This window comes from Myotis myotis, unplaced genomic scaffold (genome assembly GCF_014108235.1).
Source record: "Myotis myotis isolate mMyoMyo1 unplaced genomic scaffold, mMyoMyo1.p scaffold_m19_p_17, whole genome shotgun sequence".
Classification (NCBI taxonomy): Eukaryota; Metazoa; Chordata; class Mammalia; order Chiroptera; family Vespertilionidae; genus Myotis; species Myotis myotis.
In genome coordinates this window covers 30,152,609-30,412,213 of record NW_023416321.1, presented here as the reverse complement: position 1 = coordinate 30,412,213, position 259,605 = coordinate 30,152,609, and the positions used below count along the sequence as shown (strand labels likewise).

Below are 259,605 nucleotides of genomic sequence, written 5' to 3'. Positions count from 1 at the left end.
GGGAGAGGGTGTGCTGGGACCTTTATTTTGAGGGGTTTTAAGGCTGGGTGTTTAGGGGAGGTCTTAGGAGAGGATCTCAATAGAATATTCACCAACTTTATGCTGCTGTAACCAAAACGAGGTTTATTCTCTTAACTTCATCTGTCCAAGGATGTGGTTGGCAAATTACACTAATTGAATTTCTGCTATGTCTCCCTGAGTAGGGTGATTTAAGCCACTTACCCTCGGTTTGGGGAGAAGTGCAACCTATTTACTCTTAAGTGTCCTTGGTTTAGGGAAAATAGGATTTACTAGGGGCCTGCAAACTGCTGTCTAACTTAGTTTCCCTATTCTGCTTGTCCTGGAATTTTCCTAGCTTCTTACTATTCTGTAACAGTTGTACACATATGCAAAAATCCATCCATTGAGGTTCAAACTTTAGATTTGTGCACTTCATGAAAGTTATACTTTAATTTAAAAGAAAAAAGTAATGACCAGACTCTCTCTTTGAGGGTACCATTCCTTTCAAGAGAAAAATATTGAAACACAAATGGCCAAAGCCTTCTCCCTCTCCAAAAGAGTTCACGTGAATTTTGCATCCGAGCCCACAATTTTAAAATAAATTATTGGCCTGGCCCGGCTGGTGTTGCTCAGTGGTTGAGCGTCAACCCCTGAACCAGGAGGTCACAGTTCGATTCCCGGTCAGGGCACATGCCAGGGTTTCGGGCTCTACCTTTAGTAGGGGTGTGCAGGAGGCAGCCAATAGATGATGTTTCTCTCTCATCTCATCGATGTTTCTATCTCTTTATCCCTCTCCCTTCCTCTCTCTGAAATCAAATTAAAAGACATATTTAATATAAATTATTGTGTGTGTGTTTCAAATCATCATGTAAGATTAATCCCAGAAAGATGTATCCTGCTCACCCCATGTTGGAGAAACACTGGCCCCATTGAACCCAGTTTGGAAAACAGGGATGAGGGGTCTAAGGGCCCTAAGACAATCTCTTAGGGAGTCTGACAGATGAACGATAGCAGATGTTTACAAATCAAGTCAAAACTTCTGTTCTTGCCTTTAAAATACATAAGTGTAAACTTCAAAATAGCTTGAACTTTTCTTTAATTATTCATTGTCACATCTGAAGATTAAGTTCTCAGATAACTCAGTGGTTAAAAACAGCAGGCAAAGAAATGCTTATCTTTTATTATTATTATTACTAGAGGCCTGATGCACGAAATACGTGCAAGAGTAGGCCTTCCTTCCCCGGGCTGCCAGCACCGGCTTCCTTCTGGCATCCGGGACCCGGGCTTCCCTCGCAGCCCTGGCTTCGTCTGGAAGGTCGTCCGGAAGAATGACTGGAAGGATGTCCAGAAGGACGTCTGGTCTAATTAGCATATTATGCTTTTATTATTATAGATTATTATTATTATTTGGTAAAGGGACGTACCTAACTTCAATGCTAAAGCACCTGGAATCCCATCCCCCTACCTTGCTGAAGTCCCCTGCCCGCTTCTCCCACACAGAGAGCTTCGGTCCACTTCAAAGTCAGAGCAGAAGTGATAGACACGGATTGGTCTTTGATGCCTAAGAACACCAGAGCCCGCTGTTTGATGCGAATGCAAAGCATCTGTACTTTTCAAACCTTTCATGTTATCTCACACTGCTACAACAAAAGCTGAAGAGTTTGAGGCGACACACATTATACACATTAAAATATTTGGAACCGGGGACTTTTCATTTCTTTTTCTATTATGTATAGCTTCTTTTACTTTGCAAACCACACGGGATAGTAAATTACTTCTGGCACGCAGCCCTTGTCCTCTTGCCAAATTTTAACTGAGGCAAGTTTTTACAGCCAGGCTAATAAGCCCTGGAAATGAGGAGGTAAGTAGAATGGAAATGATGGCATGGTCTTTAACTGCGGGAGCCTCGGATGACAACGTGAGATTCGAATAGATCCTACTTTTTAAAGTTTTTTTTCATTCTAATGAAATCTTTAAAAACTCTTTCAGGTTATTCCAGTTCAAGCACATGTACATGGAAAGACTTTCTTTTAATTGGCAAAAGCATTTTTGTGGGTTGTTTTCCCGTGGCTTACATTATTGCTTTTTGAAAACTCACAAAAAAAAAAAAAAAAAAGGAGAAGAAGAAAAGAAATGGTAGTTTGGGGATAACAACCTACTATTAAAACAAACTGACATCTTGAAAAAAACATGCTCTGAAATGATTGGCCTGCCAATTGTTTGTGTGTGAATACATTTCATCAAAGCCATCGCTGATTAGCTACGTCAACTTCTTTTTCAGTTTGCCTCCAACCCATATAGAAACCCAATCCTGCTTAAGTACGTTGCGGGTCTTTCTTGAACAAAACTTCAAAAAATTGAAAATAAATATCATATGTCATTTTCATCACTGAAAGAAGCAGGTAGGATCTGTTGTGAGGTAACACCCATTTCTCTAAATTGAATTCCAACGTCTATTCCCAGGCACAAGTGACAAGGAAAAATTCTTTTTTCTCTTCTCATTTTACCCTCCAATTAGACGTGGACTGATTAGCCTCAGCATCACATGCTCATCCCAACTTGTTTCGGCCAAAGAAGAGGTTTGGTGTGTGTGTGTGTGTGTGTGTGTGTGAATAATATGACCTTCCTCCAGAAATGCCAGCTTTCTGATCGTTCACGAGCCATTCCATGCTATTTGCACACACTATTCCCTGTGCCTGAAATATCTTTTGTCCCTTTATTCATTTGGGAAGTGGCTTGGGCCTGCTCCCTGGAGGGGGAGCACCCCAGAACCTTTATTTTCAGGAGTTTTAAAGGCTGCACATTTAGGGGAAGTCATAAGGCAGAATCAATAGAATATTCATCAGCTTTATACTGATGTACCAAAATGAGATATAAGAATATCTCATTTGTCTGTCCTTGGGTGTGGTTGGCAAATGGCACTTAATTGGATACCTAATATCTGTCTCCCTGAATAGGGTGATTTTTTTTAAAAATATATTTTATTGATTTTTTTACAGAGAGGAAAGGAGAGGGATAGAGAGTTAGAAACATCGATGAGAGAGAAACAACATCGATCAGCTGCCTCAGGCACACCCCCCACTGGGGATGTGCCCGCAACTAAGGTACATGCCCTTGACTGGAATCGAACCTGGGACCCTTGAGTCCGCAGGCTGATGCTCTATCCACTGAGCCAAACCGGTTAGGGCAGTTTTTTGAAAATTTTTATAAGAATTTATTTGGACAGAACCTACACAGAACCTAGAGACAGAAGAACTTCTCTGGAGAGAACATGGCAAAAGATCCTGGGCAGAAACTGGAGACAGAACCTAGAGACAGAACATGGCAAAAGATCCTGGACAGAAACTGGCAACAGAACCTAGAGACAGAACCTAGCGAGAGAACCTGGCTGAAGAACCTAGAGACAGAACCTGGCTACAGAACCTGGATAGAACATGGCAAGAGAACCTGACTAGAACCTGGTGACTGAACCTGGCTGGAGAACCTGGACAGAACCTGGCTGGAGAACCTAGCGAGGGAACATGGCTACAGAACCTGGCTGGAGAACCTGGAGAACCTGGCTGGAGAACATGGACACAGAACCTGGCTGGAGATCCTGAACAGAACTTCACTGGAGATCCAGACCAGAACTTGGCTGGAGATCCTGGCTAGAGATCCTGGCTAGGCTGCTGATCAACTGAACGCTGTCTCCGTGTAATTCCTTCTTCGCCAACTCCGTCCACACCTTTGGGGACCCCTGGACCTGCTGGGGTTGGACCCCAGCACATGATTACTGTAGAGGTTACAGAACTGTATACAATTATCAATACTCAACAAATTTTACACTTAAAAAAAAAAAGAATTTATTTGAGTCCTAGCTAGTGCTCAGTGGTTAGAGCATCAGCCCAAGGACTGAAGGGTCCTGGGTTTGATTCCAGTCAAGACTCCATCCATCTCTCTATCTCTCCCCCTCCCTTCTACTCTCTCTAAAACTCAATAGGGAAAAAATATTGTCGGGTGAGGATCAACAACAAAAGAATCTATTTGAGCCAAACTGAGGGCATATGCTGGGAAGCAAGATTTCAATTGCTCCTGAGTAGGGTGATTTAATCTATTTTCCCTCTGATTGGGGGGGAGAAGTGCAACCCAATTACTCTTAAGTCCTTGGTTTAGGGAAGATAAGATTTGTTAGGTGACTGCAAACTGCAGTTGAACTATCTGTCTCAGTTTCCCTATTCCTCTTGTCCTGGATTTTCCTAGCTTCTTACTATTCTATAACCATCATATACTTTACAAAGTATTCCCCTGATATTTCCTGGCAACAATATACTCTTGCTGGCGGGGGGTAAAACAATATTAGTGACTATATTTCCTATGCTATCCTTTACACCCCCATGACTACGTAACTACCAATTTGTACTTCTAACTCTTTTCATCATTTTCACCCAGTCTCCCAAGCCTCCTCCCCTCTGGCAACCATTAGTCTGTTCTTTGTGTCTATAAGTCTTGTTTCAGTTTCATTTGTTTGTTTATTTTGTTCATTAGATTCCACATATAAACAGGCATCTATTCTTAACAGCAGACAACATTATTCTGTTATAGTCTAGCAGACCACATCACATTCTCCTCAAAGCCCTGCAGCGGCTTCTTGACTCAGAGTAAGAACTAAAATATTTCACTTGCCTACAAAGCCCCATACTAAGAGAGGCCAGTAAGCCAAGGCAAGTAGAACAGGGATACGGAGACAGCTAAACAAAATGACAGAGCGATTTACAGCAGACACAGGTCACCTCCCTAGAGATAACATCTAGGCCTCAGTTGTATTTCAGCTTCAGGCCCAGAAATGCAGCAAAACCGGGTGGGCCACACCAGGACGCTCTGCGATGACTGAGGACTCCCTGCCCTGATACTGACCAGTCCGTGGAGACCATGGCCTGGAGGAGCATACCTAGAAAACAGAGTAATATTCTGCTGAAACCCTCCCCTGAGACCTCCCCTAACATTCCAGCTTGTGAGAAAGAGATAAAAGCCTTAAGACAGCCTGGCTGGTGTTGCTCAGTGGGTGAGCATCAACCTATGAACCAGGAGGTCATGGTTCAATTCCCAGTCAGGGCACATGCCCAGAGTTGTGGGCTCATTCCCCAGTGGGGGCCAGGTAGGAGGCAGCCAGCTGATCAATGGTTCTCTCTCATCATTGATGTTTCTGTCTCTCTCTCCCTCTCCCTTCCTCTCTGAAATCAATAAAAATATATGTTTTCTAAAAGCCTCAAGACATAGGACCCAGTGCGTGTTCTCCCACTGGGGAGCAGCCCCTGCCATTCCCTTCCCCTCTTCTTCTCCCAGTTCTTCCCCCACAGGCATGCATCTCCTAATCTCTAAAGGATCCCATGAGGCTTGCAACCAGGAGAGCAATGGGCAGCAGCGACTCGTCCCAGGCTTACCCCTGAACCTGATCCCTTTCTTTGACTTCCCAGAGAGCTAGGGCAGCCCAGCCTAGGTTCTTCTGTTGCTTCTTCTATGCCAAGCCCTTTCTTGTTTTACGTCCCCAGCGTTAACAAATGTTTTCTCAGAGTCATCTGTTTTGAAATTTTTTCTGCATGAAGTCAAGAATCCACACACTACCAGCTGGCCCCAGGCTGACTGCCCTTTTCCGGTAACAATGCCATTTGGTGTCCTGCCACTGCCTTTCCCCTCTGACCTTATCTCCCACTCCTCCCTAGTTTCCAGATACATTAGTCTCCCTGTTACCCGCCTCAATATCGCAGTGCAGGGCCTTTGCACTGGCTAGTCTCTCTGCCTGGAATTCTTTTCCCCAGATAAACTCACGGCTCATTCCCTCACCTACTTCAAATCCTTCTCAAATGTCACTCCTTCTGGGAGGCCTTTTATGTTTATCCTCCCTCTACAACCCTTATTCTACATTCTTGCTTTTTCTTCTCTGATCACTATCTAACATAGTGTTGTCTTTCCACACAAGCACTGAAACACAAGCTCCACGGAGCTGAAATTGTTTGCTGCTCAACTTCCAGAGTTAGGCACGTAGTAAGTGCCCATTACCTATTGGTTGACTAAATGAATGAATATTTGTACAGTTGTACTGTACTATGTCGTTTGCACTGTAACTTATTTCTTTAATCTATATGTCTATCCTTCATAATGCTGTGACTTCCATGAAAGAGAGAACGAATATTTTCTTTATTTTTGTAGTTCTTAGAACCTAACATTGAAAAGCACTAGGTACTCAATAAACATTCACTGAAAAACAACAACTCTGTATCATGCATGCCACCTGTTATAAGAGTCACTCACAATATTTAATATGCTCAAAACCCTTCCTAAAGAAAAATGGTCTACCCACAGCTACTTTTTCTTACCACCTGACCTGGGCAATTTGTCACTACGAATCAGGTCACAGTAAGAAAAATTCTGACTCAAGGACAACCAATCCATTGGCTGGCAAAAAACCTGTAATATACCCTGGCATGAAAAGATAAACTGAAGTGCCCTAGCCAGTTTGGCTCAGTGAATAAAGCGTCGGCCTGTGAACCAAAGGGTCCCAGGTTGGATTGTGGTCAAGGGCACATACCTTGGTTGTAGGGTCCTCCCCGGCCCAGGCCCTGGTCAGGGCGCATGCAGGAGGCAACCAATTGATGTGTTTCTCTCACATCGATGTTTCTGTCTTTCCCTCTCTCTTCCACTCTCCCTAAAAATCAATGGAAAAATATCCTTGGGTGAGGATTAACAAAAAAAAAAAAGAAAAGAAAAAAGAAAGAAAAGGTGAACTGAACTAACTTAACTCTCCCTCTTTGGACTCTGCATTAAGAAGAAAGAGAGAATTTCATGATGGGGACATATAAGTTAAAACTAAAGAGAATCCGTGAGTTAGAGATATGAGCTTGAAGAGCTTGGCCAGGCAAAATTACAAGGAAGCAGACATTATGAGTAAGTAGAGATTGAAATATGGAAAAAGTATACAGAGTAACGGTTGGGGGGGAGGAACATAGTCAGGAGAAAATGGAGAGTCACTGAGTCACATGAATAAGAGCCCCCTGGAGTAAGGGTCCACAAATTCCTGCAGTTAGGTCTCATTTTGAACTGTCTTTAAGTCCGTTCTCTTGAAGCTCTGTGCCCCATTCTTGCTCTCTGTGTCAATTTGCAATGATGCCCAATTGCTTGAGTGTCTCAGAAGAGACTGTGTCAGTTCTAACTAAAATACCATTCTTGGTTCATAAAGTTGCCATCACATGTAGAAGAGTGAGGGTATTGCATTTTCTACCAAATGAAACATTTGAGATGTTCTTCAAAGCCGCAGCCCGTTGACCCTGGGAGCTTTGATCATTTATTAGGAAGCACAGGGAGGAATGTTCTCTTTGGGGCCATTTGGTTTCTCTTAAAGTCACACTCCTCAGGCAAGCTGGAATCCACTTACAGTGTTAAGGATGGTCTTGCTGAAGCAAAATGGAAACTCTGGATTTACAACAATAGATTATTATTTGGTCACTTTTAACAATCTTCCATTTATTTGTTTTATTACCAAAGGAGTGTACTGTTAGAAATTCAAATGTCATGTTCTTTTAAATAGTGAAGCTTTGTGAACCACAAGAGAGCCACAAACCTGAAGTTCCCCCACTTCATTTCAGTGAATAACATTGGCTTGAGTTAACACAAAGCACCCAAGAGAAGGAGCTTTCTGCTTCAAAATTTGGTCACAGTCTTTCTCCTTCTCCGTTAGTAGCCCTTCCCTATGGGTCCACACAGCTGCCACTAGCACAGAGGAAGCCAACTATTTTATTTTAAATATATTTTTATTGATTTCAGAGAGGAAGGGAGAGGGAGAGAGAGAGAGAAATATCAATGAGGAGAGAATCATTGATTGGCTGCCTCCTGCGGGCCCCACACTGGGGATTGAGCCCGCAACCTGGGAATTGAACCATGACCTCCTGGTTCATAGGTCGATGCTCAACCACTGAGCCACACCAGCAGGCCAGGAAGCCAGCTATTTTAAAATGCACTCACTCATTTGCTGGAGGGGCAGCGGGCCATAACGATTAAAACCACCATCTTTATTGTGAGTACATTTTGGCAGTATCTACCAACATTTTAAACCAGTGGTTCTCAACCTTCTGGCCCTTTAAATACAGTTCCTCATGTTGTGACCCAACCATAAAATTATTTTCATTGCTGCTTCATAACTGTAATGTTGCTACTGTTATGACTCCTAATGTAAATATCTGATATGCAGGATGGTCTTAGGCGACCCCTGTGAAAGGGTCGTTCGACTGCCAAAGGGGTCGCGACTCACAGGTTGAGAACCGCTGTTTTAAACATACATGAGTTAAGGCCCAGTTATTCTGACATATACAAATCTACAGAAATATTAACGAAAGTGCACAAACATATATGTATAAGGATGGTCACTGAAGTGAAGCAATGTTTGTAATAGCAAAACATTGTAAAGATCCTAAATTGTCTATCAAGGAAGTAGTTAAATAAATTAAAGTACATCCAGGCAATGGTATAATATGCAACTATTAAAAAGATGGAGGAGTGTATGTATATGAGATGGAAATAGGCCAACAATATGTTGTTAAATCTAAAAAAGGCAAGTTAGCCCTGGCTGTTTTAGCTCAGTAGATAGAGCATCGGCCTGCAGACTGAAGGGTCCCGGGTTCAATTCCAGTCAAAGGCATATGCCCGGGTTACAGGCTTGATCCCCAGTAGGGGTACTGCAGGAAGCAGCCAATCAGTGATTCTCTTTCATCATTGATGTTTCCATCTCTCTACCCCTCTCCCTTCCTTTCTGAAATCAATAAAAATATATATTTAAAAAATAAATAAATAAAAAAGGTAAGTTATAGAACAGTAGTTACTGTATAATACATTTAAAACATGTATATGTTGCCCAAACCATTTTGGCTCAGTGGATAGAGCGTCGGCCTGTGGACCAAATGGTCCCAGGTTCGATTCTGGTCAAGGACATGTACCTTGGTTGTGGGCATATCCCCAGTAGGGGGTTTGCAGGAGGCAGCTGATCGATGTTTCTCTCATCGATGTTTCTAACTCTCTATTCCTCTCCCTTCCTCTCTGTAAAAAAATCAATAAAATATATATTTAAAAAGAAACATGTATATGTTTGTGTTGTGAGAAAAAAAAAAGCTTGGAGGATTGCCCACCCAACCATTCACACATTTAGAAGTGAAATAAAAATATTTAAATGAAACATTTTAATAGAAAAGAAAAATGAGAGACTTCAGAATCAAACTCTAGTTCAAGTCCCAGCTGCAGCATCTTTTTAGGGTTAGTTGGGCTATTAAAATAAAAATTTGCTTTATCTTAACTTCTGATTGACACTACAGCCAACTGCTGGAAACACCACCGCTTTTATTTAACACGTTGTTGTTTTTAAACACCAGAGAAGATCCTGCCTTAAGAGACTTGTGATCTGTTTTTCCTGTGAGGAACACTTAACTTTGTAAAGTGAATAATTCCACTCCCTAACCTATCTGTTTGTTAATAAGATACTCATAATAAGTAGGGCATATTGTCTCTTTCGCACATCCTGCTCCCTTTTCTCCCCATCTTACCCTAAGCCTCCATAACCTGGGAGCTGTCCAGGTACAAACTGACATTTAAAAAGACCTCAAGTTGTTCACACAAGCAGCGCTATTGTTGCTCTCTCCTTTACAGCCTCGGTCTGCTCAAGAACCCACGTTCAAATTGGATCACAGCCACTGCAGCCAGCCCTTCAGCACACGGGTATTGTGGGCGAGAGGCTGCTTTGGGCTGCAAAATCCTTTATTCATCCTGAAATCACTTCATTCATAAGGCTCACTGAACAACTAGTTTGTGCTCATCACAGGCTCTGGCAAAGCACTTGGCCTTACAGAGGCTCTGCATGAGGGTGAAGGTTCCTTGAACAAAGGAGCAACCCCCCTTCCAAAGGGTGAGGTGACTCACCCAAGAACCTGCTGGGAAATCTAGGCTTTGGGGTTCCTCGAGGCCGCTAACGGTTCTTTTATTGATTTTAGAAAGAAAGGGAGAGAGAGAAAGAGAGAGAGAGAGAGAGAGAGAGAGAGAGAGAGAGAGAAACCTCAGTGACAGAGGAACATCTATCGGCTGCCTCCTGCACTCCCCCTGCTGGCGGTTGAGCCCACAGCCCCCGCATGTGCCTTGATCGGGATTCAAACCGTGACCTCCTGGTTCATGGGACTGGGACAGCACTGAGCAACACCGGCCGGGCTCTTCTTCCTTTTTTAAATTACCTAATTTTAAAAGCCACGCAGTACTCTAAAGCTTGTAAAGGAATACACATTCCGCCCTAGCCGGTTTGGGGTTTGCTCGGTGGATAGAGGTCGACCCTGGCACTGAAGGGTCGCGGGCTCAATGCCGGTCCAGGGGTTGCAGGTTCTATCCCGGGTGCGCGCGGGAGGCAACCGATCCTGTGTCCCACGAGTGACCGGTGTGTTGCGCGGATTGAACCATGGCACGTCCCAAACGCCACTCTACCGTCAACGCCCTCTGCTCCTTTGTACTTCACTCACCCGCCACCTCCCTGCCCAGGCGGACAGTGGGTCGGATGCCCTCCCTTCGCCCACTCCCAGTGAGTCTCCCGCACCCGGGCTGCGGCCGCTATCCTGGCCGGGCTGAGAGCGTCCCACGCGGGACTCCGGGACCCGCTCCACCCGGCCTCGGCTCCACCTCGCGGGCTGCAGGGCGGAGAGCGAGAATCCACCGAGGACTAGGGTCGGGTGGGGGGTCAGGTTTGGGGTCGCCGGCAAGGGTCGGAATCGGGGTGGGTGGTGAGGGTCCAGGTCGGGACAAGGGTCAGAGTCGGGGGTCGGAGGCCAGGGTCCGAGGCCGGGCCGGGGTCGAAGCGGCGGTGCGGCGGGTCCTGGTGTAGCCGGGAGACCAGGGCTCGGGGCGGCAGGGCACGGGAGCGGGCGCCCCCCACCCGGCGGCGGTGGCTGGTGGAGGCGCCCCGCCGGCCCTTGACAGGCGGCCGCAGCTCCCGGGGGAAGGGCGCCCACCTCCGCTCCAGCCCCGTCCCCGCGGCAGCTCGGCGCCTGCAGCCCCCGCCCGACTCCACAGCCTTCCCCTGCCCCCAGCAGCCGCCGGCCTCCCGGGCACCGAGTCCCTGCGGGAAGCAAGCCAGGACTCAGCACCGTCCGAAGGCGGGGGCTGGGGGTAGCAGCCCCTGCCCCTTTCCCCGGGGCGCTGGCGGGTCGGGGTGGACAATACTGCAACCTCGCTGCCTAGAGACCGCTCCACCAACCCCCGCCAATTTCCTCTGACCACCTTTTAATGTCCTCTGTCAGGCTGAGGATGTTCAGGACTTGAGCAGCCTCAGAGGGAAATGTCCTTTGTTTAGGGGGTGGGAGTCTCTTTCCCACTAAGTGTAGGATCCCATTTTGGCCTTGGATCAGCTCTGTCTCCTCCCCTCCACACTCACTCCCCCATCTTCCCCAAACTGTCATCACAGCTGTGGGTTAATCAATTTTTATTTACTTTTAGTTTTTAAAATATATTTTTATTGATTTCAGGGAGGAAGGGAACAGGAGAGAGAGATAGAAACATCAACGATGAGAGAGAATCATTGACCGGCTGCCTCCTGCAGGCCCCACACTAAGGCAGAGTCCACAACCCGGGCATGTGCCCTGACCTGGGATCAAACCATGACCACCTGGTTCATAGGTCCAACCAGTGAGCCACACCAGCCTGGCCAATTTTTAATTTATGTTATGAATTTGAAAAGACTTTTCAGGGTGAGTCTGTGTAATATACTATGATCATATTTCCTTTTTATCAGACTTTTCCCTGTGTTAATCATTGTCTCAATTATGAAGCATTCTATAATACTTATTAATTTTCCCCCAAATGTCCTGCCCAAACTGTAAATCTTATTCATTCAAGCTCATCAAGTAACACATCTATTTAGGCGCGTTTTTTTCTCAGAAACATTCCTCCCATTCCCGCCTTAACTGTTGCTCACTAAGCCAATGACACAGCTGTTGTTCTGGGATTTCCCTTCATCATCATCGTCCTGGGAATTTTCCTTACTTCTTTGTGAGAGTCTGTCCCCTGTGTTCTAGATCCCATGTCTTATTTTTCTTCCTCATTTGGGTACAGTACACCTTTTATACTTCTCTCATCACAAGCCCTTAAAGGTAAAGTATAATATTTATTTTAAAGACTACTAACCCACCTTTTTTTTTAAGCTATAAGAGATATCCTCAGAATAAACTGCTGGTTCATTCAGTTAAGTGCAAAAACTTTAGACGGAATGAATAAAGGATTTCTTTAAGCTATTAATGTATGGGAAAGGTAGAAATATTAAAGTATTGCAGCTAAGTTTCTGGAGTATACTTACAAGTATGAATAGAAGACATGTCATGGAAACGTACATGGAAGTAATAGAATGTGTGACAATGGATAGAATACACTTAAAAGTTGTAAGAATCCCAGAAATCATATTTCATAGGATTAGCAATCATCTTCTCAGAGGATCACAAAGATTTGTCTGACACAAAATATTTGAGCCTATAATTTTATTCCAGACTGAGAATAATTGATCTAGTAGAATCTTCTAATTGTGTAAAGAAATAGGCCCAGAAAGTTGAAGGGACTTTTCTAAGGCCGAGCTGAGATTGGAGAAACTAGGAGGTGTGGCTGCCACTTCAGTGCATCTTTTCCTCTAAATACTCTGTACATTTACCCAGGAGGAAGCTCAGATATCCACCAAGCAGCATCGCAGCAACTTTATGTAGGTATGTTAAGTCCTTTGTTAATTTATTCAACGAAAATTTATTGAATGTCTATTCTTTAATAGGCTTTAGAGATGCACAGATGAATTAGACATTAGCTAATAGGGTAGACAAGCATATGCACTATGGGTAATTTTTTCTATCTGGGAAAATTGGGGGATATTTTCATGTCAGAGATGACATCTGAGTTAAAGTGATGAATCTGTAAGCCTTTGATGAGGGAATGGGGGAAGGCATTCCAAACATATTAAGAAAGTGCAGCCCTAACCGGTTTGGCTCAGTGGATAGACTAGTGTCGGCCTGTGGACTGAGGGGTCCCAGGTTCAATTCTGGTCAAGGGCGTGTACCTTGCTTGTGGGCACATCCCCAGTAGGAGGTGTGCAGGGGGCAGCTGGTCAATGTTTCTCTCTCGTCGATGTTCCTACTCTCTATCCCTCTCCCTTCCTTTCTGTAAAAAATCAATAAGATATATATATATATACACATATATATGTGTATATATATATATATACATATATATGTGTATATATATATATATATATTTTTAAGAAAGTGCAGAAAAGTTCATAAAATAATGCTGAAATTAGTATGACTGAAGAGCAGGGAGAATGGCCAGGAATACAAAGACATGAAATAAGAAAGTAGAAAAGACTCTGATTTTGCAAGGCTTTTACGTGAAAAATTAGGGATATTTATTAATTTTTCAAAAGGTTCTATCATAGTATTGTTTGAAACAGGAGTCAGCAGCTTAGGCACATAAGAAGTCTTCAAGATTCATGGCTTTCCAAGCTACTTGTTATATGCCATCATTTTCTCTGAAATAATCCTGAATTCACAACGTCAGGAAACACTGAGCCCAGAATAGAACAGGTTCCCCAACTCTGCTTGGGAGTTTCATGGTGAATTCATCTTCTCTGTTCACAATGCATTCTGTTCCCCTTCTTCTGCTGACACCTTAGTAGATTTCTAAGAAATGGAAAGTAGCTTCTAATGAGAAAAAAGGAACCCTGCTTTAACTGAGTATATAAGCAACATAATTAGAATTATAAAAATAGAATTGAGATTATGATTTTCTGTAAGCCCGTGAAGGGAGAAACCTGATTCATGCCCCTTATGAAGGGCGCTCACGTTTACATAGAGGAAGTCCCCCGTCTGGAGAGTGAACTCTCCTAGTCAAGAAGAGGCATCAGGGACAAGCAGACCTTCAATGCCTTGGCTACTCCCATCGCCTCTTTCTCTCACCAGCGTTTCCTGGGATGGGCAACAAAGTTTCTCATCATCTCTCTCCTCCCTAACATCTCAAAGTCCCTGTGAAAATAAAATTAGTTCTTTCTCATGAAAATGTGGTGGCACTTGGTAAACGTTTAAGTGATTGTCGGAACAGCACCAACTGGGGCCCCTTGGCGTAAGTGCTCAGGAAAGAGTGAGGTAGATTGAAAAGAGTATGACTACTCTCATTAGAAAACAAACAAACAAAAAGGATTAGAGGCGGAGATACCAGCATAAACGCGTGTTTAGTTTAACCTAGGTAGAAATTGATAGGCAGCAATAATGATAGGTTTGTGTTTGTGCATGTGTTAATATACATACACATTTCCTAGCTCAGTCCAGAAACAATGACACCTCAGAAGCAGTGAGCACACCCAGCTCCCACATCTTGGTTTCTCTTTCAAAATAAAAGGAACCATAGCGTCTTGGATAAATGGTTGATCTAGGATTAGGGTAAGGAATATACAAGATAGCACTTCTTGTAGTAAGAGAAAGTAAGGAATTGCTAAAAGAAAAAAAAAAAAGGCTCCACAATGATGGGGCCATGTCAAGGGGACAGAGGAGCCAACTAAAAGGTCTCCAAATAAATAAATAAATAAATAAATAAATAAATAAATAAATGGTCTCCCAATGGCCAAAGTAGGAACAATTTGAACAACAAAATGAAGAAGATAGTATTGAATATAGCTCAAAGTATCAAATAAATATCTATGAATCCATACAAATAAACGATTAAATAAATACAGAAATAAGGGAGAAGAGAAAGATCTCCTGTACAGAAAAATTAGAAATAATTTACGTAAATACTCCCTCATCAAGGAAGTGGAGCTTAATTCACCACCACAATCACCCATCACCACACCTGAGTGTGGGCTACACTTGGGGACTTGCTTCCAAAAAGTAGTATGAAAAGGGGTGAAACAGTAACTTTACAGTGGAGAAGCCTGTCAAATCTTAAATTTGTCTGGTGATTAAGTTAGCAGTACCAGAAACAATCATGTGGATAGCACGTGGATATGATGTGATGAGAATGGCACTTGCCTACTATGATCTTCCTCCCCAAAACCCATAACCCCACTCAACTGTTAGAAAAACATCAGACAAACCCAAATTAAGGAACCTTCTATGATTTTAGAGAGGAAGGGAGGGAGAAAAGGAGGGAGAGAAAAAGTGAGAGAGAGAGAAACATCAATGTGAGAGAGAAGCATCAATTGGCTGCCCTATCCTTGACTTCCATTTCTATCTCTCTAGGTAGATGTGCCTTCAAAATACTGATATGTGGAAGACTGTCTATCTCCATAGATATATATCTACAAAGAACTTTATTTTCAGTCATTGTAGTGTAAAAACTACAAATAACTATTTTTGCTTTCCAAAAGTAAAATTACAATGTTAAATATGATATTCCAAAGTACACATCACCCACCCTCAACTTCCAGGGATTCTGTTATAGTCAAAAATCGCTGGCCTAAATCCAAACCTTAATTTTATATTTGAGTAAACTCGAGACCAGAGACATTAAATAACTTTCTCAAACTCACACTGTGAGTTAATGACCAAGTCAAGTCTCGATTCATAGAATGACATTCTTCTAAGTCTGTTGCAAAGTGTAACGTGAGGAAATAATAGATTTTAAAAGTAGAAATAGAGCCAAAAGCATTTGTCTCCTATTAGGAGAACTCTCTTCAAAGAGTGCTCTCTGAAGAGAGCCCCACCAAGCTAAAATTCCTTGGCCAGTGTGTGTTCATTTGATCCTGATACACCAAAAGTACAGTAACTTAATTTATCTTGATATAAAATAGAAGTCCTACCCTCCAATCATTCTCTCTCTTTACAGTGCCTTTGTGTTAAAAAAGAAAAATGGTTACAGAATTCTGAATTCTATTGTTGAATGCTTTTATAATCTCAAGGAATTCCTTCCAGGCACATAGAGTACAAACTATCCTACCGGCTAGATGTAAGCCCTGTATTGTTCTATCAAAAAACAGCTGTTAAGTCATTTTGTGGTCTATGTGGGCCACCCCTCTTATTCAGCTCAACCATGAAGGTGGCAACTTTCTCAAACTAATCAAATGTATTAGTTATTGTTAGAAGCTTCTATGCCAAAAATTGTTAGGGTGCTAATAATTGCAGGGAATATGGAATGGCAATGCCTTTTAATGGATTCACAGCAAATTTCAAATCATTGCAGATTTAAGGGAAATTCTTCTTACAGGTTCAAGGTAAGAGAGAGGAAGCCATGAATATGAAGAAAAAAATTGTTCGACCAGGGAATAATAGTTGAGTTTCCCAGGAACTAGTGCCACTGACTAGGGTGCAAGCAGAATTAAAATTGTGAGTAGAGTAAGGTGGATGAGAGTATTTTTGAACAAAGTCCATGAAACATCCCAAAGAACACTGTATTTGTAAGTTAAAAGACAATTCCTCAATACACATTCATCCCTACAGATCCTCTCCCAATATATACTTAACCTCCTGTGTCATCTTGGCAAATGGCTTAAAACTGTGGAGTTCAGTTTCCTCAGGTGTAAAAAAGAGGCTTAAATTAGATGCTATCTGAGTTTCCTCTAGCTATACAATGTGTTTCCATGTAAAAATCGATTCCTAAACAATAATTGCTAAATATATTCTTCAAACAAAAATCCTATGAGTATCATGGAAATAGGAATCTTTTAAAAACAACTAGCTAAAAAGGAAGGCCTGGATCTATTAATTTGTTGTGATTAACAGTAATATTTAGCAATTATTAAAGTGAAATGAAGTTGAACTTATAACCTTGAAATGGAAATCTAGTATTATGGAAGTGGTATAATACCGAGTTATGTTGACATGATTTATGTTGACATAGTGATGCTCTTTTTCCCTCAGAAAATGAAGGAAACATTTATTTGGGAAAAATAAGTTCACAAAGATAAGAGGTAATAACATCAAGACTAAATTTGGGGGGGGGGGCAGGGCATGCATGAGATATGTAGAGACTGATTTTTTAATCTATTTTTCATTGCCATGAAACAGTAATTTTCATTACTCTCCACATAGGTTTATTTTAATACTCACCTGAGGAGTGAGGATAATTTTATTTTATTTATTTATTTTGGAGGATATTTTCCCATTGATTTTTAGAGAGTGTGGGAGAGATGGGGCGTGGGGGTGGGAGCTGGGGCGGGGGGAGGGGAGAGGGAGGGAGAGAGAAACATTGATGTAAGAGACACACTGATTGGTTGCCTCCCACAGGGACTGGGAAACCTGTAACTAGCTCACCAGCCAGGGCTAGGTTTGCTTTTAACGCAGTCAAATTTGAAGATGAGGATGCATGAGGTGTACAGAGACCGATTGCATTTTCAGTGCCATTTCAGCTCCTTATTCCTCATGATCAGACCCGGGAAGGCAGCAGAGTGTAATACATATACAAGTAGAACCATTACCTTCAAGTAGATTATAAAGCAGAAGAGCTCTGACTGAACGTGGACGCAGAGCCCACCACATCGCACCCTTGCCACTTCCCTTGCGGAAGCTTCTTGAAACTCTGGGGCTTCCAAGATACCAATCTGGCTATCTTTGTTGCACTGGAAAACACATGAGTATTTGAGCCCCCTGTACCTGCTTCAAATATCAGTTCTGCCCTTTGTAAGCTGGGGGATGGTGAGAGAGCCACTTAATCTCTTTGAGATTCAATTACACATGTGTAAGAGGTTAACTAGCATTGCTGTTTATGATTGTTGTGTGGATAGGATGCTCAATCAATTTCAATTCTCTTCTGATTGTGTTTAAAAGTAAACAACTTGTCCCACACTTGGAAAAAAATGGGCATGGGAGCTGCCTCCAGATGTAAGCCCCCCAAATTCAGGTTTAGGCATTTTCAATGTCTCAGGTGGTTTTTCCTTCCTCGGGTTATTAGTGTCAAGTTTCTTCTTGTCCCAGGGGCTCTAACTACCATGCTTATTACATCTAGTTAAGTCTAGATAAAAACACACATAAATCAGTGGTTTATTTTACAAAAAAAAAAAAAAGACCAACCATACTACACCGTGAATATTCCATAGGCCTCATGTTTTTCTTTTTAAACAAAGGAGACAAAAATGTGTAAACTTTTTATTTTACATTTCAAATAGAAATGTAAAGATTGTTCCTTCACATAAACATTTATTAGGAAGGTTATTACTATTTTTACTTTGGAAGCCACTCTTTTTTTTTTTAATTGATTATATTTCTCTTAGAACTTACAGTTTCCTCAAAGCAAGACTTAAGCACTATTTTTTGATATAGCATTCGTTGGCTTTTTTTAATGTCTTCTTTTTAAATTGATTGTTAGAAAGAAAGAAAGGGACAGGGGTAGAGAGATAGAAACATTGATGAGAGAGAAACATTGAGCCGGAAACCCAGGCATGTGCCTTCACCAGAAATTGTGACCTCTGGTTCCTGGGTCGATGATCAACCACCGAGACACACCAGCTAGGCTGTTGGGTTATTATTTTTTAAAATATCTTTTTATTGATTTCAGAGAAGAAGAGAGAGAGAGAAAGAAACATCAATGATGAGAATCATTGGTCCTCCTACACGCCCCCCGCTGGGAATCGAGCCTGCAACCTGGACATGTGCCTTTGACCGGAATCGAATTCAGGGCCCTTGAGTCCATAGGCCAATGCTCTATCCACTGAGCCAAACTGTCTAGGACTTGGTTTATTTTAATAAACTCAGACCTCAATCTCACAGTGATAGCAGTGAGTGGAGGACAGAAAGACACTGTACAAGTGAAAAAGAAAAAATTGTTATCTAGGTTATTCTCAGCAAATGTATTCAATACTGATAATTATTCATTCCAGTGCATCAGAGGTTGATCTTTCTTGACCTAGAAACAATATGTACAATATCTTATGTCTCTAAACCTTTTTAGTTTCATAGAATCATGGTCAAGAGTGAGAGTTCTAGAGACACATAGTCTGGGTTAGAATATCAGCTTCATTACTTTCCTTGTGCAAGTTACTTAACAAGTCTTGCCTTTGTTTCTTCACCTATGAAATGGGGATAATAAGGTACCTACATCAGAGGGTTGTGTGAGGACGGAATGAGTCAAAAATATTAAAAACCTAAAATACTGCCTGGCACACAGTAGACACCCAATAATTATTATCATTACTTATACCTAGTATTTGTGCACTGGTTTTCTTATTCTTTTTCAAAATCAATTGGATGAACCCCTTTTCTATGCCAGACATAGTGATATACACCTAAGAAGTAGAAAGTGAAGTAGAAAGAAAAAGACTTGGTGCTATAATGCAGGGGTTGTTAACTTGACTCTGATTCAGGTAGTACATGACTTTGATGAGAGAAAAATTAAATCTTTAATTATATTAACTTCCATCTGAAGTTTAGCATTTCCTTTAACTATTAATATAGGCAACATATCACAGTAGTGTTAGCAATGCCTATGGCTTTATTTCCAAGAGAAATTACAGATATTTATATATGAAGTTACAGTTCTTGCAGGTGTCTCAAAGTATTATTTGCCCTCATCACTGCTTTGAAATTATGATAGTTATCAGACTGACCTGCTGGTAGATCACATTTGGGACATTGAAAAAAAAGATGCACCTGTATTACTACATCATAACTTTATCTTTTACTATTTTGTAATGATATTTTATTATAATTGGCTTCCTTTATAATCTGATAAATTTCATTTTTGTGTATGTTTAAAAGAAGGGGTCCATAGTCTTCATTAGATTGCCAAAGGGGTCCATGACACAAGAAACATTAAAAATCTCATCACAGAAGCCTGTGGAAGGCAATGCGGGGGCATTAATAAAAGAGAGCACATTTGGGAGGAGCACAAAATTATTGTTTAAAAAATATATTTTTTAAAAAATATATTTTGTTGATTTTTTACAGAGAGGAAGGGAGAGGAATAGAGAGTTAGAAACATCGATGAGAGAGAAACATCGATCAGCTGCCTCCTGCACACCTCCTACTGGGGATGTGCCCGCAACCAAGGTACATGCCCTTGACCGGAATTGAACCTGGGACCCTTCAGTCCAAAGGCCAATGCTCTATCCACTGAACCAAACGGGTTAAGGCTGATTTTCTTTTTCTTTTTTGTAAGAGAAGCAAGGTGGTCCTCATTTTTTAAAACAAACTTAAACACAGTCAACTTGAGGTCCTTAGGATAACTTTATTCTGATTGCAAAAGTGCCTAGGAATTGGAGTTTAAAAACCTGGGTCCAATGCCAAAACCGGTTTGGCTCAGTGGCTAGAGCGTCGGCCTGCAGACTGAGGGGTCCCGGGTTCGATTCCGGTCAAGGGCATGTACCTGGGTTGCGGGCACATCCCCAGTGGGAGGTGTGCAGGAGGCAGCTGATCGATGTTTCTCATCGATGTTTCTGACTATCTCTCTCCCTTCCTCTCTGTAAAAAAATCAATAAAATATATTAAAAAAAAATAAAACCTGGGTCCAAGTCACAGCTCTGCCACCACATGAGCAAGTCACTTAATCTCTCTGGGGCTATTTTCTCACCTGGTGAATGAAAACAATGCCCGTTTCATAGGATCATTATGACAATGGTAATGTATGTAAAAGCATATTTATCACTGGAAAGGTTAAAATGATTGCTATTCTCTCCTTGAACACATATCTAGTCCTGTGTGCTAGGAACTAGAAAAGAAATGGACAATCGCCTTTGCTTTTTAGGAGTTTATCAATTCTAGATATGGCAAGAGCAAAAACAAGCAAAAACCCCAGGAAACAATTCAAATTCAGTGTGCGGTAGGGGATTTGTGAGTTGGTGCCACAAAGCTCAAAAGAGTTGCCATGCCACACTTGGAAATAACACAAAATAAAAAAGCTGACCACAGAAGTCACCAACCCTGTGATGATGTCATTGTCTTACTTATAGAGCAAAATCTGATTAAGAAGACTATAAGGTAACCAAGGCAACCCCTCAATTATTTGTCTGAGGCAGTAAGGGGTTTTTCTTTGTTGCCTTTTGTGTGTGTGTGTGTGTGTGTGCTCTACATACAGTCAAGGAGAATATAAAAAGTGAGAACTGGGACACATCTGTAATACCTTAATCAATAAAGATAATTTTTTTAAAAAGTGAGAATTTGCTTCTATGCCTTTCCCATAGCACGGTTGGCTTCCTCGTGCCCAGTCCTGGGGCTGTTTTCATTGACGTCCAGCACGGGGGCTACTGGACATTAAACCGTGCCCACGCTGACACCTGGAAGGCGACCATGGGCTCTTAGACGACCTCCCTGCCCCCCTCACTCCACTGCTCTGCTCATCGAAGATTTGTCACAAGGTCTTCCTTTGCCTATACCTGTCCCCCCACACTCCCTCCAGGGGGAGTGTCCTGCACAAAGGACGAACACCGGTAGCTTTGCCAGTTAGGTTTGCTGTTCATTAATAAATTAGCCTTCGACGTATAACTCGGAATTCTGTGGTCTGCTTAGCGTGATGTGACGCTCCAGCCCCTGATGAAATGGGTGAGACTTCATTTTGTAACCCAGTAAAGCTCAAGGCCAGCCTTTACCATCTAACACCCCACACGCCCCTGGGGGGTGGCTTTAAATCAGAGAGGGCTTCCCTCCCGAAATCTAAAACAGAAATCCTCTTCTGTGGCGGGAAACCTAAAAAAAAAACAAAAACAAAAAAACCCAGCACAGGTTAATATATACAAATGATCGAACAAAATAGTACTCTGAACTTTTTGTCTGACGGAAAACCAGCAATAGGTCTACCTAATTTCAGACGTGTTCCTGAAATGCCAGGTTCCATACTAAATGTTTTATGTGTAGAATTCACGTTCTTATAAGGAGCAGACGCTTTGATAAAAAAAAAAAAAAATCGGTGTTTTAGATAAGTAGCCATTCCAAAGATGCTAGTCTTGCAAACCATGCAACCAACCAACCCAAGGACGCTGGCCTTGTAGCGTTGGGAAGCCAACTACAGAGACCACGGCAAAGCCCTGGAAGGTGCTATGAAGGCGCAGCATGGCTGTGTGTGCACAGACCCGGGCTTTGGAGGACAATGTTTCCTTGCAACGTAGGATCAGGTCACAGCATCGGAGTGGGGAAAAACACCCTTGGAGGTCACGCCGCCCAACCTAAAATGCACGTCTTTTCGGAGTTTTAGCTCAACTCCAAACCTGCCGGTGTCTGAAGACTGAACGGGGCCTATGCATCTCTCTTTTCAAGCAAAACCCGCGAAACACAGGGTTCCCCCTCGAGTGTCTGCGGCGCCAGGTTCATGGTTTCTCAAGAAGGTGCACGTCCTTGTAGGAAATCGCCCCCTGCACACTCCTATGGTGTCTGGGCGGTCGTCGGGGCTGGGTGGGTGGGAATAAAACATCTAGGCTTTGCTTCCAACCTAACGGAGGTTGAGCAGCCACCACCTCTCTCGTGAGCGATCCTGAAGCCGCACGGACCCCACAAAACATCGTTTTCCCCGCTTTATAGTTGACAGGACATTCCTGCGGCACATAAATCGCTCCCTTTGGTGGAGCCCAGTCGCACCACGACCCCTTGGCTGGCCCCCCACCCCCCCGTCCTCAAGGGCTTTGCCGGGTGGGACCCGGCCATGGGTGGCCTGAGGCACGTGGTGCCGAGGGGACAGGGGACTCGATCACGCCCGGGGAACCCCTCCAAGGAGAAGCGACCCGACTCCCCGGCAGGCCCCCTCCTATGAAGTTAGAGACTCGATGATCAGTAATGGATCTCGGTTCCTTTTACAGGCCCCTCGCCCTCAGGTCCCCGGAGGCCCGCCTCCCGTCAGGGGTCCTGTCCTCCCGGGGACGGGGACCGACGACGCTCTGAAGGCGAGAAGCCGCTCTCTAAGCCGCTCTCTGGGTCTCTCTCTCTCCCCACAATGCACCGGGGCCAGCAGGAAGGCCGCTCCGACCCCTAATTTTCCCGCGAATTCAGTTCAAAGAGGCGGCCGGGCCCGCGGTCGGCAGCGCGCACGGGCCAACCAAGCCGCGCCTCCGCGAGAAGAGCCTCCGCGTGACTGACGGGGCAATCCGCGGGCCAACGGGCTGGGCGGCCGGGCGGCGCGCGCTCCCGCCGGCCAATCAGAACGCCGGGCGGGGGAAGTGGGCGGGGCCATGCCGGGCTAGGGTGAGCAGCCTCGGGAACGGAGCGGGGCTCTCAGGAGGAGACACTTTTTTTCCTCCCTCCTTCCCTCCTCTCCTCCTCCCTTCCCTTCCCCTCTCCTCCCCTCTCTCCTCCTTCCCCCCTCGGTCCGCCGGAGCCTGCTGGGACGAGCGGTTGGTATCGCCGGCGCTGACTCTCCGGGGCCGCCCGGCGGGTAGCTGGCGGGGGAGGAGGCAGGAACCGCGATGGCGCCTCAGAAGCACGGCGGTGGGGGAGGGGGCGGCTCGGGGCCCAGCGCAGGGTCCGGGGGAGGCGGCTTCGGGGGTTCGGCGGCGGTGGCGGCGGCGACGGCGTCGAGCGGCAAATCCAGCGGCGGGGGCTGTGGAGGCGGCGGCAGTTACTCGGCCTCCTCCTCCTCCGCGGCGGCGGCGGCGGCGGCAGCGGCGGGGGCTGCCGTGTTGCCGGTGAAGAAGCCGAAAATGGAGCACGTCCAGGCTGACCACGAGCTTTTCCTCCAGGCCTTTGAGAGTGAGTGCGTTTGAGCCTTTGAGGGCAGCAATGCCTACTCTGGCGGCATCCGGGGGGTCGGGACGCTCGGGCTGGGCCCCCCCTTCCTCGCCGGGAGCCGACTTGATTTGGGAGCGGAGGGCGAGATGGTGGAGGGAGCTGTTCCGCCTTCAGGGGTGACGGCTCGAGGGGGCCCGAAGTCTGGGGTCTCCGGGGAAAGTGGAGCAGGAAGTCCAGGTGAGGGTCCCGACTCCCCTGAGATGCACACACAAGAGGTGAGGCAGCGGGGCCTCGCGCGGGGAGCTGGCTGCTTGCAGCTGAGGTCGCCGCTGGGCTGTCGGGCTGCACGGTCTCCATCTGCGGTCGGACCCCAAGACTAGTTCTCGTTCTTCCCCTGCCTTTCGTACTCTCGGAGCACAAGGGAGGTTTCGGTGGGAGGTTTTGGGGAACAGATTAAGTCTGTGAAATCGACAAAATTGCCATTAGTCTGAAATGCCGACGCACCCCCTTCCCACCACCACCATCCCATCCCACCCCACCACCAGCACCAGCACCTAGAAAAAAGAAAAAGAAATACCGGTGCACGCACTCGGCGTGCATAGTAACAGGGCACCTTGGGATGCTGGAAAGTCTCCCATCTGTCCGCCCATTTCATGGGTACGCAGACTGAGACCCGAGTGATGGAGCGTTTCACTCCCCGTGAGACCCTCTCGGGAAGCTGCCCGTCGTCCTGGTCTTAATTCCGGATCGTTTTCTTAGGTCAGTTTCTGCCATGTGGTCTGTTTCGAGGGCAAGACTGCGACCTAATTTGGAAAGGGGGACAAACAATAGAATTTATTAAAAAGAAGCACACAACTGTAAATATGTTCAGCTGCCCTGCGATTGGTTTCCATTTTGCTTTTGTGTGAATGCTGTAATTTGGGTGATCTGTAACACCGTCTTACAAAACTTGAATAAACTCCGCTGTGCCGCTGAAGGTCTTTATTTACAATTTTTCCGTGGCATATGTTCAGGGCATGGTATCAGCTGTACTTGGAAAGACATGGTACATTGTGTAATACCTTTCTTTCATTCTCGCACGAGTGCTTCCTGAAATTCTAGTTGGAATTTAATACAAGGATTGTCAGTTTTTATTGAGACCTATATTGAACCTTAAGGGAGAGTCACATTATTTTTATTTTCGCTTAATTTCAAAAGCTGGCGAGGATTTAAATTGGAAATACGGTGGAGAACTGAAGCTCAGTAATGACAATAAACATTCCCATTTGTACCCCTTCTAAAATACAATCTTTTAGTTTTTTTAGAACAAAACTAAACAAGATTAAGTGGATATTTGAAAAATTATTTCTAAATGTTGAGAAGATAAGTCCTCCAAGAAAGTGTTAGCTATTTTTTTCTGGTGAGTCTACCGTGGAGAAGTGAACTGCCATTAAGAACTAGATTTAGTCACAAAACAACTTGATTCTTCTCTAATATTGTCCTTCGTTTCAGATAAGTTTAAATGCTTTGATGTATTTAATAATGTAGTCATTTAGTCCATTTTGATATTGCTTTATTTAAAGGAACAATACTAATAGATGAATAATGTAACAGATTATGGTATTGTATATGAAATATTTTCTATCTATAGCCTAAGTCCTTATAACAAATTAAATTTTAATTAAACTCTGAATTAAAAAGCTTTTGGTAATCTGTCAATTACTTTAAAAATGTGTTGAGGTAGTATTTATATGTTGAGATAATATTTATATTGAGCAAAATAGATAAAAATGAACTATAACAAGAAATATTCATTGAAAAATTTATAATTTGCTTTTCAGATTTCTTTCAATGTTATTGACTTTCATCATATGTTATTAGGACATGTAGGAAACAGTTTCATTCTGTTTTGCCTGACTACTATAAATTTTTTAAAAGACTGATCAAAAAGTAGAAACTTCATTTTTATTTGGCATCAATAAGTGGGTTTTTTTTGTTGAATCCAGCTACCTTATTTCAGCTACTTTTGGGAGGGGAAAATGGTTTATAGTTTAAATTAGCTAAATTAAATTAATGTGACTACTTTTCAGTTCTGCATACAGATTAGTTTCAAAAGTACCTACCTTAGTCTGGCTGCCATGGCTCTGGTTGAGCGTCCACCTATGAACCAGGAGGTCACTGTTGGATTCCTAGTCAGCGCATATGCCCAGGTTATGGGTTCTATCCTCAGTGGGGGACAAGCAGGAGGCACCAGATGAATGATTTTCATCATTGACATTTCAATCTTTCCCTCTCCCTTCCTCTCTGAAATCAATAAGAAATTATTTTTAAAAAATAAAAAGTACCCACCTTAGAAATGCAAGGCTTAAGAACAAAACTGTGGAGCATCTTAAATTTCAAATAAATATAGTTGAATTTTGTGAATGTATACCAATGCACTGTCTTTTGAGCTACAGTGCATACTAATATTCTTGATGTAAATATTTAGTACATGATTTTCATAACAGGTGACTAGTTTGTACTGATTACATGGGCTGGATTGGTATTTTCTTAACAACTTGAATAATAAGTAAATTTAGATAATGTTTGGGTTTTGTTTTCTGTCACCCAGAACCAACGCAGATCTATAGATTTCTTCGAACTCGAAATCTTATAGCGGTAAGTTATTAATAAAATTCATCAATATTATTTTTTTCTTAGAATTTCATCTATTTAATTTTAATATTTTTAAAACTTTTTTTATAGCCAATATTTTTGCACAGAACTCTTACTTACATGTCTCATCGAAACTCCCGAACAAACATCAAAAGGTACATTTTATGAGTCTTATTTCAAGTTAACCAAACCATGTTAAAGTTTTGTTTTAAAGTACTATTTATAATTAATATGAAAACTTAGGTAAAAGAGTGGCAGGTTGAATTGTTTGCAAATTGATCATTTTAGTAGTATCATTTTTGTAAATTTCAGTTTATTACCATTTTTTTCCTAATAGAAATGATTTAGTAGTGAAGTGAATGAAATGATTTTACTGATTTACGTTTTCACTCTTTGCAACTAGTTATTTTCAAGTTTGATAGAAGTTGAGGATTTAAATATTAACCAGAGGGCTCAGGGTAGCTATCTTTGATGCATAAACCTAATAGTTAATTTTTTTAACACATTTCGTACCGCTCAGGAGTTTTCTCGTGTTTCGCGTGCCATCTGTTAAGGACCGCTCACGAGTGTTCTCGTTTTTCACGCCCATGGAAAAAGGAGCGAATCTAGATACTTAACGTAAATTTTGTTTGGTCCCTCTTCATAGAGGAAAATGTTTTACGCAGTACCATACGTTAAAAAAGTAGTAGGAACTTTAATTGTTTGTTTTTGTAAATAAAAATGTTATAATTATTGAAAACAACACCTAAAGTGCATTATGATGATTTAAATAATGTGCAGTTTGCCCAAAAACGTGCGGTCCCTGGCGTATGTCTTAGAGATTTCTATGCGGTACGCAATGTGTTAATATTTCTTATATGTTCTAGCATTAAAGAATTTGCTTCTATATTGATAAGTTTACAAAGTGTCATATCTTTGGTGGTGGTCTTACTAAAGTGGAAATACTTTTTTATTATTCATTGATTAGAGAGAGAGAGAAAGGGAGAGAGAAATTGAGAATCATCGATTTGTTCCACTTAGTTATTCATTCATTGATTGATTTTTGTATGTGCCCTGACTGGATGTCATTAGGACGATGCTCTCTAATAATTAAGCTACCCAGCCAGGGCCAAGAAATACTTTTGATGTCAATGGGATGAGTGTCCTTAAAAAAAAATAAATCTTAATCACTTAGTCTTAAAGTGGAGTCTAGAAGTATCAGAGCTTATATTTGCTTTGTAATATTTAAAATTTTTTTAAAGATTTGTTCTATTGATTTCAGAGAGGGGGAGAGAGATACCAACATCAATGATGAGAATCATTGGTCGGCTGCCTCCTGCAGTCCCCACACTGGGGATCGAGCACACAACCTGAGCATGTGCCCCGACAAGGAATCGAACCGCAATCTCCTGGTTCATACATAGGTCAATGTTCAACCACCGAGCCATACTGGCCAGGCTGTAATATTTAATATTAACCATATATAATTTAATGCTAGTTTCTTGTCCTACATGCAGGGTTACTTATTAAGCATATCAAGTGAAATAACGTTTTTACTAAGCATTTGGTGTCATCTTGACTTGGTAAAATAATTACGCTATCTCAATAGACTTTATTTATTTTTAAATATATTTTATTGATTTTTTAAAGAGAGGAAGGGAGAGGGATAGAGAGTTAGAAACATCAATGAGAGAGAAACATCGATCAGCTGCCTCCTGCACGCTCCCCACTGGGGATGTGCCTGCAACCAAGGTACCTGTCCTTGACCGGAATCGAACCCAGGGCCCTTGAGTCCGCAGACTGATGTTCTATCCACTGAGCCAAACCGGTTAGGGCTCTCAATAGACTTTAAAGTAAACTTCTTTTATTTTTTTTATTTATTTATTTTTTAATATATTTTATTGATTTTTTATAGAGAGGAAGGGAGAGAGATAGAGAGTTAGAAACATTGACGAGAGAGAAACATCGATCAGCTGCCTCCAGCACATCTCCTACTGGGGATGTGCCCGCAACCCAGGTACATGCCCTTGACAGGAATCGAACCTGGGACCCTTCAGTCCGCAGGCCGACGCTCTATCCACTGAGCCAAACCGGTTTCGGCAAAAGTAAACTTCTTTTAGGTCTCCTTTGGAGACTCCTACTGATTATTAAGTAAGCATTATGATGTTTTGTTTTGTTTTTTAATATATTTTTATTGATTTCAGAGAGGAAGGGAGAGGGAGAGAGAGAAAGAGAAAGAAACATCAATGATGAGAAAGAATCACTGATCAGCTGCCTCCTGCACACTCCACACTGGGGATCGAGCCCGCAACCAGGGCATATGGCCTGACCTGGAATCGAACCATGAATTCTTGGTTCATAGGTTGACGATTAACCACTGAGCCACGCCGGCCGGGCCAACCATCATGTTTTTTATAGCAAGACATACTTTAGCTTTGTAGATAAACCTAGGTGGATTTGAAGGATTGAAATGTTAAAATTATTTGTCTTCTGGTAATGTTTCTGAATATATAGAGAGAGAGCATTGCATTTAATAGGTGAAACTTAAATAATTAGGAAGAGGGTGGTGGATCAGGCAACAGAATTAAGTCTGTGCGCTCTTTACCTGTCAGCTTCATTATTTCTATGCCTGAGTTCAACAAACTTTTTCTGTAAAGGACCCATATAGTAAATACTTTAGGCTTGTGGTCTATGATACAGAATTGAGGATATTCAGTGGGATGCAGCAGTACTTACACAAAAAGAGAGAAAACAAATGTCTACAGATTTTTAATTGATGAAATTCAAAATACTTGGAGTTGAGTATAGTGTTTTTAAATATAGGCCTACTGGTGGGCAGTATGGGATTTTTTTATTTTTGTGGGGTGGGGAGAGATAACAGCTTAATTGGTGTTATCTCATCAAAGAATTAGTGTTATCTCATCAAATCAATTGCAAATATTTATCTGTAAAAACCACTCTTAGATTGTGGGTTGTGTAAAAACAGTAGGCTGGATTGATTAAATAGTGGTTAATTTTTCCCTGTATTTTAAAATATACATATTTTTATTAATTTCGGAGAGGAAGGGAGAGGGAGAGAGAGATAGAAACATCAGTGATGAGAGAATCATTGATCAGCTGCCTCCTGCACATCCCCCACTGGGGATTGAGCCCCCAACCCCGGCATGTACCCTGATTAGGAAATCAAACAACACTCAACCTCTGAACCACATTGGCCAGGCTTTCCTGTAGTGTTTTTTTTTTTTTTTTTTTTAATATATTCCATTGACCTCTCTACAGAGAGGAAGGGAGAGGGATAGAGAGCCAGAAACATCAATGAGAGGGAAACATCGCAAGGTACATGCCCTTGACCGGAATCGAAACCGGGACCCTTCAGTCCGCAGCCCAACGCTCTATCCACTGAGCCAAACCAGTTAGGGCCTGTAGTATTTTTAATATGGAAGGTTGGCAGGGTTATCATCTAGGATGTTGCCTAATTTATATTTAAAAGTGATAAACTATTTTCAAAATAAATTAGAATTAATCCATAAATGGATAAAAACTATATTTATTTAAAGCCTAACTTCATAATTTTCTTGTCATGTTTGTTTATTAGACTATTTGATTGTCTCATTATGGGATGTGTTTCTGTTATCTGCTAATGGGTGGAGGCAATTTTTAAACTTGTGCTTAATTTATTGCCCTATAGGTAAAACATTACCTTTTGGGGAAGTTTTGAAGCAGTTTGCCAGCCAAGAAACATAAATTCCACTTAGTTATTTGCATATAAAAATGCATTAGGGAAAAAAATGCATTAGGAATCACTTAATTCTATTGTTATATCCCTGGCCTATATAAGACATTAAGACTAATTTTTTCAAATTTTTATTTTTTTAATCATCACCCCAGGATATTTTCTCCATTTTTTTTTTTTTTTTAAGAGAGAGTAGAGGGGAGGTAGGGAGGGAAGGAGAGAGAAAAACATCAGTGTGTGAGAGATACATTGATTGGTTGCATCTCGTTCACACCCCAACCTGGGCAGATCCAGCTTGCAACCCAGGTATATGCCTTTGACCAGGAATCGAACTCGCAACCTTTTGGTCATTGGTTCGATGCTTGTCAACCACTGAGCCAAACTGGCCAGAGCATTAAGACTGATTTTTAACAAATTACACTACAACTTATATCTTCAAATGAATGCTGTTCTGTTCAAAGTAGTTGGTATTTAGCTCAGTAATTGTAGTCTTTTTACAAACGGGGTTTTTTTTTAACTCTTTTTATAAAATTGCTTTTAGTATTACCCCTTTGCTCAAAATGTTTTTGGAACTAGCCTTGTACTTTTCACTTCATAGATATATTCAAACTCTATAGGTTAACACTACACTGACAACGTGGAATACTGGTGAGGAGAAGGACATCTTTTATTGAATTTATTTTACAGTTTTATGTTAGCTGTTTTTTAATCCTCCCAAGAGATTTCCTAAAACTTCTTGAATTTAAAAATACTTTTCTTGGATGACTTTTTGATAACTATTTCTCCTTTTAAATCTGACCTAAGTAGTGGTATCTTTCTAAAGAACAGAAATATTTGTTGCCCGGGTGTTGGGGCTGCTTTTATATAGTTGCTTATGTTTTTTTTCTCCCCCTCAAGGAGGAATGGGTCGTTTTTATGATCTTACCTGTTTCAAATGGTTGTTAATATTCAGTTCTCTTTTGTAGAACGCTGTAATTTTGGAAGAGATGAACCTTGTGATTTAGTCTTTTCTTCAACAGACAGAATTTCATCTTAATCATTACATTAACACTATTGTTAAAAAGCTTTTAGTAGTTTTACAACCCTCCTCAGTGGTACATTTCAGTATTTGTTAATTATTATTATTTACATTTCAGTCTTTATACTGAAAAGTCTTTGTGAGTAGCCTAGAGAAATCTTACGTTTTTCTTCTTTCTTCTCTCTTATCTGTGGAGATTGAAAATGTATTGCCCTCCTTCATAAAGTACTTCTTACTATACTCTATTGGACGAAACTTTATTATTGAAGTTTTCACTAACTCTAACGGTAAAGAGAGAAGCTGCTTTTTTTTTTTTTAAAAAAAAGAAAGGTCTTTTGTTAATGGAGGCTATTCACCTGAACTATACATTCTATCAATTCTGTTCTTCCTATCAGTATTTTACTGCAAAACATTTACATTAACATTTCTCTGTTGATAATTTTTATTATAGCAGTTGTGTACAATAGCTGATTTTGAGGAATGAAGGTATTAGTAGTTTCTAGTATCTGAATTCAAGCTTTACAAAGTAATTAATGCAGAATACATTAAACTTTTCAAGTCCTAAATTTGAAGAGACTGTATGAGTTATAATGATAAATATTTGTTCCAATTAACATATTATATATCTAGACTTTTAGCCTCTATTTCTAGAACATTTATAGAAAACAAGCTTAAGATGAGGCTTGTTTTAGAATCCATTCTTAAATTGCATTCTTAAGTTCTTGATTTAAGTTCCTAGTTTGTGGAAAAATTACTCTTTTCTCTTAAACTTGTCAAGTTAAAAGTTAGTAATATTTTTATGATTTGATGGGTATGTGCCTTAAACTTCAAAATTTTTTCATGATGACGACAACCATCTCTTTAATATGGCATTGTGTAATGTTAGCCATTGATAATAATCTTTGAGGATATTGTTAACTTTATATATTTTTTTATAGAATATTCATTTTTATGTGGTAGTGCTAGCACATATTTGTCAGGTTACTTAATAAAAGGATGAATGTTTCAAAGTATACATAATTTGCATTTGTTTGGCTCAGTCCAACAGATGCTTGAATATCTACCAAGTATAAGGCACTATGCCAAGCATTATATGACTTTCCTTTAAAAAAAGCAATCTCTGTCCACCAGGAGCTTATAATATAGCAGGAGAAATAAAATATTTATACAAATTTCACATTTAGGAAACTAAGTGTTAAAATAATTATAAACCTATGTGCCATAGGTAAGGAGAAATAACCCCAGTTAAGGTTTGGGAATAATTACAAAAGGTTTCATGGAAAAATTAGCATTTGAGATGGTACTTGAAGGCTTGTCTGCTGTATTACAACATACACTGTCTCAGGAATATGCATTGTTATGGCTAACCATAATTTACCTTATTAAAAATAATAATCAGATTTCCAACTTGCCTATTATAGTGACAATAAAGTGTAATCTGTTTGTTTTTCCCAGTTGAGAAGTGATTATTTTGTTTATCTGTTTCTTCCAGGAAAACATTTAAAGTTGATGATATGTTATCAAAAGTAGAGAAAATGAAAGGAGAGCAAGAATCTCATAGGTAAGATAACCTACATTAAGTGACATACTTGAGGAAAGAGTAAAATGATAGTGATCTTTTCCCTAGTGATTACCTCAATATTATAAGGAGTTAGAAGGAACCTTAGAGGTCACTTGGTCCAAATTCTTACACAAATCAGGAATTACTTCCTCTATACCATCCCTGGCAGAGAAACCTTAAGCCTCATCTCGAATACCTCCAATGCTGAGAACACAATGCTTTCTAAGGCAGCTATGTTCATTATCAGTTATCTCTATTTCCAGTTTCTTAAATTTTGAATCCCAATTTCTGTAACTTCTGCAGTTGGTGTTAATGTTATAATTCATATAAGGAGGGATGGAGACTCACATTTATTTAACTATATGCTAGGTGCTGTGCCAGGTGCCTCACAGCAGCATATCTCTTCTAAGTATCATTTTCACATCTGAGAGAGGCTCTCTTTTTTTTCCATTTTGTCTTTCCCCTTACTTACATCATTCAGGCAAAATATTCCTAACTTCATTTTGTATTCAAAATATGTTTATAACATGGTAGTTTAATAAATTTGACAATTTGGGCAGAATCTACTTATTGTATGTTTTCAGACGTGACACCCAGAACTAATTTCCTAAATGTCCTAGTAGCTGCCTAGGCTAGACAGTATGTTTCCACTCCTAGATGGTATTATTCTATTTAGTCTTTTATATGTAAACTAAAGAAAGTTAAATACTATTCTAAAGAGAAACAGGAACTTAGGTGGTATTCATTCATTGACTCATTTTAGGGAGAATGCAAAACTAAAAATACTAGGTTTAAAAAAAAAATAGAGTTGAAAAAATTGCCACAGTGGATTTTTCTTTTTTGAAACATTGTTATTGATTTCAGAGAGGAAGGGAGAGGGAAAGAGAGATAGAAACGATCAATGATGAGAGAGAATCATTGATTGGCTGCCTCCTGTACACCCCGTACTGGGTATGGAGCCCACAACCTGGGCATGTGCCCTTGACTAGAATCGAACCCAGGACCCTTCAGTTCACAGGCCGATGTTCTGCCAACTGAGCCAAACCAGTTAGGGCTTTTTTTCTTTTGAAGTTTTAAATCATATCTTACCAATTTGTATAGGCTACGCACTGATTTAATGATGCTTCATGTATGGTTTCTCATTTTAGTGACTGGTGTAAGATGTCATTTTTGCAGATGCTTATATTTAAAGTTTGGCTTTTGAATTAGAATATTTTGTTACTTGAATTATAAAATCACATTTTTTATTTTATATCCTGCAATCGTATAAAACAAAAGTGTAATTTCTATTTCCATATCTAGGCAATCCTGACTTGTAAATAAGCTTTGATGGTCTGTTCTAGAAACTGAAATCACTGATCTTTACTTAATCTATTCCTGCTACGAAGCACCTTTCAATGCAGGAATATTCCCAGTGCATGTGCACTCTATTCTTTGCTTGAATTTTTATTCCATATTCTTGTCTGGTCATTTACCCTGGACAAAGCTCTTGGGATCCTCAAGGCCTTTTTTACTTAAAGTGTAAGCTGTGTTCTGACCTCCCTGCTTCTTTTCTCCTGGACACCTTAATAGTTTGCCCTTCAGGTCTTTCAGGGTTCAGGTGAGAAGGAAGAATGAACCAAGAAAAGAACATTTAACCCTTTTCATCTTCTCTTTCAAACTTCTACCTTCATCACTGCTAAACCGTATTACTATCTCTTTGTGACATTGTCTTAGATCAGTGGTTCTCAACCTTCCTAATGCTGCAACCCTTTAATACAGTTCCTCATGTTGTGGTGACCCCCAATTTCATTGTTACAAATTGAACATAATTAAAGCATAGTGATTAATCACAAAAACAATATGTAATTATATATGTGTTTTCCGATGGTCTTAGGCGACCCCTGTGAAAGGGTCATTCAAACCCCAAAGGGGTCGCGACCCACAGGTTGAGAACCGCTGTCTTAGATAAATATTACAGGGAGTAATATTTAGAGGGAGTAGGGAGTCTTGTGAGGAAGATAGAATGTGCTGGTTAATTATTTTTGAATAATGACAATAATTTTGTTCTTTTTGACCCAGTGGGTTCAATAATTAGACCAATAATATAACCAGCTCATAGCAACATTAGAGATTTGCATAGAATTCCTGCTTGTTATTTTGAAAAACAACTTTTTCAGTCTTTAAGATCCAGCTGGGATATTTCATTGAGTTGGATATTTCAACCCCCAAGATTTTCTTTTTTTTTAAAAAAATTGATTTCAGAGAGAGAAAGGGGCTGCCTCCTGCACACCCACCACCAGGGATCAAGCCCGCATCCCAGGCGTGTGCCCTGACCAGGAATTGAATCATGACCTCCTGGTTCATGGGTCAATGCTCAACCATTGAGCTACACCGGCCAGGCGCTATTTTATTTTTTAAAACCTATCTCTGTTGGAGCTGACCATACTTAATACCCAGCAAAAGCACTTTAGACCAAGGGGAAGTATTGAGTTAATGTGCTAGCTGCTTCAACCCACACCCCCCAAATGTCTCAGTGGTGCTCTTGGAGTCACTAAAACGAATTGGGAAATTCTTTCATTTTAAGTTTACCTCCAAAGCCTTATATTTGTTAAATGACTTCAGTGTATTTCTCATCTCAAATTAGGTATAATCCTATTGTTTACTAAATTTATTACACAGGATTGTAAAATGTTTCTTAGACACCAATATATAATGCCAGCACTAAAAACTTTGCTTGTAAAATAGTTGATCAAATTCTCTTAGAACAAAACAAATCTTTGTTGTTCCATAACATTAATTACTAGTAGTTAACATTTTAAATCATATACAAAAAAGTATCTCTTCCATCTATATTTTTATTCTGGACGATTTCAGATATAGGAATCTTGTTCAGTTTAATTGCCTCCTGGATTTGTTCAACAGCTGTAATATGGGAGTCTTCTATTGTAACTTATGTTCTTTTAGCACTTCCAAAGTTGTAATAGTTCCACTCCCAAACACAATGTATTTCATGCTACTAAGTTCTAGGGGAATATCACAAAAAAGCTCCAAAGTTCCAGAGAAATATCAAAATATACAAAAATAACATAATACTACAGCCCAAAAGTTAGAATAATGAAATGCCTGGCCTATTTATGACATTTATAGTGACGTATAAACCAAACCAAATTCCCAGCATTATCCGTGCAAAATGAAGTTGCTGTTCCAGGATTTTTTAATGTAATTTCTACTCTAGATAAATAGTTGTCTTACTAGTCACAGATAATTGCAGAAATTTACTAGGGCAGGGGTGAGGAACCTTTTTTCTGCCAAGGGCCATTTGGATATTTATAACATCATTCTCGGGCCATACAAAATGAGCAACTTAAAAATTAGCCTGCTATATTTGATCAAACATTTAATTAACTCCTAATGCCTTAGCAGAACCAAACCAACTGTTTTTGCGGGCTTTATGGCCTGCGGGCCAGACGTTCCCCACTCCTGTATTAGGGAAAGGGGCTGATAGAAAAAGAAAAACATTGCCCTGGCAAGTATTGGTCAGTGGTTAGAGCATCAACCCTCGAACCAAAGTATTGTGGGTTCGATTCTGGTCAAGGGCACATACCTTGATTGCAGGTTCCCTGCTCCAGTTGGGGTATGTGCAAGAGGCAGCAATTGATGTGACTCTCTCACATTGATGTTTCCCCCCTTTCCCTTTCCCCTACCCTTTCACTTTCTAAAATCAATGGAATAAATATTAAAAAAGAAAAATACAGCCGAAACCGGTTTGGCTCAGTGGATAGAGCGTCGGCCTGTGGACTGAAGGGTCCTAGGTTCGATTCTGGTCAAGGGCATGTGCCTGGGTTGCGGGCACATACCCAGTAGGAGATGTGCAGAAGGCGGCTGATCGATGTTTCTCTCTCACCGATGTGTCTAACTCTCTATCTCTCTCCCTTCCTCTCTGTAAAAAATCAATAAAATATATTTTTTAAAAAAAGAAAAATACAGGTATTTCATGGTTTTTACTTCTTTAAGGTGTTGGTCAATTCATGACAATAGACCAGAATTGTCATCTGTAACTTTAAAACTCAGTTTTAAAGCCTACCATTGATGAATATTGCTTCTTTTCTTGAAAAATAGCTTCTGAAAATTCCACAGCAATGAGCAAATCTTAGAAATTTATAGTTGTCTCACTTTAGTCTCCCAAGTTTATACTGATGTTTCCTCTTGCTTTTTTTGGTGTGATTATATTTAAAATATCTTTATTTTCTTTTTAGAATGTCTTATATCCTGTCCTCTCTAGCTCTTGTATCTGGCACTTAAGTTTATTGTGGGCTTTTTGTTTACTTTGGGTTTTGATCAAGCACTTTGGCTTATTGGAATAAATCTCTGGTATTTCTGTAGTTTTCTATCCTAGCAGGATCCCTGGGGTCAATTGTATTATTAATCCTACCAATTTTGGAATTACTGTAACTCCTGACTTATAAGTGCATCTCCACTAGCAGAAAGGTCAGCATGAAAAGATTTCCAAATTGGAGCTGCTTCCAAAAGTATTTCCCTAGGCGAGATGAGAAGCAGAATGTCTTCTCTCTCTTCCCCTTAACCATCTTTCATTCCTGGTCCACTGTTAGTAGCTGGAGAAGTCCCCTCAAAACATAACTACAACTTTTACTAGGGATATTTTCCAACCTCTGGTTTTAGTAGGTTAATAAGGTAAATGTCTTTCATCACTTTCTATAGTTGTTATTACAGCCTAAGCTTTAGAATTAGAAATCTTCCTTTTGTAAGCATCTTTTTGTACTATTACAAGGCCCGGATCTATTTTTTTTTTTGGATTCCCATTTACTTAGTGTACCACTTCCCAAACACTATATATACTATCTCTTAGGGCAGTGGTCAGCAAACTCATTAGTCAGCAGAGCCAAATATCAACAGTACAACGATTGAAATTTCTTTTGAGAGCCAAATTTTTTAAACTTAAACTATATAGGTAGGTACATTGCTATTAACTTAATTGGGGTACTCCTAAGGCTTAGGAAGAGCCACACTCAAGGGGCCAAAGAGCTGCATGTGGCTTGCGAGCGGCAGTTTGCGGACCACGGTCCTAGGGGATATAATGGTGAGCAAAAAAGATGAAGACCCAGCCTTTATGAAAATCATTGGCATTTAGGGGGGAAAGACATAATCATATAATAAATATAAATAAGTGCTGGGAAAGAAAACTATAGGGAAACTCAGTGTGTAAAGCAAGAGAACCAGCTCTTCTTTAAGATGTTGGCTTTGGAAATAGTGGTCAGGGAGGGCTTTTCTGGAAAAATGAACTGAGATTTGAAAGATAATATAGGACTAAATAGGGCAAGAGGATGAGCAGATAGCTGATTCTAGATAAAGGAAATATTATACATATGTCATTTGAGGCCAGGGTAGCTGTCAGGGAGAGTGGCATGAAATGAGGCTAAAGCAGATGGCCTTGGCCAGATAATGCAGAACCTTGTAGGCTATTTAAGAATGTTGGTCTTCATCCTAAGAAAGCCATAAATTATTTTAAGTAGATATATTACATTAAAGGTACTTCCCTATCCTCTTTTAGAAATTTAGCTGCATTTTTAAAACTTTAGGCTGCTTCTTAAGTTGACTGTATGTCTTTTCCATCATTAGTAAGATCTGATGTTTTCCTTCTTTGTTTTGACAATTTGGCTGCCTTCAGTGTACATTTTGAAGTTGTTTTCAAATTATCATCTTTTCATGCTTGAGTTTTAGATGTTTTTCAGAACCTGGAACCATGAATTTCTTTTTACATACCTACTTCTGAAGGTGCCATATCAGTCACTGCTGAGCATATCTGATTCTTAAAATTTAAGTGGTTAAGGGCAAATTTTAAAAATGTTCCTTTGTAAAAAAAAATGTTCCTTTATAAAATATGGGTGTTGACAATAATTCCTCTATGTTTGTCCATAGTATTTCTAGAAGGCGATTGATTTATATGTAATGGATTCCTTCCATTCAACTTTATCTTCTCTCACTATAAAGGGCTCCCATTCTTGTGTCTGAACTTCAAAAGAAACTGGATTCCAAAATAATGGGCTTGAGCAGTCATCAATTTCTCAGCTTTATACATTACTAGAGGCCCGATGCACAACATTCATGCAAGAGTAGGCCTTCCTTCCCCCAGCTGCCAGCACTGGCTTCCCTCTGGCACCCAGGACCCGGGCTTCCCTCACAGCCCTGGCTTCGCTTGGAACAGGGGTGGGCAAACTTTTTGACTCGAGGGCCACAATGGGTTCTTAAACTGGACCGGAGGGCCGGAACAAAAGCATGGATGGAGTGTTTGTGTGAACTAATATAAATTCAAAGTAAACATCATTACATAAAAGGGTATGGTCTTTTTTTTTTTTTTTTAGTTTTATTCATTTCAAATGGGCCGGATCCGGCCCGCGGGCTGTAGTTTGCCCACAGCTGGTTTGGAAGGTTGTCCGGAAGGACATCCGGTCTAATTAGCATATTACGCTTTTATTATTATAGATAGCATGAAATGTATAAGAAGAGTTAGGTAACTAACATCTAACAAAGTAGGTGCCAAATAGTTTATCATGAAACTTGTCCTGTTATGAGGTAATAAAGTTTTGACCCTAGAAATGAAACCTTATACTTGCCACTATCAGATTAATGTGTACCAAACTAGAGGCACTAATGTTGGTCTCTTTCTAGCAGGAAAATTTTGGTCTTTCTGTGGTGTTTGGCTATTATTAAAATTTGAGTTTCCTATATGAATCTCATTTCAAAAATGTTAATTCTTTATGAATTTAAATAAACCTCATGCTACCGACTGCTTTACAATTGTCAGATATTTGTGCTTGGAATCTTATCTCAGAATTTCAAATTCCTCATCTAGTTTCCCATTGCTTTGTTACTTGCTTCCTCAGGAGATATGATAGGAAACACATAACAAAGATGAACCAAATTCTTATCTGATATCTTATTACTGATCATCTGGACTCTGTACAGCCTAAAACCAATTATGCCTGACTAATCAATCCTACATGATTCTTTTCCTTCCCCTTTTTCTGATCTAGCTTAATTAATTAAGATGTAAATACAGTAGCCATCAGAGAGGGAAGAGGGTAAATCAGGAAGGGGAAGAAAACTGGCCTTTTTCCTTTGATGAAACCACCTGTGGAAGGGATCAACTAGGCCTCATTGTTACTTTTATTGTAGGTGCAAATCAGTGTTTACTTTTAAGAGGGAGAGGAGGAGGAGAAGATGTGCATAGCAAATTACATTCCCAGAGTTATTTTTTTTTTTTAAATATATTTTATTGATTTTTTACAGAGAGGAAGGGAGAGAGAGAGAGTTAGAAACATCGATGGGAGAGAAACATCGATCAGCCGCCTCCTGCACATCTCCCACTGGGGATGTGCCCGCAGCCCAGGTACATGCCCTTGACCGGAATCGAACCTGGGACCCCTCAGTCCGCAGGCCGACGCTCTATCCACTGAGCCAAACCGGTTTCGGCCCCAGAGTTATTTTTTAAGTTGGTAATTGAAATGAGGAATTTATTTTCTCAGAGAAATAATGTTAAAATGATGGCTGAATGTGCTTGCATCTCACTTAACTCAAAATGTACCATTTAAAAACTGTTTCAGACCCTCTGTAGTGAAGGACCTATTTGTTTTTATTTTCCCATCTTTTTGTAGATGGATACTTGTGTAAATACACTAATCACATGCTTGTAAATTATGGCAATATTAAATGTCCATAAAAGTTTTTAAAGTCTTGTTCTTAATTTCTTACCTTGTTGTGGAGTGGTAAGTTTTCCCAATGAGACCTCAGTTTGCAGACTACATTTTGAGCGACATTGATTTAAAATATTTTCTGGAGTAGGTCAAGATGTTTCTGGCATTTTAAAATTGGAGGTTAAAAATCACATTTCCTATAAAACCAATGTAAATAATACTGTAAGTACCACAGTGTAATGGCAATTACACTGACCTTAAAAATCTTGCTATTCTTGGGAGGATATCATTATCCTTATAAAAAGTATTTATCAAGTGCCTCTTCTTGATAGAAGTATTTATCAAGATACTGCTAGGTTCTAGGGGTGCTGATAAAATAAAATGATTGTTGAAAGAGAACCTTTGTGAAAAAAATAGTGACAAAAAATGGTAAATAGAAATGCTTATAAAGGAAATTAAGCTCTCTGATTATAAAGCTCTGGGATGGTTGGGGATTGGTTTTATGCAAGACTCAGTCCTGAGAGGTCATTTTCTCATTTTACAGATCTCGGGTCACAGCTAATAACTAAAGCCAGAATTCAAACTTGAATTTTCTGTTTCTAATTAATCATTCTCATCTATTTTCCTACTCTGTGTTATCATTGTAATCTATTTTCCTATATAAGGCTTTAGTGGCGATAAAACAAATGGGAGCCATATTATAGACAACAGTAAGACAAAAGATTTGGCAGCTAAGGACTCATTAGAAAATTTGGAGAAAGGAATATTACATGGTGTTTTTAACAAAATTAACCTGGTTTTAGCCTGTAGGTTTTTTAACTGAAGTAACTAAGAATAGGATAGGCTGGTTGTGACTAATGTATTATTTTCCAATATGTGTAAATTCTGTAATTTCCAATCATTACATGCTCCTTAATACTATCTTGCTTCAGTGTCTTTATACAGGGTGTGCCCAAAAAATGGATACACAATGTCTGTAGATTCTACTACACTTTGAAAATGAAATGTATTTTCATGAACACTTCCTTTATAATTATTCAAAGCATGTATATATATTTTTGGGGATACCCTGTATAACTCTTTCCCCCTGCTTATAAGAATGCCTAGATTATCACCATCTTTTTTAACCAAAACACCCCCCATACCCTTTATGGATCCTTATGCCTTTTTCTTTCACTGGTAAATTTTTTTTTTTTTAATAAAGGGAGACTTTTTTTTTTAAATTAAGTCTTTATTGTTCAGTTTATTACAGTTGTTCCTCTTTTTTTCCCCCCATAGCTCTCCTCCACCCAGTTCCCACCCCACCCTCTGCCCTTATCCCTCCCACTGTCCTCATCCATAGGTGTACGATTTTTGTCAAGTCTCTCCCTGCACCCCCCACACCCCTTTCCCCCCAAGAATTGTCAGTCCACTCCCTTTCCATGCTCCTGGTTTTATTATATTCACCAGTTTACTCTGTTCATCAGATTTTTTATTCACTTGATTTTTAGATTCACTTGTTGATAGATATGTATTTGCTGTTCATAATTTTTATCTTTACCTTTTTCTTCTTCCTCTTCTTAAAGAATACCTTTCAGCATTTCATATAGTGCTGGTTTGGTGGTGATGAGCTCCTTTAGCTTTTTCTTATCTGTGAAGCTCTTTGTTTGACCTTCAATTCTGAATGATAGCTTTGCTGGATAAAGTAATCTTGGTTGTAGGTTCTTGGCATTCATCACTTTGAATATTTCTTTCCACTCCCTTCTGGCCTGCATAGTTTCTGTTGAGAAATCAGCTGACAGTCGTATGGGTACTCCCTTGTAGGAAACTGACTGTTTTTCTCTTGCTGCTTTTAAGATTCTCTCTTTATCTTTTGCTCTTGGCATTTTAATGATGATGTGTCTTGGTGTGGTCCTCTTTGGATTCCTTTTGTTTGGGGTTCTCTGCACTTCCTGGACTTGTAAGTCTATTTCTTTCACCAGGTAGGGGAAGTTTTCTGTCATTATTTCTTCAAATAGGTTTTCAATATCATGCTCTCTTTCTTCTTCTGGCACCCCTATAATTCGGATGTTGGTACGCTTGAAGCTGTCCCAGAGGCTCCTTACACTATCTTCGTGTTATTTTTTTATTGATTTCAGAGACCAAAGGAGAGGGAGAGGGGGAGAGATAGAAACATCAACGATGAGAGAGACTCATTAATTGGCTGCCTCCTGCACGCCCCCCCCACTGGAGACCGAGTCTGCAATCCGGGCATGTGCTCTTGACCGGAGTTGAACGTAGGACCCTTCAGTCCACAGGCAGATGCTCTATCCACTGAGCCAAACCAGCTAGGGCATAGTAAATTTATTCATTTAAAATCTTCATTGTTGAAAGTATTACATATGTCCCGTCCCGTCCCGTCCCCCCCCCCCCCCCATCTATCCCCTCCAGCCCTTTTTCAAAAAATATTTTTACTGATTTCAGATAGAAAGGTAGAGGGAGAGAGAGAGAAACATCAATGATGGGAGAGAATCATTGATAGGCTGCCTCCAGCAGGCCCTCAGGCATGTGCCCTTGACCAGAATCAAACCTGGGACCCTTCAGTTTGCAGGCTGACACTCTATACACTGAGCCAGACTGGCTAGGGCTCTTTTTCTTTTTCATTAATCCTCATCCATTGATTTTTAGAGAGAGTGGAAGGGAGGGGGAGAGACAGAGAGAGAAATATTGATGTGATTGGTTGTCTTCCACGCACTGAGGTTACGTGTCCTTGACGAGAATTGAACCCGGGACCCTTCAGTCCACAGGCTGATGCTCTGTATTCACTGAGCCAAACCAGCTAGGGGGATTACCCTAGTCAATTTCTTGAGTAAGAGGTCAGTAATGCTTCCCTTTCTCCAACATCTATTCTCTATAGCCCCCTCCCTGTCTGGGATCTATCACACTACAGAAACTATTCTGGAAAGTTATGAATGGCTTCTGATCAACAAATAGATTGTTTTATTTTGTGGTTTAAAGATACTATAAAAGCCTGTTGATGTTTCTATTATTCTATCCCATCTTAATCGTTTTTCATTGTGAGTAGATATTTTCAAAACAAATAGGATCTTTGTAATTTATTCTTTTTCCTTTTCTATTGCTTCTAAAACTACTAGTGGAAATGACATGTTGAAACAGTCATTTGTAATTGTGTATTATACCCACCCCTGATTGAAGTAGAAAGTGATGGTTTTTTATATTTGTTAGAAGGTTGAATTTCCATAGCTTTGGAATATTCAGACACTTTTGTATGGACTCAGCAACCCTTATTAAAAAAAAAAAATTTGTGGGGTGGGAAGGGAAACTTGTTCCTATGTTATAGGTATAACACTAAAGCATAGTAAATTATCTTTGCCTCTCATTTGGTGGTCTATTTTTATCTGCCTTAATCTTTTGGTGTTTCCATTTTTGTGTGTGATACTTGTTTGATTTTTAATGTGTAGACACTATTTCAGATGTCATACTTAATGGAAAACATGGAGTCATGGGCTTGAATCGAGTTAAGAATAAGAAAATCAAATACTTATAAATTACCTGAAGTAGCTTTGATCTTAATGTTATATTTTAAAGTCTAGGCTATTTTTATTATAGAGCATTAAAGTGATAAATGTTTTGTTTGTTCTGTTTAGCTTGTCAGCTCATCTGCAGCTTACCTTTACTGGTTTCTTCCACAAAAATGGTATGTACTTTAAACATATTGGCATTCTAACAAAAAACCATTGTGAATTAAAATATTACTTCATGTGTAAATTTATAAAATGGGAAAGAAGTTGAGTCTGATAAATGTTAAACTTCTCGTTAGTTGACTTCTCCAATGCTTTCCATTATTGCTTTATGTGGTGAATAATGGGATGTGGAAGATGTAACTTTCAACTCTTTAAAATTTAGTGGTTCTCAAGTTTTAGTGCTTCTGAAAATATCTTGGCACTTTTTAAAATCCATATAGCTGGGCCCTACAAAGACTCAGATCTACTAGGATGGAGTTTAAGAGTCTACATTTTAATAAAGCACCAAGTGGTGTGTAACTCAGTAGTTCTGAGTGTCAACCCATGTGCCAAGAGGTCGCCAGTTCAATTTCCAGTCAGGGCACATGCCTGGGTTGCAGGATCACTACCTGGTAGGGGCCATGCAGGAGACAGCCAACCAAAGATGTTCCTCTCTCATCCATGTTTCTCTCCCTTTCCTTTCTTCTCTCTCAAAATCAATAAAAACATATTTTTTAAAAAAGAAAGAAGATTGCTGTCCTACTAAAAAAACCCAAATAGTTTAATAAACAAAATGATTATATTAGAACAGTTTGATAGCCAGCTTCTTTTACATAACAATTATGAGCTCTGTTCATATCTCTGTTGGCAGCTAGTGTAACTTCTTTCTAGTTTTGCTTTAGATCTGGTCCATATTTTGTATAGGAGTAACTTGAGTAGCACTTTTGTAGTTTTTTCCCCCCTAACCCATTTATAATCTTATAGAGTCTTTATTTCTAATCATGATCTAGTTTTCTGTGATACTTTTAAAGTACATGGACTCTAACACTTAAGAAACTTACCATTTGAATTTTGTAGGTTTGTGAGCCCTTTGTTCCCAGAGACTTACGTAAAACATACATAAATTCTCCATCACTGAAGTTAGTAATTGATAGTAATTGAATAATATTTACTGATCATTATTATTTTGTTAGTTAATATTAACTTAGTTGAATTAATTTTAGTTGAATTAATTAGTTGAAATTAATTGAAAAGTAGCTTGATTAAACTGTTCTCATGTCTGCATGACAAAATGTGTAAAGTTCAAAAATTGCTTGCATTCACTTGAATCTTTTATTTTTCCTTGATATCACTTAAGTAAATGAGAAAGTAGACTCTGTTGATACTTCTGTTACCAGAAAATAATTTCCCATTATAATCAAATTAGTGGAATTTGGGAAGAAGCAGATAGATACATTGCCTCTCCTGTCTATTCAAAGTATTGTTATAGGTTGTTGGTTTTTTTAAGAAGTAATTTTTTCAATGTTTTTATTGACTTTTAGAGAGAGAGGAAGGTACAGGGATAGATAGATAGAAACATCCATAGAGAAACTGGATCGAGTCAGCAACCTGGGCATGTGCACAGATTGAGAATCGAACCAGTGATCTCTTGGTTCCTGGGTAGAGCTCAACCATTGAGCCGTGCTGACCAGGGAAGAAATAATATTTCTAAGAAACCAGGATAGAAAACCAACATCCAGGTCTCTAAAATCTGATTATTTTTTCTTTGTTTTTTAAATGAAGACTTTTTGTTTAGCAGTTACTATTTGAAACTGCTTAGAATGAATACACAAAGATTATTAGGGTGCTATTTTTGGAGTAAGTAATGTTTGGAGAGTAATGTTTTGTTACTGGATTTTAGCCATTGGATTATTTTTGCTATATTAAAGTATTTTTATCGTGGATATAACTTTCAAATAGACTGATTCAAATTCATTTTATGCACACTTTTTAAGTGAAAACTTGTTCAGAATCTCAGGACAAAAATTATTTTATTTCTGTATGTTTATAGATTCATTTATTATAATTCTTCCACATAATACTGAAACTTGATGATGAATGAGTAAATATTTAAAATTTTGACCTATTCAGGCTTTAGGTTTTAAAGACAAGCTATGGCCCAGTGTGGCTCAATGGTTGAGCATCGACCCATGAACTGAGAGGTCACTGGTTCAATTCCCAGTCAGGGCACCTACCCAGGTTGTGGGCTCAATCCCCAGTAAAGGGCCTGCAGGAAGCCACTGATCGATGTTTCTCTCTCATCGATATTTCTGCCTCTCCTTCTCCCTCTCTCTAAAAAAGTCAATGAAAACATTTAAAAAATAAAAATAAAGTCAAATTATGGAAAATAATTTGTTAATTGGTATAGGTAATACAGAATATATTTTAAAATTAAAATACTTAAACCTTTGTGAGCCAAGAGATTCCTTGCAGTGGTTCTCAACCTTCCTAATGCTGCGACCCTTTAATACAGTTCCTCATGTTGTGGTGACCCCCAACCATAAAATTATTTTCGTTGCTACTTCATAACTGTAATTTTGCTGTCTGTTTCGGCCTACAGACTGAAGGGTCCTGGGTTCAATTCTGGTCAAGGGCATGTACCTCAATTGTAGGCTCGATCCCCAGCCCTAGTGAGGGCATGTGTGGAGGCAACCAGTCGATGTGTCTCTCTCACATAGATACTTCTCACTGTCTCTCCCCCTCGCTTCCACTGTCTCTAAAAACCAATGGAAAAGGTATCCTCGAGCGAGGATTAACAAAAGGAAGAAAAGAATGAATAAAATTCTGAGAAGTCTTTTTTATTAGAAATTTCTAGACTTCTTAGGAAAATGAGTACTGTATTTATATATTTTTAAAAATACATTTGAAATATTGATTTTCCTATTTAGATAAGCCATCACAAAACTCAGAAAATGAACAAAATTCTGTTACTCTGGAAGTCCTGCTTGTGAAAGTTTGCCACAAAAAAAGAAAGGTAACATATACAATGATATTGGTAGATTAAGTAAGATAATTTTTAAAATTTGAATATGTTCATGTGTATATACTTTGTATTTAAACCTTGAAAGCTTTTAAATATGTTAGTGCCTGAATTGTAAAACTGATAACCTCTTTGCCAACCTCCCAGATCTGTGTGTTTTCCTAGTCTGGCTGTAGGTATATGCATAAAACTTTCTCCTGTAGGAGTCTGACAATGAAGGGAAGAAGCTATCTTTTAACATTTTAAGACATAAATTCCATTACTTCCCTACTACTTAAGTCTCTTCTTACACCCATTGAAATTTTAAATAAGGGCTAAGAGAGAGTTTTTCCAAAAGGATTCTTTTTTTCAAAAATAATCCTCAGGCTAAGAAATTCTGTTACCAGCGTTATCAGCCATTAACTTGTTAGTATATTGCTTCAAGTTTTTATTATAAGACTAGAGGTCTGGTGCACAAAATTCATGCACAGGGGTGGGGTTCCCCTCCCTCAGCCCACCCTGCACCCTCTCCAATCTGGGACCCCTCGGGGGATTTCCGGATGCAGTTGGACATCCCTCTCACATTCCAGGACCGCTGGCTCCTAACTGCTCACCTGCCTGCCTGCCTGATCCTCCCCTGCTGGCCCCCCTGATCACCCCTAACCGCCTCTGCCTGCTGGCCTGGTTGCCCCTCACTGCCCCCCTTTGCTGGCCTGGTCATCCCACACTGCCCTCTCTGCTGGCCTGGCTGCCCCTCACTGCCCCCCCCTGCCGGCCTGGTCACCCGACGCAGCCTGCTGCTCAGTCATTTAGTCGTCCCTCACTAACCCCCCTGCCAGCCTTGTCACCCCACTCAGCCTGTTCGGTCGTCCATTTGGTTGTGATGGCCCCTGGCTCTTTATATATATAGATGAAAGTATTGTCATAAAAACAAGTGTTATAATGGTTAAATTTCCTGGACAACCCACAAAAGCCAACAGATAGACTTTTAGTAGCCTTAAGTCAAGTCCTTGGGTATTTTGAAGTTCCTATTGCTGATGTTCTTCCAAAATCATAGTAAGGTGATACAGGACTTGAAAACTGCTAGAGCATTGGTATGGATAGACTTAGGTGACAAGAGATGGCAGAGTAAATATATATTAAAAACTTTGCAGTTAAGAAATACCACTTTCTGTGCCTCCAACTCCCATGCACATGACATGCAGTGATGTGAAAATTCTTTAATATATATTTTGATTTAGGCAAAAATATGTGAATATACCTATAGTATCCTTTTTATGTTTAAAAAATAATAGGCATAAATATTTTCTTGGAAAGATGGATATACTAATATTAGTCATCTCTGGAGGGTAAGATCTGGGCGGGGGTGAGAAACATTTTTCATTTTATACTCTTCTGTGGATTAGACTTTTTTTTAACCATAAACATTTATTCATTTTAAAAAGCTATAATGAAATATGTACTATATTTTCTTGTTTTAAAGGTCTTTTGCATCTTCTAATTTTTCAACTATGCTCTATAATTCTAGTTAAATGATTACAGAACGTTACTCGTAAGATGAATATTGCCTCTGTTAAACAACATATTTAAATGAATTTACTTATGTCATAATGTTGACAGTGAGATTATAATTCTCTCTTTTTATTTCTAATGGTCTTATCTATCTTTTTGTTAAAATATAAAATTTAAGGGATAAGATTAACAAGTTTAATGTTTTAAGCATGATTTTAATTTCATATTTCTAATTTAGAACTTTTTAGATTATCAGCTAAATATTGGATATACTGTATCATTATTTTCAACATATTGGAGAAATCCTCATTTGTGTTAATATTTGGAATATACTTGTTCCAAATTTTGTTTTTGCTTCATCACAATTTCACAACTATGGTTAGAATTTTAGTATGTCATTTGGGAATGTTGGCCTATAGCATGTTTCCTATGGCTGTGATTACAAGTTTATTGTAATTCTAATGATTACATGTATATAAGTAAATATAATTTAATAATCTTTACTTTTGCAGGATGTAAGTTGTCCAATAAGGCAAGTTCCTACAGGTAAAAAGCAGGTGCCTTTGAATCCTGACCTCAATCAAACAAAACCTGGAAATTTCCCATCCCTTGCAGTTTCCAGTAATGAATTTGAACCTAGTAACAGCCATATGGTGAAGTCTTACTCATTGCTATTTAGAGTGACTCGTCCAGGAAGAAGAGAGTTTAATGGAATGATGAATGGAGAAACCAATGAAAATATTGGTAATTTTATTTTAATAATATAACTAGATTTTATCATAGGAGATTACAGTGGTTAATGAAAATTATTGAACCAGTGTATCTTAAAAGTATTCATAATTTTGTACTATTTCTTTTTTAGTTATTGTAATAATTTTTTAAGACTGCCATTCCATGGGAAAAAAATGATGCAGAACTAGAACTGAATTGCACGTTTTCTAATAGCATTGCTTTTATTTGCAAGTCTCTGATAGTCTAATGAGATAATTTTATGGTAGATTGCCCAGGCTCTTGGACTATTGGCTATTGTGCTGTACTAGGTATTTAATTTGTAAAGTTCTCATTATTACATGGCAAAACATACTTCATACAGTAAAATAATAAATTGAACACTGGATGGGAAAAATTGGAATTTCAAATTAGCCTCACAGCAAACAATAAATTCACTACCACCTCAACATTTTATTGTGGAAAATTTCATATATACAGAACAGTCAAAAGAATTTGTGAACACCAATATCCTCACATTCAACACATAGATTGTGCAATTAATATTTTATTACACTTGTTTGTTATGTATATCCCAACAGTTCTGAATCCACCTTTGAGGTAATCATTCAACCAACATATAGGTGCTGGGGATACAAAGTTGGTTAAAACACCCAGTTTTATCCTCCATAGGCTCACAACCTAGACTCAGAGTATGGAGATAGACAAATACAAATAAATACAATTGACCGTTGAACCAATGCGGGGGTTAGGGGTGCCTAACCCACCCCACCTCACCCACCTCTGCAGTTGAAAAATCCATGTATTAATCTTTGAGTTTTTTTATTTTTTTAGGTGGTATACAGAATCTTTTTTTAAAACTATGTTTTTATTGATTTCAGAAAGAGGGAGAAAGGGATAGAAACATCAATGATGAGAGAGAATCGTTGATCGGTGCCTCCTGCATGCCCCTTCCTGGGGATTGAGTCTGCAACCCAGGCATGTGTCCTGACTGGGAATTGAACTTTGATCTCCTGGTTCATGGGTTGACACTCAACCACAGAGTCACACCAGCTGGGCTAATCTTTGACTCTTTAAGTACCATCTGAAGTTCTTGAAAAAAAACCATGAATGAGGAGGATTTTTTTTTTTTCTTCTTGCCTAGCAAGGTCAAGATTATTCTCAATAGATATGGGGTTACTGTCAATGAATGTCAAAAAGGACATTCAGACATATCATAAAAACATTAGAAACATGTAAGTCTGCATATTATACTGCAATTTAGTGTAATTTGTACCTCATTTGGGATAAATAAGGGCTTGTATATCATAAATAGGACATTTGTGTTTGAATATTTTATTCATGAGAAATGTTTATCAAATTCAGATGTCAATGAAGAACTTCCAGCTAGAAGAAAACGAAATCGTGAAGATGGGGAAAAGACATTTGTGGCACAAATGACAGTATTTGATAAAAACAGGTAACGCTGATGGACAAGTGAGGTTCCTATAATGTTCTGAACATCTTTTTATCCCAAAGTAGAATGTAGTGGTGATATTATTTCTTTGCCTTTGTTTCTCTTTATTCTTATGACTGAAAAAAAAATATTTTCTCTTTATCACATAGAAAACAATAAACACAGATGAGGAACTATTTGAATGGCTCAGTTAAGATTATTTGGCAAGTGTTTTTGAGTGTCTACCCTGTCAGACACTGTTCTAGGTAGTGAAAAGGCAATGAAATCTCTGCCTTCATGGAGCTTCTAGTGGAGGAAACATACACCACCCCTTCAAAAAATTATATCAACTGATGTCACCTAGTGGTGAGTGCTATGAAGAAAAATAAAGAGAATAAATGGTTGTTTTACACAGAAAGCCTCAGAGAGGGTAATATATGAGTAGAGACCTGAATGCAGTGGGTCCTGTGCAAATTTTGAGGTTATGTAATTACTAAAATTAAGGAAGAAAATTGTGTGTAATCATTGTATGGCTCTATGTACATTTGGCACAGGGTAGCAAAGAACACTTGGATTTATAATTATCTCAACAGTTTCCATTTGGGAATAAAGCATCTAATTGCCAGTAAAAGATGATCTAGGAGGCAAATGCAGTTTCTTTTTTTAAAAAAAATATATTTTATTGATTTTTTACAGAGAGGAAGGGAGAGGGATAGAGAGTGAGAAACATCGATGAGAGAGAAACATCGATCAGCTGCCTCCTGCACACCCCCTACTGGGGATGTGCCCACAACCAAGGTACATGCCCTTGACCGGAATCGAACCTGGGACTCTTCAGTCCACAGGCCGATGCTCTAGCCACTGAGCCAAACTGGTCAGGGCTGCAGTTTCTTTTTAGACAGGATTGGAGGTGAAACCTATAGCATGACATATTTCTGGCTCCAGGCTGCTCACTGGTAGTTCACTGTCAAGTACAGGATAAAGAACTGAGTGTAGCAACTAGTACATTCCTTGTATTCTTTAAAAAGTACTAGATTGTTGCTGTAATATTATCACTTACTAGTCATCATGTAAAGAAAGGTATAAGACTTTTAATAGGAAAGCAGAGATGATTAGGAATAATACCACAAAATTTGGGTACCATATTGCCTTAGAATATATCACTTAATATCACAGTATTACTGTGGCAGAACAAATATAGTGTCTTTTTAAAGTCGGAAATTTGAATGTGGATCAAAGATTTAAATGGAAAATAACAATCATGTGGGAGGAGCAATGAGGATATGGCACACTGGGCTTTATTGATGTTGGTAAATGTTCTATTTTAGGCAGGATGGGGAGATATGTTGAATTATTTTTAAAATTATTAACATATATTATACCTTACATATATATATGTTAACATTTTTTAACATGTACATGTGAACTACTGCTTTTTATTTAATGATAAAAACTATGAAAAAACCATGGGAGAATTTCCCTTCAACTTACTTTGAAAATTTCCAAACTTACAAAAAAGTTGTGAGAACAATACAGGTAATTAATGCCCATAGAGCCTTCATCTAAATTCATCAGTTTTTAGCATTTTACCACATTTGCTTTATTTGTAAGTGTATACTTTTGTTTTTTATGAATGATTTGAAAGTTTGTGATACTCCATTTCTGCTGAATACTTCAGGATGTGTCTCCTAAGAACAAGAACATTTCCCTCCATATAAGCATAACCAATGGACATAAGACACTGGGGGGTAGGGGAGGCCAGGGGATTGTCAATGGCGGGGGGAAAAAAAGGAGACATATGTAATACTCTTTGTAATACTTTAAGCAATAAGAAAAAAAGAAAGAAAAAAAAAGAACATTTCCCTCCATAATCTCAATACACCTATCATATTAAGGAAATTTAACATAATATAGTACTGTCTCCCCAATTAACCCAAATAATGTCATTTACCCCCAATTGAGGACTGTGATCTGTAGTTATTTGTCAGTTGCCATATCTGTTCAGATTCCTTTGGATTGGAATAGTTCTCCAGTTTTGTTTGTTTGCCTTTTGTGACACTTTTTTTTTAAAGTATAGGCCTGTAGGTTTGAAGAATTTTCTCAATTTGGACTTTTGTGGTTGGTTTCTTAATGAATATATTCAGGTTAAACATTTGAGCAGGAACTAAATAGTGTTGTTCTTTGCACATCACAAACAGATAGTATAGGTTTGATAACTTGATTAAGGAGGTATCACCATATTTCTCCATTATACAATACCTTTTACCTTTAATTACTTACTTACTTAATTAATTAATTAATTAATTTTGTAATGCTTACCTGAGGATATTTTCCCATTGATTGCTTTTAGGGAGAGTGGAAGGGATGGGGAGAGATAGAGAGAAATATCAATGTGTGAGTGGGACATCAGTTGGTTACCCTGAGATTGCTCAGGGATTGAACCTACAACCATGTCGCATTGATAAGACACACTAACAGCTGAGCTCTGTAATTAATCAGTATGTAATTTCTGTGGTAATACATGAAACTGGGTAAATGTCTTTTTACCCAGCAGTATGGCATCCATTGAGGATTCTTGATTAAATGAATTATTCTCATGACAGTTGCCAATTGGTAACTTTCTATCATTTCTTCTACATTTATTGGCAGTTTCCTATAAAGTAGAGCATTCCTTCCCTCAACTTAAAATAACAAAGGGGCGAGTGAATTAACAAATTCTATTTTTATTCAATCTGGTCTAATCTGTTCATGTGGTTATTCATTTTAATGTACAAATTGTCCCAAATTTGGTCAGGAAAAGCACCTCTAAGCAGGCTCCTGTGTTCTTTTGACTTCAGTATTATTTTTGTTTTATTTTGTTTGTTTTTCCTTATTTTCTAGGGTAGTAAAATATTTCCAGCTTACATTCTCCTTTTTCTACCTCTGCTCTGGAATTAGCCATTTCTTCAAGGAATCTTGATTCCTTTTAGTAAAGTATTTGCAAGCCAAGATCTGGGGAGTTAGATGTGTAAAGATTCTTTTTATAGTCTCAGAAATTAAAGTCTTCTTAAAGAATAATCAGAATTCAAAAAAATATATAGAAAAAGTATGACATATTGAGCAAAAATATAAAATTACTTCTGAAAGCAGAAAAGTAACAAATGAAAGTCAGGGAAATTAATTTTAACTCATACTATAGATGTCTTATTCCTGTAATACAAAAAGATCATACTAAGTAAAAAGAAAAATACCACAGCCCTTGAAGAATGGGCAAGAGATATGATAAAGATGTTTACACACAATTATATATGTATGGTTCTTACGCAATTAAAAGATATCTGTATATAAAAGTACATTGAGATGTAATTTTTTTCACTTACCAGTTTGGCAGAGATAAAATAAAAAGCACTATTGATCAAGCTTTGGGGGAGAAGGGCTTCATACATTACTGGTAGGAAGGTAAATTTGATCGAACCTATCAAATATACAATCAGAATAGAATATTATATACCTATGTAGATGCATGAGGGAAGCTTCTTTTCAATTTAGAAGTATATGAATATGTTACCTATTTAAATAAAATTAGCTTTTTAAAATATTGTTAAAATAGCTTTGCATTCTATTGAAGAGGAATAAATTCAAGTACAGCATAAAGACAAAAATTCCTTTTTTTTTTAGAGAGGGAGAGGGAGAGGGAGAGGGAGAGGCAGAGAGAAAAACATCGATGTGAAAGAGGCACATCGATTGGTTGCCTCCTGCATGTGCCCCGACCAGGGCTGGGGATTGAGTCTGCAACCGAGGTACATGCCTTTTTTTTTTTTTTTTTTTTTAATATATTTTTTTATTGATTAAGATATTACATATGTGTCCTTGTCCCCACGTTACCCTCTACCCCCCACCCCCCCCACCCCCGCTCATGCCCTCACCCCCCCGTTGTCCATGTCCATTGGTTAGGCCTATATGCTTGCATATAAGTCCTTTGGTTGATCTTTCCCCCTTACCCCCACCCTCCCCTACCTTCCCTCCAAGTCCCGACAGTCCAATCAATGCCTCTCCGTCTCTGGATCAGTCCTTGTTCATCAGCTTATGTTGTTCATTATATTCCACAAATGAGTGAGATCCTGTGGTATTTATCCGCTCTCAAGTTCCATCCATGCTGTGGCAAATGGTAAGAGTTCCTTTTTCTTCTTCCTCTTCTTAGAGAATACCTTTCAGCATTTCATATAATGCTGGTTTGGTGGTGATGAACTCCTTTAGCTTTTTCTTATCCGTGAAGCTCTTTATCTGACCTTCTATTCTGAATGATAGCTTTGCTGGATAAAGTAATCTTGGTTGCAGGTTCTTGCTATTCATCACTTTGAATATTTCTTGCCAGTCTCTTCTGGCCTGCATGGTTTCTGTTGAGAAATCAGCTGACAGTCGTATGGGTACTCCCTTGTAGGTAACTGACCGTCTTTCTCTTGCTGCTTTTAAGATTCTCTCTTTATCTTTTGCTCTTGGCATTTTAATTATGATGTGTCTTGGTGTGGTCCTCCTTGGATTCCTTTTGTTTGGGGTTCTCTGCGCTTCCTGGACTTGTAAGTCCATTTCTTTCACCAGGTAGGGGAAGTTTTCTGTCATTATTTCTTCAAAAAGGTTTTCAATATCTTGCCCTCTCTCTCCTTCTGGTACCCCTATAATTCTGATGTTGGTACGCTTGAAGTTGTCCCAGAGGTTCCTTACACTATCTTCATATTTTTGGAATCTCTTTTCTTTTTTCTTTTTCGGTTGGGTATTTTTTGTTTCTTTGTATTTCAAATCTTTGACTTGATTCTTGGGACCCTCTTTTCTGCTGCTGGATCTCTGTAAATTATTCTTTATTTCAGTCAGTGTATGCTTAATTTCTAGTTGGTCCTTTTTCATGTCCTCCATGGTCTCCCTATACTTATTGAGGGATTCATTAAATTTATCGGCGGTTTCCATAAAATTCTTGAAAAACCTTATAACTGTGGCCTTAAACTCTATATCCAATCGTTTGCTTTCCTCCATTTCTGCCATTTGTGACCTGTTTCTTTGTCTCCGCATTTTGGCAGCTTCCCTGTGCTGATAGAGTGGCCCTGTGCGCCAGGTGACCTGTAGGGCCCAGTAGCTCAGCCTCCCCAGTTACCTGGGGTGGACACTCTTGGTGCACTCTTGGTGCCTTGGTTGTTGTAGAATCACTGGGAGGAATTGACCTCCAGGCCAATTGGCTGTGAGAATTAGCTGTGTCTAAAGTGGGAGAACTTCTGTGCTGAAGACACCCTTCTGGGGCAAGACTTGCTTCAGTGGGGCTTTGGTGCTCACTGAGTCTGCTCCTTGAGTGTGTCCCTTATGGATCTGAGGAGTTGCAGTCTGGATGGACCCCCTCTGACCACTGGGTACAGTGGCTCCTGGATCTAAGGAGGTGCTAATTCAGCCTCTGCCTGAGGCCACACAGCAGGAGCCACGAAGAGGCTCAGCTGTGAAGCAATGCAAGCCGCTGCGGGGCCTTGGGCCTTCTCTTGGAAGTTCAGGGTCTGCCTGGTTCGGCTGCAGTTAGGTACATTCACATGCAAAAGCCTCTGCCGCAGCCTGGGTGGGGCGGGGTCTCAGGGAGTCAGAGGGCGGAGAAAGCGGCCATGGCCGATTCTCCGCCCGGAGTCGCGCGTCTCAGTGTTCCGGTAACGGCTGCAAGCAACTCTGAGGGAAAGCCGCCCTCAAGTTCGCTCGCTGCCGGACAGACCAGCTTCTCCCCAGCTTCTCCCCGTATGAGACCTGGGTCCCCAGAGACTTCCCGGAACCGGAGTTCAGAGCCTTCGGGAGTTTGTGATTCAAAAAGACAGCCGCGTCCTCAGGCGCCACCCCCTTTCCTCGCGCGCGCGCGCTGCTGTACCTCTGCACTTCACCTCCGCAGCGCCTCTGGCTCTCAGCGTGCTTTTCTTTCCTTCTAGTTGTGGAATTTACACTCAGCCAGCCTTCCTGTTGTTCTGGATGATGTTTGCTCAGTCCTTTGCGGTAATTTTCAATTGTTGTGTGAGGCGACAATTTCCCGGTGTTTACCTATGCCGCCATCTTAGTTGCTCTCGAGGTACATGCCTTTGACTGGAATTGAACCCGGGTCCCTTCAGTGCACAAGCTGTTGCTCTAACCACTGAACAAACTGGCTAGGGCAAGACAAAAATTCTTAAGTCTCAAAGTCATTTGTGTTAAGAGTCAGTCTTTGGAGACAGATTGGATTTAATTGCTAGTTCTGGCTACTTACTGTGTCATCTTAAGGCAAGTTACTTAACCTCTCTGTTCCTCATTTTTTTCTTCTGAAAAATGGAGTAATAGCATCTTCATAGAACTGTTGGGAAGATTAAATCAACTATGTAAAATCTTGAAAATAGTGCCTGGCACATCGTAAGCACTCGATAAATGTTAGCTGTTATCACCTAACAGATTTTTTCTTAAGACTGATGATGAGGAGCCAGGTTCTTCTTGCTATATATAATTAATTGTTGAGCATAATTGAAGAATGCTATTTAGTATAGTGTTACCAGTGTTTAAAAATGTAAATTATATATATATATACACACACACATATATATATACACAAAAACACACACACACACACACATTAAAACTATACTATGGGTATAATTTAGTTGGTTTTTTTATTCAGCTGGTACTTCATTTACCCATGAAATATTTATTGAGCACCTATATGTGCCAGGTGCCCCCAGGATCTTATAGTTATTAGAGTCGTCATTGTAATCATAATTTTTTTTTATTATTGGTCAAGTATAAAAGTCAGGAACTCTATTTCAAATATTTACAGTAGTTAAAAATAACAGAAGCATAATTCTTAGTAGTCCCCTAAGGCAAGTATTATAACACTATCCCATTTTTACAAGTAAAGCCTGCACACATACTTTATACTTAGTGTTTAAAACTTGCTAAGTTTTGAGGCCATAGGTATATTATACTTTAAATGTTTAAGGTTATATCTGAGAGGCTGCATTAATAAAATAATTCTATAGTAATAGTAGTTAAGAGTGGAAACCATTAAAATTGCTTGTGTCAAGAATGGAGTATAGGTATATTTTAAAATTTTGTTTGGTATATAAGCTAGTTTATAAATTTAATAAATGCTTTATAAATCTAAAGATATAGAATTTATGTACTTACAATAATAACACAGGTTACTTTAAAGTGTATGTGTTTGTCTAACAGGCGCTTACAGCTTTTAGATGGGGAGTATGAAGTAGCCATGCAGGAAATGGAAGAATGTCCAATAAGCAAGAAAAGAGCAACATGGGAGACTATTCTTGATGGGAAGGTATGGACTATTTAGAAGGTTGAGCACGTTATAGTTATGAACTCCCATTTTTTATTGGTGTTTTTCTCCCTCAAATGCAAATTTATGTTGGAAGTAGAGTCCTTTGTTTTTGTACTTTGGAAAACACAAATAAAATTTACCTACTTAGAGTATTTAATGGAAGGAATCCTCCTTGGAGCCAGACCAAGTTCAGATTTTCACTCCTTGCTATGTGGCATCCAGCAAGTTACTTAAGCTTTGTGTTTTGGTTTTCTCATCTATAGAACAAGGCATAGAGTTGATGGATTAAATAATGAAGTTTGTTTAGCACTGTGCCTGGCATAAAATAAGTGCTCAATAAATGTTAACTGCTATTTTAAATCCCATTCATAGTAACAGCAGGTAACATGATGACTAATAAATTTATTAAGAAATCTGCTGGACTTAAACGAAGCACACTTAACATAATTCTTCTAAGAGACTTAATAAATAGGCATCCATACATTTCTTAAATAGGCAGGCTCAACAAAATGTCATTTATTTCTAAATATAAGATCATTGTACCATCACAAGCAAAATCCTCAAGAAGATTTTTTTAAGCCTTAAAATTAGTTTTAAGTAATCCTAGAATAACGTGTAATAATACTAAGGAAAATTACGGAAAAGTTTCCAGAGAACCTTTACTTACTAGGGGGTAGAACATATTCTAAACTTAATAGAACTTAAATGATACGGTGTAAGCAGATCAGGAAGCATAGTTCTGAAATGGTTTCAAATACATTTGAAATTTAGTCATGATAAAATTGGTGGTACATCTGTGTGGGAAAGAAAGACTGTTCATTAATTGTGACATAATTGGTCTCTAGCCATCTGGAAATAAACTTAGACCTAAGAAATTCCAGAAGGCTTATAAATGTAAATGTAGAAATAAATAATGCATAACAAAAAATGTAGATCAATATTCATATAATCTTGTTCTGAGGAAAGCTCTTCTAAGTGTGATGCAACAGGTAGAAAGCATAAAAAAATTACTAAAAGTGGGTTGTTTCTACATGCAAATAACTAAATTTAAAATATGGGTTGGGGAAATATTTGTAACTTATAAAAGGCTATTATTATGAATACCTAGGCTTATAACTCAATAACAAAAAGATAAGTAATCAAATTAGAAAAATGGGTAGAGGATAGGTAGTTTTGATGTTTTTAAAAAATATGTTTTATTTATTTTAGAGAGAGAGGCAGGAAGAGAGAGATAGAAATATCTACAAGAGAGAAACATCAACATCAGTTGGCTGCCTCCTGCACACTCTCCACCTGGGGATTGAGCTCACAACCCTGCCATGTACCCTGAACAGGAATCGAACCCGTGACCTCTTGGTGCATGGGTCGACACTCAACTACTGATCCACACCAGCTGAGCTCAGGCAGTTCTTAAAGCAACAAATATTGATGGCCAGCAAATTCATTCTTAGTAGTATTAAAAAACAGGCAAACAGAATCAGAGATAATTACTTTTGACTGCTCGTATGACAACAGTTTTAAAGATTGATAGTTTATAATTGGATATGTGAGGACACATACTTTCAAATAATGCTTTAAGAATAAGTTGGTAAACCTTACTGGAGGGCAGATGAACAATATGGATAAAAATGATAAAGTTTGTTAGATTTATCCATGAGAAATTAAAGGTTGTATTTATATGAATTGTTAGTTTTTCCCAAGAAATTGTTTGAGGCAATATGAAATGGCATCCTTTTGAGTCAGATCATATGGATTTCTTTCTTTTTAAAAGCTCTGTGGTATTCTGTTCCATAATTTACTAAACCAATGCCATTTTAATATATAATTTGGTTATTATAATTCATGTAGTATCTTTTTGTTTTCAAAAATGTAGTGAATATATTTGTACATACATCTTTTTGCATTGCAAATCCTATATAATAAAAAGCTAATATGCAAGTTGACCAAACAGTGGAACAACTAGTCGCTTTGATGCACACTGACCACCAGGGGGCAGGTGCTCAGTGCAGGAGCTGCCCCCTGGTGGTCAGTGGGAGCACTGCTCCTCCAGAAGCCGAACTCATGGTTGGCGAGTGCCGTGGTGGTGGCGGGAACCTCTCCCACCTCCAAGGCAGTCGGACATCCCCCGAGGGCTCCTGGACTGCGAGAGAGTGCAAGCCAGACTGAGGGACACCCCCTCACCCCAAGTGCACAAATTTTCATGCACAGGGCCTCGAGTATGTTTATAAGATTAGTTCCTAAATATGGACTTACTAGGTCAAAACCAGTTTATCTGACCACATTTTTCCCTCTTTCCAGTCTAAAATTATAGTCAAACAGTGTCTAAAAACTGGCAGGCTTTAGGTACTATAGTTTACTTGATGTTTTTTTTTTATATATATATTTTGTTGATTTTTTACAGAGAGGAAGGGAGAGGGATAGAGAGTTAGAAACATCGATGAGAGAGAAACATCGATCAGCTGCCTCCTGCACACTCCCCACAGGGTATGTGTCCACAACTAAGGTACATGCCCTTGACTGGAATCGAACCTGGGACCTTTCAGTCCACAGGCCGACGCTCTATCCACTGAGCCAAACCGGTCAGGGCTTGATGTTTTTTTAAAAAATATTCTGCCGAAACCGGTTTGGCTCAGTGGATAGAGCGTCGGCCTGCGGACTGAAAGGTCCCAGGTTCGATTCCGGTCAAGGGCATGTACCTTGGTTGGGGGCACATCCCCAGTGGGGAGTGTGCAGGAGGCAGCTGGTCGATGTTTCTCTCTCATCGATGTTTCTAACTCTCTATCTCTCTCCTTTCCTCTCTGTAAAAACTCAATAAAATATAAAAAAAAAAAAAAAAAAATATTCTAAGGAGGTATATTTGAGCTCACTTAGACACCATGAACAAAGCTCACCCTCTTGAGTTAAAAAATTTATGGACAAGAAGTTATTGAAATTAAATGGTGGCAGACATGTCCAAGGAATATTGCAGGGATTTGATCCTTTTATGAATCTTGTGATAGATGAATGTGTGGAGATGGCAACTGGTGGGCAATAGAACAATATTGGGATAGTGGTAATACGAGGGAAAAGTGTCATCATGTTAGAAGTCTTGGAAGAGTATAAAGAATGGATGTAGTCACCAGAGAAATCAACTGCTTCCACACGTCCCCTCTCCACAGCACCTGTTTGACTACAATATAAAAATCGAGTCCTGTTCATTTTCACATTGAACTTTTGTTAAAAAAACTTTTGTATTGGTCCAGAAGAAAACATTCTAAATTGGTTACCAATATAAAAATGGCAAAATTCCCCATTAGAACTTGGATTTCTGACTTCTTTTGAAAAATCTGAAAATGTGGCTGTGCTGGGCCGTTTGTGTGTGGCAATAATTCAGCTACTGCTCATAAGTTGCTGTCTTTTTTAGACAACTTGAACACCAATACGATGCTCTCTACTGTGCTGTACATTTACATGACTTACCTGGCCATTGATGTAGGCATTTTGGGTTTCAAGAAAAAAGTCTGTTGATTTAATTATAATTTAATTAAATTATAAATTAACTTTTAGTAAATATTTAAGTTTCTAGACTTTCTTTCAATTTGTTATATGGAAGCTTCCTTTATTCTTTTCATGTTTTTTCTTTTTTAGAGGCTGCCTCCATTTGAAACATTTTCTCAGGGACCTACGTTACAGTTCACTCTTCGTTGGACAGGAGAGACCAATGATAAATCTACAGCTCCTATTGCCAAGCCTCTTGCCACTAGAAATTCAGAGAGTCTCCATCAAGAAAACAAGCCTGGTTCAGTTAAACCTACTCAAACTATTGGTGAGAAGACATTGTTGTCAAAATAATGTTTTGCAGAGTTAGTTAGGGTTTAGGCTTTAGATTAATTTTTGGTCATTTGCTCTAAAAATTATTCTTTGGGAAATATTTGATTTATTAGAGAAACAAACTATGAGCCAGAACAGTAAAGTTTTGTGTTAAAGCACATATTAACAGTATTTTATCCAAAATCTTTGTGTAAGATGTGTCTGGGACTTATTTTTTATTTTATTTTAGAAGCATGATGTAGTATATATGTCATATATAACACCTCCAAACGAGGTCTATAGATAGCCTATGCCAGTTTAGGACAGGTTTTTCCACTAAATTATTTTGCCTCAAATTCGTGAGAGAAACTATTGGTTTTCAGAGCTTTTAGGATTTTGAAATTGCAGGTTGGTAATAGAGCTTTGGGATTGTATGTTTTTTATAATTCTTGTAAAATTTTGTATCTGTTGTAGAACTGAATTCAATGTTTCAGAGTGTTTTTATAATATTAGAGCTGGACGTGGGTCTTTATAACCTGAATTTTGCCAGGTTAAATTTTGAGTCATTTTTTAAGAGGGAAAACGTTTACAAATGTAGTTAGCTCTGCTGAGTTAAGGTCCAGGTTGCACTGATCTGTCATTTTGTGTCTGCCTGATAGGAACACTGCCTTTACCTGAGGTTATCCAAGTCTAAGTCTGTTAAAGAAGGCAGAAGACTTATTAGTTCCCTGTCTTTGACCCCCTCATGCCCATTTATTGTGTGCAAGTCATTATAAAAGTCAGATTAAAAAGCTAGAAAAAACGGCTGTGTCAGAGAAAATATTTCTCAAGTCAATTCTGTCACTTCTCAAAATACTTTGTGGCCAGCCAGTCAGATAGGTAAAAGAGTTTAAAAGAAAATGAGAAAAAAATTTTATACAAAATTGTATCTGTAAAATACTTAGTTATGTCAGAGAAAATAAAAACATTTTAAGTATGTAAGTAAATATACCAAAATTATTAACGGTGATTATTTTTTGGATTTGGAATGATATTAATACAATCATTTTTTATATTTTTAATATATTGATTTCAAAGTGAAAGGGAGAGAGAGAGTCATTCATTGGCTGCCTCCTGCACGCCACCTACTAGGGGGTCAATCCCACAACCCAGGCATGCGCCCCCAACAGGAATCAAACCCGGGACTCTTAAGTCCACAGGCCAATGATCTATTCACTGAGCCAAACCGGCTACGGCTTAATACAATCGTTTTTTAAAATATATGTTTTTATGATTTTTCAGAGAGAGAGGAAGAATGGGGGAAGAGAGAGAGAAATATCAATCAGTTGCTTCCTGCACGCCCCCTATTGGGGATCAAGCCTGCTACCCGGGCATGTGCTCAGACTGGGAATCAAACTCGTGACCTCTTGGTGCATGGGATGACACTCAGGGTGCTGAGCCACACTGGCTGGGCAATATACAATCATTTTTTACTTAATTTTTGTTAAACCAACAATGGATATCTGCTCACTAAACCACACTCTGACCTCAAAGTCCTTAAAACATTACAGTGACTATATATAATTACTTGGAGTTACTTTTATAATGATATAGGACATAAGAGATGGTTTTTTAAATATGTTTTATTGATTTTTTAGAGAGGAAGGGAGAAGAAGAGGGATAGAGAGAGTTAGAAACATCGATGAGAGAGAAACATCAATTCAGCTGCCTCCTGCACACCTCCTACTGGGGATGTGCCCGCAACCAAGGTACATGCCCTTGACCGGAATCGAACCTGGGACCCTTCAGTTCGCAGGCCGACGCTCTTTCCACAGAGCCAAACCTGTTAGGGCAAGAGGTTGTTTTTAAAGGAAAAGTATGGCTCTTGCCAATAAAGACCTAAATATATGATTAGGAGTATTGATTAAGTGGGATTGTTCCCCTGAGGATGAGAATAAAAACGGTACTAAATACCACAAGTAGAATTCTGTGAAATCTTTAATGTTTAATTATTTTCACAAAGATGTATTATCTCACTTAGAAGCAAATATTGGCATTAAATATAAAAGTATGTATTTTCAGCTGTTAAAGAATCATTGACTACAGATCTACAAACGAGGAAAGAAAAAGATACTTCAAATGAAAACCGACAAAAATTAAGAATATTTTATCAGGTAAACATAGCTGAACCAGTTACATAAGTAATTATGAAATGCCTTTGTTTTACATTTTCACATATGAAATATTTTGGATGTTTAAGTAAAAAGACAATATCTCTGATTTTTCTTTTAATTTGTTTTAACCATTTTTAAAGGGGATATTGAAAAGAAGTTTTGAGATGTGTAAGTTGGAGCTTACCTTTTTTTATTTTATTTTAAAGTTCCTTTATAACAACAATACAAGACAACAGACTGAAGCAAGAGATGACCTACATTGCCCTTGGTGCACTCTGAACTGCCGAAAACTTTATAGTTTACTCAAGCATCTTAAACTGTGCCACAGCAGGTTTATCTTCAATTATGTTGTATGTAACTTTTTTTTTTTCTTACTAAGATATATAAGACAATTTGACTTTCAAAAATTGTACTTGGTACAAAATACCAAAATTTCTTCTTTTGGGTGGATTGCTGTGTGTGTGAATTACAGTGAATGGTTCGGTTTACATATAATGCACCTATATTGACTCACATTAATCCTCACACCAACTTTTTGAATTAAGTGATGATTTCCTTATTCTTGTTCAGATGAGAAATAATTTGTAAAAAGTTATGAAGCCAATAAATGGCATAACCAGGATTTTAACATAGATCTTTCTGTTGTTTGTTAATCCTCACCCAAGAATATTTTTTCCATTGATTTTTAGAGTGTGGGAGGCGGGAGAGAGAGAGAGAAACGTCATTGTTGTGAGACACATGGATTGGTTGCCCCCTGCAAGTGCCCCAACCTAGGCTGGGGATTAAACTTGCAACCCAGGTATGTGCCCTTGACCGGGAATCTAACCTGCTATCCTTTACTGCGAGGGCCAATGCTCTAACCAGTAAGCTACACAAGCCAGGATTTAACACAGATCCCTTTTTGAAAATTTTTTTTATTGCTTTCAGGGAGGAAGGGAGAGATAGAAACATCAATGATGGGAGAGAGTCATTGATTGGCACACCCCTTCCTGGGGATTGAGCCCACAGCCTGAGCATGTGCCTTGATCGGACATTGAACCGTGACCTCCTGGTTCATCGGTTAACGCTCAACAACTGAGCCACATTAGATCTTTTTTGTTCTAGGTTCTCTGACTTCCTGTTCACCATGCTAAAAACTACAGCACTTTTTAAATTAATTAAATTGGAGTGATGGGTACTTAGGGTAGAATAATACTTTCTTTTCCTAAAATCCTTGCCATTTTTGTTAACAGTATCATCCAAAAGGTGCTAGGATAGATGTTTCTATCAACGAGTGTTATGATGGCTCCTATGCAGGAAATCCTCAGGATATTCATCGCCAACCTGGATTTGCTTTTAGTCGCAATGGACCTGTAAAGAGAACGCCTATCACACACATTCTTGTGTGCAGGTAGGTAGAAAGGTCATACAAGTTTATTCTCTGGATTTTATTGATGACGGTGGAAGAACAGATGGGGCAGTAGCTAATTCTCTGAGTGGTATACTGCTTTATCAACCTCCCTGGCTCCTGCTTCTATAAGGGTTTCTCACTTCCTCCTTACAGCTTTTCCCTGTGTTTTAAATGTTAATGTCACTATTGCTGCAGTGGTTGTGGGGATTAAATAATGCTCCTAGTAGATCTAGCTACAAAACCCCTAAGAAAAGTATGTAATCTGTTTGGGTGATGTGAAATACAAAGAACCCTATCAATTGATATTACATCAACATTTCTTTTCGTTAGGCCAAAACGAACAAAAGCAAGCATGTCTGAATTTCTTGAATCTGAAGATGGAGAAGTAGAACAGCAACGAACATACAGTAGCGGACACAATCGTCTGTATTTCCATAGTGATACTTGTTTACCTCTCCGTCCACAAGAAATGGAAGTAGATAGTGAAGATGAAAAAGATCCTGAATGGCTAAGAGAAAAAACCATTACAGTAATTATTACTGTTATCATTATTGACAATGATTTTAGAATTTTATGATTAAAAGGTTTTTGTTTGAAAACTATTAATTGTTTAATATGAATTAAACTTTTGACTTTGTGAAGGAACTTTTTCTAAATTAAGAAATTCAGGAATGCACATTTTATAACTGTCTCATTTAAACACTTACCAGGTGAAGAAATACAGATTTTCTTGTGATTTTATAGTGTGTTCATTGTATTTATAGGTAACCAGTACGTAACTTAGGAATTCCTTTTTAAAATTACTGCTTAAACAGAAGTGGTTTTTAAGAAACGTTGCCACTTTGCTGTATAAATAAGTTGTGGTATTTTTAGTTATATAAATCTGTTTTTGACATTCTCACAATTTTTTCTTAGAAATAATATTTATATTATTTCTCTGCATTTAATAGGTGTTTTCTTTTTTAAATTTTTTTTATTTTTAGCAAATTGAGGAATTTTCTGATGTTAATGAAGGAGAGAAAGAAGTGATGAAACTATGGAATCTCCATGTCATGAAGCATGGGTAGGGTATTTCTAAATTTAAATATTCCATTTCCTTTATATTCTTTTTACTGCTTCACATTCTATAAATCTACTTGTGTTAGAATCTTATATAAAATTCCGTTAATTTAGATATCCAAAGTATTATAATTGCATAGAGAAAAATGGTGATGCTCAGAGAACGTATCAGGAAAGTGCTAGCTCTTCAGCAGATTTTTATTTTTAATATGTCCCTTTTTAATGACCCAATTTTTATTCCTTTTATTGCCAGAGAATACAAAAAGTAAATGCCATGTGCTATATTCCTGGAAATCCTGAAAATTACTTATCACAGTTATTACCACAGTTTTAAAAATTGCTTAATCAGAATAAAATATTGTTTTTTTGATTTACTACCATTTCATAGGAGGCAAGGTAAAACAATCCTATTTCTCATGCCTTTGTCACTACATGTTCCAAAGCATTATTTCTTCTGCAGATCTGCCTCCTTCCCTGTGTGAACTATTTTCCTGTGACTACACATTTTCTTCTCTGCCTTCATTATTATTAGATCCTCATTTGAGATTTTCTTCTATAGTACAAGCATCCAAAGTTTTTTCATTTATAGATAGTGAAATAAATGGGAGGGAATACTTTTGTTTCCTTACTCTTGGTGAGTGAAGGGTTATTGGTACATAAAGATGTCTGGTTGTATGGCCTATAGCATTTTTTTATATACTGCCTTCATCTAAGAACCAGAGGCCCAGAGCATGACATTCGTGCACTGAGCGGGTGGGGAGGTGGAGGAAGAGTCCCCCTCAGTCCTGCCTACACCCTCTCACAGGTCCGGGACCCCATGGGGGATGTCTGACTGCTGGTTAGGCCTGCTCCCTCTAAGCCGGCAGTCAGACATCCCCCGAGGGGTCCTTAATGCTGCTATGGACCAGCTGTGAGCCCAGCTTCTGTTTGAGCAGTGCTCCCCCTGTGGGAGTGCACTGACCACCAGGGGGCAGCTCCTGCGTTTAGCACGGGCCCCCTGGTGGTCAGTGTGTGTCATAGCGACTGGTCATTCCACTGTTCGGTCTATTTGCGTAGTAGCCTTTTATTATAAAGGATAGTGTTCACATGATTAGTGGGTACTGAAAAAGGAAAAGAGGAAGATGGCAGATCACATATGGCTTATATAGCTTTAAATATTTATATCTAGCTTTTTACAGAAAATGTTTGCCTGGTCCCCCAGTCTAGGGGTACTAAGGATTAAAGTATGTATGCAGAAGTTTGGGTTAAATGTTTTTCCTTATGTCCTGATAATGCCAGTTTCAAGGTAGAATTTTAGTCACATTACTTTATTGTGTTCTATTTTAATTCTTTGATCTAAATGTGTTAGCACAATTCTTGGGGTTCATTGTATACTGGCATTATAAAGAGGCAAATAGTTGGGCAAACTATTTGGGTATTTAAAAACCTACAGGCAGGTCTTTTGGGATTCTGTTGGACACTCAGTTCCTGTGGATAACTGAGAGCCATTCTCCTATTTCTCTCAAATTTTATTCATTGTATATACCCTCAATTCACTTTCCACCACACAACCACACTGTGCCATATTTATTTGTTGTGATATCTTCATTTTTTTAGAGGTCTACCGTGATCTGAAAATGTAGAAAAACATTGCTTCAGAAATAGGAAAGTATATCAAAATCGAGAAAATAAAGGAGATATTGTGTATATAGAGTTAATGAAAGTGCTACTGGCAAGAGAAAATGTTATACTTTCAATACTGCTGTATGTAATTAGGAAAAACAGAAATGATTCTGTTTAAACTCTGATTTAATCACATCTCTTTAAATATTTTAAATACTAAGCTCATTCAAGTTATTGAATCTCACATTTACTATAGTGTTACTTCTTGCTAAATCATCGCTTACTAGATTTGGATAGTTTTAGTGTTCTATAATGGTTATCACTGTTCCACTTGACAAAAATGCTTTGTATCGTTATTGATGTTTTGTGTTGTTTTTGTTAAATAGGTTTATTGCTGACAATCAAATGAATCACGCCTGTATGCTGTTTGTAGAAAACTATGGACAGAAAATAATTAAGAAGAATTTATGTCGAAACTTCATGCTTCATCTAGTCAGCATGCATGACTTTAATCTTATTAGCATAATGTCAATAGATAAAGCTGTTACCAAGCTCCGTGAAATGCAGCAAAAACTAGAGAAAGGAGAATCTGCTTCACCTGCAAATGAAGATATCACTGAAGAACAAAATGGGACAGCAAATGGATTTAGTGAAATTAACTCAAAAGAGAAAGCTTCGGAAACAGATGGTGTCTCAGGGGTTTCAAAACAGAGCAAAAAGCAAAAACTCTGAGAAGAAACGGCCTAACCCTGTGTCGTGGACAAACACTGAAATTGCATTCTAGGGAGTTCAGCCTCTAGGAAGAGTATTGTTTTTGTTTTTTAATCATAGATTCCAAACAGGCACTGTTAAGATGAAGTAAATGATTTCAACAAGGATATTTGTATCAGGGTTCTACTTCATTATGCAGCATTACATGTATATCAGTTTTATTGATGTCATTACAACATTCTCTTGTTTGAGCATGAAAAGCAATACTTCAGAGAAAGTATTTTTTAACTTCAATTGACTTATGAAATAAATTGGTAATAGAGAAATTATTTCATATATTTAAATTATAATTTTTTTGCATTTGTGACTGGCTGTTTCTCTGCTTTGTGAAACATTTTCTTGGGGAGGGAAAATTAGTATGTGATTCCCTTTTTTAAAAATTGAAGGTTTTTGTGAAATTATATTGCATTACCATTTGCAATCAAACCTTGATCCTTGATTTTGAAATCATTTTAAAATGAAAAATTACAACACTCAAGATATTTTGCATTGCATAAATTGATTTTACAATTTGAAAAAAGCACTTCTTCATCTTATGCCTGTTTGAGATGTTAATTTTTCACATTCGACAGTGAAATGTTAAGATTACTTACCATTTATTTTACGTTGATAATTTTAGTGTATTGCTCACCCAGTATATTTTTTTAAACTTGAACGTTTTACAGTTTGGTTTTTTTCTTCCCCCAGTTAGGTAAACATGGAAAATTAAACTGTCCACATCTTTTCATTAGGATTGTAAACCAAGGGAAGAATTTGAGATTTTGAAGATGCCACTTTTGAGGGAAGAAATGTTCTATAAAAATGAAACAGAAAACATAACATTTTTTTTCTTTACAAGGATGTTTTTGTAATGTGTTTCACGATTAGAATATCCAGTACAGATAAGCTGACTTGAATTGTTTTGAGCAATTTTGCCCTGTGTTATGTGTTTTATGCACATATTTGCAGTTGGATTTTCTCCAACAGAAAGTGGTTTCACTACTGGCACATTAACAAGCACCAATAGATTTTTATTCCAACTTCAAGCACTGTGGTTGAGTAACATCACCTCAATTTTTTATTATCCTTAAAGATAATTGCATTTTCATATTCTTTATTTATAAAGGAACAATGCTGCTGTAAATAAAGGTATTTTTAATTTCATTCCACCACCATCAGATGCAGTTCCCTATTTTGTTTAATGAAGGGATATATAAGCTTTCTAATGGTGTCTTCAGAAATTTATAAAATGTAAATACTGATTTGATTGGTCTTTAAGATGTGTTTAACTGTGAGGCTATTTAACTGATAGTGTGGATGTGCTTTGTCATCCAGTATTAAATTCTTAGTTATTAATTTTTGTGTTAAAAAGATAGGAAAGAGGGAAACTGCAGCTTTCATTACAGACGCCTTGATTGGTAAGCTCTCCAAATGAAGAGTTACAGTCAACTCTGATCACACCTATGGGTAGCAGATCTTGAGCATTTCTCTCCGGCTTTAATTTGCTAAAGCTGTGCACATATGTAAAAAAAAAAAAAAATAGATTATTTTAGGGGAGATGTAGGTGTAGAAATTTTGCTTATGTCATTTCTTAAGCAGTTATGCTCTTAATGCTTAAAAGAAGGCTAGCATTGTTTGCACAAAAAGTTGGTGATTCCCTCCCCCAAATAGTAATGAAATTACTTCTGTCGAGTAAACTTTTTATGTCATCTTATAAGAGCTGAAAAAATCCCTTTGTTTCTATTTATAAAAAAAAAATGCTTTTCTATATGTACCCTTGATAAGAGATTTTGAAGAAATCATGTAAGATGATAAAGCATTTGAAAGGTACAGTAGATGTAAAAAAAATCAGTTTAAAAGAACGTTTGTTTTTACATTAAATGTTTATTTGAAATCAAATGATTTTGTACATAAAGTTCAATAATATAAAAGTTGTATTCTGTTTTGTTATTTTATGCATTGTTAATGTGTGCACTAAGACTTGGACTTGTTTAGGACAGTAAGGATCCAGAAGTACACCTATCAGAGCTGAAATTGAGAAAGGACTTACCAGCCTCCAGAACAATGAGAAATAAATGTCTGTTGTTTAAGCCAAAAAAAGAAAAAATTAATGTGAAACCTGCTTTCAATTTCAGTAACATCAATTTCAACTTGAGTATGTTATTTATGGTAATACCAAAATATATTTTTTAAACTTACAGTTCAAAGTAATGTCAATATTAACAGTTATCTATCTTTGGTTGTGGATTCTTTTTAAAAAATATATATTTTTATTGATTTCAGAGAGGAAGGAAGAGGGAGAGAGAGATAGAAACATCAGTGATGAGAGAATCATTGATCGGCAGCTGTCTCTTGCATGCTCCACACTGGAGATCGAGCCCACAATCTAGGCATGTGTCCTGACTGGGAATCCAACCGTGACCTGGTTCATAGGTCAACGCTCAACCACTGAGCCATGCCAGCTGGGCTATTTCCTTTTAAATGAAAAAGAATTTATCTTGGATCTCAAAAAGTTCAGACTAGAGTGGGATACAAATGATAGTTATAAAGTGATATTGTATAATAAAATTATATACTACATTCCATGAGGTCAGGAGTTGTAGAAAACTTTAAAAGAGGGAGAACTTTACAGAAGAGTTGACAGTTCAGCTGTTCTTGCTTTATTAACATTTCCCTGTACATGTTGAAATTTACTGCACAGATACAAAAAGCCAATTTATATTTTAGGTGAGCCACAGCTGTAAGAATTTGGGAGGGGAGAATCTACATAGGAAGAAGTACTAGAATGCTATTGTTTTTTAATATATATTTTTTATTGACTTCAGAGAGGAAGGGAGAGAAACCAATGATGAGAGAATCACTGATCAGCTGCCTCCTGCATGCCCCCTACTGGGGATTGAGCCCACAACCCGGACATGTGCCCACAACCAGAATCAAACCCAGGATGCCTCAGTCCACAGGCCAATGCTCTATCACTGAGCCAAACCAGCCAGGTCTAGAATGCTATTGTAATAGTCCAGGTAACACTGCCTGTTGTGAATTAAGTGCCCAAAAACTAACTGTTGAATGGTACTGCAGTATAGAGGAATGAGAGGAGAGTTTCCAAAAAAGAGGCAGTCCCACAACAGAAAATAAAATGGCAACTTCAAGGGAGGTGAAGTGATAGCAAACAGGTTTAATGAGTGTATTAAATATCTCCAACTCCTACTTTTCCAATCACAGAGTATATAAAAAATGGGGCCATAGCAAGAGGGAAACAGGCAAAGGAAGAATTTGGGGGAGAGTGAATGGGAAGTTTGGGTATAACTGTAGACAGGAAGAGACAAAAAAGACCAAAGATAAAAGTTACTAGAAAAAAGTAAGATCAAGAACAGGGATGGATTCAGCTTGCTAAAGATGAAAGTTTGCTAATGTGGAAATAGGCACTCAAAACATTTCTGGTGGTAATTGAAAAAATAAAACTTAAAAACCAATATTAGTACTAATGAGATAAGGAACAAAAGTAATATTCTATTTTAAAAATATTTTAACTATGATGAATTTTAAAGACATTTTTGGAAGATAAATTGGTACAACCTCTAGAGCAGTGGTTCTCAACCTTGGCTGCACATTAGAATCACCTGGGAATATTTTTAAAATCCTGATTTCTGGGCCTCATCCTCCAGAAATTCTGTTTCTTTGTTATGGGGTGGGGCCACAACATTAGTAACAAAGAAACAGAATTTCTGGAGGATGAGGCCCAGAAATCAGGATTTTAAAAATATTCCCTGCCGAAACTGGTTTGGCTCAGTGGATAGAGTGTCGGCCTGCGGACTGAAAGGTCCCAGGTTCGATTCCGGTCAAGGGCATGTACCTGGGTTGCGGGCACATCCCCAGTAGGAGATGTGCAGGAGGCAGCTGATCGATGTTTCTCTCTCATCGATGCTTCTAACTCTCTCTCTCCCTTCCTCTCTGTAAAAAATCAATAAAATATATTTAAAAAAAAAAATTCCCAGGTGATTCTAATGTGCAGCCAAGGTTGAGAACCACTGCTCTAGGGAGAGCATCACAATAGCCTGGCCAGAGTGACTCGGTTGAGTGCGCTGTGCACCGAAAGATTGCTGGTTCAATTCCTGGTCTAGGTACATACCTGAACCGCAGGTTTAGGATCAGGATACTATGGAAGGAAACCGATCAATGTTTCTTGGTGTGGATTTAAGGATTTTAAATCACAATGCATTTAATCTTTGCCCTAACAACTCTATCTAGGACAGCGGTTCTCAACCTGTGGGTCTCGACCCCTTTGGCAGTCAAACGACCCTTTCACAGGGGTCGCTTAAGACCATCCTGCATATCAGATACTTACATTATGATTCATAACAGTAGCAACATTGCAGTTATGAAGTAGCAACGAAAATAATTTTATGGTTGGGTCACAACATGAGGAACTGTATTTAAAGGGCCAGAAGGTTGAGAACCACTGATCTAGGAGTTTATCCTACAGGCCAAGTAGGGAAACTGAACTTTTCACCCCACCAGACAATGATGAAGACCCCTACCCCTGTGGTGACAGGAGCCTGGACTTCCATTTCCACTAGCAGTAATGAGGCACCTCTCCCGCTCTGATAGGGTGTTTCAGCCTGGTGGAGAGTCAGGACTTTGACCATGGCCTAGATTGGGTAGTAACGAGGCAGTGCCCCTCCCCTCAATCTGCTCAAGTGGTGTCAAAAAGCCAGCTGACAGTCTCATAACAAAAATGTCCACATTTCAATAGAAAAGCACTTGTCACAGCAAGAACCAGAAAGATCTCACACTGCATGAAGACAATGGGTATCAACACTAGGCTGACAAATATTAGAGTTGCCTGACAGATTTTAAAGCAACCGTATTAGTCTTCTCCAGAAAAAGAAAATCAATACAAGATTATGGAGAAATCCCACAATCTGCCTGCAAGGTGGGAACCCAGGAAAGCCAGTGATGTCATTCGATAGCCTAAAAGCCAGTGGTGTAGATGTCAGTCCAGATCTGAAGACCCTAAAACCAGGAGTGCCGGAGGCAGAAGATCCACATCCCATCTCAACAGTCAGGCAGAGTGAACTCAACCTTCCTCTGCTTTTTTGTTCTATTCAGGCCCTCAACAGACTGGATGATGCTCACCCACTACTTTCTTCAATCTATCAATTCAGGTGCTAATCTTGTCCAGAAACATCCTCAGATGCACACCCAGAAGTAATGTTTGGCTACCTACCTGGACATCCCTTAGCCCACTCAAGTAGACATATGACTAACCATCACAACCACCATAATAAAAATGTTTCAGTGAATACACTGAAAAATGAAAAAATGAATAGCCTCAAGCAAAGAATATAGAACATCTTAGCAAAGAAACACAAGATACAAAGAAGAGCCACATGGACATTTTAGAACTGAAAAATAATAACAAAAAGCTCATAGATGGCCCAACAGAATGGCGGGAGGTGTCAGAGGAAAGAATCAGTAAACTGTAAGACAGACCAACAGAAATAACCTGAGCTGAACAGACTTAAAAATAAACAGAACCGCCGAAACCGGTTTGGCTCAGTGGATAGAGCGACGGCCTGCGGACTGAAAGGTCCCAGGTTCGATTCCGGTCAAGGGCATGTACCTGGGTTGCGGGCACATCCCCAGTAGGAGATGTGCAGGAGGCAGCTGATCGATGTTTCTCTCTCATCGATATTTCTAACTATCTCTCTCCCTTCCTCTCTGTAAAAAATCAATAAAATATATTAAAAATAAATAAATAAATAAACAGAACCTCAGAAACCAGTGGGACGAAAAAAGGGTAGAACTTGAAATAAAGTACTTGAAATAATGGCTGTAATCTTTCCAAATTTGGCCATAGACATAAGCTAAAAATTCAAGAAGCTGAGGAAAACAAGGAATCTATGCAAAGATAAAACATAATTGAATTTATAAAAACTAAAGAAAAAAAAACTGAAAGCAACCAGAGAAAAATGACACTTTACCTACAAGGAAAAACAATAGCAGATTTAAAAAAATCAGAAACCAGGAGAAGTAGCATATCTTTCAAGTACTGAAAGAAAAGATTTGTTACCCCAGAATTCTATACTCAGTGAAAATATCCTTCAGGAATGAAAAAGAAATCAAGACATTCTCAGATGAAAGAAAACTAAGAATTTTATACCAGCAAACTTATCTTTAAAAGAATGGCTAAACAAAGTTCTCTAAACAGAAAAGAAATGATACAAGAAGGAATATTGGAACATTATGAACAAAGAAATAACATGATAAAGAGAATATAGGTAAATACAATAGGCTTCTCATTTCTTCAGTTTTCTAAAATATTTTATGGTTAAAGCAAAATATCTTGAAAAAAATATTTACTAGTAAGCACGAAAATTATGTTGTAAGTGGGGAAAGAATAAAGAAAGGTAAGGATTCTATGTTTTACTTGAACATAAAATAATGACAACACACTGAAAAGATATATAGATATATAATGGATAAATTATATACAACATACGTATGTAATACATAATACAGATATACTAACGTATATATACATGTATATACATATATAGATATTATGTATATACTAATGCCTACAACTACTAAGAAACTATAAAGGGAGACTCTCAAAAACATAGATAAATCAAAATGAAATTCTAAAATATGTTCATGTAACCTTACAAGAATGAATAAAAAGGAAAGCAGAGAAATTAAGACCAGAGAGAACGGAAAACAGAAAGAGAAAAATGACAGACTTAAGACCCAACATATCAGTAACAAAATTATATGTAAATGGTCTAAAACCAAATAAAACAGATTTGACAGAGTAATCAAAAAAACAAAACCATAACCCAACTATATGATAATCTATAAGAAACTATATAGACAAGTTGAAAGTAAATGGATAGAAAATATATATCATGCAAACATTAATCAGCAGAAAGCTAGAGAGGCTATATTAATATCAAGTAAACTAAGAAGCCAAGAAACTTACCAGAAAGATAGAGGGACATTTTGATAAAATGGTCAATCCACCAAGAACATAAAAATCCTAGGTAGGTATGCAGAAAACAAAAGAGCTGGAAAAACTGAGTCAAAAATTGACAGAACGAAAGGAAAAAGAGACAAATCCACAATTAGAATTTGAGATTTCTACATGCCCCTCTGAAAATTGACAGAGCAACTAGACAGAAAATTAGGAGTAGAACTCTACAACATCAGTCAACAGAATTCTGATCTACATTTATAAAACATTCCACCCATTAACAGCAGACTAGTCTTTTCAAGTACCCAAAGAACATATACCAAGATTGACCATATTCTGGGGCATGACATAAACCTCACAAACTTAAAATAATTGAAATCATACAGAATGTGTTCTCCAACCACAATATAATTAAGCTAGAAAGATAACAGGAAAATCTCCAAACACACTCGGAAACTAAAAAGATCTTTCTAGAAAATCCTTGGATCAAAGACAAAATCTCAAGAGGGAAGGAGGGCTGAGCTTATCAATTTGGCAGGATACAAGATAAACATATAAAGATCAATTCTATATATATTCAGAATTAGCATGTGGAAACCAAAATAAATAATGCAATGCCATTTATAGTCACTAAAAACAAACAAACTTAGGTGTCAATGTAACAAAATATGTACAGAACTTGTATGTTGGGAACTATAAAATGCTGATTTAGCCCTAACCAGTTTGGCTCAGTGGATAGAGCGTCAGCCTGCGGACTCAAGGGTCCCAGGTTCGATTCCGTTCAAGGGCATGTATCTTGGTTGCAGGCACATCCGCAGTGGGGAATGTGCAGGAGGCAGCTGATCGATGTTTCTCTCTCATCAATGTTTCTAACTCGCTATCCCTCTCCCTTCCTCTCTGTAAAAAAAATCAATAAAATATATTTTAAAAATAAATAAATAAAATGCTGATTTAAAGAAATCAAAGATCTATATAGAAGGAACATAATGTGTTCATGAACTGGAAAATTCAACATAGTAAAGATGTCAACTCTTCCCAAATTGATACACAGGTTTAACACAATTTTCTATCAAAATTCCAGCAAAATATATATATATATTTTGCAGGTAAAGATTACTCTAAAAGCTGCATGGTAAGGCAACAGGACTGGAATAGCTAAAACAATTTGGAAAAAGATGAATTAGAAAGGAATCAGTCTACTACCTGATTTTAAAACATTATATAGCTCAGTGATCATACTGTGTGGTATTGGCAGAGGGATAGACCCATAGATCGATAGAACAGAACAGAGAACCCAGGAATAAACCCAACAAAAACTTTTGTTGACAAAGGTGCAAAAGCCATTCAATGGAGGAAAGACAGCCTTTGCAACAAATGGTGCTGGAGCAATTAGACATCTACATGAACAGATATGTTCCCAAATGAACTTTAACCTAAGTCTCACACCTTATACAAAAATTAAATCAAAATGGAGCACAGACTTAAATGTAAAATGTTAAACTATAATACTTTTAGGAAAAAACATAGGAGAAAATCTTTGGGATCTCGAACTAGACAGAGTTCTTAGACCTGACACCAAAAGCCTAACCCCAATATTTAAATTAGTTTCAGATTTCAAAATATTAAATGAAATCCACACCTGTCTAAAATTAAGTTAGGTTTAAGACACTTCTATAAATAGGTAGATTCTAGAAGTATAAGACGCCATTCTCCTGTGGAGGATAAGAAATAAAGATGCTCAATAAATGTTTGCTGAATGAGGCAATAAGATGACATTCTGGAGAAAATAACTCGTCTATATTCATTCAATCAAACATTTATTGTGCATGTGTTATGTGTCAGGCACTGTGCTCAGTATCAGAGAATATAGTATAAGTAAACTTATATACAGAATATAAGTATACGTAACTTTTCACAAGAAGCTCTTTAGTCCCTCTTCTTAAAAGATTAAAATTGGATTCGAGTATCAATGCAAGAAAAAAAAAAATACACTCATTTAACTTTCAGGTTTTTATTTTTTTAGACAGCTGGATGAGGCATCTACATTCTAGCACATCTTTAGTGAAAGATGACTTACTTATATATAAGGCAAGGGAAAAAAGGTCATGATTGTCCAACAGGGAATCTGAATCCCCAAATAAATTATCTTACAAAAATATCAAACTTGCTTTTCTACTTTTCTACTGTTAAAAATGAAAAAAAAAAAAAATTCACATTAAAAAATTCTGTAGGCTGGTATATAGCAAGTTAAGATAATCATTTTACACACTCAGTATGTCCTTCAAATAAATATTTTACACAAATTTAAGTTGTCAAAAATAGGTCAAGTATTTATCCTATATTTGGTCCGCCAAAAGACCATTTATAAACTGACATTAAACTGGACTGCAGTTCATACCTTTAAAATGTTAACATGCATATCACTGTGGCTGGATATGCATACGTACATGTCCCATACATGTGACGTGGCTAACACTGCTGTGCATACTACTTCCACAAGCAGTTTCACCCTGTAAAAGTCCTCTAGCCTATCATGAATCAAACTGTAAGAAAAGAACGAAAGAAAATACATTGCCTATTATAGACATTTGCTCAGTAATTACAAAAACTGAAAAAATTATCATGTTTGGGGGACTTTAAGAATACTGACTATGTGATAAAATTCAATACTGCTTACAAATGCCTGATTATGAAGAACATATTCAACACTTAAGTGGAGAACACACAAGTGAATGTATATTACAGACTCGGGCTTCTATCTGGCCTAGTCCTGTTGTTTTATACTAAAGTCTTACATGGCCCTGGATTCATAAAAGATGGAGATTTAATAAAATAATGATACATTAAGTTTTTCTGTTCTAATAGCCAACTTTCAAAAGTACAGTGGAGCCCTGACTGGTTTGACTCAGTGGATAGATCATCGGCCTGCGGACTCAAGGGTCCCCGGTTCAATTCCAGTCAAGGGCATGTACCTTGGTTGCAGGCACATCCCCAGTGGGGGTGTGCAGGAGGCAGCTGATCGATGTTTCTCTCTCATCGATGTTTCAAACTCTCTATCCCTTTCCCTTCCTCTCTGTAAAAAATCAATAAAATATATTTTTTTAAAAAATAAAAGTACAGTGGAAAGGTATAGGGCTTTCTGTATCTCCTCATATTTTAAAAGCCAATTTGTTTTATTCATTTTATTGTGATGTGACATTTTAATTAACACTATGCTAAAAATAAAAATGCATTACGCTTTTGTCCATAATATTCAAGTTTCTTATTGCTAAAATATTCCAAAATAAATCCAGTAAACAATTTCCATTTCCAATGGCTTAACTGAGAGATGAATCTAACATGTCCTTTTAAATAAATTACAACTAAATTGGGATGAGGACAGCTACATTAAAACCCTGCAAACCAAAGCCAATCATCCAAAAGTTTAGAACACCAACACTTTCCATCCAGGATAGAAAAATGAGCATCCAAAGTAAAGAGAACCACAAGATTGATCAAGTACCCAGTCAAAAACCACTTCTCTGTTATTTGAGCTAATAGTTACTCGAAGCTTGAAGTTTCCGCCTTCGTTATTATTGGTGGATCCTAGAGTCACAGCTTCAATGTCAAATGTGACAGTGGACCCAGAAGTAACGGCGGGCAATTGATTAGTCATTTCTTTTCCATTTACAAAAACTGCACCTAAAATGTTAAGGTAAAAAGTCATTTACCTGAGAGCAATAGCTAAGAATTGAAATAGAGTATAGATTATTCAGAACACAGCTAATTTCCTAATTCAAATAAAGAAAACATTTTGGAATGCCAACTGGTCAAAGATAATGCATTTAATTAATCCCCATCCTCATGGCAGAAAGGAAAGTTAAAGCTTTCATTACATTTTAGAATTCTGGTCTAGGTAGAGTTCTACTCTTTTAGAACAGAGACTATGCATTTCCCATATGGATGGTATCAACAGAAGCTTGACTCCGTTATACAATTACATCCTGTGGAATAGCAAGATTGTTTCACATGGAATGAATAAGAATCTCGTTCTACCTGCTGCTTAATCCATACCACAAAATATGAACATATCTTGATAGTGACTTTTGAAAGTGTGATTACTGTGAAGTAAGGGACCAAACATTAGAGATATATAACAAGTTAAACCCCCTCCCTCGTTCCCTAATCTACGTTTAATTGAGACGACCCATGCAAGCAGGATGCAGAGGCAAACTCCCTGGAGCAAGTCCCGGCCCACCCAACTCCAGTCACTTAACCGCCCTGTGGCTCAGCCTTCATCATCTATAAAATGGATGGAATACTATTCCCCACTTCAAAAAGTTGTTAAAAGGATTAAATAATTTATATTTATAAAGGGTACAGAACAATGCCTGGTACACAGTAGCCATTTGGATATGTCATTAAGACCTATATCTTCTCATCTCCTGCTATAAATGTGTGATATTGGGACAGATTCATATCTTAGTATAGTAATTAACATATAGAGACATGTCAAAGGACAGACAGTGACTTATCTCTTACCGTTTGTACTAATGCACACTGCTTGGTCCCGCTGCAGAGAGTCATATCCATTCTGCCTTTCCGCACACACTCCGATACTGTCTCTTCTGTCTGGCTGGCCCACAGTTTCAACTCTGTGAATGAGGGAGAAGGAACACCCATTTTTTTTCAAACACGAACTGTAACAGTTACTAAGCTCTAAAGGAATAATCTCATCACAACTGCCCTTAATAGCTAATAAGAATCTAGAACTTCCCAAATTTCAGGCACTGTTCTAAAAATTTATCTATAAATCACTTCATTCAATTCACAGAACAACCCGTGAGGCAGGTGGTATTATTATCATCATATCCATGTTATGCATGAGGAAACGGAGGCACAAAAGAAAGCACAAGGTTAACTAGACTGACCCCCACCACTTGGCTCAGTGGTGGAACTAGGACTCGATCGCACGCACTGTGACTGAAGAGTCTGTGCTAACCATTTACAGCTGTAACAGCACCTTTCTATTTTATGTTCTGGTGCTAGACACAGAGAAAACTTGTTATACTTGCCATTATAGTAAGTCTGACTATTACCATCATCAATATGAAAGTCTAGCAATGATTTGATTACTGTTTATCCAGTACTTAAAGCCTTTAAAATAGACATACAGTCTTTTAACAAGGATAATATGGCCTGGATGGCATGGCTCAGTGGTTGAGCATTGACCTATGAACCAGGAGGTCATGGTTTGATACTGGTCAGGGCACATGCCCGGGTTGGGAGCTCGATCACCAATCAGGGCGTGCAGGAGGCAGCCGGTCAATGATTCTCTTTTATCATTGATATTTCTATCTCTCTCTTTCTCTCCCTTCTTCTGTGAAATCAATAAAAATATTTAAAAAATAAAAAATAAAAAGGATAATATGATTACAAACCTATTTTGCTTGTAGAACTTCCTATGTGGAAAGTTTAAGCACTTCCTCTTGTGTTTTAGTCTCAAATAATGCATCATCATGTACTCTAGAAATTAAGAAACCTAAATATAAAGGCCAACCTGTATTGCTATTACCAGGCTCATTTTCCCCACCATTCCAAAACGGCAAACTTTGCTAGGATAGAAAAAGAAAAAGAAAAGTGAATAAGGAACAGGCTGTAGCTTTACCAAGGGCAGACTGTGATTATTTATACTCAGTGTGGCTTCAAAGTCTTTTGTGGAAAAGTGGGAAACATACAGGGTCATAGTAAATATGTGAGCGAGTTTCTAAGCCAGCCGTCTAAAGACGTATGGGGACGAGGGAGTGGCATCAGTGCTATGACAGAATAAAGTGCCAGTCCTCACTCTGCCACAGAAACCCTGCTTTAACAAGGACATGCAGCCTGAAAGAGCTGTATGAGGGTTCCAGAATCTAGTTGAGAAGCTGTAACACTCTAAGGGAGCACAGAGCTGAAAACAGCTGCACTGAAACGGAGAGGAAGAACAAGTTCACTTTCCCCGTGCCAGCCTCTCCTAAGCCACCACAGCTCAGTGCCAGGCAAGAACACCTGGCCTCTGGCTTTTCCTTCAGGAGGGAGAGAGTAGAGAGTGCATCCAGCACTCCAACTCCGTGGGGGTTCCCGAAGACTTGGCCTCTGCCGTGCCTCACTTGCAGCACTGTAGGAACTGGCGCGGTATGAATGTCTGAATGCTGCTGAGACCAAAGATAAAGAAGAGTGGCATCCTGCAGCCCACGCGACTTGGCATGACTGGGAGAAGGCGCATACGTAACTCAAGGCTTCTCTCCTTTAGGAGAGAGGGAGAAGAGCAGAAAGTGATTCTGGTGCACCAGAAGCTTTTCATGGGGCCACACAAAGGAATGGTGTCTGTCTCACCTGATGTGGGGCGTTGATGAGGAGCCCACATCCTCTGGATGGCTCGTGGCATTCGAGTACAAGAGGGCACGGAAGCCTTGCTGCTGTAGCACCAGAGAACTTGCAGTGCCACAAACAGGCACCAGAGGGAGCCAGCAAGGCCCTCTGAGAAATTGCACACACAAGCCCAGGGAAATCACACACACAGGCCCCACCAAAGGATTTCAGAGGCCCCCTAGGATCTCTAGTAGGCTCATTTGTGAGTCCTCTCCTGTACAAAACCAGGCAGTAAAGATAGGAAAGGGAGCTGTTTTTATGTGTGTAGATTCCAACACAAAATTACAAAACATGAAGAAAGAGGGAAATATGGCCCAAACAAAAAAATAAAATAGATCTCCAGAAAATTATCCTAATGAAATGGAGGTATATGAATTATGTGACAATTCAAAATAACCATCATAAAGATGCTCCACATGCTCTAGAAAATGAGTCAAAAACAACAAAGAGATAAAAACATATTTTAAACACTAAGTAATTTTGTAGCGGAAGAATATGATAAACTGAAAATTTCACAAGAGGAATTCAATACCATGTTCAATCAGGCAGAGGAAAGAAACATCAAACTTGAAGACAGGTTACTAGAAATTATCCAGTCAAAGGAACAAAGAAAAAGAGTAAAGAAAGTCTAAGAGACTTCTGGGAGAAGAGAGAAAGGGATAGAATATCTATTTAAAAAAAATAATGGCTAAAAATGCGCGCGCACGCACACACACACACACACACACAAAGAAATAATGGCTGGCCTGACTAGTTGGCTCAGTGGTTGAACCAGGAGGTCACAGTTCAGGTACATGCCTGGGTTGCAGGCTTGATCCCCAGTATGGGGCGTGCAGGAGGCAGCCGCTCAATGATTCCCTCTCATCGTTGATGTTTCTATCTCTCTCTCCCTCTCCCTTCCTCTATGAAATCAATAAAGAGATATATGTAAATATATGTAAATATATATATATATGTATGTATTTAAAAAAAGAATCAAGCAGTGAACACATAAATAAGTGGAACAACAAGTCGATGTTTTACTCTCCCTTCCTCTTTCTCTAAAATCAATTAAAAATTTTTTTAAAAAACTAAGAATTGGTTTTTTGAAATTATCAACAAAATTGACAAACTTTTTGGTATATGAACTAAGAAAAAGAAGATGCAAATAAAGTCAGAAATGAAAGAGGAGTCATTACAACTGATGCCACAGAAATGAAAAGGATTCCTGAGACTTCTGTGAACATACACCAAAGTTGAATAATCTAGAAAAAAATGGATAAATTCCTACAAACATAACTTACCAAGACTGACATGAAGAAAGAAAAAATAGATTTATAAATAGAAAGATTAAATCAGTAATCAGAAATCTACACAAACACACACACACACACACACACACACACACACACACACCGCCCAGGACCAGTGGCTTCACTGGTGAATTCCACCAAACATTTAAAGAACAATTAATGACAGTCCTTCTCAAACTCTTCCAAACAACTGTTGATGAGGGAGTCCTTCCAAACACATTTTATGAGGCTCATTTTATCCTGAAACCAAAATCAGAAAAAGACACTACAAGAAAAGAAAACGACAGGCCCATAACTCTGATGACTACAGATGCAAAAATCCTAACCAAGTATTGCCTTGTTGATGGGGATCTACAATGCTGCAGCTGCTACGTAAAACAGTATGGAGGTCCCTCACAAAAAGAAAAGAAGAACCACCACATGATTGGGCAATTTCACTTCTGGGTACACATCCTAAAGAATTCAATTCAGTGAGAAGAACACAATATTACTTCTATATTATTCCTGCCAAAGATGCATAACCTGAACCAAATCATTAAGAAACATTAAACAAACTTAAATTGAGGGATATTCTATAATTGGTCTGTATGCTTCAAAACTGTCCAATGTCATAAAAGTTAAAAGATTCAGAAATGGAAAAACTGTCCCAGATTAAAAGAGACTAAAGAGACGACTATTATAACACGTGATGCAAGATTATCTTTTCTATAAAGAACATTAATTGGAACAACTAAGTCTGATAAGGTCTGCAGGGTGGGCCCCTCGATAGTGGACACTAACAGCATGATTCAGCATGGGAGCAGGTCACCCCGGAGAGACCAGTCATGTGATTAGAGGTTTGGGGCTTTGAGCTACAGCATATCAGTCAAGTCTCCTGGGAGGGCAGGGAAGGTGAACGCTGAGTCAAGCAGGGAATGATTGAAGCAACCATAAAAAATCCCCAATAAAAACTGGACACCTTGGTTCGCAATACTCCTTGCCTACGGTCATGCTGAGAACAACAAAAGCTTCATGTTTGGAACCTTCCCAGACCTGCCCCTATGCATCTCACCCTTCGGTGGATTCTGATTTGTATTTTCTTGCTATAATAAAACTGTAATCATAAGTGCAGGACTTTCCTGAGTTCTGTGAGTCATTCTAGATTCTAGTGAATTATAGAACCTGAAGGTGGTTGTGGGACTCCCAGAAATTTGAAGCCACATGTGACCCATCTGAAGAGAGGGTGATCTTTTGGAGGACTGTGCTCTTAACCTTCAGTTTGGCCAACTCATTCAACTCTTTTTACAATTAATATTATGATGCTGAATATGGTTTATTCCTCATTTCTGGTAATATTTTTGCTGGCGTGTTTTCTTCCACTGTAGAAAAGATTCACTGCTCTTTTTTTTGTTTTGTTTTTAATTTTAAATATATGTTTATTGATTTCAGAGAGGAAGGGAAAAGGAGAGAGCCTGGGTTGTAGGCTCAGTCTCCAGTGGGAGGCATGCAGGAGGCAGCTGATCAATGTTTCTCTCTCATCAATGCTTCTATTTCTCTCTCCCTCTACTTTCCTCTCTCTGAAATCAATAAAAACATAAAAAAACAACATGTGACTGATGATGTCCTTCCTTTACTCAATATCCTCCAATGGCCTCCTACCTTACTCTAAGGCAACACAGAGTCCTACAGGGCTAGACTGTCAGTATTTGAATCTCAGCATCACTATTAATGATCTGTACGACCTCAGCAGGTTGCTTAATCTTTCCACATCCATAAAATGTATCTCTACCTTGTGAGGAGGTAATGAGCATTTATAGAAATTAACTCATTAAGAACTAATATATAGTAGGGCTCAACCAATGCTAACTGGCTATTATAATTTAGTACTAGAGGCCCAGTGCATGGTTTCGTGCACATTGGAAGGAAATTAATTAGAAGGTGGTCAACGGGGCGGGACTGGGAGAGACAGGCCAGACACGCCCTGGAGCCAACCTCCCTGATCCCTCCCTGGCCAGACACACCTGAGGCCCACGGTGGGGCTCAAAGGGCATCTGCAGAGTGAGCAGAGTCCCTCTGGCAGATGGGGTCCCTCGGCCTGGCCTGCAGGAATTGGGCCGAAACTGGCAGTCCGACATCACCCGAGGAGTCCCGGAGTGCGAGTGGGCACTCTGCAAAGTTGCTGTCACTCGGCAGCTCCTGCATTGAGCGTCTGTCCCCTGGTGGTCATTGCGCATCATAGCTACTGGCCAGTTGGCCAGTCAGCCAGTCACTTAGGCTTTTATATATATAGATAGTCTAGCTCAGCGGTCACCAACCTTTTGGACCTCACAGACCACCTATTGGCAACTGTTGGTCTAGCTCACTTGTAAATTCATGAACCCTAAGATTATATATATACTAGAGGCCCAGTGCACGAAATTCATGCACGGGTAGGGTCCCTAGGTCTGGCCGGCGATCAGGGCCAATCTGTGGGGTGACCGGCGACTGGGGCCGCCCGCTCACACCACCTTGGCCTGGCACAGCCCACTCACCGGCCTTGTTCCCCGCCGCCATCTTTGGGGCAACCGTCAGGGCGATCAGGGCCCCCACTTGCCTTGCCTTGGCACCGTCCATTCACCTGCTCCACCATCCTGCCGTGGTCCCACTATCATCAGGGCCCACCGGGGCCAGCAGTGCCTCCACTGCCACCCACTGCCGACGCCCACCATGTACCGTGCCGCCCCCCTAGTGGTCAGCACACGTCTAACTCCCGCCCGGGGGGACAATTTGCATGTTAGCCTTTTATTAGATAGGATGGCTAATATGCTAGGTGTCCCTCCGACTCTCCGACCGGTCCTATGATGCACACTGACCACCAGGGGGCAGACACTCAATGCAGGAGCTGCCAAGCTGCAGTGACTTGGCAGCAGCAGTTCTCGGGTGATGCACCCCAAAACCAGAGAGGAGGGAGCCCAATTCCTTGCTGGGCTGCGCGATTCCACCTTTGGTCATGAGTTATGTTGTTGCTGGGGCACTGTCGGCTCAGAATCTGGTTTACTGCACACTTGCATTTGTGTTCCACACCCTGTGCATCAGCAAATTTACAGAGTGACCTCTCGTACCCCGGGACCCCTTGGGGGATGTCGGACTGCCGGTTTAGGCCCAATACCCACCGACTAGGCTAAGGGATCCTACCTGCCAGAGGGACCCTGCTCACTCTGTAGACACCAAGGAGGGACCGAGGGAGGTTAGCTCCAGGGCGTATCTGGCCCATCTCGGCCAGTCTCGCCCTGTCAGCCACCTTCTAATTAATTTCCTTTCAATGTGCACGAATCTGTGCACTGGGTCACTAGTAGAATATAAACCTGATTTGGTTTTACTTGCGGAAGCCTTTTGTTGGGGGGGAGCTCTGTATGCAGTATCAAATGTCCTCCTTGTCAATGAGTACAGGTGACCTCCAAAAGAAGCATTTCTTTGAGGAATTAAAGAAAAATCATACAAAGCCTGTCCAAAAGAATATGCTACCTTCCTGGGGTTCTTTCTGACTAACTTCCCATCTCTGTTAACCCAGACATACTCTTTATTTGCTGTTCTTTGTATTTTTTCTAGTCTATATTTTGTCTTCCTTTGTTTCCCTGAACTGTCCTTTCCAGCTCTGCCTGAGAAAAAGCCTTTACCAACCCTCACCTAGAAGTAACTTTTCCCTCCTCTAGATTCCTTGGAGTCTGGATAATTCTTATACTAATTTATTAGCTGCCTGCTCTACGTGGAGCCAGTTTCTGGTTTTCTCTGTTTCTTAAACTTGGTACTCCTGCCAATATCATGTACTGTAAATACCATCGGAGTGGAATAAGGGTTGATGAAACAATCAGCCTCATTTAAAAGACTGGAGTTTATCCGAACTGTCCTTAGAGTTTAGAAAAGTAGTTTTAAGACAGAAAGAAAATAGACAGTAAAAAGTCCAAGAAACAGTCCTTGTAGTTACAAAACCGTCACGGGGATGTGAAGTACAGCCTAAGGAATACAGTCAATACATATGGTGCCAGGTAGGTACTTGAAATATCGGGGGTGGGGGGTGGGGGGGTGGGTAGGACACTTGAGCAGAGATGCCTGCACTTGCCAAGCTCTGCAAATTACAGTTTCCTGAGCAAACAGATGACTGTTGCTGTTTTAAGCCTCTAAGTTTTGGGGTGGTTTGCTATACAACAATAGAAAAACGGAACAATGATTTTGTATGTTCTTTGAAGGGAAAGGTTATTATTAAAAATAGCTAGCTTACTGCCCCTGATTAACTGCCTCACGTTACTTGCCACAGGCAGGGTACGCAGTGGTTAAAAACACAGACTTTGGGGCTAGATGGCGAGCATTTGAATACTGACAAGTCAGTCTCTGTGCTTTAGTTTCTTTATCTATAAAAGGAAGACGACAACTTCTGAGGCTATTAGGATTAAGGAAGGCTGTTTGAAAGGAAGCTATTTTAAAGAAAAGAGGTAGTAGAGAAGAGAAAGTAAAAATACGGCTTAAAAATAGTAAGATAGGAAATCTTAGAAGCAAGGAAAGGGAAAGCAGGAATGCTCCAACAGGAAATCGGGGAGAGGCCTGGAAGGAGCGGGTTGCTAGCAGACCTGGGCACCAAATGAAACTGGGCTGTAGAGACGGTTAAGAGCCAGCCAGTGACTGGTTTCTTTGGCTTCAGCAGCTCGAAGCATTGCAGAAACTGCAGCAGGAAGTAGACTGGACTGAGCAACAGGGCAGTGCCTACAGGAATACAATCTCCCTTCTAAGAGACCTTCAAACACCCTAAAAAAACTGAGTAAAGTTTACCTTTATTAAGTAGGCCTATGGTTTCCTACCTCCTACATGGAGGTGCCCCGCACCCCCCCCCCCCACCCCAACTCACATCTTCTGACTTAATTGCTGATGCCTGAAATTCTTTTAAACAAGGAGAGAAAACATTTTCATTTCCCATTCAGAGAAAAAAAATGACAAAAATGTAAAGGTCTGGCTAAGATAATACTGAGCTTAACTAAGATTCAGATAATTACCCTGCCAAGAGGGGCCCAGTCTGGCATCTATGGAGGAGGAGGCAGGAACTAACGAATGGTTTATTGAGCCCTACAGTCCACAGATAGTAAGAGGATTTAAATTAAATCAACAGATATTCATTGAATGACTTAAGAAAGAAACCTAAGTGTGCCATCTATCAGACCTTTTCTGTGTTCAAAGAGAAAGGATTTAAAAGCAGGACACCATCAACCACAGATCATGGTCATTGAAGAGGAAAAAGAACTAAGGCTACTATAACAGGAAAACTATAGATTTCAGCACTAATTAGAAGCATGTTTACTCTCCCAGGAAGACAAACAAGAAGCAATAGAGACCAGCCATAAGATCACAGACTCTGAAGCCAGACTGCCTGTATTTAAACCCTAACTCTGCCATTTACTAGCTACGTGACAGTGGGTGAGTGACTTCCCCATGCCTTAGCATCCTCATCCTTAATATGAGTAACTGCACATATTTCACTGGGTTATTGTGAGAATCAAATGAGTTAATACTGAGGCAGGATAGTAAGAAGCTAGGAACATTCCTGGGCAAGTGGAATAGAGAAACTGAGACACAGTAATTAAACAAGGCCGAACAGCTTAAACAACTTACAGACAGCTAGTGAATCGCAAGACCTTATCTTCCCTAACCAAGGGCACTTGAGAGCAGATGGTTTATACCTCTCCTCCCTACCAGAGAATAAATAGCTTAAATCACACTGGTCAGGGAGATAGAGGACAGAGACCCAATTAATGCCATTTGTGCCAGCCAAACCCAAGGACAGATAAACTTAGGGAACAAATAACAAAACCCCGATTAGAGCCAGACAGATCCAAGATAAAAGTAAAACAGTAAAGTAGACCAAAGAATAATCCCAAACTCCCCTATACACTCATTGTGAGGCATCAGCATATTATAATCACACTTGGCAAGCTGATGAATATTCTGATGAAACCCTCCCCTAAAATTCTCACAAGCACAAGAGAGATAAACCCTCAAGACAAAAAACACCAGTGCCAGCTCGCTCTAGAGCACACCCATGCCTCTTCTCGGGCATGAAGTTTTTACTTCCTCCTAAAGACTAAGGGTCCCCACGAGACTTGCAACCAGGGAAGTGGTCGGCAGGGACAGCTCGTCCTGGGCTTACCCCCGATCCTGTCTCCAAAGGTCCCCTTTTCTCTAACTTTCCAGTGAGCTAACAACAGCTCTGCTCCGCCTCACTTCTATCACTGTGACCTTCACTTCCCAGTGAGCTAACAGAAGCCCTGTGCTAGCTCACTTCATTCCCATGTTTCTAGGGAGCCAAAGCCGAGCACTGCCTAGGCCAGCCGTGGGCAAACTACGGCCCGTTTGAAATGAATAAAACTAAAAAAAAATAAAGGCCGTACCCTTTTATGTAATGATGTTTACTTTGAATTTATATTAGTTCACACAAACACTCCATCCATGCTTTTGTTCCGGCCCTCCGGTCCAGTTTAAGAACCCATTGTGGCCCTCGAGTCAAAAAGTTTGCCCACCCCTGGCCTAGGCTCTTTCCTGCTGCTTCTTCTACCCTAAGCCCTTCCTTTGTTTCATGGTCCCCAGTTTTAATATACAAACCCTCAGAATCACCTGGACTCATATTATGAAATCTTTCCTGCACAAAGTCAAGAACCCACACACCACAGGCCAGCCTGAGGCAGACCCATTCCAGGCCCAGTCCCTATCTGGTGACAATACAAGTAAAATGTTTAGGAAAGTACCTGGCACATAGTAAATGCTATTGAAATATTAACTACAATCATTATTTCTATAATAATTTTTCTTATTATGGTCTGAGACATCTGGCTTAAATCTATCAACTCAGGAAGCCATACCATTACATAGAAGAACCTTATTCTCAGCAGAGTCCCTAATGCAAGTATTTTTGTAAAAGAAGAGAAATAAACAGAGAGGGGGTATGTTAGTACAGAAATCTCATGATTACCTGGGGAATAATTAAATAGACTTGAGGCACTAGACTCCTTATTTCTCTCTCTTTGATACTTCATCTCACCCCTTACATTATAAAGAAAGGATGACTTAATAACAACTTGATATAAGTGGTGAGAGGAGGTATAAAAAATGAGAGGACGCATAACTAGTACATTCTGATAACTGCTGACAGTTCAAATGACTTGGCTGGTGAAGAACATGGCAACATTGGCTTAGATAATATTTCAGATACTGTCCATGCCTTACAGGACAAGGCACAGAACAGGAGGAACTTGAACAAGCATTCACAATGAAATCTCATGATCTCAAGAGTTAAAACTCAGCCCGGCTGGTGTGGCTCAGTGGTTGAGCATGAACCAGGTCACGGTTTAATTCCCGGTCAGGGCACATGCCTGGGTTTTGGGCGTGCAGGAGGCAGCCGATCAATGATTATCTCTCATCAGAGATGTTTCCATCTCTCTATCCCTTTCTCTGAAATCAATAAAAACATATTTTTTTAAAAAAGAGGTAAAACTGCCCTGACCGGTTTGGCTCAGTGGATGGAGCGTCGGCCTGAGGACTGAGGGGTCCCGGGTTCAGTTCCGGTCAAGGGCATGTACCTTGGTTGCTGGCACATCCCCAGTGGGTGGTGTGCATGAGGCAGCTGATCAATGTTTCTCTCTCACTGATGTTTCTAACTTTCTCTCACTCTTCCTTCTTCTCTGTAAAAAATCAATAAAAATATATTAAAAAGAAAAAGAGGTAAAACTTAGAAGAGAGTTTGCTACCCTGTGAGTATGGTGAACGTCAGGCAAGCTTTACTTTTCTAAATCAAAACTGAGCGTTGGTTTCTAGGAAGAGCTATTTAGAAATATGACCACATAGACAGTACTTCTAAAATAACATAAAAACACAAAAAAGAAAAATTTTCTAATACAGGAAGAAATAGGTAAAGAAATAGAAAATTAATCGGTAGTAGCAGTTTACACAGATAGGCTGTCTCTCATAGAGACCTGGTCTGATTGATTCAAAACTACAAAAAGAAAATTCTGTGCCTCTAAATTTTTTTAAGGTTGACTTTTGAGAGGTATTCTACTTACCTCTATTTACCAAGAAGAAAAGAGATCTAAACATAATATGTATCAAGCATAACCAATGCATTTTATGTTCAGTTAATCTTCATAATAACCCTATGAATACATGAGAAAGTGGAAGCAAAGAGAAATAAAGAAATCTCCTCCTCAAAGTACCACTGCCTATAAATGATGGGACAACCTCAGGACAATTTTGTCGGAAGCTTATATATGTTCTGTGCACTTCATTACCCTGCCTCAGCCACAACAGACAGGTATTATCATATCTACTTGCCTGAATGTTAACGTCTGCCCACAGAAGTAGGTTGGAGCGCTGGAGTAGAGAACACCTGAGGATTCTGAATCATTCCGGAGTGCTATATTTCTTCGACTGCTCAGACTGTACCCCTCAAAGCCAGCTGTCCATTCTTTTTAAAAAGCAAAGACATTGGAAATTATTAGGATCTGTTCAGGACTAGCTTCAGTACAGACACATTAAAAAAGATGTGGAAGTAGAAAAGGCTACTCTTAGAGGTCATGAGCAAGTTTAATAAAAGATTCTTCCATGATAGGGCATTATGGTTCATCCTACAAACCATAAAAACACTTTCAGTCTATTCTTTTGGCATGGAAGATAAAAGTGTTATAGCCTATCTCAGTGGTCGGCAAACTCATTAGTCAACAGAGCCAAATATCAACAGTACAATTGAAATTTCTTTTGAGAGCCAAATTTTTTAAACTTAAACTATATAGGTAGGTACATTGCTATTAACTTAATTAGGGTACTCCTAAGGCTTAGGAAGAGCCACACTCAAGGGGCCAAAGAGCCGCATGTGGCTCTCGAGCCGCAGTTTGCCGACCACGGGCCTATCTGATAAAATCATATTTGAGCTTACTCCAACCTGATTAAGAACTAATTAACAAATGAGTTTGAATCTGGTAAACTAGTAATATAGAAGAGATCAACGTCAACCATACAGCTTTTGAGAAAAAGCCTCTACTCAGATATACACTGAAGGTTTGGATCAAACACTGCAGTTTCCATGCCCTAGCCAGTTTGGTTCAGTGAATAGAGCACTGGCCTGCAGACTAAAGGGTCCTGGGTTCAATTCTAGTCAAGGGCACATGCCTGGGTTGCGGGCTCGATCCCCAGTGAGGGGCATGCAGGAGGCAGCCAATCAATGATCACTCTCATCACTGATGTTTCTATCTGTCTCTCCCTCTCCCTTCCTCTCTGAAATCAATAAAAATATATTTTAAAAAAACAAAAAACCCTGAAGTTTCCTGATGCAATATTTAAAATCTGTGGTTTTAGGGAATGCTACCAATCCTGGGTGGCACTATTTTAGACTCTGGAGATAAGAACTGTTGAATTCTTTGTAAAAGTCACACGAAGTAATGTGAGCAGGAAGTAAAAGACATATCCAGTGCTGTTCTCATCAATCCAGGGTTAGCCTCAGAAACAAGGGTGGGCAGCGTGCGGCCTTGAGCACAGAAGACAAGTGTTCCTACACACAGTTGAGCTCAGGAGTGAGAAGGCAAGGGCATACCATGCGGCACCAACGTGGAATGACCTATCTGGGGGACACTCCAAGGACTCCACTCCTGTCGGCCATCTCCTCGGGCGCAGACTCGGAACTGATAATCAACATTGGGGTCTATGTGTAACACTATGAATTCAGTTTCAGAGCCTACATATACATCCTCAAAATGATTTGAAGTACATTTACGAAACTGGAGTCTGTAATCTTGGGCTGTAAAGTCGTCGTCCACCTAAAGAGAAAGACTTTGTGTTAGGTAAAAGTCAGAGAATAATTTCTCTCTGCATCACTCTATCAGAACTTTGAATGCGGTCCTTGACGGTTTGGCTCAGTGGATAGAGCATCAGCCTGCGGACTGAAGAGCCCCAGGTTCAATTCTGGTCAAGGACCCATGCCCAGGTTGCGTGCTCAATCCCCAATAAGGGGTGTGCAGGAGGCAGCTGATCAATGATTCTCTCATCATTGATGTTTCTCTCTCTCTCCCTCTCCTTTCCTCTCTGAAATAAAAAAAAATAAATAAAAATTTAAAAAAAACCTAGAATGTGGCATTTTGGGCCAAGCATACAAGCCCAAGTGCTGAATATACTCAATGCAGGCTCCTCTCAGGAAGGTCATCAGAAATATTCCATCATTGTGTCCCTTCTTTTCTTTACTGAACCATGTGTTTAGACCTCCCAATCTGATATGGAAAAATCTGCTTTCTTTGATGAAATGGCATGATTTCTACACAATAATGCCAAGGATAAAACATTAAAAATTCAAGGATAAGAATCCCACAACTAGCCCAGCCAGCGTGGCTCAGTGGTTGAGTGTCGACCTATGAACCAGGAGGTCACAGTTCCATTCCCAGTCACATGTCCTGGTTGTGGGCTCGCTCCATCCACAGCCCTGGTCAAGGCTCGTGTGGGAGGCGACCAATTGATGTGTCTCCCTCACACTGATGTGTCTCTCCCCCTCCCTTCCACGCTCTCTAAAACTCAAAGGAAAATATCCAGTGAGGATTAATAAAATAAAATAAAAATAAAATATGGTAGCTCATCTATATAACCAATTTAACACATAAAATCTCAGCAATGCTGAGATATAAAGAAATCATTCTTTAGACATTTTATTTCAGAGATATTAGTTGAGTGTTGACCAGGAAGCTATCAGACACCCAATATTCACTATCATCATTTGACTCTCCTAAAAAACAGAAATGGGAGCAGTCCTTAACTCAGGAAGTTACAACTGAGAAACAATGCAGTGATTCAGGGATTCTAAAAAGTACCTTCAAAACTGTTTATCTCAAACTGGAAGAGCTACCTCAGTTCAAGATCCCTGTGACTTTAATTGTAAAGCAAAAGGGATTTTTGTTTATGAAGAGAAAAAAATATTCAAAGGTAGTTTATCAAAAAAGTAATCTGCCCAGTTTGTGTGGCTCAGTGGTGAGCATCGAACCATGAACCAAGAAGTCACGGTTCGATTTCTGGTCAAGGGTACATGCCTGGGTATAGGGCTTGATTCCTAGTGGGAGGTGTGTGGGAGGCAGCCAATCAATGATTCTCTCTCATCACTGATGTTTCTATCCCCTTCTCCCTCTCCCTTACTCTCTCCGAAATCAATAAAAACAAATTTAAGAGAAAAAATTTAAGGCCCCCCAATCTCAAATCCATGATGTTGAAGCCACTTCTATAATTCTGAATTACTGACCTTACACCATCGCACAATGATGCCTCCAGGCTTCTCTATTAGTTCTTCTATCTGTACTGGTGGGCGAGATGCTACGGTTCCATGCTTAAAAATGTGGTCTTTCACTATGTTAAGAATTGAGTCATCCAACTGAGCAGATAAACAAGGCACATCGACCAGTAAAGGCACTTCTGGTAAGCTGAGGAAACAAAGCTCATGTGTGTATGAGGCTTTAACTGAGAGTTAAACATATAAGGGGTGGCCCTGGCCGGTGTTGCTAAATGGTTAGAGCACTGGCCAGAGCACCACAGGGTCTTGGGTTTGATTCCCAGTCAAGGGCATGTACTTGGGTTGCAGGTTCGAACCCCAGCCCGGTTGGAGCGTGTGCAGGAGGCAACTAATCGATGTGTCTCTCTCACATTAATGTTTCTTTCTCTTTCTCTCCCCCCCCCCCCCCCATTCCCTCCCTCCTTTCCACTCTCTAAATCAATGGAAAAAATTCCTTGGAGGCCGAAACCGGTTTGGCTCAGTGGATAGAGCGTCGGCCTGCGGACTGAAAGGTCCCAGGTTCGATTCCGGTCAAGGGCATGTACCTGGGTTGCGGGCACATCCCTAGTGGGAGATGTGCAGGAGGCAGCTGATCGATGTTTCTCTCTCATCGATGTTTCTAACTCTCTCTATCTCTCTCTCCCTTCCTCTCTGTAAAAAATCAATAAAATATATTAAAAAAAAAAATTCCTTGGAGGAGAATTAACTCCCCCACCCCCCCAAACCCCCCCGCTAAAAAAAATCCCAAGGGTTGGCTCTCTGGAGCACAACACACCTTCCCCACTCGCACCCCCCCCCCCCATCTTGTCCTTCTCTCTTTCTCCTAAGCTCCAAGGGCCCTTCTTTTGCCTCTGTAACTTGTTTCCTAAGGCCACTGATTCTATAGTTCACCTCTACCTCTGTGACTTTCTCAATAAACTTTCTCTTATTAAAAAAATAATAATAATACAGCCCTGGCTGGTGTGGCTCAGTTGGTTAGAGCATTGTTCAGAATACCAAAAGGTAGCAGGTCCGATTCCCAGTTTGGGCACATACCCAGGTTTTGGGTTCAATCCCTGGGTGGTACAGGAGGCAACTGATCGATGTTTCTCTCGCACATGGATCTCTCTCTCTCTCTCTCTCTCACTAAAATCAATAAACATATCCTTGGGTGAGGATTCAAAAAAAACAACAACAATAAGGAATACTTTAGATCAGTCACATACTATAAGGATGCAGAAGCTCCCGGTAAATAATGCTCATGGCAGTGGGGGCTTTGCAAAACATTACATAAAGATTCTATTCCCAAATAAGTATGAGCAAGAAGATAAAAAAGTTGGTAGAATCACAGTTGTCAAGTTTATGCCAAAAGATCTGTTTTACTGAGATATGACCTAGTTTCAATATTATGTTCAAATCGTTAAAAATTTAACAATTCTATTACACATTAGAATTGAAGAAAATCTGGGAAGAGAGGAGGAGAAGAGGGTCCTAATATATATAATAGGGTCCTAATATATTTTGACAGGAGAAGATCTGACTTTGGGTGGTGAGTACATGATACAATACACAGATCTTGCAACATAGAAACCCACACCTGAAATCTGTATGTTCATGTTGACCAATGTCACCCCAATAAATTTAATTTTTAAAAAAATCGAAGAAAATCTGTAATGATACTATACCAAAAATTGCAATCACAACTATTTTATATTAGTAATACTGGTAATGAGCAGTGAAGCCTTGAAAAATATATTCTCTTTCACCTTTAATCAGAATCTTTAACAGGGAGGGGATGAATAAAAAGGCATAGTTTAGATCAAGCATGTCAAACCCGCGGCCCACAACAAATATATTTGTGGCCTAGCCAATATAACGGTATGTAAGTAACGTTTTAATAAAAAATTCGTAACTTAGTTTTTACAATATCCTATTATACATAATTATTAATAACGAACTACAACGTTCACTAATGACTGATTACTACACTTCTCTCTAATAATACTAGCAGCGAATATTTTAGCAGCTGATTGCCACATCATTAGTCTTGGACTGACTTGTTTGGTGTGTGCAACAGGAAATATTTCACTTTTGGAGAACTAGAAAAGTAGGTTTATTTGTGTTACACTTATTAATTTGTGCAGTTATTCAGTGTCTGATAATTAATGTTCAAGAAAAAAGATTAATTTTTATTAAAGTGTTCTATTATTTTATGTTAACGATTACTCATTTATTTCAGCCCTTTGTATTCAGCATGTCTCTATTGAAATAAACCTACTGGATGGTCAGTAGGTTTCTATTTGGCCCATGTTAGCCTTTGAGTTTGACATGCTTGGTTTTCAGTAGTTCTCAACATTCTGGCCCTTTAAATACAGTTCCTCGTGTTGTGACCCAAACATAAAATTATTTTTGTTGCTACTTCTTAACTGTAATGTTGCTACTGTTATGAATCATAATGTAAATATCTGATATGCAGGATGGTCTTAGGAGACCCCTGTGAAAGGGTCGTTCGACTGCCAAAGGGGTCACGACCCACAGGTTGAGAACCGCTGGTTTAGATGCTTAAAAGTAAGCCCCAAGGCATTAACTCTTACCTGTCCAACTGAATGTGTGAGGCCTTTTTGGTAAAGCTCCACAGTTTTTCATTCTGTTCTCCTACACCACCAAGAATGGCAATTTCACCTAGAATCAGAAATAAGAGATCTAGTACAGTGAAAAATAGTCACACTCTCAAGTAATCAATACAACCCTTGTCCAGGTAGGTCTCTGGTTTTCTTGCAAACAATTCTTAAGTGACGCCACAATCAAATTCCCAAAAGAGGCCAGCGTAACTCAGTGGTTGAGCATCGACCTATGAACCAGGAGGTCATGTTCGGTTCCCTCAGGGCACATGCCCAGGTTGCGGGCTCAATCCAGGTTGTAGTGTGGGGTGTGCAGCAGGCAGCTGATCAATGATCCTCTCTCATCATTGATGTTTCTATCTCTCTCTCCCTCTCCCTTCCTCTCTGCAATCAAAAAAATCTTTAAAAAAAAATTCCCGCCCTAACCGGTTTAGCTCAGTGGATAGAGCGTCCGCCTGTGGACTGAAGGGTCCCAGGTTCGATTCCGGTCAAGGGCATGTACCTTGGTTGCAGGCACATCCCCAGTAGGGGGTGTGCAGGAGGCAGCTAATCGATGTTTCTCTCTCATCGATGTTCCTAACTCTCTATCCCTTTCCCTTCCTCTCTGTAAAAATCAATAAAATATATTTTTAAAAAATTTCCCAAAAGAGGTGAAGGAATTAAGAAGTATGGGTTGTTTGGGTGGTAGGCACATGGTGCAATATACAGATCTTCTAACATAAAAACCGACACCTGAAACCTATATGATGATGTTAACCAGTATCACCCCAATAAATTTAATAAAAATTTAAATTAAAATTTAAAAAAGAAGTACAGGTTAGTAGTTACAAAATAGTCATGGGGATATAAAGTACAGCATAGGAAACCTATATATTTAAAAGCCTAATATGCAAAGTGTCCCCTCAGGAGGTCAACCAGGAGACCGGGAATTTGATCACTCACTATGATGTGCACTGATCACCAGGGGGTGGTGTGGAATAAAGGGAGGCCCTGGCAGGCAGCCGGCAGCCTCTAAGGACCTGACCCGTGCATGAATTTTGTGCACTAGGTCTCTAGTATAGTCAATAATATTGTAATACCTGTATGGTGCTAGATGGGTACTGGAAATATTGGGGGAGAGGGGAAATACTTTGATTATCTAACCACTATGCTGTATAGATTATCTAACCACTATGCTGTATAAATGAAACTAATACAAAATAATATTGAATGTAAACTCTAACTGAAAAATAAAATTTAAAGTAGCTTTATTTTAATTCCCAAAAAGTAAAAGCAGACACTATTTTAGAAGTGACACTAAGGTTAAGTTCAAGAGGAAAAGGGTCCACAATGGCAACATCCCACCAGAAATGTCTGTTCTGTTCTAACCAAGGAAATCTGGTTGTCAATCAACTCTATGCAAAGCAGAAGACCCAGGGACTTTTCCCATCTCTCCTACAGAAACTTTCATCAACACCAATAGGAGCCAGAAGGAATAGGGCACACGGATCTTATAAACCAAATGGGGGGAGGAGGAACATGTGTAATACTCTCAACAGTAAAGATTAAACAACAACAAAAAACAACAAATCATAATGTTTTCCTAAAAGATTATCATCTATTAGATTAGAACTTACTCAACAGAATAAAAAAAAAATGCTATATAAAGGCAGTAAATCACAACCACTTCTATATCCTCCCACAGCCCCACCAGAACTCTTTTCTATCTGAATGAACCTTGGAATGACTCAAGTTTCCTTCACCAAAAGGAAAAGAGACACACTGAACACTGCCTTAAAATCCTCCCAATTCCATAAATAAGCTTTTATCCCTTGGGAAAGGAGGGAAGAGTTTGAAATTTAAAGTATTTCTGAAGTACAAAAAAATGGAAGCATCTGAAAAAAATTGAGAGATGCTGTGACAAGCATGTATGTGCCTCGAAGGATTTATTTTCTAAACTAAAAACATCTCTCAGTCTTCAGGGTGATGGGTGTACACTCCTGACCTGTGATGAACTGCTTCTGGGTTTGTTTCCAAATGCACAGCCTCCAGGGAAAGACATTCTGTGGTCTTGCTAAAAATTTTTTTCTCAAAGGCACCGTTATGGTGAATAGCAAATAAACACTTCTCACTGAAGATAAGACTAAAATACACTTAGCATGTGAAGGAAACACTGGTACCATATTCCACGTAAGACAAAACAGGGGACTGGTTTCCAGTTGGAGTCACAGACTTGTGAGCCATGCACACTTTTTATCCTCTGCCACTGGACTGCACTCGGTCTGCAGAATGGATTCCACCGCCTCCCCTGCCTCTTTCCCCCTGGAGTTATTTAAATGTTGCTGTCCCTTACAGTTCTACCATTTCTGCCTTCTCATCTCATATTGTAGACTATCTCTTTTTATTTTTAAATATATTTTATTGATTTATTATAGAGAGGAAGGGAGAGGGATAGAGAGTTAGAAACATCGATGTGAGAGAAACATCGATCAGCTGCCTCCTGCACACCCCCTACTGGGGATGTGCCTGCAACTAAGGTACATGCCCTTGACTGGAATTGAACCTGGGACCCTTCACTCCGCAGGCCGATGCTCTATCCACTGAGTCAAACTGGTTAGGGCTGTAGACTATCTCTTGATGATATTTCTTATTCCTATTGATTCAGATCTGATATATATGCCATTAATTGCCATATTAACATCTCCAGATATTATCTCTCGCCTAAGCATCACTCCCAACTCCCCCTTTCATCTTAAGCACTTCAAAGTCAACATGCTCAAACCAAATGCCTAAGTACCCACCAGAGCCCAACCCTACTCCTTCATTTCCTATGTCAGTAAAAAGCACAATTTACCGACACCCAAAATCAGGCTGGTTTTGGTCATCCTAGATCCTTCGCTTTCTCCTCTAACCTATATCCAGTCAATCACCAGTAATCAACTCTTATTGATCAGTAAAATCATCAATAATTCTATATGAAAAATCTTAAAACCAGCTCTACCTTATCCTCTCGTCTCTGTCGTCATTCTTTCCTATCTGGATTACTGCTGCAACTTCCTAATTAGTCTCTTTATCTCTAGTCTTACAACTTTGAACCCAGTCTCCAAACTGTAGGCTGTGCCAATTTTTTAAATGCAACTTTGTGTAACTCTGCTGCCTAAATTACTTCAAAAAGATCCCTGATATGCCCCTCCCTTCACTCGTGATGTTCCTTCTGCTTCCACTCGGGCTGTTAGCTCCCTCTGCAAAACTCCTACAGAAAACTCTCCTACAGTCTTCCAGTTAAGCATATCCCTTCTGTGCTCCCGTAAGGCCTTAGATCTCTCTCGGCATATGTGCCTCGCTCACATGTGAACCCCAAAGGACAGAATTTTAATTTAATGTACCTGACAAAGGCTTATGGGGAGGGAGGGAGGAAGGAAGGAAGGGAGGAAGGCTAGATCTGGGCATGTTTCCACCAAAATAATTGGCTAAAGACAAAAATATAACAACTACAATTTCAGGAGTAAACACTAATCATATTTGTTAGCCTATTTTTTCTTTTAATATATTTTATTGATTTTTTACAGAGAGGAAGGGAGGGAGATAGAGAGTCAGAAACATCGATGAGAGAGAAATATCGATCAGCTGCCTCCTGCACATCTCCTACTGGGGATGTGCTCGCAACCCAGGTACATGCCCTTGACAGGAATCGAACCTGGTATCTTTCAGTCCGCAGGCCAACGCTCTATCAACTGAGCCAAACCGGTTTCGGCTTGTTAACCTATTAAAAAGAACAATGGAATTGCCCAGCCAGTGTGCCTCAGCAATTGAGCGTTGACCCAGGAACCAAGAGGTCACCAGTTGATTCCTGGTCAGGGCACATGCCTCAGTTGCAGGCTTGATCCCCAGTAAGGGGCGTGCAGAAGGCAGCCGATCGATGATGTTCCTCTCTTATGGATGTTTCTACCTCTCTATCCCTCTCCCTTTCTCTCTCTCTAACAATCGATAAAAAACATATATAAAGAACAAGGGAATTAAACTCTATAATCCACAAACACTCTGAAAAAGATCTGAAGACTCAAAATGACCTTAAAATTGCTCTAACAGTGAATGTGATAATATCATGGAACTGTTTGAGAAAAATCATTTACTCCTTGTTTTGTAAATGATTATAATTAACACTTTAATTGCACTTATGCTGGGATACCTCACTGTGTATCTGTCATCCTATATTATAAACTGTCCCATGGTAGGAACTTCGTAAGCACCCCACAGATGGCAATAAGCCCTGAGAAATGAGCACTGTCGATCTGAATTTGCCACATTTAATAGGAGAAGCCCACCTTCTTGGACCAAGTCCTCTGCAGTGTTAACTCCGTGCTCTATGAGCTTCTGGCAGTCATCAAGCGGTTTAATGGTCTCTTGCTCAATGGTATCCACTTCTTGCAAAAGGGTCACCAGTCGCTCATCCAGGAGCTTCCCAAGGGTTCCCTTTAAATCATTAAAATGCTGTTTGAGGACATCTCTGGTCTGTGATGCACTCTCTTTGATCTGAAAAGAAATAACAAAACTCAGAATCAGAATCACTAAAAAAGGCTAATCCACAAGCAACACCTATGATAATTTCAAGGTACTATACAATCATCATCTTCTATTCACTGGAAAACCAAATGTGATTCATCTGCACAAACTTGCAGACTTGCACACAACTGGCCTTCAGGTCAGACAGAATGGGCTCAAACCCTGGTTCCATCATTCACAAACTGTGTCAATGTGGTCAAGGGAATTAAGCACTCCATACCTCAGTTTCCTTATGCTTACCTCACTGGGTTGATGCTAGGGTTAAATAAAAATATATGTTGCACTTAGTAAAACAATTGGCACACTGTTGTTCTCAATAAATAAGTGTTAGAAAATATTATCTGTACAAAGTAATTTGTGGCAATAGTACATTTCATTAAAAAATAATTTTAAACTAGGAGGGCATTAAAATTCATTTGCTTAAAGAATAAAGAAATGGTACGTTAGAAAGCTACAATACCAAAAAATCCACTCGTGGATAAAATGCCCTCATTATGCGAAAAAAAAACTAAGAATTTATTTAAATCCTAAGAAGCTCATAAGAAGCAGAAAATGTTCATAAAAAACACACTTCTGGGCCTGGCTGGTGTGGCTCAGTAGTTGAGCGTCAACCCATGAACCAAGAGGTCCCCATTTCGATTCCTAGTCAGGGCACATGCCTAGGTTGCGGGCTTGATCCCCGGTGGTGCGTGCGCAGGAGGTAGCCGATCAGTGTCTCTCTCTCACCAATGTTTCTATCCCTCGACCTTCCTCTCTGAAATCAATAAAAATATATTATTTTTAAAACACACTTCTGGGACAATGACTTAATCTTTTTTGAGTCATGGTCCTCTTTGTGAATCTCACTGAGAGATTTATAGATCCTCTTCCCAGAAAAATGAATACCCTACTTATTCAATTTCAGGGGTTACAAATTCCCTTAGACCCCAACCACGGCTTGCTGGGAGCAGTAAATCTGAAAGGTGGTTTGCAGAAGAATCAAACAGGCTGCCTATTATAATTCAGATTTCAGGGCTCCATCCCAGACCTACCCCACTAGAAGCTTGGAGGAGGGGGGCAAGAGGAGTGTATGGAGTTCTTGTTTTCCACAAGCACACCTGTGATTCTGCAGCCCATACTTTGAGAAACACTGCTCTACGTCCACACAGCCAGATTAAGGACCGCTGCTCTAAGACAGCGGTCACCAACCGGTGGGCCACAGAGAGGTCCGAAAGGTTGGTGACCGCTGCCCTAAGACATAAAACAAGAAAATCTTTACATTGCACACATATTATAGAAATGTGTGAATATATTTCACACATATTCTTTTTTCTTTTTAAGAATACATATAACATGGCCCTGGCTGGGTGGATCAGTTGGGTTAGATCGTCAACCCAAGCACTGAAGGGTTGAGGGTCGAAGGGTCGATTCCCAGTCAAGGGGATTCCCAGTCAAGGGGATGTACCTGTTCAGGGCATGTGCAGGAGGCAATCAGTTGATGTTTCTCTCTCTCTCTCTCTCTCTCTCTCTCTCTCTCTCTTTCTCTCTCTCTCTCTCTCTCTCCCTCCCTCCCTCCCTCCCTCCCTCCCTCCCTCCCTCCCTTCCTCCCTTCCACTCTGTCTTAAAAGCAATGGAAAAAATATCTCTGGTGAGGGTTAACAACAAAAAAGGAAATTCTAACTATAAACCAAAACTCTTAGTTGAATTAAAGCAAACACATACTTTATTTTGCTAACATTATCATATTAGTTTCATATGACATATTATGTTTACTGCCCTAACCCTTTTGCTAACTTGATCTTAGCAAGAATGTTTGAAGTCCAAGAAAACCACCTAGAAAAAATATATCAAAATATGGAGAAAGCACTATATTTGTTTATTTTTATTTTTATTTCAGAGAGGAAGGAAGAGAATGATAGCAACATCAATGATGAGAATCACTGATCGCATGCCTGCTACTGGGGATCAAGCCCGCAACCGGAGCATGTGCTCAGACCGGGAATCCAACCGTGACCTCCTGGTTCATAGGTCGACACTCAACCACTGAGCCACGCCAGCCAGGCTACAGTACTATATTTTAATAGCTAACAGAGCAATTTAGAACAATTTCTATTTATTCTCTAATACTAAATTTAAAAAGCAGACACACAAAATTGTTTTGCAGAAATGTTCACAACCACATAAAAACAAAAGATGCCCCTGCCCAAGGACAACAAAGAAATACAAAAAAAAAAAAAAAGAACTAACAGTTTGATTGGCTGGGTGGACAGATCATGGATGCAACTTTTTCTCTTTTTCACCTTATTGGGAGTTACAGTGGCTGGTACGTGTGCAGTAATAGAATTCCTTAAATCATAAAGTAAAGGAGAAATCCTAATTTAAATTTAATGGTTAATCTCTGCAAAGTTACTAAAGAACTTCTATAAAATAAACCAAAGTCAAAGTTGTTTTGCTGATTTTTTTTTTTTAAAAAAAGAGCCAAACTCGCCCTAATCTGTTGGGCTCAGTGGAGAGAGCGTCAGCTGCAGACTGAAGGGTCCCAGGTTTGATTCTAGTCATGGGCATGTATGGCGGTTGTGGGCACATCCCCAGTAGGGGGTGTGCAGGAGGCAGCTGATCAATGTTTCTCTCTCATCGATGTTTCTAGCTCTCTATCCTTCTCCCTTTCTCTCTGTAAAAAATCAATAAAATATATACATATTTTTAAAAAGAACCAAACTAAAAATGTACTTGATTTGGTTCATCACTCAGCTGTGGGATCCTTGGGAATAAGCCCCTAACATACCAGCACTAAGCAAATAAATGTTACTGAATAAAAATAATCAAGTGTGCTTTTAAGATCTTACTAAAAGAACCAAGGGAGACACATCACCTGGAATATTGTCAGAAATGCAAAAATTTTCAGGCCTCACCCAGAGCTACTAAATCAGAACCTGCATTTTTAACAAGATCCCCAGGTGACTCAGACAGACCTTACACATGTCGGAGCACTGTAATATAGTTTGCACCCCTGCCACCAAGAGGAAATTCCGCAGCTGAACACTATACCAACCAGGGCCTGCCTCGCTCTTTAGCGGATGCGGCACACACAGGAAGTGCATTGGTTAGGTAAAGTCAATTTCCTCTTTAGAAAGAATTCAAAAGCTCCTTGCAGGGCCTATGTTTTGTTTCTGTTTTAGAGCCTCGGAAGAAAAAAGGAAGTATGTGAACACAAAGTAGTGAGAGGGCCAGGGAGGGAGACTCCATTTCTAAATCCATCTCCTGGACTTTCATTGTAAATGTGTTCCCTTTTACTCACAGAATGCCAACCACTGCTTTTCAAACTTGATACTAACTTGGCATCATTTCTTCTCTCCGAAATGGTTCATAATTTAAAGCCTCAGGCACCTTTAAGCCAATTATGTAACCAAGTACATTCGCTTTGCTTTTGAAACTTTAAAAAATGTGGGCTTCGCTGCTGAGTGAGTTGTCCCTATCTGATGTGGCACCATGGTCCAGGGTGTTCACGATTAGCTCGTTAATCTTCACAACTCTGAGAGGTGGGTCTGCATTGTTTATATTGAGCAAAGTGAAGCTCAAAGTCAAAAAAATTCCGCAAGGCTTCCCAGTGCCTGAAACAGTCTCACTCCAAGGACCATGGTCTTTCCCCTCACCAGGCTGTTTAGTACTTACGGATCCCATGTGAAAGAATCCCCAGGTCAACCTATAAATTATGTACTGCCTGATGTAAGATGCATTTCTTGTCTTTGCAGGAAGAATCCTGTCATGGTCAACCAGTCAGCCCCAGATGCTACCTAGCCATTCTAGGGCAAAACAACTGTGATGGTTTGTAACAAAGTAGATTTAAGAATAGAAATAACACACAACTCAAGGTTTCTAAGAGGAAACTAATATACCTTGTTTATAGTTATTAATAATATTCTGGCCCTGGGTGGTTTGGCTCAGTGTATAGTGTCGCCTGCGGACTGAAGGGTCCCGGGTTTGATTCCAGTCAAGGAAGGGCATATGCCCAGGTTTTGGGCTTGATCCCCAGTAGGGGGCATGCAGGAGGCAGCCGATCAATAATTCTCTCATCATTGATGTTTCTATCTCTCTCTACCTCTTCTTTCCTCTCTAAAATCAATAAAAATATATTTTAAAAAATACTGTAAAAGACGGCCTAGATAAGAGTTTAAAAAAATAATAATATTCTGAACCAATTTTTCACTAAAACCTCTACTGTAACCGACCATTAAAACTAATTCACAGCCCTGGACAGTGTGGCTCAGTTAGTTGGAGTGTCATTCCATACACTGAAAGATGGTGGTTTGATTCCTGCTTGGGCACATACCCAGGTTTCGGGTTCAATCCTGGTTGGGTCTTTCACATCAATGTCTCTGTCTCTGTCTCCTCCCTTCCTCTCTCTAAAATCAATTTTTAAAAATTAAAAAAATAATAATAACTTGCCCTGGCCAGCACTGCTTAGTGGTTAGAGCGTCAGCCCTCACACTGAAGGGTCTCGGGTTCGATTCCTGGTCAAGGGCACATACCTGGTTGCAGGTTCATCCAGCCCCGGTCCAGGCACGACTGGGAGGCAACCAATCAATGTGTCTCTCTCACATCGATGTTTCTCTCTCTCTTTCTCCTCTCTCCTCTCCCACTCCTTTCAACTCTGAAAATCAATGGGAAAAACTATCCTCGGATGAGTATTAAAAAAAAATAGTAATAATCACTTATTTACAAAGTTTCCACAGCAGTTGATTAATCCCAAAGCTATATCAAGAAAAAGGATTGTCGCTGAAACCGGTTTGGCTCAGTGGATAGAGCGTTGGCCTGCGGACTGAAAGGTCCCAGGTTCGATTCCGGTCAAGGGCATGTACCTGGGTTGCTGGCATATCCCCAGTAGGAGATGTGCAGGAGGCAGCTGATCAATGTTTCTCTCATCATCGATGTTTCTAACTCTCTATCTCTCTCCCTTCCTCTCTGTAAAAAATCAATAAAATATATTTAAAAAAAAAAAAAAAAAAAGGATTGTCAAGGGTGGGGGGAAAAAGGAGACATATGTAATACTCTTTGTAATACTTTAAGCAATAAAAAAAAAAAAGAAAGAAAGAAAGAAAAAAGATGGAACAGGATAGGAAAGGACAGAACAGAACAGAATAGAACGTGTATTTCAGGAAATTAAGTAACTGGAATCTTCTCTATCTCCTCTAAAACATGCGTCTTCATGACTTCATAGAAGAAAAGAATTTTTATCTTCTAATTTTAATCTATGAGTTTATTTTCCCAATTATTTTACGAGTAGGAAACCAAAACTATATAAAATTAGAGACTGACTTTAAACACCATCAGCCAACAAGGACATAGAGATCAAAAATAAAAGACAAAGATATAAAATAGTCAACCGAAATTGAAAAAACTAACCAAAATGCTTCTTCTCAATTCAAATGAAATGTACTGCATTGGCTATTGCCTTTGTGCTGGCACCAAGACATTAGTCATTAGAAATAACAATGATAGCAATAATAACAGTACAGTAATAGCTATCATCTACTGAATACCTACTGTGTGCCACGTATAACATCCACGGTCTTATTTAGATTCTATCACCCTCCCTATGAAAAAAGCATCTGTAGATGAGTAACATATGAGTCAGAGACATGAACTTGCCTACATTACAAAGCTACTAAAGTGGCAGAGAATTTGAATTGTCTGATTCATGTATGGACTCATAAGTGTTGCTACATTTCCTTCTTATCTCTCTTACAATTAGGCTATTTTGTTATGCTTATTTGAAAACATCCAAAAAGAAAATCTTTATTATATGAATTGCTAGTCTGTTACATTCGTGGCCCTCAGTGAATCACAACTCTTGGTACTCATATCCTCCCTCCCTTAGAATATAGGCCGGGCCTGTATTCTAATGCAGTCAATGTGCATAGCTATAGGCTAGAACTGATGCTCTGCCAGTTCCAGGCCTCAGCCTTAAGAAAACCTGGCAACTTGTGCTTTTGCACTTAGGGGGGTCCTGAGTCACCATTTAAGAAGTATGTCTACCTTTCTGGAAAGAACAAGTGGAAGAAGGAGGAAAGTGGGAAGGGTAGGAGGAAGAGAGGAAGGAAAAGAGAGATACTGGCACTGAGGCCCAACCATAAATCCCAACTGACTCCTGCTACCACTAAGGCTCCAACAGGTTAAGTGAACATTCTGTCTTGAACATGCCAGCCTTAGCTGCCATCTGATTGCAATTATGTGAATGTTGCCAGCAAACTCAGGTATGGCCAAATGAACCCCAGAATAGCAAATAAAATGACTGCTTTTAAGCCATTATGCTTTGGCATAGTTTGTGTAGGAACAAATAGCCAAATCATATGATAAAACAAATGTTTAATTCTTGATTATCTGCATTAATGAATAGGGTGCATTTAATCAAGACAATGAATATTATTAAAAAAATCTGCAAAACTACACCCAAAACATTCATAAAGGCACGCATTCAGTATTTAATGAGGTCTAGTTATGTTCCACAAACCAGAGTTATAAAGATAAATAAGGTATGGTCCTGACCTCAAAAAACTATCATTCTGGTAAAGGAGACAGTTGCATGCACACGTAACTATAATAAAAGGTAGCACTACATTCTTATATAAGTGGGATAGCCACAAACTGCCATCAGAGCTCAGAGCATTCTGCTGGGCAAGAGAATAGGAGAGAAGTAAGGGGCATCACTTTGAATAACAATAATATTTAGTGGTATTATTATTACAGCAAATATTTATTAAGCACTTCGTATGTCCCAGACATTGTGTTAAGCATTTTTAATAAATTTCTCATTAAACAAATATAAGTAAGAAATAAATTTCTCATTTAAATTCCCACAGTGGCCAGGTAAAGTAGGTGCAATCCTTACCCTCACGGCTCAGATAAGGAAAGCGAGGTTCAGGAACGTTAACTTTGTCATCTCCTGGCTAACATGGGCAAGTACTGACGAAGGAAAATAACTGCAAATAGAAGTGATTCGCTGATACTCCTCAATAATAAAAGCCCGTCCTACATCTGTGTGGCTTTTTTAGATGACAAAGTAGCCACATTATTTACCAGACTTATAGTAACAAGAATAGCTCTTTATTAAAATTATACGTACATTACAAATTTACATTGGGAAAAAATCTATACAGAAAAACTGACACACATTTTCCCATTAACATCACTGATTGTAACAGTATGGATTCAAATGCTTGCTTTAATTCTTATTTATATTATTCTATATTTCAAGTGAGTTCTGGATTCAACAAGCAGCTTTCAGAGTGTCATGTTTAAAGACAATTTGTGAAAAGACAAATTCAAGAAAAGCTGACTGAAAAGCCAATGTAAATATGTGGTCTTTTGCACACAAATATGTGTGCAGCTTTGTTTTTCTTGGTTGTTGATCGTTTAGCATTGCTTCTAGAGCTTTGCTTCTAGTATTTGGTGTACCTGAGTCAACACACTTCAGCCTGCCACCAACCAATGCTCCATAGCTATCCTATCTAACAGGCTATTCACCTTGGCGTTCAAAATCAGATTGCAGGTAGGAAATTTTTCATAATAAATGCTTATGATATAATGTTAACCAAAAGAAAAAAATGAATACAAAGTTGCATATACAGTAGTCTCTCAATTTTACAAGATAATATGTCTAGAAGGAGACACCAAGATGTTAATAATGGCTGTCTCCAAGAAGTAGAATTATGAGTTATTTTTAAATTATTTCATCCATTCTTGGTTTTCCTCAGCTTAGATATAACTATAGGACACTATAATTGGGACATTTTAAGTACTACTGCAGTAACAAATTATTTCAAACAGATTTTTGGACTGTTTTGAAAATGGGTAACAGAAGGGGAAGTGGGAGATAAAAGAAGCAATAATAGCTTTCTTTTCTCTGCTGAACTACTAGGACTTCCTGCCCTGGTTCTCTGAAATAACTTGTTTTTTACGCTGAGTTCTATATCTGTCCCAGTCTTTAACTAGTATGCTATGTGTTTTCAAATGCTATGGGAATAATAATCTATAGAAAACCTGGCATTGTACATTAGGAATATCAAGATTATGAGTTAAATCTTCAAGAAATTATCTGAAATCAACTATTAAAAATTGAAAACAAAATACTATAAAGACAAAGGGTCACATTACAGATGTTAACAAATTATTTCAAACAGATTTTTGGACTGTTTTGAAAATGGGTAACAGAAGGGGGAAGTGGAAGATAAAAGAAGTAATAATAGCTTTCTTTAGGACAGCACTGGCTCCAGACTGTCAATTATTCACTTGAATATCCTTGTATAATTGTCTAACAAACCTATGATATTCCAAACAATGTTTCATCTTGGGGATAAACCACAGCAATTTATGACTCACACCTGGGGTTTAGATTACACTACAGAAGTCAGTAGAGAGCTGATGAAATGGTAATGATATACTCTAAGGCAGTGTGCCTCTAGTTTTAATGTGCATACATATCATACCTGGCAATCTTGTTAAAGTACAGATTATGATTCAGTAGGTCTGAGTGGGGCCTGATTCCTGCATTCTTCACAAGCTCTCAGGTCATAATGATGCCACTGCCGTGGTCACGGATCCTTGTACTAGCAAGGATCAAAGGGATACCACTGGCATCCCCAGGTGAGCAGGGTCCTCACCAAATAGTCTCTCATTTAGGTACCAGGATCTGGCCCTTTACTCTGAAAGAGCAGACTTGTTTTGTTTTTTTTTAAATATATTTCTTTATTGATTTCAGAGAGGAAGGGAGAAGGAGAGAGGGATAGAAACATCAATGATAAGAGAGAATCATTGATTGGCTGCCTCCTGCACACCCCCTACTGGGGAACAAGCCCGCAACCCAGGCATGTGCCCTTGGCCAGAATCGAACCTGGGACCCTTCAGTCCGCAGGCCAACGCTCTATCCACTAAGCCAAGCCGGCTAGCTAGGGTGAGACTTGTTTTTGTTAATGCCCTGAGCGGCAATGACTCATACCAATTAAAAGGCACATGAAGGCCACCACATTCATTTTATAGAGTGAAATATAACTGTACACATACTAGAATATTGGTATTTCTCATTGTAGGCACCTCCAGTACCTCCAACAAATCCCCCTTTGATAATATACAAAGATGACGTTTCTAAACCTGCAAAACTGAGGATGAGGACCTGGATAGTGGCAATGTCATCAGTTGATGCCACTCTACCCTACCCGGTTTGGCTCAGTGCATAGAGTGTCCGCCAGTGGACTGAAGGGTCCCGGATTTGATTCTGGTCAAGGACATGTAGCCCTGGTCAGGGTGCCTGCGGGAGGCAACTAATCAATGTGTCACTCTCACATTGATGCTTCTCTCTCTCTGTCTCTCCCCTTCCCTTCCACTCTCTCTAAAAATCAATGGAAAAATGTCCTCGGGTAAAGATTAACAACAATGAAAAAAGATAGTGTCACTCTGTAAGGCAAATCTGACTGGCCAGCTAATATCACTACGTGACATCTTGATCAGCTATCTACTTACAACAAGCAGGAAAGCCAACTCTGCAGAAATAAACAAGTGGTGAAAATTACACTGGAAGTAAAAATCTAAAAATGAACACATAAGAATTTAGGTTCTTCTTATCTGTTTTGCTTTTAGAGGTAGTAGTGTAAAGACCAACCATCAAAGGAAAGAGTAAATCCATTAAGGCAGTGGTCTGTTTCCTCAGCCACAGCGTTTCTGGGACCTAGAAGAATCTCTGGCCTATAGTAGGCACCCAATAAATATTTATTGAGTGAGTGAACAAATGAGTATTTAAGGAGAGTGGGAGTTAATTTCTTTGGTATGTACATTTTAGTACCAAGGATTCCAGGGAGCTACAGAGAACTATTCTCAATAATTTCAACATCAGTAGGCCAGACTGGCTGTAAACATTATCTGATTTCCTGAAGACAACAAACATCACACTAGCCTTTAACTTATTCAGTTAAAAGTTACAGACTACCCTTGCATTCCTACACAGAACTTCCTTTTCTCTTAAGACAGAGGGTAGGGCATAAACTTAACCACAAGAAGAGAAACTGCTACAATGCTGGCAGTTATTTCTGACAAAATAACTTTAAAAGATTGGTACTTTTCCTTCTAGACTTTCATAGACATGATTTTTTAACCTGAAACAAATTTCACGGGAGTTTTAAAGGGTAAGAAACAAAAGCAAAGATAAAAAGTATGCCAAGAGGTCTTGAAAAAGTTAAACAAAGAGTCACCATGCTACCCGGCATTCCTAAGTATATACGTACTAAAAGAACTGAAAACATGTCCACATAAAAACCTGCACATGAATATTCTTAGCAACATTATTCATAATAGGCAAAAAGCGAAAATAATCCAACTGTCTATCAATTGGTAAATGGATAAATAAAATGTGGTTAGCCACACAATGAATATTATTCAGCCATAAAAAGGAACTGAAGTACTGATACATGCTACACAAAGGATGAATCTTGAAAACATTATGCTAAGTCAAAGAAGTCCGTCACAAGAGGCTAGTGTATGATTCCATTTATATGAAATGTCCAGAATAAGCAAATCCACGTAGAGACTGAAAGTAGTTTAGTGGTTGCCAGGGCCTGGAGGAGTGACAGCTAACGGGTATGGAATTTCTTTTTGGGGTGATAAAAATATCCCTAATTAGATAATGGTGATGTATGCACATCTTGTGAATATACTAAAAACTGCTAACTCATACATGTTCAGGCACAAATTTATGGTATGTGAATTATCTCACTTAAAAAAATCACTCCCCCCAAAAATAAAATCAGCAAGTAAAAAATATGCATAAAGGGGAGCATCCCTTCCTCTCTGCTCTTCCCTTTTTCCCCCATGCAAAATCTTTGACTAAAAAGCCATATATTTTATGTAGTTATTCTGAAAATGACTGGGACCTTAAAAATATCCTAACCACCAAACAAAAGCAGCTGCTTATTTTGATAACATTTTTGTAACACAGACCTTCCTTAAAATGCAAGTTGACAGAGGGCTTATTCTACAAACCCAAACATACAATCCACTAGAATTAGCTTTGAGGAGAAACGCCGTTGTAACTGGCAGTGGCACAAAACAGATTCCAGTTCACAAAAGAGAGCTACAGTCTAATCAGAAGGCAATGTCATCGGAAATCAAACAGTGATGGATGTTCTTAGTGTTTTCTGTCTCAGTCCCCAGAGAATGGGCCTTAGGACAAAACAAAACAAAAACCCATAGTAAACTACACTAAATTACTGGAAAGTATGTCCTGTATTTAAATTGTTGGATATAGCCGAAACCGGTTTGGCTCAGTGGATAGAGCGTCGGCCTGCGGACTGAAAGGTCCCGGGTTCGGTTCCGGTCGAGGGCGTGTGCCTGGGTTGCGGGCATATCCCCAGTGGGAGATGTGCAGGAGGCAGCTGATCGATGTTTCTCTCTCATCGATGTTTCTAACTCTCTATCTCTCTCCCTTCCTCTCTGTAAAAAATCAATAAAATATATTTAAAAAAATAAATAAATAAATAAATTGTTGGATATAAAGTTTAAAAGAAGAGAGGCTTGGAAAATGAATACTAAACCATTCAGGATGGGATCATACAGAAACAATTTTTAATCCATTCAGTATCTCACCAGAAATTAATAAATACTACTCCCAGATGCTAAGCTCACTCATTTAGTGTCAACTCTAGCTGCTTAATTGCTGGCACAGTTAAATAGTCCTGTTTATATATATCTTAACTGGCTGAAACATTAGTCATACAATAAGAGATACGTTCCTCTCTTTTTAAACAATGCCCTAGATTTAGAACCTCTACTTCAAAATAGCTGGAGGAATATTGCAGATGTTCTCAAATGGATATCAAGACAAATACACTGGGAGGCATTCACTAAATCAAGATAACCACATCCTAGGTTTTTTTTTAACATACATATTTTTATTGATTTCAAGAGGGAGAGAGAGAGAGATAGAAACATCAATGATGAATCACTGATTGGCTGCCTCCTGCACGCCCCCTACTGGGGATCGAGCCAGCAACCGGGGCATGTGTGCTGATCAGGAATCGAACCATGACCTCCTGGTTCATACGTCAAGGCTCAATCACTGAGCCAAATCAGCGGGGCTATATCCTAGGTTTTGCTCCTAAATTATGAATGGTGCCTAGCCTACACCAGCTCTACAAGGATTTTAAAATATATAAAACCTAAAGCATATTGAGTATCTTTAACGATGACTCCAACCAGAGGCACTCACAGCGCTATTCTGCCAATTTTCAGATTCGATGCAGCATGGGAGGTACTGGATGACAATTTAGATGAATATCAATGTGATGAAATCCCACTAATTCAAATTATTCCCGTCACTCAAAAAACACTTATTAAGCACCTCTGTTAACAGTAGTTTGAGAATTATCTGTCCTATCACACACTGGGGGTGGGTTACATCTTTTTCTGTATGAGCTCCAGGGTGTGGGGAAACCACGTGGCTTTCCTATATCTTTGATAGCCATGTCCACGGGGAACAGATAACTGCTGTCACTTGGAAATATATGTATTTGGCTTCGGTTCTCAGAACGCCTCTCTTTAAATCTGTTTTTCCATTTCCCTGCACCTTTGCATTCCATCCCTCAAGCATTTCATTTTCCTTCTCTGACGTTTCAAAACAGCTCCTTCACCTTAAATCCCAGCCCATCTACGATGGACGGTTTTCTAAAAACGCATTTTAAATAAATAAATAAATAAAAAATAAATAAATAAATAGGATGCATTCAAGATCACATGGGACGTTAAGCAGTATTCTCGGGCACCGGTCCCAGGTCCCATTCATTTTAGCGTTAACTCTCCTGCTTCCCCCTCTCTCCCCGCCTCTCTCTGATCCTCCCTCCCCAACATCCATCTTGCCCCCACCTTTAACTCTCCCCAAGTCAGCACCCACGTCCTCCTCAGGCTCCCGTCCCCACGCAGGCTTCCCCCGAGTCTCCACCGCCCCCAGCTCTCCTGAATCTTCACCACCCTGCGACGTCCCCGTGTTTTCTCGGGTCCCTCCTTCCCCACCACCGCGGACCCCACCCCTATCCCCGCCGCAGCCGCACGCAATTTAGGGAACGCCCCCTCACACTCTCCCCGGATTCCCCCCAACTTGTCTCTTCCCCTTAAGAGCCCCCCGGCACCCCCCGCACCCCTTCCCAGAGCCTGCTAGGTCTCCCTGCAGCCCCAGAGCCTCTTCCCTTCTCCCCGGAGAGTTCTGGGACGCGGCCACCCCGCGGAGCCCGCCCGGCCCTGCCCACCCCCGGGCACCGCGCGGGCTCCAGGGCCCCAGCCCCTCCGGCGCGGCCCTCCGACCTGCCTCCGCGCCGCCCGCAGCCCCTGCAGCCTCTGGCCCAGCTCCCGCCGGTAGCTCTGCGCCGCCTCCACGTTCTCGCGGGCCTCCTGCAGCAGCAGCTCGGGCTCCAGCTCCATCGCCTCCTCGTCCGGCCGCTCCGCCGGCGGCTCCGGGCGCGGTTCCCGACTGTCCCGAGCGCCGCCGAGCGGCCCGGCGTGGCCCGGCGCAGGCGGAAGCGCCGCCCCGCCCCGCCCCCCGCGGCCTTGACTGACAGGCGCGCGCGGGCGTCCGGATCCCGGCGCCTCCCGCCCCTGGGCCCGCGGTGCCCGCTCCCTGTGCCCGAGCCGCGTCCGGCCGCGGCGTCTCCTCCGGGCACGCGTGGAGGCGGGGAAAGGTTGACAGCACCTTCCCAGTGTTTCCCGCATCTTATTTCATCCCGGCCTCCTTGTAGCTGCTTCCCAGAGGAGGACACGGAGGGACAGGGAGGGCCACGGACGGTGTCGAGCGTGGGGATGTCAACCCACGCGGCTCCTGGATCGCCCTGGTCCTGCCTCCCTGCCCCGCGGGAATCCCAGCCGCGGGGGGATTTTCGGGGTTACTCTGAAGCAGGCCCCACGCCCAGAGGACCCCACCCCTGGCCTAGTGAGGGAGCCAAGACAGGCCGTCAGCGTCGGCCAGCGGCGGGGACAGCTGTCCGGGCACAAGTCCAAGACAGGTGTTTGCAAACTTTTCTCTCAAGGGGCAGCCGGGGCCATGAGGTCTCCGTTGCAGCATCGTAAATAAGTGGGCGTGGCCGTGTGCAAATATTAAGGACACACATTTGGATCTCACTTAATGTTCACTTGTTACAAAATATTCCTTGCAACTTTCGTCAGCTATTTGGAAAAAGTAAAAACTGTTCTTCGACTGGGGCCCTGTAGCGCGGTTGGTTGGAGCGTTGTTGCAATACCCTGAGGTTGTGGGTTTGATCCCTAGTCAGACTTTCTCTCTCTTTCAATCAATTTTTAAAAATCAAAAACACAACAACAAACAAACCAGTCCTCATTCAGCGGCCATACAAAACCAGGAGGTGTGTCAGATTTGGCTTTCGGCCACAGAGTGCCCACGTCTGGCCAAGGATGTTAGAGCTGAAAGTTGCCTCAGCCAGGGAACGCAGACAGGACATGATTTAATCAAGATGACACCTGGGCCGAAACCGGTTTGGCTCAGTGGATAGAGCGTCGGCCTGCGGACTGAGAGGTCCCAGGTTCGATTCCGGTCGGGGGCATGTACCTGGGTTGCGGGCATATCCCCAGTGGGAGATGTGCAGGAGGCAGCTGATCGATGTTTCTCTCTCATCGATGTTTCTAACTCTCTATCCCTCTCCCTTCCTCTCTGTAAAAAATCAATAAAATACATTAAAAAAAAAAAAAGATGACACCTGGAATGTGTACGAGAGGCTAAATCCCAGTTTTCCTGGGCCAATTAGAAAAGATCAGTAAAGAGAAGCCCTTCTGTAGAAAATGGGAAATTAGCTCTGTCTCGAAGATAAGGTAGCCAGGCACTTAGTTAATACTGGATTAGCCAATGAATCCCCTTTATTGTTTAAGGCAGCTTGAGGTGAGTTTTTGTGACTTGCAACTGAAGGAATTCTAAAGGATACAAGCTAAAGGAGGGCCCAGACAGGAAAAGTAGTGAGACACAGGGTGTAATTGAGCTAGGTGAAAGATGTAAATGTATACTAAAGATATTTAATAACATCCTGAATGGAAAGGCCATTGAAGTCGAATCAGGAGAGACGGCCACAAACAAAATATATGAACACCACTTACATATTCTCAGCCTTGGCCCTTATACTACTAATCCAGCAATGAAGGGGGATTTTGCCTTCACCTCCTCACCTGCAGGCTGTCTGCAACCTGGCTCCCAAGTTTCAGTGGGACACAACTGAGAGAAATGACTGAAGAGGCAGATGGGAAAGGGGAAGCTGGGTATCTGGAGGTATATATTGGGTGAGACATTGAGGGAGAAACCTTAGGGCACTAATGGGGGATAAGGAAAGGAGAGTGGAGAAGAGGATATTAAAGAGTTTCTGTGATTTATGAATTGGGGACTGTCAGGAGATATGACAATACAATGCCACATGTGATTGTAGACTGGATCCATTTGCCATAAAGGGACTCATTGAACAGTTGATTAAACTTGAATGGGTTCTGAGGATTTGACGCTAATAAAGTATCAATGTTAAATCCTATTTTTGATGATTACATTGTGGATTCATAGAATGTACTTGCAGAATGTTGGAATTTACTCTCAAATGACTTATTCAGGAAAAAATGTTGCACTGTATTTACAACTTGTCTGTAACTTTAAGATTTCTATAAATGTGAGTTTTCAAAACATAAAAACATATAGAATTAATAAAAATATTTTAAGAGACATATTAAGATTAGGATTGTCTCTTATTTTTTATTGTTGGACAGTATTTCTTTGTATGAATTGCTATTCAAAAACTAGGTCCTGCCCAGCCAGTGTGGCTCAGTGGTTGAGCGTCGACCTACGAACCAGGAGGTCACGGTTTGAGGTTCCATTCCTGGTCAGGGCACATGCCCAGGTTGCTGGGCTCAATCCCCACCCGGTGTGGGGCATGGGGCATTCAGGAGGCAGCCAATCAATGATTCTCTCTCATCATTGATGTTTCTATCTCTCTCTCCTACCTCCTTCCTCTCTGAAATCAATAAAAATATATTTTTTTAAAAAACCAACTAGGTCCTAAGACTTATTTAGTTGTAACCAGTTGATTCTCAAGAATATGGTAATAGCCCAGCCAGTATGGCTCAGTGGTTGAGCATCGACCCATGAACCAAGAGTTCACTGGTTCAATTCTGGGTCAAGGGACATGCCAAGGTTGCAGGCTTGATCCCCAGTAAAGGCTGTGCAGGAGGCAGCCAATCAATGATTCTCTCTCATCATTGATGTTTCTATCTCTCTCCCTCTCTGAAATCAAGTATATATATATAAAATATCTATGGAAGGACATTAGAAAAAAAGAATGTGGTAATAATATTAGCTGTGTAAACAGGGAAGTCAAAGAGTAAAAAGTCATCACTATATGTCCAATACAGTTAGGAGCTTTCTGAGAAGTTGGAGAGAGGAGAGAGAAAGCCTCAGCTGACCAGATAGCCAAAGTATCCTAGACTAAATCCATTGTTTACCAAATAACTCTCTGGTTACAACTTGATACTCCAGTTGCTGCAGTTTTCTCGCCAATTATATCTGATTCATAAATAAATAAATTAGCAACTTGCTTTGTTTATTTCTTGTCTTTTTAGCATGAAACGTCTGTGCCCCTGAATCTGCTCACTTCTGAGTACATGTAAAAAGTCAATTCCAGACCAATTTGATGCCACAACGATTAAAAAACAAAAGTAAAAATCCCAACTCTGTAGAACCCTGTCTGATGGCCTGCTGGTTTCTGTCATTTGCCACCTCCAGGTCAGTCTTCCTGTGTTCAATCTTCCTCTGTCTTATCAACCAGACTATTTACTCTTTAGGACCGTGTGCTCTAAAAAGCATGTTTCCAAAATTTCAAGCCTGGGAGAGTGATTTCACAAGATTTCCTTCAGTTTCCTTTGTATTTTTTCTTTTTTTCTATAGTGTCGATATATTAGATTCATATATATATATATTTTTTTGCCTCTCATTAGTTAGTAGATCGAGGAAATAAAGTTTAATGAGACTAAGATTAGTGTCTTGGCTTTATGGAAGTTTTTCTCTTAATTTTTTAAAAATTTGCATGTAGTAATAAAAAAAATAAAAGAAAAAAAATTTCATGTAATAAAGTCCTCCAGGGTAGAATCAATTCTATTCAATTAGCTTTAGAGAGCTCACATAACATTGCTATGTTCAAGAATATTTAATAAACCCTGTTTTTTACTGACTCAATCTGTGCCTTAACCCTTCTGTTCCCTTGAATTATTTTCCTATCTTCTCCCCCACTTCCAGTTTCAGACCTCTGTAAAGGCCAACATCCTAATTCAAGCCTCTCATATTACACCTGGACTAATGCCATATGATTTTTCCTTATATACCCACTTCAGCTATCCTATATATATTCATTTCCCTAAACAAATACTCGAGAGTGTACTGTAATGCCAACCCCTACTTTATCTTAAGACAGACCCCAAGACCCACCTCTCTATCATTTATCTTCCTAAAACATGTTTTGCAAATGTCACTGCACTTGCAAAAATCTTTGCTGTCTATTCATTAAAGCCAAAACTTTTAACCTGAACTCCATGGCCCTTACTTTTCTCTTAATTCATCTCCCTTCTTTTTATTTTTTTAATTCTTAAAAATAACTTAATTTTAAAAATATTTATTTTTCAGTTACAGTTGACATCCTATATAGTAAAAGCCTAATATGCAAATCGACCAAACAGCAGAACGACTGGTGGAATGACCGGTTGCTATGATGTGCACTGACCACTAGGGGGCAGAAGCTCAATGCTGGAGCTGCCCCCTGCCTGCAGGCTCCAGGCCAGCCAAGGTGGGTTCCAGCAGGGGCCCCTGTCGGTTGCCCCACAGATCAGCCCTGATCGCCGGCCAGGCCTAGGAACCCTACCTGTGCACGAATTTCATGCACTGGGCCTCTAGTACAATATATTAGTGTTTAAGTGTACAACATAGTAACTAGACATGTTTAAAACTCACCTGGATAAATCTAGTACTCAACTGACATACATAGTTATTACAATATTCTTGACTACATTCCCTATGCTTTATTTTACATCCCCATGCTCCTTTCTTTCGTAAACAGTCCATTTATATTCCTATCTCCAAGACCTTATACCCTTCCCCACTTAGTTTTGTCCTACCTGGGATGCCTTTCCTCACTGCTTTTGTTTAGTTAATAATACCTTAATTCATGTAACAGATATTCTTGAGTACAATAGTGTCTCCTTTTCCAAAGGGAGTCTATCCCAAGATTCCCAGTGGATGCCTGAAACCACAGGTAGTACTGCACCCTATTCAGGGTAAGGCAAAAGTCAGCTTACAGTTGTGGGTATGTGAAACAGTTTATTACTGTATTATTATTTATTAATTATGATATTATATTTCATATGAACAACTGCAAACCGACTTTTATCCCACCCTGTATATAGTATGGGTTTTTTTTCTATATGTATTCACCTTTTCACTTAAAGGAAGCACTTCTCTTTGGCATATCCAAATTGTCAGCATCACTACTCTTGGCACTTTGGGGCCATTATTAAGTAAAATAAGGATAACTTGAACACTGCAACAATCAATCTGATGACTGAGATGTCTAATGACTAATGGGTGGGTATCCTATACAGGGTGAATACACTGGACAAAGGGATGATTCACATCCCAGGCGAAAGACTTCTTCACATTGCTCAGAACTGCATGCATTTTAAAGTGCATGAATTATTTATTTCTGGAACTTTTCATGTAATATTTTTGGACTGAGGTTGGTCAGATGGATTAGGGGTGAAGTCGACCATTATTGTAAATTCTAAGAGGATAGGAATGTTTTGTTTATAGCTGCTTTGTTCATAGCTGACAAATATCAGGCACTCAATAGTATTGATGGATGGATGGATGGATGGATGGATGGATGGATGGATGGATGGATGGATGGCACAGCAGGTAACAGTGAGGTATGGGACTGAAAAAAGGGGACATCAGTTAAAATTAGAATTAGCTATTCCACATCCATTGCCTTATTCCATGTATTTAGGTGATCCCTCCCCATTGCTTCCACACAGCTGCATGAGATATAAACCCCCTGCCCCGAAGAGATTGGTGGAGAAACTGAATGGCCTCAGAGAAAAGACCTCCACCTATTAACATTGAGAAGCTCCGCCCAGACCAGTGTAGTGGTTAGAGCGTCAGCCAGAGCACTGAAGCACTGCGGTTCCCAGTCAAGGGCACTACCTGGGTTGCAGGTTACATCCCCCGCTTGGTGGAGGCGCCTGTGGCAGGCAACCAATTGTGTCTCGCTCACATCGATGTCTCTCTCTCTCTGTCGCTCTCTCCTTTCAACTCTCTCTCTCTCAAAAAAATAAAATAAAATAAAAACAAATTTAAAAAATCAATGGAAAAAAATCCTCCAGTGAGGATTTACTAATAAAATAAAATGCGTAGTGATTTAGCAGAATAAAAAACGCTATATCCTATTTAACCCAGCAATTCCACTTCTAAGTGTGTAACCTAGAGAAACATTACAAGGAGACATGGATAAGAAAGTTCATTGACTCATTAAGTAACAGAAAATTGGAGACATCCTAAATGTTCACCACGAAGGAAATGAATAAATAAAATGTTGTGCATAATTGGATGAAATGCTCAGAAATGAAAAAGAATGAATCAGATCTACACATATCATGGATAACTTGAAAAGAATGATGCGTGAAAAAAAGCAAATTGCTGAGAAACATTTACAGTGTTGCCTTTTATGTAAATAAAAGCAAACCAAAGTTTTTTATGCATACATATATATGTATGTAAACATATAAAAAGGGCTGCAACACTATCTACCAAATGGGTCATATTGGTTACCACTGGGACGAAGAGGAAAAGACTATTTGGGGGCGAATGTCAAGGAGACTCCTTTTTCTCTGTAATTTTTTTCATTTTTTTCTCCTCCTTACACCCGGTCCCTCCTCCCCCTAACCCTATCTGCTCCTCCTCCTCTTCCTCATCCTCCTTCTTGGGCAGTGTTCTTATACTACATAAGGTGTTTGTTTTTTAAAAAAATTAAATTCTGTATTCTTTAAAGTATTACATAAGTCTCTTTTTTCCCCCCCATTGACCTCTCCCGGGCCACCCTCACCCCCAGCTACATAAGGTTTTGTTTGTTTATTTTTAAAGCAAATCAGCAGTCTCCCTTCTTGAAAAACCTTACCCACGGCTAATAATTTTCAAAGAAAAAGCAGTTACCACTAATTTCATCGGATAAATTTGTACCCTTTAAGTTGTCAAGACAATAGCAAATACTATCAAAATGAACACAATTACGTCAATAGTTAATATGAATTTGCATAACCCGACCTAACGAGGTGGCTTCTTATTATTTGAGAAGTCCTTTTCTCTGTCTTATTTTTAGCTCTTACAAACTGTGCAGTTAAAACTATGCACTCAGACAGAATAAACATATTCTTTATGTAACCGCAATTTAATGTAAAAAAAGTTAAAAAAAAATAAATCCAGGAAGACAATGCAAATGAAGTATGAGGTTAGCATCACTACAAACCAGTAAACTGCTAGTTCCTTGCGATGACAGGAAAACGCAAGAACAGCCGAGTCGATGACCCTGGACTCCTAGCTGCTCGAGAGGACGAAATCCACAGCAAGAAATACCTAAAGGTAAAAAAAAACAAAAGAAAAAAGAAAAAAAAAGTCCAATGTGGGACCCCGAATGGGCGTATCGCGAGGTAGGACGATTGCCAAAATAACATTTTATTCCGCGGGAGAGAAATTGTAATCAATTGTTACTTCGTTTTCTGTATTTTTGCAAAATTCCACATTTAAATAGGGGACAACGTGGGTCCTCAAAAGTGTAGGGCTTTAATTCTGTCACTGACGGACGTTAGTGAAATCAGGTCCGCATCAGCGAAACCGGGCGTGAGGAGTTCGAATCTTCAAAATCCCCGCTGATTTTACGATAGGAAAGTCCCGCCTCCTGCGCGTTCGCCAAACACGTATTTTGGCCCTCGCGTCTCACCGTCCGCGCAGCCTCCAGAAACAATCCTAGGCTCCGCCCTCTGCGCCCCGGAGGGCGCGAAAACCCAATTGACAAGAAGTCCGTCCGGAGCCCGCGGGTCTCCTCTGTGTTCGGCTTGCTTTCCCCGCCGGGGTCCCAGTCCCGAGCACCCAGCCTCCAGTGCCCGAATCGGGGGCGCCCCGCGTTCACCCGCCGCGACCTAGGATCCTGGTTGCCCGCGCTTTTTCACCGTCTCTTCCCGCGTTCGACTCGGCTGAGCTGGGCCCAGCCCCCGCGACCGATCCGGGCGGGTGGGCGCCGGGGAGTCCGAGACGGACCCCGCGGCCCAGCGCCTCGTTCTTGCGGGAGCCGGCCGCCCCCATGGCCTCCAGGCATGCCAGGCCGGGCCGTACCAGGTCCTAGGAGCCGGAATTCCGGGAAGCGGGGAGCATGGTGGGGGTCCTGGCCATGGCGGCGGCGGCAGCTGCTCCCCCTCCGGTGAAGGACTACGAGATAGAGGTGAACTTGAGTCTCTCCCTCCGTCTGTGTGGGGCGGGTGAGAGGTGGTCACGACTTTGGATCCTGGGGGGGACCGAGGGGCCTGGGAGGCCCCGCGGTTGTGACATTGTGTGGGACAGTGGCCGGGGTGTGTCGTTTCTCCGAGTCGCGATCGGTCCTGGTAGGTAAGTGAGGGTTTAGGGTGACCCGACCAGTTCCCAGATCCTGAAATGTGGGTGGAACTTGAGGCTTTGGATTGTGAAATGTCACGCAGTATCCTTAAGTCTCGGTTGGTGATGGCGATGATGGAACTTTAGCGTTGAAAGGGATCTTGAAGTCCACCGGGGCCATCCATCCGCCTGTTCTAGGAATGCCCTTAGAATGCCACTACCAGAATCAGACAAGGGGCTTTAAACAATCGTGGGTTTGTGTGTGTGTGTGTTTTTCTTTCGCGGCTCCAGAGCTTAATATACTGCAGTTAGGAGCCACAGCACGGCACACTGCTCTTCTTTTGTGTGTCAGTGCAATGCGCAGCTTCTCGGTGAAACTTACAGGTGAAACACACCAGCTGTCGCGAGGAAGAGAGGCGGGTGCCTGGCAGCAGGGGAGTAGCCCCTTAGAGGAGACTGTTTTTCTGTGTTTACGCCTTTCCACCTCAAGCCAGCATAGTTCTAACTGACGTATGCATACCGGTGTCCTTGAAGTGAGCCAAGATGTATGCTCACTTATTTAACGGGGGCTCTTATTTTTTTTAATTTAGATTTAATTTTTGCTGATTTTAGAGAGAGTGCAAGAGAGAGACAGCATTGGTTCGTTCCACTCACTTATGCATTCATTGGTTGATTCTTTTTTAAAAAATATTTTTTCCACTGCCCTGGCCGGCTTGGCTCAGTGGATAAAGCATCGGCCTGCGGACTGGGGGGTCTCGGGTTCGATTCAGGCCAAGGGCACATGCCTGGGTTGCGGGCTCGATCCCCAGTTGGGGGTGTTCGGGAGGCAGCCGATCAATGATTCTCTCTCATCATTGATGTTTCTATCTCTCTCTCCTTCTCCCTTTCTCTCTGAAATCAATAAAGAAATATATTTAAAAAAAAATAAAATAAAATATTTTTTCCACTATATGTTTACTTACTGATATTTTATCTTTTTTAAAATTTATTTTATTGATTTTTTACAGAGAGGAAGGGAGAGGGATAGAGAGTTAGAAACATTGACCAGCTGCCTCCTGCACACCCCCCAATGGGGATGGGCCTGCAACCAAGGTACATGCCCCTGACTGGAATCGAACATGGGACCCTTCAGTCCGCAGGCCCTCGATCTACCCACTGAGCCAAACCGGTTAGGGCCATTGGTTGATTCTTACATGTGCCTTGATGGGGGGGTGGGATCAGGCAACCTTGGTGTTTCTGAATGAACTCTAATCAACTGAGCTACCCCACAGGGCCTTAAATTTTATTTTTTAATTACAGTTTACATTCAATATTATTTCATATTGGCTTCAGGCATAGTGATTAGACAACCAGCCTCCCCCCTCCCATAGTTTAAGTACCCACCTGGCACCATACATAGTTATTACACTATTATTGACTATATTTCCTATGCTGTACTCTTTCTTAATTTTTAGAATCAAGTAACTTTGTCCAGTTACTAATCATTGTTATGCTCATAATTGTTTGTTAAATCTAGGTAATTGCTCAGCTTGTCTCAGGTGTGAAGAAGGACTTGGTACTTGAATTACATAGTTTTTTATTTTTGTGTGGTCAGTTTTATCCATCTTTTTGTTACAGTTTCTGCTTTTCGCACCCTGCTTAGAGAGCCTATTTCATAACAGTGATACTTACTGTTTAGTATTTTAAGGGTAAGGGCCTTATACACATTATTTTACTTAATATCAGCCTTGTGATGAGGTACTGTTATCTGTATTCTACAGAAGGGAGGTTACAAATTACCTTAAAGTAATTTGCTTAAGGTCCCTCACTAGTAGATGTCAGGGTGAGCACTTAAACTTATATCTGCCAGACTCGAGAGGCTATGGTATTGTGCCACTGATACCATCTCAGGGTAATAATAAGAATACAATTAATTAGCATTTTCTTCAAATACACTTACCATTTACATTTTTTAAAATATATATTTTATTGACTTCAGAGAGGAAGGAAGAGGGAGAGAAAGCTAGAAACATCAATGATGAGAGAGAATCATTGATCAGCTGCCTCCTGCACACCCCACACTGGGGACTGAGCCTGCGATCCGGGCATGTGCCCACTGGCAATGGAATGGTGACCTCCTGGTTCATAGTCGACCCCCAACCATTGAGTCATGCAGGCCAGGCAAATTTTAACATAAAATTTTAAGCCTATAATTTATTTTGCCTCATGCTTATCCAATAGTGAGAGATTTGTCCCAATACCATTTAACTGCTTCATTGCCCACTAACTTAAATGCTACTGTTATCACATACCAAGTTCTTAAATATACATGTCTTTTTCTGGTTGTCTTTTCTTTTCCTTTCTTTTCTTTCTTTTTTTTTTTTTTTGTAAGAAAACATTTATGCCCTAACCGGTTTGGCTCAGTGGATAGAGCGTCGACCTGCAGACTGAAGGGTCCCAGGTTTGATTCCGGTCAAGGGCATGTACCTGGGTTGCAGGCACATCCCCAGTAGGGAGTGTGCAGGAGGCAGCTGATCGATGTTTCTAACTCATCCATGTTTCTCTCTATTCCTCTCACTTCCTCTCTGTAAAAAATCAATAAAAAATATATATTTTTTTAAAAAAGAAAACATTTATTGGGTAAATTACAAAGTTAGAAAAAGTAGTTTCTGGAAGAAATGGGCTTAGGAAACAAGTTATAGAGGTAAGAAGGGCCCTTGATCTTGGGAGTAAGTAAGCTAATGGTAACATGCCTGGGAGGTGGGAGGGAAACGGAAAGGAGGGAGAGCCTTTTTCTGGTTTTCTAACCAATTTCATTAAGTTGCTTGCCTTTGTTCATAGGTACGAAGCTTTTAATCATGATAGCTTTATAATGTGTTTTACTTTTATAGAAGTATAATGCGCCCATTCATTATTTTAAAATTTTTCTTGTTATTCTGGCAAAGTTATTCTAACAAATGAACTGAGGGAAGTTAAAATCAAAGAAGAGACTGATGGAGCTTTGTAAATTGCTAATTTATGACCAACAAAAATATAACTTTTTAGCATTATAGTCATCTTGATATTATGAGGGTAATAAGTAATGGAAGATGCAGGCAGTACTGTTTTAATAGCAAATTAAAATACTGGAAAGTTTTATTTGTGGAAAGTGTCCTTCACCATAATTTTTACTTGATTAGTAAATTTTGGGTTCCTAGGGTTGTTCATTATGTACCCGCTTCTTAGAAGTAGAAATATTTTGCCCAGCTGGTGTGGTACAGTGGTTGAGCGTTGACCTAAGAACCAGGAAGTTCATAGTTCGATTCCTGATGAGGACATGTGCCCCAGCTGTGGGCTGGATCCCCTGCCAATCAATGATTCTCTCTCATCATTGATGTTTCTTTCTATCTCTCCCTCTCCCCTCCTCTCTGAAATTTAAAAAAAAAAAAGAAGTAGAAATTTTGTTTATTTTTAACTTAAAAAGTGAAAACGGAACAGAATTAATATTTGTAGAGTTCCTACCATGCATCAGACCACATATTTTTATGTAGCATGTTCATTACTTATCTTGTGAGGTGGGTGGTACTATTCAAAAGTTATAGAATAAAAAGAGGCCAATAGAAATGAACACATTTGTACCTAAATATGGTGGCCTTGAAACTTTTTATTGAAGGATAATATGTCTATAGTAAAGGTATAAGTTGATGTCATGTTGAGATTTGAATTAGGTTTAACTTTAAAGCTCCTTTTACATCTAATTACTGAAAATATTAGATCATGTTTACAACATATGTTTTGTATTATTTTGTTGAAATAAACCTTTTATCTTTTTTTAAATTGATAGGTATGCAAAAAGCGAAGGAGAGATGATGACAGATCTTCCAGTGAAACAATTACGAAATATTTATCACCAGTAGAGAAGACTGGAGACAGGGTTTTTTCTCCACCAAAATCCAGTAATATTCTGGATTATTTTAGAAAAACTTCACCCACAAATGAGAAGACTCAGTTAGCAGGAGAGTGCAAGATAAAATCATCTGCAGCATCACCTGCTGACATTGGCAAACACTGTAAAATACCTTTGGAAATGTTCTCAAATATAGAGTTTAAGAAGAGAAGAAAGACAGTTAATTTATCTCATCAACTAAGTAATATTAAACCTGAAAATGAATCTCCAATTGAAATTAATAGTGATGATAGCAAAGAAGACTCTAGTTTAAATAATGATGTTGTGGAGAGTAGTACTTCTGTTTCACTCAAGCAACATGTAGAAATACTTGCAGAAAGTATTCAAGATATCAAAAACCAGTCAAACATTGTGGCCTCCAAGAAAAGTTCTAAGAAAGTAAAACCTAAACTAGGGACCACAGAAAATGATTGTAAAAATTTGAGAAAAAGGAAGCGCCAAGAGATAATAGATCTATCTGAAAGTTTACCCTTGGCAGAGGAGCTAAATCTCCTTAAAAAAGATGGTAAAGATAGTAAACAGATAATTCCTTCCCTAGCTAATGAAATGGAGAGTACTACAAATAATGTAACTAAACCAGCCCAGTTAAATGATGGTACAATAACTGTCTCGTATGAAGAATTTTTAAAAAGTCACAAGGAAAATAAACTGGAACAGATCCCAGACTCTACAATGTCAATTTGTGTTCCTTCTAAAACTGTTGAAGGTAGAGTCACAAGTGGTTGCATAAGTGATACAGAAACCTGTGAAATTTCCCAGCAAGTACCCTTTAAGACAGTTACTGTTCTTGCACAAGTTCACCCTATCCCCCCAAAAAAGACAGGGAAAATACCCTCAATTTTCTTGAAACAAAAGCAGTTGGAAATGGAAAATAGTCTGTCTGATCCCGAGAATGAACAGACAATTCAGAAAAGAAAATCTAACGTTGTCATACAGGAGGAAGAACTAGAATTGGCAGTATTGGAAGCTGCAAGTTCTGAAGCTGTGAAACCAAAATGCACTCTAGAAGAAAGACAGCAATTTATGAAAGCATTTAGGCAGCCAGCATCAGATGCACTTAAAAATGGAGTCAAAAAGTCTTCTGATAAACAGAAAGAGCCTGATGAAAAATCTTTAAATGAGGAAGAAAGAGACAGTAATTCTAAAAAAATCATGGAAAATCCTAATATCCAAATGGTTTCAGATAATGGCAATTCACAGTCACACACTAATAAAGGAAGTTTTCCTAAGGGGAAATGTAAAAAGCTAAAGAAAAAGGATAAGAAAATGTTAGATATTGGTGCTACTTCAGGTGAAAATAGAGAGGGAAATCCTCAAATGAAGGAAATAACTTTTTCCTTTAAAGGTAAACAAAGTAAAAATAGGCTAAGAATGAGTTTAAGACAAAAGAAAACAGGAGTTTTCAAAGACAGCCCGTTATTTAGCAGTGCAAGTTTTATTTGTGAAGATGGAGCAAATGATGACCCTCTAAAGATTTTTTCTCAGTATAAGAAGTCTTCAAGAAAAACTAGCACACCAGTTAAGGATAAGGTAATATATTCTAAAGCTGAAACTGAAGACAGCTTGGTAAATGTTTTTACACCCAAATCAACGAGGAGATCTGTAAGAGGTAGCAGGACACCTTCTGCAACAATCATTGGAGGTACGGATTCTAGAGATGCACAAGATATATGTCCTGTGAATGCTTCCACTCCAAGAGCATCCAACTTATCAGAAAAGCACACCTTATATACAGCGGAATTAATGACAGTATCCTCTGAGTCAGAGAGTCCTATTAGGTAAGGCAAAGTTTTGTTTTTGTTCTAAAGTTTTAAGTATTTTGCATATACTGTTAGCTGGGAAGGAAAATAAGCATTAGAGAGTAGTATTTTTTCATAGAATACAGCTGATTTATAAGGAAAATAAAAGAGGGTGTCAAAAATGCTACTTTTCCACATTTAATAAAGTCAGGCATGATTTTAGAAGAATTCTAGATATATTTTAGATGAGCTCTACACTCTTATAACAGTTGCTGAATGAAATAGTCTTCAAATATGAATTTGGTGCATTTAACGAACGAGACTAAAAATAAATCATAGAACTTTATTTCTTGGGTAAACAGCGCCATGCACTATGAGGTCTGTACTTGCATACTGGTTTTGGCTAAGGTAAGAGTGATCTTAGGGGTTAACTTTCTGTAAAACTCATGACTTCTCAAATAAACAACTTATATTGCGAGTTTAACCTTGAGTTTGGCTTACTTTTGAATTAGTAATTTGAAACTAATGGAGTGTTTTTGTGTTTTTCTGTTTAGAACTGTCCAGAAATTGGAGCCCTAGTTGGTTCTTTTCTGTATTGAAATTCTTACACATTATAATCATGAAAATGTTTCTGAATTTTTTCCCCCAGAATGAAATTCACCAGAATTAGTATTCCCAAAAAATCTAAGAAGAAATCTAAGAAAAGTTCCAAGAAATCTGAAGCAACTGGTGGAGATTTTACCTATCAAACTAGAAAGGTAATTGAAATATTAGGGATTCCTGTAAGTGATATTCTATTTTCTCATAAGCAAAAATAACAACTACTACTATTAGAAGTAATACACTCTAAGAAGATTCACACATTTCTTGGATTGATTATGTTAACTACAACCCTATGTTATTTTCCACTATTTTTTTATTCCTCTAGTTCAGTGGTTCTCAACCTTCCTAATGCTGCGACGCTTTAATACAGTTCCTCATGTTGCGGTGACCCCCAATTTCATTGTTACAAATTGAACATAATTAAAGCATAGTGATTAATCACAAAAACAATATGTAATTATATATGTGTTTTCCGATGGTCTTAGGCGACCCCTGTGAAAGGGTTGTTCGACCCCCAAAGGGGTCGCGACCCACAGGTTGAGAACTGCTGCTGTAGTTAGTTATTAAGATATCAAGATCGTTAATTGTGAGATGAAAGCAATTGTGAAGGGCAGTCTAATTTACTTTTTCTAGGTTTTGAGAGTTACATTCCAATTTTTCTCTAAGGTTACTTTTAGGTCATGATCAAATGTTTGGTTTACTAGTATTTCTGTAGATTAGAAATAAAGAGTACCATTTCTGGTACTATGGACATTTTGGGCTGGATAATTCTTTGGTGTGGGGGATTCTCCTGTGCATTATAGGATGTTTAGCAATAACCCAATTAACTGTAGGTTTATTCAACTTTTATTTTAGAAAGACCATGCCTTGTTTGTGTACTGCTTAGAATTATGATTCAGTAATAAAGTTTCCAACAAGAGAAATCTCAAAATTTAGTATATCCAAATTGGGGCCCTTATCTGAATTTACTTAGATCAGTTATTTTATCTCATACTATTAATGTGTCAGTGATCCTCTTACCATACCGCCTTGCTTTTTGAAGCCTTAGCCAGGCTTGTTTACTAGCAATAGGCGAAAATCTTAGTCATTTTCTGGAAGAAATTTTTCATTTATGAGAATAAGAATAGACTGATTTTCCTAAGAGCTCCATATTCATAACAGCTCTTCCAACAGATATTTACAAAATGGCTTTCAGAATGGTTCTGGCTTCATTTTTTTCATGCAATAAATATTTATTTAATGCAATGCTATATGCTAGGCATTGGGAGGACAGCTCCATAGAAGATGCACATGGACTAGACTTTCATGGAGCTTAAGGTCTTACGGCGAATTCAGGCACATAAACATGCAATTGAATACATGTGATAAGATTTATAATAAAGTAAGTACTGAAAGCACATAAATGGGATGCCTACCTTCCAGGAACAATAAACAGGGACCCTAAATAATAAAAATTGTCCTTTAAACATAGGGAATGGTGTGTGCAAAGGCCCTGGAGACAAGAGAGAACATTTATATTTTAGGGAGTAAGAAGTAGTGTCTGGACTATTCAGGAATTGGAACTTTATTCTGAGAGGAGTAGGGAGCCATTTTAAGTAAGGGGACTAACATGATCAGCAGTTTTAGAAAAATTACTCTGTAGTATGGAGAATAATTAAAGTGGGACGGTTTGAGGCTGGGAGACCATTTAAGAGGCCTTGGAGTAATCCACAGGAGCTATATTGTGTTTTGAATGACAGTAGTGAAAAGTGGACAGCGGTTATTCAGAAGACTTGATGGGCTGAATGTGAAAGAAAGGGAGACGTGAAGCACGATAGTCAGGCTTCTGGCTTGGACTTTTGAGCAGTTGCTGTTGCATTCCACTGAGATAGGAAGAAAGCTTAGTGTGGGAGAAAGATGAGGAATTTGGTTTTGGAAGAAATGGATTCTAGGTAACTGTGGGATGTCCACGTGGAACCATTTTTAATTACCAGTTGGATCCATGGTCCTAAATCTTTGCAGAGATTTGAACCATAGGGAAAGCTAAAGGAGTCATTAGCATATTGATGGTAAATGAAACTCTGAAAATGGATGAGATGAAACAGCAAACACTTATTTAAAAAACAAGCTGCAGAAGTATATAAAATGTACAAGATCTCTTAGCACATCAATGACAGAACCAGGTCTGAAGACCAGAATTATTATCTAGTGCTCTTTTCCACACCTATTACCTTTTCAATCTCTCGCCAAAGGATTCAGCCTAAAGGTATCTAAAATCAAAGAATAAACAGCAGTGTGGTGATTGCCAGAGGGAAGGGAGTAAGTGGAGAAGGGGTCCTAATATATGGTGACAGGAGAAGATTTGACTTTGGGTGGTAGGCACACTGTCCAATATACAGATCTTATGACGTAGAAACTCACACATGAAACCTGTATGTTCATGTTGACCAATGTCACCCCAATAAATAAAGTAAATAAAAAAATTAAAGGAATGTATAAATACTGAAGTATCAGACTTCCTGATTAGATGGTTCTGTCGTAAATAAAAATGAAGTTCAAATAAATGGATAAAATCAAAGAATAGATGGCATGAAGATGGTGGAGAAATAACCAACAATTCTAATCTATACTGCTAACATCTTTCTGGATGTTTTTCAAAAATGTAACTATTTATCTGGATAAATTTCAAGTAAGAAATCATGGCAAACCAAGTATAACTAGACATTTTAATTTAATCGCCTTGGCAACATTTGAATAACCATTTCTTTGTCTCTAATGTAATTTATGATTGTATTTTTTCTATTATATATATTTTTAAATAGACATTTTCCTCTTAAGAGCAGTTATAGGTTTACAGCAAAATTGAGCTAAAGGTACAGAGATTTCTCATATATCTCCTGCACCCACACATGCACAACCTCCCCCATTGTCATTACCAGAGTAGTACATTTGTGGTATTTTGTTGTTTTATTTTTATTTTCAGTATTAAGTCAGGGGATAATGAAATGAGGAAGGGCTTAGGATACCAGAAGCAACAGGAGAGAGCCTAGGCGGGGCTGCTTTGGCTCTCTAGAAAGTCACAGAAAAGAGGACCTTGGGGGGTTGGTCTGGGATGAGCTGCCACTGCCCACTGTTCCCTGGTTGCAAGTCCCCTGGAAACCCTTAGAGTTTAGGAGATGTACTCCCGTGGGGGCAGAAGAGGGCGAAAGGGCCAAGTAGTACATTTTGTTCAGATTGAAGACTATGTTGGCATATTATTACCTAGAGTCCATAGTATGCATTAGGATTCATAGCCCTTAGGCAGCGGTTCTCAACCTGTGGGTCGTGACCCCTTTGGCGGTCAAACGACCCTTTCACAGGGGTCGCCTAAGACCATCCTGCATATCAGATATTTACATTATGATTCATAACAGTAGCAACATTACAGTTATGAAGTAGCAACGAAAATAATTTTATGGTTCAGTCACAACATGAGGAACTGTATTTAAAGGGCCAGAAGGTTGAGAACCACTGCCTTAGTGTGTTCTGGTATATTCTGTGGGCTTGGACAAATATATAACGACATGTATCCACCATTATAGTATTATATAGACTAGCTCCACTGCCTTAAAACTCTTCTATGCCTTGCCTATTCATCCCTTCCTGCTGCCCGCCCCCAACCCCTGGCAACCACTGATCTTTTTGCTGTCTCCATGGTTTTGCCTTTTCTATTTTTCTATTATTAAGTATAATATGTTTGCCAGAATCTAAATCAATGTTTCATATTTTTGTTTAGGCAAGCAATACTTCAAAAAATGTGTCAAAAGCAAAACAATTGATTGAAAAAGCAAAAGCTTTACACATTAGTAGGTCAAAAGCTGCTGAAGAAATAGTGACACCCTTAAGGCGTTCATCTAGACGTCAGATTCTTCCTGAAGGGAAGAAAATGTCAGACACAGAAGTAAGTATTACAAATATTTATTGGTATAAATTATGTCCTAACCCTGACCAGAGTGGCTCAGTTGGTTGGAATGTCATCCCAGATACTGAAAGTTCACAGGTTCGATCCCCCATCAGGGTGCATACGGGAGGCAACCTATCCATATTTCTCTCTTACTGATGTTTCTCTCCCTTCCCTCCCCCCTTTCTCTCTCTCTAAAAAAAATTTTGTCCTATTTTGTTGTTTGGAGTGGGAGAAGGAAATCATTATGAAGTTAAAAGGTAAAATTATAAGGTAGCCTTGAGGTGGTAGAAAGAATGTAATTTTTATTTCTGCTTTAAAAGTCTTTTGCTCTCTGCCCTAGCCAGTTTGGCTCGGTGGATAGAGCGTCAGCCTGTGGACTGAAGGGTCCCAGGTTCGATTCCGGTCAAGGGCATGTACCTTGGTTGTGGGCACATCCCCAGTAGGGGGTGTGCAGGAGGCAGCTGATCGACGTTTCTCTCTCATCGATGTTTCTAACTCTCTATCTCTCTCCCTTCCTCTCTGTAAAAAATCAATAAAATATATTTAAAAAAAATAAAAGTCTTTGGCTCTCTTTTGCCTACAGAATGTTTGAATCCTTATTGAGTCATTCAAGATTCTTCGTAGACTGCAGTAGGGCTTCCCTTTCTTCAAAACACCAACCTTCCTCTATACAATAAATTATTAATTTCTCCCCAAATGGTGCAGTTTTTGAATTTTTTTCAGTTTGTAGTCTAATGATGGGGAAATGTATGGAGTTGCTAATGTAATTACCTTGTCTATGGCTTCTAGCACTGTAATCCTTTTGAAATTTTAATGACATTTTATTTTAAAAATCTTTATTGTTGAGAGTATTACAGATGTCCCAGTTTTTTACCCCATTGCTCCCCTTCACCCGATTCTCACCCCACCCTAGGCCTTTACCACCCTATTGTCTATGTCCATAGATATGTGTTTATGCATATAAGTTCTTTGATTAATTTCTTCCTGCCCTGCCCCCCCTTCCTCTGAGATTCACCAGTCTGTTCCATGTGTCTTTTCTATGTCTCTGATTCTATTTTTATTGTTCGTATTTTTTATCTTTTCTTCTCCTCCTCCTCCTCTTCCTCCTCTTCCTCTTTTTAAAGAATACCCTTCAACATTTCATGTAATACTGGTGGTTTGGTGGTAATGAACTCTACTTTAGCTTTTTCTTGTGTATGATATATTTTAAAGAGTTTTTTCTTATCCTGTCTTAGGACTCTGTAATAATAATAAATTATTTTTTCTTATTTTGTCTTAGGACTCTGTAATAATAATAAATTCAAGTCCTACTTCTTTAAAGCCTCCTGAGACAAATCAGAAGAAACTTCAGTGTCTAAATGATGTGCTAGGAAAAAAACCTACCAAGACTTCTAAAAATGAACCTGGTAATCAGATTTGATAACATTTATGATGAACATTAGAAGTTTTGGGGGGGGGGGTTATATTGTTCTGAATGCTCCCATTTTAATTTAATCTCTTGTTTTATAAATGGTAAACTTTAATTGGATTAAATATTATTTCTGTTTTTATAAGTAAAGTTATAATGTAGTGAGGAGTTTTGCAAAGAGTAACTGACCATATCTTAAGTTATCACATTTCTGTGTATTTATTTATCCTTAGTTAAGTTAGTGGTACCCAAACCTGACTATTTGTCAAAATAATCTGGGTAAATTTTTAAAAAAATTACATCTTTATTTCCTTTTCTAGACATATTAACTAAGAATTTCCAGAGCTGGGTTATAGGAATCTATAGTTTAAAAAAATTTTGTTCTCCAAGAGATTCTGATAATGATATTGCCCAGTTGAGGAACTAGATCCTTACATGGAATTTTTCTTAATTGGAAGAAACTTTTAAGGAATTCATTTTTTAAACGTTTAAAAAGATAGAGATACAATTTGGAAAGTAGTTGGAAGGAAGTGGAGATGATGAACATTAATACTAACCTAAGTATTTATTTTTCTCAGGAAAAATGAAAATCGCTCCTTTATTTCTTACCAGAAAGGTTCATAAAACAGCTGATCCTATCCTTGGTTTTGATGAAAGCAGGTCAGTCCAGGATAAATTTTTAAATGCCAAAATGTTTTATGGAATGTGTTTTGTTTTCACTTACTTTGATGAGAAAGCATGAAAGTTATCATTTGAAGCTTTAATAAATACATTTTAAAAGATGAACTTAAAATATGACAGTGCTACAAGTGAATTTGAAGATCTTGTTTTTTTGCAAACATTTTGGGGCCATCTCTAGACAAAATAGTGAAAAATGAATAGGCAAACCAAAAAACCAAAAAGCTGATTATGAACTTATTCAATAAACCAGGCACTGTTTTTTGGTACGAGAAATATTATGGGAAACAAAACGAGACATTCCCTGTCCTTATGAGGCTTATATTCTAGAAGAAAGACAAGCTATAATTGAACATTAATTGGGCCAACATTTGTACTAAGAAGGAGAGATACAAAGTTCTGTTAAGTTTATATTAAGTAAATTTGGTCTTGTTAAGAAAGGCTTTACTGAGGAAATGACGCCTGAACGGAAGGATAAGCAGGAGGTCATCAGGGGAAGGAACAGCGTTCTAGCCAGAGGGAGCAGTCCCTGTACCTGGATGGAGCGTGGTCAGTACAGGAGATGGGAAGACGCCAGTGCGACTTGCGCATAGAGAGCGGGGGAGAGAGGAATGTGAGATTAAGCTGGAGAAGTGGGTGCCAGTCCCACCAAAGGATTTTAAACATGAGCATGGACATTTGGATTTTGAAAGTTTTATCTGACTGCTGGATTAATTCTGCTGTTGTATAAAGAGTGGAACAGAGGAGAGCTTATAGTGGATGCAGGAGGCCAGGTGTGAAATGATGGAAGTGTGGACTCAGGTGTTGGAAAAGATTTAGGAGATAAATTAAAAACCCTTAGTGATTAATGAGAGTTGGGGTGGGGAGAAGAAGGTGTAAGGATAACACTTAAGTTCTGGTCTATGTAAGTGGATGGCACAATGGAAGAAGACCAAATTTAGGGACATCATGTATTCAGGTTATTTGTTTTTCCTATTTCAGTTTTATTGATTTACAAATTATATATTGTTAAATGCATAAATCTAAAGCATACAACTTTGATAAGTACATTATATTGGGATATAACATTTTTATTTTACTCCAGAAAAGTTACTTACTTTTCCTGTTATCCCCACCACTGCTACAACAAAAACGTTACCACTATTATGATTTCTGTTACCATAGATTAGTATTGTGTTTTAAAATTTTACATAAACTTTAATTATATATATTCAATTATGTACATTCTTTTGTGTGTAGTTGCTTTTGCTCAGTATATACACACACATGCACATATTATTATTTAAAAAATTTTTAAATAATGTTTTTATTGATTTTTAGAGAGAGAAGAAGGGAGAAGGATAGAGAGATAGAAACATCAATGAAAAACATCATTGATTGGCTGTCTCCTGCCATGCCCCCTACTGGGGATTGAGCCTGAAACCCAGGCATGTGCCCTGACTGGGAATCGAGCCGGTGATCTCTTAGTTCTTGGGTTGATGCTGAGCCACATCAGCCAGGCTTATTTTTTTTTTTAATCCTCAACCAAGGAGTGAGAATATTTTTTCCATTGTTTTTCACAGAGAGTGGAAGTGTAGTGGGGAGAGGGAGAGAGAGGAGAGAGAAAGAGAGAAAGGCACATTGATTGGTTGCCTCCCATATACGCCCTGACTGGGGATCAAACCTGCAACGTAGGCAAGTGCCCCCCTGACTGGGCATTGAACCTGTAACCTTTTGGTGTACAGGATGATGCTCCAACTGAGCCCCCAGCTAGGGCCAAGAGTTTAGTACTAGAAGGCCCCTCTCCAGTAACCGCTGAGAGAGAATATGGGAGGACAAAGATATAAAGAAATTTTCCTTCTAAGAATGCGAGAGGCATCCCTGGATGGACTCTAACCAACTTTTTGGTTAACAGGTGAATGCACTAACCGGTTATGCTAGAGACTTGCTGTTTTCTGATTATTATATGTATAAATGCATTTTTTAAAAAGGAAAACAGAAAACAATGGGTGGAAAACTTACCACCCCTAAATAGTCCCTGTTAACATTTTAATGGGTGTCCTTCATATTTTTTCTTTCTTTTTTTTTTTAAATGCATTTAAAAAAAATATGTTTTATTAAGTTTTCACAGAGAGGAAGGGATAGGAATAGAGAGTTAGAAAAATCGATGAGAGAGAAATATCGACCAGCTGCCTTCTGCACAACCCCCACTGGGGATGTGCCCGCAACCAAGATACATGCCCTTGACTGGAATTGAACCCAGGACCCTTGAGTCCACAGGCCGATGTTCTATCCACTGAGCCAAACCAGTCAGGGCCATATTTTTTTCTATATATATATACTTATTTAACTTCTTAACACTGATAGACTTTTGTTTTTATGATAAGCAAAAAAGAATTTGACCAGCTAACATCTTAGCTGACTAAATCTTTTCAAATTAAATTAAAGGTATTTATTTTAAAGACTAGAGGCCTGATGCACAAAATTTGTCCAAGAGTAGGCCTTCGCAGCCCTGGCTGCCTCGGCCCTCGTAGCCCCGCCCCCCGCCCACTGGTCATTCTGGAAGGTTGCTCCAGAAGGTCGTTCTGCCTTCTAGTCTAATTAGCATATTAGCTCTTTATTATATAGGACAGTTTATATGTTTAAAGTTTTTATAACCTTAGCTTTCCTTTTTACATCATTTTCTTAAAAGTCAAGATACCTCCGAAAGATCTCAGGATTGTGACGTGCGACTTAAAGCAAAGCGTGACTTTTTAATGAGTGGTCTGCCAGATTTGTTGAAACGACAAATTGCAAAGAAATCTGCTGCATTAGATGTGTACAATGCAGTGAGTACCAGTTTCCAGAGAGTAGTTCATGTACAACAAAAAGATGATGGTGAGCTTGTTTATTATTATGGGATATTTACTTTGAAACTGTTAGAAGTAATATGAAACTATGTAAGGTGGTTTAAGATGAGGCAAAGGTTTAAGTGTAATTCTTAAAATGATTTTAGTGGGAATTTAAAGTCTCTTCCTGAGCCTTAGACTCACTTTACCAAGGATGACCAGGGGCAAGAAAGCCAAAGTCATCCTCAGCCTTTACCCCTCATGCCAGGGGACAGCAGGCAATGTGTGTGGGACCTTAAGTGCATATTGTTCTCCAGAGAGGCACTGTGTTCTAAAAGGAAGGCCATTCCCTTCTGAAATGATAGCCTGTGTGTGAACAGGTCATCTTTAAGAATTTCTCACAGGAGTCCAAGCTAATGTTCAGGGAAATTTGTTTGCCTCCTTTCCAGAGCAGCTTCTGCTGTTTAGTACCTACCTATTTTGGGGAATATTTTCTGGAATAGGTAACAAGTAGCAGTGCTTCATTGCCCTAGTTCACCCTATTCTCACATGCACTGTGCACAAGAATGAACTGTTTGCACAAGCCTCTTTCTTATAAGGTGGTTTTAGTATGACCATAACCTAATTCTATTTGGATTCGAATGCTGTAACAATTACAGTCTTACTTTACGTATATATATTTTTAATTGCTGGTAATGTACAAAACCTTATATCTTTATGTTGTTATTGTTTCTACCTAGAGTTATTTTTGTCAGCACAAAACCAGTTATATTCCCTCAGCTGGCTTTGTGGTTTGGGTTAGTGCACTCCTTCTGTCATGAAGTGTACACTGTGTTCTGTTTTCTTTCTTTTCCTTTTATGCTTTTGACCTTGGTATTTTGTTGTTGTTGTTAATCCTCTTCCAAGGACACTTTCTTTCCATTGATTTCTAGAGAAAATGGAATGGAGGGAGGGAGAAAAAGAGAGAGAGATAGAGGAAACAACGATGAGAGTGATACATCAATTGGCTGACAGGGGTGGTGATTGAACCCCCATATGTGCCCTTGACTGGAATCGAACCTGTGACCCTTTGGCCTGAGGGTCAATGCTCTAATCACTGGGCAACACCCGTCAGGGCCTGACCTAGATACTTTTTGAGTTTCATTTGGCTTCTCATTTGTATGGAGAACTTCCCAGCCTGTCTTTGTAATAATATTCTACTTTTCCTTTTTTCCAGCTGCCACTGGTCATTCAGTTGATGAAGCCTTTTCTGTTATTTTTTACTAGTTCAATTTTATATAGTTTTTTTTAATTTAAATATTTATTGATTGATTTTTAGAGAGAGGAGAGGAAGGGAGAACATCGATTTGTTGTTCCACTTATTTATGTATTCCTTAGTTAATTCTTGTATGTGCCCCGACCAGGGATTTAACCTGCAATCTTGGCATATTAGGATGACGCTCTAACATACTGAACTACCTGGCCAGGGTTTGCATAGTATTTTCTGAAAGTATATTCAACTATAGAAATTAGTTATGCTCCTCCCCCCCGCCCCCCCGATTTTGACAAACCCATTCTCCTAGAAGCATGCTACTATAAAACATTGGAGATGAGCAGATAAGGCAAACACAGAGAGCACTTCTCTCCCTAGAACCACAAGAGTTAGCAAACACTTAACTGTTGCTTGGCATTTTGCCAAACACTTCATATGAATATCTGGTTTAATTCCCATAACAACTTTAGAAGGTTAAGTATTATAATTGTTGCCCCCACTTTACACATGAAGAAGCTAAGGTTTAGGATCTTGCCCACAGTCACCTAGCTAGTAAGAGGCAGAGTCTGGATTTGAATCTAGGTCTGACTTTAGAGTTTAAACTTTAAACCAGAATGTTAACTGACACTGACATTTTTATTGTGAGTAGCAAGGTTGATTTAAAAATAGAAGAAAATTTGCAGATATTTGCTTATTTTTAACAATTGGAACGGAAGACTAGGTAATTCTTATTAATTGTATTTGTTGGAGGTGAAGATTTTGTTCCCTTTTGTACTCATCTTAGTTTTGATACTTTTGTGTTAACTATGTAGTTAAGTCTTTTTATGTTTATATACTTGGCATTTGATAAATGGATAATATATGAGTGAAGGTAATTAAAACAATTTTTCTGTTTTTCTTTAGGGTGCTCTTTGTGGCATTTGAAACCACCCACTTGTTCTCGCTTAATTAAACTTAAACAATGGAATACTAAAGTAAATCTTTCTAAATGTGTTATTGCTCTTGGTGAATTTTCAACATTGAATTCAAATTTGAAAAGTAATAATTCTACTGTTGTGGTAAGTATTAGAAAGCTCATTCATTGTAGAGTGTTTCCTTCACATCTTTTAGAGAAAAAAAAATTTGGATACCTACTATTGTAGCCTAAAAAATAAATCTCAGCTAAAGTAATATCTCTTTTAAATACTAGAGCTATAAAAACATTTTAAGAATTAATGCTAGCCAATTTCAAAATATTACCCCTTGGGAGATAACCACCTGCTGGCTTAGGCCCGCTCCCCTGGTGGCAGATGGCACACCCAATTATATAGTACATTTAGATACTTTATAAGTCAGCATTTTAATCTAGTAAATATGTGAAGTACAATTACTAGTTGAAACAGAACAATTGTTTTAAGTCCTTAAAAAACTAAGCAAATGCAGCTTTTTGCCATCAAGATTGTTTTTAATAACATTTCCATCAAGCTTACATTTAGTGATGAAAGCTAATTTTGACTTACTAGAAGTCCGGTGCATGAAATTCATGCCTGGGGGTGGTGAGGAGGGGTTCCTCAGCCTGGCCTGCACCCTCTCCCAGTCTGGGAGCCCTCGGCAGCTGTCTGAATGGCAGCTTAGTGCTGCTGTCACTGCACTTGCCAGCCATAAGCCTGGCTTCTGGCTGGAGGAGCACACTGACCACCAGGGGGCAGCTCCTGCGTTGAGTGTATTCCCCCTGGTGGTCAGTGCACATCATAGTGACTGGTAGTTCCACCATTTCATCAATTTGCATATTAGCCTTTCATTATATAGGACTAGAAGTCCCGTGCACAAAAATTTGTGCACTGGCCGGGGGAGGGGGGGTCCCCTCAGCCCAACCTGTCCCTCTCACAGTCTGGGACCCCTTGGGAGATAACCACCTGCTGGCTTAGGCCCGCTCCCCTGGTGGCAGATGACATGCCCAATCCCGCGGTGTCTGCCCCGTCTCCCCTGGTCGCAGATGGCAGGCCTGGATCCCGCGCTGGGTCGGGTGGCTGCTCAGATCGTGCTGCCGCCCGCCCCACCCACCCCGCCCAGCACATGGCAGGCCTGGATCCCTCGCTGGGGCAGGCGGCGGCTCGGGATTGCGCTGAGGTCCCTGTGGATGTTCAGGCTCCAAAAGCATAGTTTTTCTTTCTTGGTTTTGTTTTTACTTCTTGAAATTGAAATGTGTTAAAATATTTTTTTAAAAGAATAGCTCAAGCACCCAGTGAGGCCTTAAAGCCTAGGGTGCTTGCTTGTGTTGTCCGAGTCTAAGCTCGCGGCGCTGGAGCGCCCCCAGGAGACGGGAACCTGGCGTGGCTCTGTCTCCTTCCCTAAACTGCACACACAGCTGCTGCCAGGTGTCCCGCTGTCCTCCTTCACTTTTCGTGCCGAACTTGCCGGTCACTCCTGGTCTCCGTCCGATGTTGAGGGGGGGCGTGTTTCTTCCTGAGGAGCTGTCCTGGTCCTGGCCCTGGGCCTCCACTTCCTCAGACCCACCCCCCTCCCCTGCGCCGGGCCCGCCTTACAGCAGAGTCTCCCGCCCTCCCCTGTGCTCTCCGCTTTCCTGATGCTCCTTTTCGCTTCCAGAGCCGCCCGTCTTGCTGTGTCCCGCGCCCTTTCGCTCTTCCGTGGAGATGCCCAGACCTTTCTTTTCTTTGGGTACTTCCAGGGCTTTCTTCAGTTTTCCTTTCTGAGCTGTTTTTCTGATTTTGGACCTGGGAGCCAGGCCTCCTGCACCCGCAAGCTGCTGCACTTCCTCTAAAATCATTTCTCCCTTAGGCCCCAGTCCCTCAAACCCCCCTGGAAAGCACTGGTTGCTTCCTGTGCCCGTGCGCTTCCTGCTCCGGCATTTCAGGTAAATGGAGTCAGACAGCTGGGGCCTTTGCTCTGGCTGCTTCCCTCAGCTCCGTGTTTGTCCTTGCTGCCCGCAGCGTGTCAGCCTGTGCTCCTCTTCGCTGTCACCCACTCCCTGTGCGGACATAGTTCTGGGGTCGACACCTATTTTCTTCTTTGTTGTTTGTTTTAAAATAACTTCTCTAATGTATTGGTGCCTAGTTCCAATAAGCATAAGCCTGATGCTCGAGTAGGCAGATTCAGGTCTCTGGCTGTACACCTGGGGCTCGCAGCTCTGGTGTCAGTTCTGAGGAGCTGCTTGTGCCTGGGGCTCCTACCCCCATGGGGGGGTGGTGTGCTGCCAGCCTCTCCCTGTCGTGGGGCGGGTGGTGGCTCAGGATCACACTGCCGCCTGCCCCGCCCCACACAGGCCTGGATCCCGCGCTGGGGCGGGTGGCGGCTTAGGATCATGCTGCCGCCCGCCCTGCCTGCTCTGCCCCGCACATGGCAGGCCAGGATCTCACACTGGGGTGGCCAGCAGCTGGGGATTGCGCTGCTACCAGCCCCTGGTGGGGCGGAGCAGTGGGATCTGCCTGCAGTATGCAAATTAGCCACCATCTTTGTTGGCGGTTAATTTGCATATCATGCTGATTAGCCAATGGCAAGTGTAGTGAAGGTACGGTCAATTACCATGTTTGTCTATTATTAGATTGGATTATTGACAAAGTAATTGGTAGTATTGTGCTTAATGTTAATAGACAATGTGGGTCAGTTATTGAGTATTTTATTCTCTATTTCAGTTAATGGGGAGAAGAAAAGATTTTACTGAAGAAGTAAGAAATCTTTTGCTGGAGGAAATTACATGGTTAAACCCTGAGTTTTCTTTGAGGAAATATTTTCCATTGCTTCTAAAAAAAAAAGCTGAGTACCAAGTACTCTCTGAATGTCATTGTAAACAAGGTTAGTGATAATTATTATCATTTATGTTAATATTTCACTTTTGAAAGCACTAAGAGGTTATGGCCGGTGTGGTTCAGTTGGTTGAGCATTGTCCCATGCACCTAGAGGTCATAGGTTCAATTCCTGGTCAGGGTCACATGCCCATGTAGCAGGTTTGATCCCAGTGGGGGGCATGCAGGAGATAGCTAATAGATGTTCCTCTCTCATCATCGATGTTTCTGTCTCTCCCTCTCTCTCTAGTATCATTGAAAACATTTTTTAAGAAAAAGAAAAAAAGCACTAAGAGTTAGCCATTGACCCTTGGAAGTGGTCATCATGAAGAGAACATTGCTTATGATTGGCAGGGAGAATTTATTCAACTGAGATAAAGCATCTTATGCAATGCAGTGTTAGCCCCTGCCAGCTTCCAGAGATGCCAGCCCAAGACACCTATTAATAATTCACTTAAGGAAAGCCTTAAATGAGATAATTTGAACTTATTTGCTTGTACATAGGCAGTCTAAATAAGATATTCAGCTTGCTTTCAGCATGCCATATTTGATTCTTACCTTTAGTTTTGTAGTAAGTCAATTGGATATTTTGAAGTAATACTAAGATTATTGGGTATTAAAATTTTTTTGATTAGTAAGCATATGCATTTCTATTATTCCCCAAATAGAAAATCCACAACTAGAGCCTGATGTCAGCCTAAAGGAAACCAAAAGGAAACGAGTGGAAACCAAAAATCATAAATCAAAAAGAAGGAAACCAAATGAGTATTCAGAAAATCCAGAAAATATAAATGGAAAACCAAAAGAACTGGAAAAAACACACAACTACACTGGGATAAAGCTAGATTCTTCCAAAAGTCTGTATTCTAAAACATGCAGGAAGACACAAACTGCTGTGAGTACAACATGTGAAGTGGAAAGTGAAGCAGTAGAAGATTCTGATGTTCTGATAATAGATGATGACAAAGCATCTACATCAGAAATATCTTCTGTTCTTGGTAAATTAGTTCTTATCTTTTTTTTAAACCTGTCACTTCCCCTCTCTCAATATGTGCTCATTGCAAATTCAAACAATATATATGTATAAATAAGAAGTGGAAGCCTCACTGACGAGAATCTTACAGATAATCTTAACATTGCTTTTTGATCTTTGATTTTTTTTCGCTTCTGTAAATATATATGCTTTTATAAAAAATAGGGATCAGCCCTAGCCGGTTTGGCTCAGTGGATAGAGCATAAGCCTGCAGACTGAAGGGTCCCCAGTTTCGATTCCCTATCAAGGGCACATGCCTGGGTTGCGGGCTCGATCCCCAGTGGGGGCATGCAGGAGGCAGCTGATCAATGATTTTCTCTCGTCATTGATGTTTCTATCTTTCCCTCTCCCTTTCTCTCTGAAATCAGTAAAAATATATTTTAAAAAAATAGGGACCATATTATACATATTATTTTACATGTATTTCTCATATTTCTTACATGTTCCCATTCAGGGTATCTAACTTTTCCCAAGTATCCTATTAAATTAATTCATCTATTTATGTTGCTTTAGAGCAGGGGTGGGGAATGTCCAGCCCTTGGGCTGTATAAAGCCCATGAGATCATTTGGTCTGGCCCTGCAAAGGCATTAGGGGTGAGTTAATAAAATGTTTGACCAAATAGAGCAGGCTAATTTTTAAATTGATAATTTTGTATGGCCCGCAAATGATATTATAAATATCCAAATGACCCTTGGCAGAAAAAAGGTTCCTCATCCCTGCTTTAGAGTATGTTTTGATATTTGTATAGCAAGTCTATAATTTTTAAAAGCAATTTTCATACATCTCTACTATGAACTATAGTTTCCCTTACTCTCATAAATCCCATTGAGGTTTGATTTTGCATTAGTTTATAGATTAGTTTGGAGTGAATTGACATCTTTACAACATTCAGTTTTCTCAACAGGGAGTGTAACATATCTTTCCATTTAAACTGGATGATTTAGTTGGGCATTTTAATGTTTCTTTTCATTGTTCAAAAAAGACTCCACTAAAATTATGCTGTCTTTGTTCTTTAGATATTTTTTTTTCTTTTTTAAAAATTTTCTTTAGATATTTTTTATGGTAAAAATTATTTTTTATGTTTCCAGCATTATTAAAAGTTTGAATGTATACTTTTAAACTTTACTGTCATGAGACTTTATGGTGGTTTTAAAGGGGGAATTTGATGTGAAGAATTTTAAATGTAATATTAAGTTTTGAAATTGCCTTGTTGGCATTTTGTAAATATAAATATTTATACAAATAGTAGTTATTGTTACATAAACTAATATAAATGTCTAAGAATATATGTTTATGTCAAGGAACAATACTTTAATGTATATTTTTGGCTTTAGATTCTGGAACTGAAGACATGCTTTGGACAGAAAAGTATCAACCTCAGAACTCCAGTGAACTCATAGGCAATGAACTTGCTATAAAAAAGTTACATAGGTTGGTAAAATGGAGATACAGTTAATGAATATAGTTTTTAAATTTTTATTTATTCTAAAATCTATAATTGTAAATTATTATAATTATAAAGAACAAACAAACAAAAGAATATTAAGTAAATATCCCTTTATTGTCCCTAGTGGTAAATCACTTAAAAGTTTCTTGTAAAACCTTCCAGAAAAAATTTTATGCATGTTAGTTCCTTCTTTCATATTACATTAATTCATGCCCATTATCTTTTGTCTACAATTCTAACATTCAAAATGTTCTGAAGACTGAAAGTATATTAACTTTATTACATAAAGTTTATTGTAGTCTTTATTGATCTCACTTGTAGGAGTTTATACATTTTTAAAATGAAAATACTAAGTGATTATGGGTGTACTGTCACATACCTCTTTAGAGGTATTATGTAATACTAGGGGCCCAGTGCATGAATTTGTGCACCTTGAAAGGAACTGTGGGCTGTGAGGCTGTGGTGGGCCCAGGGGTGGGTCTCAGCCCATCCTCTGGGCCCCCACAGGGTCCTCCCGCCATGGCCCCCAGTCCCCTCTCTGCCAGCAGCCCTGCTCCTGCTGCTTCCACATGCTGATGGTGCCGGCCCCACTTGCACCCGCTGACAGCACAGAGCGATTGGGGCCAGCACCAGCAGCAGGTGCGAGAGGCAGCTGCCAGCCCCTATCGCCCGCCCCTCAGGAGCAGGGGGAGGTGGAGAAGCCCTGAGGGGCGATCAGGGCCAGCAGCCACTGCTTGCACTCGCTGATGGCGCCGAGTGATCAGGGCCGGCGCCGAGCGGGTGCAAGTGGGGCAGGCACCAGCAGCAGGTGTGAACACTGGGCAGAACCGCGGCACTGTGGAGCAAAGAATTTTCAGTAATTACCAGAGGCTCGCCCCAATGACAGTGAGTGGCACTCCATCTTGGTCTGGCGCCCCCACTCACATGCTCCACCATCCCGCTGCGGCCGATGCCTACCACGTTCCATGCTCTGCCGCCTGCTGCCGATGCCTGCCATGTTCTCCGTACGCCCCCTGGTTGTTCAGTTGTTCCCCCATTTGGTCTATTTGCATATTAGTGTTTTATATATAGGTGTGGTATATACCACATTACCTTTCTAATATCTGAAAAACTCTGAATTCTAAAACCCACTCGGTCCAGAGGATTTCATATAAGGAATTGTAGCCCATAATAAGGGTGAACACCTTGAACTTGGTGGTGTTCTAAGTACTTGCATTGTTCTTAGCTCATTTAATCCTTAGAAAAATAGTCTGAGGGTATAAATTATAGTTGTCCTTATGTCATAGATGAGGAATGAGGCCTAGAGAGGTTGAGTATTTATCTAAGTTCACACAGTTAGAAAGTGATAGAGCTAGAATTTAAGCTCAGGTAGTCTAGCTCTAGACCAGTGGTTCTCAACCTTCCTAATGCCGCGACCCTTTAATACAGTTCCTCATGTTGTGGTGACCCCCAATTTCATTGTTACAAATTGAACATAATTAAAGCATAGTGATTAATCACAAAACAATATGTAATTATATATGTGTTTTCTGATGGTCTTAGGCGACCCTTGTGAAAGGGTCATTCGACCCCCAAAGGGGTCGCGACCCACAGGTTGAGAACCGCTGCTCTAGACTAAAACTTAATCTTTATACTTAGCATTATATATTAGACATCTTTCTTGTTATCACACAATCTACCTAAATTCTATTTAGTTGCTGTGTATTGTTTCTTGTATGGGTGCAAAAGTATATCTTTTCCCCTACTGATACACTTTCAGGTTTTTCCTTTTAGGAGCTAATATAAACAATGTTGCAATGAATGTCCTTTCATATATAGTCTACCTATATTCTGTGAATTATTTTTATTAACATACATTTTATTATGGTAGTTGGTTGAAAGACTGGAAAAGAAGAGCTGAATTAGAAGAAAGACAGAATTTGAAGGGAAAAAGAGATGAGAAACAAGAAGGTATTTTGAGTCATTTTTTCCCCATTTCACTGAAAATTTTTAGTATTAGATTTATCTAAAAAATTTTATAAAATTTCTTACTCATATTCTATATTTGGTGTTCTAGTTTTTGCACATTAAATTTCCAGCATTTACTGGCAGGAAGTTTGTGGGATTTTTTAAAATTTAATTTAATTTAATTTTATTTTTGTTTAAGTTTGTGGGATTTGATCATTGGGTTTGGTGAGGTTTAATTGCCGCCTAAGCAATTATCATTTTATATGCATTTGAATCATTTTTCAGATCTGTCGGATAGCATTGACTTTAAAGGCAGTTCAGATGAAGAAGAGAATCGTCTTTGCAATACTGTTCTCATAACAGGGCCAACAGGAGTGGGGAAAACTGCTGCAGTATATGCTTGTGCTCAGGAGCTTGGATTTAAGGTCAGTCACAGCTGCAGTAGAACAATGTTAATGAATTAAAAGAAAACATAAACCATTCTGCCTTTTTTCATGTATTCTTCCTGTAGATATTTGAAGTGAATGCCTCATCTCAGCGCAGTGGTAGACAAATTCTGTCTCAACTGAAGGAAGCTACTCAGTCCCATCAAGTAGACAAGCAAGGTGTAAATGCACAAAAACCTTGTTTTTTCAATAGCTACAACATAGGCAAATCACCAAGTAAGTAAATTATTATTTTTTTGTCATAACCTTTTTTTTGTTGTTGTTAATCCTCACCCGAAGATATTTTTCCATTGATTTTTAGAGAGAGTGAAAGGGAGGGGAGAGACGGAGGGAAACATAAATTGGTTACCTCCCTGCAAGCATCCCAACCAGGACTGGGCATCGAGCCTTCAATGAAATCAAACCTGGGATCCTTCAGTCCAGGGGCCGACATTCTATTCACTGAGTCAAACTGGCCAGGGCTATTTGGATACTTTGAAATACAGTTTGTATAGGAAAGGTATAAGAAACGCTTCATTCTGCCCTGGCTGGTTGTTACTTCTCTTATTTCATTTCAGATTTTATTTATTTGGGTTCTTTTTTTTTTCCTATGAGTCTGGTTAAAGATTTGTTAAATTTGTTTATATTTTCAAAGAACCAGCTCTTGGTTTCATTGATCTTTTGTATTGGTTTTTAGACTCTATTTTATTTATTTCTGCTCTCATCTTTATTTTTTCCTTTCTTCTAATTGGGCTTTGTTAGTTGTTCTTTTTCAAGTTCTTTTAAATGTAAAGTTAGATTGTTAATTTGAGATTTTTCTTGTTTTTCAAGATAGGCCTATAGTGCTATGAATTTACCTCTTAGGACTGCTTTTGCTGTGTTGCATAGATTTTAGTTGTGTTCTCATTTTCATTTATTTTAAGGTATCCTTTTATTTCTTCCTTGATTTCATTGTTTAGTAGCATGTTATTTAGAATCCATGTCTTTGTGTGTTTTTCAGTTTTTTTCTTGTGATTGTTTCTAGTTTCATACCATTATGGTAAGAGAAGATGCTTGATATGATTTCATTCTTATTCAATTTGTTGAGACTTGTGTACTAACATGTGGTCTATCCTTGAAAACATTCCATGTACACTTGAAACAATGTATTTTCTGCTGCTTTGGGGCAAAGTGCTCTGAATATAACATTAAATCCATCTGAACTGATGTGTCTTGTAAAGCCACTGTTTCCTTGTTGATTTGCTATATGGAAGATCCATCCATTGATGTCAGTGGGGAGTTAAAATACCCTAGTGTTACTGCATTACTGTCAATTTCTCCCTTTTTGTCCATCAAGATTTGCTTTATATATTTAAGTGCACTTATTCTGGGTGCATACATGTTTACAAGGTTTATATCCTCTTTTTGGATTGCTCCCTTTATCATTGTATATTGTCCTTTTTCTCTTAATATAGCCTTTGCTTGAAAGTCTATTTTGTCAAATGTAAGTATTGCTACCTTAGCTTTTTTTTCCATTTTAATTTTCATGAAATATCTTTTTCCAGCCCTTTTTGTCTCTGTGTATCTTTCTTTTTGAGATGGGTCTCTTATAAACAGCATATATATGGGTCTTGTTTTCTTATCCATTCAGCTACCCTATGTCTTTTAATTGGAGCATTTAAGCCATTTACATTTAATCCAAAGTCTTGAAAAGTGTATCATATATTATGTTGAGTTTTTGTTCTTATTTCAGATGTGTGGGTAAGTTAAGTCTGTTTCTTGGCTAGAAGCAGAACCCTATCTATTTTTCTTTTTGTGCTCATATTGTCTCATCTTTGAGTAGGAGGAAACATTTTTAATTAGCTTGTGTCCTTTTGACATAGCCCCAGTAATGTTAGATATTTTCTTTGCTCTCTGGCTTGTTAAGATGTCCCAGACCTAAAATGAGCTATTTCTCCAAAGAACCGATTCTTTTGGTGGAAATTCCTTTATAAAGAATATATTGATCCCTAGCCGGTTTGGCTCAGTGGATAGAGTGTCGGCCTGCAGACTGAAGGGTCCCGGGTTCGATTCTGGTCAAGGGCACACCGGTTGCAGGTTTGATCTCCAGTGTGGGGTGTACAGGAGGCAGCCAATCAATGATTCTCATCGTTGATGTTTCTATCTCTCTCCCTTTCCCTTCCTCTCTGAAATTAAAAAAAAAAAAAAAAAAAAAAAGAATGTATTGATAGCCCTGGCTGGTATGCTTAGTTGGTTGGAGCATTGTCCCATACACTGAAAGGTCATGGATTTGATTCCTGGTCTAGGCACATACCCAAGTTGAGGGTTCGGTCCCAGGTTGGGGTGTGTATGGGATACAACTGCTCAATGTTTCTCTCTCACATTGATGTTTCTTCTTTTCTTCTCTCCCTTCCTCTCTTTCTAAAATCAATTATAAAAAGCCCTGGCCGGTGTGTTCAGTGGTTGAAGCATCCACTTGTGTACCAAAGGGTTTTAGGTTCGATTCCCAGTCAAGGGCATGTACCTGAGCTGCAGGTTTGATCTTCGGTCCCAGTTGGGGTGTGTGTCGGGGTCAACCAATCGATTTGTCTCTCTCACATCAGTGTTTCTCTGTTTTCTCTTTCTCTCCCGTTCTCTCTCCCTCTCTTCCATTCTCTCTTAAAAATCAAAGGAAAAAATATCCTTGGGTGAGGATTAATAAAAAAATAAAACCAATTATTTTTTAAAAAAATAAAGAGAATATATTGATAACATTTAACCAAGTATTTCTGAGTACCTTAAAATAAAAATTGGGCCCTCGCCATTTTGGCTCAGTGGTTGGAGTGTCGGCCTGCAGACTGAAGGGTCATGTATTCAATTCCCAGTCAAGAGCGCGTACCTCATACCTTGGTTGCAGGCTTGATCCCCAGCCCTGGTTGGGGCACATGCAAGAGGCAACCAATTGATGTGTCTCTCTCACATCGATGTTTCTCTCTCTCTGTCTCTTCCCCTCCCTTCCACTCTCTCTAAAAATCAAGGGGAGGGGGAGAATATCCTTAGATAAGGCTTAAAAATAATAATAAATAAAATAAATAAAAATCAGCATGTATTTTCTAAAACCAATCTGTGTACCGATGCCAGTCCATGATCAAGCAATCCTTGGTCTATGATAAAAGTAGAAAAATAAAGATAAACTAATGAGGTTTTTAAAAAATAAATAGAAAAGTATTCAATATAAAGAACTATTTTTTATTATAAGATTATGCATTTCCTTTTTGTGGTGTTAAAGTGCCCTAATTTTATTAAATGATAGTGATGGCTATAATTTTTCAAACTCAAAATTTTCTGTAAGTTTTTTGAACACCTGTAAAATGCAAGATAGATGATAAGCTCTGTGGAGATAGGGAGTTCAAAAAAAGAGTAGGATACAGTCATGGAATTGTGCCCATATGATGGTGCGTGAAGAATATTCTGCACCAAGGCCATAGGATAATAATTTGGACATGTAGGGACTGAATCAGGGTATTTAGAGGGAAGAGAAGGACATGTCCTGGAATAAAGGCCGAGCCATCGGCTTCTAGTGGAGGAGGGATTAACCATTTATTTTTTTTTTTAACTTGAATCCAATCTCTAAAAAAACGTATTCTGTTTTTGAAGTACCAATTTACTGTTAGGTTAAGCTGAAGTTGGACAACAAAGTTCTGTAATGTGCTCAGCATGTACTGTTACCACTTTTCTTGCAGCCTTTTCTGAACGCAAATAGGTGTAGAGAAAGTGAACGGAGGGATTATGAACATTATTTGCTTCAAGAATATATATTTCTTTGGAAAAGAGTGTCTTTTCCAAATGACCTGCTTTACCTTCTCTTCTGATAGAATAAGTAATAATATAGAAATATTTGACTACTGAGTATTGGAATGTAAGAATGAAAGAAAATTTCTGTATCTTTGTAACTGGTAAGAGTAGAAATATAGACTGTGGATAATTCAATTTTGCTGTTTAATTTTTAGAATATTTATCTTTAAGTGTAATTTGGTTTTGGCAGAAAAATTAAGTTCTCCTAAGAAAGTTGTTACATCACCAAGGAGACTGCCTCCATCATCACCACAAAGTAGTGGACCAAAGCGAGCACTTCCACCTAAAACACTGGCAAATTATTTTAAAGTGTCTTCCAAGCCAAAAAATAATGAAGAAATAGGAGAACTTCCAGAAAATAATAAAGGTATGTAATTAAATAGACATTATTTTAATCCTAATGACCCTGGTACATAAAGATATGATCAGCCCTGGCTGGGTAGTTCAGTTGGTTAGACTGTCGTCCCAATAAGCCAAGGTTGTGAGTTTGATACTTGGTCAGGGCACATATAAGAATCATCCAATGAATACATACATAAGTGGAACAACAAATTGATGGCTCTCTCTCTCTCTTTTAAAATCTATAATAATAAAAGTGTAATATGCTAATTAGACCAGACGTCCTTCCGGACAACCTCTGGACAAACCGGGGCTGTGAGGGAAGCCTGAGTCCCGGGTGCCAGAAGGAAGCTGGTGCTGGCAGCCGGGGGAAGGGAGGCCTACTTTTGCACAAATTTTGTGCATCGGGCCTCTAGTAAATAAATAAATAATGATCATATTTCATGAGTTCCTATTGCTATCTATTAAACTTCAGCTATGCTGAAAGTCCTTCAGATAGGAGTTTTGATATTTTATTTCAGTTTTAATAGGTGATTTCAGTTTGAACTTATTCTATAGAAATATCCAGTGTTCTTTAAAAGTTGATTTTATATTTTATTTATGCAGGAATCAAAAATTTTTTTGAACAGAAACAAACTATTCATACCAAATCTACAAATACAACGAATTCAAATGCCAAAGACTATGGAGCCGAGGAACCCAACAGGAAAAACGCAACATCTCTCATTCTCTTTGAGGAGGTAAGGCTGAAGAGACACACATTGGTGATCTCGCATGGTAAAACCTACTCTAAGGATTACTTACTGTGCTATTGTAAATTATTGTAAAATAGCCAAGAAAGCTCAGAATACTTACTTGAATCTATTTGAAATTAAAGCTAGTGGAATTGTCAACTATAGAAGAATTTTTCATGAAGATAATTAATGCAATCCACAGTTATTAATTTTTTTCAATGAATTTAGAAATTATTCTGAGTTATACTTAACCAGTTACAGGTGACTGCATTTCTTTGGTTTTAATGTTTGATAATATTCTTACTCTTTTAATGTAAGTTTTTAGGATGGGCTGAATGCACACTGTTCATAAATTCATAAATTTTGTTCCTAACAGACATATATCTACTATGTATACATAACAGCTATTCAGTACATTAATATTAATAAATGATTCTTAGGTTGATGTCATTTTTGAAGAAGATGCTGGGTTTTTGAATGCAATCAAAACATTCATGGCAACAACTAAAAGACCTGTAATCCTTACTACAAGTGGTAGGTAACAGTGATTTTACAGTTAATTACTTCTGGTTAAAATATTTTACACAAGCTTCTAATTTTAATTTGAAAAGTTCCTTTTAAAGTCTACGAGTAAATTAACTCCTTTTTTCTAAAATGAGGAGGCTACTAGATAATTTTTTAAATGAAGAATTATTCAAATTAGCAGTTGATTGGCAGCCTTGGGCAGTTATAAAATTAATTTACTACCTTGCAAAAAGCAACGACTTTAAAAATAGAAACTACTTTGAATCACTTTGTTGGGTGTTAGATATTTAGGAATTTGGCAATAGCCTGGAATACTGATAGAAAGATTTATGGACTAGCCAGTGAAGAGGTTTTGGTAGGGGAAATAACAGATTCTTCTCTTTGCCTCTTCCTTACACATGTGATTAGATCACCATTCCTCATTTGTTGGTCAAAATATTTTATGGGACCCGACCTTTTGCAGTTCCTTAATATTTAGCCATTCTTTAACCCCTGATAACACTTCCATATGGATGGATTATTGCATAGTTTAGCTAAAGTAAACTATCGTCAGCTTAACAGAATTGCTATACCTTCCTAATAATTAGCATTCAAGGTTTATTTTTAAAACCTACATCATTTCTTTTTTTATTATAAATATTATAATATTGTTCTCTAATATTTTTCATTGCAGATATTCAATATAATATCTCTGCTATGGATTTCTATAGGAAAATGTGTTTATGTTAGACTCCACTTACAAATTAATGGCCCATTTGACAGTTAGTGATTGTAATCTAAAAATATAAGTAAAAATCATAGTAATCACAAGTCAAATGGTAGTTTAATTAAAAATCATAGCTACTTTAGGCCAAGGTAGAAATTCAATTTTTATCATATAGTTTACATGATATTTGATTTCTATTACTGATTAAACACAGAATATTTACATAGAAAAAGTATAACTGGAAAAAGTAATTAATTGGTCTCCATGTTTAAAAAAATTTTTTTTTACTATAGATCCTTCATTTAGTTTAATGTTTGATGGCTGTTTTGAAGAAATTAATTTCAATATGCCTTCGTTGGTAAGTTTTTAATTTTGATGATCACATATCATAATTATATAAAAGGTGATTTATTATGATAGTTATAATTTTAAAATGTAATTACTAAGGATATGTTAAAATTTTTTAGTGTTTTTTTAAAAAAATATATATTTTATTGATTTTTTACAGAGAAGAAGAGAGAGGGATAGAGAGCCAGAAACATCGATGAGAGAGAAACATCAATTCTGCTGCCTCCTGCACACTCCCTACTGGGGATGTGCCCGCAACCAAGGCACATGCCCCTGACCGGAATTGAACCTGGGACCCTTGAGTCCACAGGCTGATGCTCTATCCATTGAGCCAAACCGGTTAGAGCTGGTTTTTTTTCATTTTATTGATTTCAGAGAGAGGAAAGGAAAGGGAGAGATATAAACATCAATGATGAGAGAATCATTGGTTACCTGCTTCCTGCACACCCCCTACTGGGGATGGAGCCCACAACCTGGGCATGTGTCCTGACCAGGAATCAAACTGTGACCTCCTGGTTCATAGGTTGTTGCTCAACCACTGAGCCATGCTGGCTGGGCCAAATATTCAAATTTTTACTAGATTCCAGTGTTCATTAAGTTTTTTTTTTTTTTATAGTAACAGTGCTTTATTGAGGTTAAATTAACATGCAGTTAAATGCCCTTAAGTGTATAATTTGATAAATATTAACATATGTAATAAACCTTCATGTGACCATTGCCCATATAAAAATATAGACATTTCCATTCCATCCATAAAGTTCCCATAAGCCCTTTTTTAAAAAGTCAGCACCCCTCTCCTCACCAAAAGTAGACACAATATTCTAATATGTTTAACTTTTTAATATTAGTGTTTTTTATTCTGAAATTTCAAATAATATTAAACATTATGCGTCCTTTTATAACTTTTTTTTTTAATATTTTATCAGAAAGTTCCCTTGCGCCCCATTGTGTTTTTCTGTCACTATAATTTTGCTTGTAGAATTTTATATAAATAGAATCTTATAATATGTATTTTTTATTTAGTTTCTTTTACACAACATAATGCTTTTTCAGATTCATATTACCTGTGGCAGTAGTTCTTTCCTTTTTGTGAATGAGCAGTATCCCATTTTATAGATATACTTCTCATATATGAATGTGTTATCATATTCACCTATTGATAGACATTTGGGTTGTTTACAGCTAAACTATTATAAATAAAGCTGCTATGAATAATTACATTATTCTGGACATATATTTCCTTTTTTATTTTTTACTTAAGTACTTAAAGGTGGAATCATTGGTCGAATTAACATTATAAGAGCCTGATAAATTGTTTTCTGAAGTTTTCCAATGATTTTCATTCCCACCAGCAATGTATTTTGCATAATCACCAGAATTACCCAATTATTTTATTTTATCCATAGTAATAATTATATATTGGTATCTCATGGTTTTATTTATTTTTAAAATTTTATTTATTTATTTGTTAATCCTCACCCAAGGATATTTTTTCCATTGCTTTTCAGAGACAGAGTGGAAGGAATGGAGGGAGGAGAGAGAGAGAGAAAGATTGATGTGAGAGAGACACATCGATTGGTTGCTTCCCACATTGAGCCTGCAACTGAGGTACATGCCCTTGACTGGGATCGAACTCAGGACCCTTCAGTTTGCAGGCTGACACTCTATCCACCCAGCCAAACCAGCTAGGGCAGAGACACACTATTTTTGATTGGTTGCCTCCCGCACATGCCCCAACTGGGGTGGGGGGCAAACCCGTAACCCAGGTACATGCCCTTGACTGGGAATCTAACTGAACCTTGAGTCCAGTTCATTTTATTCTCAATAAATGCTTAATATGTGAATTTCAGCAAAATTTGTCTTACTTTTTAAAAGACATGTATTCATGTATTTCTATTAACTCTGCAATTGACCATATTTATTTCCTTTTTCTCTCAGCTAAATGTTGCCAGCTACCTACAGACAATCTGCTTAACTGAGAATTTTAGAACTGATGTAAAAGACTTTGTAACATTGTTAACTGCAAATACTTGTGATATTAGGAAAAGTATCCTTTACTTACAATTTTGGATTAGAAGTGGAGGTGGATTTTTAGAAGAAAGGCCATTATCTCTTTGTCGTAAGTTGATCTGTTATAAAAAGAAAATTCTGAAATGGGACCCTATGTTAAAATATATTCTATACCAAAATATTTGAAAGATTATAAAAATTTAGAGCATCCAGGTATCACATTAATCTTAAAAATACATACATATGTCAACTTTGTTGATGAAAAGTTTTATGAACATTAAATGTGGGTAAATAAAATTAAACTAACCTAGAAGAGATTGTTACTTCTACCTTTATAAACGTTTTTTAATAAACAAATAGAATTATATTATTGAACAATTTATTTTTATTACTTTTTAAAAAATATTGGTGATTTTTTCCACATATATAAATTATTTTTATGTGGCCATGTTGTAAGGTCCCTTTTAGCTTCTCGCTAGTCTGTAATTCTATCTTGCCTAAGAACTTTATCATTTCAGAAATGCTTTATTTTATTATTGATCTTTAGTCATCATTACCTAATTCAAGTTACAGATACATGTTCTCCATGCTAGATCCTGTGTTTCCATGAATAAGACATGTTCCTTTCCTGAAGAAGTTCATAGTTCGTGGTTTCCATGCTCCATAGTCACAGTTATGTAGTTACAGATTCTGCTCAGGAAAATACACAAATATTTAAATGAAATCAGGGTGACGTTCTGAAATATTAATCCCGTGTCAATATTTTTTCTTTGATTTGTTCAAAATTTTAATATATATATATGTATATATATATATATATATATGTATATATATATATTTTTAAAGTAGACAAACATTTAATTCAACATAATTTACTTGTAAGTAAATATGAAAAATAAGACGTGGTAAATAACCTGTTATTAAAAAAATTAGTTAACTGCCAGCATACTACTGGATATAAAATGTTATACCAAGACTTTAGAAGACATGAATTAAGTATGGCATTTTTTCTTTTCTGGAAGATCTTATATGTATTTAATTTCTATAAAAATACACACTCATTGGAAATTCAAACTTTTATGTAAAATAAAAAATAAAAGAACTTCTTAAAGGTAGCCACTGTTAGACCTTTATGCACAAATATTGCTACCTACTTATTTAGCAAAATTAACCAATACTATATATATTGTTAAACAGTTTGCTTTTCACTCAGCAATTTGTCAGTACAGTTCTACCCCATTTTTCACAGCTGCATGCTATTCCATAATTGTTTGGATATAACATAATTTAATTAACCATTACCTATTTAGAGACATTTAAGTTATCTTCAGTGTGTTGTTAAAGTATGCAGTGGATATCTTTATACACATATCCTTGAGTATGTCTGTGAGTACTTCTGTTGGAGAGAATTCTAGAAGTGTGGTTTCTGGGCCAAAGGCTATACATTTTACATTTATATATGAGTTTACGTTCCACAATGAATATATGATGGCTCTTTTATGTGTACCTTTAACTGAACTAGGTTATCAGTCATTTTATTTATTTATTTTTAATTTATTTTTTAGCATAGTTTTATTGATTTCAGAGAGGAAGGAAAGGAAAGAGAGAGAGACAGAAACATCAGTGATGAGAGAGAATCATTGATTAGCTGCCTCCTGCACTCCCCACACTGGGGAACGAGCCCACAACCTGAGTATGTGCCCTGAACAGGAATCAAACCGTGACCTCCTGGTTCATAGGTTGACACTCAACCACTAAGCCACACTGGCTGGGCAGTTATCAGTCATTTTAATTTGCCAATTTAAAGGTGAAAAAATGAACATCTTAATTTGCACTTCCATAGTCACTTAGGGCAGTTGCACATGGTTTTATGAGTTTATTAGATATTTGTATTCTTCTGTGACTTGTCTGTTACTAGTCTTTGCACTTTTTCCCTGTAGGATTGTTTTGTAAGCCCATCGCCACCATCTCACTTAACCTATGTATGATAAAAATAATGTTTGTATTGTACTTTTTAAAAAATATATTTTTTAATTGATTTCAGAGAGGAAAGGAGAGGGAGAGAGAGATAGAAACATCAATGATGAGAGAGAATTATCGATCTGCTGCCTCCTGAATGCCCACACAGGGGATCGAGCCTGCAACCCGGGCATGTGCCCTGACTGGGAATCAAACCATGTCCTCCTGGTTCATAGGTTGATGCTCAACCACTGAGGCACGCCAGCTGGGCTGCATTGCACTCTTTGTGAATTAAATAAATGTGTGGAGAAGAACAAAATGGCGTGTATAGGATCAAGAGCTGCCAAAGGATCTTAGATTTTAAATAATTGTTTGATATAATTTGTTTATAATGTGGATAGGTAAGACTTTCTTTTATTCACTTTGAAGGAGGAAACGGCAGAAATGTACAACTTATTCGCTCTGAAGATCGTCGTAATTCCAAAAATAACCCTAAAAATGCTAAAAGGAGTCCTACAGACCTTCCCAAATGTGACACTGGCTGTGTTGAGACCTTGTTTGGCCTTAAGAACATTTTATCCCCTTCTGAAGATTTATTTTCATTTTTAAAGGTATTTTCAATGTCTAGTTTGGAATATTAAATTTGAATGTTAAATTTATGTTTCTTTCATCTTTTCAACACTCCTATCTTTTGAATCTAGAGATTAACTTAAATTTGCTCATACTTTTTTTTTTTTTTTAAATATATTTTATTGATTTTTCACAGAGAGGAAGGGAGAGAGACAGAGAGCTAGAAACATCAATGAGAGAGAAACATCGATCAGCTGCCTCCTGCACATCCCCCACTGGGGATGTGCCTGCAACCCAGGTACATGCCCTTGACCGGAATCGAACCCGGGACCCCCCAGTCCGCAAGCCGATGCTCCATCCACTGAGCCAAACCGGTTTTGGCTGCTCATACTTTTTATAGGCTTCAGATTTTAACACATTCGAACTCTGACAAATGATGCATTTGCATTGCTCTAAATGCTTATTATAGTATTGAGAAGAGAACTTACAGATAGTTCAGATTAAAAATTTTAGAGAATTTTTTTTAAAGATTTTTATTGATTTTAGAGAGGAAGGGAAAGGGAGCGAGAGAGAGAAACAACAATGATGAGAGACAATCATTGATTGGCTGCCTCCTGCAACCTGGGGATGTGCCTTGACTGGGAATCGAATCGTGACCTCTTGGTTCATAGGTCGACGCTCAACCACTGAGCCACACCAGTTGGGCTAGAGAAGTATTTTTTAAACAAATGAGCTAATTATTGAATTGGGGTATATACTGAATATTAAAGAATTTAATTCTTCAAATTAATAGTCTAAGTTTTTAGATTCGTAATACTATTTTGATGAATTAAGGGACTGTGTAGGTTAATAAATTATGAGGGGTAATGACTTCTTTGAAGATAGAAGACAGATGACATATTCATATGGGTAGAAAAATGTTTAAATGTGTATTGTTATAACATTTCTTTACTCAAAATTGTTTCTCAGCACAAAATCAGAACAAAAGAAGAATGGCATAAGCTCATCCAGATTCTTACAGAATTCCAAATGCGGAATGTAGATTTCTTATATAGCAATCTTGAGTTCATCCTACCATTACCGATTGATATAATTCCAGAAACAGAAAAGCTTTGTGGTTCATCAGTAAGTATGGACACCAGTGCAGCAACAAAAAATATGAAATGTCTTGCCAGGAAACATTCTGGAGAGAAGCCATTGAAAAAGTCGCAAAAAAAGAAACATAAGAAAAAAATGGTAATTCTAGATGATAGTGACTTATTTGACACGAACTTGGACTTCTCTGATGAATTTCTTTGCCTTCACCCTGAATCTTCTTCCTCAAGTTCAGAAGAAAGCAAAGCCAAAGAAAGCAATTCAGAGACAAAGAAACTAAACAAATGTTTAGCTTCTAACCTTGAATCTAATCCTCATCTTCCTAAAACACCAGCAGAAAAAAAATGTTCTGCCCTCGTTTCTCACTGTTTAAATTCTCTCGCTGAGTTCATGGATAACATGTCCTTCTTAGATGCCCTTTTAACTGATGTAAGGGAACAAAAGGAACTTGGTAAACATGACTTCAGTTGGACAAATGGAAAGGTTAAAAGTGGACTTTGTGATGAGTTTAGTCTTGAAAACAGTGATGGATGGACTTCTCAAAGCTCTGGAGAATTAAAGGCAGCAGTAGAAGCTCTCAGTTTTACTAAGTGTTCTTCTACTATTTCAAAAGCATTGGAAACTTTGAATTCTTGCAAGAAATTAGGCAGAGATCCAATGAAAGACCTTACTTTATCTGTTTCACAAAAGCGCACCAATGTGTACTTTAGTCAGTCCTCGGCTAATTTAGAGTAAGTCTTTAATTTTTTTTACATTTCAGTAGAAAAAGGGTAAAGGGGAAATTGTTAGGTTCTTACCAATTTTGAAATGCTGGGCTTTATTGATCATAATAAGCCCTTGATATTAATGATATAACTTCTAATGAGAGTGAAGGAGATCAGTCTGAATACTGGGAAGAAAAATGAGAGATTAGAGTGGGCTAGATTGAGGAGATTCTTTGAGTGATAGAGAAAGGGTTTTTGATTTGCTGTGGCAGGAAACAGGTAGCCATCACAGATGGTTCAGTATGGGAGTGGTTGATGGGTTGAAAATGATACAGAAAATTAATCTGGAATCCAGTTAATCCAGTCTAGATCAGAAACAGGGACAAGCAGACCAAAAGCTGATTGTGTTTGGGATTGTTGCATTTTTGGGGGCATTAAACATAAAAAGTAATGGGTTACTTTTAACTTACAGCTGTGCTTGGAAGAGGATAGCAGTCATTAAAAGTGTATTTTCTAGCCGATCTCTTCTCAACCTGGGTAATAGACAAGCTAGTATAATTGAATACTTGCCAACTCTTCGAAACATTTGTAGGACTGAGAAGCTAAAAGAACAAGGAAAAAGTAAAAGAAGGTAAAGGATCTATAGAAATAACATTTTATATAGCTATTTCAAGATTCATATTCTCACCTGATGGAAATATTAATATTAAATTATTTTTCTGTGTAATTTTGACAGGTTCCTCCACTATCTTGAAGGAATTCACCTTAACATTGCAAAAGAGACTGTGAACACTTTGGCAGCTGACTTCCCTTAATATTCCACATTAACAGTGCCTTGTACAGATTATTGTGTGGTCCTTAAGATACATTTTTATATTGATTTTTGTGGAAGTTTACATCTCTTAATGTACATTTAAAACAGAATATTTGTATATTTTTATTAGTGCGCAAATATTTAAAATGAAAAAATTTGAGTTGCATTTTGTATTTATGATGTGGTATTTTAAAAAATTTTTGTATTATCTGATTTAGCTTTGTTGGAGTATTTATGTATGTAACTGAGCTGTTTCTAGGAGCTAGAGTTCACTAAGATATTTCTAAAGAGGGTTCAATGCTACACTACTCCATAACTTTTCCCTTTCCTGGTACCTTTAATTCAGCTCTCTCCAACCAAGTGTGAGTACTCTGTCAAGTTGTAAATATGAATCTCTTAAATAAATTTATGCAATCTAGAATACAATATTACATATACGTATGATGCATAAGAAAACTTCCTAAGAAGGAAATTGTTTCATTTTTCAAAAAGTAAAATCTCCCCCCCCACAAAAATAAAATAAAAATAAAATAAAAGATCTTCCTGCTCAGGGTCAGCCTGCATACCAAAGGGCCATGGCTTCGATTCCCCATCAAATGCACTTACCTGGGTTGTAGGTTCAATCCCCGACCCCAGTTGGTGCGCATGTGGTAGGCAACCAATCGGTGTGTCTCTCTCACCAATGTTTCTCTCTCTGTGTGTCTGTCTCCCTCTCCTCCCATTCTTTCTAAAAATCAATGGGAAAAAATATCCTGGGTGAGGATTAACAACAAAAAGTAAGAGCTTCCTGACTTTATTTTTGGTGTACTCCAGCATATTTCACCATTGAATACTGAATGTTGACAAAGCGGAATCAAGATTATGAATTCAAGTTTTCATTAATGTTTTTTAGCAACCGTACATGTGATATTTTGTATATTTTGCCAAGTCAAATCAATTACCTTGTATATTTTTTTGTATTTTTGTATAGTTTGTGTTTTATTTCATAGATATTAATGATGTTAATATATCTACTTCATTCAAGACTTAATGCTATTTAACAGCCCTGGCCAGTATGGCCTAGTTGGTTGGAGCTTCAGTCCCACACACCAAAAGATCATGGATTCTATCCTCAGCCTGGGCACATGTGGAGGCAAACGATCAGTGTTTCACTCTCATACCAATGTTTTTCTATCTCCCTGTCCCTTCCTCTCTGAAAATCAATAAAAATATACTTTAAAAAAAAAACACCCCAGTAAAATCAATAAAACCACACCCTTGGGTAAGAATTAAAAAACAAAACAAAACAAAAAAACCAAAGGATTCTACTATAGGATTTCTATATAATAACCATTTCCACTGAAGGTTATGTTTTTGGAGGAAATATGTATTTTTAATTACAAGATTTAAAAATTCCACAGTTCACTTTAAATAATTTTTGCAATTATATAACCAGGTATACCTGAAAATAATTTCCTATTTCAATTGTTTGTATTAATTAGCTTAATATTCAGTTACATTATCTGGTGAATTACATTTTCTCCTCAAAAGATAAGGATCCTAATTTTGCACAGTTGAAAATATCTTATGTATACCTGCTTTAAATGTGTATTAAAGCGTTTTTATTTAACCTACTTTTTCTTGTATTGATAACATTGATTTAAAGGCTAAAGCTAAAAGGCTTTATCCAGTATTTACATAGGAGTTCCAGATATAATCACCTGAGTAAATATTAGATACTGTATAGGTTTGGCTGTAGGCTATAACTTACACAGGTTCAGTCCTGTATAAGAGACTAAGATCTGCCTGAGGCATTTTTTAAAAAGTATATGGATTTTTTTCTACTGAATACAAGAGTTCACTACCTATAGAGCTCTTACTTACCTGTTAATTTTTGGTGTTTTATTATTAGAAAATTCTGATAATTATAATTGAGGAACCAAAGTAAAATAAATCCATAGAATTTTTAAAATGTTTTTTTTTAATTGGTTTTTAGAAAGAGGGAGAGGAATAGAGATAGAAGCACCGATGAGAGAAATCGCATCAATGGGCTGCCTCCTGCACACCCCCTGCTGGGGATTGAGCTGGCAACCTGGGCATGTGCCCTGACAGCAATTAAACTTGTGACCTCTTGGTTGATGGGTCGATATCCAATCACGGAGTCACACTGGCCTGGCTAGAATTTTTAATATCTTTTTTCTTTTTACACTTGATCTTAGCCAAAAGGCCGAGAAGCGATCTCTTTTTTCTTTTTAGGTTTAACATGATTTGGGGAAATATTTTTCAATTCTTAAAGGTGATAAATTCCTGTTAGATTTAAACTCATTTTTGTGATAAAAATAAGCAAATTTTGAGTACTTTTCAATACTTCATATCCTAGTTTATAAATGTCTAAAACAGTCACATTTTCACTTACAGCTATTTCTAGAAATATGTGGGAAGTAGAATACCACATGTCTGGCATAAACAACTGAATGGACGGTGAGGCCATTTAGCAAAGTATAAAACGGTAGCAAAGGAGATGATCTGGAGGAAAGAGAATAGTTTCAGACATGAATAGTTTGAGATATCAATAATATTTCCCAAGATGGATATGTTTATGTATACAACCATATACTATGTGTAGAGGTTTACACAGGCATAGCAACAAATCTAGAGTGTATACCAAACTCCTAAGGAGTTATGAGGTGCTGAGAGGACTTCCATTTATTTTACACTAGAGGCCCGGTGCACAAGTTCATTCATTGGTGGGGTCCGTTGGCCTGGCCTGCACCAATGCACAAATCCATGCACCAGGCCCCTAGTATGTATATAAAATCTTTGGTTAATCTCTTCCCGCCCTCCCCGCTTCCCTCTGAGATTCATCTGTCTGTTCCATGTTTCCATATCTGTGCATTGAGCGTCTGCCCCCTGGTGGTCAATGTGCATCATAGCTACCAGTTGAACAGTTGCTTAGGCTTTTATATATATATATACACACTAGAGGCCCGGTGCACAAAAATTTGTGCACTCGGGGGGGAGGAGGGGTCCCCTCAGCCCGGCCTGTGTCCTTGCGCAGTCTGGAACCCCTCAGGAGATAATGACCTGCTGGCTTAGGCCCGCTCCCGGGTGGCAGAGGGCAGGCCCAATCCCTAAGTACAGCCCCTGGTCGGGCTCAGAGCAGGGCTGATTGGGGAGTTGGGGCGCCGCCCCATCATGCACAGAGGAAGGCGGATCAGGAGGTTGCAATGCCACCCTCAGTCACGCTCAGGGTAGGGCCGATCAGGGGGTTGGGGCACCGCAGCCTCTCACACACAGAACCACAGGGCGATCAGGGGGTTGGGGAGCTCCCCCCTATCAGGCACAGAGCAGGGCTGATCAGGGGGTTGGGCGCCTTCCCCTGTCAGGAACAGAGCAGGGCGGATAGGGAGGTTGTGGCCCCGCCCCCTGTCACACACAGAGCTGCAGGGCGATCAGGGGGTTTGGGCGCTGCCCCCTGTCACGCTGATCCTGGTGCTGGGAGGCCTCGCGGCTCCGCTGATCCCGGTGCTGGGAGGCATATTACCCTTTTACTATATAGGATAGAGGCCTGGTGCACGGGTGGGGGCCAGCTGGTTTGCCCTGAAGGGTGTCCTGGATCAGGGTGGGGGTCCCCACTGGGGTGCCTGGCCAGCCTGGATGAGGGGATGATGGCTGTTTGTAGCTGGTCACACCCCCTTCAGGGTGGGGGTCCCCACTTGGGTGCCTGGCCAGTCTGGGTGAGGGGCTGAGGGCTGTTTTCAGGCTGGCGGCTGAGTGAAGCTCCCAACCGCTCCATTTTTTCTTTTTCTTTTTTTATTCAGGGCCAGCTTTAGCTTTGAGGCTTGGCTCCAGCTCTTAGGCCTCTGCTGCTGAAAGTAGGTATCTGGTTTGTTTGGGTTCTATAATTGAAACACTGTTTCAACTCCAGCTCTGAGATCCCAGCTGGCTGAAAGCAGGTTTCTGGGGTTTTGTTTAGCTTCTGTATTTGTAACAATGTTTCAAACTGCAAGCTCAGAGGCCAGCAAGGCAGGTGGGGAATGTTGGAGTCTTCCGTCACTGAAGCAAGCAAGCTTCATGTTCACTTCAAGCTACCTGGCTGCTGGCCGCCATCTTGGCTGGCAGTTAATTTGCATATCACCCTGATTAGCCAATGGGAAGAGTAGCGGAGGTATGGCTAATTACCATGTTTCTCTTTTATTAGATAGGATATTTATGATTATTTGAATTTTCCCCAAAAAGTATATTTCACTTTTAGATTAAAGGAACGCTGAATGCTTTGACATCAGAGAGTTGGGTTCAGTACAAGTGAGATATAATGACGGTCTGAACTAAGGCAGATAAAATGGAAAATGGAGAGATGTGGAAAAAGTGCTACTTTTAAGAAAAGATGGTCCGTTAACTAAAAGATTTCAAAGTAAGATAGTGAGCCTATTAGACAAAGCTTGTTTATTCTGGGCTTGAGAGATTGAGCTGATGAAAATCACCTTTTGGAGGTTGTGCATCAAACCACGTTCTATTTACAGAATAAGAAGAGGATTCCACAAGTTGTGTTATCAATTATATTTAGCTTTATTCCCACGATGAGCACCACCCGGAAAAATTCATTCCCTTTTTCAGAAAATTCTTTAATAGATGATATTTGCTTTTAAAGGAAGATAACTTTGTTTCTTATTTAGACTGCTTAGGAAATATCTTACTGTTTAACACTTAAACCTAAAAGGTAGAAAATCTCACAAAGATATTTATGGACTTGGCCTTGGCTTATTGTATAAACCATCCAATAGCCAAAAATCTGACTTTAAACATTAAATACACTCAAACCATGTTTTCTTTTCCATTAACATGGATGTCAAAACTTTTGTGTGTTTTTTTACAACTTTAAAGCTAATAAATATAACAGAGCAGATCATATGTTAGTGATCAGAATTTTAAGGTTCAGTGTCAAACACTGCCAATTCATAGAAGGCAACAGCTTGTAATAATGAATCATATAACTCTTCTATTCTGTATTGGTCAGTAGCTGAAAACATGTGCCTGTAGTGGACTATCTTATCTGACGGGAAGAATACCCGCGGCTCCTCCTTCAACACAGCGTCTAAGAGGAACTGCTTCACTAGTTCTTTTCCACTAGTGCGGCTGTCACCCAGCATCAGCTGAAAGTGCTTCCCCACTGCATTTCGATTCATGCTCAGCACCTGATGCTGGCCACACTGGGCAAAAGTTGTGTTTAATAAGGCATACAGCATGGCTTCCATGATATGCAAGTGTAGCAGTATAGGAAACAGAGTTGAGTTCTGAAGGGAAAGTCCTGTTTTTTCCAGAACATAGAAGTCAGCTTTGGGCATCTTTGAAATGACCGGAGAAATCTTTAAAGAACAAAATAAAATAAGTGAGTAGAAGTAAATCAGTACATTTTATTGTCTGGGTCCCCTCTGTCCCACTTCTATTTTAAAAATAAAATTACATAACTTACATTATTTTGCTACTGACAATTTTGAAGTAATTGAAAAAGCATTTTATGGGAGAATCAGAACAGCAAAATTCTGGTAATGGTTCTATCGGGCACCAGATAAGCTAAGACAAACCATTTAGTCCTAAGTACTACTTTCCTCTTCTGTAAAATGGGCTTGTAATTTCTAAAATCTATATTGACTTTAAGATTAGACAAGTTAAAACTGTTTTATTAACCTTGTAACAAGTTCTACAGTAAAGCATAGGGTTAGAAATTAGCCTAAAATCAATCCCCTTACAACTGACTGACTGCATCAGGTGTTTGATCGAAACAGTTTTCAATGGTGTATTACAGTTTTCAATTAGGATGATAATTACTGCCCATCTCACAAACTTTCAAAGACTCAAATGAGACAAAGTTAGTATTTAAAAATAAGCTTTCCGAATATAGTGATGAAATTCTATAACATTTAGAATCAACTTTAGCATTGTTTTTTTTTTCAGTATCTGCCTTTGATACATAGACATTTCTTGCAATAAATGAAGAAATTAAATTTTAAAAAAATATTAAATTAAAAAAAAAAATCGATGACGGAAAACATAATTGGAATGGGTGAGTAACAAGTACCAAAAGAAAATCTCTCCTTACTATTTTATTAGATTCTTTTCAGGACCAGTAGATTAAACTATTCAAGGATCTTTAGCAGGTAGGAATTTGGAGGTGTTACTGTCTTACCTCTTCTAAATAGACAGATGATGTGTATGTTCCTTTCACCAACTGGCAACATTCTTTATGCTGCCAGTCCAGCACTGCCAATTTGCGATCAAGGTGAGCCCAGGCAATTCTCCGAGTACCAAAAACAATGGATACGATACTGTTAACTGCCTAAAACAAAAAGGCTGGTTTCATTGCAAGTGTAAACATTTTAACAGATACAAAATTTAAGTGACAGACTCAGAAAGCCAAATTAGTTAATGTAATAGAAATACATTTATGGTTTATAAACTGAGAATTGTGAAAGACATGCAGGAGTAATTAAAAGGTAACTAGTAGCAGTCAGTTCTCAGGACATAGCTCAAAGTAGGCATTCAAATGTTGCTGGGGACTGCTAGAGGCTGGGGAACCAGGAACACAGCCGTACATGGTAAGAAATGCCATAACAATATTTACACTGTAGAGAAAAGAAATGGTCAGGAAAGACTTACTGGAGGACTAGGAGAACGAGTAAAATGGTAAGCAGGAAGTTATCTCACCCAGATGTCCACTTAAAAAGTTTGACACCTCAGGCTCAGCAAGTGGATTAAAGAGTACAAGTGGGAAAAGGGCAGAGGGGAACACAGATTTCTGCAAAAAGTAACTTGCGCCGTAGCCGGTTTGGCTCAGTGGATAGAGCGTCAGCCTGCGGACTGAAGGGTCCCAGGTTCGATTCCGGTCAAGGGCATGTACCTTGGTTGTGGGCACATCCCCAGCAGGGAGTGTGCAGGAGGCAGCTGATCGATGTGTCTCTCTCATCGATGTTTCTAACTCTCTATCTCTCTCCCTTTCTCTCTGTAAAAATCAATAAAATATTTAAAAAAAAAAAAAAAAAGGAACTTGCTTTATTCTGAGAGCCACAGAGAACCAGCAAAGCATATACCATTCAGGAGTAACAGATTTACATTTCAGAAGGATCAGGGACAGCTGTGTGGAAGATGGACCAGAAGAGATAGACTAGAGGTAGGGATTTGTGTTAGGTACCTGTTATATGACAAAGTATTAAGAACCTAAGACAGTGACAATGAGGACAAGAAAGAGATCAGAGATAACGGGAGTAAAATCGTTATGTGGGATGATCAAGGGGCCTAGGATAACTGCAACTGTATTGCAGTAACTATCTGGCATCATTAATCAAGATGATCTTAGGAGGTGGGTCAACTTGGGAAGGTTGGGGGAGATGAGCTTTTTAATGTATTGAGTTCAGGTTGCCTTCGAAGAGGGCATGTGTAACAGATAACCGGATGTATGGATTTAGCTCTGTGCCAAGTCTGGGCTTCACCTCACTCCCACATGGCTCCTTTAGTTATACAGACAATATACATTAACATGATCTACAGATACAGAGATAAGCAGGAACATTTTGTAATTCTATAGTCATCTCCCTTTTACTGCTAAAGAATGGGTAAATAAGCATGAAAGGCAAAATAATTTGGTGAGGATTACAAAATAAATAAAGGCAAAATATGTTGGAAGCCCAAAAAGCTACAAAATACAGGCCTTCTGTCTGGCTGGTGTGGCTCAGTTGGTTGAGCATTGTCCCATACACCAAAAGGTCGCTGGTTCGATTCCGGTCAGGGCACATGCCTGGGTTGTGGGCTGATCCCCAGTAGGGGGCGTGCATGAGGAAGCCAAGTGATGTTTCTCTCTCTCTCTCTCACTCTCTAAAATCAACAAAAAACATTTTTATTTTTATTTCTTTTAAAGGGGGAAGAAAATAACTTTAAATGCTGCTGGAAAGACGTTCGAGAGTCACTCTTTGGCATAGCTCATCTTTGCATCCTAATTTCTGATTACTCCCAACATAACTGTCAGATACAGCCAGATATCTCAACATCCCTTTTAAATAAACTTTGCACAGACCTACTTCTACATCGCTGTTTTGCCCTCCTCTTCCCACTAGCCTAATTCTCTCCCTCAAAGATACAAGTTGAGTTCTCCCAGTAAACTTTCCCCAACAGTTACAGCCCACAGTTCTCTCCTCTGAAGGAATGGCTCACGTACTATTTGTATATCTCATTCTTTGGTATCGATCACATACTATTTTGTATAGTGGGTTATCTATTAATATATGTATCCCTGAACCCAACTGAATTATAAGCTGCCTGAGAGCCCTTAGTGCCCAGAATAGTTCTTTGCACAGTAGGTTCTCAAATATTTAGACAGTATAATCGACATGAATAAAAAAGGGTATGTATACCTTAAGTCTCTCTCTTTCTATTTCTGGTTTGAGGAGCTTTTTTAAGAGCCGGTTTTCCTGTGACTTTTTCTTTTTCACTTCAGTCTCTGGACAAAGAATGGAGTTACAAATCTGTACGGTAGTTTTATACTGGAACAAGGGCACATTCATTACACTCTCCAAATTCTGGAATGGCCCAAACTTTTTTCTGTGCTCTACAAGATTGAGGGACTTTCTTCCACGAAGTAATTTGAAAGCTTCGAGTTCATTATTAGATGCTGTATTCAACACATGCAATATGGAAGCCTGTTGTTCCGAAGAGAAGAGCTTGTCAAGTGCCTTCCCAGACTCCTTTGTCGTTTTGTCACAAAAAGCAACGTCGGGAATACTTTTCTTGGATGCGGTGGATTTTTTCCGACAGCAGGAATTATGCAGGGCTTGGAACGAGGACCATCCTAATGGTACTGGAAAAAATCTCCACCTCCCTACAAGGAAAATTTAGCAAAATGTGAGTTGGGATGTTCTAGACCTAGACTTTCCCATAATTTAAGAACCAGTGGACCATCTTAAGTTCTCCTGGAGAATCATTATTAAAATAAGTTGTTTAAAAACCGTATCTACATATAACTAAGCAACAGGGCTTTTTGTTGTTTTTACTCACGAGATAGCTTCTGATTTTTATGGCTATGTCCTAAGCTTTACAACCTAGAAATCTTATTTTATGCCCATCAAGAAGCATGGGTTTAAAACAATAATTTCGACTGCTTCACATTTTTGACATTTGTAACTTTAGAGGAATCTCTTTGTAATTAACCTCTCTTGTTATGGACATTTATTTTCCCTCCATTTTGTAAAATTAAAATGTTTTAGCGGAGTGGTAGATAGAAGAGCGGTTTTTATTTTCTTCTGCACACTTCCCAAGATTCCTACCATGCTTACGGGTCTGCAGGCGGAGGGAAACCCGCGTAAGGAAGACGTCTGTAAACCAATGGGAAGCCACTGACACCGCAGCCACAGGAGAGCCATGCAGCCAGGGGCGAGCAAGCGGCTGAGACTCCGCCCCCCGCCCGCCACCCAGTCGGGGAAGGAGCCGCTCGTGGACCCGTAACCCAGAGGAGCTCGATCGCGCCGTCGGCTCAGCGGGGCTTCCAAGAGGAGACCTGGGTCTGGGACTCGGGGCGGACGGGAAGCGAACCCAGTGCTGCAGGGACCCTACCTCCCGCCATGAGGACACTAGGGACGTTCATTTTCCGAGTCAAACGAGTACGTCCCCACCGTTCAGTCCTCCTCCACTGACTTCCGGTTCCTGTGTGCATCCCCCAAAAGAGCCCGGCCTTTCCGCAGAACGATTCTGGCCGCAGCGGCGTTCCGGGCCCGCCCAGGTGTGGAGCCCGGAGCGGTGGGGGGGCCGCGGCTGGGCTGCGCCGCGAGGTGAGTGCCCGGAGGAGCTCCGCGCCGCGATCCCGAGCCCTGGGTGGTCCGCAGACTTACTCCACTGCCTCCGGGAACGTGGAGGGGAGGAAGGAAGCGGGTGAGGCGCCGAATGTGCTTGAGTGGGGGGGGGGGGGGGGGGGGGGGGGGCGCCACCAGGTACCCGGAGCCGCCGAGGTGTTCGTGCCGTCGGACTGGAGGTGTCTGTCGATGGCGAACCTTTTGAGCTCGGCGTGTCAGCGTTTTGAAAAACCCTAACTTAACTCTGGTGCCGTGTCACATATAGACATTTTTTGATATTTGCAACCATAGTAAAACAAAGACTTATATTTTTGATATTTATTTTATATATTTAAATGCCATTTAACAGAAAAATCAACCAAAAAAATGAGTTTGCGTGTCACCTCTGACACGCGTGTCGTAGGTTCGCCATCACTGGAACAGCTCTAGACTCTAGAGAACCGGCCGTAGGTGGACGGTGAGGCTGGATGAGGTGAGGGGGCCGGAGCAGGGGAGGAGCTGGGGAGCCAGTGTGTCTTCCTTCCCCAGGGACTGGCAACCCTAGGAACTGAACTTGGGAGATAGAAGGAGAATGGCAAGGATTCTTTCTAGGAAATGGGGAGACTACAGTGGTTCTCAACCTTCCTACTGCCGCGACCCTTGAATACAGTTCCTCATGTTGTGGTGACCCCCAATTTCACTGTTACAAATTGAACATAATTAAAGCATAGTGATTAGTCACAAAAACAATATGTAATTATATATGTGTTTTCCGATGGTCTTAGGTGACCCACAGGTTGAGAAACGCTAGTTTAGCTAGTTTTGTGAAAAACAGGGACGTCAGGAGGAAGGTGGCTTTTGGAGGCAAAGCTGGTGCACTTGTGTTTTTACCAGACGGCAGTGCGGGGTGGATAGTGTCCAGGGGGCCGTGGGGATGGGAGGGATTGTAAGTGTTCGTAAGGAGTACCCATGGGAATTCTACAAAGCCAGCCGGTTTCTGGGGAACTTAGGACTCTAACAAGAAATAAAGTAAACTTTTTGTGCTAAAGCCTCCAAATCAATAGGAAATAGTTTTCTTTTAACTCCAGGGCTTATACTGCGGAATGAGGTATTAGGCGTTGAATTGTATCCCTCAAAAAAGAGATGAGGAAGTCTGACTCCTCAGAATATGACCTCATTTCCAAATAGGGTCATTGCAGATGTAATTAGTTAAACTTAAAAAAGAGGTCACACTGGGGTGTGGGTGGGGGCTGGCTAATTCAATATGACTGCTGTCCTTATAAGAAGATCAGCCCTAACCCGTTGGGCTCAGTGGATATACTGTTGACCTGTGGACCGAAGGGTCCCGGGTTCGAATTCGGTCAAGGGTACGGCCACGTATCTGGGTTGCAGGCTCCTCCTGGGCCCAGGCCCTGGTCTGGGCTGGTGCAGGAGGCAACCCATCGGTGCGTTTCTCTCACATCGATATTTCTCTCTGTCTTTCCCTCTCTCTTCCCCTCTCTCTAAAAATCAATGGAAAAATATCCTCGGGTGAGAATTAAAAAAAGAAAAAAAAAGAAGAAGATGAGTGCCATGTGAAGATGGAGCCAAAAATTGAAGTGATGCACATACAAACCACGGAAGGCCAAGGATAGCCAGCACAAGCTGGGAGAGAGGCGTGGAACGGATTCACTCTCAGAAGGAACCGACCCTGCCAACACCTGTACTTCAGACTTCCAGCCTCCAGAGCTGTGAGAGAATAAATTTCTGTTGTTTTAAGCCACCAGGTTTGTGGTAATTTGTTACAGCAGCCACGGGAGACAAATGCCTGAGGCCAGAAGGAGCCTGGTGATGGATGCTTTCAGAGGCGATGTGGTCCGCTCTCAGGGTGCAACAAGTCACTTGCTACCTGCACAACCTGAGATTCTCATCCTCTCCGAGCCTCAGCTTCCTCATTTGTGAAATGGACGTAGTGGTATCTGCCTCTCATTTCTACTAAGAGGATGTCTAGTTAGAAACTGGATGTAGAGAACATGACTTATAATAAGGGTTCAATAAATGTTAGTTCCTCATTAAAGCATTATCTCTTCTGGGGAGCCAATTATTATTTTTAAATATATATTTTTATTGATTTCAGAGAGGAAGGGGAAGGGAGAGAGATAGAAACATCAAAGATGAGAGAAGCATTGATCAGCGGCCTCCTGCACGCCCCCGGCTGGGGTTTAAGCCTGCAACCCGAGCATGTGCCCTTGACCGGAATTGAACCCAGAGGAGCCCAGTGATTTGCTTCAGCCTGTAGGCTAGCGCTCTGTCCACTGAGCTAAACCAGCTAGGGCTGGGGAGCCAATTATTAATGAGCTTGCGGGGAAACCCTCGCTCCCTGGAGCATTCATTCAGAATTACTTTGACCAGAGGCTGGAAGTGGTAGGGAAAGAGGCAACCACTGTGCCTGACTTACTGTAAACCAGAATCTGTGTTCAAAATGAAAGTCGTCATCTTCCCCAGAAACCAGCTCCTTCTCACTTCCCTGGTTTTGTTGCTCACATGCATACGCCCCTGCTCCTCCCACTCCTTTTGTCATTATGTCTAGCTTGTCATCTACTTACTGTGTTTTTTAAAGGTTTTTGACCATAGTGTACATGGGAAACAACTGCTTTATTAAACTTGGGTTTACACATATGATGCACTTTGATATTTTCTATTTCGTGATTTTTTTTTTTAAAAAACTACACATCCATTTTTGCAAGACATCAGGTGGGAGATGTCTAGTAGATAGAGGTGTAAGTCTGAAACTAAAGGAGAAGACAGTGCTGGGTATAGATTTGGAGTTCATCAGCACATAGAGATGGCACTTCATTCCATAAAAATGTGCGCCCGACCCGTGTGGCTCAGATGGTTGAGCGTCCACTTATGAACCAGGAGGTCATGGTTTGATTCTCGGTCAGGACTCATGCCCAGGTTGCAGTCTCGATCCCCGGTAGGGGCCGCATAAGAGGCTGCCGATCGATGATTCTCATCATTGATGTTTCTATCTCTCCCTCTCCCTTTGTCTCTAAAATCAATGAAAATGTATTTGAAAGAGAAATGTGTGGGATGAGCCAGGGAGAGGGGTAGTGTGGGAAAAGCACAGTGCGTGAGGGAGAGAACTCAGAGCAGCAGTATTGGGGGTGAGTGGAGGATTCGAATTCCACACCATCTCACCTCTGTCACTTGGCACCTGCTGGTCCTTTACCCTGAAATGCTCTCTCCTCAAAATGGTCTGAATTCTGCTCACGTTTTAAGTGCTAACAAGGGTACCTCCTGCCCGGAGAAGCCTCCCCGTCTTCAAAGCCAGAAGCATCCTTTCCCCTCATTATATTCCTCATAATACGTATTGTCTTGAACTGTAGGGCTTTTTGTCTTGTTTTGCTTTTGACTACATGTCTTTGTCCCTGTGTTTAACTATACATTTCCCCCAAAGTGATTTGGAAGCTACCAACTAGAATATATTTTATTTTATTTATTTATTTATTTTATTTTATTTTATTTTTTTTTTTAATATATTTTATTGATTTTTTACAGAGAGGAAGGGAGAGATATAGAGAGTTAGAAACATCGATGAGAGAGAAACATCGATCTGCTGCCTCCTGCACATCCCCCACTGGGGATATGCCCGCAACCCAGGTACATGCCCTTGACCGGAATCGAACCCGGGACCCCTCAGTCCGCAGGCCGATGCTCTATCCACTGAGCCAAACCGGTTTCGGCATTTATTTATTTTTTAAATATATTTTATTGATTTTTCACAGAGAGGAAGGGAGAGAGATAGAAAGTTAGAAACATCGATGAGAGAGAAACATCGATCAGCCGCCTCCTGCACATCTCCCACTGGGGATGTGCCCGCAACCCAGGTACATGCCCCTGACCGGAATCGAACCCGGGACCCTTCAGTCCGCAGGCCGACGCTCTATCCACTGAGCCAAACCGGCTTCGGCAGAATATATTTTTAAAAAAATCCATTCCTGGTGTCTCAACATCCCCGCTGGAGACAGAGAAGCCCAGTGGTTTGGGTTGCTCTGTGTTCTAAGCCTGTGTTCCAGCTTCGGAGTGCTAACGGTGTGAACTGGGGCAAGGGATGTCACCTCTCCGAGCCTCTCCAGACCCCTCAGAGTGCACAGTGCATGAGGGAGACAGGGCGAATTATATCCCCTACAACACCCAGCACGTTGGGAGGTTCACTAAGTGTTTGTTGGAAAAAATAAATTAATGATTACATATATTACATCCGAAAGGTTAATTTTTGTTTGGGATAAACATTGAAAACTCGTGCTCCACAACTTCATGACCTTGACCTAGTCAAACATTTCTAAAACTTGACATAAAAGCATTAACTATAGCCTGGCTGTTTGCTCAGTGGTTAGAGCGTCGGCTGGGACTGAAGGGTTGTGGGTTCCATTCCAGTCAAGGGCATGTGCCTTGAGTTTGGGAAGCAACCAGTCAATGTGTCTATCTCACACTGATGCTTCTCTCTCTCTCTCTCTCTCTCTCCCCCCTCCTCCTCTCTTCTCCCTGAAAATCAATGGAAAAAAATATCCTCAGGTGAGGATTAAAAAATACAAAAAACTCTAGTTCAATAGGGTAGCACCCTAATGTTCAAATCAAACTTCCAACAGATGTCACCCTAATCCCTTCCGTTGTGGTTGTGACTAAACCTCTGTGACTGACGTTACTGAGTGCTTCACCTAATGATATAAAATGTAAATACTTCGTCATCTTGTGTTTCTATCCAAGACATTTCACAACTGGACTTTTCAACTATGTAGATCTCTGTTGGGTTGTGTTTTATTCAGAACGCAAGCTCCCATACGTTGGGCTGCCTGTGTAATGAGGCTCTCAAATCCTCATTTCAACCAAAATTGTTTTGTATTTTTAAATATATTTTATTGATTTTTTACAGAGAGGAAGGGAGAGAGATAGAGAGTTAGAAACATCGACAAGAGAGAAACATCGATCAGCTGCCTCCTGCACACCTCCTACTGGGGATGTGCCCGCAACCCAGGTACATGCCCTTGACCGGAATCGAACCTGGGACCTTTCAGTCCACAGACCGACGCTCTATCCACTGAGCCAAACCGGTTTCGGCCCAAAATTGTTTTTAATGTGGCAAAACTCACATAACAGAATACACCATGTTAGCCCTTTTAAAGTATATTCATTCGTTGGCATTTAGTACATTCACAGTGTTGTGCAGCGATCAGCACTATCTTGTTTTGAGAAAATTTCAACACCCTAAAAGGAAACCTGTACCATTTAGCAGTCACTCTCCAGGCTCCCTCCCCCAGCCCTGGGCAACCACTAATCTGCTGCCTGTCTCTATGGATTTGCCTGTCCTGGGCATGGCACATACATGGGATACGCGACATTTTTCAGGCCCATTCCTTGCACCAACAGTACAAAGATGAATGTGACAATCTGCTCTTAACGAGATCACTGCCAACTGGAATGAAACAGATTAAAAAGATTTTTTTTTTTTATTGATTTCAGAGAGGAAGGGAGAGGGGGAGAGAGAAAGAAACATCAATAATGAGAGAGAATCATTGATTGGCTCCTGCACGCCCCACACTAGTGATCAAGCCCGTAACCTGGGCATGTGCCCTGACTGGAAATTGAACCGTGACCTCCTGGTTCATAGGTTGATGCCCAACCATTGAGCCACACCAGCCAGGCCAAAACAGATTTAAAAAAATCATATTACAATGTGATGATTATCATAATAGAAATATGAACATTGTGAGAACATAGGTGAGGGGCAATAAGGACAAGCTGTAAGAAATAACATTTGAATCTGGGCATGCAGGCGGGAGTTTGACAGACCCATGGGGGCTGGGCAGAAGGGTGGTGCAGAGGAGGAGGGAGCTGAAGTAGGAGAGCAAGGTACAACGATAAGGAGTTGGACAGCTCTGTGCTCAAAGGAGGGGGACAAAGCATACCCAAAGCATGTTACCACCCCAGGGCCTTTGCACTTGCAGTTCCCTTTTCTTGGGACACTTTTCTTTCAGATTGGTGCCTGTTTGGCTGGAACTCTTCCTTCAAATCTTTGCTTCAGTGGGTGGGGGAGGGGAAATTTTCTCTTTTCCTCTTCCTTGGTCTTCTGGCTGGTCAAATAATTAAAACAACATAAAGCAGATTAATGGAAGAAAATCACCAAATTTAATTACATATGAACGTGCAGGGGTTCCATAAAACCGTGGGGTCCAGGGACAAAGTGGGCAGTTAAGGTTTCTATGCCATCTTGAGCTAAGGAGAAAAGGGGGGTTGTGGTATGAGATTTCAAAGGGGAGGAAGGCAATTCACATGAAGATGGAAAGCAAATGCTTGGTAAGCAAATGTCTTTCATTTAAACTGCAGGACACAGAGAGGACTTTGATCTAATGGGACTTGCCAGGTCAGGCCTAGTTCTCCTTAAACCAGAGTTCTCCGTGCTGGGGGCTCCCTTCCTGGGCAGGCCCTCTCAATTCCTTTAGGCAGTGGAGTCTTCTGTGCCTTAAAAATAACTTAATTTTTACATTAAGATAATGATTAACATTACCTTAACATAATATCCCAAAGAGGCATATTTTGGGGTGGCAAACTCCACTCCCCTTCAGGTGCAGAGAGGGCTTCTTTGACCTCCCTATTAAAATAGCACCTTCCATCCCTCTCTATCCCCTTATTCCATTTTCCTCTGTAGCATTTACGACTCTAATACCATGTGTATGGAGGCATATTTGTTTCTCTGTTCGTTTTCTGTCTCCTCCACCTGAGGGTGAGCTGCACCAGGGCTGTCATGGGACGCAAATGTGACCAAATGGTCCAACAAGGAAAAGTACATTCTCATGCAATGTTACATAGCCATTCAAATTGTCATGAAGCATCTGCTAGTATAATAATATAATTGAGACAACATAAAACAGATTGATATGTAAAGAAAGTAAAAAAAACAACAAGATATAAAATTATATGAAAAATATGGTCCCAATCAGATAAAAAGATGTATAAAAGACCAGAAGGGCCCTGGCCGGTGTGGCTCTCTGCTGGTTGAGCCTTGTCCCATGCACCGAGAGGTCACCTGTTAGATTCCCAGTCAGGGCTCATGCCCGGGTTTTGGACTCAATCCCCAGTAGGGAGCGTGCAGGAGGCAGCGGGTAAATGTTTCTCTTCCACCGATATTTCTCTCTCTCTCTCTCAAAAAAAAACAAAAACAAAAACCTCCATATATATATATATATATATATATATATATATATATATATATACACTAATATATACTAATATATAAGTAAATTTAAAAAAAAGACCAGAAGGAAGTTCATGAGAATGTTCGTGAAAATTGATGGTGAGATTATTAAAAGCATAATAGTAGGTTGAACTGCATGTCGTTGCCATTACTGTTTTTGTAAGCCAACTTCAGACTGTTCAACCGTATACACTGATGAAAAGAGCCCAAGGCAAATGTGGATTTGCATCCCCGCTGGAACATCATCTCAGTTGGGTAACCTTGGACAAATTTACTAAAATTCTCTCTCAGGGTCTCAGTTGCCTCATCTGTAAAATGGGCATAAAATAGTCTGTACTTCAGGGTTGTATTTAAGATTAAATGGAATAATGTATGTAAGGGGCCTGACATACAGCAATCCCTGAATAAAGGTGGCCATCACTGTGGGCAGTGTTTAATTATGTGTGTTTATTTTAAAATTCGGAAACTATTAGACAAAATTATTTAAATTTTCAAAGGGGTTGTGGTCTAGTCCCTGGGGATCTTGGGCTCGGTCCAGGGCTGGGAATGTGACTGAAGGCTTTCCTCCAGCCCTGCCTCAGCTGGGCTCCTTGCACAGACAGACGGCGATCCCGAGAGCAGGGCTGGATGTTTGTCCTCTGAGGGATCCTGGGAACTTCACTGAGAGAGGACACTCTGTCCCAGGGCCCACTGCCCCCTCACCCCAGCAGCTGCCGAATGCACTGAGCCCAGGAGCGAGGCTGCCTCTGTCCACCTCTCCCCTCAAGCCCTGGCCCCCGTCCCAGTCACAACAGCCTTTGGCCCCGTGCTCAGCGCTCCTCCCTCAGCAGCAGCTTCTGGTTCCGGAACACAGGGCTGAGCTCAGCTTTTTTTTTAATTGATTGATTTTTAGAGAGAGAGCAACATCAGCTTGTTGCTCCACTAATTGATACAGTGAAGGTTGTTTCTTGTATGTGCCCTGACTGGGGATTTAACCCACAACCTTGGCATGTTGGGATGATGCTCTATCCCACGGAGCTACCCGGCAAGTGGGTTACAGAGTTTCTCTTTGTGGTGATAAAAAAAAGTTTCGGGCCTGGCTGGCGTGGCTCAGTGGTTGAGCGTTGACCCATGAACTAGGAGGTCACAGTTTGATTGCCGGTCAGGGTACATGCCCGGGTTGTGGGCTCGATACTCAGTGTAGGGCATGCAGGAGGCTGCCAATCAATGATTCTCTCTCATCATTGATGTTTCTCTCTCCCTCTCCCTTCCTCTCTGAAATCAATTATATATATATATATATATATTAATGTTTGGAAATAGTGGTGATGGTTGCACAAAATTGTGAATGTAATTAATGCCACTGGATTGTACACTTAAAAGTGGCCAATTTTATGTTATAGAAATTTTACCAAAATACTTTTTAAAATGAAAAAAAAAAAAAAGAAAAGAAAAAAAGCCGGTTCTGGCTGGGTGCCTGATATACCAAGGTTGGAGGTTCGATACCCGGTCAGAGCATATACAAGAGGCAGCCAATGAATGCATAAATAAGTGGAACAACAAATTGATGTTTCTCTTTCTCTCTCTCTCCCTCAAAATCAATTTAAAAAATAAAAGAAATAATACCAAAAAACAATCCAGGAATGGGAGGACTGAAGGGAGAGCAGGCTTGTCCTGTGGGGTTGGGGACATAACCTGGGGCCGACGGAGGCCACATTAGGAGTTCGGGATGTAGGTCCCTGGTCCAGCCCTTATTTGCTTTCTGATGCCGGTAATTTAACTCCTCTGAGGACACCATGCTGTTCTCACACAGCTGGCTCTCCTGGAACTTGTTATTAAATGGTGAAACTCTGCCCTGGCTGGTTTGGCTCAGTGGATAGAGCATCAGCCGGTGGCCTGAAGGGTCCCAGGTTCAAAATTTGGTCAAGGGCACGTGCCTGGGTTGCAGGCTTGATCCCCAGTGGTGGGGGCCGTGCAGGAGGCAGCTGACCAATGATTCCCTCTCATCATTGATGTTTCTATCTCTCTCTCCCTCTCCATTCCTCTCTGAAATCAATAAAAATGTAAAAAAATAAAAATAAATGGTGTGAAACTCTGTAAAACACAGAGTAAGAAAGAAGGAAAGAAAGAAACCGAACAGTAGTACCTTTTCCTGCTTTACGCTGAGGATGCCTGAAACTCCACCGTAAGGCTTGGAATTAAGGACTGGAGAAGGGGAAACGAAAGGCGCCTCTCCGTCTCTGGCTCCTTGGCATGAGGGAGATGCTCCATTTTCCCGGGGGTTGACATCCGGGGAGGGGGCTGTGAGACTCAGGGTCCAAGAAGAGAGCAGCAGCTCAGTGGGACACAGTGCATGGACCCTGGCGGGCTGGGGTGTCCAGGAACCCCCACCAGCCTCAGTTTGCCCCGGTGTTTAGCAGCTGAGAAGTGGTGTCCTCGGCCTGTCCCCTCATTGCCCCCTACGTCCCTCCTCCCCCACCCTTCATACCTTAGAATGCCTTTCCCATCTTTCTCCTGGGAGATTTATTTCTGTCCCCTTTTTCATCTGAGCAGCGGAAATGAATCATCCTTCGGCCTGTTTGGTAAACAGTCCCGTGCCCTCTGACCCGCGGGGCTCTCACTGCTTCCTCTGGAGCTGCTCCTGGGCTAGACACCCACCCCCAGACCCCCTGTCAAGACTCCCCTTTCCCAGGGCCTGGAGCTTGACTTCCCCCACCCTCTGGAAGATGAGAAATGACACAGAGCATTCCAGATGCCGATCCACGAGCGGACCAGAGGGGCAGGGCAGCAGGGAGCCACCATGTTCTGAGGGCTTTGTGTGCCCTGTCCTGGCACATCTGGATGACCCTGTGAAGCAGATCTTGCAATCCTCACTTGACAGGTTTGGAGTCGGAGGCTCAGAAAAGTGAAGGCACTTGCCCAGGGCCATACAGTGAGTGATGGAGCCAAGACTCAAAAGCCTGGATTCCTCCCATTGCACCGACTGGCATGTGCACGCAGGTGTGTCAGCTACCACATCAGTTGCTAAGCCACATGTGGACGGCAGGTGGGTGTCCACCTACAGGGGAGATGGCAAGGGTGTGCAGTGTGTGTCTTTCCAGACAGAAGCCCGTGGGTCCCTGAGGATGATGTCAAAGAGTGACAGGATGTGGGAGGGGACCAGGGATTAATAAAAAGCCCACATTCAAGGCCACCTAGGCCCTGCCCACACTTCACAAATACAGCTGTTCAGGGGGCCCTGGCCGAGTAGCTCAGTTAGTTGGAGCCTCGTCCAGATGCGCCAGGGTGGTGGGTTTGATCCTGAGTCAGGGTATGTGTGGGAGACAACCCATCGGTGTTCCTCTTCTCTCTCTCCCTCTCCTTCTCCCTCTCCCTCTCCTCTCTCCCCTCTCCTTATCTCTCTCTCAATCATTAAAAACACACACCATACTTCTGAAACCACACTTCCTGGTGATCATGCAACTATTTATTGGACTTCTAAAAATAGTATGTAGGTACTATTTCCAGGAGCTGTGTGAGATGCAGAAATAAAACTACTGACAGCAGACTATCAGGCGTGAGTGGTTGTCAGAGGGAGGAGGGTTTACATAAATATACGAGTCACTGATGCAAGGCAGACAGAAGGTGCTCGGGCCCAAAGGGATGGAAAAGCTCTAGAACGGTGTTTGTGTTCTAGGAGGCCTCCTTCGGAGGGATTCCTCGAGGCCAGGAATCAGGGAGGGCTTCCTTGAGGAGGTGGCCTTTGCAGGCCTCTAAAGCTCTAAGTCAGTGGTTCTCAACCTTCCTAATGCTGCGACCCTTTAATACAGTTCCTCATGTTGTGGTGACCCCCAATTTCATTGTTACAAATTGAACATAATTAAAGCATAGTGATTAATCACAAAAACAATATGTAATTATATATGTGTTTTCCGATGGTCTTAGGCGACCCCTGTGAAAGGGTCGTTGACCCCCAACGGGGTCGCGACCCACAGGTTGAGAACACCTGCAAGTAGATGTACAGTCCGCATCTGCAGACGCTTTAACGGAAGTTAGATCCTGTTTGACTTTCCAAGGAGCCCCCAGACGGCTCATGCCTTTATTTCCCGTCTCCGGAGGTGGGCACGGAGGCGCAGAGGAGTGGACTAGGTGGGCCTAGCTAGCAGGTGGCGGCCAGGATTTGATCTGGAGCCAGTGGGACTCCAAGCCCCGCGCGGGGCTCCCTCCTCGCCTGGTCCCGCGGCGGCGGCAGCGGAGCCCGCGGAGCCCGGAGACACCGCGCCGAGGGAGGAGCGGGACGTCGGGGCGGGACGGGGCGGGGCTGGCGGCGGCGCGCGGAGCTGGAGGCGCGGGGGCCGCGTCCCTCTCCACCTGCCGGCGAGCGCACGGGCCATGGGTGGCCGCGGGTCCGGGGGCCGCCCGGCCGAGCCCCGCTGAGCCCGCCCGCCCGCCGGGCCCGCCATGGGCGACCGCGAGCGCAACAAGAAGCGGCTGCTGGAGCTGCTGCGGGCGGCGGGCACCGGCAACGCGCACTGCGCCGACTGCGGGGCCGCGGGTAAGGGCGCGGCGGGCAGGACCGGACGGGACCCCAGCCGTCAGACCCCCGCCCCTCATGGGTCGGGTCCGCGGGCCCCGCTGGACCCCATGTCACCCTCGGAGCCAGGCTCCCGCAGACGCCGAGCGCGATTCTCCCAAGCGGACCCTGCGCCCTCTTCTCACCCGCCCCGTCCGGACCCCAACCCCCGGTCCCGGACCCGGGGGCCCTGACACGCCTTCCCGGCCAGACCCCCACCTCTCCGGACCTCGGCCTCTGACGCCACCTTCCACGCACTGGTCCGTGACATCCACACCCCGAGGGGTCCCTGCCCGCGCCCCCTGACCCTGCAGGGCCCGCTCCCCGAGGCGCCCCGGGTCTCCCCACCTTCCTGCCCCGCAGCCTGTGAAACTGCGGAGGTGGACCCGGTGGGAAGTGTCGGGTTCCCGCAGGAGTGTCCTGACTCAGCCCGGGAGCCAGGCTTCCCCCTGCAGCTCCCCTGCCGGGCGGGGCCGGCCCCTCGGACCGCGCTCCCCTCTCGGTTCCGGCCGTCCCTCGCCGCAGCCTCCTGCCCAATTCCCAGAACTCCTTCCAGATGGTTCTGTTCCAAGGTCTTTACCGCGCGGCGACCCGCGTGCATGCTGGCATTCTCGGTTCCCCCAAGGCGCATCGCCCCGGGAGGCCAGCCCTGGTGTCCTCGCCCAGCTCCCCACCTAGTCCGGCTGCCGCCCTCTCGCCCGCAGACCCCGACTGGGCCTCTTACAAGCTGGGCGTCTTCATCTGCCTGAACTGCTCCGGCGTCCACCGGAACTTCCCAGACATCAGCAAAGTGAAATCCGTGAGGCTGGACTTCTGGGACGACAGTGTTGTGGAGGTAGCAAGGGGCGCAGGGGGCGGCGGCGGGCAGGGCGCCCCCATTTTACAGGAAAGGACTCAGGTCCAGAGAGAGGGATCACTCGGGAAAGAAAACACAGCCTATCAGACCTGTGGCTGAGACAGAGGCCCCGAGTTCAAATCCTGACGTCCTCACTTGTTTATTTAGGAGGGGGAGGCCCTGAGCTTGGTTTTTTAACCCTAGTTGTGGACCCTCAGTTTCCACATCTGTGTTATGGGGACACCCCCTCCCCACCCCCCTTCTCAGGCTGCTGTAAGAATTAAACGGGGCTCAATGCAGGTACAAAGTACCAGTCAGTTAGGAGCTACTGTTCTCATTAGCTGAAGCCCCGGACTGGAACGGAAGCATCCCAGGTCCAGCATCCTGAGTCTATTCTCTCCCTCCAGCCCCCCTAGCCAGGAAGGGGTCTACTTGGCTCCGCTGACCTATGGTGATGGAGGACACCTTCAGCCTGGAGGAAAATGCCAGTTTGGCCAGGACACCGTCTGAGAGCAGGCGGTCCTAAACTGTGCTGGTTGGCGAGGATTTCAGGACTGTTGGGGAAGCAGGCCCACGGTCTCTGAGCGCCCACTGTGTGCCAGGCACTGTGCTAGGCCGCTGGGCTAGATGCTTTCCTTATTCATTCAACACTTGGTTACTGGATGCCCACCATGTGCTGGAGCAGCTAAAGCGGGCAAGGTAAAATCTGTCCACATGGAGCTTACATGCTAGCGGAGAAGGTCAGGAAACCCGCAACCCAGCACCGAAACCCAAAGGTTATGTGTTTGTGCCTCATACTGGTGCCTCCCCTGCTATGTTTTCTCCAGTGTTGCAGGTGAGCTCTCTGAAGCTCAGGGGTTAAGTATGGCCCGAGGGCCCCCCCGTGACTGAGTGGCACAGGTGGGATGTGAACACAAGATCCAAAGCTCACGGAAATCCTGTGATACAGCTCAGTGGCCCCTGGGGGGTGGTGGGGGAGGGGGGAAAGGATAGGGCTAGCTCTATGAAAAGCCTGTTTCTTCCCACACTGCCCTCACCCCAGATAAGCCCCTGCTGTCGCTGCGTGCTGACTCTTGTTCCATGTGTCTCTGGGTCTCTCGGGTGTCATAGGGCCCCAGTGATAATCCTGATCTAGAACTCTAGGGGATCAGCATTGACTTCCGCCTTCAGCTACCTGTACTGCCTACAGACTTGCGGGCACTGTTGCTGGGGGTCCTGGCCAGCTGTGGGGGTGGGGGTGGGGTAGGAGGAAGAACATGAGCTTTGGAGTTAGACAAGCCTGGGTTCAAATCCCAGCTCTCCATGTACTAGCTGTATTACCTTGGGTAAATCGCCTAACCTCTCTGAGCCTCGAAAATGGAGATGGTGATATTAAAATGGCTAAGGGGATCAAGTGAACCAGTGTGTGGGAACTGTGGTGCATTCTGCCTCTATGAGGCATAGTTTTTTCAGCACCACATTGCTCTGGCCTTTCTAGCAAACGCTGGTGTTTTATTTTTTGGTTAATTCTGGTGGGCAGTGTGAAATTCCCCTACAACTGTCTCCTGACTCAGCGGAGGAGCCAGTGAGAACAGTGGCCTTCTAGGTAGACCATGGTTTCATTTCATATTTTGCAAGTTCTAATATTACCATCAAATTGCTGTTGTTTTGCAGTTTATGACCCACAATGGGAACCTCCGTGTGAAGGCCAAGTATGAAGCCAGAGTCCCCGCTTTCTATTACATCCCTCAGGCCAGCGACTGCCTGTGAGTGAGTGCATGATTCCTGGCCCCAACCCCACCTCCGGGTCTTTGCCTGCGGTGGTCTTGTCCATGGGCCCGGTCAGCAGGTGGACCCAGGAAAGGGTTTGGTACTGTTATGGAGAACACATGAGACCTAGTTTAAGCCTTCTCTACCTTTATTGCTTGGGTGGTCAATTCCTTCCTCTGGGACTCAGCTTCCATCGCTCTAAAAGGGGGCATTTTCTCTATTATCTGCCCCATTTGCCTCTGATGTTCTCACAGGTGGTGGCTAACTTGATAGAGAAGAGAAACGCTGGTATTTTATTTTATTGTTCTGTTAATCCTCACCTGAGGATATTTTTTCCCATTGATTTTTAGAGAGAGTGGCAGGGAGGGGGAGAGACAGAAACATTGATGAGAGAGAGACACATCGATTGGTTGCCTCCCCCTTGTGCCCTGACCAGGGCAGGGGATGAAGCCTGCAACTGAGGCACGTGCCCTTGACCGGAATCGAACCCAGAACCCCTGAGCCAAACCAGATAGGTCGAAACACTGGTATTTTAATAGAACAAATGTATTTCAGCTACTTCCTATGGAGTGCTATGCTTAGGACTGTCCCAAAGCAGCTGCTGGGCCCCAGATCCCTAAATATTAACCATAAAAACAATAGTAGCTACTAGTATTTATTGAGCTTTATCTATATACCAGGCCCTGTGCTAAATAATTATGTGCATTAATTTGTTGAATTCTCTCAACAACCCCATGCGAGAAACACTGCCATCGCCCCCATGATGTAGATGAAAAACTTGAGGCTTGTAGAGGCAAAGCTGGGACGAGCCCATCTGATACCAGGTCTGGGTGACTGAACCATGACATTGAGAAAATCCAATATCATGAGGGTAGGGGAGGTCAGGGGAGGCTCTGTGAAGCAGTAGGAGGGTTCACTTGACCTGGAGGCAAGGGCCCGTGTGACACTGGCCACCTAGTGACCTCAGACCTCTGCAGATTGACTGTCTGAGCCTGACTCTCTCCCAGGGACCCAGCCCCGCCTTCAGGGCTGCTAGATAGCGCCTGCGTCAATGGGTGTGTCTGACCCTCCGAGCAGACACAACCTCATGGGGACATGGCTTGCAGGAAGCCGCTGCATTTCAGCTACATTGTCCTCTAGCCTCACAGCAGGATGCTTTAGGATAGGGCACAAACGACACAACCATCCCTGGGGGGCCTGCGGTTTCCCTGCGGCTGGGGAGGCACAGCTGTGGACTCGGGAGACCTCCGTTCTGTTTCCAAGTCTACCATGACCTGGCTGTGAGAGGGTGGACAAGTTACCAAACCTCTCCAACTCGTGGCATCCTCGCCTCTGAAATCTGGGTAATGATGCCTACAGCAGAGCATCGTGGTGGATTAAATGAGATAATTTATGTAAAAACCTCATAGGCCACCTGAAATGCTAGTTTGTTTGTTTTTTAAATATAGTTTTATTGACTTAAAAGAGGAAGGACGAGAGAGAGATAGAACATTGATGATGAGAAAGAATCATTGATTGGCTGCCTCCTGCACACCCCACACTGGGGATTGAACCAGCAACCCTGGCATATGCCCTGACCGGGAATCAAACCATGACCTCCTGGTTCAGAGGTCGACACTCAACCATTGAGCCACCCCACGCCGGCTGGGCTGAAATGCTAGTTTTTTTTTTTTAAATATATTTTATTGATTTTTCACAGAGAGGAAGGGAGAGAGATAGAGAGTTAGAAACATCGATGAGAGAGAAACATCGATCAGCTGCCTCCTGCACACCTCCTACTGGGGATGTGCCCGCAACCCAGGTACATGCCCTTGACCGGAATCGAACCTGGGACCTTTCAGTCCGCAGGCCGACGCTCTATCCACTGAGCCAAACCGGTTCTGGCTGAAATGCTAGTTTTAATCCATTTCTCAGTGTTAGCTTCAGAATGCTGCCTAGTGCCTGGCCCCGCAGAGGGATGTGTCAGGTCTAAGGGCCTGATCCTCTTGCCTCATCTCTGCCACTCAGCCCTTGGCTCCAAGGGGAAGGGAACGAGCACTTGGTGAGCACCTACCATGTGCTAGGCCTTCTGCCCGCACTACACAGACACTGCTTGTCATGACTCCAACAACAGGCCTGTGCTTTAACTCCCTTTAGCTGAATACTAATGGCCTCTTCCCTCCTATCCTAAAAGTCCTCTGAACTCCCCACTCCAACACCAGGATTGGGGCCTCAGTCCCCATTGCCTCTCCCAGCTCTGATCCTGTGGCTCAGGGTTCCTCAATGTTCTGGTGAGGACTGTGCATTAGGTAGGACTCTTTGTTGTTGTTGTCGTCGTCATATGATCTTTAATTGAAATATTTCCCTGTGTAGTTCTTAACTGGCTAGGCATTCCACGGCACCTCTGTTGATGTCATCTATGATGTCATGAGGGTGGTGGCCAATAGCATTGCAGCCCACAGACAGGGCAGTCCCCAGGATCTCTTTAATGGTTCAAGAGAGCTCTCTAGCTAAAGGTCGGTGCCGCATCTTCGGGCAATGTTGACGGTCTCATCAAAAGTGGTATTTCCACTGTGCTTCCTGTCTTCTTGCTTCCTTCTGTCTCATGGTGGTTCTTTGAGGGCTTCGATGGTCAGGGCAGAGGCCCTGAGTCTGGGCCTGTCTGTTCTGAACGGACAGTTTCACTGTGATCCACAGACCTTTCCGATCACTGCCCGAGGCTGCTTTGGCAATGTCACCATCAGTCTTTTCTGGAGATGGACGCAGGGGGCTGATCTTGGGGGCCAGGGCGGAGGTGGCACTGACTTTCCCACCACTGCACCTCAGATAGATGACTTTGACCTCCTTGGGGTCAAACTTGGGCAGCCTGACGGAGGCGGCTGGTGTCTGTCAGGTGACCCCAGTTCCGGAACAACTGAAGAAAGTTGCACCCAAGCCTCCTCCAAGGCAAACGCCGAAAAGCTAGATAGGACTCTTGATGGTAAGTGACAGAAACCCAGTTTAAACCAGCTTAGAAAGAAGATGCTGTGGGTTCTGGGGTCAGGCTGCAGGGAGGACAGAGGTGGAGCCGCCCCAGGAAGGACAAGCCAGGACAAACACCAGCAGCCTCTCAGAGCCTCTCTGGCTCTCAGTGCTGCTTCTCTCTCTCAGCCGGGCTTCTTCATGCAGCTGGAGCCAGACCACGGCTAGGTCCCAGCTCCAGCTCCCAGTGTGATCCCAGAGAGCGCTTCTAACTCACCTCCCTTCTCAGTCTTGCTCCTTTTGGTCCACACAGCCCTGGGCAGAGCTCTGATTGACCAGTTGGGCCAGATGCCCAGCTCTAGCCCATTCCCTGTGGTTGTGGGGATAAGGTCACATAAACCTCGGGCCCGGATGGTGTGGCTCAGTGGTTAAATGTCAACCTATGAACCGGGGTCATGGTTTGATTCCTGGTCAGAGCACATGCCTGGGTTGTGGGTTCAATCTCCAGTGTGGGGCGTGCAGGAGGCAGCTGATCAATGATTCTCTCTCATCATTGATGTTTCTATCTGAGAACCAACTGATGGAATGAAGTCTCCTTTTGGCTGCATGGTTTTTCTGCACGGGTCATGGAAGACAGTACCTGATGGGACTAACATTAAACCACCCACTCTGTGCCGAGCACGGCTCTACTCCCTTTATATACATTTAAAGCTACCCGAAGGGGTCGGTAGGTATAATATTATTGGCATATTCCCCAAGTTCAGAGGCAGTCCTTGGGCTACGTCGGACTCGACATACGTCGTTTCGTGGTTACGTCGCCATCTCCCATTTATTTATAAAGAAAAAAAGTTCCATCATTTCAATGTATGTACATATGTGTTTTATGTTTCTTATTATTTATTTACCACAAGTAAAGGTCAGGAATTGTTATCTTCCTTTTAATTTTTTTTTTTTTTTTTTTACTGTTTCACTTCATTACTGCTGTGTATGTGCTCCCTGTGAGTGACGTAGGTGCTTTTTTTTTTTTTTGATTCTGCTCATTTTTTTTTTTTAATTAAATCTTTATTGTTCAGATTATTACATTTGTTCCTCTTTTTTTTCCCCCCATAACTCCCCTCCTCCCAGTTCCCGCCCCACCCTCCGTCCTCACTCCCCACCCACTGTCCTCATCTATAGGTGCACAATTTTTGTCCAGTCTCTTCCCGAATCTCCCACACCCCTTTCCCCCCCAGGAATAGTCAGTCCATTCCCTTTCTATGTCCCTGATTCTATTATAATCACCAGTTCATTCTGTTCATCAGATTATTTATTCACTTGATTCTTAGATTCACTTGTTGATAGATGCATATTTGTTGTTCATAATTTGTATCTTTACCTTTTTCTTCCTCTTCCTCTTCTTAAAGGATAACTTTCAGCATTTCATATAATCCTGGTTTGGTGGTGATGAACTCCTTTAGCTTTTTCTTGTCTGTGAAGCTCTTTATCTGACCTTCAATTCTGAATGATAGCTTTGCTGGATAAAGTAATCTTGGTTGTAGGTTCTTGGTATTCATCACTTTGAATATTTCTTGCCACTGCCTTCTGGCCTGCAAAGTTTCTGTTGAGAAATCAGCTGACAGTCGTATGGGTATTCCCTTGTAGGTAACTGGGTTTCTTTCTCTTGCTGTTTTTAAGATTCTCTCTTTATCTTTTGCTCTTGGCATTTTAATTATGATGTGTCTTGGTGTGGTCCTCTTTGGATTCCTTTTGTTTGGGGTTCTCCGCGCTTCTTGGACCTGTAAGTCCATTTCTTTCACCAGGTGGGGGAAGTTTTCTGTCATTATTTCTTCAAATAGGTTTTCAATATCTTGCTCTCTCTCATCTTCTGGCACCCCTATAATTCTGATGTTGGTACGCTTGAAGCTGTCCCAGAGGCTCCTTACACTATCCTCGCATTTTTGGATTCTTTTTTCATTTTGCTTTTCCGGTTGGGTGTTTTTTGCTTCCTCGCATTTCAAATTATTGACTTGATTCTTGCGCTCCTCTGGTCTGCTGTCGGGAGTCTGTATAATATTCGTTATTTCAGTTCGTGTATGCTTAATTTCTAGTTGGTTCCCCAATATAAGATCGAGGGTCTCATTAGTTTTCTTGTAGATCTCATTAAGTTTATCGGCGGCTTCTAAACAGTTCTTGAGAGACCTTAAAAGTGTGGTTCTGAACTCTATATCTTCCATTGACAATTTTGTCCTGTTTCTTTGTCTCCGCATTTTGTTATGCTTCCTTGGTGCACCCCCTAGTGGTCTTTGTTCGCAGTCTTATAGTTAAATCTTGATTGTTGTAGCTAATTCCAGGGAGGGTTTGACCTCCAGGCCAAGTGGCTATGAGAATCAGCTGTGTCAGCAGTGAGAGAACTTCTGTCCTCTAGGGAGGTGCTAATCTAGCCTTTGCCTGAGGCTATCCGGCAAATGCCTGTGTGCAGGGCTTGGGCGGGGCGGGTCGCACAGGATCAACAGGGTGGGCCGGAGAGAGCAGTTATGGCGGCTCTCAGTCCTGTCCCCAGGGGCTCTGCCTCTCTGAGTCCCAGCACCCGCTGCAAAGCTCAGAGAGAAAGCTGCACTCGCTCTGACCGAAGCCAGACAGTCCCGCTTCTCCCGTTTGAGTCTGGGTCCCCAAAGACTCGCCCGGATCTGGAGCTCAGAGTCTGCGACTCCCTCCCGATTGAAAACGCCAACTGCGCCCTCCGCCGCCAGCCCGCTCCGAGCACTCCGCACCTCAGAATTTGACTTCAGCACTGCGCCTCCTCTGAGTGTCCGTATGCGTTTCTCTTTCCTCCTAGTTGTAGGACTTCCACTCAGCCAGCGTTCCTGTGGTTCTGGGTGCTGTCCCTTCCGTTTTTTGGTTTCACTTTTGAAGTAGTTGTTCAAAGCAGCAAACTCCGGCGTTAACCTATGCCGCCATCTTGGTTCTCCCGTAGGTGCTTATGTAGGTGGGTTCCCACTTATGGCGAAAATTGCGTTACGTCGCTGTAGGAACGGATCTCTGACGTAACCCGAGGACCTACTGTATCTTGTTCTTGATCACACAGTGGATAAATGGTCGAGTGGGACCAGATCCCAGATGGTTAGACTCCAAGACCACTGCTCTGTCCGGTGTGCCATGCCCCGAGTTCATGGGCAGGCCCAGGAAGAGGCTGCTGGCCTCCTGGCCTAAGCTGGGAGCATGCAGTGGAGGCGGCAGTGTAGACGATCCAGAGGAGCTGGTGTCGGTCTTGCTCACCTGAAGGGCCAGGCTGGCATCAGAATAGCCCAGAGGTTTTCTAACAGCCCACTGGGGGATATAGTTCCCCCAGGAGACACTGGCAATGTCTGAAGACATTTTTGGGTATCACCGGGGAGGAAGAGCTACTGGCATACAGGAGGTAGACGCCAGAGATGCTGGCAAACATCCTACAGTGCACAGGACAGTCCCCACATCAGAGCTGTCCAGCTCCAAAGGGTAACAGTAGCACGGCTGAGCAGCCCTGGTAGCCTGAGCAGGCAGCGAGGCCGCTGTGTGACGCTCCCGCCTGCAGCTGCGGGGCCTCAGACAGTTGCTGTGGGCAGAGCACGTATCAGACACAGCTGACCGGAGGTTCTCTCTTTTTAGGGTCTTAAAGGAACAGTGGATTCGAGCTAAGTATGAGAGACAGGAGTTTATGGCCGATGGGAAAACCATCTCACTCTCAGGTACAGTTAATTTTCATCACCTTTCAATGTCTCTGTTGCAGCGAGTTCTAGAAAACAAAGTGCCTGATTCTTAGAAGTGGGGTCCAGCCGAGAGCTATCTGCTGCCCTCACTCTGGCCACAGAGGCCCAGGCATGGGTTCCTCTGCCTCTGAAATGGCAACACAGCAGTTGGTGGGGTTTGCGGTCTGAATGGACAGGAAGCATGTCTGCACGTCCTTGCGGGGCCTCAGGGGTGTAGAGTCCTTCCTGTGAGTTGCAGGGAGGCTCACCCACCAGGAACACAGCCCTGCGCCTGGCTCCTGGAGCCCCCGGTGTGGCACAGGCTCGGTAAGGTGCGTGGGCCGGAATTCGCCCTCCTTCATAACCTTGTGCAAGGCACAACCTCATCGGTGGCCCTGGACCTGTGGCTGACACCGACCCGGAGGGCAAAGTGCACAAAACCACTCTTTGAGGATCAGAGGCAGCCAGTGCTCAACGCTCCCAGCTCCCAGGAGCACCTGGCATTCTTCAGCCGCAGGCGCCTAGAGGGCATGCGTTACTCCTGCGCTCTGGAGAGCGCCCCCGGGCTGATGTCCATGGGAAATCATCGGTACAGTGTCTCAGTACTTAGCCTACGTAAGGGTGCGCTGTGCCTTCTTAAGAAATAGCCAAGGAAGAACATTGGAAATTTGGCCCCAGATAGGACCCCCGTGTCCTGCATCTGAAATAGCCACGTTCGTTAGATGTGAGACAGTTTAGCAGCCGGCGGGAGGTTCATTGTATCCCGAGACCCTGCGAGGATTGTGAGCTGCTTGTTTGTCTTAAGGCGGTGGGTGCTCACTCTTTGTCGTCCTGGTGGCTCAGGTAACCGGGAAGGGTTCCTGTGGAAGCGGGGCAGGGACAACGCGCAGTTCCTAAGGAGGAGATTTGTCCTGTTGGCAAGAGAAGGCCTTCTGAAGTACTACACTAAGGAAGAGGTAAGAGGCCAGGCCCGGGAGGGGTCCCCTCCGACCACTGGGCTCTCACCCACCGAGGTCTGCTCTTTAATCAATAGTGACTTGTCCTGTGGGTGATCTCAGGCCCCACATCCCATTTTCCCTTGGTGATACAATCAGTCCAGCCCTCTAAAACACACCTTCTGCTCACTTAGAACAGTGGTTCCCAACCTTCTGGCCCTTTAAATACAGTTCCTCATGCTGTGACCCAGCCATAAAATTATTTTCGTTGCTACTTCATAACTGTAATGTTGCTCCTGTTAGGAATCGTAATGTAAATATCTGATATAAAGGATGGTCTTAGGCGACCCCTGTGAAAGGGTCGTTGGACCGCCAAAGGGGTCGCGACCCACAGGTTGAGAACCGCTGACTTAGAATAAGCTTCGACTGGTCCATGATTAAGCCTTTGATGATCACTGGATTTGACTTCATTTCTTCATACACGCAAGGGATATTTATTGAGCACCTGCTATATGCTAGACATTATTGTAGGCACTGGGGACACAGCAGTGAACTAACAAAGCTCCTCTTCTCTCGGAGCTTTCATGCTAGTGGAAGGAGATAGGTGGCGATCAAACAGCATCAACATATGATATAGCAGGTGGCAGGAAGTGCTAAGAAGGGAAATAGATGAGAATGTGAGGGAGTGACCACAGAAGGCTCTGAGCGTTGGCCTTACCTTGCTCGGTTTCCTACACATAGGAATTATTGTGTATTTCCCCTGTTGCTTTCCTAGATGGACCTGTGCGATGCGTGGCCGCAGGCTAGGGCCAGTGAAAAATGGTGAGGGATGAAGAGTATTTATCCTCCAAGTGCGAGTAGCGATTTCTTTTTCTCTTTTTAGATATCTTTTTATTGATTCCAGAGAGGAAGGGAGAGGGAGAGAGAGAAAGAAACATCAATAATGAGAGAGAATCATTGATTGGGTGCCTCCTGCACACCCCCTACTGGGGACTGAGCTTGCAACTGGACATGCGCCCTTGATTGGAATTGAACGTGGGACCCTTCAGTCTGCAGGCCTATGCTCTGTCCACTGAGCCAAACCAGCTAGGGCAAGAGTAGGGATTTCTTATTAGTCTTCAGTTTAAAGACCTGAAAAATGTTGCAGGCACAAGAGGCAGGAAGAGAAAGTGGAGCAGAGTTAGGAGTGGCCACTGAACCCCAGCAGCCGCTGGGGGCTGGTCTCCTAGAGAGCCTCATTTTTGGTTGGGAAAAGTGGGTCCTTCTCTCAGTCCTAAGCCTGTTTAGTCTAAAACAGTCTAAAAATAACACAAGTTGCCTGTGGTCTTTTTAATTTCTTTCCCCAAAAAAGGAAAAATTTTAACTTATAAAGGTAACTCATTTTTATGTAAAAATTTGGGGTAATACAAGAAAGTAAATAAAGTATAAAGAAAGTGAAACTCAAAAGATATCTCAGCATAACAAAATGTTGATACTGAGAACATATTTTAAAAAAAACACAAAAACCTACAAATCAAGAAGAAAAAGACAGTCCATTAGAAAAATGGCAAAGCAAATGGACTGGCCTTTTATAGAAAAGGAAACCAAAAGGCCTGATAAGGGTAAGAAGAGACGCTTGCTGTCTCTGGCAGGGAAGTGCAGGTCAAAACCACAATGAGATGCTACACACCCACCATAATGGTGAAAATTAAACAGGCTGACAACACCAAGTATTGGCAAGGATGTGGAGAAACTGAAACTCTCATCCATAAATAATACAACCTCTTTGGAAAGCAATTTGGCAATTTTATTTTTTTTAAAAAATATATTTTTTATTGATTTCAGAGAGGAAGGAAGAGGGAGAGAGATGGAAACATCAATGATGAGAGAGAATCATTGACCGGCTGCCTCCTGCATGCCCCCCACTGGAGATTGAGTCCACAACCTGGGCATGTGCCCGAGGCCAGAATTGAACCTGGGACCCTCCAGTCCGCAGGTCGACGCTCTAGCCACTGAGCCAAACTGGCTAGGGGGCAGTGGCAATTTTACATAAAGTTAAATGTATACCTGACCACATAACCCAGCCATTCCACTTCTAGGTGGAACAAAAACATAAGTCCAAAAAAAAAATGTTCATAGAAGCTTTATTTATAATAGCCCAAACCTGGAAAGAACCCAAATGTCCATCCACAGCTGAATGAATAAACAAATTGTAATACATCCATAGAAGGGAATATTACTCAGCAATAAAGGGGGACAAACTACTAAAAAATGCAATAAGGTGGATTAATCTAAAAATATTATTCTGAGCAAAAGAAGCCTCATACAAGAGTATGTACTACATAATTCCATGTATAGGAAATTTTACAACAAGCAATAGAAAGTAGGTAAGTGATTGCCTGGTGTTGAGGTGGGGGGGATGAGGATAGACTGTAAAGGGGCAGAGGAAACTTTTGGGGTGACAGTGATGTTGAATCTCTTGATTGTGGTAGTGGTTACAAGGGAATATATGCTTGTCAAAATCAACCTATACTCTTAAAATGAGTACCATTTTTTGTTTACCAATTATACCTCAATATAGCTGATTAAATGAAAACAGTGAGGCCCAATTTCAAGTCCATCATATTGGCAAAAATGTTAAAAATTGGCAATGTCAAGTGTTAGTGAGAATAGCGGGGAAGGGGAACCCTTCTTTGTTTTAGTAGGTTCCTACTATGCATCCTGTTTTGGGACTTGGTATTTCTCATGGATTTCATATTAGTAATATTGATCTAAATTAGTTATTTCATTTTATTTTTAAATATATTTTTATTGATTTCAGAGAGAAAGGGAGAGGGAGAGAGAGATAGAAACATCTATGATGAGAGAGAATCATGGATTGGCTGCCTCCTGCACGCCCCCTACTGGGAATTGAGCCAGCAACCCGGGCATGTGCCCTTGAATGGAAATGAACCTGGGACCCTTCAGTCTGTAGGCCGATGCTCTACTATCCACTGAGCCAAACTGGTGAGGGCTAAATTAGTCTTTTAAAATGTTTGCGGTATTTCATTGTGTGGATGTACCATGATTTAATTATTTAATGGATATGTGAAACACTCCTTCTTTTTCTGCTAGTATACCAGTAAGTAACATGGCAATAAACATCTTTGGCATGCATGTTTGCACAGAAATGCAATTACTTCCTTGGGATGGATTCTTAGATGCAAAATTGTGAGTCAAAGCAGAACACTCAACATGGTAATAGGTATGACCAACTTTCCCTCTAGAGAAGACTATTAATAGGCTTTCTTTAGTTCTATGTCTGCCCTGTTCAATACACTAGCCACCAGCCCTAGCTGGTTTGGCTCAGTGGATAGATCGTTGGCCTGTGGACTGAAGGGTCCTGGGTTCGATTCCTGGTCAAGGGCACATACCTTGGTTGCAGGCTCCATCCTGGGGCCATGTATAGGAGGCAACCAAACGATGTATCTCTCTCACATCGATGTTTCTCTCTCTCTCTGTCGCTCCCCCTCCCTTCCACCCTCTCTAAATATCAATGGGGAAATGTTCTTGGGTGAGAATTAACAACAACAAAATACCCTGGCCACTGGCCTCGGGTGGCTACTTGAGCATTTGAAATGGGGCTGAGTAAAGAACTGAAGTTTTCTTTTATTTTTTGTCCTTTTAAAAAATATTTTTATTGATTTCCGAGAGGAAGGGTAGAGGGTGAGAGATAGAAACATCAATGATGAGAATCATTGATCAGCTGCCTCCTGCACGCCCCCTACTGGGGATCAAGCCCACAACCGGGGCACGTGCCCTTGGCCGGAATTGAATCCGGGACCCTTCAGTCCACAGACCAACGCTCTATCCACTGAGCAAACCAGCCAAGGCTATTTTTATTTAAATGCAATAGGCACATGGGTCAATGGCTCCCACAGCTCCCCGGTGTTTGTTATAATTTTTCTCTCTTACCGATTTTGAAGGAAAGCACTCTTTTCTCTTCCCTGCTCAGCATGAATCAGTGATTGCACTGTTTCAGAGACCAGCCAGGACCCCACATCTGCTTTTATCTGCTTTATTTTATTGGGTGGCTTCCACAGATGACTTGCTTCAGAGAAACTGCCATGGCTAAAATTTTGAAAAGTCCTGCATTAAGGCCTTTCCAAGCCCCATTCCAATTCGAGAGGCCAGGCCGAGTAAGCAGGAATGGTGGGATGGCTGAATACAGGACAGCAGGAGCATCCGTGTGTCCTAATGACAGAGCAAGAACAGGGAAAACCCATGGAAAGTTACAGGTTGGTTACCTGTCTGCTTGAGGCCTTGGTGAAGGAGATAAGACGACTCCCTGCGGACTGTCTGTCGGCATCTTGAGTATCCATTCCCTCTCTTTCAGGGTAAAAGCCCCAAAGCTGTCATCCACATCAAGGACCTGAATGCCACCTTCCAGACGGAGAAGATAGGCAACCCCCACGGGCTGCAGATCACCTACCGGAGAGAGGGCCACATCAGGAACCTGTTTGTGTATCACGAAAGCGGCAAGGTGAGCTGCCTGGCCTCGCCGTGCCAGCCTCCAGCTCGGCACCCCAGGGCTCTGCAGGCCCAGCGACTAACCCTCTTGAGATCTGCAGCTACTGTTTGCCTAAACCTAGCGTCACTTTCTGGTCAGAGATAGCGGTGTGAGGAAGGCAGAGTGAGATCAGAGAGAGGAACCTGACAGGTCAAGTGGGTGTGTGTGGACGGTTCACGTCCACCAAGGGGAGTCCATCAGCAGAAGGACTGTGCCCGGGGATGGCAAGTCCAGGTGGCACCAGAGACCCTGACTATGGGAGGAGAAACGGAGAGAAGATCAGGCAGCAGTGCACTCTGGGGCCTTGCTTCTCGACGTGTAGGCCCACCCTGGACCTACTGAATTGAAACTGCATTTTATTTAAAAATTTTTAATATTTTTATTGATCTCAGAGAGGAAGGGAGAGGGAGAGAGAAACATCTATGATGAGAGAGAATCATTGATCAGCTGCCTCCTGCATGCCCCACATTGGGAATCAATCCCACAACCCAAGCAATGTGCCCTGACCAGGAATCAAACCACGGCCTCCTGGTTCATAGGTCTATGCTCAACCACTGAGACATGCTGGCCTGGCAGAAATTGCATTTTAATAGGATCCGCAGGTGATCCTTATGCACATTAAAGTTTGAGAAGCACAACTTAAAGGTCCAGGAAATCAGACCCTGGCTCTCATTCAGTCCATGGTGGGCTCTCTGCTGTTGCTCAGACTGGCTGGACACTGGTGGCCACCTCTCTCTCCCCCCCGTGCCAATCACTGCTACGAGGACTTTCGCTGAGGTGCCCAAGGTCTCTGACATTTATGGCACCTGACTCCTTCCCACTTGCCCTATTGTACAGCACCTGACAACCTAGGTCTGGCCATTCTGCTCTTTCCCTTGATACCCCAGTTTCTCCACGAGATGGGCATAAGCGAGGGGCCGCAAAGTCACGCCAGCAGGAGCCAGACAGGTGATCTGAAAGTGAAGTGGACAGCTGTGAGGCTGTGGCAAACAGGAAACCTGTACAGAGGATTGAAACAAACAAACCGAATGCAGGTTGGATTTGGCCCCAAGGTCACCAGCTTGTGATTGGAGAGACCTTCCAAAGTGAAGGCCTAGGCCAGGTCTTTCCTGGGACAGGCCCATTCCCTTAGTGCCCGAGACACACAAAGGCTTGTAACTCCCAGGATAAGAGAGCTCAGAACTCGGAACAAACCTAGGAGAGACAAAGGGTAATTATGTTTCATTCTTTCAAAATCATATTCAAATGGATTACTCAATCACCCAGTTACATCAAAGTGCGGCACTGCAGCTACCTGAACAAGTCTTTCTGCCCCCCAATTCCAGATTCCTGGGAGAAAGCATTTCATAAGCCCCGTCCAGCATTGGTCCAGCCCTGGTCCAGCTGCTGTGGCCAAGAAGGGGCGGGATCATCGCAGCAACTGTGGCTGGGCCGTGGGTGGGTGAGAATGGGTGGGGCAGTTCTCATGGAGGCAGCGCTTGGGCTGAGCAAACATCTATGTCAACATCTAAACTAACCTTCAGGATGAGTAGAATGTTCTAGGCCAGCGGTTCTCAACCTGTGGGTCACGACCCCTTTGGGGGTCGAACGACCCTTTCACAGGGGTCACCTAAGACCATCGGAAAACACATATATAATTACATATTGTTTTTGGGATTAATCACTATGCTTTAATTATGTTCAATTTGTAACAATGAAAATACATCCTGCATGTCAGATATTTACATTACGATTCATAACAGTAGCAAAATTACAGTTATGAAGAAGCAACAAAAATAATTTTATGGTTGGGGGGTCATCACAACATGAATAACTGTATTAAAGGGTCGAGGCATTAGGAAGGGTGAGAACCACTGTCCTAGGCCATACGTATGCATGGGTGAGGGGAGTGAGGTGGGTGAGGCATAGAGTTCCAGGAGGAGCAAACAGAATGTGTTGAGATTGCAAATGGCTTTGTATGGAAGGAACTCAGAGGGCAAAGTGCGTCAGACCAAAGAGCGTAGCTTTTCTTCTTGAGGGTTGTGGAGAGGACTCGATCTTGGACTCAAGAGACTTGCAAAGCGCACATCACTCTGGCTGCGGGCGGGGAGAACCAATCGGGGAGCAGCACAGCAGGGGCAGAGCCAGCTGGTGAGCTGTCCATCTGGGGAGAGGTGATGGTGCCCGCACGGCTGAGGAGTGCGTTCTCCCGGAGTGACAGCAGAAGGTCCAAGCCGGCTTCGGCCTACGCTGCCCTCCAAGCAATGAGCACCCCCCGTGGAGGAGCACCCCCAGGTGCCCATACCCCCACCTGAAAACTGGTCTTTGACATCTGAGTGAGAACTTTTTTTTTAAATATATTTTTTATTAATTTCAGAGAGGAAGGAAGAGGGAGAGAGAGATAGAAACATCAAAGATAAGAACCATTGATTAGCTGCCTCCTGTACGCTCCCCACTGGGGATCGAGCCCATAACCTGGGCATGTGCCCTTGACTGGAATTGAACCTGGGACCCTTTAGTCCACAGGTCAGCGCTCTATCCACTGAGCCAAACCGGCTAGGGCAGTGAGGACTCTTGCTCCTCAAAGTGTGTCCTCCTGACCAGCATCACATTGCTGATTGCTAGGAATGCAGACTCTCAGGCTCTACCCCAACCCACTGAGCCCACAGCTGCCCTGTAACAAGATCCTCAGGTGACTCGTACACCCGTGAGAAAATGTCAAGGACTGTCCTTGGCCATTGCGTAACTCCCATGCAGCTCACTGGGGCCTTTCCCACGGCTCCAGACCTCCCTGCCAGTGGCTCCCACTTGCTCAGGTGAGGCCTGGGCACTCCTCCCCCCCACCCCCCCGCCCCCGGGCTCTGGTGTTGTTCTCCCAGCTGCCTGTGATCAGCCCATAGGCCCCGCAGTGGAACTGGGGCAATGAGTGTGTGCGGAATGCCCGTGCACAGACCTGAAAAGCTTGCTAGCTTCCTGCCACCACTCTCAGCCCAGCCCCCCCACCCCACCCCCATCTCACCGGCTGTCCGTTTGTCCTTTGCCTTTTTCTGTGCAGGAGATAGTGGACTGGTTCAATGCCCTCCGCGCAGCCCGTCTGCAATACCTAAAGGCGGCCTTTCCTGAGCTCCCAGAGTCTGAGGTGAGCTAACAGTGGACCCCAACTTCCGAGTCTCCTCTCTGCCACCTCCTCTCCTTGTCTGCTGACCTTGAAGACACTCAGAGGCCAGACTAGGTTGGTTTGTAGGCAAGACCTTGAGACTTGGGGTTGGGTACCTCCGAGGACAACCCAAAGGCTTCCTCCTGGGGAAGCTGGGGGTAAGGTCCTCACCCGTAGCAAGGCGGCCTCCGAAAGGCAGGCCAGGCTCTCCCCTTCAGGTGTCAAAGGGCTCAGGATTCGGGCATTTCTTCCTGACCCATTCCCCTCTACAAGGTGCACACAATCCCTACCACACTGCTTGCAAGGGGCTTTAGAGCCCCTTTTATCTTGTAATTCCTTTTACCTCATAGTCCTGTAGCAGGCAGTGAGGTGGGGGTGGTTATTCCCATTTTGCTGATGAGAAACTGAGTTCCAGGAAGGTCAAGTGGATAATCAGATGTGCTCTTCCCACGCTCACGTCCCCCTTGCCCTTCATATTCTGGAAGGCAATTCCCCATGACAATTCTGGCAGGAAAATCTGCCTTCCATGGCCAAGGAGAGGGTGAGCCCTTGGACTTCATGTTGATTGTCTCCAGCCGTCTGGGGCATCCTGTGCCTCGCTCAGGCTTGGCCGGGGAAGCGGCCTGTGAGGGGCAGAGGCTGCTGCCTGGAGCCAGGAGGCCTGGGCTCTCATGGATGCTCTGTGGCTGACCTGCTGTGTGACCCCTGCAGGTCACAACACCTCTCTGCACACCTGTTTCCAGATCTGTAAGATGGCACTTCATCTAGATCCATGGTCGGCAAACTGCAGCTCTCGAGCCACATGCGGCTCTTTGACCCCTTGAGTGTGGCTCTTCCTAAGCCTTAGGAGTACCCTAATTAAGTTAATAACAATGTACCTACCTATATAGTTTAAGTTTAAGCAATTTGGCTCTCAAAAGAAATTTCAGTCGTTGTACTGTTGATATTTGGCTCTGTTGACTAATGAGTTTGCCGACCATTGAATTCTAGGTCATCTTCAGGGCCCCTCCTAGCTTCGAGGTGCTATGATCAGGTGTTTGGTTTAGGCCAGCCGTGGGCAAACTATGGCCCGCGGGCTGGATCCGGCCGTTTGAAATGAATAAAACTAAAAAAAAAAAGACCGTACCCTTTTATGTAATGATGTTTACTTTGAATTTATATTAGTTCACACAAACACTCCATCCATGCTTTTGTTCCGGCCCTCCGGTCCAGTTTAAGAACCCATTGTGGCCCTCGAGTCAAAAAGTTTGCCCACCCCTGGTTTAGGCCCTACTCTAAGAGGATTTTGTAAGTGATGGGGCTGTCTTATTCCAAACTGGTAGGTCCTCCTTGAAAGCCTAAACACTCCTTCATTCCAAAGTTTTCAGGGAGCCAAGTGCCTGGGATGGAGGTCCACTTCAGGCCCAGTGATGCACCGAGATGGTGACCCTATGAAAGCGGCCCCAGCCGCCTGGGTCAGGGTGCTCCGGGTCTGCAGACTCAGCACCCAGAACTGGAGAGTGCACGTTCCTGGGGGCAGGGTGCTGGGGTGCTGGCTGCTGACGGGAGAGCAGGGAAGGCAAAGTGCAGATGCTCGGCCGGCCGCCTGGATCTGAGCTGGCGCTCCAACTTTGCTGACCTCTGCAGAGGAAATTGGTCGCTGGCCAACATCCTCAATGTCCTTGCGCCTCCCTCATCTGCCATCATTACCCCTATGTGCCCATCATTACCCCTATGTGCCCCTGCCTTTCCTCCTCTATGTCTGTGTGAGGTCCTGGGCACTCGCTTAGGCATCCAGATGCCAGGAGCCCGGGTGTCCTCGTGGGGTTTTGGTCCTGAGCTGAGGATGCGTGGACTGAGGCCAGGGAAGCTGTGTTACTAGGGCAAGTCCCCTTACCTCTCTGAGCCTCAGCCTGCTCACCTGTCACCATGGGGACAACACCTACCTCCCAGGGCTACTGTAGAATCAGGTGAGCCAAGGCATCGGAGGTACAGTGAACATACTCCGTCCACATGTCTTTCCTCCTGCGAGGTGTTTCCCTCGGCCTAGACTGGCCCTGCCTCTGCTCAGGTTCAGACTGTTGAGCCGAAGGGACTCTGTTGTTTTTTTTTTTTTTTTTTTGCAAATGAAGGGATTAAAGTCTATAGAATATGTTTTAGGGGAAGGGAAGTTGTATAGTTTATATTTTTGGGTTTGGCTCACAATTTTCCCCATTTCAGACTTCCTATTCCTATTCCCCAGACCTCACTTCCTCTTTGCCTCTGCCCTGGAGCTCTGGAAGCCCCCCCCCCCCCCCTTGCCCCAGAGGGCTGGGCTGTGGTTGGAAGCCCTAGGCTTGCCAGGTTGACCCCCTGGAGCACAGGAGGTCAGCATCAACCCCTGGAGGCGTCTCTGGGGCAGCAGGGCAAGCTGCAAGGGACCCTGAAGATCACGTCCTCGTCCTCCTGTCTCCTGATTGCAGGGAGGGAAACAGGCTGAGAGGAGGCAGGGTTTACCAGGGGACAGGGCTAGTTGAGGTCAGAACTGGAGCTAGAACCCAGGTCTCCTGACTCCTGGTCCAGAGCTTTCTCTACGTTCCCACTCTGCTGTCCCACCACTGGAATCGAACCTGGGACCCTTTGTGGAGGGGCCCTGTGTCAGAATCCCCACCCATGACCAGGTCTTGGCCAGGGGCCCGGTGAGAGGCGTGTTTATACTCTAGCATCACAGGAGGACCACGTGTGTCTGTCTAGTGTCCATCAGCCCTAGGTGTGAATCCCAGATCTCCATCCTCCCGGCAGGGTGACTTTGGGAGTAAGTACCCTTGACCATTGTACCATTGTAGTGATAATTCCTACCACCTCACGGGGTGGCTGGGAATTGCTCCCAGAGCCTGATACACACTAGACCTATAGGGGACCCTGACAGGAGGGTCTCCTCAGAGCCTGTCTGTGTCCACCTCCTGGGGGGGTTCGGAGCATTCCTTAAGTTCTCCAGCCAAGACTCAGCGGTGTTGGGAAGCCCCGCACACATCTGGCTCTGTTGAAATATTAATGTTGCATCCACACCACGTTCCAAATATAACCCCGTGAACCACGCGCACACACATCCTTCCCCATTCCAGACTTCCCCTTTGTGGCACAGCCAAGTTCAGTGGGGAGCCTGACCCCCTACCGGCCGGGCTGTGAGTCAGGGGGTCAGTGCGTGTCTCTTTTTCCCCAGCTCGTGCCCCTCATCACCAGGAACTACCTCAAACAAGGCTTCATGGAAAAGACGGGTCCAAAGGTACATTCTCCGGGTCCCTGGGGGCTTTCCTGGCCCCTGGCCCAGCGGACAGGCGGGCAGAACGTGGGAAGTGGGACAAGGAGGGAAGTAGACCAATGTGTGTGAGTTCCCGGGGCCAAGGACCAAGGGGTCAGCTGGCCAGTGTTGCTGCAGGTGCCTCTCCCTATCACCAGGCGTCCTCCCTCCTTATCAGCACCACCCTCCACTGCTCTCCTCGTAACTCCCCTAAACGACCCTGCTCCTGGGAAAGCATCGCTGCAAGGGACTCCTGGGGGATCAGCTTCTGCCTTTTCCACAACCGGGCGCTCTGTGCCGGGGCCCTGCTGGGGCGTCCACGTGAGTCAGGGGCTGAGATTAGCCTGAGAAATCACATCTGTGCACCATGCGTGGCACGTGGGCACTCCCCTCCCAGCACAAGCACCGCCTCTGCTCCCATTTGCCAACCAGTCCTAACCCCTCAGCGGCTGCTTCTTCCCACTTGCCCGCGAAGGAACGGGAGCCTCTGCCTCCCGAGGAGGGTCCAGGAAGTGGAGGCTCCTGCTGCCCGAGGGCACCCCAGACCCGGACAGGACAGCGTATTGGTGGGGCGAGGCTCAAAGTCAGCAGTCTGACTGGAGCGGGTGCGGTGGGTGGCGTGAGAAGAGAAAGGGGGGATGGATGGAGGAGGAGAAGAGAAAAGGAAGGGAAAGCAGGCGCTCCCTAAAGACACTCCCAAAGCAGCAGCATCCCAGGCTCTCTTTTTTTTTAAGGTGTGATATGTTGCCAGGATGGTTGTTAAAACTACCGGGAAAGCCCTGGCTGGTTTGGCTCAGTGGCTAGAGTGTCCGCCTGTGGACTGACAGGTCCTGGTTCGATTCCGGTCAGGAGCACATGCCCGGGTTGTAGGCTCGATCCCCAGCGGGGGGTGTACAGGAGGCAGCCGATCAATGATTCTCTCTCATCATTGATATTTCTATCTCTCTCTCCCTCTCCCTTCCTCTCTGAAATCAATAAAAATATATTAAAAACAAACAAACAAACAAAAAAACTACCGGGAAAGGTGTTAAGCAGTCAGTGTGAAAGGAAGCCTCAGTCAGCTTGAGAGCTAGTCAAAGGGTTGCACAGTTTGTTTCCTTCTTTTTTAAAGATAACTTTTTAAATTGGCTATATTGATTTCAGAGAGGAAGGGAGAGGGAGAGAGAGGTAGAAACATCAAGGATGAGAGAGAATCATTGATTGGCTGCCTCCTGCACGCCCCACACTGGGAGTCGAGCCCTGACCAAGCCCCCGACCGGGAATCGAACTGCGACCTCCTGGTTCCTAGGTGGACACTCAACCCTGAGCCACACCGGTGGCTTCTTTCAGCAGCCAGTGCACAGCCCGTGGTTCTCGCCCCCGTCCCCTGACCTTGGTCAGGCTTTGGCCAGGGCCAGGGCTCTCAGCATTGCTGAGCAGTAGTCATTTCTGATGTCCCCAGCTTCCTCTTTTGAGACTCCTTGTCCACTGCCCGAGAAAGAGGAAAACGCCTCTTCCAACTCCCAGCCGCACCTGCAGGCAGCGGGGTGACACTGGCAGGGCTGAGGAGGTGGGCACAGCCTTCCGAGCTCCAGGGCCTCAGGGAGGGGCACCGGGTGACTACGAGTGGGGACCGGCCTGCTCCCGTGGCCTAGTCCAGCCTGGCCCTCTGACCTCTGCACATCCCTGGCTCGGCCCCCCTGGCACAAGGTTCCCTCTTTTGCAGCAGAGAGAGCCTTTCAAGAAAAGGTGGTTTGCCCTGGACCCCCAGGAACGGAGGCTGCTCTATTATAAGAACCCACTGGTAAGAGCCCCTGCCGGCCCCGCCCCAGGTCACCCGAGAGGGAGGCGGGGTCAGTGCTGGTGGGGAGGCTGCAGGCTGGGGCCACCTGGCCAGGTCATAGCTCCGCGTTGGCTTGTGTCTTAGTCATCTCTGCATGAAGCTGCTCCCCCCTCCCCCGCAGGAAGTCCCTTATGTGGATCCAAAATGCTGCCAATGTAGGCAAATGGGGTGTTTTCCGTCCTCTCGTCTCCAGGGCCCATGTGCGACCAGAAGGCTGGGAAGTGCAGTGATTAGAAGTGAGGGCTCTAGAACTCAGCTGTCTGGGCTCCGGTTTTGGCCCTGCTACGTTTAGTGGTGTCCCTGGACAGAGTACTTAGCTCTCTGTGCCTCAGTTTCCTCCTCCGGAAAATAGGCTTAATAGCAGTGCCTTCCTGAGAGGTTGCCATGAGGATTGCAAGAGGCACCATCTGTAAAGCACTGGCATTCCTGGTGCTTAGTTAGCTCTCCATAAATACTGAGTGTCATTTTCTAAAAAAATTAATCTTCTTAAAGACTTTTAAAAATTGATTTTAGAGAAAGAGGAAGGGGTAGGGGAGAGAGAGAGAGAGAGAGAGAGAGAGAGAGAGAGAGAGAGAGAGAGAAAGAAGAAGAAGGAGGAGGAGGAGGAGGAGGAAGAGGAGGAAGAGGAGGAGGAGGAGGAGGAGGAGGAGGAGGAGGAGAAGGAGGAGAAGGAGGAGAAGGAGGAGAAGGAGGAGAAGGAGGAGAAGGAGGAGAAGAAGAAGAAAAGAGAAACATCCATTTGTCCCACTTATTTATGCATCCTAGTATGTGCCCTGACTGGGGATCAAACCCGGAACCTTGGGGTATCAGGACAGTGCTCTCACCAGCTGAGCGATACTAAATATCATCTGAACAGATGATGCGTGTGATTTCTCTTACAGTTTCAGCCGTTCAGATTCTGGGTCCCACCTAGCCAGAGTTCTCAGTAGAGACCTGCCTACCACCTCTTTCTAAAATAGATTCTGGGGGCTGTCACGGCTGCAGGGGCCCCTGTGCCCCAGGTGTGACCTCTGATGACCCTGTGGCCTCTATTTCCAGGACGCCTTTGACCTGGGCCAGGTGTTTCTCGGGAGCCGGGAGCAGGGGTACGAGGCGTCCGAAGGCCTGCCCAAGGACGTCCAAGGGAACCGCTGGAAAGCGGGCCTCACCATCGTCACCCCTGAGCGCAGGTTCCTCTTCACCTGCCCCAGCGAGAAGGAGCAGGGCGAGTGGCTGGAGAGTTTCCGGGATGTGCTCTCCCGTCCCTTGACATCCTTCAACCTCCTCAGTAAGATGCGGGGCCTGGGGATTGTGCTTTTGGCCAAAGGCAGAGGGCAGAGAGCGGCTTCCTTCACGTGGGTTGGCTCTGAGCCCTGAGACCGGGGTCATGGCTCCTGACTGCGCCTTTTCTATTCTCTTTCTGCCAAAGAAAAGAACAGACAGGGGACATGATTCCCAGCAGCCCTCTCTGTCCACACTAAGGTCCTCCTCCAGGCGCCCTTCTCCAGTAGCATCTGGAGTTTGTCCTGGCAGAACCCGGTTAGATCCCCTTCTCGCCTGTGCTGAGTCCAGGGGCCCAGCAGCCTCCCTCTCTCTTCCTCCAGCTCCCTTCCCTAAGTCCCTTTCCTCGTGAGAAAAGCCCGGCCTGTTATTATCAGCAAAGGTCACACCCTGGGGTAGCTCCCAGGGTTCTCTTTTTATTTTTTTTGTTTTTATTTATTGAGAAGAGAGAGAGAGAGAGAGAGAGAGAGAGAGAGAGAGAGAGAGAGAGAGAGAGAAGCATCCATTTGTTGTTCCACGTATTCATGCATTCATAGGTTGATTCTTATTTGTGCCCTGACTGGGGATCGAACCCGCAACCTTGGCATATTGGGCCGACGCACTAACCAACTGAGCCACCTGGCCAGGCCCAGCTCCCAGGATTTGGGATTCCTCCCCACTCGCAGAGGGAAGGCTGTTTTTAGTGTCCTTTCCTCTGGGTCCTCCCTCCTGTCTGCCCTTCTCCTGCTCCCCCTGCACCCCAGAGGTGTCACATGCAGGCTTCTCTGTCGGCCAACAGCCCTGTGAATAAAGGGGAGATGTTCTGAGCTAGAGCAGGAACCTTCTGGCCCAGGGCCTGGCTTCTGGGGCCCAAGGAGAAGTTCTGTGTTTGGAAAAGTACGGACTGAGAAAGTGACCCCATATGGCCCCTTGGGAGAAACCCTGGCGCCCTTTGAGTCTGACCAGTGTAAACACAAACTCGCTTCACTTTCCAAACTCTCTGAGCCGAAGTGCCTCTGAAACAGACGCAGAAATGGCTGGGGAAGCACCTCGGCGGGTGCTTTCTTGTCGCTGTGGCCTGTGCGTCTGAGTCTCCCCGTTTCTGTGTTTCTCACTCTCTGCTTTTCTCCTTCTTCTTGGGGTGCCTGTCCCCTCTGTCTCTCACCTTTCTTTCTTTTTTTTTTTTTTTTTTTAAATATTTTATTGATTTTTTACAGAGAGGAAGGGAGAGAGATAGAGAGTCAGAAACATCGATGAGAGAGAAACATCGACCAGCCGCCTCCTGCACACCCCCCACCGGGGATGTGCCCGCAACCCAGGTACATGCCCTTGACCGGAATCAAACCCGGGACCCTTCAGTCCGCAGGCCGACGCTCCATCCACCGAGCCAAACCGGTTTCGGCTCTTTTTTTTTTTTTTTTTTTTTTTTTTAATATATTTTTTATTGATTCCAGAGAGGAAGAGAGGGAGAGAGAGAGAGAAACATCACTGATAAGAATCATTGATTGCCTCCTGCACGCCCCACACTGGGGATTGAGCCTGCAACCCAGGAATGTGCCCTTGACTGGAATCGAACCCGGGACCCTTCAGTCCACAGGCCGGTGCTCTGTCCACTGAGCCAAACTGGCTAGGGTTCCAGCCCTATTTTTAATTCTGGTCCCCCCTGCCCTGCACAGTTCCTTCCAGACTGCATGGGCATGGCCACCCCCTCATCCCTCTTCTTTCCCCTTGCAGCTGCATCAACAGAGAGTGGCCACAGCAGCAGGTGACCCGCTGGCCAAGGAACTGGCTGGCCACGGGCCATGGGAGCTCTTGGTGAGAAGGAGACGTTCTCAGCTTGGCCTTGGTTACCCAGCAGGAGTGCCCCGTAGTTGGCAGCCATCACTGGCAGTGAACTCTGCCAAGACTAAAGCTTTGGCCTTTACCCACCGGCTCCCTGGGCCTCACCACGGCCCAGTCTTAAGGCCCAGGACATCTCCAGTGAAGGCACTGCAATGGGAAGGCGCCCACAGCATCACTCAAGTGGCACGTTGGCCCCAAAACAGTTTAATCCGACTCGACCATGAGGAAATAGTCTATTCTGTAAAACAGCTGGCCTGGACTTCTCAGAGTCAACATCGTGACAGAGGGAGTGGTGTGCGAACTGTTCCAGTTACAGGCGACTAGAGAGCAACGCCAGGCAATGTGTGATTCTTGATTGGATCCTGGATTAAAAAAAAAAACAGCACAAGGGACATAAATTTGAATATGGATGTGTATTAGCCAACAGTATTATAAGACTGTGATAATTATGTTGTATTTGTGTAGGAGAATGCTCTTGTTCTTAGGGGCTATGCATTGAAGTGGCCAGGAGTAAAATATAACAATTTTCAGTCTACAACTGACTCAGCAAAAAATAACTATGTATACATGTATATGTAGAGTATTTACATATATACATATATGTGCTATATATATGGAAGAAGACAGGGAGCACACACACACACACACACACACACACACATATATATATATATATATATATATATACATATATAATATCTGGGGAGAGAGACAGAGCTGCTATGTAAAATGTTAGCAACTGATGAATCTAGATCAGCAGTTTTCAACCTTTTTCATCTTTTGGCACACATACACTAATTACTAAAATTCTGTGACACACCAAAACATAGATTATTCTTTTTGTCCCAGCTGGCGTGGCTCAGTTGGTTAGACGTCATCATGGGCACCAAGAAGTTGCCAGGTCAATTCCCAGTCAGGGCACGTGCCTGGGCTGTGGGCTTGATCCCCAGTAGGGGGTGTGCAGAAGGTAGTGGATCGATGTTTCACTCTCACATCGATGTTTCTCTCCCTCTCCCTTCCTCTCTCTCTCTCTCAAAAAATATCAATTAAAAACCCTTACATATTATACTTTTTACTGATCTGACCAAAACAAGGTATAATTTTGATTCATTCACATCGGAAGACTATTACTGTGTTGGCTGTTGTCATTTTTTTTTTATTTGACTATCTAAGGGAAAAGAGGTCAGTGCCCCTGACCAAATAGTCAGGTATTGCATGTTTTAAATTTTTTTTTGCAGCACCTGTGTTGAAAGTTGCTGATGTAGATGAATTAGAGATAGGTTTGTATTGCCCGTTCATGCAAACTTTCTATAGATTTGAGTGTTAGCCCAGCCAGTGTGCCTCAGTGGTTGAGCATTGAGCCATGAATCAAGAAGTCACCAGATTCCCAAATTTCTCTCTCATCAATGTTTTTTTTTTAAAATATATTTTATTGATTTTTTACAGAGAGGAAGGGAGAGGGATAGAGAGTTAGAAACATCGATGAGAGAGAAACATCGATCAGCCACCTCCTGCACACCCGCAACCAAGGCACATGCCCTTGACTGGAATTGAACCTGGGACCCTTGAATCCACAGGCCGACGCTCTATCCACTGAGCCAAATAGGCCGGGGCTCTCATCAATGTTTTTTTATCTGTCTATCCCCCTCCCTTCTTCTCTCTCTAAAATCAATAAAACCATGTTCAAATTAAAAGCTTAGGGGAACATTTTTTAAAAATATGTTTTTATCGACTTTAGAGAGAGAGAAAAGGAGAGAGAGAAAAACATCAATTGGCTGCTTCCTACACATCCCCTACTGGGGATTTAACAGGAAACCTAGGCATGTACCCTGACTGGGAATCTAACCAACCCGGTAACCTTTTGGTATATGGAACGACACACAATGAAGTGGATGTTTTAAAACATAAAAAACAAAACAAAAACCCACATCCATTGTTCACTGCTAAAAATAGTGTTTTCTCTTCAGGAATCAACAATGTTCCATCTTTGTGTACATTTTAGAAAACATAAAAGCTTAGATGATACAAAAAAATGATGTCCGCATTGCTCATTACAGCTCTGGAAGGAAAGAAGGCAGCAAGGGAGGCAACTCTACCAGGAGCCCAGGGCAGAGAGCTATCAACCCACGTGTCAGGTCTCACTTCTCCACCTCCGTGCCCGTTTTTCCCATTCAAATGAGGAAATGGTACTAACTATTGAAACGCAATGGAAGCAACAAGTATTTCTGAGCCACCTCTGAGGTGCCGGGCTCTGTGCCAAGCCCTGGGCATAGGCAGGAGCCAGAGGACGTGGGCCCTGCTGTCACCAATCACAGGCTGCTGGAGGCCACCTTTCCAGAGGGCAGGCCGAGACAGAGGGAGGTTAGGCCACTCTGGGAGCACTTGGCAAGAGGGTTGGTTTCCCCTAACTGAGGGGGCGTGGGGAGCCTCCTCCTGCCCCCAAAAGTGATGTTGAGGTTGAAACCTTAAAGCTCTTGAGAGGTGAGTCAAAAGGATGAGGGTGAGGAAAACCCTCTAGGCCAGTGGTTCTCAACCTTCCTAATGCCGCGACCCTTTAATACAGCTCCTCGTGTTGTGGTGACCCCCAACCATAACATTATTTTCGTTGCTACTTCATAACTGTAATGTTGCTACTGCGATGAATCGTAATGTATGCAGGATGTGTTTTCATTGTTACAAATGGAACATAATTAAAGCATAATGATTAATCCCCAAAACAATATGTAATTATATATGTGTTTTCCGATGGTCTGAGGCAACCCCTGTGAAAGGGTCGTTCGACCCCCAGAGGGGTCGTGACCCACAGGTTGAGAACCGCTGCTCTAGGCTGAGGCAAGACAATGTTCCAAGACCCGAAGAGGGGAAAGAGAACTGGAAGAAAGCTGGAATGGCTGAAGTGAGGCCAAAGTCGACCACCAAGGTCTCTGCTTTACGATTTGTCCCTTCAAAGGATGTGCAGAAAGACACTGGGTGTTCCCTCTTCATTTCGGTGGCGACCTAGAGGGTTGGGAGGCTCTCAAAGAGATTCTCTGCTTTTTGTGGTATTTTCCTTTGGGGACCCGCACCCCCACCCCCCTCCCCGTCAGAGGACAAGCAGCAGCATCCAGGTGTCATTTCTGAGTCTTCCTGACCGCCCAATAGAGAGGGGCTGCTTCCTCCTCTGGCTCCATAAACACCTTGAAAACGCCTGTTTCAATACCTGCTGGGTTGTATATTAAGGGTCAGGTTACCTGTCTGCCTTTCCCCCTCCTGTAAGCTCTGTTGGTTGTATTCTGCTAAGTTCTGAGGACGGAAAAATAAAGGCACAGTTCTGCCCTCAAGGAACCTACGGTCTAGAGGGGGAAGAAAGAGGAATAGACAGTAACAAGCTACTTGAGAGAAATGTGGGTTCTTAGAAGCCCCCCAGAAGGGCAGAGAACAGACACAAGGGATGGAGATAAAGTCCCAATGAAATGGAGTGCCTGGTTTTAGTTGGTTTCGAAGGCCTGGCTGGATCTCGGTCATTGGACTCCCCAACGACTCCTCTGTACTCTTACATTAAATCCTCTTCTCCCTTTTGACTTGTTAGAACAAGGAAGTTTCTTTTACTTGAGTCAGTCCTGCTGAATGAAGAGATATATTTATGCTGAGTCCTAAAGAATGAATAGAAGATACTTGAGTTAGGGTGGGGGAGGAGGAAAAGAAGTGTGTACAAAGGCCCACAGATAAGAGAGAACATGGCCTGTTCTGGAAACTTCAACTATGGCTGGAGCACAGGTCGTTGGGAAGGGAAGGAGCGAGAACAGGTTAGACTGGAGCAGGGTCTGCTTCCCAGTGGTGGAGTAGCTAATTCAGAACAACCATTTCACAGGTGACAATGAGAAACTCTGCACAGACTATGACAAAACAATGATCCGAAGGCCCTGGAAAATAACCCGAAGCAGGACGAAACGGAGAGAAGTGGCCACTAGAAAGCAAGGGTGCGTTTTTCATTGTTTCTATGTTCACTTAAGGGCAGGCCCCTGTGAGTGCCTCAGAGGGTCACTAAAACTCTGATGGAAACCTGCTGTCTCACGGATTGAAAAATAGAGGACAGAGTTTATGGTTGCTCAGAGGTCAACTATTCATCTGTCAGGGCAGGCTAGGTTCTGTTGCAGCAACAAGCACCCACTAAACCTCAGTTAACATGTCCCGAGTTTGTTTCTCTCCTTTACTCCACGTCCTAGTGTGGGTTGGCAGGGTGTCTGCTCATCTTAGCCACGTAGGGACTCAGGCCACCACACGCCGGCTTCATTTCCATAGTCAGGGCAGCTGGCAGAAAGAGATTACAATGATACTCACTAGCTTTTTGAGCTGATGGGAAGTTAAGTAGTATTTCTGTGTGTTTCAAGTGGGCCAGGGAAGTGCCAATCCTACCAGGTGCCTAGAAAGGGAAAGAGTTGGAAACTTCGATGAGTAGCACTAAAAGATATGTTTTATTGACTACTACCTGCAATTTCCAGTATTGGAAATGTAAGGACAGAAAAATGGGCCTTTCTTTATTTTCTTTTTTTTTTTTGCTGTAGCCTTCTACAACTTACGAGAAGCACCTAGTTCTTAAATCCCAAGATTGTTAGCTCCTCTGATTCAAACAGCCCCTCTGTTCAGACTGCAAAACAAGATAAGTTACTCACAAGGCTACATTTTTGCATACTCCTCCTTCCTGCTATTTTTACAACTCAGGGAAAATTTGCATCAAGAAGTCTCTAGTTAGTAGAAAGTTCCCCCCTTATGCCACCTGCTTCAAACAAGCCTCTTTTGAACTCTTCATAACTTTTACATGTTTTACAGGCTCAGAAAAATACTGATAAGACACCTCTTTAGAACAGCTGCCTAGACTATCTCCTAAAAAAAGCAAACAAACTTTTCAAAGTTTGTTTAATTTATCTGCTTAATTTCAGCCCCCAAATCCTCTTTCCTTTCTTATCACCTAGCAACTGTAGCCAAGGCTTTAAAAGGGGGAGCCACTTTCTGTTTCTTGCCTTGTATTGAATAGCAATGCACTGGCCCTTTCTCTTCAGGGAAAGTAAAATAAACTTCCTTTCTGCATCTCTCTCGATGCTCAGTATGAATTCTTTCACCCCCCCCCAAAAAACCCCCCAAAACAAACAACTAACAGGAAATAGCCACAAATTTGTATTATCTGGTACCTACTTTGAGATCATGTAAGACGGGGGTAAAATATAAGACAGTATTAGTTCATTTCAACAGATCAGAGGGAGGTGGGTTCTGGTCTCTGCCACTCAGTTATTGCTACGCAAGCCTGGAGGTTCCTTTGCCTCTGGGTCTTTGGAGAGGACTTGATGCTCTTCCAGCTCCAACGTTTTCTGTTTGCAATGCGCTTAGGACTGGAATAAGAGAGGAGGAAGAAAGCCAGCCCCACTGGAACCAGGTGTGCAAGCTGCAAGCAAACAGACTTTCTAGTGCTTTCACCAGGATGCCTGTTGGGTAATGTGCTTCCAGCCAGCAGAGGGCAGTAAGGAGACAGCGGCACAAACCTGCCTTGTACTAGGGATTTTTAAAGTCTAGGCTCACTCAGCTTTGCACGTTTGACTCACCGTGTGTGTGTGTGTGTGTGTGTGTGTGTGTGTGTGTGTTAAAAATACCAGTGCGGGGGCTCGATCCCAGACAATGAAATCGAACTCTCTAGGAGGGGAGCCCGAACACTGGTATTTTTCTTAAATTAATCTTTATTGTTGGAAGTATTACATATGTCCCTTTTCCCCCCATGAGCCCCCTCCAGCTCGCCCCCCAGTGCCCGCCCCCACCCCAGGCCTTCACCACCCGATTATTCATATATGTCCATGGGTTATTCATATATGCATAAAAGTCCTTTGGTTGACCTCTTCCCACCCACCCACCCACCCAGCCCCACCTTCCCTCTGAGATTCTACAATCTGTTTCATGCTTCCATGTCTCTAGATCTATTTTGTCCATCAGTTTATTTTGTTCGTTAGATTCCACATATGAGTGAGATCATGTGATACTTATCTTTCTCTGACTGGCTTGCTTATATCGCTTAGCATAATACTCTCCAGGTCTACACTGATATTTTTTAAAATATATTTTATTGATTTTTTACAGAGAGGAAGGGAGAGGGATAGTCAGAAACATCAATCAGCTGCCTCCTGCACACCTCCTACTGGGGATGTGCCCACAACCCAGGTACATGCGCTTGACCAGAATCGAACCTGGGACCTTTCAGTCCGCAGGCCCACGCTCTATCCACTGAGCCAAACCGGTTAGAGCTACACCGGTATTTTTAAAGTATGTAACTTACTACCCAGTGGTCCTCAACCTTCTAGCCCTTTAAATACAGTTCCTCATGTTGTGACCCAACCATAAAATTATTTTCTTTTTTTTTTTAAATATATTTTATTGATTTCCTACAGAGAGGAAAGGAGAGAGACAGAGAGCCAGAAACATCGATGAGAGAGAAACATCGATCAGCTGCCTCCTGCACATCTCCCACTGGGGATGTGCCCGCAACCCAGGTACATGCCCTTGACCGGAATCGAACCTGGGACCCTTCAGTCCGCAGGCTGACGCTCTATCCACTGAGCCAAACCGGTTTCGGCTATAAAATTATTTTCATTGCTACTTCATAACTGTAATGTTGCTACTGTTATGAATCGTAATGTAAATATCTGAGATGCAGGATGGTCTTAGGTGACCCCTGTGAAAGGGTCGTTTGACCGCCAAAGGGGTCGCGACCCACAGGTTGAGAACCGCTGTTACGGCAGGTACTGTTTTCCTAACCGTGTGCGCTGCGCCTTCTTTAATTCCTCACTGCTTGTTAAGGGGCTGGGTGACACCTAGTGGACACATTCGCTTAAGAGTCTGGAATCGAATCCCCTCTCTTTTCTTCTCTCCAGAGCTGTCGGGGTTGCATTGTAACGGGAGGACATCAAGCAGGAGGGAATCTTTGGGGCATCAGCTGGCTCCTAACGGTTTGGGGCGAGCCGGTTTCCAGCGCAGGAGCCGGGGTGAGGGTCCGCTTTCTGCAGGAGCGGAGACTGGACAGCAGCGCGGCGGGACCGCCCCCGGAGGGGAGGAGGCCGGAGGGGCGGAGGCCGGAGGGGCGGAGGCCGGAGGGGCGGGGAGAGGAGGGGCGAGGGAGGAGCCGGAGGAGACGTCGCAGCGGGCGGCGTCCCGGGGTGGCCCTGCTTCCGGCCGGTGGCCCGGGACCATGGCGAGCCCGGACGACGGCCTGACGGTGCCCGTGTGGCTGGCGGAGGACGACCTGGGCTGCATCATCTGCCAGGGGCTGCTGGCCTGGCCCGTCACGCTGCCCTGCGGCCACAGCTTCTGCCGGGACTGCCTGCAGGGCCTGTGGGGCGCGGGGCGCCGCTGGTCCTGCCCCACCTGCCGCGAGGGCGGGGCGCAGCCGCTGCGGCTGCGGAAGAACACGCTGCTGCAGGACCTGGCGGACAAGTACAGCCGCGCGCTGGGCGAGCTGGGGGGCGCCCCGGGCGGGACCCCGCGCCCCGGCCCCGGGCCCGCCCCCCGGCCGGTCCCCGGACCCCCGCGCCGCGCCGCGCAGCCCGGGGTAGGGTGGCGGGGCCCTGGCTTCCAACCAGCCCGCTCTCCATGGCGCTACCTCCCCTCCCGCATCCTTTCTGCTTTCAGTTTACTTTTCTCCATTTAAAAGTAGAACCTGCTCTTTGGAAAGTTTTAGAAAAATATAATGCAGAAAAAATAATTCAAATCTGAAATCCTTTCAACCTCGCTGCTATACTTCTTGGCATAGAGTTCCGCTTCTTCCCAGTCTTTCCACATCTGTCTCTCTAATAATGTTTTTGTATATACGAAATTTGCCAGGTTAACCATTTTTAAGGGTATAACTTAGGGGCTTTAGTTGTTTTTACAATGTTGTGCAACCATCACCGCTATTTCCAGAACTTTTCATCACCACAATCAGAAGCTCTGTGCTCACCAAGCATTAACTTCTCATTCGCTCCCCGCGCCAGCCTCTGGGCCCCTCTAACCTGCTTACTGTCTCCGTGATTTTGCCTCCTCTAGATATTTCATATAAATGGAACCCTAAGTATCTGTCCCTTTGTGTCTAGCTTCCTTCACTTACCATAATGTTTTCAGGGTTCGTTCATGTTGTACCGTGTGCCCAGACTTCATTCCTTCTATCATTGCCTTGTATGTATGTGCCACATTTTAAAAAATCCGTTCATACATCCATGCGCATCTGGATTGTTTCCACCGTTTGGCTACTGTACGTGATGTAGTGAACGTTGGTGTGCCAGTATCTATTTTCAAAGTAGGAGGGGTCCGGTTCCCCCAGCTTTTGCTTCTGGCACTTAGGTGTTTCCAGCATAATCTTTTCCCCGGACATTGGCATGTTGTAGTTCAGCTTGCAGCATCCGTGAGCCATGCCCATGCTTTTTCGGTCTGAGCTCCGAGTCAGGTGAGACAAAGATGAGTACCCTATGCCACTCCTTGGGGCAGCCGGCAGCCCGGTTCGAACAGACGCGCATGACAGTTTGTGAATAGGCGCGTGCTGCTTTCCAGAACAGGACCAGAGCCCCGAGCGGGGAGTCTTGACTGTATTCCTGAGCCAGCGGGGAGTGGGGCAAGGACGAGCAGAAACACCACAGTGCTCTCCTACTGCCAGGTTGCTCTTAAAAAAAAAAAAAAAATAGAAACATCAGTGATCAATGATGGGAGAGAATCATTGATTGGCTGCCTCCTGCATATCCCCCACTGGGGATAGAGCCAGCAACCCAGGAATCGAACCAGGACTTCCTGGTTCATAGGTCAGCGCTTAACCACTGAGCTATGCCCGGTTGCTCTTCTGAGAAACAGTGTTTTCCAGAGTTCTGACAGTTTCTGCTTGTTTTTCGATGTTTCTGTGTGGGGGCTGGGGTGAGAGCTTGGAGCTGCCCACGACACCCTTTTGTTGTTCTCTTGAGTCCTTTTAAACAGAGCTGAGGTCTTGTTGTATAACCAGGGTATGTCTTTTTTTTTTTTATATATTTTATTGATTTTCCACAGAGAGGAAGGGAGAGAGACAGAGAGTCAGAAACATCGATGAGAGAGAAACATCGACCAGCTGCCTCCCGCACATCCCCCACCGGGGACGTGCCCGCAACCCAGGCACATGCCCTCGACCGGAATCGAACCCGGGACCCCTCAGTCCGCAGGCCGACGCTCTATCCACTGAGCCAAACTGGCCTCGGCTGTTTTGTTTTTTTTAATGAATTAATAGACATTATTTTTTAGGGCAGTTCTAGGTCTACAGAAAATTGAGCAGATAGTACAGGAAGTTCCTATGTACTCCTCAGTTTCTGCAGTTATTAAAAATTTGCATTAATGTGGTACGTTTGTCACAATTGATGAATCATTATTAATACATCGTTATTTACTAAAGTCCACAGTTTACATTAGGGTTCACTCTTCGTGTTGTGCAGTTCAATGGCTTTTGATAAATGTCTCAGGCCATGGATCTACAGTTATGCTTACCATGCAGTGTTACTGCCGGGAACATCCCCTATGCTCCTCCTGTGTGTATCCCCGAGCCAATCTCTGGCAGCTACTGATCTTCTTACCATCTCTTTGCCTTTTCCAGAACGTCATATAGTTGGAATCATACAGTATCTAGCCTTTTCAGACTGGCTTCTTTCACAAAGCAAAATGAAGGTTTGTGGCTGGATAGCTCATTTTTTTGTTATTGCTCAATAATATTTCATTGCATAGATGTACCACAGTTTATCCATTCTCCTTTTGATGGACATATAGGTTACTTCCATTTTTCCCCAATTATGAATAAAGCCTGTTCTCTATTTTTAGATTATAAATACAGCATTATCCCACAGCTTCTTAAAACTCTTTGTTAATATAGTGATTGAATATCCTTTCCATTGGCTTTTAAATTAAAAAGATTGTCTTTGGATGGTAGGTTATTAGATGATTTAAAACATTTCTTCTTTTTCATTCTCTGCATTTTTAAAATTTGCCACAATAAGTGTGCATTTCTCTTACAGATAGAAAAAGCAATGCATGTATTTTTTAAAGTCTTTAATTTGCTCAGGTGCCTGGATAAGGTCTTTTTTACAGAGTTCCTGCTGCTTGAATATTTAGGAGTGGGGCCTGGAGCTTTAAGAGCAAACAATGTTACCAGGGGTCAGTCACCTCCCTCTCTAAAGTAGCCTGCTGACAACTGCCAAAACGCATGCTATTTTGAGGGACATCAGGGCTATTTAAGAGATGAAAAAGGCCCTGGGTCAATCCCAGTTTTTGAGGCTCCAGCAAAATGTAAAATATGACAAATGTCAAAACAAAGTTATAAAAAAACTCTGGTTGATTCACAGTTGAGTGATGAATGCCTTACATTTCTGTGACTCTATGTAGAACCACCCCTTTTGGAGGGGATGCGGAGTTCTCCATTGTGGTCTGTGCCCAGGCTGCCTCTGTTGACTGTCATCAGATCATGAGGTTGTTGCCAAAATATGTTGGCTGCAAAGCTTACTCCCACTCCCAGCTGGGCAGCTGAGCAGATTAAGCTCTTTAAGTGGAGTTGTTTAGCACTCTCTTCTGAATGTTTTCAAAAAATACGTATTTTTATTGTTTTCAGAGAAGAAGAGAGAGGGAGAGAGAAATAGAAACATCAGTGATGAGAGAGAATCATTGATCGGCTACCTCCATCACGTCCCACACTGGGGACCGAGCTGGCAACCTGGGTATGTGTCCTGACTGGGAATCAAACCGTGACCTCCCGGTTCATAGGTCAGCACTTAACCACTGAGCCACGCTGGCTGGGCTGGATGTTTTTGTAATGTTAAAGATGCCAGTAAACAAACAAAAAAGCTTTCTTCTGTACATCACTAAAGTCTCCAAGATCCTTTCACAGTGAACAACAGCTAGGTAGATCTTTTTCCCTATGGGAGAGAAGGAGGGATGTCACTTTCATTCTGAAAAGCCTGGTCAGGACATAGGATGAATCAGAGGCAAGAGTGGAGCTTGAGCCCTAACCGGTGTGGCGCAGTGGATAGAGTGTCGGCCTGTGGACTGAAGGGTCCCAGGTTTGATTCCGGTCAAGGGCATGTACCTTGGTTGTGGGCACATCCCCAGTAGGGAGTGTGCAGGAGGCAGCTGATCGATGTTTCTCTCTCATCGATGTTTCTAACTCTCTATCCCTCTCCCTTCCTCTCTGTAAAAAATAAAAAAAAAAAAAAAAAAAAAGAGTGGAGCTTGAGCCTGAGCCACATGCCTTCCACTGCACCACTCACTCTATCGCTGCCACCGTCCCTGCCAGGTTCACACCCATATCTTCTCTGACTTCCCCTGTTCATAATGGCCCCTAGGCTTCCCTTCACACTTTACTCCCATTCCCCCTCCCCCTCCATCCGCAGATGGACTCCGCTTTCCTCTTATGGCCACAGGACGATCAATAAGGGAAAAGGGCTTGCAAAAGGTCTGGGGAGCCTCCCTTCTTGTCCTCTGAATGCTTCTGTCGCGTCCTTGCCTGTTCCTATATCCAGGCTGCACACTCTATGTAGAGCTGATTCCTGGGTCCAGCTTTGGGTTCTGCTTTGCTCTTTTAAAGGCGGCGGCACCGAAGAGCATCCCAGAAGCTGGTCGGGAGCTGGCAGAGCTGGTGGAACGGCTTGTAGACATCGTCAGGAGCCTTCAGAAGCAGAGGCACCTCCCAGAATCTGGGCCGGAGAACAAACTGAACGTCCTGGGCATGGTAGGCTCAAGCGGGGAGAGGAAAGGGTGTGGCAGGAGACAGGGGCGGGGACAGCTCCCAACTGGGGCAGCATGAACGTGTTTGCAGTTGATGGATGCAGTAAGGCTCTGCCTTTTACCCTTCGCCGGACTACCAAACAGGAAGGCCTGGAGGTTTGATAGGGAAGCTTCAAGAGGCCTAGGTCCCATCCTGTTCACTCCACCTAACCAGCTGTAAGATCACCAGTGGCCTCTACGTAAATCCTGCAGACATTCTAGTCCTCATCTTTTTTTTTTTTATAACTATATTTTTATTGATTTCAGAGGGGAAGGGAGGAGAGAGAGATAGAAACAGCAATGATGAGAGAGAACATTGATCAGCTGCCTCCTGCACGCCCCACACTGAGGATTGCGACTGCAACACCGGCATGCGCCCTGACTGGGAATCGAACTGTCATCTCCAGGCACATAGGTCGATGCTCAAGCACTGAGCCACGCCTTCAGTGGCCTTTGGCACGGGTGACCACACCTTCATCCTTGAAGCTTGCCTTTCCCTTAGCTTCTGCCCACGAGCCTTCGTGTTTCTCTCTGGCTGGCTGCTCCTTTCCAGTCTGTTTTGCAGGCTCACTCGCCTCTGCTTAGCAGTGAAATGTTGGGATTCCTCAAGGCTCATCCGTGGGTCCCTTTCTCTTTCCCACACCCATGGCTTTAATGAGCACAAACAGCTCCAGCCCGGCCACTTCTCTGAGCTCTAGGCTGGTGTCTTCCTTCTCACAGTCGCCTCTTAGTGTCACAAAGGCACATGACACCTAACATGCCCCAAACTGTTCCTCAGGGGGAATTCCCCATTTGACTTGCTGGTTATTCTTCCAAGGGCACAAGCCAGAAACCTGAGAATCACGCAGCCCCTCCCTCACCTGCCAAAACATCTCTCGAATCTGTTTACTATTTTCTTTTTTAATTTTTTCAAATATATTTTATGTATTTCAGAGAGGAAAGGAGAGGGAGAGAGAGAGACAGAAACATCAATGATGAGAGGGAATCATTGATTGGCTGCCTCCTGCACACCCTGCACTGTGGGGATGGAGCCCACAACCTGGGCATATGCCCTGACCGGGAATCGAACCATGACCTCCTGGTTCACAGGTCAACGCTCAACTACTGAATCACCCTGGCCGGGCTCTATTTACTACTCCTGAGCTCCCTTGAGACTTCTCTAATCCAAGCTTATGATCACGTCTTGCCTGGATTTCTCCAGTAGCCTCCTAATTGCTCCATTCCACCCCCTCTAGTCTGCTGTCCTCGGGGTCATCAGAGTGACCCTCTCAAGTGCAGATCTGATCATGTAACTCAAACGCTTAAAACACTCCAACGGCATCTGCTGTGCAGGATTCATCCTCACAGAACCAACAAGAGCCTGCAGGATTCTGTCCCTGCCTGCCTCTCCCATCTCATTTCACTCAGCTCTTCCTGGCTCTTCAGGTCCCGGCCGCGCTGGCCCACGTCTGCCCTCCAGGGTGTGGCCACACTTTCCCCCACCACAGGGTGCACTCCATGGAATGTTCTTCTTTCGCCCTGTCACCCAGAGAATGCCTGCTCATCCTTCAGACCCCAAGGAGATCATCACTGTCCTGGAAAATCCTTCACTGCTTTCCTTGAACCGGGCACATCCCCCTATTAGACATCCTCTCTCTCTCATGACTCCATGTAACTTCCATGGGCAGCCGTTAGCACAGCCACAATTTACTCATGTCTGCCCCCCCTCTTCTCTGGCCCTGGACTCTAAGCGTCATGAGGGTGGAGACCTTGAGGGCTTTTGTTCTTTTGTTCACCCTTGTATCCCCAGGCCTGGCACAGTGCTAGGCACTTCCCACTGAATGGGTGAATACGTGGGACTTTAGGGATGTAACATGAGTATCATTTCATCTTTCTGAATCTCAGGTTTCTACCTCTAAAGTAGGAATAATGAGGCCTGCAGCAGTGAAATGTTGGGGTTGAAAGGGATGGTGTATAAAAGAAGTGTTTAGCAATGAGAAAATGTAGGGCAATACAATGAACTATGGCAAATTTTAGCTCAACTTCACGAACGTTAGCTTCTTCTTTGGCAAAATGGGGATAATAAACCCACCTTGGAAGGTTGTTATGCAAATTCGAGGTGAGCAGTGGAAGGAACTCAGTAAGTGGTGCCTGCTACTGTTTGGTGAAAAAAGTGGGCGGTGGCTTATGCAAAGTTGGGAAGGAAAGTCCGGTGCTGGCGCTGTAGGTGGGAAGTAGCGGATGGGAGGCCTTGTTGGGGACTCATAGGACCTGAAGTGCAAGAAAATCCGTGAGCACGTGTTGGAGGCCCCAGAGAGCGGGGCCTGGGTGAGAAGGTACATGCTATCATGATAAGAGTCTGGGGAAGATGAGTCTAGCCTTTGTGGCTTAGCTCAGTGGCTATCTGTATTATTTACTTTGTAAATTATATGGGCCTAACAACTTTTGACTTGTTTTATTTTTTATTTTTTGACTTGTTTTAGTATTACTTAAGAAATTGATATTTATTGTACAAAAGGACGAGAAAATACATAGTCGTTTAAAGAATATAAGTGAAAATCATCCATCACCCCCCCCCCCACTCTTTAATATTTCTGCTGTACTATGTATTACTCCAGATTATTTTCAAAGTGTGTATTTTGAGGGCCTAATTATGTTTTAAAAACTTGTTAGGGGGTAAGTGGAAAATTATAGATGGGTTGCAACACTGGAGTATACTATTTGATGCATTCCTGGGAGACTTTCTTTTCTTTTTTAAATGCTTCATCAATAGGCTTTTTCTGGTGGGGTGGACCATTCCTTGATTTCTCCAAAGCTAGCGACTTCCAACACAGCTGAGGACAAAATGAGAGACATTCTGCATGACCTAGAAGACATCCGGGGGAAATTGCAAGAAAACCTCACGGGGAAAGAGCCGCCTGAAGAACAAAGGCAGGGTGAGTTGAGTTTATTTGGAGAGGAGGGTTAAGTAGGGAAGTTGGGGGGAAGGCAAAGTGTTCCTTGGCTTTGTTGTCTGGGGATGTGACCCAGGGCCCCACTGCATGTCACTGTGGTGTATGTGAGGAGAGAAGGGGCTGAGGTATTTCGCGGCTGCCTATGTTTTTGGAAGTGACTGGAGTTGTAATAGAACCCAGGCCCTTGATGAGATAGAAACTCATTTTCTAAGACCTGTGCATCAGTCTGGACCAGACTTTGCTGGCTTACCGTTCATCGGTGTTATCTATCGGAGGTGATTCGGAAATAGGTCGCTTTTCATTTTTAACTAGTAAATGTCTTTATTTGATAAAACCTTCAACTTTATGTCCCGGCCAGTGTGGCTCCGTTGGTTGAGCGTCATCCCATGCACCGAAAGGTCGCAGGTTCGATTCCAGATCAGGGCACATGCTGAGGTGGCAGGTTCATTTCCCTAAACCCACCATCTTAGCCATTTTTAAGCATACAGTCTAGTAGTGTTAAGTACATTGACTTTCTTGTACAACCAAGCTCCAGATCTTTTTAATGAGGCAAAACTGAAACTCTATACTATTGTTTAAACTATTGTTTAAACTCTATACTACCGGCTCCCCACCCCACATTCACTTCCAGTTTCTATGAGTGTGATTGCTCTAGGGACCAGATGTAAGTGGAACCACACAGCTACTGTCTTTTTGTGACTGGCTTGTTTCACTTAGTATAATGTTTTCAAGGGTCATCTCCGTTATGGCATGTGTCAGAATTTTCTTCCTTCTTAAGGCTGAGCAGTATTCCATTGTATGCATATGGTGCATTTTGCTTATCCATTTAACCAGCAGTGGACACTGGGTTGCTCCCCCCTCTTGGCTATTGTGAATAACACAGCTGTGAACATGGGTGTGCAAATATTGCTTCAAGATCCTGCTTTCAGTTCTTTTGACTATATCCCCAGAAGTGGAATGGCTGGATCATATGGTAATTTCTGTTTTAATTTTTTGAGGAATGAAGCATACCTCTTATAGTATTCTTTAAAAATTCAGTTTATAACATTTAAGTATGCCTTAGCAAGTACAATATAGTTATTTCTTAGTGATTATGTTGTTTTTGGCTATTTGGACCAGTCCAGAACATTTTTAAAACAAAGGATCTGATATACCCCCATATCCTGAAACATCATTCCCTGAAGTTGTCACAGGATTTTTAAAAAAATATTTTTTAAAAAATTTATTTCAAAGTGAGGAAGGAAGGGAAAGGAAGAGAGGGAGGAAGGAGAGGAAGGGAGGGAGGAGGAGGGAGGGGGAGAGAGGGAGAGAGAGAGAGAGAGAGAGAGGGAGAGAGAGAGAGAGAGAAAGGAACATCAATGATGAGAGAGAATTGGATCGGCTGCCTCCTGCATGCCCCTTACTGGGGAGTGAGCTTACAACCCAGGCATGTGCCCTTGCTCAGGAATTGAACCTGGGATCCTTCAGTCTGCAAGCTGATGCTCTAGCCATTGAGCCAAACCAGCTGGGATGTCACAGGATTGTTTTATTTATTTATTTTATTTATTTTTTAAAAATATTTTTATTGATGTCAGGGAGGAAGGGAGAGGGAGAGAGAGACAGAAACATCAGTGATGAGAGAGAATCATGGATCGGCTGCCTCCTACACACCCCGCCCTGGGGATCAAGCCTGCAACCCAGGCATGTGCCCTGACCGGGAATTGAACCGTGACCTCCTGGTTCATAGGTCGATGCTCAACCACTGAGCCACGCCAGCCGGGCTCACAGGATTGTTTTAAAGACAATAGATAGTGTTCTTCAAGTCAGTGCTCTAACAGTTGCCATGCAATTTGACTGGCTCATCACAGTGCTTTCCTTTGCCCCTATGTAAGTACTCCACGCGCTGCCATGGAAATCACATTTTATGCCAAACAATTTTACTTACACAGAATAGTGCTATATTATTATTTTATATTCCCCAGGGATCCTGGCTACTTTTTAAAAAGAAAAAGCCTGGCCTTAGCCAGCTTGGCTCAGTGGATAGAGTGTCAGCCTGCAGACTGAAGGGTTCCAGGTTCGATTTTGATCAAGGGCCCGTATCTTGGTGGCAGGCTTGATCCCCGGCCCTGGTAAGGGTGTGTGCTGGAGACAACCAATCAATGTTTCTCTCTCTGTGTCTCTCCCCCTCCCTTCCACTCTCTAAATATCAATGGAAAAATATCCTCTGTGGGATTAACAGCAACAAGAAGATACACCTGGGGGAAGATTTTACCTTCATAGTCCGCACTGTGACATCTCCTTTGCTTGCTCTTCTTCTACCTACTATGTGGGCATTGGAAGCACACAGTAGCTTTTTTTTTTTTTTTTTTTTTTTATGGACACAATTGGCAGTGTTTTATTTAGGACAGACAAGATTATGCTTTAATAGTAACAAATTAGCCCTGAAACCTCAGTGGTTGAACTTAACAAAAATGTATTTCTTTTTTAAACAACTATATTTAGATAAAACTTATATGCCATAAAATTCACCCATTTAAAGTCAATGTACAATTCAATGTGTGGTGTGTTGTTGTTTTTTTTAACTTCTGGGAAGATTTACTTTTGGCCTGTGTTGCACCTAGAAGCAAGGGCACTTTGTATTGACTAATATGGGTAATAACATGCATTTATGTAATTTTATTAGATACAGCAAATGGCTTTTAGTATACTCGCAGAGTTGTGCAACCATCACCACTATCTAATTTTATTTTATTTTTTATTATTATTATTTTTTAATTAAATCTTTATTGTTCAGATTATTACATTTGTTCCTCTTTTTCCCCCCCCCATAACTCCCCTTCTCCCAGTTCTCGCCCCACCCTCCGCCCTCACTCCCCACCCACTGTCCTCATCCATAGGTGCACGATTTTTGTCCAGTCTCTTCCCGCATCTCCCACACCCCTTTCCCCCCAGGAATAGTCAGTCCATTCCCTTTCTATGTCCCTGATTCTATTATAATCAACAGTTCATTCTGTTCATCAGATTATTTATTCACTTGATTCTTAGATTCACTTGTTGATAGATGCATATTTGTTGTTCATAATTTGTATCTTTACCTTTTTCTTCCTCTTCCTCTTCTTAAAGGATACCTTTCAGCATTTCATATAATCCTGGTTTGGTGGTGATGAACTCCTTTAGCTTTTCCTTATCTGTGAAGCTCTTTATCTGACCTTCAATTCTGAATGATAGCTTTGCTGGATAAAGTAATCTTGGTTGTAGGTTCTTGGTATTCATCACTTTGAATATTTCTTGCCACTCCCTTCTGGCCTGCAAAGTTTCTGTTGAGAAATCAGCTGACAGTCGTATGGGTATTCCCTTGTAGGTAACTGAGTTTCTTTCTCTTGCTGTTTTTAAGATTCTCTCTTTATCTTTTGCTCTTGGCATTTTAATTATGATGTGTCTTGGTGTGGTCCTCTTTGGATTCCTTTTGTTTGGGGTTCTCCGCGCTTCTTGGACCTGTAAGTCCATTTCTTTCACCAGGTGGGGGAAGTTTTCTGTCATTATTTCTTCAAATAGGTTTTCAATATCTTGCTCTCTCTCATCTTCTGGCACCCCTATAATTCTGATGTTGGTACGCTTGAAGCTGTCCCAGAGGCTCCTTACACTATCCTCGCATTTTTGGATTCTTTTTTCATTTTGCTTTTCCGGTTGGGTGTTTTTTGCTTCCTCGCATTTCAAATCATTGACTTGATTCTTGCGCTCCTCTGGTCTGCTGTCGGGAGTCTGTATAATGTTCGTTATTTCAGTCCGTGTATGCTTAATTTCTAGTTGGTTCCCCAATATAACATCGAGGGTCTCATTAGTTTTCTTGTAGATCTCATTTAAGTTTATCGGCGGCTCCTAAACAGTTCTTGAGAGACCTTAAAAGTGTGGTTCTGAACTCTATATCTTCCATTGACAATTTTGTCCTGTTTCTTTGTCTCCGCATTTTGTTTGTTGTAGCTAATACCAGGGAGGGTTTGACCTCCAGGCCAGGTGGCTATGAGAATCAGCTGTGTCAGCAGTGAGAGAACTTCTGTCCTCTAGGGAGGTGCTAATCTAGCCTTTGCCTGAGGCTATCCGGCAAAAGCCTCTGTGCAGGGCTTGGGCAGGGCGGGTCGCACAGGATCAATAGGGTGGGCCTGAGAGAGCAGTTATGGCGGCTCTCAGTCCTGTCTCCAGGGGCTCTGCCTCTCTGAGTCCCAGCACCCGCTGCAAAGCTCGGAGAGAAAGCTGCACTCGCTCTGACCGAAGCCAGACAGTCCCGCTTCTCCCGTTTGAGTCTGGGTCCCTAAAGACTCGCCTGTATCTGGAGCTCAGAGTCTGCGACTCCCTCCCGATTGAAAATGCCAACCGCGCCCTCCGCCGCCAGCCCGCTTCGCGCACTCCGCACCTCAGAATTTGACTTCAGCACTGCGCCTCCTCTGGGTGTCCGTATGCATTTCTCTTTCCTCCTAGTTGTAGGACTTCCACTCAGCCAGCGTTCCTGTGGTTCTGGGTGATGTCCCTTCCGTCTTTTAGTTTCACTTTTGAAGTAGTTGTTCAAAGCAGCAAACTCCGGCGTTAACCTATGCCGCCATCTTCTGGAAGCACACAGTAGCTTTAAGTTAACAGTTAAACGTTAGTACATTGAGAAGGAAGTAGGAGGTGTCAGTGAGTTGAGATGAATCTCACACCAACTCACGTTTCCCAGTTTTTATAACAGTTTAAAGCATTGAGCCCAGCCAGTGTGGCTCAGTGGTTGAGCATCAACCTCCGAACCAGGAGGTCATGGTTTGATTCCCGGTCAGGGCCCATGTCCAGGTTGCAAGCTTGATCCCCAGTGTGGGGCATGCAGGCGGCAGCCGATCCATGATACTCTCTCATCATTGATATTTCTCTCTCCCTCTCTGTTCCTCTCTGAAATCAATAAAAATATTAAAAATAAAATAAAAACAAACCACTGATACGGGGTTCGTGGATATCCTGGATGTCAGGGCACTGTTGTCTCCTGGAACTGTCTCAGTTAATGTATTTGCTAAATACGCTTCCTAGATACCTGACACTAGGCTTGGTTCTTAGAACATAGAGACGAACAAGGAGCCAGCAACGAGTTTAGAGTTCAGGGAGGAAAGGGTGGGAAAAGGTTCAGTGAGAACATGGGGCTGGACGACTCTGAGCTGGCTGCACTGCCTGGTCACGCCCTGACGCTAAAGGTGCTGCTGCTGCTGCTGCTGCTGCTGCGAAGACAAGCCATTGCTCTGATCATGATGCTTAGATACTGTCTATTTGCTTTTATAAAACTTTTCCCCCCCTCCCAATTTTTTTTATTTCTTAGTTAAACTCCCGGAAGGTCTGTCTTCTTCCTCATGCCCACGGACTGACCAGAGCCTCCTTGCATCCAGGTTTGTTCAATGTAAGTATGTGGTCCGCTTAAAACTTGCGTTCGGCCGGCTGCAGAGGGGAGCTGGGAGACTGTGCTTGTCCATCTCCCTGCCGCTAGGCCCACCACCTCACACGAGCCCTTCCCGTGGGGAGCTGATTACAAAGACAAAGGGAATGAAAAGCTCCCAAATTCCAGGCTAACCCAGACCCATGATCACTGGGAGCTCAGGCCACCTGTGGGCATCCATGCTGGGACCACCATAGGCAGCCAACTGCCCATTCCCCCATCCGCTGTCCCAGTCTGGAGTGGTCACTGAGGGCACGGATCCTGGACCCAGACAGTGTGGGTTTGACTCCTAGCTCCTGCTCACTAGCTCTGTGATCTCGGACAAGTTAGGTAACCTCCCAGCGTCCCGGACCCCTCATCTGTAAGATGGAGAACATAATAGTCCTACTTCCTTCCAGGGATTGTCATAAGGGTTAGATGAGTGAATGTGTTTAAATGTGTGCCTAGAGTAGAAGTGCTATGTATGTGTTCACATCTATTTACTCAGCAGGGAACAGTATAAAATATACAAAATGAATAAGACATGATCCTTAATCAGGAAGCTTATGTATTATAACGAGAGAGATGGACAGCCGTGGTCATGTCATTCTCCAAGTAGAAGATGGTACATTAGGGAACAGCTAAAACACGGGGGTATCGAGCAAAGCAAGAGGTGCCTTTTTGCTGGGTGGGATGCAGGGAGGGCTCCCTGGAAGAAGGTCGATGGCAAGTGGAGACTAAGGAGGGAAAGGGGTATTGTCAGCAAACATCAGAGAGCAGCAAGTGTTTGCCATACCTGTATTAATGCCAGTCCGAGTACAACTTTATCACACCCAAAGATACAGAGCTGCTTTTGCTCTCTGAGGACCTCTGAGCACGGACAGTCAGAGCTGGCTGGTTATGTTCTTGTTTTTCTCTTTTCTTCAGGGGCTGTCAGTCCAACCTTTGACCTGGGGAGCCTGCCCTATAGCCTGGAGCTGTCGGAGGACCGCAGGAAGGTGACTGTGTCTCACATCCCACAGCTTTATGCCTGGAGTCACGACAGGTTTACCATCTGCCAGGTCTTATGCTCCCAAGCCTTCTCTTCTGGGCAGCAGTACTGGGAAGTGGACACTCAGCAGTGCAGTCACTGGGCGATTGGCGTGGCTTCCTGGGGGATGAGCCGCGACCAGATGCTGGGAAGGACCAGGGACTCCTGGTGCGTGGAGTGGAAGGGAACCAGCCAGCTCTCGATGTGGCACATGGTCAAGGAAACTGTCCTTGGCTCAGAAAAACCTAGGGTGGTGGGCATCTGGCTGGACCTCGAGCGGGGGAAGCTTGCCTTCTATTCAGTGGCTAATCAGGAGAAACTTCTGGGCGAGTGCCCCGTCTCCGCCTCTTCGCCCCTGCACCCTGCCTTCTGGCTCTATGGTTTATATCCCGGAAACTCTCTGACCATAAGGCCGGTAAAGGTATAAAGGTTAAAACACCTTGGTTTCCTGTCCTCTTTCTCTGCCTTCAAGAATCCCACTCCTGAAGTTAAGGGATGTGCAGTGAAGGGTTAACTTTGCACTGTCCAAAGAAAGAAAGAAAGGCGCTGGAACGTAATCTCTAATCCTTTGGAATATCCTGCCTGATAAGAGTGTCTTTGTTCACCTGGGGGCCTTGGGCCGGGAGGTGTCATCAGCTTGACCTTGGGAGAGGCTGGAGACCAAGGTCAGCCACCTGGTTGGTGAGGCCTGTCTACCTGAGCGACCTCCACGGAAAGACCTGGATGCCAAGGCTTGCGTGACTTTCCCTGGTTGACAGTACTCCTTGCACACTGTCACACATCGTTGCCGGGAGAATTAAGAATTGTCCATATGACTCCACTGGGAGAGGATAATGGGTGTCTCCTGGCTGCTGCCCTATGTGCCTTCTTTTTACTGCTGATTTTAATATGTATCTTTTCACTGTATAAACTGTATAACAGTTCTGCTGAGTTCTGACAATCCTAGTGAATCACTGAACCTGAAGTGGTGGGGTTTTTTTTTTTTTTGCCTTTGAAATTGTCTTTATTTCTCATCATCCCTTTACAACCAGCCACCCCAGGATTAACTCCCACACATGCGCCTCGAACCCAAATCTTGCCCTCCCCCGCAAGCAAATCAGATTCATGTTTCTGATTGTAGGACACTTTGCCTTTGAGGTCCCATGAACTCCCCAACTTTTGCATCTGCAATCCTGTACCCGGGCTGGGTCCCTCCCTTTCCCCATGCACACTGAGCATGAACCCGAAACGTGGGTGCCCCCTGCATACGGCACCCCGGTCCGAGGTTTCAGCTTCCAAAGGCCCAGAAAGAAGCCTTTGCTGGGTGCACCCAGTGAGCAGGGTCACATCACGGGCTCCATGTCATGAAAATGCCACAACATAAAGCTCACTATCGCCAAAGTGCTCGGTGGCAAGACAGATGGTCCTGGGCTGTCCTAACTCCCTCAGTATCCCCATGAGCTCAGCCTGGATCTGGGCAAGTCTCTCCTGGTTGACGGTCCCCTGGATCCTGTAACACTCCAGGGGGACGGGGTACAGCTCGAACTCTAAACTGCGCAGCCCGGCTGTGTGGCGCAGCGGCTTCTCCACGGTGGCCATGGAAAAGTTGTTCTGAGAGATGGTGAACTCCCTGAGCTGGTGACAGCGGCTCAGGACAGGCAGGATGGCCTCGACTTGGGAGTCCACCATCCCACAGTTATCCAGGCACAGGTCCTGGAGGGTGGGTGCCACTGCCTCCAGCAGAGCTCGGAGGGGCTCAAGACTAAAATCCGCGAGGCTGAGGCGAAACAGATGCAGGGACTTCAGCTGCCTGAGGTTCGGGCACTGGAACAGGTGTGTCAGGTCTGAATGCATTCAGCCTCTGGCAATTTTCCATGGGGAGTTTGTCCAAGGGGGTCTGCAGGCACCTGAGCATCTGGTCCAGACGGCCTTGGAGGAAGGAGGGAAAATCCATGTTGAGGTCCCGGAGGTGCCGCAGCCTGAGCATCTGAGAGAGGAATTGGGAAAAGGATCGCGGCTCCTCCTGCTGTTTCCTGTCCCAATCCTCTTCCTCCTCCCGGTCCTCCTCCTCAGCCAACACATCGATGTAGGAGAGAGAGAGTCTCTGCAGGTTACTCATCTGACCCAGGTAGAGAGCAAACGTCCCCAGGGTGGGCAGGTCCCAGGTGCAGTTCATTTCCACCTCCTGGATGCAGTCCAGCTGCACCCTATCCAGGACCCTCCTGACCCTCTGAAGGGCATCTCAGAAATCCTCACCGCCTTGCAGCACAGGTGTAGCAACCCTTTCCTCTCCTTGGCCCATTGGATGATGTACATGAGAAACTCATCCCCGTCCCTTGCATTGAAGTTAAGGTCTAGGAACACCTCCAAGAGAGCCAAGGGGTGCTCCATGTTGGGGCTGGAGCTGTGCACAGTCACTGGTCCCCTAGGTGAGCACTTTGGGGTGCTGTCTCCACACCACATTCTCCAGAAGTTGGCACCCATGTTCCTTAAATCCAGCACCCGCAGTTTCCACCTCCGGGGCCTAACCTCCTGGGCAAGCAGAACGTCAAGCCCATCCAACACGGCTTTTAAGACTATGAACTCAGGCAGCTTCATCAGGTCCCCTAGAGGAGCACAGTGAAGGGCCAGGCGTGCACCATCGCCTTCAGGGGCTCCCGGATTCTCCTACGGCAGGCCTGAATGAACAGCGGCGGGAGGAGCTCAGCCGGCAGATAGTCCAGAGCTGTGACGGCTGAGGCCTGGCCCCTCAGCAGGCTCTCTCCTGCCAGCTGCAGGAGTGGGGTGGGGTCTGGATGCTCATTTTCAAGGTGCTCTGAACGGAATCCTGCAGAAACGTCTGCTGTGACCTGTAGGCTGGGGCTCGGATCTCAGACCTGCTGGAGAACCATGGCACTGACTGTAGAGCTGGAGGACTCTGAATCTCTCCTCTGGTGCCTGACGTTTTTATACACCTTCTCAAATGCTAACATCCAATCAGAACCGTCCATCTCTATCCCTTTATTCTAAAGGGATTATTGCTTTTCTGCTGTGACCAGGTTTGATGGGGCTCAGATCTGAGACCTGGTGGAGAACCATGGCATTGACTGCAGAGCTGGAGGACTCTCCTGAGAGTGGTTTTAAGGGACCCCCCTTCCCCCAAACACAAGGGGCATGTTATGAATCCCTGTGAAATATTACCACAAATGGAGTGGTTTCAAACAACACACATTTGTTGTCTCAGTCTGTGAGTGAGGAGTCAGGGCACAACATAGCTGAGACCTCCGCTTCAGCGTCTCACAAGCTGCAGTAGGGGTGTCAGCTGGGGCCTTGGTGTCATCTGAGGCTCGACTGGGGAAGGACCTGCTTCCGAGCTCACAGGGTTGTTGGCCACATTCAGATTCTCCTGGGTGGTCAGGCTGAGGGCTTCGGTTTCTGCTGAGTATTGGTTTGATATGATTTTAAATCCATTTGTTTATGACTTAAGTGAAGCTGTTTTAATCCTGTTTATGCAAAGACAAGAAAATGTTTTAGAAGGGAAGTTGTTTTGCCCAACAGGTGTGGTCAGTGGTTGAGGGTTGACCTATGATCCAGGAGTAGATCAAGGTTCATTTCTTGGTCAGGGCACATGCCTGGGTTGTGGGCTCCATCCCCAGTAGCGGGTGGGGGATGCAGGAAGCAACTAATCAATGATTCTCTCTCATCATTGATGTTTCTATCTCCCTCTCCTTCTCCCTTCCTCTCTGAAATCAATAAAAATAATTAATTTTTTTTTTTTTTTAAAAAGACAGAAAGTTGTTTTGATATAGAACAATGACGTAAGTTGTGTCAGGATGTTGTTATCTCATCTGTTGTTGATAAGCACTCAGTACCCCAGGGGGCTCACTGATAAGGGGAGAAGCAACTATGGCAAGAGGACGCACTTAGACTAAAAATACTGGTACTCGGCTCATCGGCGCTGTCATGGCGGGCTTGCTGAAGAAGACCACCGGCCTTCCGGGGCGGGCTGCATGTGAGAGTCCACATGAGAGGCTAAGCATATTGTACGCAAAGATTCTTGATGTTCTTGAGCAAATCTAAAAGTGCCGCATATAGGAAGTACACAGAAGAGATTACAAATGAGAAGCTGGATATGGTTAAAGCAAAGCCAGGTGTTAGAAAATTAGAAGACCGACTTCAAGGTGGCCAAATAGAAGAGGCGATTCTTCAGGCTGAAAATGCGCTGAGTCTGGTGAGAACAATGATACGGTGGAAACCATGGGAGCTTTTAGTGCAAGCATGTCAGACTGCTCGCAGCCCACAACGAATATTTTTGCAGCCCAGCCAATATAAGGGTATGTAAGAAACGTTTTAATAAAAATTTCGTTACTTAATTTTGACAATATCCTGTTATACATAATTATTAATAACGAACTACAATGTTCGATAGTGATTACTACAGTATAATCATGTTGCATTCATTTCCTTACGCGCCTTACGCGCAGGCGCACCATTTCTCTCCACGAATACTAGCAGCGAATATTTGAGCAGCCGATTGCCACGTCATTAGTCTTGGACTGACTTGTTTGGTGTGCGCAGCAGGAAATATTTCGCTTTCGGAGAACAAGAAAAATAGGTCTATTTGCGTTACGCTTATTAATTTGTGCAGTTATCCAGTGTCTGGTAAGTTAATGTTCAAGAAAAAATATTAATTTTTATTAAAATGTTCTATTTTATGTTAACGATGACTCATTTATTTCAGCTCTTTGTATTCCGCATGTCACTATTGAAATAATCCTACGTTTCTATGAAAATAGAAGCTTTTGTTTTCTTGCGGCCCACATAAACTTAAACCTTGTTTATTTGGCCTGTGTTAGCCTTTGAGTTTGACATGCTTGATTTAGAAGGCAGAAAATATACCTACTGAATTTATGGCGTTGGGAGAAGTAGTTTTGAAACAGAATATTGTTAGTGCGAGTTAGTTGTTACTAACCGTGGAGAGCGGCTACAGCGTTGGGACAGGTTCAAGCCTGGGACTAGTGAGAGGGCACGATCCTCTCGTGGCAAAGCCATGTGCAAGTCCCAGCACAGTTATAGCCAAAGGTTACAGTTGAAAGCTCGACCTTATGGTCCGAACCTGTGTTCCCATGTGGCTGAGTGATACGGGCTGCGGGAGGTGCAGCAAGTAAACAAAGCTTGATCAGGTGCATGTAATTGAGTAGATTGGAAACCCACGAGAATGTTGTCAACATCTTGACCACGCCCTTACTTTGCCTCGTGGAATCTGGCTATAAAATAAAGACTCAGCTTGCAGGCCTGGGTGCTGTCTCGCCATCAGAGAGGGCAGTGTCCCACCTAGTGCCCAGCTTTCTTTTCTTGTCTGTCTTTTCTAAATCCTTCACCGCCCCCTCTCAGGTTCACCCATGGCCGTGCCGGCTCGGCCCAACTAACTATATTTCATTAGAAACAAAGAAGTGATGACAGATAAAAACCGGCTCCTTTGCAAGCCTAGAAACTGGAAGGGAACCGAGAAAGTCTAGAAATCCTGGGGTTTACTGTGTTGAAAGGAACAATCATCTCTCATTTTCAACCTCTATGGGCTGTAAAATATTCTCAAAATAGGCCATAGCTGTAGGGGCAAAGTTCAAAACTAAAGGCATAGCTATGAACACTGAGCTTTAAGGTCAAGACCAAATCAAGGGCATGACCATCACTCCCCTTGTTAAGATCTCTGAGGAGATTAAGACAGTCCCAGGGAATCCTGTTCATTGGACAAAACGACTCATAGAAAGGCAACTGGATGTCATAAAGCCTAGCAGTGCCAAAGTACTTGAAATTATATGGGGAGAGAGGAGGGCAGGGGCCACGTCTCAAAGCGAACTGCGAGTTTAGCTACTGACACTTCCTGTTGTCCAAAGTCTAGATGAAATAAGGCTGACTTTTCAGAACATAAAATGATCTTGAGCCCCAGCATTTACAGGCAGGAAGCAGGCTGATGATGTCGGTAAGAAAAACAAAAATACACGGAAGAAAAATGGCAAAAAACAGGAACAGATATTTCAGAGAAGAGGAAGCCCTATGGCTGGTAGACCAGTGAAGGAATGTTCAGCCTCATTACTGGTCAGGGAAACCCAAATCCAGACGAGGAAGATAATCTTAATTCAAAATAATTTGGTTAGGAAAAAAAAAGGACACTCGGACAATACCAAGTGTTGGAGGGACTGTGGATCGACAGGGCCTTGTAGCGTTGCTGGTATTTTTATGGAGCTACTTTGGAAAATGAACGGAACTATCTTGTAACAGTGAATATCTCAAACCAGCAATTTCACAGATTTATATATGCCTAATAGAAGTCTTGCTTATACAAAAATGGTCATAGCTGCACTGTTTACGATGGCAGAAATCTGGAGGAAAACTCAAATGCCCACCAAGAGGGAGTGGATGAATAAATTAGTAGTATACTGCCCTAGCCGGTGTGGCTCAGTGGATAGAGCGTCGGCCTGCGGACTCAAGGGTCGATTCCAGTCAAAGGCATGTACCTTGGTGGCAGGCACATCCCCAGTAGGGGGTGTGCAAGAGGCAGCTGATCGATGTTTCTGGCTCTCTATCCCTCTCCCTTCCTCTCTGTAAAAAATCAATAAAATATGTTAAAAAAAATTAGTAGTGTACTTACCCGATGGAATATCGCACAGCAGTTAAAACAATGAATTGCAGTGACGCTCAGTCATATGGATGTACGTTAACAAAATACTTATTGGGCAAAACAGTAAGTCCCTACAGTTATAAACAGTATGATGCCCTTTTAATAAAGCAAAAAGATATACATTTTAGTAATACATGAATTCAGGGTGCTGGTTACGTTGGGTTGGAGGAGTCGGGGAGAATGGTGTAGAGGGAAAATAGGTTAGAAGTAGGTGATTGTCCAGGCGCTAGCTTTTGTTTTGAGTGATGGTTCACATGCATTGATGGCATTATTAAAAAGAACTGGAACTTTTAAAAAGAGATAGTTTTGATTGCTTTTTAAAAAAAGTCATGGGCTATGAGCTTATGAATCGTAGAAGTTGGCTAGTTCCACTCCTTCACGTCTCCTTTACTCTCCCCACACCTAACCCATGTCAGTCCTGTCACAACACAGCTGGGTCCGTCCCCTTTGCACACACCCGTGCCAGTGGAAGCCACCCTCTCATCCGCCAGCACTTCCTCTATGGCAGTGGTTCTCAACCCTCCTAATGCTGCGACCCTTTAATACAGTTCCTCATGTTGTGGTGACCCCAATTTCATTATTACAAGTTGAACGTAATTAAAGCATAGTGATTAATCACAAAAACAATATGTAATTATATATGTGTTTTCCGATGGTCTTAGGCGACCCCTGTGAAAGGGGCGTTGGACCCCCAAAGGGGTTGCGACCCACAGGTTGAGAACTGCTGCTCTATGGACTCCTCCACTCTCTGCTGCTCTCTGTTTTTCAGCTGTCTTACCAATGCCCTTAGATTAAAATTTAAGCTCATTGTGGCCTGCCAGGCTTCCCATGAGCTGGTCCCTGCCTTCCTCATAGACGTCGTCATGTGCTACACTCATGCCCACACAGGTTTTATATGCCATTCTCACTGATTTTCCTTCTGGAACACTCCAGGCTGCTGTCTGCATGCAGCAGATGCTGCCAGTATACCCACCTCACGTACCCCGGCCAGGCCTTCTGTCAACTGGCTTCAGCCATGGAAGACGCCCTGCCCATGAGCAGTGGGCAGCGGTGCTAGGGAGCGCCCTGCCCTGCCCAAGGACTGGCGGGCATTGGAGTATAGACACGCCTGTTCCTTTGCTTCTCAGTGGGATAACTCAGGGGTGGGCTCTGCCCTGTTTCCCAGAGTGTCACTGGGAGATGCCATTTCAGTCACCTGCAATGGAGCCGACTCAATGATCTTTTATTGACATATCCTTTCTTTTTTTTTAAAAAATATATTTTATTGATTTTTTACAGAGAGGAAGGGAGAGAGATAGAGAGTCAGAAACATCGATGAGAGAGAAACATCGACCAGCTGCCTCCTGCACATCTCCCACTGGGGATGTGCCCGCAACCCAGGTACATGCCCTTGACCGGAATTGAACCTGGGACCCTTCAGTCCGCAGGCCGACGCTCTATCCACTGAGCCAAACCGGGTTCGGCAACATATCCTTTCTTCAGTCCTTCCCCATCTTGGAAGATCACACAGCCTTGCTCCCCTTAACATTAACATTGCTCCCCTGCTCCCTTACTCATCTTTCCTGCACCTGCCAAGTAAACCATTTTCACTGAAATCTTGGCCTTGCGTCTTATTCAGAGGCGGGTGTAGACTGAGTTGGCTTTTGCACTCACCATTCTCTCTGCCGGGCGTCTTCTCTGGCATTCAGGTCTCAGCTCAGGTGCCATCTCTTGACTCCCCCCACTAGTCAGACCCCTTTGTCATATCTCTTCATTGACGATTTGAAATGATAGTGTTCATAGAATTGGCTTGAAAACTGTGTCTCTCTCCCAGGTTGTTAGCTCTACAGGGCAAGTGCCTTGTGTATTGTGGTTCCGAACACATTGGAGAGAGCCTGGCCCATAGTTGGCACCCTTTAAACATCCATTTACTTAGTGTTTGTTTTTGCTGGGAGGGATGTCTGACACTGCATCGGGACTAAGATTTACAGCAGCTGTTTGAGTCCACGCATTTCCAATTGGCACGGCAATTGCTGGCGTGTACATGGAGACTGCTATCGTGTTTTTGAGCGGTTGATTCTCTCCAGTGAGGTTGATGTGCTTCCAACGACTTTGAAATGATCACAATTGCTCTGCTAATTACAATCCCAATAAACTCCCCACGAAAGCCTATCTTGGAAGTACCTCCAGCCCAATAACACTGTTAGAAGGAGTTATCTATGGTTGAAAGTAAGAAAACCATGTTTATTTCCTAACAGTCTTCAATTCAACTTGCCTTTCCATTGATGTACCTGCGTTTACCTGCGTACTTACAGGGGTGAAACGTTGACAAGGCTTGCCCCGGACATACAGATGTGGAGGCCAGAAAGAAAGGCTCCGTGTGCAGTCCTTTGGCGAAAGCTCATGTCTTAGGTGGCCTGGTCCATCCCCTGTTCACCTGGCATGGACCCGCTTCAGCAAGGGACTAGCGGTCTTTTAGACTCAGGGCCGTGCAGACCAGAAAGATGGCCCCAGGGGCTGGGACTGCCTAGGGGAGCTTCTGAGTCTGGAGAGCGTGTGTGGACCTGTTGGAAGACTTAGTTCTTATGCTGTTTGTTGATACGGGGCAGACGAGGTTGGAGTCTCAGGTTCTGTTTAGACGCGGGCTGGTTCATTAGTTCATCAGCACATTCAGCAGCAGAATCACATGCACTGTGTTCAGCCAGGAGCTCAGAGACCAGACAGGAAAGGGGTCTGAAGGAGCACTGAGCAAGGAGCACAGCAGCTGGACCCAGAGGAGAGTGGGGGCTGGGAGGAAGGGGAAGGCCTTACGGGGAAGGTGACTTTGGAGGCGAGTAGAAGCTCACACTGAGACGAAGCAGAGAGAGGAGGTTATTCCGCCACAGAGAGGATCATCCACAAAGATCAGGGCGTGTCTGCAGAAAGGTGTGGAATCCCGCCTCAGTGCACAGAGGGTGTAGATGAAGTTACAGGTGGCATTTGTGTTGGCCGGTCAGGGGGAACGGTGCAGCATAAGCCCAGCTGCGAAGAGACTAGGAGAGTGACAGCAGCTAGTCATGTTTACTACCTCAAGTACTTTGTGGGCGGCAGGCCGCAGCGGGCAGGGTGCATGGGAACTGATGGAGGTGGCGGTCAGGTGTCCAAGTGGCCTGAGTGTCCATAGTCCCATCTTCGCAATGACTTTTCAGTGTGACCTGGGGAAGTCAGTGTCTGCTTTCTGACACACCATTTCCCCCGTCTGTAATAGGAAGAGAATGTGCTGGATACATGATTCTTATCTTCTGGGGCCTGAATTACAGGTATAGGCACATAAGCTGTTGTTCTTCTTGTTATTTTTAATATATTTTTATTGATTTCAGAGAGTAAGAGAGAGAAGGAAACATGAAGGATGAGAGAGAATCATTGACCGGCTGCCTCCTGTACGCCCCCTACTGGGGATCGAGCTCTCAACCTGGGCATGTGCCTGACCGGGAATGGAGCTGTGACTTTCTATTTCATAAGTCGATGCTCAACTGCTGAGCTACACTGGCCCAGGGTGGTACATAAGTTTTGATGCTGGTTCTGAAATGAGGTCAAGGCACCTTTCAAAAGCTCGCCCAGGACACTTTCAGAGCCACTGTGGGCGGATGGTCTTCCAGGCCCGTTCAACTCTGACACACCAGGATGCCCACACAGGTGTTCGTCTGAAGAATGCACGGAGCAGAGGGGTGGCAGAGATCTAAGACCTTCATGGGGGAGGTCCAGGGAGGGGGTGGGGGCTCTTCAAAGAGGCTGAATGGGAGTAGCAGAAGGGTCGTTGAGGAGACAAAGACATTGGATATGGGCAGAAAGTTCACAGAGGGAGACAGCGAGGAGGGCCCTGCAGGGGGAGGTTACAGTGGAAGCAAAATCCTGGATGCAGAAAATCATGTGGCAAGTTCAGGAACTGCAAATATTGAGACATGCAGGAACCCAGGGAGACATTCCAGGAGGAGCCACGAATGACCAGTGAGCAGCTTGAGCTTTGTGCACTTGATGATAGGAAGCCACTGCTGCTTTGTGAGCTAAGAGAGTGCACGGCTGCGCAGGTGAGCCCAGCCCACACTCGATGAGCACAGAGCGCGCGCTGGCCTCATGGTTTTAACCCTCAGATTCGGCCCAGCTCCTCTTTCTTGAGCATCTACTACGTGCTACTTATTGTAAGCACTGAGCACAGTGGCTTCACGACCTGGCCACTCCGTAGCTGTACCGTCGCATCTCTTACAGCCGCTTCCTCACCCCTGTCATTCTCCTTATCCCCCCACCCCGCCCCACTCCAGCTCCCCCTGGCATCTCTGAATGAAGGTGCTCCGTGGAGCCTCACTGTTCACACACAGCCCCTTCCTCTGTTGGCATGCCCCTTCCCATTCTGCCCTCCGTGGGAGACTCTGCTGATGAGCCTTCCCCTGGGAGGCCTCGCTGATGCCTTCGGAGAGCTCCTCCTCACCCTCCGTGCGGCTCATCTACCAGCTGTCCTGGCTCCGGGTGCCTTTCTGTTTATGTGTGAGTCACTGGGCAGCAGCCGGAGGTCAGGCGTGCATTTCATTGGTTTTCCTGGTCCAACTGATGGACTGTTGGAACGGGGCAAGATGCCAAGTGTCTGGTGGTGAAGGTCACTGAAATGGGAAATATCTGGGCGGGGCTCAAACGTTGTTTAATTATCGCACACCAGTGAGGCATGTGGAACCATTCGCACGTAGCACTGGATAGGTGACTAGGGTGGGTTTATGCAGCTGCTGATTGGCAGAATGGGCATCAAAGGCACATGTGTCTTAGTCCTGGTCCAGAGCCCTGTAGCTGGGGACAGTGGCTGCATCCCTGGATGAAAAGATGTGGGGTTGGAGAAGCCACAAGCGGGCCACTTCCTTTCCCTCTTCTCAGCTTCTCAGAGGGGCAGCTTACATTTTTTCAAGATCCTTATCTGCTCCCACACGAGGGGGCGTTTCCATGCACTTGCACATCCATCCCTTGTAGGGGTGGGGAGGGGCATGGTCAACATGGCCACTGGGCCTGAGTACCCACTCTTCTCCCCGTGACTTCCCCACCTGGGAGCACCCAACTCTCTCTCTCAAAGCCCTGCCCCAGGGGAAGGCTCATCCGTAAGAGCACTTGCTTCACCAGACTCGTGAGCCCTCTCTAGAGAGACCGGAGCCAGCCGCGATGAAGCTCCTCACCCCGGCCCTGGTGTGCCTGCTGCGGGTGGGGACGTGGCTGCAGGATGGGGACGCTGGAGCCGAGAAGTGGGGCTGGCGTCCCTTAGCTTCACCTTGGGGAGGGCAGCAACGTGGGCAGGCACCCTCCACTCCCTGCCTGCGTCTCCCCTGCTCCAGGGAGAATTCTTCTGGAAGAGGAGGAATGGGTGGGGGCACAGGGCCCGTAGGAGAACCAGGAGTCTGGGTCGCCACAGGCAGCTGAGCCACTCGCTCCTGCAAAAGGAGGCCCTGCCTTGTCCAGACCCTGCAGACTGACGGATGGAGGGGGCTGGGAGGGTATTAGTCCAAGCTGGAGGCCTGAGGTCCAGAGGGGCCCTGGGTCCTGCCTCCACAATGTAACAGATAAAGGGCAGAGGTCAGGACCCGGGGCTGTAAGAGTTGGCTAACCATAGGCAAGTCACTTCACTTCTCAAACTCTGGTTTCTCCATCATTAACGTGGGACTGAGAATGTCTAACACCCAAGGCTGTTTAGGGAATACCGACCTAATGCTAAATACACGAAAGGGGCTTCGTACACAGTAAGACCAGGAGGAAGGAGCAGGATTGGAATGCAAGTCTTTGGAGGGCGGGGTGTGGGAGGGGGTGTACAAACGGGCAGGGTTAGGTGGGGGGTCAGGACAGAGCCAAGGACCGGGAGCAGGGCATTCTGAGAGCCAGTGGGGGAGCTGACCAGTCCCTGGATGCTCTTCCCTTGTCGCTCTATCAGTCTGGGCTCCTTGAACGGTGTCTAATCCTGCCCCAGGTTCTTGGACCACAGTTGTCCTTCATGGGCCAGGCTCACCAGGCCCCCAGAGCATGAGATCCAGTGCCCTTGAACCCAAATATTGGGGCAGAACCTCACAGGAGTGGTGAGATGTCAGAAGTGGAAGAGCCTTTAGAAACCAGTCTAGAGACAGGTGTATTTTACAGATGGGAGGGCTGAGGCCCAGGTGGTCTTGCTCAAGGCCACCTACTGGTTTGTGGGGAGCTAGGATCTGAACCCCAGTGTCCAGACTCTGCCTAAACACAGAACGAGGTGGGTGGTGGGACAGTGCTACCCCAGGGTGGTTCCAAAGCCTGAGCCTGCCCTGCGAGGGTTTTTTGTTTATTATTTTAATCCTCTAATTCCATTGAGAAAGGGAAAGACAGAGAAATATCGATGTGAGAGAAACACATCGACTGGTTGTCTCCTGCATGCGCCCTGACCTGGGAAGAGCCCACAACCGATAGGCACCCTTGACCAGAATTGAACCAGGGACCCTTGGGTCTGCAGGCCGAAGCTCTATCCACAGAGCCAAATCTGCTATGGTGTTTTGTTGTTGTTGTTGCTGTTGAAAGTGAAAAGAAATCCAGGTTGACCAGACGCGAGCCATTTTTTGCGTTTCTCTTCTAGTGCACGTGCCGTTTTCCTATGGTTGCTTCACATTTGTGAAGAAAGCGATTTCCCTGAGGAGCATCCGTGTTACAGAAACTCCAGTTCCTCCTGCTCCCACCGGGATGGTCTAATGTGAGTGCCATTCCCTGCCCGGTTCCTGACGTCCTCCTCCAGAGAACAGAAACCGCTACTGGAATTCGAATAGCGGACGCTAGGTGGCGATGTCCCACCAGATCAAGGTTTCTAAACCCTGGGAGCAAGGCCTTCAAAACCTGGGTGCAGAGCTGAGTGTGGGCGCCAGGGGGAGCTCCGCGCGCCCTCGCCTGCGCCAGGAGGCTGCACTGGTGTGTCCTGCAGCGACTAGTGTCTTGGCGCTCCGAGGAGCCAAGTGTTCTATCCTAACACTGTATGTCATGCCCAGGGAAGGAACTGCTGACACGCTCCCGGTATGACTGCACAGTAAGAAGAGTGAGGGGGTCACGACTAGTTCCTGACTCCAGATTTGCCAACTCTAGTCTTGGGTGCCCTTGGCCCGTGGCTCTCTGCCCTGCGTTCTCCAGGCGCGCCTTTGCACTCCTGCCTGTGAGCTGGAGCAAGTACCATAGCTGCACCCCAGGGTCCTCACAACCTTGACGGAGGCAGTTGACAGTTGAGGTGTATATTGTCTTGGTTAACCAACTCGGGGCACGTCTTTTCAAGATCACAAAAACTGAGGTTCAGGGAGGTGGGAAGAGTTCTTGGAGATCACCCAGATAATTAAGGCAGAATTGGTCTGCTGTTAGGGCCATCGCCAAGCTCAGGAGGTGGGCAGATCAGAAAAGAACCACACACCCACACAAATCCTTAGAATGACTGAACGGAGACACGGGAAGAGGTGAGCAGAGGGGCCCTCCAAGATATGCCAGGAGGGGAATGGAATTTTCCATGCTAGCTCATCCTCAGGATGTGTGCAGCCTTCAGCTCCACTCTGACGCGCCGGTGAAAATCTCAGGGAAAGAGGTGCAGGGAAGGCCGTTGAACAAGCTCCCTTGCCAACTGCACCCTGCCCCGGCCACAGGCTACTCTTCCTGACAACACCCCCACCCCCCACCCCCCACCCCCCGGCTTCCCCCTGGCTCCAAAGCCTGGGGCATCACCCGTCTGCCTTCAGATCTAACTCCAAACTCCCTGCCTTCACATTGTGATTCCTCTCTCACCACACAGCAACCTTCCCTTTGGAAATCTCTAACGTCTCCATTCTGGAACCAAACTCTGACCTTATGGGGATAGTCCTTCCAGGCCCTCTCCCCTCTTTCCCATCCTGCACCTTCTCTATAGGAATCTCGTGATGACTGTGTTACATCCTCCAAGGCTGATCGTGTCCCATCTTCTCGGGCAAGTTCAGCGCTAACTGGGACTGGTCAGCTGGTTTTCCCCTGGGCGGGGGGGGGGGGGGGTGGGGGGGGGGGGGGGGGGGGGGGGGGGGGCAGGTGCACATCATGTGTATATGACTCCAGGATGGAGGACGGCTCCCATTGGGAAGGCATGGGTTCAGGGAGACCAGTTAGAAGCTGATGCTGGGACTGGGGCCATTGTTCTAGACTAGTCTGGGCTGGTAAGCCAGGGCCCCCCTGACCTAGGCTAGCCCCCTACATCCACCTGCACTTCAGAGAGCCCCCTACTGATTGGAAATTACCCTCAAAGAAAACACCACTGTTAGAGATTTAAAATAAAAGTTATTTCCTGCAAAATGTCAGCAGTCCCACGATTGCATTTTCTCCACAGTAACATATTTAGCTAACAACACCTGGCATTCACCAGGCACTTTCCTCTGTAGCTTCCCTGGCCCTTCACCCCTGTGGTTCTCACAGGCATGGCCACCAGCCGTGGGCAGTTAGGCAGGAGAGGGACCCTGCCTCCCGCTTACCGCAGGAGGAAGGGCGCCCATGACAGGAACCAACGGGCTCAAGGCCTTCCTTTAAAGAAGAAAGCTCAAGCAAAAACAAACAAAACTCATAGAAACAGTCAACAGCATGGTGATCACAGCACGGGGCAGGGGGCGGGGGTAGGAGAGGGTACAGGGGTTATACCTGAGATGGAAGGAGACTTGACTTGGGGTGGTGAACACACAATACAATATACAGATGCTGGCTTATAGAGCTGTACACCTGAAACTTATATAATTTTATTAACCGTTGTCACCCCAATGAATCCAATTAAAAAATAAAACACACACACACACAAAGGTGGCCAATATACAAAATAGACCCCAACCCAGCAAGAATGCAAATAATATTAAACATTACTTAAGATAAAACAGCTCTGCCTCCCGATTGGGAAATGGCGGTGCCATGAGTGCAGGGGGGGCTGGAGGAGAATGCATGTTCAGGTTCCACACTCTGGCGTGGTGTCCCCGTGGCCGGGGGAGCCCTCATCCTCCAGCTGTGAGACTTTTGGTCCAGGCGCTTCATATGGTCCTGGACCCACTTCTCCTTTGGGTTGGCACAGATGTGCCTGGCCAGCTTGGTTTTGAAGCTGTGGGTAGAGAAGCGCCCGCACAGTTAGAGGGAGCGCTTGGGGGTTCTACCCAAGAGGTGGGCCTCCTCCCAGGAGGAGGGAAGGGGGTGGCAGGAGGGGGCCTCTGGACCCAGTCGCTGTTTGTGCCCCCCTGGGGGAGGCTGGCCTGGCCACAGAGCCTCCGCCAGGGTGTGAGCCGCGCCCGTCAGGGAGCCGGGAGCCGGCTGTGGCACCTCACTGGCTCTCTCGGGGCCTTTTGTGATGAATAACAGGAGGATCTGGATGACACAGTCTGGTTAGATCTTATCCTCTGAGTACAAGGTCTTGAATTAGTCTGATGTCTGTGTTCTGGGGCAGAGCTTTGGATCAGGGACTTTGGGGACGGGGGATGGGGGGTGGGGGGGAGGGAAGGGCAGGCTGAGGCGGGTGTGGAGGTGAGCAGGGTTTTCTACCCACATGACAGCTTTCTGGGCACAATGGCTGCTGGTGACTCGGTAGCTCCTGAGCTTCTGCAAAGGGATCTTCTTGTTAGTCACTGTGAAGCAGCAGGTGGTCGTGGTAAGGATCGCACCTGGAACACAGCCACAAGGAGAAGCCCTTCAGGAGGTGCGAGGTTTTCTCAGCCTGACTGTGTGGCAGGAAGCGTCTGGGGGAGGAGAGCAGGGAGTCCGACGTGGTCTCACCCCCGCCCTCACCCCCATCCCCCAGGAGGAGGGCAGGGAGGCAGACCTGATCTCTCCCATCCCAGGTCCTGCCCTCCCGCCCTGGGCCCTGAGGCGGGCTTAAGATTTGCAGTCAGTTTTCCCAGCTGCATGGTGGGGACAGGTCACGGCTGACCTTGAGGCCAGAGTGACCCATCCTGGCTATGACCCCCAGACTGCAGAGTTTGGGGAGATCCGCTGGGGCCCGAGAAAAGGCCCTGGATTTGGAGCGGGCAGCGTGGCTTTCATCCTGGCTTGGCCATGGCTGGGAGGGGGTGGGGCTGGGAGCTCCTCTTGTCCCCACCTGGGCTCGGCTCTCTGTTTCTAGAACTGGAGGTTAACACGAAGCTCCCGGGACCCCTGCTGCTCTGATAGGCTGGGAGGTGGGGCATGCTGGCTTAGGACCTCCCAAAAGGAGAGAGAAGGAGAGAGGGGGCAGGGGGCTTACCTGGCTGAGCGACCACCTCGGTGCTGAGGACGGCCACGGCCACGGCCACGGTGAGCAGCAGGCACAGCAGCCCTGCGGAGACCTTCATGCTGGAGGCTGCGTGCGGATAAGGGCTTCCCCCTGAGAGTTGTTGGCGTCTGGGCTTATCTCGGCCTCTTCTCCCCTCTTCTCCAGCCGCTCCGCCTGCCTTTTATAGGAAACAGAGAGGGTGGGCACTCCCAGAGCGATGTTGGCCCGGGCAGGGGCATGGTCGTGTCAACATCTGCTGAGCCAGTGGCTGTGCTGCCAAGCGTTTCCCAGGAAATGCAAGAGGGAAGCTGTGGGCCGCAGCAGCGCGGGCACGGCTTCCTTCCCTCCTTCCTGCAGGACATGGCCCAGGTGCCCCATGGCCTTGCTTAGAACAAAAGGCAAAACACTCCCGTGGGGAAGAGCGCGGCGTGCGGGCTTCATGCATCCTCACGCGTTCAGTCTCCGTGCCACTGTCACCCTGCCCACTGGGGGGCCGAGGAGTGGCCGCAGGGATGACATCGTCTCCCATGGGAAGTGAGTGGTGCCTGGCAGAGAAAATGAGCCTGTGCACACAGACCCACGTGGCAGCTGTCAGCGCTCACGGAGCTGCGAGGCCCTTCCCGAGCCGGGCTTACTGTGAGAGTCCCGCACTTGAGACAAATCAAAGCCAACTTCTGGTGACAGGGCCTCCTCATACCACGACTGGTGCCCTTCTGCACCGCAGACCCGGACGGCTAGGGTTTGACAATCACCGCTGCGTCCAGGCCCCTGTGGTCAGGGATGTCCATTGAGTTTCTGGAGCTGCTGGTGGGAGGGGTGTGCAACTTGCTGGGAGGTAGGGGCAGGCTGCAGTGGGGGTGGGGCCGGGACAGCACTGGTGCCCATAGGAGCCTGGCCAGGCCTTGGCCCGAGGTTCCCGTTGGCCATGCTCACTCCTGGCTCCCGGATCTTGCTCACTGTTTGTGCCTGCCTGGGATCCTCTCCCCTCTGCTGTCCATTCTTGCGAGTCTTTCCACTCCAGCAAAACAAGCCCAGTGAGAGGAAAAGACAGAAAGACGAAGAGCCAAGATTAGTGCGATAGGAAGCGCTGATGTTGTGCTAGGGTGAGGGACTGAGGCATGGAAGGGTTACAGAATGTTACAGAATGTGCTGGGAGGGGGGACTGATGTATGGAGGATTGTGTCAGGGTTAGGAACCATGGAAGAAAAATTGCTAGGTTGTCTTAGAAAAACAATGTGTTATGATACGCTCCAGCCAGGTGTGACTCTGTTTACCCCCCTTTTGTGCTTATGAACTTTCTGTGAACTTCTAAGGTAACACTGTTGTGCTATAAAGGATCATACTGCACCCTTGATCTCTGCCACATGCTCCGAATCTCCCAGAGGGGGAGATAGGCGCGGTGGTCAGCTGGCCAGCTTAATAAAGGCTCTTAAATTTAAATTCTGAGTTGGTGGTCTATCTCGTTGAGCCAACCCATAGCAATGTGACGCAAAGTTGGTTTTCTGACAAGCCTGTAATGAAGCTAAAGCCCTCCTGAGACTGACCACGAAGAAGGGAAAAAGGGCCCTAGCCGGTTTGGCTCGGTGGGTAGAGTGTCAGCCGTGGGCTGAAAGGTCCTGGGTTGGATTCCAGTCAAGGGTTGTAGGCTGGTCAGGGTGAGCGCAGGAGGCAATCAATTGATGTGTCTTTTTCTCATCAATGTTTTTCTCTGTCTCCCCCCCTCCCACTCTCTCTAAAAAAATCAATGGAAAAATATCCTTGGGAGAGGATTAACAAAACAAAACAAGAAAAAAAAGAAAGGAAGGAAAAAAGGCATAAATAGCCAACAGCAGGACATCACCACGGAGCCTGCAGACACCAAGAAGATAAGAACCTATGCCAGTACATTTAATTCAGGAGAAATGAATGAACTCCCCCCAAAACATAACTTATCAGACGGCAAGAAAAAGCTGAAAAGAAGTAATTCTAAAACTATTAAAGAAATGTAATCAGTAAGTGAAAATCTCCCCACAACATACCCGTGGGCCCCAAGGGCTTTAACAACTGGTTCCTCCAAACCACTCCAAGAACAGTCATTTCAATCTTACACAATTTCTTCCAGAGAATATATAAAAAACAGTGTACACTCTTCAACTCCCTTTATGAGTCTTACATAACTGGCACAAAAACTTGTCAAGAACCAACAAGAGCTGGGCTGGTGTGGTTCAGTGGTTAAGCATTAACCCATGAACCAGGAGGTCATGGTTCAATTCCTGGTCTGGGCACATGCCCAGGTTGCAGGCTCGATCCCTGGTGGGACGCATGTAGGACAGGAGGCAGCCAATTGATGATGTTTCTCTCTATCCTTCTCCCTTTCTCTCTCTCTAAAAGTCAATAAAAACTGTGGAGAGTGGCTACAGCGTTTGAACAGGTTCAAGCCTGGGACTAATGAGAGGGCACGATCCTCTCGTGGCAAAGCCACGTGCAAGTCCCAGCACTAGAGTTGTACGGCTATAGTTGTAAGCTTGACCTTATGGTCAAAAACTGTGGTCCCACGTGGCTGAGTGACACGGGCTGCGGGAGGTGCAGCAAGTAAACAAAGCTTGATCAAGTGCATGTAATTGAGTAGATTGGAAACTCACGAGAATGTTGTCAACATCTTGACCACGCCCTTGCTTTGCCTCGAGGAATCTGGCTATAACATAAGGACTCGGCTTGCAGGCCGCGGCGCTGTCTCTCCCTCAGAGAGGAGCGTCCCACCCAGACCCAGCTTTATTCTCTTGTCTGTCTTTTCTAAATCCTTCACCGCCCCCTCTCAGGTTCACCCATGGCCCTGCCGGCTCGGCACAAAAGCAATATTAAAAAACCCTCACAAAACCAACAAGAAGATTGCAAGCTTGTCCCTCTAGAGCAGGGGTGGGCAAACTTTTTGACTCGAGGGCCACAATGGGTTCTTAAACTGGACCGGAGGGAGGGCCGGAACAAAAGCATGGATGGAGTGTTTGTGTGAACTAATATAAATTCAAAGTAAACATCATTACATAAAAGGGTACGGTCTTTTTTTTTAGTTTTATTCATTTCAAACGGTCCGTAGTTTGCCCACGGCTGCTCTAGAGTCTCTAGATACACATCCCATTCGTTTCCACCCTCTTCTGTGGCTGCGGAAGCTCACCTGGTGGATGACAGGAATGGGACTGCAGGTCCTTTGGCTTCAGGTTGGGTCCGGACACTGGGGAGCCCCTCGGGCATTGGGGAGGGAGAAGAGTTAAGGTGGGGTACTTATTTCTCTGCTATCTCCCCGGTGCCTCAGCCTGGGTGCAGCCAGCTCTCAACTGAGGTTTTTCATTTCCCTCGCCATGACCCCCTCCATGGCTTGCTCCAGCTTTGGGGAGCCATGCCCTGCCCTTTTCTCTCCAGCTCTAGGGGTGGTCATTGCCCTGTTATTAGCACCCCTGTGGTTTCTCCACACCCAGCCCACCTCTTGGGAAACAGCATTTTTATTAAATCTTCCTCAAATCATTCCAATGTAAGCATCATCTGTTTCTTTCTGGAACCCTGACCGACATAGGTTTGAGTGCCAGAGGGGTCCTTCCAAATGGGGTTCTGGGAGTGGGTTGCTCGTATATTTTAGGAGCACAAAAATGACAGCTGTTGACATCCTTACTACTGAAAGCATCACCTGTATTAGTGAGGCAGACGGTTAACAAGCCCTCCAGGTGGTTCTCATGTGCACTGGAGTTTGAGAAGCATGGAATGACAGCTGTCGCGTGCCCATCTCTCAGACACAGTGAAAAGCCACCGGAGGGCTCTTAAGGGTGCTGGCCACCTCTCACGACCTCCTCCAAATATCTCACAGCGCCCCCATAATGGACGTGTCCCCTGGCCTTCCCCGGAGTGCAGTTAGGGGATGGCCGAGCCCTTTGCACAGAACAGATCAGTTTCAACAGATCCACCTCCCTGAGCTGTGTAGACAGACGCCTTCCTGACCTCCCAGGGAAGTTCTAGAATTTCAACCTCACTGACTACAGGCTTCTGTGTAAGTCTACACTCCAATTAGCCAACCTCACTGAGCATTCACATCACTGCCAGATTGGTGCCAACACATGCAATTCTGAATTCTGGGCAAGTAGGCCCAGGTCCATGAATTTGGCCCATTGAACCTTGTATGTCATTCACCGCTCAGAATCCACTCCCCCATGCCCGTCCCAAACTTTCCTCTGAACGGAGTGGGTGAGGACACTCAAACCCTCCCAGCTGTACGCACTCTGTCTGCCTTTCCCTCGGTGTCAGGACCCAACATCTCAGAGGAGAGTGTGTTTAGGAGCCTGAAGTCTTGAGTCGGCCAGACAGACATGGGTTCAAGTCCTGGGTCTGCCACTTCCTAGTTATGCAATTTGAAGCAAATTAACTCACTAGCTTCTAAGTCTAAGAGGAACTGATAGGTAATTATTGCCTCATTGTGTGTTGTGGGAGTCCCGGCGCAGTGGCAGTGATTCCCATTTCTAACCAGTCCCAGGTGCCCCTGCTGCTGCTGGTCTGAGGACCGCGCTGGGAGAAGGGCTGCCTCAGTGGAGCGAGGTTTAGCTCTCAGGGGGAGGAATGGGACCTTGGCCGGGTGGGCACAGGCCAGGCGGTGATGCTGGTTAAACAGAGGTGCAAGGTGGCCACAGTCACCCCAGGAAGCCCCGGGCTGGACTGCTAGCCAGAAAGTTCTGACCCACCGAATCTGTGGCCGTGATTAGGGGATCCCTAGACTGGACACAGAGGGGCCACTTACTAAGGTACTGCTTGACTTGAGGCAGAAAATCCTAGCTTTCATGTAGAAGAAGAGATTCATGGCTTCTTGCCCAATGATCAGATCTAAGCCAGTTCCTAGCCCTGAAGTTCCTGGGTGGAGGGGGGCTGGGTCCCTTTCAGGAAGGGCCTTGCCATGCCAAGTCACCAGGTGGAATACAGGACACCTGGTTAAATCTGAATTTCAGATAAGGAATGAGTCATTTTGTAACAAATATGTCTCTCGCAATATTTTTGCTAAGCCTGGACATCCGTGGGTTTATACTAGAAACATTCCCCCAAGCCTTGCCCAGAGCAGCCTGCTGCCATGTAACCAGGGTGACTCCGGTTTGGGGAAGGAAATGCTGGGACTCTCTGGTAGTGGCCTTACGTGGATGGTATTCTCTGGAGACCTAAAAATTCACCCTGGCCCCCCCGGTCAGTGAGGGAGCAGCAAACGTCTCCTAGACCGAAGAATTCCGTGATTTCAGAACCATTGTGTTGCTGTAGAGTCTTAGCATCCAAGCGTCCAGCCATCTGACTCCAGTGTCCTGGGCAATTGTAGTGCTTTGCCATCTCATGTCGTCACGCCATAGGGCTGGCTCCACTATGCCAACGTGGCAGTTTCCAGAGGTTTGTTTACATGCTAAAGTCTATGCTCAAGGGATAACTTATTGGAAACTCTGTTATATGTCAGGTTAAAACTAAAATTGCTCCGGGAAGCAAGCAGCAGAGCGGGGGCCCCCTGTGCTTATGCGTCTCCCTGCCCAACTCATTATTATTGTTTGAGGCTCGGAGGTATATTGACATAGGGCAATCTTTCCACGGAACAGATACCCAACTACGGGGGTGGCTAATGAAAAGGGGAGGGAGTCAGCACTAACTGGAGTTCTCTGTCCCTGAGACTGGGTCTCTCCGGAGAAAGGCAGGCCTGCAGCGGAGAGAACATTGCATTGCGACACTGAAGGGGAAGTCCAGCCACCACCCTGTAAACACTGCAAGACCTTCCTTTCCCCTTCACATCTGCCTGCAGCACTGTCCTTTCCAACGGGCCCAAACAGGAAACATTTGAGCCCTGCTTTAAAATGTGTCTTGATAATGAAGGCTTCCCAGCCCTTCCGAATTTTCACAGGGGACCAAATCTTGCTCTGAAATGGGTGATGGATGGCCTGCCAGGCAAGCCCTACTACTTCCATGCTAGGCCATGGAGTCATCTTTCTGGGCATTCTCTGGACCGGCATGCAGTCAAACGTGAATACTTACTGATGATTGAGGGGTCTAAGAAGACTTGGGGAGAGAATTATTATATAATTTATCTTCCAAACCAGACAGGGCGAAGCAGGATTGTCCCAGGCAAACCGAAGTGTCCAATCTCCCTGCCCCCTGGGAGCGTGGCCTCTTACCATTTGTTCTGTTGCCCATTAAGGTGCCTACAGTTTTTAACTTTGGCTGCTTTCTTTTTTTCTGGAAAATCCCAGGATGCATGCCTGGGACTGCCCCTTCCCATGATTAAATAGGAACAATCTTGTATTCCGCTCATGCTGGAGCTACGAGAGGAAAAAAAAGGGTGAGGGGAGGGAAGTTTTTCTGTAGCAGCAGCAATCTTGTAGGAAAACTTTTACATTTCTTTTTTTTTAAATATATATGCTGACATAGAATACTTGGACAGCATTTCTTAAAAAGAATAAAAATATTATACAGCCATTTGCACACTCAGCATTAAGACATAACCACAGAGAAAATATTGTTGATCTTTATTCTTTCCATGTGAAAATTTCAAGAATTTTACTAGCTCCGAGTTAGTCTCAGGTTAGTTTGTTAATGTTATGTCAAAACCTTGTCAAAATCCTTGTATATCCTTCAATAGCTTAAGCCCTTAATGGCTGAATAAGTTATCTAGACTAGCGGTCGCCAACCTTTCAGACCTCACGGACCACCAGTGGTCTGCAGACCACCAGTTGGTGTCTGTGGATTTAGACCATACCTTGCTATTGGGCGTTCAGTCTATTTCACTGGGATTCCAAGTCATGCTGTCACGTCTTTACCAGCATCACTGTTGATAAACATGGAACTTTTAGAGACATGGAAATTGGGTTGCTGGGTCAATAGTATGAACAGTTTCAGGCTATTAAAACATATTTACAAAAATGTATTTGAATATTTTTGTATATTTCACATGTAATACAATTCACAAATCTTGTAGGTATAGCTTGATTACTTTTTAATCTATGTCTATAACATGTAACCACCACTCATATCAAGACTGATATTTCCAACATCCCTGAAGGTTCTTTTGTATCTTTTTCAAGTCGATGCTTCATTTCCTAGAGGTAATCATTATTTTGACTTCAGTCAAAATCGATTGCCTGGCCCTGCATCGACCTGTGAACCAGGAGGTCACGGTTCAATTCCCGGTCGGCACATGCCTGGTTGCAGGCTCGATCCCCAGTGTGGGGCGTGCTGGAGGCAGCTGATCAATGATTCTCTCTCATCTTTGATGTTTTTATCTCTCTCTCCCTCTCCCTTCCTCTCTGAAATCAATACAAAATATTTTTTTTTAAAATGTTTAAAAAATAATATTAAAAAAATTGGTTGCCTATTCTTGAAATTCATATAAATGGAATTATGTGGAATGCATTTTTTGGGGGTCTGAAGTCTTATGCTTAATGCTTTAAAAAATACATATAATATATATATCAATGCTTTGTTCTTTTCATTGCTAAGTAACATTCTACTGTATAAACACACCACAGTTTGTATCTACTCTCCCGCTGATAGACATTGGGAATACTTCCAGATTTATAAACATTCTTGTTCATTCCCTTTTGTGTCTGTATGGGTTCAATTGTCTCAAATATTTACTTACAAGTGGGACTTCTGAGTCATAGAATAGGCCCATGTTTAATTTCAACAGAAAAGTGTTTTCTAAACTTCTCACCAGCAATGCTCCGTTTGTTCTACATTCCCATCAACACTGGGCTCTATCAATCTTCCCATTTTAATCATCTTGGTGGGTGGATGGCTGTTTTTCATGGCGTAACCAATTGCATTTCCCTTGCGATTCTTCTAGAAGCTTTCCTGTGACCAAGTGCTCCTTCCCACACTCTGAGCCTCCGGTAGAGGTGCAGGCTGAGCCAACTCCTGACCTGAGATGGCACCCAGGGAGGAGCCCGGGGGCAGAAAGCAAGCAGCGAGGAGACACCGAGCACGTACTGGGGGAGTGAAGTGGTGACAGCCTGCAGCCTCCTGTCAGCCTCAGTAGAGGGTGACATCAGAAGGGAGCCCAAGAAGATGCCAGTCAGCTCAAGTGACCTCCCCAGCTCTTTGCCCCCTGCTGGCAAGGGAAGGAATTGCAGCGTACAGATACGAACCAGTTTATGTAAGGACTTGGATTTTCTTTTTTTTTTTTTTTTGGTCACTTGTACACTTTTTATTTTTTATTTTTTTTTAATATATTTTTTATTGATTAAGATATTACATATGTGTCCTTGTCCCCACGTTACCCTCTACCCCCCACCCCCCAACCCCCCACCCCGCTCATGCCCTCACCCCCCCGTTGTCCATGTCCATTGATTAGGCCTATATGCTTGCATATAAGTCCTTTGGTTGATCTTTCCCCCTTACCCCCACCCTCCCCTACCTTCCCTCCAAGTCCCGACAGTCCAATCAATGCCTCTCCGTCTCTGGATCAGTCCTTGTTCATCTGTTTATGTTGTTCATTATATTCCACAAATGAGTGAGATCCTGTGGTATTTATCCGCTCTCCAGTTCCATCCATGCTGTGGCAAATGGTAAGAGTTCCTTTTTCTTCTTCCTCTTCTTAAAGGATACCTTTCAGCATTTCATATAATGCTGGTTTGGTGGTGATGAACTCCTTTAGCTTTTTCTTATCCGTGAAGCTCTTTATCTGACCTTCTATTCTGAATGATAGCTTTGCTGGATAAAGTAATCTTGGTTGCAGGTTCTTGCTATTCATCACTTTGAATATTTCTTGCCAGTCTCTTCTGGCCTGCATGGTTTCTGTTGAGAAATCAGCTGACAGTCGTATGGGTACTCCCTTGTAGGTAACTGACTGTCTTTCTCTTGCTGCTTTTAAGATTCTCTCTTTATCTTTTGCTCTTGGCATTTTAATTATGATGTGTCTTGGTGTGGTCCTCCTTGGATTCCTTTTGTTTGGGGTTCTCTGCGCTTCCTGGACTTGTAAGTCCATTTCTTTCACCAGGTAGGGGAAGTTTTCTGTCATTATTTCTTCAAAAAGGTTTTCAATATCTTGCCCTCTCTCTCCTTCTGGTACCCCTATAATTCTGATGTTGGTACGCTTGAAGTTGTCCCAGAGGTTCCTTACACTATCTTCATATTTTTGGAATCTCTTTTCTTTTTTCTTTTTCGGTTGGGTATTTTTTGTTTCTTTGTATTTCAAATCTTTGACTTGATTCTTGGGATCCTCTTGTCTGCTGCTGGATCTCTGTAAATTATTCTTTATTTCAGTCAGTGTATGCTTAATTTCTAGTTGGTCCTTTTTCATGTCCTCCATGGTCTCCCTATACTTATTGAGGGATTCATTAAATTTATCGGCGGTTTCCATAAAATTCTTGAAAAACCTTATAAACGTGGCCTTGAACTCTATATCCAATCGTTTGCTTTCCTCCATTTCTGCCATTTGTGACCTGTTTCTTTGTCTCCGCATTTTGGCAGCTTCCCTGTGTTGATAGAGTGGCCCTGTGCGCCAGGTGTCCTGTAGGGCCCAGTAGCTCAGCCTCCCCAGTTACCTGGGGTGGACACTCTTGGTGCACTCTTGGTGCCTTGGTTGTTGTAGAATCACTGGGAGGAATTGACCGCCAGGCCAATTGGCTGTGAGAATCAGCTGTGTCTAAAGTGGGAGAACTTCTGTGCCGAAGACACCCTTCTGGGGCAAGACTTGCTTCAGTGGGGCTTTGGTGCTCACTGAGACTGCACCCTGAGTGTGTCCCTTATGGATCTGAGGAGTTGCAATCTGGATGGCCCCCCTCTGACCACTGGGTACAGTGGCTCCTGGATCTAAGGAGGTGCTAATTCAGCCTCTGCCTGAGGCCACACAGCAGGAGCCACGAAGAGGCTCAGCTGTGAAGCAATGCAAGCCGCTGCGGGGCCTTGGGCCTTCTCTTGGAAGTTCCGGGTCTGCCTGGTTCGGCTGCAGTTAGGTACATTCACATGCAAAAGCCTCTGCCGCAGCCTGGGTGGGGCGGGGTCTCAGGGAGTCAAAGGGCGGAGAAAGCGGCTATGGCCGATTCTCCGCCCGGAGTCTCGCGTCTCAGTGTCCCGGTAATGGCTGCAAGCACCTCTGAGGGAAAGCCGCCCTCAAGTTCACCCGCTGCCAGACAGACCAGCCTCTCCCCGTATGAGTCCTGGGTCCCCAGAGACTTCCCGGAACCGGAGTTCAGAGCAGTCCGGAGCTTGTGATTCAAAAAGACAGCCGCGTCCTCAGGCGCCACCCCCTTTCCTCGCGCGCGCGAGCCGCCGTACCTCTGCACTTCACCTCCGCAGCGCCTCTGGCTCTCAGCGTGCTTTTCTTTCCTTCTAGTTGTAGAATTTACACTCAGCCAGCCTTCCTGTTGTTCTGGATGATGTTTGCTCAGTCCTTTGCGGTAATTTTCAATTGTTGTGTGAGGCGACAATTTCCCAGTGTTTACCTATGCCGCCATCTTAGTTGCCTCTCAGGACTTGGATTTTCAAAACACAAATATTCAAGTTAGGCACATAAAACATTAATAATGTAAGAGGACGTATCCCTTGGGACATTCTGTTGAATGTCATTGAGTTCATTGTGATTTGAAATATAACGGCACAATCCCAGAGTGCAGCTGGCTGGGCAATGCTCAGGGTAAATAAGTGGGTTGTCTTCCACAGTGGCCTGGGGGTGCGTTCAGGGTGAGTCTTCATGCCTCTGGCCTTTGGGGTTTGGGGTCCAGGTACTTCATGCACCCCTGAACCCAGATCTCCGTAGCCAGCTTGGCTAGAGACCGTGGAAGAAAGACGTTAGGATGAGCTGGAACCTTTGTGTCAGGGAAGCACACCTCTTATCTGGCTGCCATGTAGCTGCCTTATTCCTCCTGGAGTTTGGAGGTGCTTACCTTGGACTTGACTGGAAAGCTTATCTCCAGACAGGTGATAGATCTGACTAACAGCTGTTTGCCAATAGGGAGGGCTCCCACCTGGCTTGCTGGTTTGCAATCTAGGCACTTTGCTTCCCCACTCTACCCTGGCCAACAGACAATGCCAAGCTTCCAAAAGGTGTGGCTCCTGGAGCTAGAGGGCGCTGGTGAGGTCATCTGCCCCATCCCCTCATTTCCTGCCTGGGACACAGTGCTAGTTCCACTTTTGAATGGGGTGTCTTAAGACCGGAGAGAGAAGTTGACTTGCCCTAAGTGACGCGGAGAGCCGGGGTCAGCCGTGGGATCAGAAGCTAGGTCTCTGCTTCCAGGGGGACCAGCACTGTGGCACCTCCACACGATGACAATGATGGGCCCTGAGCTGGGGCAGCAGGATGACAACCCTCCCTCCCTTCCTGAGGGATCTGGTCTTTGTGCCTCAGCATGGGGGCCTCCTGTCTGGAGAAGGAGCCAGCTATGCTCATGAAGTACAGGCAATTTTGCTCTTAAGTGTCTTTTAAGGAAAGGTGATCCCATGCCCTCAAATGGAGGCTTGCAAGTTCTTGGGATCGGGGAACAGTGATGGAGATCTCAGGGGTGCCAACCCTCTAAATACATAGTTGCTTTTCAAGATTATAAGAGAAGGGCCTATGTCCTGGGCCCACTATTCTCCTTCTACAACATTTAGCACATCACTCTGGCCCATCCTTCCTAACCTCACCCCAGGACCGTCCTTCCTCAGACCCCCATCTCCTCGGCACCACGGCAGTGGCCTGCTCTCCGGCCTTCCCCTCTCACTCTCTCCTGCACTCAGATACCAGGCTATTCTTCCTGGCGCATGCTTCCGAATGTGATACTGTCCTCTCCCGTCTCAAAACCCTTTGTGTTTCCTGGTAACTCATTGACTTCTCACTTGAAATTCAAGAGCCCTTGAGATCTGGCTCCAACCTTTATTTGTAAAACTCCCAAGTCCTCTGTCTTTCCATAGCTCCCCTCTTCCCTCTCCTGTACCAGCTCTGAAGATCCCTTTTTGTTTCCCACCACATGCTGCCCCTCAAGACCAGGCCTGTGGAAGACCCCCCTTCAATGGAAAGCTTTGAGTGCTCCTCTGGGTAATAAACATCTACTTCCCTCATAGATTAGGGTTCACTTCTGGGGTATTACCCTGGGTTGGAGAGAATTCATTAGATGGTAAAAATTTGGGATTATACAGAAACGTTTGAAAACTGCTGCAAGAGATCAAGAGAGAGAGACTGGCTGGTTTGGCTCAGTGGATAGAGCGTTGGCCTGCAGACCAAAGGGTCCCCGGTTCGATTCCAGTCAAGGACATGTACCTTGGTTGCAGGCTCTTCCCTGGCCCAGGCCCTGGTCAGGGCTTATGCGGGAGACAACTCATCGATGTGTTTCCCTCACATTGATGTTTCTGTCTT

At 42.8% G+C, this 259,605-nt stretch overlaps 7 protein-coding genes, 3 long non-coding RNA genes and 2 pseudogenes across 27 annotated transcripts; 6 read left to right on the top strand and 6 right to left on the bottom strand.

Moving 5' to 3' along the window:
- Nucleotides 1-23,103: 23,103 nt before the first annotated feature.
- SUZ12 (SUZ12 polycomb repressive complex 2 subunit) lies at nucleotides 23,104-69,965 on the top strand. Of its 8 annotated transcripts, XM_036340583.1 has the most exons (17): nucleotides 23,592-23,621; nucleotides 26,191-26,237; nucleotides 26,325-26,389; nucleotides 30,564-30,594; nucleotides 32,457-32,525; nucleotides 43,846-43,895; nucleotides 46,629-46,714; nucleotides 48,724-48,955; nucleotides 50,306-50,399; nucleotides 57,567-57,672; nucleotides 61,300-61,477; nucleotides 63,523-63,614; nucleotides 63,755-63,964; nucleotides 64,847-65,004; nucleotides 65,335-65,533; nucleotides 65,988-66,067; nucleotides 68,052-69,965. In XM_036340583.1, exons 5-17 carry the CDS (start codon nucleotides 32,479-32,481, stop codon nucleotides 68,395-68,397), a joined length of 1,878 nt encoding a protein of 625 aa, XP_036196476.1. In that variant the 5' UTR covers nucleotides 23,592-23,621; nucleotides 26,191-26,237; nucleotides 26,325-26,389; nucleotides 30,564-30,594; nucleotides 32,457-32,478; the 3' UTR covers nucleotides 68,398-69,965. The 8 variants fall into 8 exon arrangements, with proteins under 8 accessions (XP_036196472.1, XP_036196470.1, XP_036196475.1 ...); XM_036340577.1 differs by lacking the exon at nucleotides 30,564-30,594 and having other exon boundaries at nucleotides 23,105-23,621; XM_036340578.1 differs by lacking the exon at nucleotides 30,564-30,594 and having other exon boundaries at nucleotides 23,339-23,621; nucleotides 63,821-63,964; nucleotides 68,052-68,397.
- Nucleotides 60,512-61,269, top strand: LOC118671784 (annotated as a pseudogene).
- On the bottom strand, nucleotides 68,410-114,957 carry CRLF3 (cytokine receptor like factor 3). 2 transcript variants are annotated; one of them, XM_036340587.1, is made up of 9 exons: nucleotides 114,823-114,957; nucleotides 101,265-101,472; nucleotides 96,934-97,021; nucleotides 94,334-94,511; nucleotides 92,651-92,873; nucleotides 91,396-91,528; nucleotides 79,910-80,022; nucleotides 78,933-79,069; nucleotides 68,410-70,494 (listed from the first exon to the last, which is right to left on the bottom strand). In XM_036340587.1, exons 1-9 carry the CDS (start codon nucleotides 114,937-114,939, stop codon nucleotides 70,462-70,464), a joined length of 1,230 nt encoding a protein of 409 aa, XP_036196480.1. In that variant the 5' UTR covers nucleotides 114,940-114,957; the 3' UTR covers nucleotides 68,410-70,461. The 2 variants fall into 2 exon arrangements, with proteins under 2 accessions (XP_036196480.1, XP_036196479.1); XM_036340586.1 differs by lacking the exon at nucleotides 68,410-70,494 and having other exon boundaries at nucleotides 77,384-79,069.
- Nucleotides 114,958-122,495: 7,538 nt separating this feature from the next.
- ATAD5 (ATPase family AAA domain containing 5) lies at nucleotides 122,496-163,377 on the top strand. Of its 2 annotated transcripts, XM_036340575.1 has the most exons (23): nucleotides 122,496-123,029; nucleotides 126,981-128,881; nucleotides 129,492-129,600; nucleotides 133,200-133,364; nucleotides 134,647-134,773; nucleotides 135,354-135,435; nucleotides 138,125-138,309; nucleotides 140,416-140,570; nucleotides 143,145-143,304; nucleotides 143,963-144,292; nucleotides 145,663-145,759; nucleotides 147,646-147,725; nucleotides 148,008-148,147; nucleotides 148,234-148,384; nucleotides 152,151-152,327; nucleotides 152,906-153,039; nucleotides 153,474-153,567; nucleotides 154,558-154,622; nucleotides 156,551-156,731; nucleotides 159,011-159,192; nucleotides 160,121-160,977; nucleotides 161,423-161,581; nucleotides 161,687-163,377. In XM_036340575.1, the coding sequence occupies exons 1-23, from the start codon at nucleotides 122,961-122,963 to the stop codon at nucleotides 161,763-161,765; spliced, it is 5,679 nt and encodes a 1,892-aa protein (XP_036196468.1). In that variant the 5' UTR covers nucleotides 122,496-122,960; the 3' UTR covers nucleotides 161,766-163,377. The 2 variants fall into 2 exon arrangements, 1 of the variants encoding a protein (XP_036196468.1); XR_004972859.1 differs by lacking the exon at nucleotides 160,121-160,977 and having other exon boundaries at nucleotides 122,507-123,029.
- LOC118671779 lies at nucleotides 156,674-161,519 on the bottom strand. Its single transcript, XR_004972860.1, has 3 exons — nucleotides 161,421-161,519; nucleotides 157,180-157,312; nucleotides 156,674-156,741 (listed from the first exon to the last, which is right to left on the bottom strand). It is a non-coding gene; the product is annotated as an uncharacterized LOC118671779 (long non-coding RNA).
- Nucleotides 163,378-166,293: 2,916 nt separating the features above from the next.
- On the bottom strand, nucleotides 166,294-171,430 carry TEFM (transcription elongation factor, mitochondrial). Its single transcript, XM_036340576.1, has 4 exons — nucleotides 171,344-171,430; nucleotides 170,149-170,612; nucleotides 167,931-168,080; nucleotides 166,294-167,109 (listed from the first exon to the last, which is right to left on the bottom strand). The coding sequence occupies exons 1-4, from the start codon at nucleotides 171,372-171,374 to the stop codon at nucleotides 166,672-166,674; spliced, it is 1,083 nt and encodes a 360-aa protein (XP_036196469.1). The 5' UTR covers nucleotides 171,375-171,430; the 3' UTR covers nucleotides 166,294-166,671.
- Nucleotides 171,202-174,253, top strand: LOC118671780. The gene is made up of 2 exons (XR_004972861.1): nucleotides 171,202-171,658; nucleotides 173,094-174,253. It is a non-coding gene; the product is annotated as an uncharacterized LOC118671780 (long non-coding RNA).
- Nucleotides 174,254-177,178: 2,925 nt separating this feature from the next.
- Nucleotides 177,179-183,776, bottom strand: LOC118672212. Its single transcript, XR_004973012.1, has 3 exons — nucleotides 183,672-183,776; nucleotides 180,918-181,072; nucleotides 177,179-177,671 (listed from the first exon to the last, which is right to left on the bottom strand). It is a non-coding gene; the product is annotated as an uncharacterized LOC118672212 (long non-coding RNA).
- On the top strand, nucleotides 183,078-209,847 carry ADAP2 (ArfGAP with dual PH domains 2). Of its 7 annotated transcripts, XM_036341751.1 has the most exons (11): nucleotides 183,078-183,305; nucleotides 184,028-184,158; nucleotides 185,812-185,903; nucleotides 192,472-192,551; nucleotides 193,395-193,507; nucleotides 197,841-197,987; nucleotides 201,049-201,132; nucleotides 204,332-204,394; nucleotides 206,115-206,192; nucleotides 207,270-207,498; nucleotides 209,205-209,388. In XM_036341751.1, the coding sequence occupies exons 1-11, from the start codon at nucleotides 183,212-183,214 to the stop codon at nucleotides 209,237-209,239; spliced, it is 1,146 nt and encodes a 381-aa protein (XP_036197644.1). In that variant the 5' UTR covers nucleotides 183,078-183,211; the 3' UTR covers nucleotides 209,240-209,388. The 7 variants fall into 7 exon arrangements, with proteins under 7 accessions (XP_036197644.1, XP_036197645.1, XP_036197647.1 ...); XM_036341752.1 differs by lacking the exon at nucleotides 204,332-204,394; XM_036341754.1 differs by lacking the exon at nucleotides 206,115-206,192.
- A 6,605-nt stretch (nucleotides 209,848-216,452) lies between these two features.
- RNF135 (ring finger protein 135) lies at nucleotides 216,453-231,376 on the top strand. 3 transcript variants are annotated; one of them, XM_036341602.1, is made up of 5 exons: nucleotides 216,453-216,879; nucleotides 220,888-221,031; nucleotides 223,861-223,981; nucleotides 229,314-229,391; nucleotides 230,334-231,376. In XM_036341602.1, the coding sequence occupies exons 1-5, from the start codon at nucleotides 216,520-216,522 to the stop codon at nucleotides 230,861-230,863; spliced, it is 1,233 nt and encodes a 410-aa protein (XP_036197495.1). In that variant the 5' UTR covers nucleotides 216,453-216,519; the 3' UTR covers nucleotides 230,864-231,376. The 3 variants fall into 3 exon arrangements, with proteins under 3 accessions (XP_036197495.1, XP_036197494.1, XP_036197496.1); XM_036341601.1 differs by having other exon boundaries at nucleotides 223,819-223,981; XM_036341603.1 differs by lacking the exon at nucleotides 216,453-216,879 and adding an exon at nucleotides 218,537-218,981 and having other exon boundaries at nucleotides 223,819-223,981.
- A 401-nt stretch (nucleotides 231,377-231,777) lies between these two features.
- LOC118671455 lies at nucleotides 231,778-240,224 on the bottom strand (annotated as a pseudogene).
- Nucleotides 240,225-245,336: 5,112 nt separating this feature from the next.
- LOC118672373 (C-C motif chemokine 13-like) lies at nucleotides 245,337-247,471 on the bottom strand. The gene is made up of 3 exons (XM_036342022.1): nucleotides 247,287-247,471; nucleotides 246,594-246,708; nucleotides 245,337-246,155 (listed from the first exon to the last, which is right to left on the bottom strand). The coding sequence occupies exons 1-3, from the start codon at nucleotides 247,372-247,374 to the stop codon at nucleotides 245,927-245,929; spliced, it is 432 nt and encodes a 143-aa protein (XP_036197915.1). The 5' UTR covers nucleotides 247,375-247,471; the 3' UTR covers nucleotides 245,337-245,926.
- Between the last annotated feature and the right edge of the window lie 12,134 nt (nucleotides 247,472-259,605).

Bases quoted from the DNA above. Each gene is read 5' to 3' on its own strand.
- ADAP2 (XM_036341750.1), top strand. From the start codon at position 183,212: ATGGGCGACCGCGAGCGCAACAAGAAGCGGCTGCTGGAGCTGCTGCGG. The intron at 184,159-185,811 runs GTAGCAAGGGGC...GTTGTTTTGCAG, and splicing joins GGGACGACAGTGTTGTGGAG to TTTATGACCCACAATGGGAA. The intron at 204,395-209,204 runs GTACATTCTCCG...TTCCCCTTGCAG, and splicing joins TGGAAAAGACGGGTCCAAAG to CTGCATCAACAGAGAGTGGC.
- CRLF3 (XM_036340586.1), bottom strand. From the start codon at position 114,939: ATGGAGCTGGAGCCCGAGCTGCTGCTGCAGGAGGCCCGCGAGAACGTG. The intron at 101,473-114,822 runs GTCGGAGGGCCG...ATTTCTTTTCAG, and splicing joins TGCGGGCGGCGCGGAGGCAG to ATCAAAGAGAGTGCATCACA. The intron at 79,070-79,909 runs GTAAGAGATAAG...TTAACATTTTAG, and splicing joins AGTGTGCATTAGTACAAACG to GTGCAGTTTTTGTAAATGGA.
- RNF135 (XM_036341601.1), top strand. From the start codon at position 216,520: ATGGCGAGCCCGGACGACGGCCTGACGGTGCCCGTGTGGCTGGCGGAG. The intron at 221,032-223,818 runs GTAGGCTCAAGC...CTTCATCAATAG, and splicing joins AACTGAACGTCCTGGGCATG to GCTTTTTCTGGTGGGGTGGA. The intron at 223,982-229,313 runs GTGAGTTGAGTT...TTTATTTCTTAG, and splicing joins GCCTGAAGAACAAAGGCAGG to TTAAACTCCCGGAAGGTCTG.
- LOC118672373 (XM_036342022.1), bottom strand. From the start codon at position 247,374: ATGAAGGTCTCCGCAGGGCTGCTGTGCCTGCTGCTCACCGTGGCCGTG. The intron at 246,709-247,286 runs GTAAGCCCCCTG...GCTGTGTTCCAG, and splicing joins CGAGGTGGTCGCTCAGCCAG to GTGCGATCCTTACCACGACC. The intron at 246,156-246,593 runs GTGGGTAGAAAA...CTCTACCCACAG, and splicing joins TGTGCCCAGAAAGCTGTCAT to CTTCAAAACCAAGCTGGCCA.
- TEFM (XM_036340576.1), bottom strand. From the start codon at position 171,374: ATGAACGTCCCTAGTGTCCTCATGGCGGGAG. The intron at 170,613-171,343 runs GTAGGGTCCCTG...TTTTCCTTGTAG, and splicing joins TAGTGTCCTCATGGCGGGAG to GGAGGTGGAGATTTTTTCCA. The intron at 168,081-170,148 runs GTATACATACCC...TTTTTGTTTTAG, and splicing joins TAGAAAGAGAGAGACTTAAG to GCAGTTAACAGTATCGTATC.
- ATAD5 (XM_036340575.1), top strand. From the start codon at position 122,961: ATGGTGGGGGTCCTGGCCATGGCGGCGGCGGCAGCTGCTCCCCCTCCG. The intron at 135,436-138,124 runs GTCAGTCCAGGA...TTTTCTTAAAAG, and splicing joins CTTGGTTTTGATGAAAGCAG to TCAAGATACCTCCGAAAGAT. The intron at 153,040-153,473 runs GTAAGGCTGAAG...AATGATTCTTAG, and splicing joins CTCTCATTCTCTTTGAGGAG to GTTGATGTCATTTTTGAAGA.
- SUZ12 (XM_036340577.1), top strand. From the start codon at position 23,339: ATGGCGCCTCAGAAGCACGGCGGTGGGGGAGGGGGCGGCTCGGGGCCC. The intron at 23,622-26,190 runs GTGAGTGCGTTT...TCTGTCACCCAG, and splicing joins TTTCCTCCAGGCCTTTGAGA to AACCAACGCAGATCTATAGA. The intron at 46,715-48,723 runs GTAACATATACA...TTACTTTTGCAG, and splicing joins TTTGCCACAAAAAAAGAAAG to GATGTAAGTTGTCCAATAAG.